This window comes from Scyliorhinus torazame, chromosome 29, assembly GCF_047496885.1.
Source record: "Scyliorhinus torazame isolate Kashiwa2021f chromosome 29, sScyTor2.1, whole genome shotgun sequence".
NCBI classification, from domain to species: domain Eukaryota; kingdom Metazoa; phylum Chordata; class Chondrichthyes; order Carcharhiniformes; family Scyliorhinidae; genus Scyliorhinus; species Scyliorhinus torazame.
In genome coordinates, this window is record NC_092735.1 from 26,005,834 (window position 1) to 26,283,046 (window position 277,213).

A 277,213-nucleotide genomic window follows, 5' to 3' on the forward strand; every position below is an offset into this window, starting at 1 on the left:
AGGGAGCGGTGGGGTAGGAACCACAGAATCCCCGGGGACAGCTAGCGAGGCCGTGCGGCAAGAAATTAAATCTTGTAAAATTCTGTGATATTGAGTTAGGCTCTGGGATATTGTGTAAAATTCTGTGATATTGAGTTAGCATCTGGAATGTTGAGTAAGATTCTGGGATATTGAGTTAGGCTCTGGGGTATTGAGTTAAGTTCTGGGATATTGAGTTTAGCTGTGGAATGTTGTGTAAAATTCTGTGATATTGAGTTAGGCTCTGAGATATTGAGTGAGGCTCTGGGATATTGTGTAAAATTCTGTGATATTGAGTTAGCCTCTGGAATGTTGAGTAAGATTCTGGGATATTGAGTTAGGCTCTGGGATATTGAGTTTGGCTCTGGGATATTGAGTTTGGCTCTGGGATATTGAGGTTGGCTCTGGGATATTGAGGTTGGCTCTGGGATATTGCCTTCCGCTCTGGAATATTTAGTTAGTCTCTGGGGTATTGAGTTAGGCACTGGGATATTGAGTTAAGTTCTGGGATATTGAGTTAAGCTGTGGAATGTTGTGTAAAATTCTGTGATACTGAGTTAGCCTCTGGAATGTTGAGTAAGATTCTGGGATATTGAGTTAGGCTGTGGGATATTGAGTTTGGCTCTGGGATATTGAGTTAGGCTCTGGGATATTGAGTTTGGCTCTGGGATATTGAGTTTGGCTCTGGGATATTGAGTTTGACTCTGGGATATTGAGGTTGGCTCTGGGATATTGAGGTTGGCTCTGGGATATTTAGTTAGTCTCTGGGGTATTGAGTTAGGCACTGGGATATTGAGTTAAGTTCTGGGATATTGAGTTAAGCTGTGGCATGTTGTGTAAAATTCTGTGATATGGAGTTAGCCTCTGGAATGTTGAGTAAGATTCTGTGATATTGAGTTAGGCTCTGAGATAGTGAGTTAGGCTCTGGAATATTGAGTTAGGCTCTGTGATATTGAGTTTGCCTCTGGGATATTGAGTTTGGCTCTGGGATATTGAGTTTGGCTCTGGGATATTGAGGTTGGCTCTGGGATGTTGCCTTCAGCTCTAGAATATTTAGTTAGTCTCTGGGGTATTGAGTTAGGCACTAGGATATTGAGTTAAGTTCTGGGATATTGAGTTAAGCTGTGGAATGTTGTGTAAAATTCTGTGATATTGAGTTAGCCTCTGGAATGTTGAGTAAGATTCTGGGATATTGAGTTAGGCTCTGAGATATTGAGTTAGGCTCTGGGATATTGAGTTATGCTCTGGTACATTGAGTTAGACCCTGGAATGTTGAGTTAGGCTCTGGGATATTGAGTTTGCCTCTGGGATATTGAGTTAGACCATGGGATATTGAGTTAGCCTCTGGGTCATTGAGTTTGGCTCTGGGATTTGAGGTTGGCTCTGGGATATTGCCTTCGGCTCTGGAATATGTCGTTAGTCTCTGGGGTATAGAGCTAGGCACTGGGATATTGAGTTAAGTTCTGGGATATTGAGTTAAGCTCTGGAATGTTGTGTAAAATTCTGTGATATTGAGTTAGCCTCTGGAATGTTGAGTAAGATTCTGGGATATTGAGTTAGGCTCTGGGATATTGAGTTAAGCTCTGGTATATTGAGTTAGACCCTGGAATATTGACTTAGGCTCTGGGATATTGAGTTAGCCTCTGGGATATTGAGTTAGACCCTGGGATATTGAGTTAGCCTCTGGAATATTGGGTCAGTCTCTGGCATATAGAGTTAGGCTCTGGAATATTGAGTTTGGCTGGAATATTGAGTTTGGCTCTGGGATATTGAGGTTGGCTCTGGGATATTCAGTTTGGCTCTGGGCTATTGAGTTTGGCTCTGGAATAGTTAGTTAGTCTCTAGGGTATTGAGTTAGGCTCTGGGATATTCAGTTAGGCTCTGGGATATTGAGTTAGACCCTGGGATATTGAGTTGGCCTCTGGGATATTGAGTTTGGCTCTGGGATATAGAGTTAGGCTCTGGGATATTGAGTTAGGCTCTGCACTATTGAGTTAGGCTCTGGGATATTGAGTTCGGCTCTGGGATATTGAGTTAGGCTCTGGGATATTGAGTTAAGCTCTGGGATATTGAGTTAGGCTCTGCACTGTTGAGTTAGGCTCTAGGATATTGAGTTTGGCTCTGGCATATTGAGGTTGGCTCTGGGATATTGAGTTAAGCTCTGGGATATTGAGTTAGGCTCTGCACTATTGAGTTAGGCTCTGGGATATTGAGTTAAGCTCTGGGATATTGAGTTAGGCTCTGCACTATTGAGTTAGGCTCTGCACTATTGAGTTAGGCTCTGGGATATTGAGTTAGGCTCTGGGATATTGAGTTAGGCTCTGCACTATTTAGTTAGGTTCTGGGATATTGAGTGAGGCTCTGGGATAATGAGTTCAGCTCTGGGATATTGAGTTAGGCTTTGGGATATTGAGTTTGTCTCTGGGATATAGAGTTAGGTTCTGGGATATACAGTTAGGCTCTGGGATATTGAGTTAGGCTCTGGGACATTGGGTTAGGCTCTGGGATATGAAATGAAATTAAATGAAAATCGCTTACTGTCACAAGTAGGCTTCAATGAAGTTACAGTGAAAAGCCCCTAGTCGCCACATTTTGGCGCCTGTTCGGGGACGCTGTTACGAGTTAGGCTCTGGGATATACAGTTAAACTCTGGGTTTTTGATTAGGCTCTTGGATATTGAGTTTGCTCTGCACTACTGAGTTAGGCTCTGGGACATTGAGTTAGGCTCTGGGATATTGTGTTAGGCTCTGGGATATTGAGTTAGGCTCTGGCATATAAATAGGTTGGCTCTGGGATATTGAGTTAGGCTCTGGGATATTGAGTTAGGCTCTGGGATATTGAGCTAAGCTCTGGGATATTGAGTTAGGCTCTGCACTATTGAGTTAGGCTCTGGGATATTGAGTTAAGCTCTGGGATATTGAGTTAGGCTCTGCACTATTGAGTTAGCCTCTGGGATATTGAGTTAGGCTCTGGGATATTGAGTTAGGCTCTGCACTATTGAGTTAGGTTCTGGGATATTGAGTTAGGCTCTGGGATATTGAGTTAAGCTCTGGGATATTGAGTTAGGCTTTGGGATATTGAGTTTGTCTCTGGGATATAGAGTTAGGTTCTGGGATATACAGTTAGGCTCTGGGATATTGAGTTAGGCTCTGGGACATTGGGTTAGGCTCTGGGATATGAAATGAAATTAAATGAAAATCGCTTATTGTCACAAGTAGGCTTCAATGAAGTTACAGTGAAAAGCCCCTAGTCGCCACATTTTGGCGCCTGTTCGGGGACGCTGTTACGAGTTAGGCTCTGGGATATACAGTTAAACTCTGGGTTTTTGATTAGGCTCTTGGATATTGAGTTTGCTCTGCACTACTGAGTTAGGCTCTGGGACATTGAGTTAGGCTCTGGGATATTGAGTTAGGCTCTGGGATATTGAGTTAGGCTCTGGGATATTGAGTTAGGCTCTGGGATATTGAGTTAGGTTCTGGGATATTGAGTTAGGCTCTGGGATATTGAGTTAAGCTCTGCACTATTGAGTTAGACTCTGGGATATTGAGTTGGCCTCTGGGTTATTGAGTTAGACCATGGGATATTGAGTTTGGCTCTGGGAAATTGAGGTAGCCTCTGGGATATTGAGTTAGGCTCTGGGATATTGAGTTAGGCTCTGGGATATTGAGTTAGGCTCTGGGATATTGAGGTTGGCTCTGGGATATTGAGGTTGGCTCTGGGATATTGCCTTCCGCTCTGCAATATTTAGTTAGTCTCTGGGGTATTGAGTTAGGCACTGGGATATTGAGTTAAGTTCTGGGATATTGAGTTAAGCTGTGGAATGTTGTGTAAAATTCTGTGATACTGAGTTAGCCTCTGGAATGTTGAGTAAGATTCTGGGATATTGAGTTAGGCTGTGGGATATTGAGTTTGGCTCTGGGATATTGAGTTAGGCTCTGGGATATTGAGTTTGGCTCTGGGATATTGAGTTTGGCTCTGGGATATTGAGTTTGACTCTGGGATATTGAGGTTGGCTCTGGTATATTGAGGTTGGCTCTGGGATATTTAGTTAGTCTCTGGGGTATTGAGTTAGGCACTGGGATATTGAGTTAAGTTCTGGGATATTGAGTTAAGCTGTGGCATGTTGTGTAAAATTCTGTGATATGGAGTTAGCCTCTGGAATGTTGAGTAAGATTCTGTGATATTGAGTTAGGCTCTGAGATATTGAGTTAGGCTCTGGGATATTGAGTTAGACCCTGGAATATTGAGTTAGGCTCTGTGATATTGAGTTTGCCTCTGGGATATTGAGTTAGACCCTGGGATATTGAGTTAGCCTCTGGGTTATTGAGATAGACCATGGGATATTGATTTAGGCTCACGGATATTGAATTGGATTCTGGGATATCAAGTTAAACTCTGGGATATTGATGTAGGCTAAGGTATATTGAATTGGACTCTGGTTTCTTGAATTAGATTCTGGGATATTGAGTTAGACTCTGGGATATTGAGTTAGGCTTTGGGATATCGGGCTAGACCCTGGGATTTTGAGTTAGGCTCCGAGATATTGAGTTTGGCTCTGGGATATTGAGGTTGGCTCTGGGATATTGCCTTCAGCTCTAGAATATTTAGTTAGTCTCTGGGGTATTGAGTTAGGCACTAGGATATTGAGTTAAGTTCTGGGATATTGAGTTAAGCTGTGGAATGTTGTGTAAAATTCTGTGATATTGAGTTAGCCTCTGGAATGTTGAGTAAGATTCTGGGATATTGAGTTAGGCTCTGAGATAGTGAGTTAGGCTCTGGGATATTGAGTTATGCTCTGGTACATTGAGTTAGACCCTGGAATGTTGAGTTAGGCTCTGGGATATTGAGTTTGCCTCTGGGATATTGAGTTAGACCATGGGATATTGAGTTAGCCTCTGGGTCATTGAGTTTGGCTCTGGGATTTGAGGTTGGCTCTGGGATATTGCCTTCGGCTCTGGAATATGTCGTTAGTCTCTGGGGTATAGAGCTAGGCACTGGGATATTGAGTTAAGTTCTGGGATATTGAGTTAAGCTCTGGAATGTTGTGTAAAATTCTGTGATATTGAGTTAGCCTCTGGAATGTTGAGTAAGATTCTGGGATATTGAGTTAGGCTCTGGGATATTGAGTTAAGCTCTGGTATATTGAGTTAGACCCTGGAATATTGAGTTAGGCTCTGGGATATTGAGTTAGCCTCTGGGATATTGAGTTAGACCCTGGGATATTGAGTTAGCCTCTGGAATATTGGGTCAGTCTCTGGCATATAGAGTTAGGCTCTGGAATATTGAGTTTGGCTGGAATATTGAGTTTGGCTCTGGGATATTGAGGTTGGCTCTGGGATATTCAGTTTGGCTCTGGGCTATTGAGTTTGGCTCTGGAATAGTTAGTTAGTCTCTAGGGTATTGAGTTAGGCTCTGGGATATTCAGTTAGGCTCTGGGATATTGAGTTAGACCCTGGGATATTGAGTTGGCCTCTGGGATATTGAGTTTGGCTCTGGGATATAGAGTTAGGCTCTGGGATATTGAGTTAGGCTCTGCACTATTGAGTTAGGCTCTGGGATATTGAGTTCGGCTCTGGGATATTGAGTTAGGCTCTGGGATATTGAGTTAAGCTCTGGGATATTGAGTTAGGCTCTGCACTGTTGAGTTAGGCTCTAGGATATTGAGTTTGGCTCTGGCATATTGAGGTTGGCTCTGGGATATTGAGTTAGGCTCTGGGATATTGAGTTAGGCTCTGGTATATTGAGCTAAGCTCTGGGATATTGAGTTAGGCTCTGCACTATTGAGTTAGGCTCTGGGATATTGAGTTAAGCTCTGGGATATTGAGTTAGGCTCTGCACTAGTGAGTTAGGCTCTGCACTATTGAGTTAGGCTCTGGGATATTGAGTTAGGCTCTGGGATATTGAGTTAGGCTCTGCACTATTGAGTTAGGTTCTGGGATATTGAGTGAGGCTCTGGGATAATGAGTTCAGCTCTGGGATATTGAGTTAGGCTTTGGGATATTGAGTTTGTCTCTGGGATATAGAGTTAGGTTCTGGGATATACAGTTAGGCTCTGGGATATTGAGTTAGGCTCTGGGACATTGGGTTAGGCTCTGGGATATGAAATGAAATTAAATGAAAATCGCTTATTGTCACAAGTAGGCTTCAATGAAGTTACAGTGAAAAGCCCCTAGTCGCCACATTTTGGCGCCTGTTCGGGGACGCTGTTACGAGTTAGGCTCTGGGATATACAGTTAAACTCTGGGTTTTTGATTAGGCTCTTGGATATTGAGTTTGCTCTGCACTACTGAGTTAGGCTCTGGGACATTGAGTTAGGCTCTGGGATATTGTGTTAGGCTCTGGGATATTGAGTTAGGCTCTGGCATATAAATAGGTTGGCTCTGGGATATTGAGTTAGGCTCTGGGATATTGAGTTAGGCTCTGGGATATTGAGCTAAGCTCTGGGATATTGAGTTAGGCTCTGCACTATTGAGTTAGGCTCTGGGATATTGAGTTAAGCTCTGGGATATTGAGTTAGGCTCTGCACTATTGAGTTAGGCGCTGCACTATTGAGTTAGCCTCTGGGATATTGAGTTAGGCTCTGGGATATTGAGTTAGGCTCTGCACTATTGAGTTAGGTTCTGGGATATTGAGTTAGGCTCTGGGATATTGAGTTAAGCTCTGGGATATTGAGTTAGGCTTTGGGATATTGAGTTTGTCTCTGGGATATAGAGTTAGGTTCTGGGATATACAGTTAGGCTCTGGGATATTGAGTTAGGCTCTGGGACATTGGGTTAGGCTCTGGGATATGAAATGAAATTAAATGAAAATCGCTTATTGTCACAAGTAGGCTTCAATGAAGTTACAGTGAAAAGCCCCTAGTCGCCACATTTTGGCGCCTGTTCGGGGACGCTGTTACGAGTTAGGCTCTGGGATATACAGTTAAACTCTGGGTTTTTGATTAGGCTCTTGGATATTGAGTTTGCTCTGCACTACTGAGTTAGGCTCTGGGACATTGAGTTAGGCTCTGGGATATTGAGTTAGGCTCTGGGATATTGAGTTAGGCTCTGGGATATTGAGTTAGGCTCTGGGATATTGAGTTAGGTTCTGGGATATTGAGTTAGGCTCTGGGATATTGAGTTAAGCTCTGCACTATTGAGTTAGACTCTGGGATATTGAGTTGGCCTCTGGGTTATTGAGTTAGACCATGGGATATTGAGTTTGGCTCTGGGATATTGAGGTAGCCTCTGGGATATTGAGTTAGGCTCTGGGATATTGAGTTAGGCTCTGGGATATTGAGTTAGGCTCTGGGATATTGAGTTAGGTTCTGGGATATTGAGTTAAGCTCTGCACTATTGAGTTAGACTCTGGGATATTGAGTTGGCCTCTGGGTTATTGAGTTAGACCATGGGATATTGAGTTTGGCTCTGGGATATTGAGGTAGCCTCTGGGATATTGAGTTAGGCTCTGGGTTATTGAGTTAGACCATGGGATATTGAGTTTGGCTCTGGGATATTGAGGTAGCCTCTGGGATATTGAGTTAGACCCTGGGATATTGAGTTAGCCTCTGGGTTATTGAGTTAGCCCATGGGATATTGATTTAGGCTCAAGGATATTGAATTGGATTCTGGAGTATCAAGTTAGACACTGGGATATTCAATTAGGCTCTGGGATATTGAGTTAGGCTCTGGGATATTCAGTTAAGCTCTGGGATATTCAGTTAAGCTCTTGGATTTTAAGTTAGACTCCATGTTGAGGCGCCCTTTAATGAACACTGAGAGATTTGGAAATGCCAGGGTTGGGCAGGCGAGCGCCGATAATCAGGGGTGAAAGTCTCCAGTGGTGGTGATGGAATGTCTGGGGCAGCCATTGCTTCCTCCATAGGCCATGAAGCCTTTGGAAATGAATGTTGCCAGCCACGTGCTCCTGGAAGCCACTGGGAATTAGGCCACCTCGCTGTAGTTGGGCCTCTCCCCCAAACTAGAATCCATATCCTCCCTACAGCACATAAGGAGGCCTATCGGGCCATCGGGTCTATACAGACTCTCTAAACGAGCAGCCTACCTAGGCCCACTCCCCACCCTATCCCCATATCATGACAACCCCATCTAACCTGCACATTTTGTGGACTGTGGGAGGAAACCGGTGCACCCGGAGGAATCCCACGCTGACACGGGGAGAATGCGCAGACTTCACACAGTCACCTAAGGCCAGAATTGAAACCGAGACCCTAGCGCTGTGAGGCAGCAGTGGTAACCACTGTGCCGCCATGCCATTCTTGTTATTTTACCATCCGTAATGCTTCCCAGCGCATCCCCGGTGGTCGGTAATATCCAATGACCTTTTATTCAATTGAGTTAATTAGCGTCTATTGCCTATTTAAAGACCAGAGCCAAGACAGCCAATTAATGCCACACCAGGGTGGTACTGGGATTGAGTGGGCAGTGCCAAGGGCAGGTCATCTGGAAGCCTCTACACCGCCAATGGATGAGAAGGAAATTAGGGACAATTTGGGCTCTGGCTGCAATGCAGTATCAACTAGAATTTAACCTGGCACTGAGTGGGGCTTTAGAATTGAATAATGGCAGGAGGCAGGGTTTAGACCAGGAGGGAGTGTGGGCCCTGACGTAAGGATGGTAGAAGCAGACATTGCTGCAGAGAAGTAATTTTAAAGAATAAAAACTCCCCGAGGGTATGCTGCACTGTTGGAGACGCCATCTTTAGGATTAGACAACAATTGGGTATTAGATTTATTTAGCTTCTGTGACAAAATGACACATTCCAAGGTGCTTGACAATTATAAAACAAAATATGACACTGAGCCACATTGGCCAAAACTTGGGAGGTTTTGAGGAACATCTTAATGGAGAAAGGGGAGGCAGAGAGGCGGAAAGATGTCGGGAGGAGCTTGGGGGACAAGGCACTAAAACCAAGGCCCTTACTGTAATCAAAGCTAGATGTTAAAAAAACCATGACACTGTTTCGAAGGAGAATGTGGAAGTTCTCCAGAGTGTCCTGGATAGAAGATTGGCTACTTAATGGAAAACAGAGAGTAGGCATAAATGGGCCTTTTTCAGAATGGCAAAATGCGACAAGTGGTGGTCCACAGGGATCAGCACTGGGACCTCAACTTTTTATAATTTATGTCAATGACTCAGATGAAGGGATAGGTGCCAAATTTGCTGGTGACACAAAGATAGGCAGGAAGGTAAGTTGTGAAGACAGAAGCTAGGACTTCCGGGTGCGGCTATGCAGAGCTAGGTCGCATATTCGGCAGCTCCTGCTTGGAACGGACTTTTGGGCTCTTTTACAGGGCCCCCACGGCATTTGTTTGACAGTTCCCGGTGTGGGAAGAAGGCGGCAATATTCCCCCGACAGTGTCCCCCAGGAAGGGTATGTCTCTTGGTTGCCAGACACACGCAGAAACAGTGAAAGATTTGGCTGCAACTACAGGATAAACAGGGCCTCTTCCAGCATGCAGGCGGGGGAAGGGCAAGCTTAAAGCTGCAAGCTGACCTGAGGGCCTGTATCAAAGGTGAATTCTAGCAGCAGAGGGAACAACTGTGAAAAGACCTCATCAAGGCCACTGAAGGGACTTCCGGTTGCGGTGATGCCTAGCTAGCCGCACGCTTCGGCGGCTCCAGCTCCGACGGACCTTCGGGCTCTTTTAAGAGCCTCAACGGGGAATTTTTCGACGACGCAACCCGGTGTGGGGCGTGTGAGAAGGGAGTCCCCCCCAAACGAAGGAGGAAAAAACCGGCGGCGGCGGCTGCAGCGCGAGGAATCGTCGACCAAAGGGTCAGAAAGAGAGAAGTACAAGATGGCGGCGGAGAAAGCGCAGGCGACATGGGGGCCTGAGCATGAAATTGTGAGACGGTGCGTGGAGCTGCTGAAGAGGGAGGTGCTGACCCCGTTGCTACAGGCAATTGAGGGGCTCAAGGAGACATTAAAGACCCAGGAGACAGAGCTCCGTGTGGTGGAGCAGAAGGTGACAGATATTGAGGACGAGATCCTGGGCCTGGCGGTTAAGACACAGACGCACGAGGCACTCCATAAAAAGTGTACTGAAAGGATCGAAGCCCTAGAAAATGGAGCGCGAAGGAAGAACCTTCGGATACTGGGTCTCCCTGAGGGTGTGGAAGGAGTGGACTGTGGAGCGTACGCAAGTACGATGCTGAGCTCACTGATGGGTGCTGAGGCCCCTACGGGCCCCTTGGAGGTGGAGTGGGCAAATCGGATTCCGGCGAGAAGACCAAAAGCGGGAGAACCACCCAGGGCGATAATCGTGCGATTTTACCGCCTTAAGGATAGAGAAGAGGTCCTGAGATGGGCTAAAAAGGTGCGGAGTAGCAGATGGGAGAATGCAGTGGTACGGGTATACCAGGATTGGAGTGCGGAGGTGGCGAGAAGGAGGGCGAGCTTCAACCGAGCCAAAGAGGTGTTGCATAAAAGGAAGGTGAAGTTCGGGATGCTGCAGCCGGCAAGACTATGGGTCACGTATCAGGAGAGACACCATTATTTCGAGACGGCGGAGGAAGCATGGACCTTCATCAAAGAAGAGAAATTGGACCGGAACTGAGGGACTGATGCTGCAGGAAATGTTATTGTTAATGTTACGGTGGAAGTTAATTGAGAAGTAAACAGGGAAGGGGGGAGACATTGGGGAAATGTGGGCGCCGGTGAGGGGGGAAAGACGGGACATAGTTGGAGAATGGGGAAGGGGAGGGGGAGGGGAAAGGGAGCTGCGCCATAAGAGGCGGGTCAGGTAAAGGGATGTTCCCGCACCAGAAAGAATAAGGCGGGAAGACAGGCGCAAGGCGGATGGGAGTTCCCCACATGGGGGGGGTCGAGGAGTGAGCAGGAGTAGCCGGGGTCAGTTGAAGTCAGCTGACTTACGGAAGTAATATGGGGGGAGCAATCAAGCTAGAAAGAGATCTAGCAGGGAGGGGAGGAGGGAGGGAGAAGGGGGGGGGGACAACTGGGTTGCTGCTGCGGAAATCCAAAAGGAAATGGCTAAAGAGTGGGTGGGCGGGGATGGTGTGCGACGCTGGGGGAGCGAGCGGGAGCGTGGAGGCGGGATATGGGACTGGCCTAGAGAAGGTAATGGCTAGTCGACACGGGAGGGGGGCAGGTAGCCCCCTAGTGAGGCTGATCACGTGGAACGTGAGAGGCCTGAACGGACCGATAAAAAGGGCCCGAGTGCTCGCGCATTTGAAAGGACTAAGGGCAGACGTGGTTATGCTCCAAGAGACGCACCTAAAGGTGGCGGACCAAGTTAGGCTAAGGAAAGGATGGGTGGGACAGGTGTTCCACTCAGGACTGGACGCAAAGAATAGAGGGGTGGCCATTTTGGTGGGGAAACAGGTCGCATTTGAAGCAAAGAACATCGTAGCAGATAGCGGAGGTAGATATGTAATGGTGAGTGGCAGGCTGGAGGGAATGGAGGTCGTGTTGGTTAACGTGTATGCCCCAAACTGGGACGATGCGGGATTTATGAGACGGATGCTGGGGCGTATACCGGACCTGGAGGTAGGAAACTTGATTTTAGGAGGGGACTTTAATACGGTGCTGGACCCGGGGCTAGATAGATCCAGCTCAAGGACCGGAAGAAGGCCGGCAGCGGCCAAGGTACTTAAGGGGTTTATGGACCAAATGGGGGGAGTGGATCCATGGCGATTTCTTAGACCTAGGGCTAGGGAGTATTCCTTCTTCTCCCATGTCCATAAAGTGTACTCCCGGATAGATTTTTTTGTTTTGGGAAGGTCGTTGATCTCTAGGGTGGAAGAAGCTGAGTACTCAGCCATAGCGGTTTCGGATCATGCCCCACATTGGGTGGACCTGGAATTAGGAGAGGAAAGGGAGCAGAGAACACTCTGGCGATTAGATGTGGGACTGATGGCGGATGAGGGAGTGTGTGCAAGAGTGCGGGGGTGTATTGAGAGATACCTGGAGGTCAATGACGACGGCGAGGTCCCTGTGGGAGTGGTATGGGAAGCACTAAAAGCGGTGGTCAGAGGAGAGCTGATCTCCATTGGGGCCCACAAAAGGAAAACAGAGGCCAAGGAAAGGGAAAGATTACTGGGGGAGATTTTAAGGGTGGATAGGGAATTTGCAGAGACCCCGGAGGAGGAATTGTACAGGGAGAGGAGACGACTCCAGACGGAATTTGACCTTCTGACCACCAGAAAGGCGGAGGTACTGTGGAGGAAGGCACAGGGGAGGAGGTATGAATATGGGGAAAAGGCGAGTCGCCTGTTGGCTCATCAATTGCGAAAGAGGGCAGCAGCGAGGGAAATAGGAGGAATTAGAGACGAAAGGGGAGACACGGTGCGAAGGGCAGGAAAGATAAATGAGGTGTTCAAGACCTTCTATGAGGAACTGTATAGGTCTCAACCCCCAGAGGGAGAGGAGGGGATGCGGCAGTTCCTGGACCAATTGAGGTTCCCGAAAGTGGAGGAGCGGGGGGTGGTAGGCCTGGGGGCACCGATTGGGGTGGACGAGGTTATTAAGGGACTGGGAAGCATGCAAGCAGGGAAGGCCCCAGGACCAGACGGGTTCCCGGTGGAGTATTACAGAAAATATGTGGACTTGTTGGCCCCGTTGATGGTGAGGACGTTCAATGAGGCCAGGAAAGGGGGGACTCTACCCCCGACGATGTCGGAGGCGACGATATCGTTAATTTTGAAGAGGGATAAAGATCCGTTGCAGTGCGGGTCCTATAGACCCATTTCATTGTTGAACGTGGACGCCAAATTGTTGGCAAAGGTACTGGCATCGAGGATAGAGGACTGTGTCCCGGGGGTGGTGCACGAAGACCAGACAGGGTTCGTAAAAGGGAGACAACTGAATGTTAACGTGCGACGACTATTAGGGGTGATAATGATGCCCCCAGTGGAGGGGGAGGCAGAGATAGTGGCGGCAATGGACGCAGAGAAGGCATTTGATAGGGTGGAGTGGGAGTATTTATGGGAAGTGTTAAGGAGGTTTGGGTTTGGGAACGGGTTTATTAGCTGGGTTAGACTTCTTTATGGGGCTCCAACGGCAAGCGTAGTTACAGGTCGACATAGATCGGAGTATTTCCGACTATATAGGGGAACAAGACAGGGATGCCCGCTGTCTCCATTGTTGTTCGCGTTGGCAATTGAACCTCTGGCCATGGCGTTGAGAGACTCCAGGAAATGGAGAGGGGTGATTAGAGGGGGAGAAGAACACCGAGTCTCGTTATATGCGGATGACCTATTGTTATACGTGTCGGACCCAGCGGGGGGAATGATAGAGGTTATGCGAATTTTGAGGGGGTTCGGGGATTTCTCGGGGTATAGGCTAAACATGGGGAAGAGTGAATTATTTGTGATACATCCAGGGGACCAGAGTAGAGAGATAGAAGGCTTGCCTCTAAGGAAAGTGGAAAGAAACTTCCGATACCTGGGGATTCAGATCGCTAGGAGCTGGGGAACCTTGCACAGACTTAATCTGACACGGTTGGTAGAACAAATGGAGGAGGACTTCAAGAGGTGGGACATGCAGCCTCTATCGCTGGCAGGCAGGGTGCAAGCAATTAAGATGATGGTCCTCCCGAGGTTCTTATTTGTATTTCAATGTCTCCCTATACTAATCACTAAGACCTTTTTTAATAAAATAGACAGGAGCATCACGAGCTTCGTGTGGGCAGGGAAAGTTCCGAGAGTAAGGAGGGGGTTCCTTCAGCGTAGTAGGGACAGAGGAGGATTGGCACTACCGAACTTGGGCGATTACTATTGGGCCGCCAATGTGGCAATGATACGTAAATGGATGATGGAGGGTGAGGGAGCGGCGTGGGAAAGACTGGAGAGAAAGTCCTGTAAAGGGACGAGTTTAGAGGCGCTGGTGACGGCGCCGCTACCGATCTCACCTAAAAAGTTTACCACGAACCCGGTGGTGGCGGCAACATTGAATATCTGGGGACAGTGGAGGCGACAGAGAGGGGTGCGGGGAGCCCTGGTGGGGTCCCCAATCAGGAACAACCATAGATTCGCCCCAGGAAGAATGGATGGAGGATTTCAGAGCTGGTTCCAGTTGGGAATTAGGAGGGTGGGAGATTTATTTATAGATGGGACTTTTGCGAGCTTGGGAGCATTGGAGGAAAAGTATAAGTTGCCCCGGGGAAATTTCTTGAGATATATGCAGGTGAGGGCATTTACTAGACAACAGGTGAGGGAATTTCCATTGCTCCCGACACAGGGGATACAGGACAGGGTGCTTTCAGGGGTGTGGGTCGGAGAGGGCAAGGTGTCAGAGATTTACCGAGAGATGAGGGAAGAGGGGGAGGAGTCGGTGGGCGAACTAAAAGGAAAGTGGGAAGAAGAACTAGGGGAGGAGATAGAGGAGGGTATGTGGGCTGATGCCCTAAGCAGGGTAAATTCCTCTTCCTCATGCGCCAGGCTTAGCCTGATTCAATTTAAGGTGCTACATAGAGCACACATAACGGGAGCAAGATTGAGCAGGTTCTTTGGAGTGGAGGACAAATGTGGGAGGTGTGGCGGGAGCCCGGCAAACCACGCACATATGTTTTGGGCATGCCCGGCACTGGAAGGGTATTGGAAGGGAGTGACGGGAGTGATTTCGCGGGTGGTGAGGGCCCGGGTCAAACCAGGCTGGGGGTTAGCTCTATTTGGAGTTGCGGAAGAGTCGGGAGTGCAGGAGGCGAAAGAGGCCGACGTTGTGGCCTTTGCGTCCCTAGTAGCCCGGCGCAGGATCCTACTCATGTGGAAGGAGGCGAAACCCCCCGGACTGGAGGCCTGGGTAAATGATATGGCGGGGTTCATTAAACTGGAGCAGATAAAGTTTGCCCTGAGAGGATCGGCTCAAGGGTTCACCAGGCGGTGGCAGCCATTTCTCGACTACCTAGGGGAACGTTAGAGGGAAGACAGATGACCAGCAGCAGCAACCCAGGGGGAGGGGGGGGGGGTTTAGTTTAGGTCAAAGATAAAGGGGTTTTGTTACTTGTGTATTGTTTAAAATTTCTGTATTGTTATTGTTGCGTTTGCTTTGTAAGAGGGGAAAAATTGTTGTTTGGGAAAAAAATTTCAATAAAACATTTATAAAAAAAAAAAAAAAAAAAAAAAAAAGTGAAGACAGAAGCTACCAAAAGATATGGATAGGTTGAGCGAGTGTATAAAGATCTGGTAAATGGGGAATAATGTAGGAAAATGTGAAGTTGTCCATTTTGGCAGGAAGAATAAAAGAGAAACATATTGGCTGGTGTTCCCTGACTTCTCCCTTCAGAGCTGAATCGAAACTGATGTACTCACGCTGGGAGTGCAAATCCAGATTCACAAAATTTGCCATGCAAATTTATCCATGGCGGGGATTGCGATGGATTCACTAGCGAATCCCGCTATCTGATCGCCCACTCAAAATTGCTGTGAAACTAGCCTCAATGTTTATAAACATCTATCTGCGACTGACAGCTCCTGGACCACATCAAAGGCAGTTAAGTGCTTTCTGCAGAGAAAAAGAGGAAGTGAGAGCACTTAAAGCACTAAGAGGGGGGTCTAAACCCAGCTAACTGGTTTTCTCTTTCTAGGATTTGAAAGGTGCTGCTTCTTCTCTGCATGATCCCAGGTGAGTTTTAATGCAGTGATTTGTTTCCACTGCCTCAGTCTGGACTGCTCACTAACTTCCAGGCAGGGGTCTGTCTTATGTGGGGGGGGGGGGCTCCCAGGCAGGTGTGTCTTTAATGGGGAGGCTTCCAGGCAGGGGTCTCTATTACAGAGGGCCGAAGCATGGGTCACTCTTACGGGGGCTCCCAGACAGGGGTCTCTCTTATGGGAGCTTCCTGGCAGACGTCTCTCTTAATGAGGGCGTCCAGGCAGGGGTCCCTGTAATAAGCGGGGTCTCTAGTGGGGTCTCTGTAATTGGGGGGTCGCTGGGGAGCCTCAGTAATTCTTGGTAAAAAAGATGGGTTATCAGAGGAGTAGGCGAGATGCAGATTTGAGGTTACTGTCAGGTCAGTCATGACCTTATTAAATGTAGGAGCAGATTCGAGGGGCTGAATGGCACATTCCTGCTCCTTGGTTGTATATTTGTAAGACCTGGCTAGCACTTATCTTTCAACAAATGTCAATAAAACAGATAATCTAATCTTAATCATAATTACAATAAAATAATTCTGGAGAATAAATTCTGGGAAACTTGAGCAGGCCAGGCGCTATATAAATCCAAGTCTTTCTTTATTACCTGGCCCTGCCCAGTTTCGGGGCTTGAGAAAAGGCAAGTTCAGTCTTCCGAGCAGGATGGAAGAGGCCACCTCTGCCCCTCGGTGTTTCTGTGCGTTCAACCTGACCTGATGAGGTAAGCTATCTGCTACTGCTGCCTCCTGCGGCCTGGTCTTCTGCATCTCCCAGCTGCCCCCCCCCCCCCACCCCCCCCCCCCACCACCACCACCACCACCCCCCCTCACTTCACGGCAGGCTTGCTTCGAACTGATGTGTTTGAGTCTTACAGCTTGTGACAGCCCAGCTCCCGCTACACCGCCCGTGGTGAATGTTTCAATGCTCCTCGCCTCAGCCCAGGTCTGCTGCCGCTGACTCTCTCCCTCCCCCAGCCCCCCCAGGACTGACCGATTTTTAAAAATGTCTTTTTTTTCAACGCACGACCTTTTCCGTCCCTCTGAAAGGCAGGCCTACAAGCGGTGACACAAAATATACTCCTCACTGCTCTTCCCCGTCCACTCTGCTGTTGTTCCAAGTCCTTTAACTCTATCGCGGAGGGCGGCTGGGGCCACAGGTTTCCACGGCCAAACCAGCAGAAGATGGCGAGGCCTGCGGCCTTTGGCAAATGGAAATCTTCATCTTTTATCTCGCCAGGTTCCTCAGGCACCCTTGGGTGCTGGCCCCCAGAATGCAACATACGGAGTCTCCCAATTCTCTGTGCTTGGGCTCCAGCTATTTGCCATAAAGAATAATGTCTTGGATACATGCAAGGTGGCATGGTGGTTGGCACTGCTGCCTCACAGCGCCAGGCACCCTGGTTCGATTCCGGCCTCGGGTGAGTGCCTGTGTAGAGTCTGCACGTTCTCCCTGTGCCTGCGTGGGTTTCCTCCGGGTGCTCCGGTTCCATCCCACAGTCCAAAGATGGAACATAGGAGCAGGAGGCGGCCATTCAGCCCTTTGAACCTGCTGTGCCATTCAATATGATCATCGCTGATCATTCAACTCAATAGCCTAATCCCGCCGTTACCCCATAATCTTTGATCCCGGGAAGGTGACCGATAGGAATTGTGGGAAATAATGAAATCATCCACTTCGCATCGGAGAAAGAGCAATCAGAATACTTTCGAAGTGGCGAGAAGTTAGGAATTACAGAGGAAGAAGTGACTAAAATCCGGCGGGCTGCGGTACAGGGAGGTTAATGAGTGTTGACCTTTGCCTCAAAGGGGCAAGAGTGCAAAGGTGAGGAACTTCGATGCTGAGAGGTGGGGCTTTCCCCCCGGCGGGAGGGCCGAGTTTCAGGACCAGCAGCACAGTCTCAGGGCAAAGCAGCGACCATTTGGGACCGGGATGAGGAGACTGAGAGAACTGTGAATATTTGGAATTCTCTACATGAAAATGAAAATGAAAATCGCTTATTGTCACGAGTAGGCTTCAATGAAGTTACTGTGAAAAGCCCCTAGTCACCACATTCCAGCGCCTGTTTAGGGAGGCTGGTACAGGAATTGAACCGTGCTGCTAGCCTGCATTTGTCTGCTTTAAAAGCCAGCTCTTTAGCCCAGTGAGCTAAACCAGCCCCTTGCTAAACCAGCCCCTTATCTTCCCCCCCAATTATAGGTGCCGCCATCCGCTGAAAAGATTCAAAATTAACAACAATAGATTTTGCGAATCTCGCAGTGGGTAAAGGGATATGGGTCAGGCAAGAAAGTGGAATTGAGATCAGCCATGATCTTATTAAATGGTGGAGCAGGGCTCGAGGGGGGCTATAGAATCGAGCCCTGCTCCTTTTTGTCACAATTTTAGTCTTCAGCTGTACAGCCAGATTCCTGCAGGAGTACTCAGGATTATTCAGTTCTGATCCCCATTCCTCAGGAAACATAAACTAACCTTGGAGGGGGACAGTACAGATATGTGAGAATGATATCATATTGAGATTGAAGGGTAAATTACAACAGTGGTTTGCATACAATTGATTTGAATTTCCTTGAATTTAGAAAGTTGCATGGCGATCGAATCGAGGACAAAAGGATCCAGATTCAGGGAAATTATTTCCTCTGGGTGGGGAAAATGCAGGGAAATAAATCTTAAAACTGGAGCCAAGCTAGGTGCTGGATTAACTGGAGCACTGTTAGGGAGTCAGATGTGAAGGGGTTATGGACCTAAATGCAGGACAATAGAGTTGAGATGCAGATGAACGCTGATCTAACAAAAGGGTGGAACAGGCTCGAGGGGCTAATTGGCCTACTGAGAACCATTACCACAGTCAAGGGGCAAGGCTGTCGAGCAAGTACCAGCTCTGACAGGAGAGAGAGAGAGGAAAACGGAAAACAGATCCAATTCTCTTACAAGAAGAATAAAACGAAGGCAGCAAAGCACTTTGCGCAGGGCCTTCGCCAAAGGCCCGAAAGAACTAATTCAGGTCATTTACTTAACAATGTTCTTTTATTACTTTGTGAAGTAAAATGCTGTCGTTCTCTAATTTCCACGTATCATATATTCACAGACATATATTGGTATCAAACACAAAATAGGTCAATTTATTGATCCAGAAGACACAACACAATGATGTGTATTTGCTGCAAATATGTTTTCATGCATCACAACTAGAGGAAAGGAAATCTGTCCGGAACTTTCCGTTTGTTTTGCTATGCATTGTTGGAAACTCTGGACTGCACCCCGTCCCCTGCCCCCCCAGGTTTGACAGTCCCTGAACAGATCGTCATAATTCAATGGAGGCCACAGCAGATTAACCCTTCACCTTCAACCCTTTGTCTTAACCAATACTGATCATTTATCATATGTACTCTGGAGTGGGGGGGGGGGGTCCAGCATTGCCAGGTCCTGGGCCCATCCAAAATAATCCATTCATAGAGGTACCTCAACCCCCAAAGGGCAGCACGGTGGCATGGTGGTTAGCACAATTGCTTCACAGCTCCAGGGTCCCAGGTTCGATTCCCGGCTTGGTTCACTGTCTGTGCGGAGTCTGCACGTTCTCCCCGAGTGTGCGTGGGTTTTCTCCGGGTGCTCCGGTTTCCTCCCACAGTCCAAAGATGTGCAGGTTAAGTGGATTGGCCATGCTAAATTGCCCTTAGTGTTCAAAATTGCCCTTAGCGTTGGGTTGGGTGGGGTCACTGGGTTATGGGGATGGGGTGGAGATGTGGGCTTGGGTAGGGGTGCTCTTTCAAAGAGCCGGTGCAGACCCGATGGGCCGAATGGCCTCCTTCTGCACTGTAAATTCTATGATCGATGATACTATGAACCCTCTCAAAGGAAGCCTTCCTGGAGTTAGCAAACCCTCTTGAGCAGATTAGGTGCTCTGGTCACCCATTTTAGTTGCCAAGCCAGTATCTCACCTTTCAATGTGCAGAATTATTTACTATCCTCCTATACTTGTGGATCTGATTAGTGATTATTTTGTTCCAGTGAATACATTTCAACAAGCTAAAATGAATTCCTATCTACACAGACTGTACTTGAACCTGGATGACTGTGGCTGGTGATTCCTGTTAAGCGAATGGATCTCTGGCGAAACATTTCCTGTTAAACCACATGAGTATGAATGTTGTGGCACGATGGAATGATAGTATACCTGATAAACCATATTCTGATCATCAAATCACCATCTTTCTCATATCCCCCTCCATCCAGCATTCTGTATATACAAGGGAAAGTTGAAAAGGATTCCTCTGTGTCTGGGATCTGATATTGAGGGGTCAATTTTATGGCTCCCCTACTGGCAAGATGAAAGGCCTGGAGAGTGGGGAAGGACAGGTAAAATAAAGCAGGCCTCCTCCCTTCCACCTTCCTACACACATCCCCCTCCCCGATCCCCCATATTATGGAGGACAATGTCATTTGTGACAGGGGAGGCCAATTCCATTTGTTACATGGGAGGCCGGTGGCACAGTGGTTAGCACTGCTGCCTCACAGCGCCAGGGTTTAATTCCGGCTTCCGGTCACTGTCCGTGTGGAGTTTGCACCTTCTCCCCATGTCTGCGTGGGTTTCCTCCAGGTGCTCCGGTTTCCTCCCACGGTCCAAAGATGTGCAGGTTAGGTGGATCGACCGTGTTAAATTGCCCCTTAGTGTCCAAGCATGTGCTGGTTAGGTTATGAGGTTACAGGGATAGGGTGGGGTGGAAGGGGGAGGTTCGAATGGCCTCCTTCTGCACCGTAGGGATGCTATGTTACGGTTTCAAGAAACAGGATGTGGGCGTTAATTGTCTTTGAGCAGTCATAAATTTGGAGAGGATTAAGTTTGCCTTGAGAGGGTCTGCGCAGGGGTTCTACAGGCGGTGGCAACCGTTCCTAGACTATCTCGTGGAGCGTTAGAGGAAGGTCGGTCAGCAGCAGCAGCAACCTTGGGGGTGGAGGGGACATCCTGGGAGGGGGGGGGGAGGGGGGGAAGGGGGGACTGCCTGGGAGGGTGGATGAGCAAGAGACAACATGAAGGGTTGGAGAAACTGGCACGTACGGGTGAGGGCCAGTGTACAAAGCTGTGTAAATATATCATTTTGCCATGTACATATCTTGCTCTGCGGGATTTCTCTTTTTTTTTTTTGTTACGAGATGGGGGGGGGGGTTATTGTTTGTAAGGGAGAAAAATTGTGTTAAAAAACTTTAATAAATATATATATATTTTTTTTAAATTGTCTTTGACCAGGTATAAATAGGGGGTGGTCGCTGCAGGGGGGAGGGGGGGTGACATTATCACCCCCGGGAATGACATTTTGGTTTAGTAAGTTACGTTTTCTTTGACATTTTGTGCCCCCCCCCCATCATTTTTTCTTAATTTATTGATCATCTGTTTAATTAAAAAGAGTAGAAATTGAGGATAGCTGGGACACTGGGCTGGATGGCTGGAGAGCTGTGAGACTAAACAAACCAACAAACTCTACCAATAAGGAAAAGGCTGTATCTTGGTTTCTGCTTCACCAACTGATGTGTATCCTGTTAACACGGGTAAGGAGTCAGGCAGCCTTCCTGCCCTTAGGCTTACCGAGGCCCTCGTAGTTGCTTGTCGGTCCAGCAACGGCCACTACTCCATACTGGAAGTTTGTGTAAAAAAAAGTCTTTAAGATGAAGGGAAACCTGAAGGGAGGGGTGTAAAATCTGAAAGCGAAACCTTGATGAAAGCCGCGGAGGCTCAGCATAATTCAAAAGAAGATTTGAAAGTGTGACTTTTGGAAGCGGAATCTGAAATCACTGGCGGGGAAGCCGGAGTTCAGTGCGACAAGGTGGCTCACGGTGTAAGAATCATCTGGAGGGATTTTGAGGAGGAATCCACAGACATTCACTTGGGTTCAGAGAGGAGTGCGCCTGACCACATTCGATCTATGTGCTTAGAAGGGACTTTGTGTGTTAATGAGACCATTGTAACGTAAAATTAACTTTTGTAATCCGTGTTCATCTTAAAATCTATCGGGAATAAGGGAGGAGTAAAAGAGTATTGTATCATAATTCACCTTTTCATGTTCAATAAATGTTTTTTTTCTTGCTATTCAAACTAATTACTGGTCTGTTCCTCCACATTTTATAACAAGGAGTACAAGTCTTTTGAACCAGGGTTCCATTCTGGGATCTTCCCGTCCAATTCTCCCAGTCCAACTGGGATCGTAACAGTAAGGGAACAGTAACAGGTTCCCCGCTCCTATCCAGCAGATTCACCAAGCTTAACCTTGCAGTTGAATTCTGGTCCGGTGCACCTGGTCAACATCACCTTCTAGTAAACCTCTGGCCCACTGCAGTAGATTTGCCCCAGCCCCTACTGTGGAGCCTCAAACTCGGTCCAGTCAATGAACCTGAGTTACTCAATCGTGGATTACGCCGGGCAGCCGCATTCTCCCCTGGAACCTCTGGCCCAGTGCATTCAATTAGCATAAGAGTATAAGAAATAGGAGAGAATAAGGCCAATCAGCCCCTCGAGTGTGCTCCCCCTTTTCATAAGATCATGGCTGACCTAATTGTGGCAGTAACTCTATATTCTTCCTGCCTGCCCCCTAATATCCCCATCTCACCTTTAGATTATGACCTGTCTAAATGAACCTTGAATATATTCAATGACCCAGCCTTCACTGCTCTCTGGGGAGTAGAATTCCAAAAACTAATTCCTCCTCATCGACATCGTAAATGGGAGATCGCTTATTCGCCAACTATTTCAGCATCTACCCTGTCAAGCTCCTTCAGAATCCTCAATCTCGTGTTTTTTATCTCTCATTCTTCTGAACTCCAGTGAGCATGGGCCCAACCTGCTCAACTCCTCCTGAAGACAAACCCCTTCATGCCAGGAATCAGCCTCATTAACCTTTTCTGAATTGCCTCCAATGCAAATATGTCCTTCCTTAAATAAAGACCAAAACTGTAGGCAGTGCCCAGGCGCGGCCTCCCCAATGCCCTGAACAGTTGGAGCAAGTCTTCTGGTTTGCATGCTTCATCCGCCTTGCCGTACCTTGTGTTATTTTTGATGAAGCTATGGGTCAAGGTGAGAGATTATCCAACCTGGGGAAGGTGGTCAGGTGCATAGGGTGACAATCTGCTTCCAATCCCACAAACCTTGGGTGCTCCCAAACCCTTCGATCCAGATTATCACGACATGAGTGTTTGCTGGAAGGTACACTTGGGTTACCAACCCCCCAAGATTGGCCTGGAGCCAACAGGAATTGGAGATCTATCTCCAGGACACTGCTGTGGGTGGATCCCCGAAGACAAAAATCATTGATGATTAAATAAAAGGCTGTTTCTTTATCATTTTCTTTGAAAATATCACTTTACCGCATGTAAAAAATATTGGCTGAAAATCTTCTGCCGTTGCGATTCACTTTTCCCGTCAGCGGCGCAATCGCCCGCAGAATTCCCGGCAGCGTGGAGTGGCGTTAATGGGAAATCCCATCGACAAGTGGCGGGTGTATAGAATCCCACCGCCAGCAAATGGCGTACCACCCAGAAACACGGGACTAGGGGAGCTGAGAATCCCGCCCGTTGAAAATGGGGAGGGGCAAGGGCGGCATGTGGCGCAGTGGTTAGCACTGGGACTGCGGCGCTGAGGACCCGGGTTCGATCCCGGCCCTGGGTCACTGTCCGTGTGGAGTTTGCACATTCTCCCTGTGTCTGCGTGGGTTTCACCCCCACAACACAAAGACGTGCAGGATAGGTGGAGTGGCCACGCTAAAATTGCCCCTTAGTTGGAAAAAAAAATTGGGTACTCTAAATTTATTTTAAAAAAGAAAATGGGGGGCGCGGATAGTGCGGAGAGTCGAGCATCATCCAATTGGGCAATGAGTCCTTTTGCTTTCCGATTGGCCGGAGGAAGGCCATACATCACAAGGGTGGATGTGTTGGCCGACTAACGGCTGGAGCGCGGGGGGGGGGGGGGGGATCACGTGATAAAACTTCCAGGAATACATGGAATCACGGTTGGCAACCCTAAAGTCTGCAACGATCTGCTTGGGGAAAGGCTACTGTGTTTTTCGAAATGACCTTTCAACGCTCAATGAATCATCTCACACCCAGATCCTAATCTCAGGCCAAATTCCAAATGGGGAATTCCAGTGCAATGATCTGAAAGTGTCCAGTTCTTGGATATCGAAAGGGGACAGTAACGTCTTAAATAGCCAACATTGAAAATCAGCTGGCGGAGCTCAAGCAGTTGATTGGCTGAGAACTGAGGTTGGCATTTTGAAGCTCACTCTCTGGTTTCTGTTGAGGTGTTCAGCTTTGAGTTTTGGGCGAGGAAGGGGGGGGGGGGAGAGCCGAGGGGGGAGAATACCTCGGGTTGGGGAGGGGAGTGCGCCTCTGTTGAGTACGGGGTCCTAACAAGAGGGTTCCCCCTCTCCCCACCTACAGCCCACAAAAAGGTCTTCCAGGTTTCACTTGGCGACCTCACCATCCGCCATGGAGAAAATCCCAGCAGCGACAAGAGGTCCTCAAGTGGCCATTAATCGGGTGCATTGGTGAGCAGCCCACCCAAACCCTCCCCTGCCATTGGAGGCGGGTAGACGACGGACATGGCACCACCCCCAATTTCACACTCCTCCCACATGCCAACCCAGATTTGGTGGCAGAGAGGGGCGGGGGGGGGGGGGGGGGGGGGGGGGAGGAATCCAGTTTGTGTCTTGACTTGAGTAGATTACGGGAAGCATGGATCTCCGCCGTGTTAAGTAATGCATTGAAGACAAGTCAATGAGCCTCAGTAAGTTGCAGGGCCCGCAGTAAGGCATAGGACAACTTAGAGCTTAGAAGAAACAAGAAATGTATTTTGAGAGGAGCTCCGATATGTCCTTGACTTGTATGATACTGATCTTATTTAAATACATAAATCACCTGGATTCCGCTAGGGTATTGTGTCCAGTTCTGGACGCCCCTGTAGGAAAGCTGCCGAGGCCTAGGACAGAGGAGATTCACTCGGATGGTACAAGTATGACAGGCTTCAGTTACGTAGAGAGGCTGGGATTATTCTCTTTGGACCAGGGCAGGTTAAGGTGTTCAGGATGATGAACCATTTTGCTCAGAGCACACAGGAAGAAACTGGCAGACGGGTGGGTAAGCTGAGGACACAGGTTGAAGGCGATTAACAAAAGAGCGAGACGGGGAATTGAGGGCAAATGATTCTTTTGCCCAGTGTGTTGTTATGACCCGGAGTGCACTGCCTGAAAGAGGGCGGTGTAATATTCAGAAAAGAAGCTGCAAGAGCACTCGGCGGGAAGAGGACGTTCCAGGTGCAAAGCAGAAGGTCTGGGAGGGACTGAATCTTTGACGCAGGGAGGTGGGGCCAAGTGGCTGTGTGGTTCCATTCATTATAATGTCTCGTTACACAGGGTGGGACCTTCTCGTCCCGCCCACCGGCGGGATTGAGTGGTGCTACTGAAGTCAATGGACCTTTGGTTGATTTGCCGCATGTGCCGTGAGGGGTCTGGAAAATCCCGGACGTGGTCAGTGAGTGGGCGGATCATGGTTCTATATATGGGCGAAATCTTCCGTCCTCGTCCGTGGCTGGGATTTTCCGGTAACACTGAGCGTGAATGGAGTTTTGGCGGCAACGCCAAACTTTCCGTTCTGGCTCGGATCGGAGAACCTCGCCCTATATCACCAGTGTTAAAGCACCTTGAAAATGGTGTCAAGGTATGATTCCTTCCAGCACTGCGAGCCAATAAAAACCTGAGGTACCTTTATTTATTTTTTTGTTAAGAACCAAGTCGTTTGTGCCAACGACCTCGTTCTTGGTTCTACCAAAAGCTCGATTTGAATGTACGAGATTCCACCTTGGTTAATTCTACAAAGGAAATCTAACAGCAGCATCCCCCCCTCCCCCCACCCTTTCACCTCCAGCATCCCCCCTCCCAGAAGGAAACATGGCGAGGTGTGGAGAGAGGAACATGCCAGGAACTCAGCCTGGCCATTCGTATTGGCCCAGTCCTTTATAAATCAGTATGATTGCCGGCGACACGGTGTGAGAGCATGAAGTGGTGACGGACAATGTCAGCAGTTGGCCCGACCGTGAAGAGAGAATTTCAGCTCTCTTTACTTCCCTCCGTTTCACGATGCGGAGTTAGCTATTAAGGGTTTTGATTCATCTTTGGTGCCGCCAATGAAAAAGATACCAACCATAGTCCTCTCCCTCCACCTGTTCCTGTTCCCCCCCCCCCCCCCCCCAGGGTAGTTTTCAACCTGGCATAATATGGGAACCTTCTTATATTTACATAACTACAACTCTGACATCTTTACATTGGAGATTTCAAGAAATTCCCCCTCTGCGCAGCAACGGGCTCCAGGTAAATTCCTCTTTTTAAACAAAAAAGCAAAGCGAGAATAGCGGAATTGTTAACACGAATTAAATATGGCAGGCTGTCGGTCATTGCATCGAGTCCCACTTAATTCGATAGGGTGGGTTGATATTACACTGGCGCCTCTGAGACACCGTGGACAGAATCTGGCTTCATCTCAAAGGCAGTGCTCTTCGCTGTTCCGTTTCCCGCCCTCTCCCCTTCCTTACTGCAGCCTCGACCAGTACTGAGCCATGTCCTGATCGCCTCCAGGAACCTGAACTGGCACCGACACTCCAGGAGAGATTAGTCCTGGGGGAAAAAAAGATAAAAACCGGAAAATAAAAGTGAGCAAGCTGGCAGATCTCCAGTGGCATTGACGTGTGTGAGGAACAATGCATTCTAATTTCCCCCTCCCTTTTTTTCTGTACGAAGTCTTACAACACCAGGTTAAAGTCCAACAGGTTTGTTTCGATGTCGCTAGCTTTCGGAGCGCTGCTCCTTCCTCAGGTGAATGAAGAGGTCTGTTCCAGAAACACATATATAGAGATTCAAAGATGCCAAACAATGCTTGGAATGTGAGCATTAGCAGGTGATTAAATCTTTACAGATCCAGAGATGGGGTAACCCCAGGTTAAAGAGGTGTGAATTGTACCAAGCCAGGACAGTTGGTAGGATTTCGCAGGCCAGATGGTGGGGGATGAATGTAATGCGACATGAATCCCAGGTCCCGGTTGAGGCCGCACTCATGTGTGCGGAACTTGGCTATAAGTTTCTGCTCGGCGATTCTGCGTTGTCGCGCGTCCTGAAGTAATGCGGTCTTCAGGACCCGTGACAACGCAGAATCGCCGAGCAGAAACTTATAGCCAAGTTCCGCACACATGAGTGCGGCCTCAACCGGGACCTGGGATTAATGTCGTATTACATTCATCCCCCACCATCTGGCCTGCGAAATCCTACCAACTGTCCTGGCTTGGTACAATTCACACCTCTTTAACCTGGGGTTACCCCATCTCTGGATCTGTAAAGATTTAATCACCTGCTAATGGTCGCATTCCAAGCATTGTCTGGCATCTTTGAATTTGTCTATATATGTGTTTCTGGAACAGACCTCTTCATTCACCCGAGGAAGGAGAAGCGTTCCGAAAGCTAGTGACATCGAAACAAGCCTGTTGGACTTTAACCTGGTGTTGTAAGACTTCGTACTGTGCTCACCCCAGTCCAACGCCGGCATCTCCACATCATGGCTTTTTTTCTGTGGCAGCCCTGACTTGCCCCTTCCTTTATCAACCACTCAATCCCTTCTCAAAGGCTTGATTTTGAAATTAGTTCCCTCACGGACACGTTCCCCACCCCTCAATCCAGAACTCTCTGTTCCGGTGGAGTCAACCTTAAATCCCTCCACCTCCCTAATTGAACAGAGGCCCGAACCACCTCCGTCCACCACCACTCTCCTCCGCCTGGCTGAACTCGTTCTCTCACTCAACAATTTCTCCTTTCGCTTGTCTCACTTCCCACAAATAAAAGATGTGCTTACGGGTGCCCATATGGGCCCCTGTTAGTCCTGTCTTTTTGAGGGTTATGTGGAACACTCCTGGTTCCAGTCCTACCAAAACCCCTTACTTTCCATTGCATCAATGCCTGTATTGGTGTAACTCTAGGCTCTCATCTGGATCTGGAATGAAATTATCAATATTGCTTCCAATTGTACCCCTTTCTCGCCATCACATGGGCCATCTCCAACACTTCCCTTCCCTTCCTTGATCTCTCGGTCTCCATTTCCAGTGACAGACTGACCGCCAACATTCATTACAAACCCACCGACTCCCATAGCTACCTAGACTACAGCTCCTCACACCCCGCTCCCTGTAAGGACTCCATACCATTCTCCCAGTTTCCCCGTCGCATCTGTTCTGATGATGTTGCCTTCGAAAACAGTCCTTCCCCCTGACCTGCCAACCCAAGGTTGACAGAGCTTTCAACGTGTTCGACCCTTTTCCAACACTTCTGCCCTCACCCCCTTCCCCTCCCTCCCCGAACCACGATAGAGTCTCCCTTGTCCTCACTTTCTACCCCACCAGCCTCCACCTTCAAAGGGTCATCCTCCGCCATTTCCTGCAATTCCAGCACGAAGCTACCATGATTCACATCTTCTGCTCACCCACCCCCCACCACGTTAGCATTCCACAGGGGCCTCTCCCTCCAGGATACCCTGGTCCACTCCTCAGTCGTGCCTAACTCCCCATCCGCTTCCCATGGCACCTTCCCATGCAATCGCAGAAGGTGCAACTTCTGTCCCCTTACGTCCTCCATCCTCAGGGCTCAAACACCCCAAACATTCCTTTCAAGTTAATCAGTGCTTCACTTGCACCTTCTCCAATTTGGTCTGCTGTATTCACTGCTCCCGGTGCGGTTTCCCCTACACTGGGGAGACTAAATGCAGACTGGGTGACTGCTTTGCGGAACACCTTCGCTTAGTCCACAGGCAAATACTGGGGCTGTTTAGCACAGGGCTACATCGCTGGCTTTGAAAGCAGGCCAAGGCAGGCCAGCTGCACGGTTCAATTCCCGTACCAGCCTCCCCGAACAGGCGCTGGAATGTGGCGACTAGGGGCTTTTCACAGTAACTTCATTTGAAGCCTACTTGTGACAATAAGCGATTTTCATTTCATTCATTTTCATTTCATTTCATTTCACCTTCCTGTTGCTTGCCATTTTAACTCAGCATCTTGCTCTCGTGCCCACATGTCTGTCTTTGGCCTGCTGCAATTCTCCAGTCAAGTCCAGAGGAAGTTATGGTTTGGGTGCGTTACAGCCCACGGGACTCAACATTCAGTTTGGCACCTCTGCACTGTGACGTGTCACCTCTATCTTAAACCCCCTTTTTAAAATATCCCTGAGGAAGGAGCTACGCTCCGAAAGCTCGTGATTCCAAACAAACCTGTTGGACTTTAACCTGGTGTTGTAAGAATTCTTACTGTGCTCACCCCAGTCCAACGCCGGCATCTCCACATCATTAAAATATCCCATGCATGTGTTATTTCAAGAAGGATTTAGATATAGCTCTTGGGGCTAAAGGAATCAAGGAATATGGGGGGGAAGGCAGGATCAGGGTATTGATGATCAGCCATGATCATAATGAATGGTGGTGAAGGCCCAAAGGGCTGAATAGCCTCATCCTGTTCCCATTTTCTGTGTCTTGCCTCAATGCAGAACCCCCTCCCCATCTCACACCAGGCCATCTGCCTTTTGTTCTTAAAGTTGCTACTTACTATTGCAATCTTTCTCAGCTCCAACACATCCCCCCTCCTTTCAGTTCTGATGAAGAGCCAAAGGATTCAAAACCCTCTATCCTTACAGATGCTGTACGAAGTCTTACAACACCAGGTTAAAGTCCAACAGGTTTGTTTCGATGTCACTAGCTTTCGGAGTGCTGCTCCTTCCTCAGGTGAATGAAGAGGTCTGTTCCAGAAACACATATATAGACAAATTCAAAGATGCCAAACAATGCTTGGAATGCGAGCATTAGCAGGTGATTAAATCTTTACAGATCCAGAGATGGGGTAACCCCAGGTTAAAGAGGTGTGAATTGTCTCAAGCCAGGACTGTTGGTAGGATTTCGCAGGCCAGATGGTGGGGGATGAATGTAATGTGACATGAATCCCAGGTCCCGGTTGAGGCCGCACTCATGTGTGCGGAACTTGGCTATAAGTTTCTGCTCGGCGATTCTGCGTTGTCGCGGGCCCTGAAGGCCGCCTTGGAGAACGCTTACCCGGAGATCAGAGGCTGAATGTCCTTGACTGCTGAAGTGTTCCCCGACTGGAAGGGAACATTCCTGCCTGGTGATTGTTGCGCGATGTCCGTTCATTCGTTGTCGCAGCGTCTGCATGGTCTCGCCAATGTACCACGCTTCGGGACATCCTTTCCTGCAGCGTATGAGGTAGACAACGTTGGCCGAGTCGCACGAGTATGTACCGCGTACCTGGTGGGTGGTGTTCTCACGTGTAATAGTGGTATCCATGTCGATGATCAGGCACGTCTTGCAGAGATTGCCATGACAGGGTTGTGTGGTGTCGTGGTCACTGTTCTGAAGACTGGGTAGTTTGCTGCAAACAATGGTTTGTTTGAGGTTGCGCGGTTGTTTAAAGGCAAGTAGTGGGGGTGTGGGGATGACCTTGGCAAGATGTTCATCGTCATCAATGACGTGTTGAAGGCTGTGAAGAAGATGACGTAGTTTCTCCGCTCCGGGGAAGTACTGGACGACGAAGGGTATTCTGTCGGTTGTGTCCCATGTTTGTCTTGTAGTCGTGTAGTCGTTTCAGTGATTCTTCGCCGTGGGTCCAAAGGAACAAAATGTCATCGATGTATCTGGTGTATAACATCGGCTGAAGGTCCTGTGCGGTGAGTAGGTCCTGTTCAAACTTGTGCATGAAGATGTTGGCGTATTGGGGTGCGAATTTGGTCCCCAAAGGAATTTTTTCCGTTGGACCCACGGCAAAGAATCACTGAAACGACTACACGATGACATTAATAAGTTCCATCCAACCATCAGACTCACCATGGACTACTCTCCAAAATCAGTTGCATTCTTGGACACACTCGTCTCCATCAAGGACGGTCACCTCAGCACTTCGCTTTACCGCAAACCCACGGATAACCTCATGATGCTCCACTTCTCCAGCTTCCACCCTAAACACATTAAAGAAGCCATCCCCTATGGACAAGCGCTCCGTATACACAGGATCTGCTCAGACGAGGAGGAGCTTAACAGACATCTACAGACGTTGAAAGACACCCTCGTACGAACGGGATATTGCACTCGACTCATCGATCGACAGTTCCAACGCGCCACAGCGAAAAACCGGACCGACCTCCTCAGAAGTCAAACATGGGACACAACCGACAGAATACCCTTCGTCGTCCAGTACTTCCCCGGAGCGGAGAAACTACGTCATCTTCTTCACAGCCTTCAACACGTCATTGATGACGATGAACATCTTGCCAAGGTCATCCCCACCCCCCCACTACTTGCCTTCAAACAACCGCGCAACCTCAAACGAACCATTGTTTGCAGCAAACTACCCAGTCTTCAGAACAGTGACCACGACACCACACAACCCTGTCATGGCAATCTCTGCAAGACGTGCCTGATCATCGACATGGATACCACTATTACACGTGAGAACACCACCCACCAGATACGCGGTACATACTCGTGCGACTCGGCCAACGTTGTCTACCTCATACGCTGCAGGAAAGGATGTCCCGAAGCGTGGTACATTGGCGAGACCATGCAGACGCTGCGACAACGAATGAACGGACATCGCGCAACAATCACCAGGCAGGAATGTTCCCTTCCAGTCGGGGAACACTTCAGCAGTCAAGGGCATTCAGCCTCTGATCTCCGGGTAAGCGTTCTCCAAGGCGGCCTTCAGGACCCGCGACAACGCAGAATCGCCGAGCAGAAACTTATAGCCAAGTTCCGCACACATGAGTGCGGCCTCAACCGGGACCTGGGATTCATGTCACATTACATTCATCCCCCACCATCTGGCCTGCGAAATCCTACCAACTGTCCTGGCTTGAGACAATTCACACCTCTTTAACCTGGGGTTACCCCATCTCTGGATCTGTAAAGATTTAATCACCTGCTAATGCTCGCATTCCAAGCATTGTTTGGCATCTTTGAATTTGTCTATATATATGTTTCTGGAACAGACCTCTTCATTCACCTGAGGAAGGAGCAACGCTCCGAAAGCTAGTGACATCGAAACAAACCTGTTGGACTTTAACCTGGTGTTGTAAGACTTCGTACTGTGCTCACCCCAGCCCAACGCCGGCATCTCCACATCATGGCTTACAGATGCTGCCAGACTTGCTGAGTTTATCCAGCGCTCTCTGTTCTTGTTTCAGATTCCAGCATCCACTGTTTGTTGCTTATTTTGTTCAAATGTTTGATCCTCTCTTTTGACTAGATTATACTGAGGGCGCAAACTAACAGCCACGCCACGCCCGACTCGGGACGCGATGCAGCCGGTAAATCTCGCGAGAGGGATCTCGGGAGGCACCGCAATCTGGATCCCGCTCGTAACGGGCTCATTTGAATATGCTCTCGCTGGAGTTACCCAGGGGGTGGGATCTAACCCCCCCGCGCCCCGGAGATCCTGAGTGAGCGCCGTTTAGCACTGCCCTCCACCAACGAGGACCAGGCATACTGGCACTTGGATGTTCTCCAAGGCGAAAATGACGCCCCGATCACTTCCTGCAGGAAACGGGACTAAGTGCGGCCTCGACAGGGCGTTCCTCACCAAGGACCCGAAATGAAGCAGAGTTCCGTTTGACAGGCATTGCCATTGGCCGGATATACCCGGCTAAACGTGCTCAACATGGGACTCTGTTTCATTTCCGTTAAATCACGCCCTGAATCTTTACTGATCCCCTTGTATGGCTCTGTCTGTCTTATAACTGCCCAGAATTTTGCACCAAATGCCAACCAGGTCCTGAACAACATCCTCTACTCTGCCAGCCACCTGGAGGTGAGCACGAGTATCCTGTATTACGTAACTATCCTCCACTCACTGCATTTTGCTGGAGGAAGCAGCCTGCTTTTGTCGGGAGATTCTGCTGTAGTTTAGGTCATGGGTTCTGTTTGATGTAGTTCATGGAGACTCTTTTTAAATAGACTCTGTAGAATGTTTGCAGTGGGATGTTGTTTAAATAGACTCTGTAGACTGTTTGCAGTGGGATGTTGTTTAAATAGACTCTGTAGACTGTTTGCAGTGGGATGTTGTTTAAATAGATCCTGTAGACTGTTTGCAGTGGGATGTTATTTAAATAGACTCTGTAGACTGTTTGCAGGGGATGTTGTTTAAATAGACTCTGTAAACTGCTTGCAGTGGGATGTTTAAATAGATTCTGTAGACTGTTTGCAGGGGATATTGTTTAAATAGACTCTGTAGGCTGTTTGCAGGGGATGTTGTTTAAATAGACTCTGTAAACTGTTTGCAGTGGGATGTTATTTAAATAGACTCTGTGGACTGTTTGCAGGGGATGTTGTTTAAATAGATCCTGTAGGCTGTTTCAGGGGTTGCTGTTTAAATAGACTCTGTAAACTGTTTGCAGTGGGATGTTTTTTAAATAGACTCTGTAGACTGTTTGCAGGGGATGTTGGTTAAATAGGCTCTGTAGATTGTTTGCAGTGGTAAGTTGTTTAAATGCACTATGTCGACTGTTTCCAATAACAAACTGTTTAAATAGACACTGGAAACTGATTGCAGCAGGATGTTGTTTAAATAGACCCTACAGAATGTTTGCAGTGGGATGTTTTTTAAATGGACTCTGTAGACTGTTTGCAATGGGATGTTGTTTAAATAGAATCTGTTGAATATTTGCAGTGGGATGTTGTTTAAATAGACTCTGTAAACTGTTTGCAGGGGTTGTTGTTTAAATAGACTCTGTAGACTGTTTGCAGTGGGATGTTGTTTAAATAGACTTTGTAAACTGTTTGCAGTGGGATGTGTTTTAATGGACTCTGTCGAGTCCATTAATGCTAGTTATTTGGTGTATGTGTGGATACTGATGACCAGCTCAGGGCCATATACGATGCTTTCCATCATAGATTATCATAGAATTTACAGTGCAGAAGGAGGCCATTCAGCCCATCGAGTCTGCACCGGCTCTTAGAAAGAGCACCCTACCCAAGGTCAACACCTCCACCCTATCCCCATAACCCAGTAACCCCACCCAACACTAAGGGCAATTATGGACACTAAGGGCAATTTATCATGGCCAATCCACCTAACCTGCACATCTTTGGACTGTGTGAGGAAACCGGAGCACCCAGAGGAAACCCACGCACACATGGGGAGGATGTGCAGACTCCGCACAGAGTGTGACCCAAGCCGGAATCGAACCTGGAACCCTGGAGCTGTGAAGCAATTGTGCTATCCACAATGCTACTGTGCTGCCCTTAAAGTCAGCCCACTGACAGTTTCTCTCCTGGTTCACACATGAGAAAACAGTCTTTTGGGCGAGGGAACTGCAACCACGCTGGGAGCACACAATCGAACCTTGGCAAGAGACAGCATACCCTTAACGGCCGATTCAAATGTGAGCGCTCGCAATGTTTTCCCGCGTGCGACTGATGGGTCTCACCTGTAGAGGAGCCTCCTGTTGAAGCCAGGGACTGTGAGTTCATGTGCGGCTGCATATGCGGAGGAGTGTAGGCGTCATAGCTCCGCACACTGACTGCTGGGCTGGCCGGAATCATACAGGAATACGAGGCGGTTTGGCCGGGAACTGACTGGACAGATTGCTGAAAAGGCAGGAGATAATGAAAATCGTTTCCTGAATACCTGCAACAAAACATTTGTACTTATACAATTGCTGCAGAATTGTTACAGCACAGAAGGAGGCTATTCTGCCCATCGTGTCTGCACCGGCTCCCTGAATGAGTAACGCACCGAATGTCACTCCCCCTACCTTCTCCCGTAACCCTGCACATTCTTTCCTTTCAGATGTTCCTGGTTTAGCTCAGTGGGCTAGACCACTGGCTTGTGATGCAGAACAAGGCCAGCAGCGTGGGTTCAATTCCCGTACCATCTGAAAATTCTGAATTCTCCCTCTGGGAACCCGAACAGGTGCCGGAATGTGGCGACTAGGGGATTTTCACAGCAACTTCATTGCAGTGTTGATGTAAGCCGACTTGTGACAATAAAGACTATTATTTTTTAAAATAAGAACCTAATTCCGTCTTGAAAGCCTCGATTGAATCCAGCTCCCCCGCACACCCAGACAACGCAACCCAGATCCTGACCACTCGCTGCATGGAAAAAGTTTATCCTCATATCTCCATTGCTTCTTTCACCAATTCCCTCAAATCTGTGCCCCTCTCGTTCTTGGTCCTTTCACAAGTGGGAACAGTTTCCCCCGATTGACTCTGTCCAGACCCCTCGCGGTTTGGAACACCTCGATCAAATCTCCTCACGGCAAACAGTCCCAACTTCCCCAAGCTGGCAACAAAACTGTTCCTCATCCCAGGAACGGGACACAGTACTACATTGGAGCTGAACATGTGTTTTGGACAAGTTTAATATCAACACTTCGTTCATGTTCTCTATGCCCCTAATAATGCAGCCTAGGATTCTGTATGTTTTCTTAACCACTCTCTCAACCTGTCCTGTCACCTTCAATGTTTTATGCACATAAACACCCAGGATTCTCTGACCCTATACCCCCTTTAGAATTGTATCCTTCTAGGTCAGGCAGTTGTCATCGAACATGCGGATCTGTCGAATGTGGTGCTCACTCCAGCACAGAGAGGGAGCCGGAGGTGGAGGTGGCGCTGGTGGTGCTCCTCGTGTGCGATGTGGGAGCTCAGGGACACGTCCACTGCCCCTGGCTCCTTCACGTGCAAGAAGTGTGTCCAGTTGCAGCTCCTGTTAGACCGTTCTGGAGCTGCGGATAGACTTACTTTGGAGCATCCGCGATGCTGAGGACGTCGTGGATAGCACGTTTAGCAAGTTGGCCACGCCGCAGGTGAAAGTTACTGAGGGAGATAGAAAATGGGTGACCAAAAAGACAGAGCAAGAATGCAGGTGTCCCCTGCAGTCATCTCCCTGCAAAACAGATATACCGCTTTGGATACTGTTGAGGGGGATGGCTCACCAGGGGAAGGCAGCAGCAGCCAGGTTCATGGCACCGTGGCTGGCTCTGCTGCGCAGGAGGGCAGGAAGAAGAATGTCAGGGCTATAGTGATAGCGGACTCAATCGTAAGGGGTATAGACAGGCAGATCTGCGGACGCAATTGAGACTCCAGGATGGTATGTTGCCTCCCTAGTGCAAAGGTCAAGGATGTCTCGGAGCGGCTGCAGGACTATCTGGGGGGGGGGGGGGTGAACCGCCAGCTGGTGCACATAGGCACCAACGATATAGGTAAAAAATAGGATGAGGTCCGACAAGCTGAATTCAGGGAGTTAGGAGTTAAACTAAATAGTAGGACCTCAAAGGTAGTAATCTCAGGATTACTACTAGTGCCACGGGCTAGTCAGAGTAGGAATGTCAGGATAGATAGGATGAATGCGTGGCTCGAGGGATGGTGCAAGAGGGAAGGATTCAAATTCCTGGGGCATTGGAACCGGTTCTGGGGGAGGTGGGACCAGTACAAACCGGACTGTCTGCACCTGGGCAGGACTGGAACCGATGTCCTAGGGGGGTTTTTTGCTAGAGCTGTTGGGGAGGGTTTAAACTAATGTGGCAAGGGGATGGGATCCGATGTAGGAAGTCGGAGGGAAGTAAAACGGGGCCAGAAACAAAAAGCAGTAAGGGGGAAAGTGTAAGGCAGAGAAGCCATAGTCAAAAATCAAAAAGGGCCACAGTACAGGGTACAGTGACTGAGGAGGGTGTAAAAAGGGAGGTGGTCAGTGCAGGATTGAGGGTGTTGTACCTAAATGTGCACAGTATACGGAACAAGGTAAATGAGCTTGTTGCGCACATTGAAATTGGCCGGTACGATGTTGTGGGCATCACAGAGACATGGCTGCAAGGGGATCAGGGCTAGGATCTAAATGTCCAAGGGTATAGGTCCTATCGAAAGGACAAGTAGATGGGAAAAGGGGGCAGGGTTGCATTGTTAGTAAGGAATGAAGTTAAATCGATAGCAAGGAGCGATATAGGATCAGAAAGCATAGAATCTCTGTGGGTAGAGTTGAGGAATCGCAAAAGTAAAAAGACCCTGATTGGAGTTATCTACAGGCCCCCTAGCAGTAGTCAGAATGTGGGGCAGAAAATAAATCAGGAGATAGAAAAGGCATGTAAAATAGGCAATATTACAATAATCATGGGGGACTTCACTATGCAGGTGAACTGGGAAAATCAGGTTGGTAGTGGATCCCAAGAAATGGAATTTGTGGAATGTCTAAGAGATGGTTTTTTGGAGCAGCTTGTGACAGAGCCTACTAGGAAACCGGCAATTCTGGATTTGGTGATGTGTAATGAGGCAGACTTGATTAGGGAACTTAAGGTGAAGGAACCCTTGGGGAGCAGTGACCACAATATGATAGAATTTACCTTGCAGTTTGAGAGGGAGAAGCTGCAATCAGATGTAACAGTATTACAATTAAATAAGGGTAACTACAAAGACATGAGGGAGGAGCTGGCCAGAATTGATTGGAGAAGGAGCCTAGCAGGGAAGACAGTGGAACAGCAATGGCAGGAGTTTTGGGGGGTTATTAGGGAGGCACAACAGAAATTCATCCCAAGGAGGAGGAAACATGCTAAGGGGAGGACAAGGCATCCATGGCTGACGAGGGATGTCAAGGAGCGCATAAAGGCTAAAGAAAAAGCATACAAAGTGGCGAGCATTAGTGGGAAACCAGAGGATTGGGAAGCCTTTAAAAACGAGCAGAGGACAACTAAAAAAGCAATAAGGGGGGAGAAGATGAAGTACGAGTGCAAGCTAGCTAGTAATATAAAGGAAGATAGGAAGAGATTTTTTCAATATATAAAAGGTAAGAGAAATGAAATGAAATGAAAATCGCTTATTGTCACAAGTAGGCTTCAAATGAAGCTACTGTGAAAAGCCCCTAGTCGCCACATTCCAGCGCCTGTTCAGGAAGGCTGTTACGGGAATTGAACCGTGCTGCTGGCCTGCCTTGGTCTGCTTTCAAAGCCAGCGATTTAGCCGTGTGCTAAACAGCCCCCTAAACAGAGGCAAAAATAGACATTGGACCACTAGAAAATGTGGCTGGAGAAGTAATAATAGGAAACTAAGAAATGGCAGACGAACTGAATAGTTACTTTGCATCAGTCTTCACGGTGGAAGACACCAATAGGATGCCAGAGCTCCCGGAGAACCAGGGAGCAGAGGTGAGTGACCATTACTAAGGAGAAGGTTCTGGGGAAACTGAAAGGTCAGAAGGTGGGTAAGTCACCTGGACCGGATGGACTACACCCCAGGGTCATAAAAGAGATAGCTGAGGAAATTGTGGAGGCATTTGTGATGACCTTTCAGGAATCACTGGAGGCAGGAAGGGTCCCAGACGACTGAAATGTGGCTAATGTAACACCACTGTTTAAGAAGGAGGGAGGCAGAAGACGGGAAATTGTAGGCCGGTTAGCCTGACTTCGGTCATTGGTAAGATTTTAGAGTCTGTTATTAAAGATGGGATCGCGAAGCACTTGGAAGTGCATGGTAAAATAGGACTGAGTCAGCACTGCTTTGTCAAAGGGAGGTCGTGTATGACAAATCTGTTGTTCTTTGAGGAGGTAACAAGCAAGTTGAGGAGGCAAGGGGGCTGCAGAAGGATTGGACAGGCTAGGAGAGTGGGCAATGAAGTGGCACATGAAATACAATGTGGAAAAGTGTGAGGTTATGCACTTTGGAAGGAGGAATCTAGGCTTAGGCTATTTTCTAAATGGGGAAATGCTTCGGAAAACAGAAGCACAAAGTGACTTGGGAGTTCTTGTTCACGATTCTCTTAAGGTTAATGTGCAGGTTCAGTCAGCAGTTAGGAAGGCAAATGCAGTATTAGCATTCATGTCAAGAGGGCTAGAATACAAAACCAGGGATGTACTTCTGAGGCGGTATAAGGCTCTGGTCAGACCCCATTTGGAGTATTGTGAGCAGTTTTGGGCCCCGTATCTAAGGAAGGATGTGCTGGCCTTGGAAATGGTACAGAGGAGGTTCACAAGAATAATCCCTGGAATGAAGAACTTGTCGTATGAGGAACGTTTGAGGACTCTGGGTCTGTACACATTGAAGTTTAGAAGGATGAGAGGGGATCTTATTGAAACGTACAAGATACTGCGAGCGCTGGATAGAGTGGACGTGAAGAGGATGTTTCCACTTGTAGGAAAAACTAGAACCCGAGGACACAATCTCAGATTAAAGGGACGATCCTTTAAAACAGATGAGGAGGAATTTTTTCAGTCAGAGGGTGGTAAATCTGTGGAACTCTTTGCCGCAGAAGGCTGTGGAGGCCAAATCACTGAGTGTCTTGAAGACAGAGATAGATAGGTTTTTGATCAATAAGGGGATCAGAGGTTATGGGGAGAAGGCAGGAGAATGGGGATGAGAAAATATCAGCCATAATTGAACGGCGGAGCAGACTCGATGGGCCAAGTGGCCTAATTCTGCTCCTATGTCATATGGTCTTATGGATGTGGAGAAGGCGTTTGAACGTGTGGAGTGGAGCTATTTACCTGCGGTGTTGGAGAGATTTGGGATTGGGTCCAAGTTTGTGGCATGGGTTAAATTGATGCACAAGTGTGCGCATGAATGAGGTGAGTTTGGGGTATTTTCCGAGACAGAGAGGAACGGGGCAGGGGTGCCCCATGCCCCCCTTCTGTTTGCCCTGTGTTAGAGTCCTTGGCCATAGCGCTGTGATGCTCAGATAAATGGAGCGGGGTAGTGGAGGGAGGGGGGTGGGGTATAGGGTTCCTCTGTATGTTGATGATCTGATGTTGTATATCTCCAACCCGGGCTCTTCGGTGGGGAATATAATGGGACTGCTTAGGAGATTTGCGGCTTTTTCAGGTTATAAGTTAAATTTGGAAAAGGGTGGGTGTTTTGTGGTGTCTGCTCCGGGGGTGGGAGTAGGTTTGGGGTGGGGGGGGTCGCCGTTTCAGGTGGCAACTACCCACCTTAGGTACTTGGGAGTGCAGGTGGCTCGGGATTGGGCCCAGCTCCGTAGGTTCAAATTTACAAATCTGGCGGGTAGATTCAAGGAGGAATCTATCGAGATGGTACAGCCTTCCACTATCATTGGCAGACCAGGTGCAGGCAGTTAAGATGGATATTGATGGACAGCACGGCAGCACAGTGGTTAGCACTGTTGCTTCACAGCTCCAGGGTCCCAGGTTCGATTCCCGACTTGGGTCACTGTCTGTGCGGAGTCTGCACGTTCTCCTCGTGTCTGCGTGGGTTTCCTCCGGGTGCTCCGGTTTCCTCCCACAAGTCCGGAAAGACGTGCTTGTTAGGTGAATTGGACATTCTGAATTCTCCCTCTGTGTACCCGAACAGGCGCCGGAGTGTGGTGACGAGGGACGTTTCACAGTAACTTCATTGCAGTGTTAATGTAAGCCTACTTGAGACAATAATAAAGATTATTATTATTATCATTTTGCCGCGGTTTTTATTTGTATTTCAGTGCCTACTTGTCTTTTGGCCGAAAACGTTTTTTATGGGAGTGGAACAGTTGATTTTGTCACTTGTGTGGGCAGGTAAGGTGGCAAGGATTAGGAGGTCGGCGCTCCAGAGAGGGTGACAGTCAGGGGCCAGGCCCTTCCAAACCTGATGTAATTTTATTGGGTGGCGAACGCGGGGAAGATGCGGGTTTGGAGCAGGGGGTCGGAGTGAGGATGGTGGCAGGCTCTTGTAAGGGGTCGGGTTTTGGGTGGCTGACAACCCATTTGCCCCAGGGAAATATTCGGGGAGTCCGATGGTGGTGGCCCGTTGAAAATATGGAGGCAAGTTCGGCAGCACTTTAGGTTGGGGTGGGATTGAAGTTGATGCCGATCCGAGGGAACCATGGGTTTGAGCCAGGGAGGATGAGTGCGAGGTTTCGGGCAGGGAAGGAGTGAGGGATGATGGAAATGAAGAATGTATTTCTAGAAGGACGGTTTGTGAGTTTGGAGGAGTTGGGGGGAGGAGTTTGGGATCCCGCGGGGTACATTTTCAGGTACATGCAGGTATGGGATTTCGCGAAAAAGGTCTTTCCGACTTTTCCGGTGGAACCACCCACCTCGATTTTGGAGGGGGTGCTGTCGGTAAGGGGCTGGGGGGATGGGGGTATCTCAGCAATCTATGGGAGGGTTTTGGAGAAGGATATAGTGTCTCTGGAGCGGGTTAAGGCCTAGTGGGAGGAGCAGCTGGAGGAGGGGCTGTGATGTGAGATGCTGCGGAGGGTGAATGTTTCAACCTCGTGTGCGAGGCTGGGGTTGATACAGTTAAAGGCAGGACATAGAGCGCACCTGACGAAGTCGAGGACGAGTCGGTTGTTTGAATGCGTGGAGGATATTTGTGAGCGGCGTGAGAGGGCCGTAAGTTCTGGTCCTGCCCTAAATTGGAGAAATTTTGGAGATCGCTCTTCAACACCATATTGCCGGTCTTGTATGTGGATTTGTAACCCACTCCCCTGGGAACCATGTTTGGGGTGTCGAGCTGCAGACGGGAGCGGGGGCAGATGTTTTAACCTTTGCCTCACTGTTTGCTCACAGGCGGGTCCAGTTGGGATGGGAGTCAGTCTCCCCACCCTGTGCCTCGGTGTGGCTGGGGGATTTAATGGATTTTTTGTATCTGGAAAAGGTGAAATTTGCTTTGAGGGGGGGAGGCGAGTGTGGGGTTCCATAAGGGATTGGGTTTGTCCGTACTTCATTTCAATGAGCTGGTTACCGTCAACTGTTAAATGGGGGGGGGGCCAAAGTGTGGTGTTTGGTTGAGGTGATGGAGGCGTGGTTGGGTCTTGGTGTTGTTTTTCTTTACCATGTTGTGTGTTTTAAAATGTTAAAATATCAAAAACTTGAATAAAAATATATTTTTTAAATTGTATCCTTTATTTCAAATTGTCTCTCAGCTGGCTTCTGACCATTTTACGCCATTTAACAGTAAAACCTCCCAAAGCTCTTCACAGGAGCATTATCAAACCCGATTTGGCACTAGGTCACACGAGGAGGTATTCGGGCAGATGTCCAGAGCTTTGGTCAAGGGGGGTTTTAAGCAGCAACTTAAAGAAGGAAAGAGAGATTGGGAGGTGGTAAGGTCTAGTGAAGGAACTCCGGGACCTTGATAGCTGAAGGCATGGCTACCAAAGGTAGAGTGATTAGAACTGGAGGAGAGCAGATATCTTGGAGAGTTGTAGAGGTTACAGAATCGGGGAAGGTCTCTCGCTCGGAGATCATCTATTATGGATCCAAAGCGTATTGGAATAGTTTAAACAAATCACACAGGTAACCTTTGAGGAGAAACCAGACACGTTCGCGTTGGAGAAAGGAATAGAAGGAGAAAGTTGGGAACATAGAGGTAGGCCATTTAGCCCCTCGCGTCTGCTCTGCCAATCAACGTGATCATGGCTCATTGTCTACAATTTTCCTGTACTATCTTCATAACCCTTGGGAATATCATGATCTGCACTGATGCACATAATGAGATACAGACAGGCAGTGACAGACACCCAGTACAGCCAATCAACACACAGGACAGAACACAACCAATCACCAGGCAGAACACTAGAGTGGGGTTTCCCATTATAAAACACATGAGGCATCAGCACTCTGCCTCTTTCCACTGGTGACAACTGTAGTGACAGTCAGGGTGTATATATCAGTTAGCACCTTCTACACGTGGCTCATTCCACTGGCGACAACTGTAGTGACAGGGTGTATATATCAGTCAGCACCTTCTACACGTGGCTCAGAGCTAGTCTGGTCTAGTTAGTTATAGTTAGCACACTTAGATAAGTAGAGTGTCAACCCACAGCAAGCTGTGTGCACTGCTCCAGAAGTTCAATAAAACGTATTGAACGAACGTCTAAGTTTGGTGTCTGCTTTCCAAGTACAACTGCATCCAGTTGCAGTCCGTGTTACCCTAGGGTGAACAACACGACAATGAGTATTTCAAAATCTATCCATCGCTGCCTTGCACATTCTCAATAACTGAGCTTCCACGGCCCTCCAGGGTAGAGAATTCTGAAGATCCACCACCCTCTGAATGAAGAAATTCTACCTCATCTCAGTCCCAATGGCCAACTCCTTATTCTGAGACTACATCTCCTGGTTCTATACCTGCCAGCCATGGGATGGGAAACATCCTGGCTGCCTCTTGCCCATTAAGAACGTTTAAAGTTTCAATGCGTTCACCTCTTATTCTTCTAAATTCTCAGGAATACAAGACCCAGTTTCCTCAATCTCGCCTCATAGGACAGTCCCGCCATCTCAGGAAACAGTCTGGTAAACCTCCGCTGAACTCCCTCTATGACAAGTATATCCTTCCTTAGATAAGGGAACCAAAACTGGTACACAGTACTCCAGGTGAGGTCTAACCAAGGTTCTATAGAATTGAAGCAAGGAGCTCATATACTCGAATCCTCTTCTGATAACATGCCGTTTGCCTTCTGAATTTCTTGCTACAGCTTCATGGTAGCTTTCAGTGACTTGTGAACAAGGACACCAGGTCCATCTGGACATCAACATTTCCCAATCTTTCCCCATTTGAGAAATGCTTTGCCCCTCTGTTCCTCCTACCAAAGTGGATAACCTCACACCTATCTACGTTATATTCCATCTGCCATGTTCTTTCCCACTCACTAATCCTGTAAATATGCCCTTGAACCCTCTTTGCATCAGCCTCAGAACTCACATTCCCACCTAGTTTTGTGCCATCCCCAAGCTTGGAAACAGGACATTTGGTCCCTACATCCAACATTGATTGCAAACAGCTGCGGTCAAAGTACTGATCCTTGCGGATACCCCAATAGACACAGCGTCAACCTGAGTATGACCCACTTATTCTTACTCTCTGTTTTCTTTCTGTTAATCAATCCTCAATCCATGCCAGTAGATTACACCAAGACTCCTTAGGCAGCACCTTCCAAACCAACGACCGCTACCATCTAGAAGGACAAGGGTATCTGGGAACCCCACCACCTGGAGGTTCCCCTCCAAGTCACTCACCATCCTGACTTGGAAATATATCAGCTGTTCCTTCACTGCCGCTGGGTCAAAACCCTGGAACTCCCACTCTAACAGCACTGTGGATGTACCTACACCACATGTACTGTAACGGTTCAAGATGGCGACTCACCACCACCTTCTCAAGAGGCAATTAGGGATGGGCAACAAATGCTGGCCTAGCCAGTGTGCCCACATCCCGGGAAAATTACTTTTTAAATATATATATCCCATGAGCTCTAATTTTGTTGACTGACCTCTTGTGCGGGACCTTATCAAAAGCCTTCTGAAAATCCGAGTACACCATATCCACTGGCTCCCCTTTATCTATTCTGCTAGTAGCATCCCAAAGTTACTCCAACAGGTTTATCAAACTTGATTCCCCTTTCATAAATCTATGTTCACTCAGCCCAATCAGATCACTATTTTCTAAGTGTTCAGTTATCACACCCATTAATTTCCCTGCTCCTGACATCAGACCAACAGGCCGGAGTTCCCTGTTTCTTCTCCCTCCTTTCTTCAATAGTGGGTTACATTTGCTACCTTCCAATCTGCAGGAACCATTTCAGAATCTGTGGAACTAGTTGACCACTAATGCATCGACTATCTCTATAGGCACCTCTTTCAACACCCTGGGATGGAGACCATCGGGGTGGGGCACAGTGGTTAGCACTGTTGACTCACAGCGCCAGGGACCCCGGTTCCATTCCGGCCTCGGCTGACTGGCTGTGCGCAGTTTGGACATTTTTCCCGTGTGTGCGTGGGTTTCCTCCGGGTGCTCCGGTTTCCTCCCACAGTCCAAAGATGTGCAGGTTAGGTGGATTGACCATGCTAAATTGCCCCGCAGTGTCCAAAGCTGTGCAGGTTAGGTGGGGTTACGGGGATAGGGCAAGGTGAACTGGGAGGGGGGGGGCGGGGGGGGGGGGGGCGGGGGGGGGGGGGAGGGGGGGCTAGTGGATATGGGTAGAGTGCCCATTTGAAACGTCAGTGCAGACCCGATGGGCAGAAGGGCCTTCTTCTGTACTGTAGGGATTCGGGGCCCCAGGCTCAGCTTCCTCCTCCATGCACCCAACCCCTCCCCCTCTGCCCCTCCCCATCCCTTCTTCAGGCCCTGGTCCTTGACAGTGCCAACCTGGCACTGCCCCCTGGCACCCCCATGATGTCTTACTCATTATAGAAAGCCTGCTCATCCTCTCAAGATCATCCAAAGCACTTCGCAAACACCAAGGTTACTATTCAAGTGTAGCAACCGACCGGCGTACAGACAAACGCACGCAACCAATTTTTAGAAAAGTCTCACAGATATCCAGATAAATGACCAAGTGTTCCATTTTTGGTGATGTTGTTTGAGGGAGGACACACGGGGAACTTCCTAAAATAGTGTCAACTGTTTTTTTGTGTGTGGCTTACTTGAACCACAGACAGACGCGGAAAAGGTTTTAATATTTCACCCAAAAGGCAGAATGTCTGATGTTGTAAATTCCAGCCTAGATTTTGTGCCAACTCTTAAGAGTGGGTTACGCCATTCTCAACACTGCCGACAACTGTGCTAAACTGGCATCGCGCGCCACATGGTACCAGTGGGGGCTCCGACCATTCACACCTCGCTAGGTATTACCTGCAAGGGAAGATTATTTGCCATGGCAAAGGCTGGCATCGGTGGGAGCCCGCTGTAACTGTTTGTGAGAGAGGTTTCATTTCTCACCAGCATTGGTCCTGAAGAGAGAGAGAGAGAGAGAAAGAAAAATAAACAACAAATGATCTCAATAATAACTCACGCTTTACCTGACTGAGGGTGAGCAGGGGTTGGGGGTGGCAAAAATGTCATCGCCAATACTGGACTACGGAGGGAAGGAGTCACGTAGGATTCCCGTGCCCAATTGACGTGCATCTGGTAGAGAGTGCCCATGTATGGACAGTTGGACACGGACAAGGTGTCCACTGTGATGCCCCACAATTCCAAATGGCCTGTTGACCCACACTGTTCCCCCTCCCACACGTGGCTATGGTTGCCCGTAAAACCCGATGGCTTAAGAAGGTTCGGGCAATTTCTTTCCAATTCATTCTATCTTGGCCTTAAGTTTTGGAACATAGTTTTTTTCATATTTTTCAGAATTTTGCCCGGAAGACACAAACTTGGTGCCAGGGCATGAATCCGGGGCACATCATCACATTATGGGCAGCAAGGTAGCACTGTGGTTATCACTGCTGCTTCACTGCTCCACGTACCCGAGTTCGATTCCAACCTCTGGTGGACAGCGTGTGGAGTCTGCACGTTCTCCCCGTGTCTGCGTGGGTTTCCTCCGGGTACTCCGGTTTCCTCCCACAGTCCAACGATGTGCAGTTTAGGTGGATTGGCCGTGATAAATTGCCCCTTAGTGTCCAAAGATGTGCAGGTTAGGTTACGGGGTTAGGGTGGGGCAGTGGACCTGGGTAGAATGCTCTTTCGGAGAGCAGTGCAGACTCAATGGGCTGAATGGCCTCCTTCTGCACTGTAGGGATTCCACAGAACATCTCATTTCAAAGACAGAGAAATTTAGTGGCGGGAACGCAAAAGGAGGGCCAATTAACAAGCTGACTTCCAAGGGTCATTAGGAATGCGTTAGGAGGACGACCGGTCGCGTGATAATGACCTGAGGTAGGGACTTCCGGTTGCGGCGATGCGGAGCTAAGCCGCACATTTCGGCAGCTCCCGCTATAACGGACTTTTGGGCTCTCCAGAGGAGCCCCAACGGAAATTTTTTGATTTAATCCCGTGTGGGAAGGTGAAGTAAGGTCCCCCCCTTACGTTGTATGGCGGAAATTAGCGGTGGAGCGTCGGAGAAAGAGGCTCTGGAGCAGTGGCAAAAACGAGGGGGGGAAAACAAGATGGCGGAGGGCAGAGATCGAGCAGCATGGGGGCCGGACCAGCAGGAGTTCCTTAAGCGCTGTGTGGAGGAGCTTAAAAAGGAGGTGCTGACGCCAATGCTGCTGGCGATCGAGGGGCTGAAGGAGACCCAGAAGGCCCAGGAGGTGGAGCTCTGCGAGGTGAGGGATAAAACGAATGAGAACGAGGACGAGATCCTGGGCCTGGCGGTAAAAATGGAGGCGCACGAGGCGGTGCACAGGATGTGGGCCGAGAGACAAGAGGTCCTGGAGAACAGGTCGAGGAGGAAGAATCTCCGGATTCTGGGTCTCCCCGAAGGGGTGGAGGGAGCTGATGCCAGGGGGTATGTGAGTACGATGCTCCAGTCGCTGATGGGTGCGGAGGACTCTCCGAGCCCCCTGGAGCTGGAAGGGGCTCACCGGGTCCTGGCGAGGAAACCCAAGGCTGATGAGCCGCCAAGGGCGATAGTGGCAAGGTTCCATCGCTTCGCGGACAAAGAAAGTGTTCTGAGATGGGCCAAGAAGGTGCGGAGCAGTAGATGGGAGAATGCGGTGATCCGAGTATACCAGGATTGGAGCGCGGAGGTGGCAAGGAGGAGAGCTGGCTTCAACCGGGCCAAGGCGGTGCGGCACAAAAAAAGAGTCAGGTTCGGCATGCTGCAGCCAGCGCGACTGTGGGTCACTTATCAGGACCGACACCATTATTTTGAAACGCCAGAAGAGGCTTGGACCTTTATCCAAACGGAAAAATTGGACTCAAACTGAGGGGCTGTGGTTGTGGGGGGGGGGGGATGTTGGTTGTATACGGGGTTGTAAATATGAGTAAAGAATATTTCATGGGGGGGGTGGTGGATGGGGATGTGGGTAGAGTTCTGGTTAAAATTCTTTTTTTTTTCTGTAGACGAGATGGTGGGGAATGTGGGCGTCGGTGCTGGAGGGAGGTGAGACTCGGGGATGGGGGAACTGGGACAATGGCCGCAACAGGAGCTGTGCCACAGGGGGCGGGGCTGCTTTTTCCCGCGCTAGTGGGGTGGCATGGAGGAAGGTAAGGCGGAAGAGAGACTCCCACATGGAGGAGATCAACGGGAAGGCGGGGGAAGCCGGGGTCAACAGAAGTCAGCTGACTCACGGAAGTAAAATGGGGGGAGCAAAAGTGCTAGATGCGGATCTAGCGGGTAAGGGGCGGGGGAGAGGGGTGGGACATTAGGGTTGCTGCTGCACAGTCCGAGGGGGAACTGAACATGGAAGAGATGGTCGGGGCGGGGGTTCCCCGTCTGGGGGACTGGAGGGTGCGGGAGGCGCGGGCACGGGACTGGCCTAAGATAGGAGATGGCTAGTCGGCGGGGGGGTAGCCCCCCAATCCGGCTGTTCACGTGGAATGTGAGTGGCCTAAATGGGCCGGTTAAGAGGGCCCGAGTGTTCGCGCACCTAATGGGACTGAAGGCAGACATGGCCATGCTTCAGGAGACACATCTGAAGGTGGCAGAACAGATCAGGTTAAGGAAGGGATGGGTAGGACAGGTGTTCCATTCGGGGCTGGATGCGAAGAATAGAGGGGTGGCAATATTGGTGGGGAAGCGGGTGTCGTTTGAGGCCAAGAACATAGTAGCGGACAATGGGGGCCGATACGTGATGGTGAGCGGTAGGTTGCAGGGGATGGAGGTAGTACTGGTGAATGTATATGCCCCAAACTGGGACGATGCTGGATTCATGAAACGGATGTTGGGGCGTATTCCGGACCTGGAGGTAGGGAGTTTTAACATGGTGCTGGACCCAGCATTAGATCGTTCCAGATCTAGGACGGGGAAGAGGCCGGCTGCAGCCAAGGTGCTCAGGGGGTTTATGGATCAGATGGGGGGAGTAGATCCGTGGAGATTTGCAAGGCCTTTGGCCAGAGAATTTTCTTTTTTCTCCCACGTACATAAGGCCTACTCCCGGATAGATTTTTTTGTTCTGGGCAGGGCATTGATCCCGAAAGTAGAGGGAACGGAGTATTCGGCCATAGCCATTTCAGACCATGCCCCGCATTGGGTGGAGCTAGAGCTGGGGGAGGAAAGGGACCAACGCCCGTTGTGGCGGTTGGATGTGGGACTGCTGGCAGACGAGGAAGTGTGTGGGAGGGTGCGGGGGTGTATTGAAAGATATCTGGAGGCAAACGACAACGGGGAGGTGCAGGTGGGAGTAGTATGGGAGGCGCTGAAGGCGGTGGTCAGGGGAGAGTTTATCTCCATCAGGGCTCACAGGGTGAAGAGAGAGGGCAGGGAAAGGGAGAGGTTAGTGGGGGAGATTTTAAGGGTGGACAGGATATATGCAGAGGCTCCTGATGAGGGACTACTCAGGGAGAGACGAAGTCTCCAGACGGAGTTTGACCTGTTGACCACAGGGAAGGCAGAGGCACAGTGGAGGAAGGCACAGGGGGGGATATATGAATATGGGGAGAAGGAAAGTCGGATGCTGGCACATCAGCTCCGTAAGAGGATGGCAGTGAGGGAAATAGGTGGAATCAAGGATGGCAGGGGAACTACGGTGTGGAGTGCGGTGAAAGTGAATGAGGCATTCAAGGCCTTTTACGAGGAGTTGTATAGGTCCCAGCCCCCAGGGGGAAAATAGGGGATGCGACGATTCTTGGACCAACTGAGGTTCCCGAGGGTGGAGGAGCAGGAGGTGGCTGGTTTGGGGGCGCCAATTGGGGTGGAGGAGCTGGTTAATGGACTGGGGAGCATGCAGGCAGGGAAGGCCCCGGGGCCGGATGGGTTCCCGGTGGAGTTTTATAGGAAGTTTGTAGACCTGTTAGCCCCGTTGCTGGTAAGGACCTTCAATGAAGCAAGGGAGGGGGGGACCCTGCCCCCGACAATGTCGGAGGCGACGATCTCTTTGATCTTGAAGCGGGATAAGGACCCACTGCAATGTGGGTCATATAGACCGATCTCACTCCTCAACGTAGATGCTAACTTACTGGCAAATATGTTGGCTACGAGGATTGAGGACTGTGTCCCGGGGGTGATTCACGAGGACCAGACGGGATTCGTAAAGGGTAGGCAGCTAAATACCAATGTGCGAAGGCTCCTAAATGTGATTATGATGCCATCGGTGGAGGGAGAGGCGGAGATAGTGACAGCCATGGACGCGGAGAAGGCCTTTGACCGAGTAGAGTGGGAGTATCTCTGGGAAGTGTTGAAGAGGTTTGGGTTCGGGGGAGGGTTTATTAGTTGGGTCAAGCTCCTGTACAGAGCCCCGGTGGCGAGTGTGGTCACGAACCGGCGGAGGTCGGAGTATTTCCGGCTGTATCGAGGGACAATACAGCCCCCTGTCCCCTCTGCTGTTCGCATTGGCAATTGAACCTTTGGCCATGGCGTTAAGGGAGTCGGGGAAATGGAAGGGGGTGGTTCGAGGGGGAGAGGAACATCGAGTGTCGCTGTACGCAGACGACCTGTTGCTGTATGTGACGGATCCAGTGGAGGGGATGGTTGAGGTCATGCAGATCCTAAGGGAGTTTGGGGACTTCTCGGGCTATAAGCTCAATGTGGGAAAGAGTGAACTCTTTGTGGTGCAGCCGGGGGATCAGGGAAGAGGGATAGACGACCTACCGTTGAGGAGGGCGGAAAGGAGCTTTCGATACTTGGGGATTCAGGTAGCTAGGAGCTGGGGGATACTGCACAAACTTAATTTGACGCGGCTGGTGGAACAGATGGAGGAGGATTTTAAAAGGTGGGACATGTTGCCACTCTCGCTAGCGGGCAGGGTACAGTCAATTAAAATAGTGGTCCTCCCAAGGTTTGTTTTTGTGTTCCAGTGCCTTCCAATTGTGATCACCAAGGCCTTTTTTAAGAGGGTAGGCAGGAGCATTATGGGTTTCGTGTGGGCGAGCAAGACCCCGAGGGTAAGGAGGGGGTTCCTGGAGTGTAGCAGGGATAGAGGAGGGTTGGCGTTGCCGTATTTGGGTGGCTACTACTGGGCAGCCAACGTGGCGATGATCCGTAAGTGGGTGATGGAGGGAGAGGGGGCGGCATGGAAGAGGTTGGAGATGGCGTCCTGCAAAGGAACGAGACTGGGGGCGCTGGTGACGGCACCGCTGCTGCTCTCGCCGACAAGGTACACCACGAGCCCGGTGGTGGCGGCAAAGCTAAAGATCTGGGGGCAGTGGAGACGACACAGGGGAGCGTTGGGAGCCTCGATGTGGTCCCCGATTAGAGATAACCATCGGTTTGTCCCAGGAAGGATGGACGGGGGGTTTCAGAGCTGGCATCGGGCAGGGATTAGAAGAATGGGGGACCTGTTCATCGATGGGACGTTTGTGAGCTTAGGGACGCTGGAGGGGAAATTTGGACTATCTTCGGGAAATGAATTCAGGTACATGCAAGTGAGGGCGTTTGTGAGGCTGCAGGTGAGGGAATCCCCGCTGCTCCCGGCACAGGGGATTCAAGACAGGGTGATTTTGGGCGTATGGGTCGGGGAGGGCAAGGTGTCGGCGATATACCAGGAGATGAAAGAAGAGGGGGAGGCTTTGGTAAAGGAGCTGAAAGGTAAATGAGAAGAGGAGCTAGGGGAGGAGATTGAGGAGGGGCTGAGGGCTGATGCCCTAAGTAGGGTTAATTCCTCTTCCTCGTGAGCCAGGCTTAGCCTGATACAGTTTAAGGTAGTTCACAGAGCGCATATGACGGGGGCGAGGCTGAGTAGGTTCTTTGGGGTGGAGGACAGATGTGGGAGGTGCACAGGAAGTCCGGCGAACCATGTCCATATGTTTTGGTCATGCCCGGCACTGGAGGGGTTCTGGAGGGGAGTTGCGGGAATAGTATCTAAGGTGGCGAAAGTCCGGGTCAAGCCAAGCTGGGGGCTAGCACTATTTGGAGTAGTGGACGAGCCGGGAGTGCAGGAGGCGAAAGAGGCTGGCATTCTGGCCTTTGCATCCCTAGTAGCCCGGCGAAGGATCTTGTTAATGTGGAAAGAGGCGAAGCCCCCCAGCGTGGAAGCCTGGATAAATGATATGGCAGGGCTTATCAAGTTGGAGAGGATAAAGTTTGCCTTGAGAGGGTCTGCGCAGGGGTTCCACAGGCGGTGGCAACCGTTCCTAGACTATCTCGCGGAGCGTTTGATGAAGGTCGCACAGCAGCAACAGCAACCCAGGGGGGGAGGGGGTGGGGGGGAGGGGGGATATCTTTCGGGGGGGGAGGGGGTGAAGGAGGGAGGGAGGGGGAAGGGGGGGTTTCCTTGGGGGCATTTGAGCAAGAAAACACATGAATGATCTGGAAAACTGACATGTACGGGAGGAATCCAATGTACAAAGTTCTGTATCATATTGACTTGCCATGTTCATGTCTTGCTATGCGAGCTTTCTTTCTTTTTTGTTACTGGGGGCGGAGGGGGGGGGGGGGGTTGTTTGTATGGTTGAAAATGTTGTTAAAAAACTCTTAATAAACATAATTCTTTTAAAAAAAGATAATGACCTGAGGTGGCGGGCTGCGGGATCGACTGGTAAAGTGTTGGCGAGAAGCTGCTGTTGATTGGCACGTGGCTCGGGCCGCTGCACGCCTGCCTCCTCTGATTCCGGAGCTTCTCTTCCCTCCTCCACTTGGCACGTCGATTTGAAAACCAAACCTTGAGGCGAGAAAGAGAAATGCAATTGCCCGGAGCGGTCGCAAAGCGTCGAGGGTTTGGAGAATGACGATCATGCTAAACGCTCTGGGCTGGGATTTTCTGCCCCCAGCCCCCCCCCCCCCCCCACCCCCTCCCCGTCCATCCTCGGCAGGTTCCCCCGCGTGGACGCGGCATGCTATTGCCCGCCAGCAGGATATTTCGGTCCCACCAAAGACCGGGGCGTTTGCATGGATTGCCTGTCCTCGTTGCTGGAGAACCCACTGCAGAGGACCCGGGGGGGGGGGGGGGGGTCCGATTCGGCGGGAGTGGAAAATCCCACTCAGAATCCAAACGCAAAGGTCTTTTTGAGAAATAACACAGTCCAGACAGCAGAAACATAGTCGTTAACATCGTCCCGTTAATAAGAGAGGACTGACAGGAATCGTCTTATCAATCAATCAGTAAGAAAGTCTCACATTAACGTTGAGGATGTTACAAAGCACTCTGTAGTGAGTGAAATACTTTGGAATTGTAGTCACTGTTGCAACGTACAACATTCAGTAGCTAATTTGCACACTCAGGTTAATGATCAGATCAGCTGGGTGAGGAATCCAGAGGCCCAGGTTAACGCTCTGGGAGACACGGGTTCGAAACCCACCGCGGCAGCTGGTGGAATTTCAATTCAATTAATAAAATCTGGAATTATCAGCTGGCCTCAGTAACGGCGACCATGAAACCATTGTCGATTGTTGTAAAAAAAAATCCGTCTGGCTCACTAAAGTCCTTCAGGGAAGGAAATCTGCCTTCCTTACCCGGTCTGGCCTACATGTGACTCCGGGCCTACAGCCATGAGGTTGCCCCTCTGAAATGGCCGAGCGAGTCCCTCAAATGGGGCTGGACTCGCCAACAATGTTTGCGTCCCGTGCGGTGGTCACGCGGTCCCAGAATAACAACTCCAAGACTTTCCCACTGAATTTATCCGAAGGCAATCAGGCTGCTATTAGAAAATGAAGAATGGGCAGGGTTATGGGGAGAAGGCGGGAGAATGGGGAGTTGTTCATTCAGCGAGCCAACATGGACATGCTGGGCCGAGTGGCCTCCTTCTGCACCATAACAGAATCTGTGATTCTAGAATGGGAGTCGACCTTCATTCAGGCTTTTAAACGTCCACGTTCTCCGTGTCGACCCAACTGCATCTCTTTAGTCTCATGAACATGTGGTTCTCCATAGATTCTGGGAGCCAAAGGCGCTCAGGGTTACGGGGCAAGCTGAAGTTTGGAGCTAAATCACAGATCAGCCATAACATTGAATGGTGGATCAGGTTTGAAGGTCCTCCTCCTGCCCACATGTTGTGGCAGTCTCCAGAAATCAGGTCACTTGTGTGGAACCTCATAACCCATTGGGGGGCGCGGTGGCACAGTGGTTAGCACTGCTGCGTCACAGCACCGGGGACCCGGGTTCGGTTCCAACCTCTGGTCACTGTCTGTGTGGAGTTTGCACGTTCTCCCCCGTGTCTGTGTGGGCTTCCTCCGGGTGCTCCGGCTTTCTCCCACAGTCCAAAGATGTGCAGGTTAGGTGGATTGGCCATGAAAAATTGCCCCTCAGTGTCCAAAGGGCGGGAAGTATGTCGAGGTGGGATGCTTTTTCAGAGGGTCGGTGCAGACTCACTGGGCTGAATGGCCTCCTTCTTTACTGTAGGGATTCTATGATTAATGGCGGGTGAGGAGGAGGTTTGATGTGGGTGGTCTTTTGGAGCAACGTCCCTGCCCTTGAGTCAGGTGCTCTGGGATTGAGTCCCACCCCAGGTTTTGATGGCCAAGGGCACGGCCAAACAGGCCGATTATCAACTTGTAAATCCCTCTGATACATGGCAATGGCGGGCAGTGTGAGCGGGAGAGACACTCCTGGTCAAGCTTGGCTTAGAAAGGAAATTGGATTCTCTATCGCCACTATCCATAGCTCCGCACCACAGCGTGAATGCAGTAGCTACCACAGAAATCTGGACTCCCTGAGAGGCCGGTTGACTCAGTTGGCTGAGGATCAGATGATGCCAAGCACGAGACTCAATCCCCTGTTCTGGCTGTTGATATCATGGCGATTACATTGTTATGGCTAAGAGAAGCAGATGATGGGTATGAAGTGGCTCTGCGCAGGTATAAATAGCGGATAGCTGGGATTGCGTGAGAGATGAGCCGTGAGATTGAACAAGTTGGTAAAACTCTCCCAATGAAGAAATGTTCACCATCCAGCTTGGATCCTATGGCGTGGATTCAGGCACTGCCACCTTGCCCCACCCGTGGTGGCAGTCAGGGCAGTGGGTCAGACCTACCATCGGGCAGAGAATTGAAAGGCAAACATACCTTTAACAGATTGACACTGATGGGTACGACATGGGTCAGATGTAGAGATAATTATTTCTCTCCGTTCCAATGTGTGTTAAGTCCAATCACCACGGCTTACGTAGTGGCTCAGAATTAGGATCTATCAGATCCAGCTCTATTTGCCACACCCTAGACTGCAGCAGAAAGTTGGTGATACCTACGGTGTCACATAACGGCACAGATACATCACTTCTCCAGTTACCTGTATTCTGGCTTCAGGCAGGTCGATCTTAGCTGCAAGCCGTTCTCTGGCAAAGACATCTGGATAGTGAGTGCGTTCAAATTCTTTGAAAGAAGAAAATGAAAGGGAAACGTTAAACTACGCACAGTTGGGATGCTGAAACAGAAAGTGACGGGTGAGAAAAAACCAACCCCGGGGAAATTTAACCTTCTACCACCCGAGCTCCCTCATCGTACCCCAGGAACATCGGCACTGATAGTTGAGAGAAGACCAAGATCTATTTACAGTGAAGAAGAAGAGAAGGAGGAGTAAGTGGAAAAGAAGAACAAGAGTTTAAAGAAGGGACAAAGCAAATATCTATCATTATGGGATGGATTCTCCGGTTCCGCAGCTGCATGTTACTCGACAGCTCACCGTCCACTGGCGGTGGGATTCTATCTTCCCGCCGCTTGTCAATGGGATTTCCCACTGAAGCCTGTTGACAGGAAAAGTGAATCATAATGTCCGGAGAATTCCGGCCTATGACTATGAATGTTTGGGTATGAATTTTCTCCGAGACTCCAGCCCCATCTGTTGGGGTCCCAATGGAGTTACGGAAAAGTTACGAGTGCCGGAGAGGCTCCCAGGACGTTCCCAACACTTATTCATACTTGGGTCGGGGTACCTTTTTCCAACGCCTCGATCTGATCCTGCGTGAAAGATGTTCGGTTCCGCTGGAGTTTCCTCTTCAGCTGCAGGCGGATCTGGGACTCATCGGAATCATCTCCGTTGACGTTAGCCCCGCTGCCGTTTTCACCTCTGACCTCCAGCTGCTGGCAGCTGTCTGTTTGGTGGGTGGGTGGGCGAGGTTTGGGGAAGATAAGGACACAAAGGCAATCTCGTTAAGGCACAAAGCTCAGGGTCAGCCGAACCGCGTATCTGAAATATATCAGACCTCGAGGCCGAGACAGGGCAGGGCTGTGGGAGAGCAGGGCCGATATCTGGGCACCAAATACGTTCATCTGCCAATTGGAAAAGCGGGATGCTATCGGTTAGGATTATATTCACTGGAGTTTACAAGAGTGAGAGGGGATCTCATAGAAACTTACAAAATTCTAACAGGGTAGATTCAGGGTAGATTCACAAAGAATGTTCCCGATGGTGGGGGAGTCCAGAACTAGGGGTTATAGTTTGAGGATAAGGGGTAAACATTTGTGGACTTAAGTGAGGAGAAATGTCTTCACCCAGAGAGTGGTGAATCTGTGCAATTCACTACCACAGAAAGTAGTTGAGGCCAAAACCTTGTGTCATTTCAAGAAGGAATTAGATACAGCTCTTGGGGCGAAAGGAATATGGGGGGGAAAGCGGGATCAGGGTATTAAACTTGATGATCCACCATGATCGTAATGAATGGCGGAGCAGGCTCAAAGGGCTGAATGGCCTCCTCCTGCTTCTAAATTCTATGTTTCTATGTAGCAGCCTTGGCTCAATAGCAATTAAGCTTGTGTATTTTCAACATTTTCTTCTAATCTTCCCTTGGGCGATTGAGAGGTCATAGTGAGCTGCAAACAATGGCCGTGTGACCATCAACTAACAAAATAACTCAAAGGACACTAGTTCAATTAGTATATTCGCTCAGTGAGGGCTGGTTAGCTGAGTTGACTGGAGGTTTGGTCAGAATAGCACATTCTGATCAGGGTCCTTCTTAGCCTTGATCACCACCTTGATCACATTCCCTTTGTCTTTCTGTCCACGACATCTTCATCAATCTCCACCTATCGCTGGCCCTCTATTCAGCCCCACTCCTCCACGCGCCCCCCCCCCCCCCCCCCCCCCCAACACACATCCCCAAACAGTACAAGTCTGATCCTATTTCCAGTTCTCTCTAGTTTTGACAAACAGGCACCCAGACTCGAAACGTTAGCTTCCTTCTCTCTCCACAGACACCTGACAGTCAGACAGAAAATGACTATCCAACACCCCTTTCCCAACCCTCCCTTCCTAACTACCCCACTGTCTACACACACACACACAGAAACAACACAGAGGGGAAAGGGTGGTGGAAAGGGAAAGAAAATATTAATAAAAATAAAAGGATAAGGATCTTTGACACTCTGGAATGACTTCCAGTCAATGTCTTTCTGATGTTCAGGCTGGCGTTCTCACAGAATCATAGAATTTCCAATGCAGAAGGAGGCCATTTGGCCCATCGAGTAGCTCTGGCCCTTACAAAGGGCACCCTACTCAAGCCCTATTTACCCTATCCCCGTAATTTAACCTTTTTGGACGCTGAGGGCAATTTAGCAAGGCCAATACACCTAATCAGCACATCTTTGGACTGTGGGAGGAAACCGGAGCACCCGGAAGAAACCCACGCAGACACGGAGAGAACATGCAGACTCCGCACAGACAGTGACCCAAGCCAGGAATCGAACCTGGGACCCTGCAGCTGTGAAGCAACTGTGCTAACCACTATGCTACTGTGCTGCCCATTTTTGGTACTTCATCCTTCTTGGCTTGAGATGGTTTTCTCTGGCGAGGTTGTCTACTTTCTCTGCAGACTCAGCATCATTTCAGGTTCACAGCAAAGGATGTGCCAGGCACTCACTGTTTTCAGAACTATAGAGCAGGTGTTTCACTTCAGCAAGCATGAAGAGAGAGAGCATTTCTTTCACTTCCAAAGAATAACACTGCTCAGTTCGCTCAGAAACCCTCAAGCAGGAACCAATCACTGACTATTGTCAGGCAGAACACTGTTCCTGGCCTACCCACCAGTTGCCAGCTAACCAATCAAACCGACTCCCTCCACAACCGATTCCTCAGATCCACTCAGTGCCGAGGAGTCTGGCGTCTCCTCTCAACAAACAAAACCTGGGAACACAGTGTCCCAGCAAGCAGGCTGTTTCAACTTTGAGCCTTCTGCTTAAATGTACCCTGATTATAGGTCCAGGGACCAAAATGATAAAATAAAATAAATGGGTACAAAGAAAATAAACAGGAAGGACTTTACACTATCTATATTCTATTGGCTCGCAAACCTCCTAAGGCCTTGTTCACTGTGAATCAAGGCAAATAATCAGATTTAAAAGGAAGCCTTGCATTTATGTAGCACCTTTCACAGGGCCTCATTTTAAGATCTCCTCCAAAAGGCAGCCTTCCCTCTGTATTGCGTTGGGAGTGTCAGTATAGAACTTTGTGCCTGAGTGTCTTAAGCCAACAACCTTTTAGATCAGAGGCATATGTTCGATCCACTGAGCCATTGGGGGCATTAGACCCCGGGAAGAGTGAGCACATCCATCAAATGCATTCTGGTCTACAAAACAGATGCTCTCATGCAACATGCTGTTTGCGTTACCTGTGCTCCCTTGCCCCGTTACCGAGCTTCCCTGGTACCAGCCTGGCCGACCGCCCCAGCTCCCTGTCTGGACGTTCAACATCCGTAGCTTGTCGTACATCCCATCAGCTCCCATTGGATGTTCCTCAGTGGCCAGGGTGCGCAAGGCTCCGCTCGCAGACAGAACCTGACAGGAAACAGGAGAAAAGGCATTCCAGCAGATGTCTAATCAGTGCGTTCTGAACACAACAGGCCGGTATCTAATCGACAGCTTTGAGTGGTTTATCTATAGAGTAACCGAGACACAAGGGTAGGTTAGAAGCTGGTGTCTAATCAAAGACTTCAGATGGTTTGTACCTAATTTAATATATAAATATACACATGACTGCGCTAATGGTGGAATGGAATCTAATTCGTAGAACCATAGGATTCCTACAGTGCAGATGGAGGCCATTCGGCCCATTGAGTTGCACCGACCCTCCGAAGGTGCACCCAACCCAGGCCAACGTCCCCACCCTATCCCCGTAACCCAGTAATCCCACCTAAACCTTTGGACGCTATGGGGCAATTTATCATGGCTAATCCACCTAACCTCCGGGGGGGCAATTCTCCGATATGGAGGCCAAGCGTTCGTGCCATCGTGAACGCCGTTGTGTTTCACGACAGCGCGAACAGGGCCCGGGCATGACCTCTTCTGGCTTGCTAGGTTGTTTCAGTTAAGAGTCAGCCACATTGCTAATCCTAACCCTAATGTGGGCCTGGAGTCACGTGTAGGCCAGACCGGGTAAGGACGGCAGATTTCCTTCCCTGAAGCGATATTAATAATAATAATAATAATCTTTATTGTCACAAATCGGCTTGCATTAACACTGCAATGAAATTACTGTGAAAATCCCCTAGTGAACCAGATGGGTTTTTAGCAACAATCGATGATAGTTTCATAGCGAGACGAGCATTCGATTCCAGATTTTTTTATCAACAGAATTTAAAACCCGTCAGCTGTCACGGTGTGAATTAATCCCATGTCCCCAGAGCGTTAAAACTGGTCTGTGGGCTGCCAGTACAGTGAAATGACCACAATCCACCCTTTCCCCATATTGAGATATCAGGAAGAACTGGCAATTAAATAGCGCTTCTTCCAAAGATCTTCAACCAGCGATGGACTTGGCATGCGTAGTCACTGTTGTAATGTTGGGAAAGTGGCAGCCAATCGTATACACATCAAGCTCCCATGAACGGAAATGTGACCGTGACAGGATCAATTTAATTTCTGGCGCTGTTGGGTGAGGGGTAAGTATTGGCCAGGGCCTTGAGGAGAGCTCCCATGCTCCTCTTTGAGGGCTGACAAAGTCTCGGTTAAAGGCCTGAAGGTTTCTACCTGGAAAGGGAGAGTAGAGCAGGAACTGAACCGAGCACCAACGACGCAGATACAAAAGCACGTTTACTTACCTCAGTCATCAGATCAGTGAGAATGTTTGCAAGCGGGAGATTGGACGATGTGTGGCAGCCTACGCGATATCACCTTCAGCAGACAGACAACCATAAGGAGCGACAATAAGCTTCCTGACAACTTCTGATTCTCTCTGCCAGTCACATGAGTAATTGATGCTGGTTCCTTCAAAGCTGGAGACAGAGGGAAAGAAATTAAGGTTGATTATTCCTTCAAATTATCATCCTTTTTTTATTAGACAATTGTAATTTTTCCCTCTTCCTTTTCTCATACTATTTCCATGAGCAACATAGTAGGGATATGAAGCGGCCTGGTGGTTAGCACTGCTGTCTCACAGCGCCTGGGACCCGGGCTCAATTCCAACCTTGGGTCAGTGTCTGTGTGGAGTTTGCACATCCTCCCCGTGTCTACGTGAGTTTCCTCCGGGTGCTCAGGTTTCCTCCCACAGTCCAAAGGTGTGCAGGCGAGGTGGATTGACCGTGAACAACGTGCAGGGCTACAGGAATAGATGGGGTTGCGGGGATGGGGTGGGCGAGTGGGCCGAGGTAGGATGCTCTATCAGAGGGTCGGTGCAGATTCGATGGGCCGAATGGCCCTCTGCACTGTAGGGATTCTATGGAAAAACTCAGCCGGTCTGGCCGCATCTGTAGGGACTGAGATAAGGAGGAATTTCTTCAGCTAGAGGGTGGTGAATCTGTGGAACTCTTTGCCGCAGAAGGCTGTGGAGGCCAAATCATTAAGTGTCTTCAAGACAAAGATAGATAGGTTCTTGATTAATAAGGGGATCAGGGGTTATGGGGAGAAGGCAGGAGAATGGGGATGAGAAAATATCAGCCATGATTTAATGGCGGAGCAGACTCGATGGGCCGAGTGGCCTAATTCTGCTCCTATGTCTTATGGTCTGTTGTCTTATGGACAAAAATAATTTAACGTTTCGAACCTATTTGACTCTTAATCATAACTAAAGAGAGGGAGAATGTGTTAGATATTATAGTGTAGCTGAGAAAGATTGTAAGAAGATGTAGCAAACTTAAGAACAAGAGGTGTGCCGACATTGAGCTCAACAGCTTTGAACTGACATCTTTCTCCTCCATTTTAAACCCCCTTTTTTTAATCCCATACATTCACTGTTTTAATGTCAATCATAGAATTTACAGGGCAGAAAGAGGCCATTCGGCCCATTGAGTCTGCACCGGCTCTTGGAAAGAGCACCCTACCCAAGGGTAACACCTCCCCCCTATCCCCATAACCCAGTAACACCACCCAACACTAAGGGCAATTTTGGACACCAAGGGCAATTTAGCATGGCCAATCCACCTAACCTGCACATCTTTGGACTGTGGGAGAAAACTGGAGCACCAGAAGGAAACCCACGCAGACACGTGGAGAATGTGCAAATTCCACACAGCAGTGACCCAGGGTCGGGATCGAACACGGGCCCTCGGTGCCGTGAGGCAGCAGTGCTAACCACTGCGCTACCATGCCGCCCCTTATTTAGGTCATTTATGAATGTTTGGCTGAGTTTCAAAACTAGTGTTAACTCAGCAGGGGGTTGGTAGTTCACAGTATGATTGTCAGTTGAAAAAGGCTATTAAACGATTGGCTGTCTTTGTGGGGTCGAATAGAAGTTTTTTACGTTTACATGCCTTGTATGCTTGTCATAGATTATCATAGATTTACAGTGCAGAAGGAGGCCATTCGGCCCATCGAGTCTGCACCAGCTCTTGGAAAGAGCACCCTACCCAAGGTCAACACCTCCCCCCTATCCCCATAACCCAGTAACCCCACCCAACACTAAGGGCAATTTATCATGGCCAATCCACCTAACCTGCACATCTTTGGACTGTGGGAGGAAACCGGAGCACCCGGAGGAAACCCACGCAGACACGGGGTGGATGTGCAGACTCCGCACAGACAGTGACCCAAGCCGGAATCGAACCTGGGACCCTGGAGCTGTGAAGCAATTGTGCTAACCACAATGCTACCGTTCTGCCCCAAATGTAAATGTATTTCACTGGGACATCAACTTCCCTCGGGCTCCCAATGTAAGTCATTAAATGGTGACTCTTGCTCGTTGACAAGTTACGGGGTCCTCTCACCCCCAACGCCTCTGCCAACCCTCCTTCACACCTCTTTGTGTGTCATTGTCTTCATCACTGGGGAGAAAAAATAATTTGTTGTGGGGGGGGGAGATGGGGGTAGAGTGAGAGCTTGTACCCAGGAGCAATATATAATGCGCCAATTATGGTCATCAAGACACACCAAGATGGAGCTTGGCTGGTAGTGAGAAAGGCTTCCCCTGTCAGGAGTCTTCCTCCCTCCATGCTTTGCCCCTTAGAGTTGGATGTGGTGGGGAAGACACTGTTACCCACCTCCCTCTGGATTGTGCCTTTGCAAAGAGGGTCAAAAAAGAGATGCGTTACACATGGGGAAGGGGGCCAACACCCTCGCTTTTGCTTCCCTCATCGCACGCCGGAGAATCCTGCTCGGCTGGCGATCGGCAGCACCACCCACAGCTGCAGACTGGCTCGCCGACCTCTCGGAATTTCTCCACCTGGAGAAGATTAAGTACGCCACCCGAGGGTCAGAGGAAGGCCTCCTAAACGCCTGGGGGCAGTTTGTCAGCCTGTTCCAGAGCCCGTTCGAGGCCAGCAACAACCAATAGATGGGGAAACGGGAAAGTTAGAAAGAAAAGGGTGAGAAAAAAGAGAAAGAAAGACGGGGAGGGGGGGGGAGCGGAACCATAGCAACGCGCAACCTGGGGGGAGGCAGATGAGAGAAGGCTGGAGAGACACAAAAGGGACAACGCGGGAGGGAGGGGGTAACGTGGGAGGGACCACATGCCGAGCCAGATGGTGGCAGAATGTAAATAGGAGAACTCAAGGGAAGGAAAAGACAAACCTCGCTGTATCGTACAATGAATAAACACGGCCAACAATGTACATAATTGTTTATAAAGATTTTTGTTAAAAGGGATGCAGTGGGTTTTTGTCGAGGTTCATCCCGAGCAGCTCCGCGATGTGGGGCAGGTGTGCTGTACGGGCTGTCCCCAGGAAGGTGCACCGGGACGAGCATCAACTCCAGCCGGAGGCCCATCAACTCTGCGAAAGGCCAAAACGTTCTGGTCTTCCTGGGCAAAGCAATGTGCTGGACCGCGTGTTGCTGATTGGCACGTTCTAAGGTCTGGAGTCACGTGACGAGGGATGCGCCAAACATTGGAGAAAGCCGCCATCTTAGGCCTTTCAGCCATTGTACTCTGAGGGGTTGGAAACTGTATGGAATCCCTAGGGTCGTATGCCTGACATGGATTGAATACTGTACATATTAATATCGAAATTGTATTGAAGCACCTCAGATTGGAACATGCTGTACGAAAAAAGTCCTATTCCATTGCACTCCATTTAATTTGAAATGTTTTTGGTTTATGCTTTTACACACATCAAGAGTAAAGTACATTTTGGGAGAATAAAATGATGGCAATCGGAACAAATTATCCACGGTTCCCTAACGAGGGTCCCTTTGCCACTGAGGGACCAGAAATCAGCCACCTTTCTCTCTCTGCTAGCTAAATTTGAATCAGAGGAAAGTTCATTAATTTGATTTGATTTATTGTCACATGTACCGAAGTACAGTGAAAAGTATTTTTCTGCGGCCGAGGGAACGTACACAGTACGTACATAGTAGAGTAAAAGAATAATCAACAGAGAACATTGACAAATGGTACATCAACACACGGTGATTGGTTATAGAGCGGAACAAGGGGCCAAACAAAGCAAATACATAAGCAAGGGCAGCATAGGGCGTCGTGAATAGTGTTCTTACAGGGAACAGATCAGTCCGAGGGGGAGTCGTTGAGGAGTCTTGTAGCTGTGGGGAAGAAGCTGTTCCTATGTCTGGATGTGCGGGCCTTCAGACTTCTGTATCTTCTGCCTGATGGAAGATTAAAGTGAATATTAAGCAAAAGCGAATTAAATGGGTAGAATACAAAAGGGAGGCAGCAAGCTTCAGTTACATAGAACCTTTGCCAGATCCCATCTACAGCCTCACGATCGGTTTTCGGCACCATACCTCAGGCCAGTATCAGTGACGCTGGTGGGATTGCGAAATTCGCCTGCGTATTAACCGTGTTGGGTTTCAGGGCATGTTTCATGAAACTGAATATGTGATTGAGAGGGGATCCAATCAAATGTTTAAAACAATAAACGGATTTGACACAGTGGGTATAGCTTTAGGTAAACAAAGGTAGTTTTAAGAGATTTATATTTGTATTGGTAAGCAATAGAAAAAAGGTACGCTTGTAAGTGGGTTTAACTTAATGTTTCTGTGCAGGAAGGCACCTATAGTTAGATTCATGCTGGACAGAGGTGTTTGTGTGTGTGGGGTTTGGTTGCAATTCCAACTGTAATTGTATTGCGCTTAGAGAGGGCTACAGTGTAAAGAATAAAACAGCCAGCAGAGGTGTGTGGGTATTGCTTAGCAACTGGGGCCTTGTAAGGTAGAGACGCTATTAGTTTTTATTTTAGCCAATATGATTGCAGATTTGGAGATAGCTAGTGAGAGAGAAGGCAGCTCTGACAGCTCGGCAAGAGTCACTTGGTTTTAGACGGCTAGAGCGGGAAATCTCTTCTGTGCTAGAAGAAAAGCCATACCATGGAGTAATGGTTAAGAATGCAAGTGCAGGGGCGGCCCGGTGGTGCAGTGGTTAGCATTGCTGCCTCACAGTGCCAAGGACCCGGCTTCGATCCCGGCCCCGGGTCACTGTCCTTGTGGAGTTTGCGCATTCTCCCGAGTCTGCGTGGGTCTCACCCCCACAACCCAAAGATGTAGGTGGATTAGCCACGCTAAATTGCCCCTTAATTGAAAAAAAAGTAATCGGGAACTCTAAATTTATTTAAAAAAGGAAACAAGTGCAGAGATTCGAAGAGCAGCTAGTTAAGGAAATCAGAGAAATGAAGAGAAGTTTCCGAGAGGTCTGATGTTAAAGGTACTAGAACAATGAACTGTTCAGCAAAGACAGACAGAGCTGAGAAGGCTGAGACACCAGAAAGATATCTGAAGTGGTTTTCAGGTTTGTGGGAGTTTATTTCAGCCTGCGGAACATGTTGAAATAACTATGGAAATCAGTGGCTGGGCCTTGGAGTTTGTGTAAAGGCCTTTAAGACAAAATAAATCCGAAAAGGGTGGGTGGTGTAAAATCTCGGACTGAATTCACTGTTAAAAGTGGAGCGGAAGCTTTGCTTAACAGTGTCATTTGGAAAACCTGGTCTGGATTTCGGACTGCAAACCGCTAAGGGAAAGCATACTTGTAAGAGAAGATGCTAAAGTGTGTTTTTGGGAATGGAGTTTGAAAGCTCTCACATGACAGTCACCTGGAGGGGTTCCGAGGAGACATCCACAAACATTCACTTGAGGTTCAGAGTGGAGAGTGTATTTGCCCACTGTCATCTTGTGTGCTTAAAAGGGACTTTGTGTTTTGAGAGCATTGTATAATAAGATGTTCTTTGTCATCCAACTTAATCCTAAAACCCGTGTGTAATCGTTAAACTAAGGGGGCAGTAAAGGTGTATTGCATCATAATCCAATTTTTTCATGGTTTTTTAAGAAAATATTTTATTCAAGACATTTTCATATATACACACAGAAAAGCAGAACAATGGAATAACTCAATAAACAACCACACCCACCTGCCCACTTGATGCCAAACCTGCTTCCCATACCACCTTTCCTATTTTAACCCCCTTGCCCCCCCCAACCACCACCTCCCCTTGCTGACCCCTCAATCCTCCTTAAAGAAATTGATGAATGGTTCCCACCTCCAGGTGAACCCTCTGCCGACCCTTGCAAAGCGAACTTGGCCTTTTGCAAACTCAGGAATTCTGCCGGGCTGCTCACCTACTCCCCCGCTTTCGGCGGCTCCGAGTCCCGCCACCCGAGCAAAATCCGTCTCCGGGTTATCAGGGCGGCAAAGGCCAAAACGTCGGCCTCTCTCACCCCCTGGACTCCCGGGTCTTCCGACACCCCAAATATCGCCACCTCTGGACTCGGAAACACTTACATACCCAGCACCTCAGACATCACGCCCAAGATCCCCTGCCAGAACCCCTTTAGTCTTGGACACGCCCAAAACATGTGAACATCATTCACGGGCCCCCGGGCGCACTGCCCACACCTATCCCCGACCGGCAAAGAACCTACGCATCCTTGCTACCGTCATATGAATCCTATGTACCAATTTAAATTGGATGAGGCTTAACCTCGCACATGACGAGGACGCATTCACCCTCCGCAAGGCTTCATTCCAGGTCTCAGCCCCCTCCTCCCCACCCAGCTCCTACTCCCATTTACGCTTAATATCCCCAACCAGGGCTCCCTCCCACTCCACCAACTTCCTTATAGATTTCCGACAGCCAGGGGGGTCAGCCCAGGAAAGGACGGCACCTCTATCCTTACAAAGTCCCGTGCCTGCAGGTACCTAAAGCCATTCCCCCTGGGCAACTCATTCTCTTCCTCCAGGTCCTCCAGCCCTGCGGATGTACCCCGTCAACAAGTCCCAGAAATGCTCAATCCCTTCCTGCTGCCCCCCCCCCCCAAACCTCACATCCAGCCCCACCGGCACAAAACTCTGGTTATTGCAGATCGACACCCACACCGAGGCACCCTCCAGCCCTAAGTGCAGCCTCCACTGCCCCCTCGCCCTTAGGGCCGACACCATCACTGGGCTCACGGAGTACCTGGCCTGAGAGAACGGGAAAGGCGCCAACAACAAAGCTCTCCCATTTCTTTACCATAGCAATGATAGCCGTCCAATAAGAGCTCATCATGTTCAGCAACGCCAGCCTCTACCCTCTCGCCCCCGCTGCAGGAAAGCCCTCCACGGGTTCGTTCCCTGCCCATATAACCCAGATATCAGCCCATTGACCCTCCTGAAAAACGACTTGGGAACAAAGATTGGGAGGTTCTGAAATACAAACAGAAACCTCGGCAGCACGGTAATTTTCACTGTCTGCACCCGCCCCGCCAGCGACAGGGGTGGCACATCCCCCCTCTTAACGTCCCCCTTCACCTGATCCACCCGCAGAGACAAGTTCAGTTTATGCACCTGCGCCCAGCTCTGCGCCACCTGGATACCCAAACACCTGAAACCCACCCCCACCACCCTAAACGGCAACTTCCCTCGCCAGCCCCTTGATGCCCGAAGCGCTATTGCCAATTGCTTTATCACCAAGGCGAAGAGCAACTGGGGGCGCGGGCACCCCTGCCGCATCCCTTGATGCAGCCCGAAGTACGCTGAACTCACTCGGTTCGTCCGCCCACTCGTCGCCGGCACCTTGTGCAGCAACCGGACCCAATCCGCAAACCTCACCTCCAACAAATACGCCCACTCCACCCGATCAAACGCCTTCTCCGCGTCCATCGCCACCACTACCTCCACCTCCTGCCCCTCCGAAGGCATCATGATTACATTGAGTCGCCTCCGCATATTCACCGACAACAGCCTCCCCTTCACAAAACCCGTCAGATCCTCGCCGATCACCCCCCCCCCCCCCCCCCCCCCCCCCCCCCCCCCACCGACACTCACACACAGTCCTCGATTCGCAATGCCATGCCAACACCTTTGCCAATAACCTGGGGCAAAATTCTCCCGAAACGGCGCGATGTCCGCCGACTGGCGCCCAAAACGGCGCCAATCAGACGGGCATCGTGCCGCCCTAAAGGTGCGGAATGCTCCACATCTTTGGGGGCCGAGCCACAACATTGAGGGGCCAGGCCGACGCCGGAGGAATTTCCGCCCCGCCAGCTGGCGGAAATGGCCTTTGTTGCCCCGCCAGCTGGCGCGGAAATGACATCTCGGGGCGGCGCATGCGCGGGAGCGTCAGTGGCCGCTGACAGTTTCCCACGCATGCGCAGTGGAGGGAGTCTCTTCCGCCTCCGCCATGGTGGAGACCGTGGCGGAGGCGGAAGGGAAAGAGTGCCCTCACGGCACAGGCCCGCCCGCGGATCGGTGGGCCCCAATCGCGGGCCAGGCCACCGTGGGGGCACCCCCCCAGGGCCAGATCGCCCCGCGCCCCCCCCAGGACCCCGGAGCCCGCCCGCGCTGCCTTGTCCCGCCGGTAAGGTAGGTGATTTAATTTACGCCGGCGGGACAGGCAATTTATCAGCGGGGCTTCGGCCCATCCGGGCCAGAGAATCGAGCGGGGGGGCCTGCCAACCGGCGCGGCGCAATTCCCGCCCCCGTCGAATATCCGGTGCCGGAGACTTCGGCAACCGGCGGGGGCGGGATTCACGCCAGCCCCCGGCGATTCTCCGACCCGGCAGGGGGTCAGAGAATGTCACCCCAGGTGTCCACATTCAATAGTGATATCGGGCAGTACGACCCACATTGCTCCTGGTCCTATTCCCCCTTCAAAATCAGGGAGATGGAAGCCTGCGATAATGTAGGGGGAGTTCGCCCCTCTCTCCCTCGCTTCATTATACGCCCTCAGCAGCAGTGGCCCAGGTCCACCCCAAACGGTTTATAAAACTCGACCGGAAACCCGTGCGTCCCTGGGGCCCTCACTGCCTGCACCGTCATGCCATCCATCACCTCGCTCAGTCCATTGGAGCCCCATTCCCTGAAACAGTCCATCCTCCACTTTGGGAAACTCTAACCCATCCAGGAACCATCGCGTCCCCTCCTCCCCGGTCGGGGGCTCTGACTCGTAGAGCCTCCTATAAAAGGCCTCAAATACCCCATTCACCCCCTCCATCATCACCTTACCCTTACCATCCCTAACTCTACCAATCTCCCTCGCCACCTCCTGCTTCCTCAACTGATGTGCCAACATCCTGCTCGCCTTCTTCCTGTACTCATACACTGCCCCTCTGGCCCCCCACAGCTGCCCCATCTCCTTCCCCTTAGAATCTAGCCCAAACTCCATCTGGAGCCTTTGCCTCTCCTTCAACAACCTTGCTTCCGGCACCTCCGAATATCTCCTGTCCACCCTGAAAATCTCATCCATCAGCCTTGCCCTCTAGCAACCCCCCCGCTCTGTTTTCTCTCTATCTGCCCGAATTGATATGAACACCCCCCAGACTACAGCCTTGAGTGCCTCCCACGGCGTGGCAGCTGTGACCTCCCCCGTGTCGTTTAGCTCCACATAGGCCCGAATGGCAGCCAACACCCATGCACACACCTCCTCATTCGCCAGCAACCCAACACCCAGTCTCCACTGTTGGACTCCCCCCCCCCCCCCCCCCCGGGCCACCCGCAAATCCGCAGCGCATGGTCGAAAGCCACAATCGACGAATACTCCGAGTTGACCAACCCCACCAGCGACACCTTGTCCAACACCCCCCCCCCCCCCCCGCGCCAACATGCACTCATGAACACCTCTCAGATCCTCCACCACTTCCGACACCCTTGAACTCGACCGGTCCAAGCTTGGATCAACCGATGCAAGTCCAAGTCCGGGACTTCCCTCATAAAATCCACATCATCCCAATTCAGGGCATAAACATTCACCAGAACCACCGGCACCCCCCCAACCTCCCACAAACCATCGCATATCTCCCACCAAGATCGGCCACAATGCCCCTCACCTCGAACGCAACCCGCTCATTAACCAACACAGCCACCACCCTTGTCTTCACATCCAGCTCCGAATGGAACACCTGCCCCACCCATCCCCTCCTCTGCCTCGTCTGATCCCCCAACATCAGGTGTGCCCCCTGCAAAAAAAGTCATGTCCGCCCTCAAACACACATGACCATTTATCCGGCCCATTCAACCCCCTCACGTTCCACATAACCAGCTTGGTCGGGGGGGGGCGGGGGTTCCGTGGATCCATCCACCAACCACACCAGAGGAGTAAGACATCCCCAGACACTCCCATACCTTTTGCCCTCAAATACTACGCCCTTCAGGCAGGAAAAGTCCAAAATTCCGCGGGAGCTACCAAATGTACGACCACCCTCGCGATGGCAGCCACCAGAAGTCCAATGTTTTCATGTTTATTAAATGATATTTTTCTTGTTGTTCAGACTAATTAACGGTCCTGTGACTCTGATCCTCCATGGATTATAAAAGTAAATAAAAGTTACAATCTTTTCTGGGATTCCGTTAAATTCTAGGCCCATTGCAATGCTCGACCCGCACTTAGCGATGCACTAAGACAGACTTCCGTTTGGTTCCGCAGTTAGTTATTCCCAGAACAGGTTACTGATTTGCCAGAGGCTTACAGCTTGAGGGGCGCCACTCCACATCAAGCGTGGCTGACCAGGAGTCTCTCCCGCTCTCACCGCCAGCCACTGCCGTGTTTGGAAGGATTTCCAGATTGACCCTCAACCTGTTTTGGCCACGTTATGGACGCACCTTCCTTGGCCATCAAGTCCTGGGGTGGGACTCGAGCCCGGAAACTCTGATTCAGAGACAAGGACGCTAACCCACTGTGCCAAAACATCTCCTTCAATCCGAGGTGCCTAGGGGATTAGTCATAGTTGCATTATGCCAGGGCTCATGCCCATCCTCCACCCTCAGTGCACCAGCCAATCAGTTGTTAGCCCTGAATCCTATACCAATTATGTCTCAGAGATTATTTCATGTTCCTTTGTGAGATTGGCTTTCAATTGACTGCAGAATACATCCGACATGCTGTCATAATAGATGGACGCGAACTCAGAGAGACACACACAGATCCACAGTCACACACACAGATCCACAGCCTCGCACAAATACGGTAGCACAGTGGTTAGCACAGTTGCTTCACAGCGCCAGGGTCCCAGATTCGATTCCCGGTTGGGTCACTGTCTGTGCGAAGTCTGCACGCTCTGCCCATGTCTGCGTGGGTTTCCTCCGGGTGCTCCGGTTTCCTCCCACAGGGCCCGAAAGACGTGCTTGTTAGGTGAATTGGACATTCTGAATTCTCCATCTGTGTACCTGGACAGGAGCCGGACTGTGGCGACTAGGGGCTTTTCACAGTATCATCATTTGCAGTGTTAATATAAGCCTACTTGTGACAATAAATATTATAATGATTTGATCCACAGAGAGACACACAGATCCACAAATGCACAGAGACACACAAAACCACAGAGAGACACACTCAGCTCCACAGAGACACACAGAGAGTAAACACTGACACATCCACGCTGATGTACACAGACCCACAGAGACATACAAGTCATTGTCTTTTCTCTTGTGCGTGGCATCCAATCCTTGCTGTCCTTAAAGAGGACAATAAGGTGCAACAGACCCTCCTCTTGGCTGTGCTGCTAAATTCAGGATGGTTGGTGTAGCACTCACAAAGACCACAAATAGCTTTATGTTGAACAAAGCTATAAATGTATTAACACTACTAATTTGGATTCAGCACTTACTCCTAGAGTGGGCAGCATGGTAGCATTGTGGATAGCACAATTGCTTCACAGCTCCAGGGTCCCAGGTTCGATTTCGGCTTGGGTCACTGTCTGTGCGGAGTCTGCACATCCTCCCAGTGTCTGCGTGGGTTTCCTCCGGGTGCTCCGGTTTCCTCCCACAGTCCAAAGATGTGCAGGTTAGGTGGATTGGCCATGATAAATTGCCCTTAGTGTCCAAAATTGCCCTGAGTGTTGGGTGGGGTTACTGGGTTATGGGGATAGGGTGGAGGTGTTGACCTTGGGTAGGGTGCTCTTTCCAAGAGCCGGTGCAGACTTGATGGGCTGAATGGCCTCCTTCTGCACTGTAAATTCTATGTTTAGATAATACACAGTTGATAATAAGCATATAATCTACACTCATCTACTACTAATCTCTACACTATTACATTATCTATGATCTGCTCTCACTCACACTATATTTCCTTCAGTCTGTTCTCCAGCTTTCTCCTCAACCTCTCACCCCTAAGGCTTAGCATCAATGTTTTATATACTTGTACATCTAACTCCCTCTAGTGGTTGATGTAGACATTTCATTAACCTTTGCAGTTCTTACATTTTTGATAATGTCACAGGCTCCACACTGAAACTTCAATCACTGGTGGCCCTAACACGCCGCCAATCAATTGCCTCCCAGTCCGACTACCTCCAGGATTTATTTAATTCTACACGACTGATGTTGCAATGGTTGATTTCACATCTCCCTTAATTGTGATTAGCAGAGAACAGCTCATTGGCATTATAGTCTCATGGGAGTGTCCCTTTAAGAAATGTTTTTGTCTTATCACATGGCTTCAGTGATGTCATTGTGTGGGTGGGGCTGGGCTGTGGCGCTGGGTTTTTACTTGCGTTTGCACATTTGGCTGCTGTAGGATCAGAAAGAGAAGTATTTTGGCCTGTCTCTTTATTTTCAATTCCAAGGCAGACCAATAATTACAGTACTGTTTGGTAAAAGTTTTTTTTTTCGTTTATGGGATGTTGTTATTAAATTAAAATAGTTAAGGGGAATTTATTGAGGGTTATATATAGAGTACTGTAGCTGTGTGAGGTATTTATGTTGGTAGTTGACAAAAATGCTGACTGAGTGTGTTTATATAAATTCATAGAATAAGCTTTGTTTTTAATTAAAAGTGCTTAACGCCTCTGATAAATAACACCTGAAGGGCAGGCTCTTGTGCTCAACGCAACCAAAATCTATAAACAGTTGTAGGTCAGGTGAACTCCATGATACACTTTGGAGTTTTCTAAACCCTGGCCCATAACAATATATATAATCTATATATCTATCTATATATAATCTATAATATATACCATATCCACATACATTAAACGGATAAATGTTGGTATTTTGGTCCAGCAGAAAATTCGAAGGGCGTTAAGAAATCACTCAAACTAAATTAAATGATTCCTCGGCAATTCAAGCTTAAATGTGTTCCCCAAATGCAAGTTCATTACTCGCACATCAGTAACAAATAATAACTATTATGGTTAAGCAATAGATTCGTATAGCCTGGTCTCTTACAGACACAAGGCAATCAAACATGGCCTTGCGAGAGGGCTCCCAACAAAGAGATATTGATAGGTTAAGTTAAGTGGGCAAAAAAGTTGGCAAATGGAGTAGAATGTGGGGAAAATGTGAAGTTGTTCATTTTGGAAGGAAGAACAGATATTATTTGAATGGAGAAAAACTGCAGAAATCTGCAACACAAAGGGACTTAGAACATAGAACATACAGTGCAGAAGGAGGCCATTCGGCCCATCGAGTCTGCACCGACCCACTTAAGCCCTCACTTCCACCCTATCCCCGTAACCCAATAACCCCTCCTAACCTTTTTGGTCACTAAGGGCAATTTAGCATGGCCAATCCACCTAACCTGCACGTCTTTGGACAGTGGGAGGAAACCGGAGCCCCCGGAGGAAACCCACGCAGACACGGGGAGAACGTGCAGACTCCGCACAGACAGTGACCCACGGGGAATCGAACCTGGGTCCCTGGCGCTGTGAAGCCACAGTGCTATCCACTTGTGCTACCGTGCTGCCCTCAAGACTTGGGGGGACCTGTGCACAAAACACAGAAAGCTAGCACACAGGGGCAGCAGGTCATCAGGAAGGCTAATGGAATGTTAGCCCTTATTTCAAGGGGGTTGGAGTATAAGAGTCGGGCAATCTTGCTGCAACTGTACAAGGCTGAAATACTGACCACATCCGGAGCAATTTTCATTCCCTTATTTAACTAAAGATATTGGGCGCGATTTCATGGAATTGAAACAGAGTCCCATGGTCAGGCACTGGCACTGAGAACGGCCCCGCTATTAAACAGGACTCTGCTTCACTTCTGGCGAGGAACGCCCCTCTGAGGTCACACTTAGTCCCATTTCCTGCACGAACAAGCTCTGCTCGCCAAACGTTGGGTGGCACTGCCAGGGTGCCAGGCTGGCAATGCCACAATACCACCTTGCCCAGAGGCCCCCGACAGCCTGGGAGACCCCTGCTGGCCCCCCAAGTTCCGATACGATGGTCCATTTTTGTGGAAACCAGTGTTAAATGGCACCCACTCAGGGTCTAACTGCTCACGTGAATATGCAAATCTGGATCGCGACCTTAACGGGTGGGATCCGAATTGTGACGCCTTGTGAGTTCTCGCAAGGTGTGACGAGGCTGGTAAATCCTGCGGAAGCCTCTCTGTGAGTTTTATCACACGTTGCCCAGAGTGCACATCGAAAAGTGTTCCTTCTTGCCCGCCCTCCAGACATGACAATGATTACCTTGATAGTTTAACTGTTATGTAATTAATATCACAAGAGGATCGAAAATCCCAGAGAATTAAATGCCACTGTCTGGGTTTTGACCAATATGGGCAGCACAGTAGCACAGTGGCTAGCACAGTTGCTTCACAACGCCGGGTTCGATTGCCGGCTTGGGTCACTGTGTGCGGAGTCTGCCCTTTCTCCCCGTGTCTGCGTGGGTTTCCTCCGGGGGCTCCGGTTTCCTCCCACAAGTCCCGAAGGTGAATTGGAGATTCTGAATTCTCCCTCCGTGTACCCGGACAGGCGCCGGAATGTGGTGACTAGGGGCTTTTCACGGTAACTTCAGCGCAGTGATAATGTAAGCCTACTTGTGACAATAAAGATTATTGTTACCTCGATACTCATTTCTGATATGGGATGGAAACAATATTAATCTTCCAGTTGTACTCTCTGACTAATCTCTGATGTTAACACAAATGCCGTGAATTCTGCAGAGAGCAACTCATCTCCCAACTCCCCAAAGTCTGTCCACCATCTATAAGTCAGGAGTGTGATGGAATACTCTCCACTCGCCTGGATGAGCGCAGCTCCAACAACACTCTAGAAGCTCGACACCATCCAGGACAAAGCAGTCCCGCTTGATTAACACCCCATCCCGTTCACCACCTGCAACATTCACTCCATAGATCCAAAAATCCACAGAATCCCTCCAGTGCAGAAGGAGGCCATTCAGCCCATCGAGTCTGCACCGATCCTCTGAAACAGCATCTTACCTAGGTCCACTCCACTGCCCTATCCCTGTAACCCCGCCTAACCTAACCACCTTTGGACACTAAGGGGCAATTTAACATGACCAGTCCACCTAACCTGCACATCTTTGGACTGTGGGAGGAAAGCCCCACAGACATGGGGAGAAAGTGCAAACTCCACACAGTCACCAAGGTGGGAATTGAATGCCGGTCCCTGGTGCTATGAGGCAGCAGTGCTAACCACTGTGCCACCATGCGCCAAAAACAGCGATAAACAGGGGATAACTGGGACACTGGGTTGAGAGCAGAGATGTGAGTCTGAATAAGTCAATAAATTCTCTCAAACAAGAAAAGCTTCATCAATCAGCTTGGATCCTTCTTACACGCCTCACACATCCGTGACCGTGTGTGCGTGTGTGAGAGAGTGACTGTGTGTGTGTAGGAGTGAGAGAAAGACTGTGTGTGTGTGTGAGTGACTGTGTGTGTAGGGGAGAGAGAGTGTGTATGTGTGTGAGAGAGTGAGTACGTATTTGTGTGGGAGTGAGAGTGACTGTGTGTGGGAGAGAGAGAGTGTGTGTGTGAGGGTGTGGGGGAATGAGTGTGTGTGTGTGGGGAGACAGAGAGTGTGTTGGTGCAAGGGTGTGAAAGAATAAGTGTGTATGTGTGTGAGAGAGTGTGTGTATTTGTGAGGGAGTGAGAGAGGGAGTGTGTGGGTGTGAGAAAGTGTGTATGGGTGTGGAAGTGAGAGTGTGTGAATGAGTGTGAGCGAGTGAGTGTGTGTGGGGGAGTGAGAGTGTGTGTGTGAGAGAGAGAGTGAGTATGTGTGTGTGGGAGTGGGAGCGCAAATGTGCATGAGAGAGTGAGTGTGTGTGGGAGTGAGAGAGAGTGTGTCTGTGTGGAGGGAGGGAGAGAATGAGTGGTTGTGTGTGTGAGAGAGTGAGCATGTGTATGTGTGGGGGGAGTCAGTGTGTGTGTGAGAGAGAGTGAGTGTGTATGAGTGAGTGTGTGTGGGAGAATGTGTGTGTGAGCTTGTGTGTGTCCCTGTGTGTGGGAGTGAGAGGGTGAGTGTGTGTCTGCCTTACTCACAGTTTTCTCACTCTTAACATATTCATAATGGGTGTGGGTGAGTGAATGAGTGAGTACCCTGAGACGAGGAGTGAGCCTGGCACACACACTCTCACGCTCTAACACTCATCTTTATTAATTACACTTTTTTTTAACTTATCAATTTATTGCTTTGACATTTCTTTATCCTTGCTCAGCAACTTGTTTCTTTTCTTCCTTTCCGAAATTTGCTCACCGGCCACGTGGCTCCACATGTGAAAAAATGGACAAACCTGGCTCTGAATTATCCTCGTGTGTCACTTACTTTAGAGGAAGTCATTGGGCATCCACATTTCAACATTCCAGGCAATGTTTAAGGAACCTCTCAATCCTCAAAAATAAAGGATTTGCATTTGCACAGCACCCTTCACAAGTCGAAGATGTCTTTACAGCCAATGAAGTAGTAATAATATTTTATTAGTGTCACAAGTAGGCTTACATTAAAATTGCAATGAAGTTACTGTGAAGTCGCCACATTCCGGCGCCTGTTCGGGTACACAGAGGGAGAATTCAGAATGTCCAAATGACCTAAAGTACACGTCTTTTTGAGCTTGTGGGAGGAAACCAGAGCACCCGGAGGAAACCCACGCAGACACAGGGAGAACCTGCAGACTCCGCATAGACAGTGACCCAAGCCAGGAATCGAACCCAGGTCCCTGGTGCTGTGAAGCAACAGTGATAACCACTTTGCTACCGTGCTGCCCTCAGTGTGCAGTCTCATGATGCAATGGATAGTTGATGGATCTCTGTGTCTATTCGGAACCCTGGATATCCGTTATCCCTTCTTCGTTCCCAAATAACAGAGATCAAGTCTGTGCTTGTTGGCAAAGCTCAGTTGAACCTTATTTGTCAGCTTGTGCCACTGGGAAACTTTATTAGTCAATACAAAATTAGGTCAGATTGATTGTGTTTAGCGAATACAGTCGTTGAGTTTTCATTCAATTTCAAATCATGGTAATTCTTCAAATCATACACAGTATGAAATGACTGAATGATTTAAACAAAAGAAAGATGGCAATTTAGCAAAAGAAAGCAAAGAAAATAGGTTTCAGAAAGAGATAGATTGATTCCGGAATGGATTTTTTTCATTTTGACAAGTGATTCTTAAGGAGATTGTTATCTTAAAGTCTTGCCTTCTTTTCACCTCTGATTGGCTTTAACTAATTTATAATTCTCTCAATTCAGCCAAAGTGTCTGTCTGTCAATTTAAGAGATATCTGTATTTAAATATAAAGGTACTAATTTTCCCGTATCATTGCTTGAGAAAAACACATTCTTCGCCAGGACTTATCACCCTAGACTGTTTGTTACCAGGATGTTGCCTGGAATGGAGAGTAGGTCTTACGAGGAAAGGTTGAGGGTGCTCGGCCTTTTCTCATTAGAACGGAGAAGGATGAGGGGCGACTTGATAGAGGTTTAGAAGATGATCAGGGGAATAGATAGAGTAGACAGTCAGAGACTTTTTCCCCGGGTGGAACAAACCATTACAAGGGGACATAAATTTACGGTGAATGGTGGAAGATATAGGGGGGATGTCAGAGGTAGGTTCTTTACCCAGAGAGTAGTGGGGGCATGGAATGCACTGCCTGTGGAAGTAGTTGAGTCGGAAACATTAGGGACCTTCAAGCAGCTATTGGATAGGTACATGGATTACGGGAAAATGATGTAGTGTAGATTAATTTGTTCTTAAGGGCAGCACGGTAGCATTGTGGATAGCACAATTGCTTCACAGTTCCAGGGTCCCAGGTTTGATTCCGGCTTGGGTCACTGTCTGTGCGGAGTCTGCACATTCTCCCCGTGTGTGCGTGGGTTTCCTCCGGGTGCTCCGGTTTCCTCCCACAGTCCAAAGATGTGCAGGTTAGGTGGATTGGCCATGATAAATTGCCCTTAGTGTCCAAAATTGCCCTTAGTGTTGGGTGGAGGTGTTGACCTTGGGTAGGGTGCTCTTTCCAAGAGCCGGTGCAGACTCAATGGGCCGAATGGCCTCCTTCTGCACTGTAAATTCTATGATAATCTATGATTAATTTAGGACAAAGTTTCGGCACAACATCGTGGGCCGAAGGGCCTGTTCTGTGCTGTATTTTTCTATGTTCTAAATGGAACTGCCCATTCTTTCACACAATGGGGCCTTTAAGTCAGCTGACGTCACTGTTCCTTCAGTCTCGAGCAGGCCTCAAGCAACTTGCAAAATGTTAAAGTCTAATTTTAAGGAAAGAAAACTAAAGTGTGTGATCTGGATTAACCCTTAATGTGTCTCCAGCTATTGCTGCACTCAAATAATGCTTAATATGCCTTTTACCGTTATCATCTATATCGAACTAGAAAAGCCAATTTCTAACAGTAGTGTTCCTAACTCTGAGGCTAAAGCTCCCTGTTCGAGTCTCACCCCTGGACGTAATGGCCAAGCAAGGTGTGTTTGTGGCCAAACAAAGTGATTGCTGCCCTGTAAATCTTTCGCACACATCTCTGGCAATTGGTAAGCGTGGGAGAGTTTCCCGGCCAGCTAGAACTGTGTGATCACTGCAGTGCAAGGCCATCCCCACTTGCTAGAGGGAACAAAGAACAATACAGCTCAGGAACAGGCCCTTTGGCCCTCCAAGCCAAGGGAGACCTTTGAGGTGTAATCTTTGCAATCAACATCCACAACCAGGAAGTGGCAAGATTCGACTGTGCAAATGGCAGATGCTGATATCTGAAAAAGTGCAAAAGTGGACAATGAAGATGATCAGAAACTTGGGGCGGGGGGGGGGGATGGAATAAAGAATCATTGTGCATCTTTCATGGTCTCAGTATGCGCCAAACACTTTGCAGCCAGTGAAGTGTTGGAAATGTAGCCACTGTTGCAATGTCGGGGGAAAGTGGCAACTAATTGCGCACAGCAAGCTCCCATAAACAGTAATGAGATAATGACCAGATAATCTGCTTTTAAGAGAGGAAGATATTGGCTCAGGACACAAACAGCCAGTCGAGACATGTCAGTGCCAGAGCACCCCGAATAGTATCGGTAAATGTTTATTTAAAGGTTCTCAGTGGCATTCTTTCCAATGTTATGCACTCTGTCATGTGAGAGTACCTTTAAGAAATGGGTGTTTATCAATGATGTCAGAGCGTGGGTGGAGCTGGGCTGTCTGTCAGCTTTTTACTTTTGTTTTAGGCTGTTTGCTGCAGGGTGTGTTTTAGTTTCCTTTTCAGAGCTGGATAGCTGCAGTCACAGCCAGAAGGGGTATTAGTCTTTCTCTCTGTAATCTAAAGACTGTAAATCGATCCTTTGGTGATTTAAAACTAATAACTGCTCTCAGTAGTGACTTTAACCTGATGTGCTTCTGTTAAAATTTATTTTTTAAGTCTTATGGATGTTAAAAGGACAGCTTAAGGATTACGTAGTGTATTCTTTGGGGGTTGTATTTGAATCGATGGTTGCTAAGATGTTCACTATGTTTTAAAAAGGTTAACTTGAGTTCATAGAATAAACATTGTTTTGCTTTAAAAAAATACTTTTCCATTTCTGCTGTACCACACCTGTAGAGTGGGCCGTGTGCTCCCCTTACCACAATCTATTAAAAGTTGTGGGTCAGGTGAACTCCATGATACACTTTGGGGTTCTCCAAACCCTAGCCCATAACAACACTGATCTCCCTTTCATTCAGATTTAAAAGTCACAATACCTAGTCTTGAGATTCTGAGGGCATCCTTCTGTTCTCCCAGCTTAACTCTAGTGGGAAAACAACAAGCCGCCTTTCTGTCATGCTTTCAGCATGGCCTGTGGCTACTGCTGGACCCAAGGGCAAGTTAGAATGGAACAGCACCCATCGGCGATTACATTAGTAGCAACCAAAACTGGGAGGTCTCACCCTCCACGTTCTGGGAGGCACTGAAGGCCGTGATCAGAGGAGAGATCATAGCCTACAAGGCAAGTAGAGATAGGGAAGAGAGGGTGGCCAGGCAACAGCTTGTGGACTCCATCTGGAAGTCGACAGAAAGTACTCTGAGGCCCCAACCATACAGCTGCTGGCGGAGACAAAAAAGCTGCAAATGGACTTTAACCTGCTATCCACTAGGAAAGCAGCGTACCAACTCCGCCAGACACGGGGGACCTTCTGCAAACCCGGAGACAAGGCTGGCCGCCTACTGGCTCACCAGCTGAGAAAGCAGGCAGCCACGAGGGAAATAGCGCAGGTAAAGGATAGCAGAGGCAGACTGGTAACAGAGCCAAAGGAGGTCAATCGGGCATTCGAGACCTTCTACCGGGGACTGTACACCTCCGAGCCCCCCGACGGGGATGCGGGGATGAAACAGTTCCTAGACAGACTGGAACTACCAGTGGTGGGGGAAGACAGATGGGGGGAGCTGGAAGCACCAATAGACCTGGGAGAAATCATGGGGAGCATCAGCTCCATGCAGGCGGGGAAGGCACCGGGACCTGATGGGTTCCGGGCGGACTTCTACAAAAAATTTGCACGGAGAGAACACCAGAGGTGATCGTCTCCCTGGACACAGAAAAGGCCTTCGACAGAGTCGAATGGAGCTACCTCCTCGAGGCACTGGAACGGTTTGGGCTAGGAGCGGGATTCGCCACCTGGGTGAGGCTCCTGTACAACGCTCCCAAAGCGAGTGTCCGAACTAACACCACCAGCTCTGAATACTTCCAGCTACAGAGAGGAACAAGACAGGGCTGCCCCCTTTCCCCACTCTTGTTCGCGCTAGCCATCGAACCCCTGGCGATAGCCCTGCGGGACGCAAAAAGCTGGAAGGGAATCCGGAGAGGAGACAGAGAGCACAGAGTCTCACTCTATGCAGATGACCTGCTCCTCTTTGTCTCAAAGCCACAGGAGGGACTGAAGGCAATACTGCAAATACTGAAAGAGTTTGGAACCTTCTCGGGCTACAAACTTAACCTGGGCAAAAGCGAGGCATTCCCATTGAACCTAAAAGGGGGAGGGACAGAGCTGGAGGGGCTCACGTTCAAAACGGCCCAGAACAGATTCCGCTACCTGGGGATCCAGATAGCCAGAGACTGGACACAGGTCCACAAGTGGAACCTGACCAGCCTGGTGGAGGAAGTAAAAAAAGACCTTCAATGGTGGGGCTCACTCCCACTCTCCCTGGCGGGAAGAGTGCAGACGATCAAGATGAACGTACTGCCAAGGTTCCTCTTCCTGTTTGGATCCATCCCGATCTTCATCTCAAAGGCCTTTTTCCAAAACATAGACAGGCTAATCATGGCATTTGTGTGTGGGGGTTGGGGGGGTGGGGGGGGTAAGAACCCGAGAATCCCAAAACAAGCACTGCGAAGAGGGAATGTCAGAGGGGGCCTGGCTCTGCCGAACCTACAATACTACCGCTGGGCAGCAACGGCAGAAAAAGTGAGAGGATGGGTACAAGAACCCGACACAGATTGGGGACAAATGGAGGAGGCATCCTGTAAAGGGACAACCCTCCGGGCCCTGGCTACAGCAGCACTCCCATCCCCCTCAACAAGATACACAACGAGCCCAGTGGTAGCGGCCACGCTGAGAAGGTGGACCCAGATGAGACAGCACTTCGGGATAACCAAAATGTCCCTTCTAGCCCCCATCTGCGGCAGTCACAGATTCCCCCCAGCCATGCTAGATACCACCCTCAAAAGATGGAGGCGGGACGGGGGCACACTGACGGTCGGGGACTTCTACGTAGGGCGCAGACTGGCGACACTGGACGAATTGACGAGGAAGTGGAAACTAGCAAGCGGACAGGAATTGAGACACCTCCAAATAAAGTACTTCCTCCGCAAAGAGACAGTGGGGCACCCTGGGGCCCCAGAAAGCACTCTACTAGAGGACCTGATAGGCACAAGCAGCGAGAAGGGGGGGCTATGTGGGAAAATATACTGGACTACTGGAGAGAGACCGGACTCCACTGGACGGGACCAGACAAAAATGGGAGGACGAACTGGGGACAGAGGTAGGATGGGGGCTCTGGAACGAAGCACTGAGCAGGGTGAGCTCCACCTCTTCCCGGAGGTGGAGGACAAATGTGAGCGGTGCCAGAGGAGCCTGGCCAACATGTTCCTTTACACCCACATGTTTTGGGCTTGCCCCAAGCTTGCTGGGTTCTGGACAGCCTTCTCCGAGGCAATGTCCAAGGTTGTGGGGATGTGGGTGAAGCCTTGCCCAATAGTGGCAATCTTCGGGGTATCGGAGCAGCCAGAGTTACACATGGGGAAGGAGGGCCAACGCCTTTGCTTTCGCTTGCCTAATCGCACGCCGGAGAATCCTGCTCGGCTGGCGATCAGCAGCACCACCCACAGCTGCAGACTGGCTCGCTGGCCTATCGGAATTTCTCCCCCTGGAGAAGATTAAGTACGCCACCTGAGGGTCAGAGAAAGGCTTCCTGGATACTTGGGGGCAGCTCGTCGGCCTGTTCCAAAACCCGTTCGAGGCCAGCAACGAGGAGTAAGCCAGGAAAGAAAAGATGAAGAACCAATGGACTGCTCAACCCCGGCGGGGGGGAGGACTGCGAAACCCGGGGGGGGGGGGGGGGGGGGCGGATATCAAAGACTGATCCAGAGGGCAGCAAAATGTATGTACAGTTAGTCAAATGAAGGACAAAACAAACCTCTCTGTAAAATAAAGCAAATTAGCGCGGGCAAGAAAAATGTAATGTATATAAGTAACAATTGTTTATAAATATGGGAAAAGCCAATAAAAAGATTTTCAAAAAAAATCTGCAAGTTTATCTAATTTTCCTTTTGAAATTATCGGTCATCTCCTCTTTCACCGCACTCATAGGTAGCAAGTTGCAGGTCATTCCTACTGTGACTAATGAAGCTTGTATCATCTACATTCATAATTGAAGTTAAGAAGATATGACATTTTTCCCGCAGTTACTGGGGAATTGGGCGGGAAGATCAAGACCCATCCGCCCCATGGCTTCAGCGAAAGGCCCCAGCCATTTTGCGAAGGGACGGGGACGGGGGGGGGACGGGGTGCCATCTTACGTAGAACCCCTTTACCGACCCCCGATGACATACTTGGCTTCTCCAAATGTAAGAACGACATGAGGTTACCCAACCAGCCCGGGGCTTTGAGCAGAGTAGGAGACCTCCACCCCGTCTCCGGACTATTAACGGGGCAAACGCGAGGACATTAGCCTTCACACCCGTCTGCAGCTCCGGCAAGTCTGATGCCCCGAAAATGGCCACCAGCGGACATGGCCCAGAGTGACATTGAGTATCTCTGACATGGTGTTGAAGAAAGAGATTCAAAAGCTCACTAACTTGGGACAAGGCCAGAGCATATGAGTGCAGTTAGCCAGCTCCCAAGAACACCATTCACACCTGTCCTCCACCCCAGAGAAAGATCCGCTCATCTTTGCCCTGGTCAGGTGAGCCCTGTGCACCACCTTGAACTGGATCAGACGAAGACGAGCTCAAGAGGAGGTGGAGTTGACCCTGTGAAGAGCCTCGCTCCACACCTCATCATCCAGAATAGGACCCAATTCACCTTCCCATTTCCCCTTCATCCCTTTCAATGGAGCCGACTCCGCTGATAGGATCTGGCCGTGTATGCATGAAATAGTCCCCCTACCAGACCCGGCCAAAGGCAAAACCCTCTTCAACAGGGAGGAGGGTGGTGTCAAGGGGAAAGAGGGATTAGCCTTGTGTGAAAAATCGCGAATCTGACAGTAGCTAAACAGATTGGAACCAGGGAAGTTGAAATTTCTCCGACAGCTCCTTAAAGCTGGCAAAATCTTCCCTCCACAAGCAAGTCCTAAAGCCTCTCCAAACTCCTCCCCTCCCATGACCTAAAGGCTGAGTCTAAACCCGCTGGCAAAAAGAGGTGGCTATTGCAGATAGCGGCCAGCACAGACACGGAACTGAGTCTGAAGTGGTGTCTGAACTGGTTCCAGATTCTCAAGGTGGACCCACTACCGGATTTGAGGAAAATCTTGACTGAGAGAACGGCCAAAAGGATTATATTATGACATTACATAAACTTTGATTCCCTGGAGTAAAGGAAGTAGACTGAGGTGTGACCTGATCGAGGTGTTTAAAATATTCAAAGAATCGAAGAGAAGTGATGAAGAAAAACTATTTCCTCTGGTGGGGGGAATTGAGGGGGCGTTATTTTAGAAAAATTAGAGTCGAACATTCCGGAGCATTCCTTCACTGGGTCAAAAGCCTGGAACCCCCTCCCTAACAGCACTGTGGGTGTACCTACACCACGTGGATCGCAGTTCAAGAAGGAGGCAGCAGTGCTAACCGCTGTGCCATCGTGCCGCCCCAGTGCAGGACACCTAAATAAATAAGTTAATAAGACCCCTGCCTAATTCAGTCGAGTGAATCGGCAGGATCCTTCCTTAAAAATAAATTCAGCTGCCTACCACCCAAATTTCCTGCACACATGGAGCAGTTGGCACTTTGAAAACTGTTCCTTCGGCTTCCCGCTCCCACTAACTTTCCCCCAATCAGCAAGATGACTCCAGGCCTTTGAAGAGAATTTGGGCTCGTTTGAGTTTTCTCAGATCAGCAATGGCGGAGCGATTAAAATCGGGGATGTTCAAGACCCAGAATGGAGGAGTGTAGAAATCTCAAGGGGTGGGAGGCGAAGGTGTAGAGCGAAGGGTTGAGGCCATGGAGGGCTTGAGAACAAGGACGAGGATTTTAAAATCTAAACATTGCTCCACTGGCAGCCAATGTAGGTCGGCAGGCACGGGGGTGATAGGGGGTCGGGACTTTTGTTCCAGAGATTTGAGTTCAGAATCCAGGCTAGCGTTCGGAGGACAGTACTGAGAATGAGATGGAGGATAGCCATTGTTTGGATGAGGATGAAAAATCTCTGATGTGGTCATAAAATGAGGGCAGCACGGTAGCATTGTGGATAGCACAATTGCTTCACAGCTCCAGGGTCCCAGGTTCGATTCCGGCTTGGGTCACTGTCTGTGCGGAGTCAGCACATCCTCCCCTGTGTGCGTGGGTTTCCTCCGGATGCTCCGGTTTCCTCCCACAGTCCAAAGATGTGCAGGTTAGGTGGATTGGCCATGATAAATTTCCCTTAGTGTCCAAAATTGCTCTTAGTGTTGGGTGGGGTTACTGGGTTATGGGGATAGGGTGGAGGTGTTGACCTTGGGTAGGGTGCTCTTTCCAAGAGCCGGTGCAGGCTCGATGGGCCGAATGGCCTCCCTCTGCACTGTAAATTCTATGATGATAAAAAGATCCCATGGTGCCACTTAGGTGGTGAACAAGGGAATTGTCCCGAGTTCCTGGCTGATATTTACCCCTCAGCCAACATCCAGGAATGTATTGGCTGTAATTTTCCCAAATTTGCAAAGCGCGTTGGACCAGGCGGGAAAATCTGCATGGAACTCGTCAGCTTCACAGGCACCTTTTCTCGCCTGATTTAACTGGGTTCTGCGCAATTCCAGAGTGCTGGCGAGGATCATGGGCGAAATTCTCCGGTATCAGCGCGATGTCCGCCGACTAGAGCCAAAAATAGCGCAAATCAGTCCGGCATCGCGCCGCCCCAAAGGTGCGGAATCCTCCGCATCTTGGGGGGCCGAGCCCTAACCTTGAGGGGCTAGGCCCGCGCCGGACTGATTTCCGCCCCGGACTGATTTCCGCCCCACCAGCTGGCGGAAAAGGCCTTTGGTGCCCCACCAGCTGGCGCGGAAATGACATTGCCGGGTGGCGCATGCGCGGGAGCGTTAGCGGCCGCTCACGGCATCGCCGCGCATGCGCTGTGGAGGGAGTCTCTTCCGCCTCCGCCATGGTGGAGACCGTGGCGAATGCAGAAGGAAAAGAGTGCCCCCACGGCACAGGCCCGCCCGCGGATCGGTGGGCCCCGATCGCGGGCCAGGCCACCGTGGGGGCACCCCCCGGGGCCAGATCGCCCCGCGCCCCCCCCAGGACCCCGGAGTCCGCCCGCGCCGCCTTGTCCTGCCGGTAAGAGAGGTGGTTTAATCCACGCCGGGGGGACAGGCATTCTAGCTGCGGGACTTCGGCCCATCCGGGCCGGAGAATCGCGGGGGGGGGGCGCCAACCGGCACGGCGCGATTCCCGCCCCCACCGAATCTCCGGTGCCGGAGAATTCGGCAACCGGCGGGGGCGGGATTCACGCCCGCCCCCGGCGATTCTCCGACCCGGCAGGGGGTCGGAGAATCTCGCCCCACAATCCAGCTGGAGGGAAGGGATTCCCCTCCCTATCACTGGTGCCACCCCCATCCGCTTCACAGCTCCAGCCCCACCCACCACCCCCAACAAGAACCGGACCTCCCGAACCCAATGCAGGCATAACGTCCATCCCCAAAAAGCATTGACCCCCTCCAACCCCAACCCCAACCCTAAGGGAACCTTTCTCCGCAATGAGGCTCCCCAGAGGGCCCGCCCCTGGCACTGCCACCCTGGCATTAAAGTTTATGGAAATCAGGGAGGGGGGGAGATCTCAATCTGATCCCATTTTTGGCCACACACAAGATTTAGTGGCCATTACAGGATTTGCGCCCGCAACTAACGGGGCCATGGGTTCCTTGCTATTATGTGCTCCGTATCACATTGACATTGCATGAGCTTGCCATGCGAACATACGGATCAGGAACAGGAGTAGGCCACTCGGCCCATCGAGTCTGCTCCACCATTCGATAAGATCATGGCTGACCAAGAACTTCATTTTGTTGTGTTTCAAAGGTCGGCCAATAAGGCACCAACTTAGCGGTTGGGATCTCCCAGGAGTTGTATATACGGTAATTGTAAATAAACCAAAGTTTGTTATTCTCACTCGGTGTGGGCTCCCAGTGCCCTTTGGTGTGGGCCAAGGTTTAGAGAACCCCAAAGTGTCTCATGGAGTTCACTTGACCTACAACTTTTAATAGATTGTGGTATGGGGAGCACAGGGCCAACTCTACAGGTGTGGTACAGCAGAAATGGAAAAGTATTTTTTAAAGCAAAACAATGTTTATTCTATGAACTCAAGTTAACCTTTTTAAAACATACAGTGAACATCTTAGCAACCATCAATTCGAATACAACACCCAAAGAGTACACCACTAAGTAATAGAACATAGAACATAGAACAATACAGCGCAGTACAGGCCCTTCGGCCCACGATGTTGCACCGAAACAAAAGCCATCTAACCTACACTATACCATTATCATCCATATGTTTATCCAATAAACTTTTAAATGCCCTTAATGTTGGCGAGTTCACTACTGTAGCAGGTAGGGCATTCCACGGCCTCACTACTCTTTGCGTAAAGAACCTACCCCTGACCTCTGTCCTATATCTATTACCCCTCAGTTTAAGGCTATGTCCCCTCGTGCTAGCCATTTCCATCCGCGGGAGAAGGCTCTCACTGTCCACCCTATCTAACCCTCTGATCATTTTGTATGCCTCTATTAAGTCTCCTCTTAACCTTCTTCTCTCTAACGAAAACAACCTCAAGTCCATCAGCCTTTCCTCATAAGATTTTCCCTCCATACCAGGCAACATCCTGGTAAATCTCCTCTGCACCCGTTCCAAAGCCTCCACGTCCTTCCTATAATGCGGTGACCAGAACTGTACGCAATACTCCAAATGCGGCCGTACCAGAGTTCTGTACAGCTGCAACATGACCTCCTGACTCCGGAACTCAATCCCTCTACCAATAAAGGCCAACACTCCATAGGCCTTCTTCACCACCCTATCAACCTGGGTGGCAACTTTCAGGGATCTATGTACATGGACACCTAGATCCCTCTGCTCATCCACACTTTCAAGAACTTTTCCATTAGCCACATATTCCACATTCCTGTTTTTCCTTCCAAAGTGAATCACCTCACACTTCTCTACATTAAACTCCATTTGCCACCTCTCAGCCCAGCACTGCAGCTTATCTATATCCCTCTGTAACCTGCTACTTCCTTCCTCACTATCGACAACACCACCGACTTTAGTATCGTCTGCAAATTTACTCACCCACCCTTCTGCGCCTTCCTCTAGGTCATTGATAAAAATGACAAACAGCAACGGCCCCAGAACAGATCCTTGTGGTACTCCACTTGTGACAGAACTCCATTCTGAACATTTCCCATCAACCACCACCCTCTGTCTTCTTTCAGCTAGCCAATTTCTGATCCACATCTCTAAATCACCCTCAATCCCCAGCCTCCGTATTTTCTGCAATAGCCTACCGTGGGGAACCTTATCAAACGCTTTGCTGAAATCCATATACACCACATCAACTGCTCTACCCTCGTCTACCTGTTCAGTCACCTTCTCAAAGAACTCGATAAGGTTTGTGAGGCATGACCTACCCTTCACAAAGCCATGCTGACTATCCCTGATCATATTATTCCTATCTAGATGATTATAAATCTTGTCTCTTATAATGCCCTCCAAGACTTTACCCACTACAGACGTGAGGCTCACCGGTCTATAGTTGCCGGGGTTGTCTCTGCTCCCCTTTTTGAACAAAGGGACCACATTTGCTATCCTCCAGTCCTCTGGCACTATTCCTGTATCCAATGATGACATAAAAATCAAAGCCAATGGTCCAGCAATCTCTTCCCTGGCCTCCCAGAGAATCCTAGGATAAATCCCATCAGGCCCCGGGGACTTATCTATTTTCAGCCTGTCCAGAATTGCCAACACCTCTTCCCTACTTACCTCAATGCCATCTAATCTATTTACCTGGAGCTCAGCATTCTCCTCCACAACATTATCTTTTTCCTGAGTGAATACTGACGAAAAATATTCATTTAGTATCTCGCCTAACTCTTCAGACTCTACACACAACTTCCCATCCCTGTCCTTGACTGGTCCTACTCTGTCCCTAGTCATTCGCTTATTCCTGACATACCTATAGAAAGCTTTTGGGTTTTCCTTGATCCTTCCTGCCAAATACTTCTCATGTCCCCTCCTTGCTCGTCTTAGCTCTCTCTTTAGATCCTTCCTCGCTACCTTGTAACTATCCATCGCCCCAACTGAAACTTCACACCTCATCTTCACATAGGCCTCCTTCTTCCTCTTAACAAGAGATTCCACTTCTTTGGTAAACCACGGTTCCCTCGCTCGGCACCTTCCTCCCTGCCTGACCGGTACATACTTATCAAGAACACGCAATAGCTGATCCTTGAACAAGCTCCACTTATCCAGTGTGTCCAAAACTTGCAGCCTACTTCTCCACCTTATCCCCCCCAAGTCACGTCTAATGGCATCATAATTTCCCTTCCCCCAGCTATAACTCTTGCCCTGCGGTGTATACTTATCCCTTTCCATCCTTAACGTAAACGTCACCGAATTGTGGTCACTGTCCCCAAAGTGCTCACCTACCTCCAAATCCAACACCTGGCCTGGTTCATTACCCAAAACCAAATCCAATGTGGCCTCACCTCTTGTTGGCCTGTCAACAAACTGTGTCAGGAAACCCTCCTGCACACACTGAACAAAAAACGACCCATCTAATGTACTCGAACTATATCTTTTCCAGTCAATATTTGGAAAGTTAAAGTCTCCCATAATAACTACCCTGTTACTTTCGCTCATATCCAGGATCATCTTCGCCATCCTTTCCTCTACATCCCTAGAACTATTTGGAGGCCTATAGAAAACTCCCAACAGGGTGACCTCTCCTTTCCTGTTTCTAACCTCGGCCCATACTACCTCGGAAGATGAGTCCCCATCTAGCATCCTCTCCGCCACCGTAATACTGCTCTTGACTAGCAGCGCCACACCTCCCCCTCTTTTGCCTCCTTCCCTGAGCTTACTAAAACACCTAAACCCCGGAACCTGCAACATCCATTCCTGTCCCTGCTCTATCCACGTCTCCGAAATGGCCACAACATCGAAGTCCCAGGTACCAACCCATGCTGCCAGTTCCCCTACCTTATTTCGTATACTCCTGGCATTGAAGTAGACACACTTCAAACCACCTACCTGAACACTGGCCCCCTCCTCCGACGTCAAATCTGTGCTCCTGACCTCTATACTCTCATTCTCCCTTACCCTAAAACTACAATCCAGGTTCCCATGCCCCTGCTGCATTAGTTTAAACCCCCCCAAAGAGCACTAACAAATCTCCCCCCCAGGATATTTGTGCCCTGGGTTATTAAGTAATCCTTAATAATTTCCCAAACAACATACAGAAGACAGAAGAAACACCTTTTAACAGAAGCACATTAGGTTTACATTCACTGCTGAAAACATTTATAATTCTGAATTCACCAAATGATCAAGAGATAGTCTTTTCATGGCAGAGAGATCAACAGTACACCCGCTCTGTATGGCTTCAGTTCCAACACTGAAAATGAATTAAAACACATCCTGCAGCAAACAGCCTAAAACAAAAGTAAAAAGCTGACAGGCAGCCCAGCCCCACCCACTCTCTGTCATCACTGCAGTAATAAATACTAATTTCTTAAAGGTACTCTCACTACAGATATTTATATACCCACCCATTTATAAACACCCATTTCTTAAAGGTACTCTCACATGACACCTTATTAAACTTTCCTCATAAAACAACCCAGCCATTCCAGGTATTAATCCAGTAAATCTTCTCTGAACTGCTTCCAATGCATTTACGTCCTTCCTTAAAAGAGGCCAATACTGTTCACAATACTCCCGGTGTGGTCTCACCAATCCTCTGTATGAATGAAGCATAACCTGCACTTTTGTATTCAATTCCTCTCGCAATAAACAATAACATGCTAACCTTTCCTAAATGCTTGCATGCATGGGGTTGCAGTGGTGTGGTGGTGTTGTTACTCAGACTAGTATTCCAGAGACCCAGGATAATTCTCTGGGGACCCAGGTTCAAACCCCACCGCGGCAGATGGTGAAATTTGAATCAAATAGAATTCTGGGAACTAAAAATTCTAATGATGACCCTGTAAAATCTCATCTGGTTCACTAATATCCTTTAGGGAAGGAAATCTGCCATCCTTACCTGGTCTGACCTCCATGTGGCTCCAGATCCACAGCAATGTGGGCAATAAATGGTGGCCCAGTCAGGGTTCCCACATCCCATGAAAGAATTTGTTGGCCATGCACTGGGCTAACCAGATCCCTCTGCAATCTTTATTTTATTTTTAAATTTAGAGTACCTAATTAAGGGGCAAATTAGTGTGGCCAATCCACCTAACCTGCACATCTTTGGGTTGTGGGGGCGAGACCCACGCAGGCACGGGGAAAATGTGCAAACTCCACACGGACCGTGACCCAGGGCCGGGATCAAACCTGGGACCTCGGCGCCGTGAGGCAGCAGTGCTAACCACTGCGCCACCGTGCTGCACATGTCTCTCGCCATTTAGATAATAATTGGCTGCATTACAACAGTGACTATACTTTGCAAGTAGTTAATTGGCTGCAAAACATTGTCGAATGCTGATATAACTGAAAAACGATATAAAAAATAACCTTTTATTTCTTATTTAACCTTTAATAATCCTCCAAGTGTTTGACTCCATTTCCCTAACTCATTCTTGACGCATGCACCCCTGCTAGTAAGGGTGGGCATGTATGGATGTGGAATGAAAACGGAGCAGGTTTGTGCACAGTGCTCACCAGTGTGTGAGGGGCAAATTAAAGGGACAGTCCCTTAAAGGGAAACCGCTTTAAACCAAAACAAAAACGAATCACAAAGTGAGGCTTAAAACATGAAACCAAAGAAGGCAATGCAACGTGACGGAGAGCGAGGAAAGCCAGGACTGGGATTTAACCAGGGACCTTTAGATCTTCAGTCTAAATGGTGTCCCAACTGAGCATTTGTGCACACACAAACCTAACATCTCATCTCCACTTGAGCTCATCTTCAGCCAAAGCACAGATGCCCCTCGCCCGTCAGCCTACACAGTCTAATTGCTGTGAAGTAAACACTGGCGAGTTCATGCAGAGGTCAGAGAATCCCTACAGTGCAGAAGGAGGCCTTCGGCCCATCGAGTCTGACCCTCCGAAAGAGCACCCAACCTAGCCCCACTCCCCTGCTTTATCCCCGTAACCCCACCTAACCTGTACACCCCTGGACACTAAGGGGCAATTGATCATGGCTAATCCACCCAAACTGCTCAAATTTGGACTGCGTGAGGAAACCGGAGCACCCGGAGGAAACCCACGCAGACATGTGGAGAATGTGCAAACTCCACACTGACAGTCACCCGAGGCCGGAATTGAACCCGGGTCCCTGACGCTGTGGGGCAGCAGTGCTAACCACCGTGCCACCCCTAAGAAGCTGCAGACATTATGGATTCGGTAGTCGATGCCACTGAGGACTTTCCCCCGACCTTGCAAATGACGACAGGCTGTGTTCCCCATACCCTTCCTTTTCCAGTCTCAAACCAGTTGGTGGGAAGAGATATCATCAGTGTCGCACTAAACCATTCCCACCAGAAAGCTCAAGCTCGGAGCATGGATGCTTTTAAGGAGAAGAGAGATAGGGGCATCAGAGAGAAAGCAGTAGGAGGGTGTGATTTCTGGTGGGAATGGTTTAGTGCGACACTGATGATATCTCTTCCCACCAACTGGTTAGGGCAGCAGGGTAGCATTGTGGATAGCACAATTGCTTCACAGCTCCAGGGTCCCAGGTTCGATTCCGGCTTGGGTCACTGTCTGTGCGGAGTCTGCACATCCTCCCCGTGTCTGCGTGGGTTTCCTCCGGGTGCTCCGGTTTCCTCCCACAGTCCAAAGATGTGCAGGTAGGTGGATTGGCCATGATAAATTGCCCTTAGTGTCCAAAATTGCCCTTAGTGTTGGGTGGGGTTACTGGTTTATGGGGATAGGGTGGAGGTGTGGACTTGGGTAGGGTGCTCTTTCCAAGAGCCGGTGCAGACTCGATGGGCCGAATGGCCTCCTTCTGCACTGTAAATTCTATGATAATGAAGAAGACACAGGTTTTTGCAGTTGTATGAAGAGGGGTGGGAGAAGGCTTACACGGGGCAAAAAACACTCACATAGATCAGCATGAGCGAAGGAGCGTTTCTGCTCTGTCATTCTATGTAATTGCACAGAATTCTTTCAGAGGCAATAGGTTGGGTATTAGAATCAGCCTTTCAGACACCAGGACCCTCTTTATAACCTCGCCTCGGCAGCATTCTCCGAGAGAGTATCTTGATAGCGAGTAACAGTGGGAAATTTCGCCATCGGAAGCATCATTGCCAAATCTGAATCTATCCTGAATCCATTATCGAATGAACATTTTTAACACACGGCACTGATGCTGATTGGGCTCATTAGTTACAATGATGAAATGCAAAAAAAAACTGGGTGCAGTTTAGTTTAGTCTTCGTACTGAACAATACTGTGACGTGGTCCCCATCTCCTTGAAATTGTGGCTCTCCCTCCTTCACAAAATGTCACCTTCAAGTCTTCAATTCTCACCAATAGCTGCCCCCATTTCCAAACTGCCCTCCTTCATCTTCCTGGTTTGGGACCTTGGAATCATTCTACGCCATCCAAAACACTGGGGCCAAAGTCACGAACAATGTCCTGTAAAGTTAAGGCCACACAAACTTAAGAAGATGTGAATTCGGAGCAGGAGTAGGCCATTCGACGTGTCGAGCCTGCTCTGTCATTTGATAAGGTTATGGCTGGACGTGGCCTCAACACTACTTTCCTGTCTAACCCCAATACTCTTTGACTCCCTTGTCAATCGAGAATCTATTTAACACAGGTTGATACGAACATACAAATTAGGAGCTGCAGGCTATTTGCTCCTCGAGCTTCTCCATTGAGTCACTTCATCAAACTACTGGCTGCTTTAAATACTTTCCTGTCACTCAACTGGGCGGCATGGTAGCACAGTGGTTAGCACTGTGGCTTCACAGCTCCAGGGTCCCAGGTTTGATTCCCGGCTTGGGTCACTGTCTGTGCGGAGTCTGCACGTTCTCCCCGTGTCTGCGCGGGTTTCCTCCGGGTGCTCCGGTTTCCTCCCACAGTCCAAAGATGTGCAGGTTAGGTGGATTGGCCATGCTAAATTGCCCTTTAGTGTCCAAATAAGGTTAGGTGGGGTTACTAAGTTACGGGGATAGGGTGGAGGCATGGGCTTAAGTAGGGTACTCTTTCCAAGGGCCGGTGCAGACTCAATGGGCCGAATGGTCTCCTTCTGCACTGTAAATTCTATGATATAACCCCAACCCCGCCCCAACCCCGCCCCACCCCCCACCACCACCAAAATTGCTTCACTGCCTCTCGTCTAAATGTACTCTCTGTTGCATTGCTCTTTCCTGGTTCCAGTCATGACGATTCCAATGTTGGTGTGGGGTTGGGGGTGGGGGAATGGGCTGGGTGGGGGGTGGGGGATGGGGTGGATGGAGGTGCTTGGGTTCTGGTCCGGCAACACTTCAAATTTAAATTTTTCCCATTCTTTATTAGACTGTCGGCATCTCTGGCAAGGCCAACATTTATTGCTCATCCCCACTCTCCTTGAGACGTTGGTGAGGGAACTGCTACAGTCGTTCTGACGCAGGCACACCCACAAATGCCGCTAATTCGCATCCTCCTGTTCAAATTACTGCATGGTCCTGCAGGAAAGATGTCCCCAATGCGGAGGAGTCTAGAACCAGGGGTCACAGTCTGAGGACACAGGGTAGACCATTTAGGACTGAGATTAGGAGAAATGTCTTCACCCAGAGAGTGGTGAACCTGTGGAATTGGCTACCACAGGAAGTAGTTGAGGCTAAAACATTTTTTCAAAAAGGAGTTAGATGTGGCTCTTGGGGTAAAAGAGAGCAAAGGATATGGGGGAAAGGCGGGAGTAGGCTATTGAGTTGGATGATCAGCCATGATCATAATGAATGGCGGAGCAGGCTCAAACGGCTGAATGTCTGATGCACGATCAATCACTACTGAAGTGAGATTGTAGTCCAATTGAAGGCTTAAATGACAAGTAGTTACCCCAGCAGCTCCGGTACAGAATGACTGCTGTGGGTGAAACACAGACTCTTATGCTCCGCCTGCTGGGCGGAGCCAGCAGGCAGGTTCCACCACTCATACTACAGTATAAGGTACATCCCACCTAGGTACCGCGATACCCCTAATATAGCCTACCACATTGGCCTCCCTCCTCCTGCTCCTATTTTCTATATTTCAATGCCTCATCCAATCCTATTGCTGTAACTTTCAGCAGACCGATAACCGTCTGGGATCTCTATGCTCTTCCCATTCTGGTCTCCTGCGCATCCCGGTTTTCACCACTGGGCAGCATACCTTCAGTAAGCAAGGCCCAAAAGCCCTCAAATTCCCTCTCTGCCTCTCTCTCTCTCTCCCCTTAAGACACTCCTTAAAACCCATCTTCCTAACCAGGGCATCTGAGCCAGTGCCTCAGTGTCACATTTCTGTCTGATTCATGCTCCTTGAGGTGCCTTGAGCCATTTTACTCTGTCAAACCCACAGTAAAAATGCAAGTTGTTGTTGGCCTCTCTACCTTCATGTCTACAACAGCCATTTTTTGCCAGTGAGAGTATCGGAACACACAACACATTCATGGCTTCTCACCTGGACTTATCAGTGTTTCACATGTTGCCGGATTTACCTCTCACTCTCCAGCCTGCCAATAACCGCATCCTAAATAGACACTTGCCCCATCTTCTATGGGTACGTTCTGCCCTCCAGTGGACCTCAGCCCTTGGCCCACTCATGACTAACGGGGAAGATGGTGGAGTAATGGAAATGGAAATGCAGTAGGAACTCAGAGGCCCAGGCTGATGGTCTAGCAACAAGGGTCCATGTCCCAAGATTGATTGAATATCTATTAAGGGAAAGAGGCTGTTAATCAGTGTTTAATAGTTGGAAAGCGCCTGCAACGGGACTGCCTAATTCAGTGGACATTTGTTGTCTGCTTCACTTGGCCGACGCTTGAACTCTGAAATTTCCACAGTATTGCCCCTGCCTTCCCCTTTTCTCGGAGCTGGATCAGGCTGAAGATCCTGCATTGTGTGGACTTGTTTCACTTTCTTTTAAGATCTGTGACAGAACAAGGAATCTTGAGCGTGACAGGAAACATCGATTCTACACATATCTCTTTCCACAGAGTAAAAATAACGTGCCGTGTGTAACAATCCACTATATCCACCTAAATGTTTCTGGTTTAGCACAGTGGGCTAACCAGCTGGCTTTTAAAGCAGACCAGGGCAGGCCAGCCGCACGGGTTCAATTCCCGTACCAGCCTCCCCGAACAGGCGCCGGAATGTGGCGACTAGGGGCCTTTCACAGTAACTTCATTTGAAGCCTACTTGTGACAATGAGCGATTTTCATTTTCATTTCAAGAAAGAAGACACGTCCATCAATGAATGATCCCCTCAGCCTGGTGTTGCTTTTGAATTTATAACCTGACTCAGATAGGGGAGCACAACAGCTACCATACGGCCAAGTATACGCTGCTTATATTGCATTTTGTGTTGCTGGGGTACGACACTTCTGTGTTGATTTAATACATATCTTTCTTTAACTCCTTCCTGGATGTGGGTGTAATCGGCAAAGCCTGAATATCTTCTCCATTCCTAAGCTTAAAACGTTTCCCAAGTCAGATGGTTGAGATTCAAGTTCCTGTCCAAGGCATAAGCAAATCGACTAGGCCGGCATTGTGGTGCCATACTGAGAGAAAGTGCTGGATTCCTTTAAGGTTCAGTCCTACTAAGGGGCAGAGAATAAAGTCCGCTGTGTTCACCTCGGTGTGAGACTGACTCATCGACAGGTCCAGGAAAGGACGGAAGATTTCCTTCCGTTAAAAGATGTTGCTGAATATTTTTAAGACAAGTGGACAGTGTTGTGATTACTTCTGTTGTACAATGGCAGCTTGTCCCAATTCTGGAATTTCCAAGCTGTGAAGAGGGGGCCTGATTGAGCGCACATTCCCCTGGGGCCCAAGTCCAGGTCTTTTATAGGGGCTGGTTTAGCACAGTGGGCTAAAGAGCTGGCTTGCAATGCAGAACAAGGCCAGCAGCGCGGGTTCAATTTCCGTACCGGCCTCCCCGAACAGGTGCCAGAATGTGGCGACTAGGGGCTTTTCACAGTAACTTCATTGAAGCCTACTTGTGACAATAAGTGATTATTAGTATTATTTGGATTATTAGCCCAGTAACCCAACCACAACAATACAGTATCTTGCTGAGGCACATTGGGGGCGATTCTCCGATATTGAGGCCAAATGTTCGCGCCGTCGTGAACGCCGTCGCGTTTCACGACGGTGCAAACAGGGCCCGGACACAACCTATTCTGGCCCGCACAGGGAGCCAGCACGGCGTTGGAGCGGTTCATGCTGCTCCAGCGTCCTTACGCGGCGCCAAATTGGCCGCGCCATCCTGCGCATGCGCGGGGAACGTCTTACGCATGTCGGCCCCTCACCAACATGGAGCCGGTGTTCTGGGGCCGCGCGCGGAAGGAGGTAGGCCCGGGGGGGGGGGTGGGGGGGGAGAGGCCAGCCCGCCGATCGGTGGGCCCCGATCGCGGGCCAGACCCCATCGGAGGCCACCCCGGTGAAGGAGCCCCCCTCCCCCCTCCCAAAGGCCGCCCCCCAGCGTTTCCGCAGAGTTCCCTCCGGCAGCGACCAGGGGTGGACGGTGCCGGCGGGAACCTTTCGTGTCGTAGTGGCCGCTCGGCCCATCCGGCCGGAGAATCGCCGGTTCTCCGAGCGGCCCGGTGCGAATCGCGCGCCACTGGTTTACGGAGGGGTGGGAGAATCGCGTGCGGGTTCGGGGCGGTGTGGCATGATTCGCGAGGCGTCCCGGCGATTCTCCCACCCGACGTGGGGCGGGGAGAATAGCGCCCATTATAAGACATATGGCAAAATTTGGCCTTTAGGCCCATCGAGTCTGCTCCGCCATTCGATCATGGCTGATATGTTTCTCAATCCCATTCTCCTGCCTTCTCCCCATAACCCCTGATCCCCTTATTAATCAAGAACCTATCTATCTCTGTCTTAAAGACACTCAGTGATTTGGCCTCCACAGCCTTCTGCAGCAAAGAGTTCCACAGATTCACCGCCCTCTGGCTGAAGAAATTCCTCCAGATCCCTGTTTTAAAGGATCGTCCCTTTAGTCTGAAGCTGTGGCGTTTGCTGCTAGTTTTTCCTACAAGTGGAAACATCCTCTCCACGTCCACTCTATCTAGATCTCTCAGTAGCCTGTAAGTTTCAATAAGAACCCCCTCATCCTTCTAAACTCCAATGTGTACAGATCCAGAGTCCTCAACCGTTCCTCATACGACAAGCTCATCATTCCAGGGATCATTCTTGTGAACCTCCTCTGGACCCTTTCCAAGGCCAGCACATCCTTCCTTAGATACGGGGCCCAAAACAGCTCACAAAACTCCAAATGTCACTATATTGTCACCAACACCACACATGCAAAAATAAAGACGATGGAATGAAAAAGACCAAGCCAAAGATCCATCAAGCATATTCTATAACAGTGTTCTTCAAACTTTTTTTCCGGGGACCCATTTTTACCAACCGGCCAACCTTCGGGACCCAACCCGGCCGACCTTCGGGACCCAACCCAGCCGGCCTGAGCGACCCACCATTTTTTCTTACCTTGTTTGCTGCTGATAAAAATGGGGGAAATGGTTTTGGGTCCCTTTGGCCCTCGTACGCGCTCCTCCAATGGAACCTGTTGGATGAAGGTGAAGCCTTCCGGTGTCGGAAAGTATGGAGTCTCCATCTGTCCAAAGTTCTGCATTTTTTTCCATAAAATTTTATTAAATAAACCCCAACGAACTTGTAAAAAATAAATAAATAAAATGAATAAAATATATGAAAAACAAATTAAATGAATAAAATAAATGAAAAAAGTAAAAATTAAATGAATAAAATAAATGAATAAAATGAATTTAAAAACCCCAAACTTGTAAAACAAAAAGCTGCATCCGTTTAAAAAAATAGCAGCCGCACTGCGCATGCGCGCCCGATCATCGACGTGTATGCGGATAGTTTTGCGCATGTGCGCCGATGTGCAGCCGAATTTTTTTTACATGTTCGCGGCCATTTTAAAGGCCGCTTGCAGCCGGAGTTATTAAAAGCCGGCTGCTGCGCGGGGATTTGCGCGATCGGGAGCGCCGCGAAGGATGGCTCTGCGACCCTCCCGACACCCGCCCGTGACCCACCCGTGGGTTGCGCCCCCGAGTTTGAAGAACACTGTTCTATAGTGTCAGGGTGCAAATTATACAACAATCACCCCCTCCCCCCAACCCACCTCAGCACCAACTCCAAGTATCCACCAACCATGCAATCTGCAGGGAGAGGTGAAACTAAAACAGGGAACAAAAAAGATTGGTTTAGTGAAAGAAAAAGCGTAAAACTGCAGTGAGCGGAGGAGCGATTCTCCGAGCCCCGCTCCGGGCCGGAGAATCGGTGCAACCGCACCATGACACCCCGACGCCGGTGCGCGATTCTCCGAGGTGCGCCATTTGCGCCGGCGCATTTGGCGCGCCGCCGGACGCGGGCCGCTGGAATCGGCGGGGCCGCTGATTCTCCGGTCCAGATGGGCCGAGCGGCCATGCCGATACGACAGAGTCCCGCCGGCGCCGTTCATCCCTAGTCGTTGCCGGCGGGAACTCTGCGCGAACGGTCGGGGGGCGGCCTGTGGGGGGGGGGGGGCCTTAACCGGGGGGGCCTCCGATGGGGTCTGGCCCGCGATCAGGGCCCACCAATCGGTGGGCCGGCCTCTCCCCACCCCCCCGGGCCTACTTTCTGGCGCAGCCGGCCCCTGAACACCAACGCCATGTTGAGTTGGGGCCGGCGCACTAAAGAAGTCCCCCGCGCATGCGCGGGTTGGCATGCGCCCATTTGGCACAGGAAATGAGGCTGGAGCTGCGTGAACTGCTCCAACGCCGTGCTGGATCCCTATGGGGGCCAGAATCGGTCGTCCCCAGGCCCAGTTTGCGATGGCATTCACGATGGCGCGAACACTTAGGCTCCATATTGGAGAATTGCCGGGGCCCACCGATCCGCGGGCGGGCCTGTGCCGTGGGGGCACTCTTTTCCTTCCGCCTTCGCCACGGTCTCCACCATGGCGGAGGCGGAAGAGACCCCCTCCACTACGCATGCGCGGGGATGCCGGGAGCGGCCGCTAACGCTCCCACGCATGCGCCGCCCGGAGATGTCATTTCCGCGTCAGCTGGCGGGGCACCAAATCCTTTTCCGCCAGCTGGCGGGGCGGAAATTAGTCCGGCGCGGGCCTAGCCCCTTAAGGTTGGGACTCGGCCCCCCCAAGATGCGGAGCATTCCGCACCTTTGGGGCGGCGCGATGCCCGACTGATTTGCGCCGTTTTGGGCGCCAGTCGGCGGACATCGCGCCGTTCCGGAGAATTTCGCCCCAGTTTTTCTATATTAAGTGTGATCATTATTATTTTGACCAATGCTGCAAAGTTCATACGTGTGGATATTGGGTAAGTGCAGGGTTGGACTCAGCTGTGATGCCACCAATCTCCCTCACCTCTCCCCCGCAACAAGCATTGCTTGTTAAGCTTCCCACAGGGGAGGCACTTGAGGGCCCAGGCCACATCTGGGGCTGCATTCTGGCACAGAATCAACACCCTCGGGGAGGGAGAACAGGAACAAAATATTCAATCAAAAATATATTGCAGAACAAAAACACGAAAGCGATTAATTGAACATTACTACAGCCCAAGAAACAGACCATTCAGCCCACTGGATCTATGCCGTTATCAATGCATTACAGAGGCTTCATCCCATCTTAGTTCATCTTACCCCATCAACCTATCCTTCTGTTTCTTGTTCTCTAGTGCATTTATCTAACATTCCCTGAAATACCCTATTTCTTTGTTTTTTAATTTAGAGTACCCAATTATTATTTTTTCCAATTAAGGGGCAATTTAGCGTGGCCAATCCACCTAACCTGCACGTCTTTGGGTTGTGGGGGTGAGACCCACGCAGACATGGGGAGAATGCGCAAACTCCACACGGACAGTGACCCAGGGCCGGGATTCGAACCCGGGTCCTCAGCGCTGCAGTCCCACTGCTAACCACTGCGCCACATGCCACCCAAATACCCTATTTCTTTCCCGAACATATTTGACTCCAATGTCGAAACACAACATAATGAACTAAAGCATTGCTGAAAAAAGAGACATGCTGTCAAAGTTTTTCATCTTGGACTCATCAGGACGGACGCAAGAATGCCAAATTTCAAAATGAGCAATAATTCCTACTGCATTAGAAAAGGGTGCCGGTTAGTTGGCAAGTTGACTCTAATTTATCGTGCCTTTGCCATGGAGAATGCACCAGGGAATGATTGTCCCCACATTTTTGTTTAATTCAATGCCTGGATGTGTCCCTTTTGCCTACAGAGGGCAGATCCCTGCTTATGAATATACGAGGCTTCTAGCAAGCATTAAGTGAGCTGCATTGAAAGCCTGGTTGATAAACGGGCTGCTCGTGTAATTCTTTGTACACTGGGGATTGTTCAGCAAGTGTTGTTCAATCACGGAATCACATTTAACGTTAGGCATTACGCTCTGAGTTTTACAAGCTCGGGCTGGCTGAGTATGGTCAGTGTCTGTTGCGAGTAGCCGAAGGGGTGCGCTGTTTGGTACGATCCGCCAGTCACCGGGACATATGACCTAAGCACCTAATATCACACCGACACAGAAATTCATATACCATATTACCCGTTTCTGTGGTAGGCAAAACACTTTTTAAGCTTAATTGTAGCAGACTAATGCGAGCAACATGAAATAATTAAATTTGCTTGCTGCTCATATTTTTGAGATACCCCCTTCCAGGGTAATTTGGGGTAGTCTGGGCACAATTCCGGTCCGATGTGGTGACCTTAGGCCTAAAATATATTCAAAGGGTAAGGGATCACAAAAATATGAGTAACAGGTGAGATTAGCTGTTTCACGTTGATACTGCGCAGTAGCAACACGGGTGGCATTCGCCACTAACAAGATGCTGCCATCAGGCCAAACAATATTTTGCCTATCATATCGTGGGACAAAAACTCCAGTGCCGATGCCATGCCAGATATGGAGGCCATACGTCCCAATGACTGGCAGATCGTATAAAACAACACATCCCTACAGCTGCTTACAACAGGCAGAGTACCAGCAATACTTACCCAGCCTGTGTTTGCAAAATTCAGAACATAGGGCGGGATTCTGTGATCCTGAGGCTAAGTGTTGACGCCGTCGCTTTTCTCGACGATGTCAACATGCCCTTAGGAGCAGAAATTCTGATCCCTACAGAGGGCCAGCATGGCACTGGAGCGACCCACGCCGCTCAGCTGCCGATCCCCGGCGTCAGATGGGCGCCGCAGGTCTGCGCATGCGCAGTGGCACCGGAGCCAATGCGCGCATGTGCAGTGGGACTGGTGCCAAAGCGCGCATGCACAATGGCTGCCTTCTCCATGCTGGCCCCGACGCTACAGGGGCCGGCGCAGAACAAAAGAGGCCCCAACCCGAGAGACCCCCCCCCCCCGGGGTTGGACTCCCCTCCCCCCCCCCCCAACCAGGCCACCCCCGGATGCATCCATGCCGAGGTCCCGCCGGGTAAGACCAGGCGTGAACGGCAGCGGCGGGACTCGGCTTTATTGGCCCATCACAAGCCGGGAATCACCGGGGGGGCCCCACAGAGCGGCCCTCGACTGGAACCGCGCCGTCAACAATGGCGGCAATCCTCCACTCTCCGGAGAATCGGCGGACCGGCATCGGGGCGGCGTGGTGCGATTCGCCCCGGTACCGCCGATTCTCTGGGCCAGCCCCGGGGTGAGAGAATCCCGCCCAAGATGTCCAAAACAGATGTGATTCTGTGAATGAGCAGCACTTACTGAGCAACCCCAAGTGTGCTAAGAATTATACTAACCACGAATTTAAAATTATCAGTTGGACTTACAATGTGGCTCAGTCACACTTCTAGAAGACTCATATAGTCATACACAGGTCCTGTCCTCTGCATACAAAAGGAACATGTCCAGACATTGTATTTTTTAAAAATTCAACAAATACATGGGGGACAATAGTTCCCTGGTACATTTTCCATGGCATAGGCTCAACCAATTAGTGTCACCTTTCCAACCAATTCGCATTTTTTTCTAATGCATTATAAATTGTTGCTCGCTTTGAAATTTGGCATTATTGCATCTGCCCCGATGCCGTACCCAGGTTATCTCCCAGCAAGCAACTGAAAGAACATAAGAGCTTGGAGCAGGAGTGGGCAATTCAACCCCTCGAGCCCACTCCGCCATTCAATACGATCGTGGCTAATCTCCTCCCAGCCTCAGCTCCACTTTCCTGCCCATCCTCCATAACCTTTGAACCGATTACGGATTCTAAATCTGTCAATCTCCCTCCTTAAATTCACTCAATATCCCAGCATCCACCGCACTTTGGGGTAGTGAAGTCCACAGATTCACCATCCTTTGAGGGAAGCAATTTCTCCTCAACTCTGTTTCAAATCTGCTACCCCTTGTCCTAAAACTATACTGAACTTAAACAAGGAAGCATGAGTATAAAACATATTAGACTGACCTGCACTGGGAATGTATGCCGTAGGCCATAAAACAGTTTGACGACAGTGTAACTCAGTCGATTTCGCTCCCTTTGTGTATTAAACTGATCCAATTTACTGCTGCCTTGCATAATACTACCAACCAATTATCGACATGCAATATACAGTATGTTATTATATAAAATGTATTCAGAAGCATTGTTACATGATATATATCTCAATAAACCATTGAGAAAGTAGGCGGTGCATTGATGATACACCTTTCATGACCACAAGACACCCCCAAATTGGTGCAATTAGGAAATACAGGCATCGGAAAATGCAAACTACAAGATGCTACAAGCTGCAATGCAATAACCACCAGATAATCTACTTTTGTGACCTTGGTTGAGGGGTAAATATTGGCCAGGTCACCTGGGAGAACCCTTGCTCTTTTCCAAACAATTGCCACGGGATCTTTTATCTACAACTCTCGGTGTACTCAGTTTGCCATGATAAATCGTCCCTTGGTGTCCAAAAAGTTAGGTGGGGTTATGGGGATAGGGCGGGGGCTTGGACCTGGGTAGGGTGCTCTTTCAGAGGGTTGGTGCAGACTCGATGGGCCGAATGGCCTCCTTCTGCAGGGATTCTAAGATACTGCGGTGGAGAATGTGAGGGGCCTATCCCTATTTTTTAAAAATGCCTGACCCTGATTTTCCACAGAGGTTTTCATGTTGCGGCTTCGATAGGAGATTGACAGAAACAACAAACTACATGTACAAAGCATGTTTAGCACAGTAAAATATCTCAAGGTGGTTTCCCAGGTGCATAATCTTACACAAATTGACACCGAATATAAGAGGGAGATATTAGAATTGATGACCCCCAAGTCCAGTAGAAGCAAGATAGAGATTTTTAGCCATCCACACGATTTTTCCTGCCAATCTCCCACGGAGAGCCTCAGCAGCAATTCCAGGAATATTTTTCCCTCAGTTGAGGACCCTCGTCTGCATTAACCCGGTGCTTGGGCAAGACGGCAGTTACTCACTCAGTTCTGAGGCTGCAGACAGCGTTGAACTGTCATCACCCCCCCTAGCCGTGTCTTCTTTTCTCTCTCCCTCCTTCCCTCCCTCCAGTCCCCGATCAGTCTCCCTCAGATTAAAATCAGAAATTCGAGCCAATAACGGAAGCAAGCCCCTATCTTACCAATAGTACAAGGACGCACCACTTCAGTTTTCTTGGCGCTCTTCAAAGTTAGAGATGTTTAAAGGTGGGGAATGGAAAATATACCACATTTTCATTCCACATCCATCTCAGGCTGTCTGCCGTCACGCTACAAGACTGTAAGATGCAGGTCATTGCTCTCTCTCCTCTACTACAACAATGTGCCTTGCCCCCAGTCTCGCAAAGATGCCCCTGGTGTATCAGTGCAACATAATTTTTCTGTTTTTCCTTAAGCTGCCGTCCCGTGACCTATCACAGTGGGATTACTAAATACAATGCCAACTTAGGGACAGTTGCACACAGGAGACATAATTCATCAACAACATGTACTTACATAGCACCTGTAATGTAATAAAAATACCCCCGATGCTTCACCAATATATTATAATGTTAAATATAACAACAAGCTACAGACAGCAATATTAAGACAGATGACCAAAAACTTTGCCATGGAGTTAAAGTGTGGTAGGAGGTAGGTTTTAGGGTGTGTTTCAAACAAGGAAAGGCAGACAGGTTTAGCGAGGGGATTCCAGACTGCAGATAAGTAAGGAGAGTTCCCCTGACTACGCAATGAGACAAACCTGAATTACATAAAAGTGCAGGGTCCTCGGCAGAGAAATGGGCCGTTGGAGCTGGTTAGTCCAGATCAGTATTTTTATCTGGTTTGTGATGTAGAGCGAGGCCAGCAGCGCGGGTTCAATCCTCGTACCGGCTGAGGTTATTCACGAAGACCCGAGTTTCCCAACCTTGCCCCTCGCCTGAGGTGTGGTGACCCTCAGGTTAAATCACCGGCAATCAGCTCTCCCCCTCAAAGCCGATAGTCACCTGGGACTGTGGCGACATTACTTACTTACCATACGAGCCTCCTCACACTATTTAATCTAACACAATCGGTGCATTGTTGTAGAATGTTGGTAACTGACGAGGGACCTTAGAAACCCATACCAGCCTCCCCGATCAGGCGCCGGAATGTGGCGACTAGGGGCTTTTCACAGTAACTTCATTGAAGCCTACTCGTGACAATAAGCGATTTTCATTTAATTTCAAATGGACAAGATGAGGGTGCAGCATACGCGAGATCAAAACACAACACAGGGTATAAATCAAATAAACTGCTTACAAAGTTACAAACGGTTTTGATAAACTGACGGGAGGGTGAGTAAGCAGAGGAATCAGATTTAAGGTCAATGGCAAAAAAAAACACCCAGAGGTGGATGAGGAAAAATGTTGTTTTCTACACAACCACTTATGATCTGGAACCCGCTGCCTGAAATGGTGGTGGAAACAGAACTCAATTTGTAACTTGCAGCAGGGAAATTAGAGCTTTTCTTGGAAAAGGAAAAAGTTGCGGGGCGATGGAGAAAGAGCACGGGTAGAGAGAGACAAATTGGATAGCACAGGGCCGATGGGCAGAGTGGCCTCCTTCTGTGTTGCAAGATTGCCTGAATCTTATCAGCCAGCACCACAGGACCACAAGGGCAGGTAGGGGAAAGTGAGACAGGCTGCTTAATTGACCAACATGTATACAATACCACATCAAATTGTTGATTATGTTAAAACTGTTACAACTCCTTTCCATTTTTAATACGCTCAGGAAATTGTTCACTGAACATCATATCAAAATTGACTCAATGTTACAACCCCTGAAATAAAACCGTCTCTTAAGGTGCACTATACATTAAAATATTCTAAAATATAATCATTTACGTGAATTTAGAAATGCTTCAGAGACCAGGGACAATATCAAAAGGCGAATGATAGTTTCTTCCAATTGTGCAATGATTATCAAAAGTACCCATTCTCTCCCTGAATTGATGCCAAAATAATAATCATAGGAATTTGCAGGATAATTTGCCCTGTTTCACCCATAAGTGTAAAATAACCTTCCCATTGACTCCCCCTCCCAACAATATAATTTAAAATCCAAATTTAACATTCTGCTCCCTGAACAAATTTGACATGGGATTGCCAAAAAACAAATAAGTCCATCTGCAAGATCGTTTTTGTTTTGAAGTCAGCGTTAGTCTGACCCCTTCGCTAAATTCCGGGGAATCATTAAGATTTGGGATTAAACTTGAAAGCCAAGTCTTCAGAACTAGCTGCACCTCGTCGAGACTGATCTCAAGGCATCTTTTAGGAAATTAACAATAGCCTGATTTAACAAAAAAAAATAATCAATTAAATAGACGATTAAGTTAAACCACCCTCTCTCGCTGTGGTTACTTTATTCAGTCCCCCCATCAGTGAAATATTTGTTTGTCAGACATCAACTAAAAAGGCCATAATAATAATAATTAAATAGCGTCTGGGTCCAAGAACAAATAAATATCAAGCGCTTTAATTTCAAATAGGGGTGAAAAAAGTTACAAAATACTTGAGCAACCTTTTTCACTGCAAGATAAATTGTGCCCCCCTCACGTACAGTCAAAAGATATTACAGACCGTAACAATACTACCAAACGCACGTTTCCACCCTATTTGTTACAACTGTGCAACTCAGACGCTTTCTACGCTACTGTTACATTTTCTGATAAACACCCATTGTCTATCTGTGCCTCCCGTACATAAAGACATTAAAAAATATGCTCATACTCAGCCTAAAGCTGGATGGGTTAGTCCTGTGTCGCCAGTCCTGTGTCTATAATGCTGTTAAGTCAGTCTGCTGCTAAATATGAGCTCCGTATGAATAAATAAGTTCTGGGAAATGCAAAAACGGGGCGATGAGTCTTTGTGACATTTGTTGGTAACATTAACGTCAACTTTGAACTTAATTCCCCAGAATGGGCTGCAGGAGTCTGGAGGTATCATGTACGCTAGGTTGCCTGGCAAGATCATTTGGAACATTCATGACAGGCTTGTCATTTCGAGTCAACGCCTTGCCTTCTGAAAAAAAGTTGCCTGTTTGCGACAAAACAGTGGCATGATCGGAGGGGTCAGGCTGTCCAAAGTGTGTACGTCAAGGAGTGGAGGGAGAGAGGAGGGGGAGAAAAACCTCTCCAAGTAATTCCTGCAACCATTCTCTGGGCTGTAGAGAGGGGGGAGGGAGGGAGCAGGCAAGGCAGTTTCATCGAACAGGGAGAGGAGCCAAATCAGAGGCTTTTTAATGATTAGGATAAAGCAACCTAAAAGATGGAGAGAATAAGAAAAGCTTGCTTTCATATTTATATATAGAGAGAGATCTGTTGCAATCTCGGGATGTCCCCAAGTCATTTTCAGCCAAAGAAATCCTTCTGAAATGCAATCAATGCAATAGGAATGGAGGCAGCCAATTTACACACAGGAAGCTCCCAAAAATAGAAACGTGACACCGATCAGGTGACCTGATGTTGGTAGAGGTATATGTTGACTGGGGGAGCAGGGCGAACTGCCTGCTCTCCTTCACAGTAGCACAGTGGTTAGCACTGTTGCTTCACAGCTCCAGGGTCCCAGGTTCGATTCCCGGCTTGGGTCACTGTCTGTACGGAGTCTGCACGTCCTCCCCGTGTGTGCGTGGGTTTCCTCCAGGTGCTACGGTTCCCTCCCACAGTCCAAAGACGTGCAGGTTAGGGTGGATTGGCCATGATAAATTGCCCTTAGTGTCCAAAAAAAAAGATTGGGTTACGAGGATAGGGTGGAGGTGTGGGCTTAAGAAGGGTCCTCTTTCCAAGGGCTGGTGCAGACTCGATGGGCCAATTGGCCTCCAGCACTGTACATTCTAGAATTCTAGGATTTGCATGGGTTTCGCCCCCACAACCCAAAGATTTCATAGAATTTACAGTGCCGAAGGAGGCCATTCGGCCCATCGAGTCTGCACCGGCTCTTGGAAAGAGCACCCTACCGAAGCCCACACCTCCACCCTATCCCCATAACCCAGTAACCCCACCCAACACTAAGGGCAATTTTGGACACTAAGGACAATTTAACATGGCCAATCCACCTAACCTGCACATCTTTGGACCGTGGGAGGAAACCGGAGCACCCGGAGGAAACCCACGCACACACGGGGAGGATGTGCAGACTCCGCACAGGCAGTGACCCAAGCCTGGAATCGAACCTGGGACCCTGGTGCTGTGAAGCAATTGTGCTAACCACTGTGCTACCATGCAGGCTAGGTGGATTGGCCACGCCAAATTACCCCTTAATTGGAAAAAATGAATTGGGGTACTCTAAATTTTTTTTTAAAGGAACGCCCTGCCCCACCCCCCCGGTGTCCTGGCCAACATTTATCCCTCAACCACTATCACAGGCTGATTAGCTGATCATTGCCTTTCTGCTCCTTGTGGGATCTCCCTGTGCGTAGACTGACCTCCGCTTTCCCTGCATCACAAAAGTGACTAGACTTTAAATCGGCGGTTTGGGGTGTTCTAAGGCGGTTTATAGATGCAGGTCTTGCTTCGAAAAAAGAAGCAAAGGTACACGAGGAGTGAAGAAAAAATGAATGCAAAGATCTGCATGACGGTGGGAAACAGACTGCAAACAATCTGGATGTCTCATCGGAAAAGAGAAAACTAACAGAGGTCTTTGAAATGAAGACGGTGTGATTGGGTAGAACTGAAAAAGTTGCTTCCACTTGTGGGACAATCCAAAACTAGGGAGCATAAATATCAAATATAACAAACCCATAAAGAATTCAGCAAAGCCTCCTTTACTTGGATAGTTCTTTTATTAGCCGAAGCATAGAATATAAGAGCAAGGAGGTTGCGAAGGAGCTGTATGAAATGCTCGTTAAGCCACAGCTAGAGTACTGAATGCAGTTCTGGTTGTCACATTATATTAAGGTAGTGATTGTACTAGAGAGTGTGCGGAGGAGATTCACCAGGTTGTTACCTCGGCTGGAACGTATCAGCTATGAAGAGAGACTGGATAGGCTGGGGTTATTTTCCTTGGAGGGGTGTTGCTAATTGTGTCCTCTCTTAATTTGGCTCTGTTTAATTACGTTTGCTCAAGAGTCGCCAGGTATCGTTCAACACCGCCACAAGGTTCAAAACCGAATACTGATCAAAGACTCGATACACCAGTTAGTAAGTTCAAAATCAATGCTCATTTATTTACCAACACAGTCAAGTATACTCATCCATAAACTCTACAACCTAAACTACCACTATTACTAAAGCCTATACTTAGCTTTGGGACCCACTCAGTCAGAGGAACAATGGCCGTTGCTCGGTTCTGAGGCTGCTGGGTTGAGCTGTTTACAGGATAGCAACTAGGAGCGTCTATCTCGTAGCGTGCGTTGACTTGGAACTTACTTGTTCTGATGCAGCTTTGGCAGGTCTCTCCTTGCTGAGAGCCAAGGCCAAGAGAGCGATTCTCTCTTGGGGAGTCCTTTTTATACTTGAAAGGGCTTCGCGCGCTTTTGGGCGGGCCTTGAACTTGGCACCAATTAATTGGGCCGTTTCCCAATCATTCTTATCGATTTTCCTCCAATAGAGGGTTCCCTGATTGCTGGGCGTGTCCTGGGTGGCTGTTGGTCTGCTTTGTTCAAGTCTCCTCTGGCGTCGGGGTGTCTGTCTTAGCATTGTTTACCTAAATGTTACCCTTTTGTCCCTGGAGATGGCTCGTTAGTATGTAGATGGTTCTGCAGTCTCGGTCTTGGCTGGGAGCTATAGCTCCAATCAACAGACAAACCTTGCACCTGCTTCCTTTCTTGGCATTGTCCAATTTTCCCTGCATTCTTTGCAAAGTGTCCATTTTGTAATCGGGACATGGCCATCCCAGAAAAAACGGCTGTGAAAAAGGGGGTTAACGAAAGTCCTCCAGTGAGTGAAAAAGTCAGCGTAAGAACTGTAAGGAAAGCGGAGGCTGGAGCACCAGAGGAGGCCACATCGCTCACAGCAGAAGAAATGACCAAGGTGATGGCTGTGGAACTTGAAAACCAGTTCACTACACACATGGAAGCGATGAAGAAGGAGATGGGGGCAGCATTGAAAGTACTGGTGGAGGAGGCGATTGCCCCGGTGAGGGCGGCGGTATCAAGCGCAGCGGCGGAGGTGCGGGAGCAAGGTGAGACACTGAAGGAAGTGGAAGAGGCATTATCGCAGCACAGTGATCAACTCACCTAGCTGGGGAAGGAGTTGTGGATGGTGATAGAGACCAACAAGGGTCTGCGAGCCAAAATGTAAGACCTGGAAAACAGATCCAGGCGGCAGAACCTGAGGATTGTGGGTCTGCCCGAAGGGGTGGAAGGCCCGAGGCCGACGGAGTATTTTGCCACGATGTTGGCGAAGCTATTGGGGGAGGGGGATGATCCCTCTCGATATGAACTGGATCGGGCTCATCAGTCATGGAGACCTATACCAAAGGCGAGTGAGCCGTCAAGAGTAGTAACTCTGTGTTCCCGTAGGTACAGCGTGAAGGAGAAGGTCCTGTGCTGGGCAAAGCAGAAGCGGGTGGTGCAGTGGGCTGGAGCTGATATGCGCATATACCAGGACTTTACGGTGGAGCTGGCGAGGAGGCGGGCTTCATTCAGACAGGTGAATAAGGCACTGTACATCAGCAAGGTGCAGTGCGGCATAGTATATCCAGCTAAGTTGAGGGTGACCTACAAATCCAAGGACTTTTATTTTGGGACTGCGGAAGCAGCGGAGGAGTTTGCGAAGGCAGAAGGACTGTGGCAGAATTGAGAAATGGTCGTGTACCGATGTAGCCTCACGTAACTTTATTTTTTCACTGCGTGTTGGTGTATGTACTAAATGAGTCGACGCTGTATATTTGGACAAGGGAAGAGATGGGACTTTCATTTGCAATGATGGTTCTTTGGGGCTTGGGTGTGTATGCTGGGGTTGTGTGCTAAAGGGGATTTCTTGGTTTTCCTGGGACCGGGCAAGGGGGAAGGAGCCCCGGGCGGGGGCCTCCACGCTGGCCGGTTTAAGCCGGCCAGTGAACGGGAGTGAGATGGCGGGAGGGGCTGCGTCCATCGGAGCCTGGTATAACAGGTTTTGGTGAGTCTAGCCGGGGTGAAAAGTTGGGGGAGGGACCAAGGTTGGGGGGGAGGAGTTTACAAGTGGAAGTGGAGGGGAGAAGTTTGGAGGGGGGATGGGGGGGGCTGTCTACAATTCATGGGTGTCAGTCACGGTACTCTTTCGGGGATTGGATGGAACTGAATATTAGTGGGGGGGGGGGGGATGTTGGGGGGTGGACCGTATATGTCAATGGTGACCATAGGCGATTCCTGATTCCTTTTTCTTTTTTCCCTTTTTTCCACCTTGGGAGGGTTTGTTTTATTTGATGCTTATATTGTCAGGTGGGCCGTTGTTTGGGGGTTGGTGGGAGGATGGGATTGTTGTTGTTGATAAGGGGATTGACATTGTATTCATTACCGTTGACTGTTGGTGGGGTGTAACTTCTGAAGAAAATGTGAAAATGGAGAATAAAAATATATATTTTTTAAAAACATTTAAGAAGCATTTAGATGGACAGTTGAAATGCTAAAGCGTACAAGGCTACGGACCAAGTGTTGGAAAATTAGGATAGATCGGTGCCGAAGGGTCTCTTGCTGTGCTGTACGACTCTATGAATCTAATATGGAACTTGCTACTACAATGGACCAATTGAGGTGTTGAGTAAAGATATATTGGAGGGGAAGATGGGTGAGTACATGTCAAGAAAGGAATAGAATGAACTGCTGATAGACTGAGATGACGTTGGGTGGAAGGAGGTTTGTATGGAGCATTTTATTTTTAAAATCTTTTTAGTGGCATTTTCCATATTTATAAACAATTATATATATGCACATTTTTCTTAACCGCATCAATTTACTTTATTGTACAGAATGGGTTATCCTGTCCTTCCTTTAATTAACTTTATATACATTTCGCCGCCTTCTGGCTCAGCCTATGGTCCCTTCTATCCCCCCCCCTCACCCCGTCTCCCCGCCCCCGTCTCCCTTTTCGACACCCCCCCCTCCCCCACCCCCCCTCACCATCAACTTTGGCTGAGTTTGTTTTTGTGTAACCCCACCCTCCCACCTTTCCCCCTCTTTTGTGGCTTTCCCACCTTCCCTCTGTCCTTTCTCCCACCCCTCAACGGAAAAGACACATGACCAAAAGTTTTGGATAGAAGGGAGAGTTATGGAAAATAAGGATCTTGAATACAGAAATGGAAAGCAGGGGAGAAAGGTTCTTCCGGTAATGCGGGTTGTGAGAAAATCAGGAAAGAGAGAACGGACCTGGAGTGGAAGAGAGAACGAAGGGAAGCAGGAAGGGGAGGCTGCTGCCAATTTAATGGAATACTATCCCACGAGCGTCACCAATAATGTTGCTCTTTAGAATCGCCAATATGATACTGAGGCTCTTTTTATGATATCATGTTATGTCCCAACAGCGTCGCCAATACTGTGGGTGTTTCTATTTCTCTTACTGAATCAAGGCTTTCCCCATATTGGTCAAATGGCCACACAACCAGTTAGTCAGTTCAAGTTCAAAGATGGTTTATTTACACACAAGGGTTACTTCTGTGGTGATGTGCATCAATGTAAATGCATGTAGGCTAGCTAGACACTAGAGGGAGCACCAGAGACATCACGCACACACACTCAGCCAATAGATCAGTTAGATAGGACACGACCAATGGACATTCACAATACACACAGAGGTGACACCACCACAGGAGGGCATTACACCAACCCATATATAAAGGACACCACACACATGATCTTCCTCTTTCCAATGGAGACAGTCAGTGAGTACAGACACAGGGTTGATTCAATATCACTCCCACCACGTGGATTGCAGCAACTGGTTAGTCAGTCTGGGTAGCTATAGTAGGATTAGCAGTAATGTCGAACCCGAGTAATAGAAGTGTAAATAGTTTAATAAACGTGTTGAAGTTATCTCCACGTCTGAACCTTCCTTTGTCAAGTGCACCACAAGGAAGCCGCTTATGTTACACCTAGAACATAACAAATCAACTTCGACGTGCAAGCACAATATACTACAAGTTAAACTACACCGATCAATTACAATAACCTACACTTAACTTCAGGTGACCGGCACTGTGCAAGTGGATAAGGCCTTTATCTTGATCTCACGTGGCTGGTTTGAAGAAGTGGCTCTGTCTCAGCTGGGCTCATCCGTCAGGTCGCGATCGTTGGTCTTGAACTTGGCTGTCTGGTCGTTATGCTGCAGTTGGGCTAGGACAAGCCAAATTCAAAGGAGGCTGGCACAGGCCGGGTCCAAAAGAGACTGAACACATGGTTATGTCCCCTTTTATCCCTCTAGGGTTTCGCGCTCTTTGGGGCGGTCCTTAATCTTGGACCCAATAATTCGACAGGGCTTCGATCACTGCCTACGATTTCGGCCAATAAAGGGGCGGGTACCTTGGTGGCTGGGCGGGTCCTTAGTGGTCATTGACCTTGGCAGTTGGGCTCTCTGAGTAAAGGGAGTGGCGCCGATCAGTATGTGGCTGTATCGGTTTCTTGAGTGCAGTCCGATTGTTCTGGGAAAATGGGCCATTAGAATGCAAATGAGCGGGGGTTTCGATCAGGTCTAGCTACCTGTGTTTCAAATACACAGAAGCTCTGCATCTGTCTGAGTCCTAGGTTGGCCATAATTCCCATGGTCCTTTGCAGGTGGCCATCTCAGATGGCTACAAGGCTGAGTATACAGATGGATATAACATACAAATATGAAGGAATGTCACATGCAAAATTGCACGGGAAGAGAAGGAATGAAAAAGGGCAAGAAAAGAGGAGAGGAAAATAAATATTGAAAGAGGAGAGAAAGTTGAGAGAAGAAACAGAACAAAAACACAGGACATTCCCCTTTAGTAGGCCAGGTACATTTTCAGAGAAGTAACTATATAATTTATGCCTGGTTGACATACACAGATTCATCTCAGACAACGCACACTAGATTCTATCTGACAATCTCTCCATTTCCTCTACGTCTCTCCCTCGCTGGCATAGACATCTTAGACCCTGCTCTAGGCCAGAGGCAGCGACACGCGTCCAAGCATGCTCGCAAAAAAGGGTTTTCGGCTGTGCACAGCCAAGAAAAATCAAAAATTAAAACAATATAACTGCAGGGTGAGTCCGCAAGGCACGGATATTTTAATGAGCTCAACCACAATGTGACAAAAGAGCACAGAATCTTTAAAGCGGTGACAGTGATTTTGGTTAGATTTCATGCTCTGCCATAGCAAAGTAATCGCGTTAGTGAATGAACCTTCATTTTCTTTCTCAAGAAGGCAAATAACATAACGTACAAGTGCAAGATCCTGTGCTTACTGAAAGCTATACTGAAGCAGGGGAGTGGGGAATCTGAATTCAAGACTAATTCACTAGTGCGCTTTCAGATCATTCAATAATATTACATAGTTAACTATTAAAGATAATGGGCGGGATTCTCCGACCCATCGCCGGGGGGGGCGGTGTGAATCCTGCCCCCACCGGCTGTCGAATTCTCCGGCGCCGGGATTTGGCGGGGGCGGGAATCGCGCCTCGCCGGTCGGCGGCCGCTGGCAGCGCCCCCCCCCCCCCCGGCGATTCTCCGGTCCGCGATGGGCCGAGTGCCCGCCCGTCTTCGGCCGGTCCCGCCGGCGTAAATGACAACAGGTACTTACCGGCGTGACCTGGCTCTGAGGGCGGCCTCCGGGGTCCTCAGGGGGGCGTGGGGGGATCTGGCGCCGGGGGGGTGCCCCCCTGGTGGCCTGGCCCGCGATCGGGGCCCACCGATCCGCGGGCGGGCAGGTGCCGGGGGGGCACTCTATTCCTCCGTGCCAGCCGCTGTAACAGTCCGCGATGGCCGGCGCGGAGATGAAGCCCCCCCCTGCGCATGTGCTGGGATGACACCAGCACACACTGGGGCTCCCGCGGGTGCGGCAACGCGCGCCGGTCGGCGCAGGCCCTTCGGCGCTGGTTGGCGTGGCGCCAAACCCCTTCCGCGCCGGCTGGCGCGGCACAAACCACTCCAGTGCCAGCCTAGTCCCTGAAGGTGCGGAGGATTCCGCGCCTTCGGGGCGGCCCGACGCCGGAGTGGTTCACGCCACTCCTTCCCGCCGGAGCGGCCCGCCCCGCCGATTCGCGGAGAATCCGGCCCAATAAATCTTGCATTTGTGTCGTCTCTTTCACAACCTGAGCACGTCGCAAGGGACTTTACTGCTCTTTTACCCACACCCGCTATCATACGAACAGGAGTGGGCCATTCAGCCCCTCGAGCTGACTCCACCATTCAATAGGATCATGGCTGATCTCAGAGCAACCTTCAATCGGCATCCCACCTACCTCTGATAACGTATCACCCCCTTGCTTATCAAGAATCTATTCACTTCTGCCTTAAAAATGCTCTTCTTCCACAGCCTTTTTAGGAAGAGAGTTCCAAAGACTAAGATCCACCCAGTGAAATATTTTTTTGCCTCATCTCAGTTTTAAATGGATGACCTCTTATTTTTAAACAGTGACCCCCCATGGTTCTAGATTCTCCCACAGTAGGAAGCATCCTCTACCACACTCACCCTGACAATACCCCTCTGCATATATGTTTCAATCAATTCGCCCCCTTACTCTTCTGAAATCCAGCCGATACCCAATCTGTCCAGCCTTTCCTCACAGGAAAACCTCATAAGACTGTACCGGTTGGCACGGTGGCACAGTGGTTAGCACCACTGCCTCACAGCACCAAGGACACCAAGGGTCAATTCCAGCCTCGGGTGACTGTCTATGTGGAGTTTGCACTTTCTCCCCCGTGTCTGCGTGGGTTTCCTCCGGGTGCTCTGGTTCCCTCCCACAATATAAAAGATGCGCAGTTAGGTGGATTGGCCATGATAAATTGCCCCTTAGTGTCCAGGGATGTGCACGTCAGGGGGGGTTATGGGGTTACAGGGATAGGGCGGGGTGAGGGCCTAGGTAGGTGCTCTTGCAGAGGGTCGGTGTAGATCTGATGGGCCGAATGGGCTCCTTCTGCACTGTAGGAATTCCATGATTCCATAAACCTGCTCAATCCCGATATTAGTCTGGGAAACCTTCTCTAAAATGCTCCCGGTGCGTTTACTCCCTTCCTTAAATAAGGACACTAGTACTGTACACTTGTCCCATATGTCAAGGGATGTATTGGTGAGAAGGTTCCTAGGCTTCCCTGAAAAATCTACCATAGAATCCCTACAGTGCAGAAGGAGACCATTCGGCCCATTGAGTCTGCTCCGCCATTCAATCATGGCTGATATGTTTCTCATCCCCATTCTCAGCATCGATTTCTTATTCGCTGGGTGTGGCAGTCCCTGTTAAGGGTGGCATTTATTGCCCAACCCTAGTCACCCAATTCAGATGCAACTCAACAGCTTGTTGGACCATTTCGGGAGGCAGTTAAAATTCAACTGTATTGAGGGATTAAAATGAACCTCTGTCGGCATGGTGACACAGTGGTTAGCACTGCTGCCTCACATCGGCAGGGGCCCGGGTTCGATCCCGGTCTTGGGTGACTGTGTGTGGAGATTGCGCGTTCTCCCCGTGTCTGTGCGGGTTTCCTCCCACAGTCCAGAGATGTGCAGGTCAGGTGGATTGGCCACGCTAAATTGCCCCTTAGTGTCCAGGGATGTGCAATTTAGGGTTACGAGGTTACAGGGATAGAGTGGGGTTGTTGGGAGAGTATCTAGGTAGGGTACTCTTTCAGAGGGTCATCATAGATCATAGATCATAGAATTTACAGTGCAGAAGTAGGCCATTCAGCCCATCGAGTCTGCACCGGCTCCTGGAAAGAGCACCCTACCCAAGGTCAACACAGCCACCCTATCCCCATAACCCAGTAACCCCACCCAACACTAAGGGCAATTTTGGACACTAAGGGCAATTTATCATGGCCAATCCACCTAACCTTTCATTATCATAGAATTTATCATAGAATTTACAGTGCAGAAGGAGGCCATTCGGCCCATCGAGTCTGCACCGGCTCTTGGAAAGAGCACCCTACCCAAGGTCAACACCTCCACCCTATCCCCATAACCCAGTAACCCCACCCAACACTAAGGGCAATTATGGACACTAAGGGCAATTTATCATGGCCAATCCACCTAACCTGCACATCTTTGGACTGTGGGAGGAAACCGGAGCACCCGGAGGAAACCCACGCAGACACGGGGAGGATGTGCAGACTCAGCACAGACAGTGACCCAAGCAGGAATCGAAACTGGGAGCCTGGAGCTGTGAAGCAATTGTGCTATCCACAATGCTACCGTGCTGCCCCTATGGAGTGCAGACTCAATGGCCAAATTGCCTCCTTCTACACTGTTGGGATTCTATAGTTCTATGATCTGCCCCTCAGATGGACATAACAGGTCCCACAGCACAAGAGGATAAGGGAGTTCTCTGTGAAGTCCTCATCAATATTTACCCTGTTAATATCATAATTAAATCAGATTACCTGTTTCTTATCCCATCCCTGTTGCAGATCCTTGATGTGTGCAAAATGGCTGCTGCCCTTGTTACCTTGACTACATTTCAAAAACGACTTCGCTGGCTGTGGAGCTTTGGGAAGTCCCGGGCGGTGTGAAAGATTTGTGTAAAATGAAGTCTTTCTTTCCTCCAAGCTTGCCAAACACTAGCATTTTCCCTCCGAAAACCTTGCTCCTTCATCCCTTCCCAGGTCTCCAATTGTCTGCCCCTTGCACCCCTTTCGAAGTATGGCTGCCCACGCCAGATATTTCAATGAATCCATTCCCACAATTTGCGAACGGGGCCTGTGCTCCTTCCCAGGGGGGCCCCTCTGCCGGCGGGGAAGAAATTCCAGAGTTTTAGGGCCTCGCTGTCTAATAATTGCTCCTTACTGGAGACAATGGTGGACAGGTGGCGGCAACTTGATGAAAAAAGGGGATTGGGAGGGGAGGAGAAAGAAAGAAATGGCACATTTGGTCAACCACAAAGTATATGGAAAATAAATAATATACAAGCTAGTATTGAGGAGGCTAAAGAAATTGCCCATATTGCAAATGCTGTACAAACATTGATGTGCTGTACAAACAGCGATTTACTGGGAAAAAAAGAGCGCTGTTTTGGGCGCATTTAGCGGGTGTTTGTTAGCGCCTGAAGTGCTGAAAATGACCCCGCTATCATGCGGGACTCTTTCCTTTTTCTGGCCTCGTCGAGGAACACCCCGCTGAGACAGCACTTAACCTCATTTCCTGCACAGTACAGGAAGTGATCGGGACGCCATTTTTAAATGCTGGCCTGATCTCTCTACCCCTCTCCACTGCAGCCTCTGGACCCCGCCCCAAACACCCTAACCTACTTGTTAGGGGGTCCTTGAGCTCCCCCCCCCCTCACCCTACCTCATAAGTGCAGGGCACCCCCCCCCCCGGCCCGATCTCCAACACGTGCAACCTGCCACCTGGGCACCTTGGCACTGCCAGCCTGGCAATCAGGCGCTGCCCCAGCCAACATGGTAGTGCCATCCAAGCACCCTGGCAGTGCCAGGGTGCCACTCAGGGTGCCCGGGTGGTAGTGCTGAGGTTCCAGTTGGCAGTGCCAAGGTGCCCAGGTGGAGATCTCGTTAGATCTCGCGAGGCATCCCGAGTATAGGAAGCTTCGCGAGATTAACGGCCTCTTCATGCCCGAGTCACACACGGTGAGGCAGTACGATTGCGGCCTTGGTTTTTCACAGATCTGAATACCAGATTGATACACAGTTTATTTTTAATTTAAAGTACCCGATTATTTTATTTTCCCAATTAAGGGGCAATTTAGCGTGGCCAATCAACCTACCCTGCACATCTTTGGGTTGTGGGGGTGAAACCCACGCAGACACGGGGTGTCGTGGAATTCATAATAAAGACAAATTCCTCAAGGTTCGATTTAAGGAAATTTATTAACACAAATATATTTGGGGAGAGAGAGTGTTCCAGTTGCAAAAGCCAGGGCACTGCACTCTGAGATTCGATTGAAGAATGCATATTTTTATAGTCTGAAATAACAGCTTGAAGTAAACAGGCATGTTTATATTAAATAGACCTTGGAAAGTACGCAAGGTGAAATACGTAGTATGTATGTTCTTGCCCTTGGCTAAAAACAACTCAAGTACACATTTTGTTATCTTTCGGAGGACAATGTGTTTTCATAATAAGGCCGAGACCAGAATATTAAGCAGTATGCCGTTTATGTCACCTGTCCTACTTATTTTAGTCCAAAAACAGTGTTGAACTATAGTCAAGCATTTCCCAGCATGCTTCTAAGTTGGTTTATGTTAATTTCCCTTCCACACGGGGAGAATTTGCAAACTGCACACGGACAGTGACCCAGGGCTGGGGTCGAACCTGGATCCTCGGCGCCGTGAGGCAGTACTGCTAACCATTGAGCCACCATGCCGCCCCAGTTTGATGTACAGTTGAGGGTACATGCACCCAATAGATATAGGCAACACAAGTGGATAGCACTGTGGCTTCACAGCGCCAGAGTCCCAGGTTCGATTCCCCGCTGGGCCACTGTCTGTGTGGAGTCTGCACGTTCTCCCCGTGTCTGCGTGGGTTTCCTCCAGGTGCTCCGGTTTCCTCCCACAGTCCAAAGTCGTGCAGGTTAGGTGGATTGGCCATGATAAATTGCCTTTGTGACCAAGAAGGTTAGGAAGTAGTATTGCGTTACGGGGATCGGGTGGAAATGAGGGCTTAAGTGGGTCGGTGCAGACTCGATGGGCCGAATGGCCTCCTTCTGCACTGTATGTTCTATGTTCTCTGATTGATGGGCGCCCTATTGTAAAGAGTAGGTGGGACTCTTTAGCACAGGTTGCGACCTATCTATGAAAGGTTATACAAAGGCATGTAACTGCAAAGAAGCCAATGGAAAATCACCTCTGCTAAACCTCCCGAATAAACCCTTTAGACCGATGCACACAGCATCTGGCAATGCGATTTCAACTCTGAAGAAGACTGGACAAAAGAATAGCCTTCACAAGAAGTCACAAGCGAGTTCCTTATGAAAGAACCGTCACTGAAGGCCCCTTGTTTCAACTCCCCATGAGGCTCACGAGCATCACTGAGCCGCATCCGTACAAACCATGGCAGATGCGGAGACGAGATGCACAAATGGAAAATGAAAGACTCTCCTGTGTGCGACTGTGGTCACCCAGAACAGATTGTGGAACACATAACAGCTCAATGCCCAACTCGTGAACGTGAAGGAGGTATTATGGCGATATACACCGCCACTCCTGAGTCAATGGGCCAAATGGCCTCCTTCTGCGCTGTATGGATTCTACGGTTCTATAATGTCCTGGCTTGAGCACCTTGATGTAAAATTATAACTTTTGCTCTATATCTGGCCAGAGGAAAGTATAAGTAGCTCAAGGGTCTATGTGCAATTCTTGACCGAGGCCTTCCCTAGGGGCAGAGGCTTGGCAGGGGCTGGTTTAGCACAGTGGGCTAAACAACTGACTTGTAATGCAGAACAAGGCCAGCAGCATGGGTTCAATTCCCGTACCGGCCTCCCCGAACAGGCATCGGAATGTGGCGACTAGGGCCTTTTCACAGTAACTTCATTGAAGCCTACTTGTGACAATAGGCGATTATTATTAGAATACAGAAATTCTTTTTTAATTTAGAGTACCCCAATTTGTTTTTCCAATTAAGGAGCAATTTTAGCGTGGCCAATTCACCTACGCTGCACATTTTTTGGGTTGTGGGGGTGAGACCCACGCAAACACGGGGAGAACGTGCAAACTCCACATGGACTGTGGCCCGGGGCTGGGATCAAACCCAGGTCTTCAGCGCAGTGAGGCAGCAGTGCCAACCACTGCTCCATCGTGGCACCCCTCGCAGAAGACAGAATGGACAGATGTTTCACCACAACAATAAGAACCTTGACCGTTTAACTATGTCAAAGGCGCTATCTAAATGCAAGTTGTTAACGTTGTTGTGGTCGACATTCAAGAGGCGACTTAATGAAGAGGGGATTTTAAACTTGAATGAGACATCCATAAAAAGGATCTTGTTTTTAACATATTTACTGAATACGCAGATAAGTGAAATCTACTGTACATCAGGTTAGATCTATTAAAAAAGCTACACAGAATGACTCATGTGTTAACAGAGCCTCAGGCTACACTTCGTTACTGTCACAGTCAATACATCGGACTTGAACTATGGAGCAAAGCCTACAGTTTTCAACCCTATACTTATGTTGTGGTTGGGAATGGAAGCCAAAATTCTTTGTTCACTTTGTGAAATCCAGTTACTTGGAACCGCTGTAGCCAACATTAACGGCTGTGTGAATGGAGTGGGCAGACGGGAATTGAAAGTGGTGCTACTGTACTCCCCAGTACTGCTGAAGATTCTGCTTGAAGTGGTCGCAACCAAGTGTTCGGCACACGTTATATATTTTGAGCTCATCTGTTCAGGGAGCAATAGTTCTTACGGCAAATGAGCGTCGGCGACCTGAAAATATTGAACATGCACGTTGCCTTTTTAGTGCAATCTCTTCAAATTTGCACGGGAAATGTTTTTGCTTATATCTCTCTTAAAGCAGTAGCTTTCATGTAAGAGACTCTTACTTGTCCACAGATGTCCTGCAAACATACAGGGCGAGCTCTGCTCGTGACCTACTAAGAGAAAAATAAAACATTGGTGGAGTTCTCCCAACTGCACACAGCCCCCCCCCCACCCCGCCCCCCCACCCCCCCCCCCCCCCCAACTCCCCTCCCAGCGGCTGTATTGAATCTGGCGGGAGCCAAAATGTCAGAAACCTGCTGGCGTGAAATCCTGTCGCAATTCTCCCAATGACGGGTCGCTCAGTGGCGCGAACGCCATTCGCTTCCATTTGCACATCTAATGAATGCCCGTTAATCCACATAGTTTACTGGAAGGAGATCGATGAAGACTCCAGATTCGGGAGGTAGGGAGGCAAGTGGGGCATGGGTGCCTGGCTGGCGATGGGCTTGGGAAGGGTGGTTGTATCGAGATTTTCTTCTTAGCGCTGTTCACCTTCTTCCTCTGGGTTGCTGACAACCTGCATGGTCTGGTGAAGACAGACTGGAGAGGGCGATATGAATGGGCTGGACTGGTATTTGGATATGGCGCTGGGGCCTTCAAACCCGTCAGCTGAGGGCGTGCGGACGTATCAGCTGCCGGCCCGACAGGAGAGTTACTTGCTGTGTATGATTAATGTGCTGCCAAATTCTGAATCTGGCGCGGTCTCAACTTCTGATCAGCGGGGCAGGCACAACCGGAGCCGCATTTAGCCTCAAAATGTGGGAACTCTGCCCAGCGAAAGACCAGAAACTAAAGAGAGAGAAATAACTTACATTTTTTAATTTATGGGATGTGGGCATCGGTGGCTGGACCAGCATTTCATACCCATCCCTAGTTGCCTTTGTGAAGGTGGTAGTCAATGACCTTCTTGAATCACTGCAGTCCCTGAGGTGTAGCTACAGCCACAGTGCTGTTATGGAGGGAGTTCCAAGATTTTGACCCAGCGACAGTGAAGGAACGGATAATATATTTCCAAGTCAGGATGGTGAGCGACTTGGAGGGGAATCTCCAGGTGGTGGTGTTCGCAGGTATCTGCTGCCCTTGTCGTTCTAGATGGTAGCGGTCATGGGTTTAGAAAGTGCTGCCTAAGGAACCTGGGAGAGTTCCTGCAGTGCATCTTGTAGATGGTGCACACGGCTGTCACTGTTCATCAGTGTCAGAGGGATTGAATGTTTGGGGAAGGAATAGCAATCAAGCGGGCTGGATGGTGTCAAGTTTTGTGAGTGTTGTTGGAGCTGCACATACCCAGGAAAGTGGAGAGTATTCCATCATACTCCTGACTTGTGCCTTGTCGATGGTGGACAGGCTTTGGGGAGTGTGGAGGTAGGATTCCTTGTCTCTGATCTTCTCTGGTAGCCACAGTATTTATATGGCTAGTCCAGGTGCTTCTGCTCAATGGTGACCCCCAGGATGTTGATAGTGGGGGATTCAGCAATGATAATGCTATTGAATATCAAGGGGCGATAGTTAGATTTTCCCTTGTTGGAGATGATCATTGCCTGGCACTTGTGGGGCGCGAATGTTACTTGCCACTTGTCAGCCCGAGCCTAAGTACCTTGCTGCATTTGGACATGGACTGCTTCAGTATCTGAGGAGTCATGAATGGTGCTGAACATTGTGCAGTCATCAGCGAACATCCCAACTTCTGACCTTATGATGGAAGGAAGGTTGATGATGAAGCACTACCCTGAGCACTATTCCTGAAGTGATGTCCTGGAGCTGAGATGACTGATCTCCTATCACCACAACCATCTTCCTTTGTGCCGGGTATGACTCCAACCAGTACAGGGTTTTCCCCTGATTCCCATTGGCCCCAGTTTAGCTCGGGCTCCTTGATGCCACACTAGGTCAAATGCCGCCTTGATGTCGAGGGCAGTCACTCTCACCTCACCTCTGTCATTCAGCACTTTTGTCCATGTTTGAACCAAGGCTGTCATGAGGTCAAGAGCTAAGTGACCCTGGTGGAACCGAAACTGAGCGTCCGTGAGCAGGTTATTGCTGAGTAAGTGCCGCTTGATAGCACTGTTGACTCCTTCCATCACTTCGCTGATGATGGAGAGTAGGCTGATAGGGCGGTAATTGGCTGGGTTGGATTTGTCCTGTTCTTGTGTACAGGACACACCTGGGCAATTTTCCACATTGCCGGGGAGATGCCAGTGTTGTAGCTGTGCTGGAACAGCTTGGTTATGGGAGTGGCATGTTCTGAAGCACAAGTCTTCAGTATCATTTCCAGAATATTGTCAGGGCCCATAGCCTTTGCAATATTCAGTATCTTCAGCTGTTTCTTGATATCACGTGGAGAATCGAATAGACTGAAGACTGACATGTGTGATGTTGGGACCTCCGGAGACAATCAAGATGGATCATCCACCTGACACTTATGGCTGAAGATGTTTGTGAATGCTTCAGTCTTATCTTTTGTACTGATATGCTGGGCTCCTCCATCATTGAGGATGGGGCTATTCCAAGGTCTAAGTCGTTAGCATAAATTGCTAACAGCAGTGGTTCCAGTACTGATCCTTCTGAGATACCACTCTCAGTTGATACCTTGTACCTTTACCCTCTGCTTTCTGTCCAACAGTTAGCTGGCTATGTGTCTTGCGACTTATTCCATTACTTTGCATCCTCTGGCCTCATTCATCAGGCGATTTGTATTACACCAAATCGAATTCTTCTTGAAAATGCAGACAAAACACATTCACTGCAACACCCCTGGCCACTTTCCCCTCCACCTCCTCAAAAGATTTTGTAAGGTTGGTCCAACAGGACCTTCCCTTTTGAAATCCAAGCTAACTATGGTTTCAAATTGTCCCAAGGTGCTTTGAAGCCAATGAAGTATGTTTTAAAAAGTTCAGTTACTGGCGTAATGCAAGGAGCGTGGTAACCAATTTGCGCAAAGCAAGCTCCCACAAACTGCATTGCGACAATGACTAAATAATCTGTGGTAGTGATGTTGATTGAGGAATAGATGTTGGCCAGGACACAAAGGCACGTTGTGCTTCAACTTAATTTGCGTTGTTAGTTCAAAGGATCGCACTACGGAAGCTACCCCGATCTCCATCTCAATGTCTTAAATAGGATAGAGACTGGGCAAATATGACAATGTGGGGATATCGGCTCCACCCTATTAGCGCTCGGCTGGTGAAGGAGAAAATTTATCTCAATAGTCAGCGCTGTTGTTGGAACATCAAAGGTTCACTATCTGGGTTTGCACATGTTATTTGAGGCTCTAAGAGGGTAGTCATCACTCGTGCAGCTGTAGCCCCTCCCCCCCACCCACCACCCTCCATTTCCCTTCCTCCCCCCCCCCCCCCCCCCCCACCAAGCAGTCAATTATTTTGGTATTACACTGCGTATACTGGAGTTCTGAAATAGAAACAGAAAGCGCTTGGAAACCCCAGCAGGTCTGCCAGCATCTGTGGAGATAGAAACCAAGTTCATGTTCTGAGTCCCATATGACTCTTCTCTTGAACTGATTTTGGAACCAGCCACTTTCGGTAAAACAGTTCAGAAAACTTTGGGCGGCACGTTAGCACAGCGGTTAGCACTGCTGCCTCACAGCGCCAGGGACCCGGGTTCGATTCCGACCTTGGGTGACTGCCTGCATGGAGTCTGCATGTTCTCCCCGTGTCTGCGAGGGTTTCCTCCGGGTACTCCGATTTTCTCCCACAGTCCAAAGATGTGCAGGTTAGGTGGATTGGCCACACTAAATTGCCCTTAGTGTGCAATAGGTTAGTTGGGGTTATGGGAGTAGGGCGGGGGCATGGTGCTCTTTCGAAGGGTCCGTGCAGACTCCATGGGTTGAATGGCCTCCTCCTGCACTGTAGGGATTCTCTGGGCAGGATGGCACCCTGGCACTTCTGGTGCCAGCCTGGCACCCTGGAAGTGCCAGCCTATCATCCTGGCAGTGCCACCTCGGTGTCAACCTGGCACTGCCATGGTGCCCAGGTGGCATTGCCAACTGTCAGGGGCACAGCAATGGTTCTAGGCTGGTGGTGCCAAGATGCCAGGCTGGCATTTTTTGCGTGTCGGGGATCGGGCCGCGGAGTGCCCTGCATGGGTGTGGGGGGGCCGAGAACTCCCTTAGACGTGAGTTGGGACTTCGGGGGGTGGGGTGGGGGGGGCGAGGGGATTCGGGGATCGCATAGGAGGTGCCAGGGCCGCACCTTCCCCACTGAGGCCTACGAACTACGCGGATGGGCGTTAGATAGAAGAGTGTTTCTTGACGCTCCGAGCGCCGGGAACCACCCGGTTGTATGTGCTACGGGACTCTGTCCCTACTCGGGTAAATCATGCCCATTGTGTTGAATAATAATGATGTAAAGAATTATACTATTTAGAATTAATCATGTACTGTTACAAAGTTTAGCTCTGATACAAAGTTAAGGTAATTGCTTCTTCTTAACCCTTAGGAGCTAAGCTAATGCAAGGAACGCCTGTTGTTATGCTTCCCTCCCTTGCACCCACAATCTACTGTTCACCTTCCTTCTGCTTATAACAAATGCGAGCAGTCCAGTCAACCTTGAAGGTTTCAGACTCTTGCTTAATTCATCCATAGTTAGGTTTGTTCTTCTAAAATCCCAAGATGCAGTTATGTCAAGTGAAGCTTAGGAATTGTCCCATGATGCAAAAACCCTAACAGTCCACTACTCGTTTAGTCCTATTATATAATATTCATCACTGCACTAAACTAAAACTATTCATGTTATATCAATTTACCTGCATCCCCCTTTAGCTCAACAATTACACACAGATTTTAAGATTACATGGATTGCAAAGTACATCTGAGGCTACAATGGCCTCATTAACACAAAGTGCCTTTAAATGTACAGATTGGCTGTGGTCACATACACACATTTTTTTTGATTGAGTGATTGATTGATTTTATTGTCACATGTACCGAAGTACAGTGAAAAGTATTTTTCTGCGGACCGAGGGAACGTATACAGTACGTACATAGTAGACAAAAGAATAATCAACAGAGAACATTGTCAAATGGTACATCAACAAACAGTGATTGGTTCTAGTGCGGAACAATGGGCCAAACAAAGCAAATACATGAGCAAGAGCAGCATATAGGGTGTTGTGAATAGTGTTCTTACAGGGAACAGATCAGTCCGAGGGGGAGTCGTTGAGGAGTCTTATAGCCGTGGGGAAGAAGCTGTTCCTATGTCTGGATGTGCGACTCTTCAGACTTCTGTACCTTCTGCCTGATGGAAGGGTCTGGAAGAAGGCAATGCCTGGGTGGCAAGGGTCTCTGATAATGCTGCCTGCCTTCCTGAGGCAGCAGGAAAAGCGGGTTTAGAGGTCCGCTCTAAACCCAAGTTAATGTCTGTGGATTTCTCCTCAGAATGCCCCCAGATGATTGTCACATGAGAGTTTCCAAACTCCACTCCCAAAAGCACGCTTTAAACTCTTCTCTCATATTAACGGTTTCCTTTAGCAGTTTGCAATCCAGTCCAGGTTTTACAAATGTCTCTTTTACTCAAAGCTTCCGCTCCATTTTTAACAGTAAATCCAGTCCAGGATTTTACACCAACCCCTTTTGGATTTCTTTGTTTAGACTGCTGTATAAACTGTTCACAATTTAAATAACTCAATTCCCCAGACTCTGGTAAAATGGCATTGAACGTTTAATTTACTTCTGAAGTTTGCTGTTCCACTTTAAATCTGGTTACTGCAATTGCCCCTTTAACTCAGAGCACTTAGTTTACTCTTCCTTGAATTCTTCTGAACACTACCTTGGTCTCTGTTCTCTTAACTTCAGTCGTCTTCAAGATTACTTCTGCCCCAGTTCCCTGGTATCTGGATTATATCTTGCTCCTTAGCAAGCTTGCATCTTTGCAACTCTCTTGGCTTGTCCGGCTTCTCCTGGCAGAGTTGCGAGCTATTCACTCCCCAGTGTCCTCTCTCCAACTGCTCTGTCTTTCAGTTAAAACTAAGAACAAAGGAAAACCTTTCCCTCTGGAAAGTGGCCTACTGTCCCTAAGCAATGACTTATTTTTATTTACGCTGTAGCCCTCTCTAAGCACAATGGAATCACAGTTGGAATTGAAACCAACCCCCACACATACAAACACCTTTGTCCAGCATGAACCTAACTATAGGTTTTACCCTTCCAGGCACAGAAACATGAAACTAAACCTACTTAAAACTGTACCTTATTTCTAATGTCTATCAGTAAAAAATTTAAATCCCTTAAAACTGCCTTTGTTTTTCTAACAGCTGCTATTGGGAACTGTGGGATTTCTCTCAAAGTCATATCACAATTCATCAGCTTTCTGATCTTCATACGAGAGCAAATATTTCTCTTTATGTAAGAGGTCACTGGTTATCGGTTAAGTGTCAGCTCCCTTTAAAACACGTTATGTACCCCTGCAAAATGTAATGGAAATTCACATTCATAAACGCTTCTGAGCATTTATATCGACAAAAGGAGACAATATTTCACATGTGATCAGGGCTTTGTTCGGGTAGAATGGGAAGGTTGTCACCTCCAATATACTTGCTTTAAACTGGAGATGAATGTGTCGAAGCAGAACTCAAAAATGGATAGACCGCGAAAATGTTTATGCAAGCTTTCTACCCCCTGCCCTCCTATTCCCACCACCCTTCTCCATCCTCTCCATTTCCAGAGGCGTTATCTGCAACAAGCGTTGTGTTTTTTGTACAGTCACTCATTAATGTGACGTGGAAACAGTTCACAAATATGGAATGGCTTCTCTGTCCAGGTCTACATCGATTATGCCACAGCCCCCCCGCCCCCCCCCCCCCCACAACCACCACCAATCCTGAAGGCATTAAGCTCTTGCCTTGAAAAAGTTGAATGAATGCTGGACACCCTCAATACCATATGGTTGTTCTTCATGTGCATGCTGAGTAGTGCGTACTGGTAGAATGCCCAACTGCAGGGGCAATCACAATTGAAACAGGTCCTACCCTCATTCCATGTCTATGTTCACTGCACTCCATTCACTGCTAAGCTCAAAGATGAAGAATGGCTACTTGGCAGCATCGAATGATTTTGTTGCCGATGGAATTGCAGCCTAGAATGAGTTACCACCTTCAGGAAATAAAAGTGGAGAAAGTTGCTTTGCGGAAAGGTTTTCCCAATCCACAATGCCATAAATTGCTGAGCAAGGTCCTACTAGCTCGATGGGAATGTGTGCTGTGAGGAAGGTACAAAGTGGCTTCAAGAGAATTCAGACAGACTTGGTGAGTGGGCAAGAAGATTCCAGATGGAATATATTGTGGAAAATGTGAGGTTATCCACTTGGGTAGGAGGAATGGATACTCAGGGTATTTCTTAAATGGTAAGAGATTAGAAAGCGTAGATGTACAAAGGGACCTGGTGTCCCCGTCAATAAATCATTGAAGGCTAACATACAGTTGCAGCAAATAATTAGGATGGCAATGGTATGCTGGCCTTTATCGCAAGAGGGTTTGAGTACAGGACTAGCAACGTTTTGCTTCAATCGTATAGAACCTTGGTTAGGTTGCCCCTGGGGTATTCTGTGCCATTTTGGCCCCATACCTTACAAAGGATATTATTGCCATAGAGGGAGGGCAACAAAGGCTCACCAGATTGGTTCCCAGGATGGAAAGACTGCCCTATGAAGAGAGATTGGTGAAACTGGACCTGTATTCTCTTGGGTTTTGAAGAATCAGACGTGATCTCATTGAAACATAGATGCAGGTATCATGTTTCTCCTGGTTGGAGAGTCTAGAACCAGGGACACAATTCCAAAATAAGGGGGAAGCCAGTTAGGAGCGAAATTAAAAATGTCTTTACTCAGACGGTTGTGAATTCTCTTCCCCAGAGGATTGTGTTGAAAGTAGAAATTGACAGATTTCTAAATGTTAATGATGCAAAGGAATATGGGGATAGTGTGGAGGAAAAAAGGCATTGAAGTAGATGATCAGCCTGACTAGCAGAGCAGGCTCGATGGGCTGAATGGTTCACTCCTGCTCCTATGCCTTGCAACATACACCAAATAACAAGTTCTGATCTGCCTTATCACTGTCGAACACTGTGAGAGCAACAAAGCAGGGTCGGAGAACCAAACAGTGGAAAATATAATTGTTTCGTTGGGCAAAACAAAGAACCAAACAGTGGAAAATATAATTGTTTCGTTGGGCAACAGGTGCCATGCACCACCTGAACCCAAAGCCCAGTATTCCTGGAACCCAATCTCCTACAGTTCACTTGCTTTGTTCGGTGAAGCCAATATTGAAGCTCCATTTTCGACACTCTGGATAGCACACGGTAACCACGTGAACATCAATTTGATTTTCTGTGGAATCCTTGACAATAAATGTCTGGCTTCCATAAATATTGCCAGTCATGGCTCTGTGGTAACATGCTTGCCTCTAACTCAGATGGTTTCACTCCAGGGGCTGGTGCACAAAAGTCTTGCCTGACACTTCAGTGCAGTACTGCAGGAGTGCTGCATTGACACAGTTCACGCCTTTCAGGAGAGTTGGTAAAGCAAAGCACAGTCCATCCTATCAGGTGGAGATAATAGATCCTGCAGCATCTTTAAAGATGAGTTAGGAGGCAGGCAGCCCTTGGTAACCTAGCCAATATCTCTCATTCAATCGACATCACTAAAACAGATGAGTGTGGTAGCATAGTGGTAGTAAACATCCAGCAGTCTCGGACAACAATGGACTGCTCCCGGGGTTTATGTCACTTATGGATTGAACATCATCTGTTGTGACCATAGGGGCCAATTCATGAGTGTCAATCCCTTCCGCAGCTGGCACAGACTAATAGTGTTGGCCTGAGGTCCACTGATGTTTTCATCAGGCTTGTTTTTTCCGCCATCCGATGGTTTCTCTTGTCCTTGGCTTTTTCCATGCCCTTCCTGATTCCTTGTCTCCGGGCACTCTGGTCAGCAGCAAGGGCTTCCCGTGCATCAACTCCGATCCCAGTCAGCTTGAGGACTCACTGCAGACATCCTTGCATCTGTCTTGTGCAAATAGCAAGCTCCCATTGGAGCATGTATTCAGGAATGCGCCCGTCTTCCATTCAGTGCAGACAACCCAACCAACAGACTGACTCTCAAGAGGGAAAATATGCTGGGGATCCCTGCATATTGGGGTAATTTTGTGCTCGGCACACAGTCCTGTCCAATATTTTTCTGAGTGAATCTGAAAAAAGATTATCTGATCATTATCACATTGATATTTGTGGGACCTTGCTGTGCACAAATTAGGCTGTGTTCCCTAGATTACAAATGACTACGCGTCATGCATTCCTTTGGGCTCTGAATAACTTACATGGACTTGAAACATTAACTCTGTTTCTCTCTCCACGGATGCTGTCAGACCTGCTGAGTTTTCCGAGTAATTTACGTTATCTCATTGGGGTATCGTGAGGTCATGACAGGTGCTATATAAATGCAAGTCATTAAAAAAAAAATGTAAACCTTGGCTCTGGCCTGCAACCTCCACCTATGACACTGTAGTGCCCACTCTCGTCTCATGCAGGTCCTCAAAATCTTGCTCCCTGGTCTCACTCTCCACAGTCTGTTCATTGCAGGTCTTGCTCTCTAGATCTCCAACACAAAGTCTTACCCCACACCAGTCCCCATGGTAAACGTACTCCAGCGAGCCTTACACATTTTACAATAGCAAAACAAATACAGATGAGGCAGGCCAGTCCTGAACTTTCCTTGCACCAGTCTGTATCCAAGTCAACTTAAACTGGTTCATTCCATTAACTTATCCTATTTCACACCTCTATCAGGCCGAGGCTTGTGAACCCAAAGATTTGTCTGATGAAGGAGCTACGCTCCGAAAGCAAGTGATTCCAAACAAACCTGTTGGGACTTCAACCTGGTGTTGTAGGATTTCTTACTGTGCCCACCCCAGTCCACACCGGCATCTCCACATCAACCCAAAGATTGAACAGGAGTCTCAAGGAATTGGAGATTAATCACTAATACTCTCCTATTAACAATCATGGTGACAAGTCATGGGGGAATTAAATAAATTGTATTTTTGTTTCATTTTCACTTTCCTTTGTTAGTTAGAAAACTAATAACTCCAGCTTGAAGAACTTAGGACACGCAGGAAGAAACCCACGGAACGGTAGCTTTTTCAACAATCATTTGTCAGCACTGAAAAAGTTGCAGGGTTGGGGAAAATTCCCAGAGGGTGCATTGTTAAAATCGTGAATAGATATAAAAACCCACATGCAAAAATCAAAGGGCCATGGGGTCTATAGGAGCGGTGTCAAGACCTGTGTATTGAGTCAGCTTCCACGTGGGGTTATTCCCTGTGGCTCAACTCAGTACAGAAAGCAAAAGACACAGCAACAATCTGGACAAGATACCTATTTAATAATCTAAGCTTGGTTACATGTACACGGAGATAAGGGGCGGAATTCTCCGACCCCCGCCAGGTCTGAGAATCACAGGCGGGCCACTCGAATCGCGCCACGCCGCCCCGATGCGATTCTCCGCAGAGCGAGGAATCGGCACCACTGGAACCGGCGTGGTCGTCGCGGCGCCGGTCGGGGTATGTGCCGACTCTCCGGCCGGGCCAGCGCGCCGATTCCCTGGCCCTGATGGGCCAAGCGGCCGTCAACAAAAAGCCGAGTCCCGCCAGCGCTGTTCTAACATCCTCTGAGCCGGCGGGACCTAGGCCTTGAAAGGTCCGGGGGCGGCCGGTGGGGGGATCTGACCCTGGGGAGGGCTTCCGTAGTGGCCTGGCCCGCGATTGGGGCCCATCAATCAGTGGGCCGGCCTCTCTGTCGGGGGCCTCATTTCCTCCGCGCCGGCACGGGGAAGGCCACTGCGCATGCGCTAGTTGGCGCCGGGCCAACTGCATATGCGCAGAGCGTTCACGCAAGGATCGGCAGCTTGAACGGCATGGGCCGCTCCAGTGCCGTTCTACCCCACTGTGGCCCGGAGAATCGATTCTCAGAACGGGCGGTGACACCGGAGTAAAACACTCCCGTTTTTACGCCGGCGTCGGCACTTAGCCGCCCGATGGGAGAATCTCACCCAAGATCTTTCTGCTGAATGACAAAAACACAGTACTTATACTTTCAAAAATCAATAGCCCATCCCAGTTGGACGCAATCCAACCCCTGAAGCTGTTATGTTTAAACTTATCCAATAGAATTGTGAGCAGCCCATGATTGAGCCTCATCCTGCCAGCTGTTTACAATCTCAGCATCCTGTGCACTCATTGTTTGTGAGAAACAGGATAGCAGAACTGGCATCCTCTTTATTCCATGTATTGTTTCAGAAAGACAGGGGGCGGGATTCTCCACTCTCACACCGAAGTGCCCACGCTGTCGTGAACGCCGTCGAGGTTCACGACGGCGCAAAACGGTCCCGATCCCAATCGATTCAGGCCCCGACAATGGGCTAGGATCGGGGCCGCGTCATCTACACACGCCAGGCCTTGTCGCTGCGTAAAGGCGGCGCCGCATAGATGACATGGCCGTTGCCACATAACTGGCGTCACCCGCGCATGCGTGGTTGCCGTCCTCTCTGAGTTCGCCCCGCAAGAAGATGGCGGGCGGATCTTGCGGGGCCGCGGAAGGAAGGAGGTCCTCCTTCAGAGGACGGCCCGACGATCGGTGGGCACCGATCGCAGGCCATGCCACATTTGAGGTACTCCCCCGGTGCATGATCCCCCCTTCCCCTCCGCAGGCCGCCCCCCAGCGTTCCCGCGCTGTTCCCGACGGCAGCGACCAGGTGCGGACGGCGCCGGGGGGGGGAACCCGCCGTTTTGGCCTGGCCGCTCGTCCCATCCGGGCCTGAGAATAGCGAGGGTGCCGCTATGTCCTAAAAATACATGTTTAATGGTTAACAATGATTACTCGGTACACTTCCTATAATTCATCTCAATCCTTAATAAACTAACTTATGTAAAACTACTCTAGTGGCATCCTAGTTATTCAGTTTTTAGAGGTCTCACCGCTGGACCCCCCCCCCCCCCGCTTCGGGGTCCGGCAGAACCAGAGTCTCCACTTCATGTCGACATTGCTGCCTCAGGAACCCATGACCACAATTCCTCATCTCATGGCTCCGCAGGGGTGGTAAGGCCCATGGTAATGGAACCCCTGTGGTAACACTTAATGGGAGAAGCTATCATCGAGGTCAGTCCAACCAACCGCAATAATTAATCTACACCAACAGAAGAAAGCACACCCAGCAATAAGCATCTACAACTGGGCACGTCATTGGCAATGTGTGTGAAGTACCCAACCAACCACCTTATGGAACTGGAGGGAGAGTGGGCAGAGCTGAAGGTTAGAGAGCAAGGGATTAGGTCTGACGCTTTTTTTAAAATTTCCAATTAAGGGGCAATTTAGTGTGGTCAATCCACCTACCCTGCACATCTTTTTGGGTTGTGGGGGTGAGGCCCATGCAGACATGGAAAGAATGTGCAAACTCCACACGGACAGTGACCCGGGGCGGAGATCGAACCCGGGTGCTCGGCACCGTGCCCAGGTCTGACGCTTCCAGTGTTCCAAGAAATCATCTTGAAAGGAGCTCGCTACTACAAGACACAAACAGAAGCTCCACTCCAATAGGCCATGTCTGATAAAGTTACCTCAGAATTCCAGAATAAAATGTTTTACACTGAATGGTGGTAGATGTTTGTTGAGTAGCTGCATGCAAAATACATTTACCTGTATTGAATACAAGGCATTTTAATGCGTTTTGGTAAAATGGTGTTGTTGTTGGTGCAATACCATAATTGAAATGAAATGAAAATCACTTAGTCACAAGTAGGCTTCAAATGAAGTTACTGTGAAAAGTCCTAGTCACCACATTCCAGGGCCTGTTCGGGGAGGCTGGTACGGGAATTGAACCTGCTTTAAAAGCCAGCTCTTTAGCCCTGTGCTAAACCAGCCCCTAATGGGGAATTATCCTATATGGGGAATTATCCTATCTACAATCAATGCCTATTGAGGATGACTTGTGAAGAATGGGTGGTTGGGCAGGGTACTGAAGCAGCACCTTCACGGGAGCCAAAAGAAAGTTAAATAGGAATACATTACGGCAATATCATAGATGAATCAAAACACTAAATCCCACCAAAATGTTTTAAGCTTTAATATCCATCAGCAACAAACATGAAAATACAATCTCCAATCTATTTACAAATAAATAATTTAAATTATTTGGCATGTTACTTTCCAAGGCATTAAAATAATCTAAATTAGCTTGCACATATGCATATACGCTAACAAATAAATAATGTAGTTATATATTCATTTTTAAACTAAAGCTTATTTCTAGCTGATACATTTTGCGTTTGACCTTTGTATGATCTTTTAAGGAGGTAGCCTCATCACTCCTATTTCTTCAAAAATAAGTTACAAAGAATTATGATTAATTTTAACATTATTATTTTATTTGTTTCTGTTTCTCTGTGGCTTAGTACTACACAAGTGCTCACAACAATGGAGCTGGAACTCATGCCTTCACTCATTTTTTGGCAAAGGTAAAGTTGAACAAAAAGCCATCCACCACCTCTTAGGCACATCTACTTTTTAACTAAAAGACAAAAAAAATGTAGTTCCTGTATCATTTCAACTGTGTGCATGCACAGTGTTGCTCTCAGAAACACATCAGAAAAAAAGTTAACCGGGCAGTGCAATCAACATTGAATTTTGGAACAGAAATAAATAAAAGGGCATTAAAGTTCATTACAATTCTTTGCAACTCTACACTCGTTAAGGGAGGAAGTCTCCACAGCTGATATTGCGGAAATATTCAGAGGCGTGCAAGTAATGCACGGGTGGTTGGGTTTCACAGCAGAGATTTAATGCTACCGGGTAGAGCATTAGCTGGTCTTTATGGTCAGATTACTCATGACAGCGCAGTGCTTTCTTTCCAGGCTAACAACTTGTATAAAGATCTACAAATTGTAGGCTAGGCTTTCTACTTTCACAGAATTGAGTCACTTCTCCAGTGGAATGGGAATTCAACCTTGCACCAGACCCGTCAATTCTTTCACCCTCAGGTTTAGAAACATATGTTTGGCAGGTGCAAAAGTGCCAGGCCGGGGTGATGTAGCAGACCTCTGAGCTGTTGGCAAAACAGCTTTATAAAAATAAAAGCCTTGTATGTAAGCTCCTGCAGCTACTAAGCAATGCTGAATGCCAGAGATGAAGAGTTATCCTTGGCGTCCAGAGATTTTAATCATACAAATGGAAGGAAACACATTGATACACTTCTCTCAACTGTATGGGATTCAGAAATCCCCACACCAAAACAGGTGCATTGAAGGTAACCAGCAGAAGATTAAATGGTGGGTGTGCGTCAATCAGCCCACAAATCAGCGAGGGGAGATGCCAGATCCCAGGCTGCGCTTCGCTTCTTCTACTAAGTAGTGTGCAAAATGGCAATTAACACAGAGGAATTTACTCATCCACACAACTGAACTACAATTTTTCTGATATGTCCCAATGTTAAGAAGTCCTCGAACGCTGACATTTTCCCATGTATTTTAGCTAACAGAAGGCAGGTTACTTACTGGTGGAATAAAGATTGCTAACGCAGTTGGAAGTGGCTGCTCTCAGTAAGTGGGGGGGGATTAATTTTTAAACTTGTCATTACTGTGAAATGGAGGTGAGCATAATATGAATTACTATGACAGTGATGTCATGCTTTTCTGTTTTAAGGGCTTTCTAATATTGCTTCGGTGCTGTCACATATGCTGGTAGCTCACACACCATCAGCGTAATGAAAACTCTTTCTGCACCTTTGACAGAAACAAAATTCAACTGTTCCTGTGATTCGAACAGGAACCATCAAGAGTTTCAGCAAAAAATGTGAGTATCCTCCTCACAAGTGTAAAAGGGATTGGTGACTTCAGATTAAAAAGAAACAGCAGCACTCAGAAAGTGTGGATCTGTACTTAAGCCACCGTATCAACATAACTACGCCTTGCTCACAATGTCGCACAGGTCAAAATTCTAATCTCACTTGTGTTGCTGAAGGGAAAAACACTCAGCAGAGTTCTGATAATTCGCTCCGGGGGGGGGGGGGGCAAAGAAAATAATGGTAAGATGAGAAAACGTGGGTTTTCTCTAGTACATTTGCTGGTCGCTAGCTTGAGCTAACGCATTGCCAGGAGCTCAGGAGCAACTCACATGCATGACCTCTCAGCAAGAATATGTTGAGCAGTATTGGAGGAATCGAAAGGGTAGGGAGAACCTGCAATATATAAAATCTGGCATTTATAAACACACAAACCTTACTTGGGCTTCGCCATTCTGTGACACACACACACATGCCTGCAATGTACATGACCAGGTAAGCCACAGATCCTCACACTAAACACAGCATCTCAAATACTTTGAGGGCAATTCACTGTGCCCTGAGTTAGGTGAGCTGTGCCATGACAAATCCACTAATTAATGGGCTGGGGAAAAAAAGATATTTTACTGTCAGGACTTGATACTGGAATAGTGTTCTGAGCCTAAATTCCACTGGGCACTACTTTTAGCACACTGGTTAACAGATTTGTGTACGGTTCCTGTGTGTATGTGTTATAACAAAATCTTTCACCCTTTTATTTTGAATGAGTTACTGACTGTTAAGATAATGCATGGGAATCTTACATGAAAACATTAACCCGTGCTTTAAATACAGAATTTTAAACTTCACCAAACTTCTTCCCTTCCTTGCACTATGCCATCAGCTTATTCCATCTACTTTTCATGACCAAACACTAGAGTTATTAAGTGGCAAAGAACAGAAGTGGTGAAAACTCAATGAAGATATCAGGACATTAGAGTTAAGTCCATCGCAAGGCAAAGCTGATTTCTAAAGTAAGCCTAACTAGCCTGATTTTCAGACGTCTTGGCAGCAGCAGCAGGAAACAGCAGCTTCGAAGCAGGTCAATGAAAGGTTCTGAGGGCCACTAAATCCAAGGTGGTGGAATTGGGACATGACCGAGGAGGCAGCACAGACAGTATGGTATAGGTTGCCTGTTATATAACTCTGCCCCATATTCAATTCCAATCGACTTCAATTGACGGAAGATGCAATTCTGCCTATTTTGCGTCCCTATCCATGTCCAGCACTTGCCCCACGGGGGCACACCTCCCAGGATCCCAAAACCTACTGTGATCTAGTCACACAGTAGGCACTCTAGCACTTTACCCCAGCTCTACCTTGGACACAGCTGATATGCAATGTAACACTTTATTTAACACAACCATGCGTCATATTCTTCAGCGTTCCAAGTGTCATCTGACTTCTCTTCTGTCACAAACTCGTTTCCCAGGAGCCCCAACTGGAAAAATCAGATGAAGAGACCAGTGTGGCTAATTCTCGAACCACTGACTGGAAAACCAGCAGCAAAATGACTCGGTGAATTAACCTCAGTGTCTGATTCTTGCATCCACACCCCACAAAAAGCCAGACATTACACCAGAATCTTAGGGTTCTGATAGGCATAGTAACAATGCTGCACGATAAGCATGACAGGTGCTTGTTGTAAAGTGTTACTGAAGCTATAAGCTGTATACACCAGGTGCGCACTGTAACGTGTTAGCTCAGATGTGTGTTGTGAGACATCTGCTGGTAGCAGCAGTTTCCATGCACGGTTACTGTACAACAACATGGAGGTAAAAGCTACTTTTCCTGACTCAGTGTATGCTATAATACATTAATCCAACTGATTGCATGTTTCTCACTCTGGATTCCTACTGTGATATCTTCGAGGAAAACACTTTTAATCGAGCAAGCAATTTACTATTTATGGAAATGTTAATGACCGAAAAGGTTAAAATTATAAACATTTGAAGTCTGAGCTTGGCATTCTAGATTTTGCGCTTTTTGCTTTTGTCTGTCATTGGGACGTGCTTCTCATCCTAGCATCCTGGCTGCAGGTTTGCACCTATGATTCCCCATTCAGCCATTCTGTTAGCAGAGGAGCCTGGTGGAAGTTGAGTCTTCTCTCTAAAGGGAGGAATTAAACTGAGGATCATGAGTCAATACCATTTTGTTTCACTTGTTGCCTTGTATTGGGAACCGATGTCTAAGTTATATCACCTTCCTGCGCTCTTATGACCTAAAGGAAAGAAAATCAGTACAGTATGCAATAATAACTATTGGAAAAGATTCCTACACATCAACATGTTTGAGGGTTCGCTCTTCAATTTGATCTATGGTGCTCCTGAATCAAACTGTCTGGAGGCAAATTCTTCGTTTGAGAGACGTAGTGCTGACACCGGGACTGAATCGCGAGTGTTCTGCGTGGATGAAAGTGGTGCCAGTCCCGGAGTGATTCAGGTCCCGTTAATGGGCTAGCACCGACGCCATAGAACCCACAGAATTCCAATGCATGTCGACCCTCATCCAGCCAAGATGAGGTACATTGGAGCAGGCCCATCCCGTTGATGAATCGGCTCTGGCCAGAGTACCTAGGGCGATGTCCTGCGGGGCTCATCCATACGGCCCATGGCACTAAGCTCCCAGTGGGCAGTCAGCGACTTGCACAGCCACATGGCTGCCTTGCAGGCTGCGGCAATGGCGGTTCCGTGCCCGGCCACCCCTGGCTCCAGGGGCCACCTCCTAGCCACCCCCCTGCTACTCCCCCAGGCGCTAGCAGACACCCCCTGGCCAACGGCACACAACTGCAAGCACACTCTAGCGATGTTGGACACTGTTTGTACCCCCTCCTACACCCCCATGAATATGGCGCCTGTGTCCCAATTTGAAATACAACACGTGAACCTCGCCGTCGGAGTTCCTCCTGGCAGCGGCGGAGCATCGGGGAAGGCCCAGACAATGCGGGGTCAGACCCGTTAATGATATGCCAATGGCCACTACTGTGCAATTTGCATGCCCACGCCGGGGTAACACATTCACACTGTCGGCGATGCACCAGAGCATGGCATTCCGTTTGGTGTCCGGCGCCAACCTCAATTTTTGGCAGACGGCGAATTCTCTGCCCAATCATGTTTCCCGATTCCAGCATCGGCCGAAGGAGAATCCCGCCCCACAGCTTTACCGTTTTAGTTGGAATGTTTTACCCTCAGAAGGAGAGCCCAAATGAATATTGCTTGGGTCAAAGGATAACTATCTTGTTTCCTCAATTGGCTAGGGAAATAGAAACAAAAAAATGCATAAGATTGTTTGGTCTGACAATAGGTTAGGTTATATAAAGTATTACTTTTGACTTCAAGAATGCCTTTCACGTTAGGATGTTGTTGAAGGCACAAAGCATGACTTCTTTATGAAACTCTGCTTGAGCATTCACCATATTGTACATGTTATATGTTACACCTTCGTCTTCATCAAGGCCGCCTGCAACACAAAGAGCACAGCGGCAAATTAACCATTATCAGATTAGCAAATTTAATCACAGTTCATCGCATTTAAAACAAATTACTTTCAGTATCAGAAACCCAAAGAGAATCATAGAATCCCTGCAGTGCAGGAGGCCATTCAGCCCATCGAGTCTGCACCAACCCTTTGAAAGAGCACCTAGGCCCACTCCCCCGCCCTATCCCTTTAACCTACACATCCCTGGACGCTAAGGGTCAATTTTAGCATGGCCAACCGACCTCACCTGAATATCTTTGTGCTGTGGGAGGGAACCGGAGGGAGAGAAAGTGCAAACTCCACACAAGACAGTCACACAAGGACAGATCCCTGTCGCTGTGAGGCAGCAGTACAAACCACTGTGCCACCGTGGAACAAAAATTATAATGCAGCTGCAGGGTCAATTTGTTAATTTCTACAGAGGTAAAATTCAAGTTGGGCAGGAGTGCAAAACTGGTGACATTGCATCTGCCAGTTTAAAACCCCCCCTCCCAATATTTAGACCCATTGAAGTAAATGGAACCGAATAACAAATTCAGGAGCAAGAGCACTGATTCTTTTTTGTCTCCCAAGACGTTTTGCTGACATAATGGGAGGAATTTCTTGATATTGTTACTTAAATTGACAGTGTGACAGAACTAGATTAACTAACATAGGCACAAATTCAGTCAATAACGGGTTTATTTCAGTAATCATGTCATCTCAGCTGTATACGGTGGAATCGCAATAAGTGAAGTTCAGATAGCACAACATTCTGGTTATGTCAACCAAGTTGTCAACCAATCCCGCCGGCAGAGTGGGAACTCCCACAGAATAATGCCCATGACAAACTGAAATTCCGCACTGGAATCTCCTGACTAGCTTTCCAGATGTCCGTGCCAACCCATCAGTGCGGAGTTAGACGACATGTGAGCATGAAATCATGAAGCGCTGGGAAAGTCACCATTTGACATCCAGGTCTGCCTGTGGAAGGATGTGCAAAGCCTGCAAGTATGCCTATGGTTGATTTGATGTAGACCGCATTTTAGGCACATCAGGTTACATAGAGATGCATTCACGTGGGACTGGGGCCTCCTCGGCTACCACACAGTTCCGTTCAACATAGATTTGTGGGCCGATCCCCTTGGGATTTGACTCATCAGATTTTACTGTATATGTGTAAAACCAGCTGTCAAGGAAAGAAGAAAATTTAAATTTATTTTAGTAATATTACTGTCATACTTCTTATGCTGTGTGAGACAAGCTCAAGGGGTTGTAAGTATGGGTACCTGGAGTAGGTGCAGGGTGGTTGCAAGAATCTAAATCAACAGTCAGAAGTGTTTTGGTTTATTAATGAACCAAGAGGAACTTCAATCAGAGTTTTATATAAGGCAACAAAAAGAGTAGTGTTAATAAAAGCAAAATATTGCTGATGATGGAAATGTGAAATACAAACAGAAAATACTTGGTAAACTCAGCATGTTTGCAGCATCTCTCGAGGGCCCGATTCATCGACCTAATTGCACCTGCCACGGATTCAGGCACAGTGGGTGAATCGTGCAAGACAGTGACCCAAGCCGGGAGTCGAACCTGGGACCCTAGTGCTGTAAAGCAACAGTGCTAGCCACTGTGCTACGGTGCCGCCCAACCTAGTGAAAACCACAGGACATTGAAGGCAATATTCACAGCCTGTACGGCTGACAGAACGCAATTAAAGCCTTTGCCAATTTTCAAATTTAAAACCATGCCAAAGATCAAGGGCTGGATTCTCCGCCAGCGGGCTGCACTGTTTTGTCGGCAGCCTGGAGGTTTCCCGATGGTGTGGGGCTGCCCCACAATGAGAAACCCCATTGACCAGCCGGCGTAACGGAGCATCCCGCCAGCGGGGTGAAACAGAAATATGGCGCGGCGGGACGGAGAATCCAGCCCCAGGTTCTTTGCAGGAGTTTTTGCAAATGTTCATGCCAAGTTTGAGAAATTAAGATGGAACAAAATTGTAAATCAATAATGTGTAGGGTAGGCATCCCAGTGACCTATGCAAAGAATGCAGCTTATTAGTATGGGACATTTTCAGATCCCATGTAACAAATCAGATCAAGAGGCGCTTGCAAAGAAATAACACCCAAATTGCAGTTATACTGGGGTTCAACATCCATGGTTCAACCTTTGGACGTGTCCCCCAACAAGCCATTCGAGGATCATGTTTGCCCCAAATGGAATAAATGGGTGGTAGATGGACAAAGGTCTTTCACAAAGAGTGGAGATATGCGTGGTGCCTTCCTTGATGTTCTTGTGATTTCGTTATCAAATCGTAGGATGCTATTAATGCAGAAACTATTCTAGATCATTCAAAAAATTGCAGAATGTTACCGATATTAGATATCCAATTAAATGGATGAAGGGGAAGATAATTTGCTGTGGAAGGATGAATCTGAAACCAAAAATGCCAAATCTGATCCAGAGGAGGTTCCTTATGTTAGACAAAGTGACTCATAATGAATTGGATTAAATCTTTGCCTCAGATGCCAAGAACAATGAATTTGACAGATTTTACAACATTTTGTTCGTGGTTAAAGGTATCCTTGTAGAATTAATTTGTTCAATAAAACGTGCCATATTGATTTAATTTGAATTACTGGTGCTACGCTGTTTTTTTTATGGGCGGGATTTACATGCTGTTCACATTGGCAGGAAATTCCGGTCCCACACGGGTGCACAGGTTTCCCAACGAAGAGAGGTGCAGTCAACAGAAAATCCGGGATCTACTGGTGCAGGGCCAGTAGATTCCGCTGGCGGTCCACCTGCGCTGCCAAAAAACATGGGGGTGGGGTGGTCGGTAAATCCCACCCTACATTTCAAAATTGTCATCCGCACCCGCTACACAAGCATCAGCGATACATATATGTGCCATTTTTAAAAAAATCATTTTACAGTGTGTAAATGCTAGCTAGCCCAGCATTTATTGCCCATCCCTAGTTGCCCTTCAGAAGGTGGTGGTGAGCTGTCTTCTTGAACCGCTGCAGTCCATGTGGCGTAGGTGCACTCACAGTGCTGTTAGGGAAGGAGTTCTAGGATTTTGACCCAGCGACAGTGAAGGAACGTCCAATACATTTCCAAGTCGGGGTGGTGAGTGACTTGGAGGGGAACCTCCAGATGGTGCGGTTCCCAGGTACCTGCTGCTCTTTTCCTTCTAGATGGTAGTGATCGTTGGTTTGGAGGGTGCTGCCTAAAGAACCTTGACAAGTTACTGCAGTACATCCTGTGGAGGGTTGCCACCGATCGTTGGTGGAGGGACAGAATGTTTGTGGAAGGAGTAGCAATCAAGCGGGCTTGATGGTGTCAAGCTTCTTGAATGTTGTAGGAGCTTATTTTTCAAAGTTTCAAAAGTTGATTTGTACACTGTGATCTATGGTACCACATTCCCCAATCATCATGCTTGTTGTCCACTGATCCAACAGATGTGGGGACACAATGGTTACGAGTGCCTTGGAAGTTCCCAAAATAGGCGCCAGACCCTTTGAAAGGCCAGCATCCGTTGCCCATCCCTAGCTGCCTTTGAACTGAGTGTCTAACAAGACCATTTCAGAGGGTAGAATCAACCATATTCCTGTGGGTTTGGAGTCAAATGTAGGCCAGGCTGGATAAGGACGGTAGATTTGCTTCCCTCAAGGACATTAATGAATCAGATGTGTTTTTACAACAATCGGTGATAGTTATATGGTCACCGTTACTGAGATTAGGGTCAGGTATTTCATAGGCGGGGTTTTCTGTCCCACCGCCTGAAGAGTCCTTGCCGAAGAGTGCTTGTCTCGCGCCAATGAGTGTTAATTAGCTGCAAACAGAACTTCTGCCCCTCAATCAGGAAGGAGTACTGTCTTAGAGAGCTGCCAGCCAATCTGACAGAACTTGCAATGGACAGAAGTGGACGCTCATGATATCCATTGGAGCCCAAGACACGGGAGTGCACAGAGAAATGAGTTTGTGGGGAAATGGAGTGTCGAGGGAGCCGGGCAGGAGATGGAAGGGAGGTCGAGCGGCTGCTGGATCTTAAGGTGGGATGGGGAGGTGCCTGAAGTTAGAAGGGGCCCTCTGATGGGAGCACTCCACCCCTTCCTTCCCACCCAAGCCTTAAACTCAATCATCTTCGGGCTTTCCCCATATCTGGGAAATCCCAGTCTAGAAATTGAGGCTGTGCAGGAAACGGCCATGTGTTTGATAAATGACTACTGGGGCCAAAATCGCTGAGAGATCGGGGATTAAGCATGAAGCCCATTCATGTTACTTCACGCTCCACCACGCCTAAAAACATGCTGGCAAGGGAGCATGAAATTCAGACCCAGCTTTCAACCCCAGATTTTCTTATTAATTGAATTTAAACTCCACCAGCTGTCATTGCGGGATGTGAACTCGTGTACCCAGATCCAGGATTCTGGATTGCTTATCCAGTCACATTACCAGGACACCACTGTCTCCCACTAATTTACTGTAGAGAGGCTTCTCTTCTTTCCCGTTAAGCCATGAAAAATAGCTTCGGAGTTCAAGAGACATTATAAGATGCTGATTAGCTTCTATTAATAAGGCTTCCATCCGAGCCAGGCATCTGCCTCAAACACCTAAAAAAGAGATCTAGTTAGGGTGGCACGGTGGCACAGTGGTTAGCACTGCTGCCTCACGGCACCGAGGACCCGGGTTCGATCCCAGCCCCAGGTCACTCTCCGTGTGGAGTTTGCACATTCTCCCCATGTCTGCGCGGGTCTCACCCCCACAACCCAAAGATGTGCTGGGTAGGTGGATTGGCCATGAAATTGCCCCTTAATTGGAAGAATGTTTTAAAAAGAGATCAGGGGCTGTTTAGCACAGGGCTAAATCGCTGGCTTTGAAAGCAGACCAAGGCAGGCCAGCAGCACGGTTCAAACGGTAGCATTGTGGATAGCACAATTGCTTCACAGCTCCAGGGTCCCAGGTTCGATTCCGGCTTGGGTCACTGTCTGTGCGGAGTCTGCACATCCTCCCCGTGTGTGCGTGGGTTTCCTCCAGGAGCTCCGGTTTCCTCCCACAGTCCAAAGATGTGCAGGTTAGGTAGACTGGCCATGATAAATTGCCCTTAGACTCCAAAATTACCCTTAATGTTGGGTGGGATTGCTGGGTTGTGGGCTAGGGTGGAGGTGTTGACCTTGGGTAGGGTGCTCTTTCCAAGAGCCGGTGCAGACTCGATGGGCCGAATGGCCTCCTTCTGCACTGTAAATTCTATGATAATCCACAGTAAAGATCATAATGAGCAGAAATCAAGCAGGAAAGGTCCAGTTGGTCTTTATACAGCTATTTTAACTGCACACCAATCCCAACAGGCGGGGCGGGTTAACATTCTCGCTAATGAGGATAAGTGATGAATAACAGAAGCATGATGGGGTGGGGATAGGATAATGAAAAGTATTTAGATAAATTCTTGTACAAATATATTATTTTGCGTGTTATGATTCAACAAATCTTGCCATTTCACGTCACACGTGGTTTATTAAGCCGATTCTCCTAATTGCTATCATATTTTTCTGTTGTTTGTTTTAGGTAAGGGAAAGCTTCAAGGCTGTATTGGAGGGAGCAGGAACTGTCAGGGTGAATTACTATGATGGACAGAACTTGTTTTTTTTTATTCTGCATTTGTTAGAGGGTGTAGGATGACATGGATTCAAGGATGGAACAAGCTTTCTGAAACTATGCAGAAGGGAGCAGGATTTATTCCAATGCAAGATTAATAATCAGTTTACCAGTTGTTTCACTCATTTTCTCACCGAATGCTTCAACTTCTGGAAGAAACATTGGAGGTAAAATTCATCCTGGGGTGGCGGTGGAATAGTAACAAAATGGGTGATAGCAAATCAACAGCTCATTTACACTCAATTGGGTTTACTTTGCCACTGAAGTTCAAACGAAAATCAAGTGTAAAATATGCTGATTTGTTTACGCCATTTTGCACAAGTGCCCAAGATGAATTTCAGCCCCACTAGGTTTGAGGGACGTGGCTAAACAATTGAGAAGAGGAAACAACAAGGGAACAAAAACAAACTTTATCTCAAATTAAAACGGACAGAATTAACAATGCAGTACAACTAAGGCTTATACATCCACTTTGCAAAATTACAATATGAACTTTTATCGACTAGGTGGATGGCCCGGCATCGACAGGAAATGCATGTCGCGTCCATTTCATGGGCAGCAGCCAATCAGAAGGTTGGCAGCTCAGTAGCGCCACTAAGAGCTCTGCAGCCTACAGAATGTAGGCAAAAAACATCTTTTAAAAAATACAGAGGGGCAGGGGAAAATCTCCTGGGAAATCACTGGGGATCTGGGGAACCACCACGGGCGATCACCGTTAGGTTCCACAGGTACCAAGAGAAGGAACGGGTCTTGAGGTGGGCAAAGGACCATTGGGATTATAGATGGGAGGGTCCACACCACCAAGATATATCAGGACGTGGGAGCTGACTCGAAGGCTTGCAGCGTTCATCAAGGCCATGGCCGCATTGTACAAAAGTAATGCGTGATTTGGTGTGGTGTATGAGATACCCTCAATTACGACTCAGGACAGGAGTTCGATAATACAAAGACTTCAATAACCAGAAAACCAGACAGCTGCCGAGAAGTGTGCTCACTGCACGCTGTCTACTGAACGTAACCTTAAATACAGCTTCCTGGGGGTGGGGCCAGAGGCGGAGTCCCCCAGGGTTCCAAACCCGGTCTTAAAGGGGCCTACGCATTAAGGGTACATATGTATACAGATATCATTCACCACAGTGTACCCGGCCCGTCTTGGCCTGACTTTTAAGGAGAGAGACTATTACTTTGATGCACTGGAGGAGGCGGATGAGTTTGCAAAGAAACATGGACTGGGGGCATACTAATTGTTCATTGTTAGGTGCATTTGTATCTGTATTTATTGTGGGATGTTTGTATTGTGGGTGAGGGTATGTTGTAATGGGGAATTTCTGGGGGGGTGGTTCTGGGCAAGTTCTTGGGGTTTGTATTTTTGGGGTTGTTTGTGGGATTGGTGTTGGTTTTCTTTTATATTAAAATTAGATGTGGGCGGGGGTGGTGCTGGTTGTCGGTATGATTACCTTTCTGGTTTTACCCTGCGCGGGGGTCACCCTGCTATCTGTAAAGTTAGTTAACGGGAGTGGAGGTATCTGCAGCTCATTACTTTAGGGTTTTTAGTTTAGGTAATGAGTTTAGGATTTTTGTCCTTGTTTTGTTTGAGATTGCGCTGCCCCGCTGCCGTTTTCCGATACAGAATTCACCACGTGCCTGCGGTAGCCACTTTGAGGATTTGGAGGTTTAGGCAGCATTTTAGGTTGTGCTCCATGTCGATGTTGGCCCCTATTTGTAGGAACCATTTGTTTGTGCCATCTGGCTTGGACCAATCATTCAGGGCTTGGGAAAGGGAGGGTTTGGGGACATGTTTATTGAAGGGAGTTTCGTCCGGATGAAGGAATTGTTGGAGAAGCTCCAGCTCCCGAGAGCTAAGGTATTTAGGTACTTGCAGGTTCACAAATTTTTGAGTAAAGAGATTCCTTCATTTGCCCTGGCACCGTCATCCTCATTTTTGGATAGGGTCCTGTCCTGGCCGGGTTGGGTGAGTGGAGGATTTTGGATATCTATGGCGACGGAGCAGGTTTCGTTGGAGGAAGTAAAGATACGGTAGGATGGTGAACTGGGTCCGGTTTTTGATGAGGGGGTGTGGAGTGAGGCTCTTCACAGGGTCAACTCCACCTTGTCTTGTGCTAGGCTCAGCTTGATCCAGTTCAAGGTGGTGCTGAGGCGCACTTGACCAGGGTACGGATGAAAGGTTTCTTCTCGGGGTGGAGGGTAGGTGCGAGTTTGTGCTAGGGGACCAGCAAATCTATGCACATGTTTTGATCTTGCCCTAAACTTGTAAGCTTCTGGGTTTCCTTTTTCAGCACCATGTTGGAGATTCTGGGCATTCAGCTGGAGCCTTGCCCGTTGTGGCTATTTTTGGTGTATCGGACTCGCCGGTGCTGCAGATTTAGCACACTGGGCTAAATCGCTGGCTTTTAAAGCAGATCAAGGCAGGCCAGCAGCACGGTTCGATTCCCGTACCAGCCTCCCCGAACAGGCGCCGGAATGTGACGACTAGGGGCTCTTCACAGTAACTTCATTTGAAGCCTACTTGTGACAATAAGCGATTTTCATTTCATTTTCAGATGGGGATGAAGGCGAACGTCCTCGCCTTTGCCTCGTTCATAGCCCGGAGGTGAGTTCTGCTCGGGTGGAGGTCCCAAGTACCGCCCAGTGCCTCGGCCTGGCTGAGTGATCTGATGGAATTTTTGTATCTTGAGAAGGTTAAGGGATCAGTGGAAGGATTCCACTCGAGGTGGCAGCCTTTCATCTCTTTTTTCATGGAATTAGTTAGCATCAGTTGCTCGGGTTTGGTTTTTGTTGAGTTTTGTTTGTTCATGGGGGACTGGGGTATTTGTGGGTGAGTGAATTTTACAATGTTTGTTGTATGTTATTGTTTTGTTTTACTTTGTTACAATGAAAAATGTTTCTGCACAAAAGCATATTTTGTTTTCAAAGGCTTTGGAAAGGGAGCAGAAGAGGTACCCATAATATCCCCAGGAGTCCTGAAAAGTTTTTTTTAAAAATTATTTTGGTAAACATAAGTAAAGGCCGCAGTGCGGCATACAGCCGGGACTAGCGATCAATCCAGTCCCAATCCTGGCCGGCTTTTGAGTACCTGGTTCAAGAGCCCCAGCTGCTCGGCCTCCGCTCAGCGGTGGAGCTCGTATTGCACGAGCCCGACGTGAATATCAATTGGCTCATCCACGTGGGTCTCGTGAAGGCTATTACAGTACCGGAGATGAGGAGCTTTGGGTCCATGGGGAGACTAAAAGAACTGGGATTCTTCTCCCTAGAGCAGAGAAGGCAAAGGGGTGATTTAATGGAGGTGTTCAAAATCTTGAAGGGTTTCTATGGATAGGGAGAAACTGTTCATTGACAGGAGAGTCGGTAATCAGAGGACACAGATCTAAGATAATTGGCAAAAGAACCAAGGGAAATTAGGAGAAATAGTTTTACACAGCAAGTGTTCCGATCTGAAATGCATTGCCTGAAAGGATGGTGGAAGTTTATTCAATGGTAACTTTCCAAAAAGAATTGCACATGCTGGTTTAGCTCAGTGGGCTAGACAGCTGGTTTGTGATGCAGAACAAAGCGAGCAGCGCGGGTTCAATACCCATACCAGCTGAAATTCTAAATTCTCCCTCCGTGTACCCGAACAGGCGCCGGAATGTGGCGACTAGGGCTTTTCACAGTAACTTCATTGCAGTGTTAATGTAAGCCTACTTGTGGCAATAAAAAGATTATTATAATATTATTACTACAAATAATAATACTTGAAAAGTAAATAAAATGCAGCACAATGGGGAAAGAGCAGGTGCAGGTAGGACTAACTGGCGAAGAGTCGGCACAGGCGTGCTGGACAGTGAGGCCTCTTTTTCTGCCGTGTAGATCTGTACTTTTTCTGCATTAACCGTCAAGTGGCTGGACCAATGAATGTAAAGAAAAATCAGATGGAGAAGAGGTAATTCAGCAGATTCTAAGTTATCCAACCCAGCTATCATCTCAGCGATTTGGAGAGGTTACCAAAGAGTGAACAACCCCCTGACTTGCACAGGAGTTAAACTTCTAAAGTCAGATTGCTGAAACGGCAGAACACTTGAGCAAGAAGAAACCACCGAGTAGTTGTTGAGTGGAATAGATGGTCGAGTAAATGAATCCAGAGTGATGTGCGGTTATGTTATTACACATATAGAAGGGCTTACGTTTCACAGAGTTTGATTTTCAAAACTGGTGTTTCATTTCATTCGTAAAATATGAATATGGGGAAGAGTTCAATGTTCAGAAGGTTGTTGAGAACCTTGGGTGAAATTCTCCCGAAACGGCGCGATGTCCGCCGACTGGCGCCCAAAACGGCGCCAATCAGACGGGCATCGCGCCGCCCCAAACGTGCGGAATGCTCCGCATCTTTGGGGGCCGAGCCCCAACATTGAGGGGCTAGGCCAGCGCCGGAGGAATTTCCGCCCCGCCAGCTGGCGGAAACGGCATTTGTTGTCCCGCCAGCGCAACATCCCCGGGCGGCGCATGCGCAGGAGCGTCAGCGGCCGCTGACAGTTTCCCACGCATGCGCAGTGGAGTGAGTCTCTTCCGCCTCCGCCATGGTGGAGACCGTGGCGGAGGCGGAAGGGAAAGAGTGCCCCCACGGCACAGGCCCGCCCGCGGATCGGTGGGCCCCAATCGCAGGCCAGGCCATGTGGGGGCACCCCCCGGGGCCAGATCGCCCCGTGCCCCCCCAGGACCCCAGAGCCCACCCACGCCGCCTTGTCCCGCCGTTCAAAAGGTGGTTTAATCCACGCCGGCGGGTCAGGCAATTTATCTGCGGGACTTCAGCCCATCTGGACCGGAGAATCGAGCGGGGGGGCCCGCCAACCGGCGCGGCGCGATTCCCGCCCCCGCCGAATCTCCAGTGCCGGAGACTTCGGCAACCGGCGGGGGCGGGATTCACGCCAGCCCCCGGCGATTCTCCGACCCGGCGGGGGGTCGTAGAATGACGTCCCTTACCTCAGTTATTTGTGAGCTCACCTGCTTTTAGTTTGAGTAGGGGGGCACGGTAGCACAGTGGTTAGCACTGTTGCATCACAGCTCCAGGTTCGATTCCCAGCTTGGGTCACTGACTGTGTGGAGCCTGCACGTTCTCCCCGTGACTGCATGGGCTTCTTCCCACGGTCCAAAGATGAGCAGATTAGGTGGATTGGCCATGCTAAATTACCCTTAGTGTCCAAAAAAATTAGGTGGGGTTACTGGGTTACAGGGCTAGGGTGGCGTGGGGTGATCTTTCCAAGGGCCACTGCAAACTCAATGTGCCGAATGGCCTCCTTCTGCACTGTAAATTCTATGATTCTATGAAGCCCCTGTTGGGATGTTTTATTTTGTAAAAGGCATTGTATAAATACTGTTATATAAATAAATGCTGTTATTTTCGTGGTCAGTGTTGGCGAACCAATGCCTGTGTCCAGAAACATTTGCTGAATATTAGCACAGCAATTAAGCCCCACCCACCCCCCCAGCCAACAGTCAACATCTGTACGAAATGATGCTTTATTTCCTCTGATTTAAAATATATAAATTAAATGTACTCACTAAACATTAGGGATTCAATCATATCCATGGTAACCCGTGCAAAAATCTTCTCAATTGCCTGTAGAAAGTTCCACCTGCTTTCACTGCTGGGAATCACCTTGCAGATTCTATGGACCATTTTCACAGTCCAGTCCATGCAGTATCCATCCTTTTCACATACCTGTGCACAAAATTCCAGGTATTGATATCTACTACAAGCACAAACATTATGCCAGGGATTATCATGAAATAAAAAATAAAAGCGCTGCTTTGCAATTTGATAAGCAGAAACTCCTGGAAATGAACTCCAGGCCACCCAGCATCTGAAAGAGGAAGATAGGGTTAACATTTCAAATGCGACCTTTCATCAGGATCAGAGATCAGGGGCAAAGTAAGGCTGCCTCGGTCTGCCCCAACAATATGCCATTAACCAGCCTCTGAAGAATACCACCTGAAGCAAAAGTTAACATTTCAACTCCTCATCCCCAACCAGCCAACCTTACAGTCCCTCTCAGTATGTTTGCCAGCTTAATGCCGATTTCATTGTTTCAGGGATATTTTGTGTGGTACCCTGAATAGGAATTGTTCAAAGTCATCACCCCATGTTGGGGTCTTACAATCAGCAATGAAAAATAATTTTTGCCCCATTAATTTTGGTCAGAATCAAAGATCAAATTTTGGTTGTGAAGGGAAAGAATTGTTCTCAACACACTGGCCTTTGCAATTTTTGATTTTAAAAATCCTGGCAGGTATCTATAATAATAATGAATAATAATAACCTTTATTGTCACAGGTAGGCTTACATTAACACTGCAATGAAGTTACTGTGAAAAGCCCCTAGTCACCACAATCCGGCGCCTGTTCGGGTACACTGAGGGAGAATTCAGAATGTCCAAATTACCTAACTGCACATCTTTCGGGACTTGTGGGAGGAAACCGGAGCACTAGGAGGAAAGCCACGCAGGCACAGGGAAAACGTGCAGACTCCACACAGACAGTGACCCAAACTGGGAATCAAACATGGGACCCTGGAGGTGTGAAGCAACAGTGCTACCTATCCACTGTGCTACTGTGCTGCCCAATGCCATGATTTAGAATGTGGGTCTCTGAGATTACTTTTCAGTCCACTTTTAATTTTTCATAATCTTTCTTAATAACATTCCCCGTCTCTAAACTGTGCTTACCCAGCCTTTATCCTCTAACCACAGCACTTTACAAAGGCAGACAAATTGAAAAATATCAGCTTAGTTACACTCATAACTGTAATAGCCTGAGGATACCAGAACGTAACAAATATTTTTTCCCATGTCTAATAGAATCTGATTCAGTTATTTTCATTTTACTCACCAAAGACAGGAACACAATAAGTGTGGCAAGTTCATTGAGCCTCCCATTCACTGCTTTATTGGCCAAGAACGTAAAGCACATGTTATTCCCACAACAAATCAGAAGACGAGCACTGTTCTCCAGGAGCCACTCTTGAGGGAAACCTGGAATAGATGCAGCCTCTGTCATCACTCTCTTTCAAATTTTTCCAAACTTCTCCTCTTTTCAGGCCTCTTTTCCTCAAGGCATAAACTCCTGTTGGAGTACATTTTCACGGGCATCAGCATCTGCCTAGTACCTTGCCCAAGTGATCATTTCTCATGTGGGAGTCTAGATAGTGGATGTGAGCAGACTGTTCAACTCCTAAGGCATCATATTAAAGCTCCATCCTGTCTTTGCCTAAAGGGGGGCCGTAGCGATCACCCGGGGTCTGAAACAAGCTTTTAGCATCTCTTTTTAATCAAAGCCTGCCTAAGGCCAACTGCATGTAACATCCTCATGTCTGACCCAAACAAGATCGACTAATTTACCACATGCAATGAATCAAACCTGGGATCTACTCAGTACCATTAAGTTCAGTGTGTTTATGTACTGAAATGAGGCTGGTGCGCAGACAATCCATCTAATTACCAGAGAACACAAAGAGCAAAGTTAACGCCCCAAGTAAAACTAGAGGTTATACAGAGTAGTAGATGCATTGCCTGGGCTTACATCAACAACATTCCATATTTAGTCGGTCAACGCATTGGAAGAAATAGCTGCTGGTCATCAACAAGGGTTGATGATTAGAAAGAGACTTATAGATATGGATGATCAAATCTTCTAGAGGATATTATGGTCCCTGTGCTGTTGGGAAGGTAGAAATGTCAACCATAAACTTTATCTCTAAGATGCCTTCAAGCTCAGTTTCTTCATGTGATTCAATTTGCTTTCTTCTCAGTAACTCTTAACCCTCCATCACAAAAGTTCATACCTCTATTTCTATTTTACTTATAATACCAGGCAGCGCTTTTCTGAATTAACTTATTATGCTTCTTTTAAACCTGGAATTAGCCATCTGTTTTTTAATCATCTTTATTAGTGTCACAAGAAGGCTCACATTAACACTGCAATGACGTTACTGTGAAAATCCCCGAGTCGCCACACTACGACGCCTGTTCAGGTACACTGAGGGAGAATTCAGAATGTCCAATTCACCTAACAAGCACGTCTTTCGAGACTTGTAGGAGGAAACCAAAGCACCCGGAGGAAACCCACGCAGACACGGGGAGAACGTGCAGATTTCACACAGTCACCCAAGCCGGGAATTGAACCCAGGTTCCTGGCGCTGTGCTTTACATTTCTCCTCACTGAATGCCACATTGAGCCTCATTTTGTTTTTACATGAAACTAAGAGTCATCACATCATCCACCAGTCTTATTCAATCTTTCCCAGGGCTTCAAAACCGTGAAACTCATTACATCTCAGTTTTTCCTTTCCCTTACAATTTTTAGGCTTTTTACAAAAAGCAATTACCTGCTAATTCTTCTAACAAGGTGAAAATGTCATCAGCTGTCCATTCCTTGGCATTTTCATGCAGCAACCTAATCGCTGCTGCAATACCCTTAATACTGTCCTCGCTTGCAGGTAATTGGGTCATATGATGCCAGTGGATCTGACCTGAGGATGGAATATATACAAACAACAGCATCTTGCATTTACAACGCACCTTTAAAGTGGTTGACACCATATAACTCATCATACAGAAAAGAATATTGAGTATACTAGAGGATGGCCAATGTTTGTGACACTGTGGGCGCGATTCAATGGAAAATTTCAAAGTCTGGTTTTGGGCGCGTTTGGCGGGTTGTTTCATGACGGACACGGTGGCAAGATCGCAGCCAGTATTCAACGGCACTTAGTGCCAAAAATAAACCCCGACGAGATTCTCAGCACTACTGGTTCCCTCGTCGCCAGATTCACCCGGCTCACGCCTCAGCAACTCACTGCTAACAAGGGGGAGTTGCTTTTAAATGCTCCCTCATCACTCACTCCCAGTCAACATACAAGCATGGCAGCGCGCAGACCTGCTCGTCGCTCTACGGATGCGAGCTAGCCAGGTTTCTTGACTCTGTGGCTGAGAGGCAGACCACACTGTTGCCCCAAGGGGGGTCAGAGGACCAGCAGCAGAGTCAGCCTGGGAGGCAGTGGCAGCGGGTGACAGTATGGGCAGCATGATAAAGAGGACCGCCGTCCAATGTAGGAAGGAGACAATCAATCTCCAACGAGCTGCAAAGGTAAGTTTCTACCTCTCTCCTGATATCAGTTTCGCCTGCCAACCTTCAATTTCCCAAACCACATCCCAAATTACTGGCTGACACCTCGCACCCTCCCTACATCTGATCTTCATGCTTGTTCCTCAGATCCCCCTGGCACATACCAGCGCAACTCCTTCATGACCAGGGGTGGTACCCACACATGCCACCTGCTTTAGACTCCCCCGACCCATCAAATGTGCGGCTCACAATGCCCTCTCTTTGTCTCCACAGGAAAAGATAGCCCAAAATAAACGGGAAAGGGCCGAGACGGGGAGCAGAGTCCCAGAAATTCGGGTCCTCGCCCCCTAGGAGAAATGGCCCTGGAAATCGTGGTGTTGCCCGAGAAGAGAGTAATCACCACAGCGAGGTTGGCCTGCACCAGAAAGCTAAGGATCTACCGCCCTTTCACCCTGATGATCTGTCTCAAATGAGTAGTTTATGTCAGACAAAATGATCCTTCACTCTCCTTGACCACATGTCCATTGACTTGCAGGATCTCCATCTGATGAGGCCAGGCCATTATTGTGCCAGGTTCCCGTTTTTGAAAGGAGTACTAAACGAAGCCTCCCGCTGGCTGGTCATTGCCGGGAGGCCACTGCATTCAACTTCAATCACGTTAATGAAATGAAAATGAATGCAAATAAAGGTTAATGATATTCTCGCCATTTTTGGGTGTGATCCGGAACTCGCCATCGCGAGCAGGCTGGGGGAATTGAAAAATGCTCGCTCCTGGCACACATCTTGATTTTGGCCTTTCCGCTAATCACCCATCACCCTGGATTGGCGCCTGGCTCAACACAGTGGTTGAATCGCGCCCTGTATCCCAACATGAATATGAACCTTCACAAGGGAAAAACAAAACTAGAAAAGCACCATAGAATAGTATAGCATGTAGGACATTTGGCACATGAAGTCGGTGTCAGCTCTTTCAAAGACCACTCCAGTCCTCATTCCCCAAATCCCTACAAAACTTTATTCTCTCATTTATCATTTCCCTTATGAAAATTATTATTCAATCTTTTCCAACACTCTAAGGCAGTGCATTCCACACCACTCATTGCATGAAAAAACATTTTCAAGTTATTTCCACTTCTTTTACCGACATCTTAATTTACCCTATAAATCGTCACAGTTTTAAACTCCTCCATCAAATATTCTCTCAGCCCTCCCAGCTCCAAGAAAAACAACCTCAATTCCTCCAGTCTCACCATGTAATCCTAACCCCGCGAACCATTCTAGCAAATCTCTCTGCCCCCTCTTCAAAATCTTTGCATCCATCCCAGAGTCTGGCATCCAGAACTGGGCATAAGACTCCAATGGGCCAAACCATTTGTTCACATGTGAAAGTGCTGATTCTTATTGAGATGGTACCAGGCATACCACTTATCGTTTGATATTTCATACAACAGGCAATAAAAAGGATGGGCTTTGGGGAGGTGGTTGGGAGGCGGGGGTGTAGTCAGTGTCCTATGATGCCCATCATCATTTTTTAAAATATATATTTTATTCAAAATTTTTGGCCAACCATGACAGTACATTGTGTATCCTTTACACAGTAATATAACAATATAAATAACAATGGCCAGTTTTAAGCAAGAAATAAATAATATATAAACAACATCGAAATTAAAAAAACAAAACTAAGTGGCAACTGCCTTGTCCCAAATAAATACTCTCCAAAAATACAATTTAGCAGTCCAATATACAATTACCTATAACAACAACCTATACATATTTTACATATACACTAACTTCCCTGAGAGTCCTTCTGGTTCCCCCCCCCCCCCACCCCCTGGGTTGCTGCTACTGTCTTCTTCTTTTCCATTCCCTCTATCTTTCTGTGAGGTATTCGACGAACGGTTGCCACCGCCTGGTGAACCCTTGAGCCGATCCCCTTAGGACGAACTTAATCCGTTCCAACTTTATAAACCGTGCCATGTCATTTATCCAGGTCTCCACACCCGGGGGCTTGGCTTCCTTCCACATCAACAGTATCCTGCGCCGGGCTATTAGGGACGCAAAGGCCAAAACATCAGCCTCTTTCGCCTCCTGCACTCCCGGCTCCTCTGCAACCCCGAATATAGCCAACCCCCAGCTTGGTTCGACCTGGACCCCCACCACCTTCGAAAGCACCTTTGTCACCCCCACCCAAAACCCCTGTAGTGCCGAACATGACCAGAACATGTGGGTGTGATTCGCTGGGCATCTCGCACACCTATCCGCTACTCCAAAAATTTTGGAGTATATATGCTCCAGTCATATGCGCCCTGTGTAACACCTTAAATTGTATCAGGCTTAGCCTGGCACACGAGGACGATGAGTTTACCCTACTTAGGGCATCAGCCCACAGCCCCTCCTCAATCTCCTCCCCCAGCTCCTCTTCCCATTTCCCTTTCAGCTCATCTACCATAATCTCCCCCTCGTCCCTCATTTCCCTATATATGTCTGATACCTTACCGTCCCCCACCCATGTCTTTGCGATCACTCTGTCCTGCACCTCCTGCGTCGGGAGCTGCGGGAATTCCCTCACCTGTTGCCTCGCAAAAGCCCTCAGTTGCATATACCGGAATGCATTCCCTTGGGGCAACCCGTATTTTTCGGTCAGCGCTGCCAGACTTGCAAACGTCCCATCTACAAACAGATCTCTCAATTGTGTTACTCCTGCTCTTTGCCATGTTCCAAATCCCCCATCCATTCTCCCCGGAGCAAACCTATGGTTATTTCTTATCGGGGACCACACCGAGGCTCCCGTCTTACCCCTGTGCCGTCTCCACTGCCCCCAGATTTTCAGAGTAGCCACCACCACCGGGCTTGTGGTGTATTTCTTCGGTGAGAACGGCAATGGCGCCGTCACCATAGCTTGTAGGCTAGTTCCCCTGCAGGACGCCCTCTCCAATCTCTTCCATGCCGCTCCCTCCTCTTCTCCCATCCACTTACATACCATTGAGATATTGGCGGCCCAGTAGTACTCACTTAGGCTCGGTAGTGCCAGCCCCCCCCCTATCCCTGCTACGCTGCAAAAATCCCCTCCTCACTCTTGGGGTCTTCCCGGCCCACACAAAACTCATGATATTCTTCTCAATCCTTTTGAAAAAAGCCTTCGTGATCACCACCGGGAGGCACTGAAACACAAAAAGGAATCTCGGGAGGACCACCATTTTAACCGCCTGCACCCTCCCTGCCAGTGACAGGGATACCATGTCCCATCTCTTGAAGTCCTCCTCCATCTGTTCCACCAACCGCGTTAAATTTAACCTATGCAATGTACCCCAATTCTTGGCTATCTGGATCCCCAAGTAGCGAAAGTCCCTTGTTACCTTCCTCAGCGGTAAGTCCTCTATTTCTCTGCTCTGCCCCCCTGGATGCACCACAAACAACTCACTTTTCCCCATGTTCAGTTTATATCCTGAAAATTCTCCAAACTCCCCAAGTATCCGCATTAGCTCTGGCATCCCCACCGCCGGGTCCGCCACATACAACAACAAATCGTCCGTATACAGAGATACCCGGTGTTCTTCTCCTCCCCTGAGTACTCCCCTCCACTTCCTGGAACCCCTCAGTGCTATTGCCATGGGCTCAATCGCCAGTGCAAACAATAATGGGGACAGAGGACATCCCTGCCTCGTCCCTCTATGGAGCCGAAAATATGCAGACCCCGTCCATTCGTGACCACGCTCGCCATCGGGGCCCTATACAGCAGCTGTACCCATCTAATATACTCATCTCCAAAGCCAAATCTCCTCAACACCTCCCACAAATAATCCCACTCCACTCTATCAAATGCTTTCTCGACATCCATCGCCACCACTATCTCCACTTCCCCCTCTGGTGGGGGCATCATCATTACCCCTAGCAGCCTCCGTATATTCGTATTCAGCTGTCTCCCCTTCACAAACCCAGTTTGGTCCTCATGGACCACCCCCGGGACACAATTCTCTATCCTCATTGCCATTACCTTGGCCAGAATCTTAGCGTCTACATTCAGGAGGGAAATAGGCCTATAGGACCCGCATTGCAGCGGGTCTTTTTCTTTCTTTAGAAGCGATATCGTTGCCTCTGACATAGTCGGGGGCAGATGTCCCCTTTCCCTCGCCTCATTAAAGGTTCTCATCAGTAGCGGGGCGAGCAAGTCCACGTATTTCCTGTAAAATTCAACTGGGAATCCATCCGGTCCCGGAGCCTTCCCCGCCTGCATGCTCCTAATTCCTTTCACTACTTCCTCCATTTCGATCTGTGCTCCCAGTCCCGCCCTCTCCTGCTCCTCCACCTTAGGAAATTCCAGCTGGTCCAGAAAACACATCATTCTCTCCTTCCCATCCGGGGGCTTAGCTTCATATAATCTTTCATAGAATGCCTTGAACACTCCATTCACTCTCTCCGCTCCCCGCTCCATCTCTCCCTCCTCATCCCTCACTCCCCCTATTTCCCTCGCTGCTCCCCTTTTCCTCAATTGGTGGGCCAGCAACCTGCTCACCTTCTCCCCATATTCGTATTGTACACCCTGTGCCTTCCTCCACTGTGCCTCTGCAGTACCCGTAGTCAGCAAATCAAATTCTACGTGTAGCCTTTGCCTTTCCCTGTACAGTCCCTCCTCCGGTGCCTCCGCATATTGCCTGTCCACCCTCAGAAGTTCTTGCAGCAACCGCTCCCGTTCCCTACTCTCCTGCTTTCCTTTATGTGCCCTGATTGATATCAGCTCCCCTCTAACCACTGCCTTCAGCGCCTCCCAGACCACTCCCACCTGGACCTCCCCATTATCATTGAGTTCCAAGTACCTTTCAATACACCCCCTCACCCTTAGACACACCCCCTCATCCGACATTAGTCCCATGTCCATTCTCCAGGGTGGACGCCGTTCTTTTTCCTCCCCTATCTCCAAGTCCACCCAATGTGGAGCGTGATCCGAAATAGCTATGGCCGTATACTCCGTCCCCCTCACCTTCGGGATCAGCGCCCTTCCCAAAACAAAAAAGTCTATTCGGAAATAAACTTTGTGGACATAGGAGAAAAACGAAAACTCCTTGCTCCTAGGTCTACTAAATCTCCATGGGTCTACTCCTCCCATCTGCTCCATAAAGTCTTTAAGCACCTTGGCTGCTGCCGGCCTCCTTCCAGTCCTGGACATCGATCTGTCCAGCCCTGGTTCCAGCACCGTGTTAAAATCTCCACCCATTACCAACTTCCCCACCTCTAGGTCCGGGATACGTCCTAACATGCGCCTCATAAAGTTGGCATCATCCCAGTTCGGGGCATATACGTTCACTAAGACCACCGCCTCCCCCTGTAATTTGCCACTCACCATCACGTATCTGCCCCCACTATCCGCCACTATGGTCTTTGCCTCAAACATTACCCGCTTCCCCACAAATATAGCAACACCCCTGTTTTTCGCATCCAGCCCCGAATGAAACACCTGTCCCACCCATCCTTTGCGTAGTCTAACCTGGTCTATCAGTTTCAAATGCGTCTCCAGTAACATAACCACATCTGCCTTAAGTTTCTTTAGGTGTGCGAGTACCCGTGCCCTCTTTATCGGCCCGTTCAGCCCTCTCACATTCCACGTGATCAGCCGGGTTAGGGGGCTCTTTACCCCCCCCCCTTGTCGATTAGCCATCCCCTTTTACCCAGCTCTTCACCCGGTTCCCACGCAGCTGTGTCCCCCCCAGGCGATGTCCCCCCGCCCCGCCCACCCCACCCCATACCAGCTCCCCCTTCTCCCCAGCAGCAGCAACCCAGTAAATCCCCCCCTCCCACCCCCCCCCGCTAGATCCCCCACTAGCGTAGTTACACCCCCCATGTTGCTCTCAGAAGTCAGCATACTCTGGCCGAGCTCGGCTTCCCCCCGTGATCTCGGCTTGCACCGTGCGACGCCCCCTCCTTCCTGCTTCCCTACTCCCGCCATAATTATCATAGCGTGGGAACAAAGCCCGCGCTTCCCTTTTGGCCCCGCCCCCAATGGCCAACGCCCCCAACTCCTCCACCTCCCTTCCTCCCCCCCCCACAACCTGTGGAAGAGAGAAAAGTTACCGGGTCGCAGGATTAACAACATAAAAATCCTCTCTCCCCCCTTTTCCCCCCCTCTTCGCCCCCCATATTCGCCCCACCACTTTGTCTCGAACGTTCTTTTTTAATAACCCACTCATTCCGATTTCTCTTCAACAATAAATGCCCACACCTCATCCGCCGTTTCAAAGTAGTGGTGCTTCCCTTGATATGTGACCCAGTCTTGCCGGCTGCAGCATTCCAAATTTGATCTTCTTTTTATGAAGCACCGCCTTGGCCCAATTAAAGCTCGCCCTCCTTCTCGCCACCTCCGCACTTCAGTCTTGATATACGCGGATCACCGCGTTCTCCCGTCTACTGCTCCGAGTTTTCTTTGCCCATCTTAAGACCATCTCTCTGTCCTTAAAACGGAGGAATCTCACCACTATGGCTCGAGGAATTTCTCCAGCCCTCGGTCTTCGCGCCATAACTCGATAGGCTCGCTCCACCTCCAGCGGACCCGTCGGGGCCTCCGATCCCATCAACGGGTGCAGCATCGTGCTCACATATACCCCGACGTCCGCCCCATCTGCACCTTCAGGAAGACCAAGAATTCTTAAATTCTTCCTCCTCGCATTATTCTCCAGCACCTCCAGCCTTTCCACACATCGTTTATGGTGTGCCTCGTGCATCTCCGTCTTCACCACCAGGCCCTGTATATCGTCCTCATTCTCGGCAACCTTTGCCTTCACGATCCGAAGCTCCCGCTCCTGGGTCTTTTGCTCATCTTTTAGCCCTTCAATCGCCTGTAATATCGGGGCCAACAGCTCCTTCTTCATCTCCTTTTTAAGCTCTTCCACGCAGCGTTTCAAAAACTCGTGTTGTTCAGGGCCCCATATTAAACTGCCACCTTCCGACGCCATCTTGGTTTTTGCTTGCCTTCCTTGCCGCTGCTCTAAAGGATCCACCGCAATCCGGCCACTTTCCTCTCCTTTTTCCATCCGTATCCAGGGGAGATTCCCTTCTGGTTTACCGCACAGTGCTTTTAGCCGTTAAAATTGCCGTTGGGGCTCTTATTGAGAGCCCAAAAGTCCGTTCCGCCGGGAGCTGCCGAAACGTGCGACTTAGCTGGTCATCGCCGCACCCGGAAGTCCATGCCCATCATCATTGATGAGCCTCACACTTATTTATGAGGTTCACACATTGAGAATAATAATTTGAGTGAGGTATTATCGAAACTTGCTTGCACCCACGAAACTGCTTCAGCAAAAGTCAGGCACTTCAAAAATAAGAGGGAAGTATTTAAATTGCATAAGTGTTCTATGCCTCAGGTGGCAAGGTGGTGCAGTGGTTAGCACTGCTGCCTCACGGTGCCGAGGACCCGGAGTCCTGTGGAGTTTGCACATTCTCCCTCTGACTGCGTGGGTCTCAAAAAGATGTGCAGGGTAGGTGGATTGGCCATGCCAAATTGCGCCTTAATTGGGGAAAAAAATAATTGGGTACTCTAAATTTATAAAAGAAAAGTGTTCTCTGCCAGTCCTTACCATCGCTGAGGGACATGGGCCCATACAGCAAGTACAGCAGTCTTGCTTGGTTCACCATCGGCCATGGCTTCAGGATGCGAGTCAGCCAGAAAGCTATATCGCACTGGTGCTCCCAGTGATCTAAGAGAATGCGGCGATAAAACAGACGGACCTGTAGCTCCAGCTTTCTAGTTGCACCTATTTGAAGCACAACACAGAAAAGTTGTAGAAATTCTAAAATCCCAAGACAACGATGTATTATTTATGGATTTCAGATCGCCAGAGTAAATATTTATGTCATCCAGAATTCTATCCTTCAGACTGAATAGCACTGCGTGGATTTGTTGAGTGTTGGGGATGTAGCAGGAAAGATATTGGGACAAGAAAATGGGCGGATGAGTAAAATTTAACACTGTAGGTACAATAAAAAATTCTTACAATTTGCTCTGCAAAGTTACATTTAATCTTGATCCATCCCTCTCTCTCTCTCTCTCCCTCCTCCCCCCACTCCTCATGAGAAAGAAGTAAACCAGGTAGTAAGACTAATAAATGTGGTGAAAATAATAACCATGGATAGTCACATTATCTGATAGTCTAGGTCGGATTTTCAAAGTGGGATCAGGAACCCGATACCCAGATGAATTTCAGATTCCCAACCCTGTACGTTTCCCTAGAGACCTAGAGACCAATAACTTTTAATAATAAATTTGAACTTCCAGTTAATAGCTGAAAGGGTGACACAGCAAGATTTCAGATTTAGTAACCTTTACTGTAACAAAAGACTGAAATCTACACTGACTAAACATTATCTTTGTCGGCAACTAATGTGGTACTTTAAACCACTAAACAGAACATTCCCCTTTTTCTATTAGCAAGACTGAAAACATACTTCAAAGATATAGGACGGGATTCTCCGACCCTCCACGCTAAAATCGTGCTCGACGCAGAGAATCACCCAAAATAGGCCCCCACGCCGGGACGCGATTCTCCGTACACCAGGGAATCGCCACCATTCGCGCGTGCGCGATTGACGCGGCGCCAGTCGGGGGCCGTTGGAAAAGGCCCCCTGGCGATCCTCCGCGGTCGACCGGCCGAGTTGCTGCCGGCGTGGTTCTAATGTGGTTCCACCTGGCAGGAACTCGGAGTCGCGGCTGATGTGGGTGTTATGGTAGGGGGGGGCGTGGGGATCGCACACCGGGGGGGGGGCTCAACGGCAGGCAGGCCCGCGATTGGGGGCCACCGATCGGTGGGCCATCGCGATCTGGGAGTGACCTATCTTTCTCTGCGCGGACCTGCTGTGTGGGTCCGCCATGTCGGTGGCGCCCGCGCCGAGGTGAACCGCCGCACACATGCGCAGACACGCTTGCGGTCGCCATGCGCATGCGTGGCCGCCCGGACTGTACAGCAGGGCCCCGTCGGCAGCCAGAGCTGCGGGACGCACTCCGGAGGTCTACTAGCCCCCTGGAAAACGGGGAATCACCCCAGACTTTCCAGGAAAAAGTCCAGAGTGATTCCCGCCCATTTTCCGGCGGGCGTGGGGTCTTAGTCCCCCAAAGGGAGAATCCCGCCCATACTTTGCATTGGCCTTCAAGTAGACATTCAATTCTCCCAGAATTCAGTGCAAAGTGATTCTTAACTCCCTTTATTTTTGTTCTTTTCCTTTCTCAGCCTGGAAACATTTCATCCCAGAACTGTCTTTCACTGTGAAGTTTCTTTCCCCTGGAGATTCTTCCACATGAGGCAAATCGTCAAGCCTCGTTTTAAATCCTAATGAATTTGGTCTTTTCGATCTGAGAGTGAGCTCCCACCCGCATTCCTGTATGGTGAACCACAGTGGCATGCTGCCTACAGCTGCTCTCGCTCTCCTGAATCATGGAAAACAAACCTTGTCTTTAAGATTTCAGGAAGCTCTAAGACCATTCCTTTCTCAAAGCCCATCACCATGGCAAATGGAATCACTTGGGCCTTGTATTCAGGTAGAAATACTGATTAACTTTCCTTGGAAGTAAATGTATCATTTAAAGAACCGTGATATTCTCAACACTTTCCTCAGACTTTGGAGTCTCACAGTCACTCACTGTTTGCACATAGACTGTTATCAATGTCTCCAAGTGTAAATGCTTTGCATCTTGTTCCCAGTAAAATAATTTGGTCCTTCCATTAATCTTTAACAGCCCCCTCCCTCACCCAAGCCTGTTAGGCAGACAACAGAACAGGCCACATGACCCTCCCTTCATTTTACACTAAATTAAAGTCACAGTCCCAAATTATAATTTTCTCAACCTCATAACTGCAACAAACCCATTTCTCAATATCACCGTTGCAATGCTGTTTCTAAATTCAAATGGCCTAGTGTCCAGGAGGTAAACTCAATGCCCAAGAACAGACATCAAAGGTGGGCTGCCAGCCTGGAATCAGTGGTAAAGGCAGGTGGCAAACATACTAGGAGCTATCAAAGAGAGCAGCCAGCTCCTCAGAGTTGACAGGACGGAAAGAGGCCATGAAAGGATCTATCTCTCACATTGGCAGAAGTAGGTCTTGGAAAAAACAGGTTTAAAGAAACAAAGACAGATATACTTTAATTGGGTCCGTGGCAGCTGTGTACTAACATGTACCTGACTGTTCAGATTTGCCGAACTAAAGTTTAAAAATTCAATTCTGCGCCAAACAGGCCCCTTAATAAACTCCTTAAGGAGCTTAAGGGGTTATTAATTTGCAGCATGAGGTTCCTGTCCCCTCCTCCTGCCAGTCCTTTAAAAATTGTGTTGGGATCCCAAGGAACGTGGCTTTCATGACCCGCCCCAGGTCTAGGAGCTCTTGCGCGAGAGAAATTGCTGGTAGATCCTTTTTCAAATTGAAAATGGTGAGCAAAAGGATAATGGCCTGCTGCCTCACGGCGCCGAGGTCCCAGGTTCGATCCCGGCTCTGGGTCACTGTCCGTGTGGAGTTGGCACGTTCTCCTCGTGTTTGCGAGGGTTTCGCCCCCACAACCCAAAAAGATGTGCAGGGTAGGTGGATTGGCCACGCTAAATTGCCCCTTAATTGGAAAAAAAATGAATTGGATACTCTAAATTTATGGGGGGGGAAAGGGATGATGTCATATCCAAAAGACATCCTGGGAACAAATAAGGGGCTGGTTTAGCACAGGGCTAAATCGCTGGCTTTGAAAGCAGACCGAGGCAGGCCAGCGGCACGGTTCAATTCCCGTACCAGCCTCCCCGAACAGGCGCCGGAATGTGGCGACTAGGGGCTTTTCACAGTAACTTCATTTGAAGCCTACTTGTGACAATAAGTGATTTTCATTTCATTTTCATTTTTCATTTCAAATGTCTATCAGTAGACAAATGCCATAAAACATAAGCACAAATTCTTTAGTCCTTCAAGTTAATAAGTGATGGCCTTTTCTGGACCTTAACTAAATAGGTTTATGCTCTCTAATACTGCAAAAATGTCTTTTGCTGCCATAAAACCTCATCAACAAAAGCACATAGAACGCTCTAATGTGATCGGAGATAGATTGCTGGGCTGGAGGTAAATAACAAGGTTTTCTTCCACTGTCAGTTGCTATTGCAGGGATATGCCACTGGCAAAGATGCAGAGCGCACACGAGGCACTTCCCCTAGAGGGAGAAAATTGGATGAGCTCCCTGGTTTCTTTATCCTCCTTGCCTTTTAACAATCAGCTCAAGAACAGTATTGGCAAAAGCCTGGGAGCAGGTTACCTGGCTATTTAAATGCCTTCATGGCAAGGAACGCATTTAAACTGCTGTTTGTGTATGGGGCTTATAAAACATCTGTATAGACATTTGATGACTCAATGGATAAATGAACTCTTGATGTGGTACTAAGCCACACAAACCAAAAAAGTCCCAGGTTGTTTGCTCCCGTGTAGTTGAAGAGCTGGCCTCTAGCTGGGCCAGCAGTTGACCTCATCACCCCTGGGTTGCGGAGGAAGAAAATCTTCCATTGTTCCTGCTCCCGGTCGTTTTCCAATGACTTGAGCTTCCTTGTATGAGTTTCATTGTGGATAGAGAGCTTTGTTGAGTCTAACCAGGCCAGATCTGACAGACTCAATCATTTCACGTGGTCAAAAATGAAAAAAGGACTTGCATTTATATAACACCCTTTTACAACCTCAAGCATCCCAGACGTTTTACAGCCAATGAAGTATCATTCACTCATAGAATGGTTACAGCACAGGAGATCACTCAGCCCGTTGCGTCCACACGTGTTCTCCGCAAGAGCAACTCAGCTAGCCTCCTTTTCTCCATTGCCCTGCAAATATTTTCTATTCAAATTATTCAATTATCTTTTGAAACCACATTTGAATCTGCATCCACCGTGCTCTCAGGCAGTGCATTCCAGATTCTAACCACTTGTTGTATACATTTTATGAAACCCTAGCTGCTATTGTAATGTAGGAAATATCGGAGCCAGATTGCACACAAGTTCCCACAAACAACAATGCAATTATGGCCAGATAATCTGTTTTGAGGTGTTGGTTGAGGGATAGATATTGACCAGAATACCAGGGAGAAGTCCCCGGTCTTTATTTTTGAAGTAGTGCCATAAGATCTTTTAGGTTCACCTGGTTGGTGCTTGGAGAAAGACCTGACCCCAATCCACTCTCAGCGACATCTTACTGATGTGCCATTAGTAGTGGGATGGAGAGTGAGAAATCACAGGAATGCAAAAATGCAAGTCCTATCGGTCCATTACACAGCACTTCAATGCTCTGGGGAGCCCCACAGCTTAGGCTCTTTCACGCAGCTAAATAATCAGGCTGATATGTTATTCCCTCGGAAAGGAGGCAGCACAGAGAGTTTAAACTTCTCTGTCACTTGACAAACTAAATAATACTGCAGCATCCTCTGGTGGCAAAAATTAAATGCTGCAACTGAAATTCTTATTTAAGGGTGTTAAAGCCAAGGTTTGCCAATCGTTTATTTTATCGCTGATAATAAATAACCTTTTTATTTTCTAACCTAATGGAGCCATTTTCTTTCATTCAATTACCACAATCATTAAGCTATTACAATTGGAAAATCTAGAGCTAACTATTATCAGTATTTTGGAACTAGACCATGAATCCTATTTGTACATCCCTCTTCAAAAGGAGTCAACCATCAAGCTCCTTATTACACATCAAATAGCTACCAGAAATAATAATAATCTGTATCAGTGTCACAAGTAGGCTTACATTAACACTGCAGTGAAGTTACTGTGAAAATCCCCTTGTCGCCACACACGGGCGCCTGTTCAGGTACACAGAGGGAGGATTCAGAATGTCCAATTCACCTGATAAGTACGTCTTTCGGGACTTGTGGGAGGAAACCGGAGCACCTGGAGATAACCCACCCGACATGCGGAGAACATGCAGACTCCACACAGACAATGACCCAAGCCGGGAATTGAACCTGGGACCCTGGCGCTATGAAGCAACAGTACTAACCACTGTGCTACCATGCCGCCCAAATCTAAAGGTTATGTATGGAACTTGTCATCCTAGTCATTTCGTACACATGCATATATTCTTTTCTTGAAGCGCACGCTTCTTGTTCTTACTAGCCGCACTCTAGAACTTTGCCCAAGTGTCAATTCTTCATGTGTGAGCCTTGTGTGTAAATGTTGACAAGCTATTTTATCATACAGGGAAGCTCAAGTCATTGGAAAACGACCGGGAGCAGGAACAATGGAAGATTTTCTTCCTCCGCAACCCAGGGGTGATGAGGTCAACTGCTGGCCCAGCTAGAGGCCAGCTCTTCAACTACACGGGAGCAAACAACCTGGGACTTTTTTGGTTTGTGTGGCTTAGTACCACATCAAGAGTTCATTTATCCATTGAGTCATCAAATGTCTATACAGATTATTTTTGGTTAAACGGTGATTGTTTTCGATGACTTCACCAGGGCTTCTGGCTGCAAAGAACTTGCTGAGCCCAGCATTACATGGGTGCTGAATTAACAGACAGAGCTGGAATGACATGTTCACTGAAGCAAATTGCTGTTAATGGTTGAATCGCTCATATTTTCTCTCAACTCCAGAACACTGTCAAGCTTAGCAATCTTTCTCAGGCGCTTCCCTCACCCATACGTTCCTTCAGCTTAGTTAAAATTACGCTTCTATCAATTTACATGTATGCCATGGTTTGCAATATGCTTATACTGATTGGCCTTGTCTGCTGCATTGTCATTTCAGCCAATTTACCTGGTCTGCTGCACACCACACTTTGCATTTTCCGTGGCAGATTTGCACTTTCGTTCAGAAAGTTAAACACACGATGACACTCCAGCTCATCCCATCCTGCTATGAGAGTCTGCAGGAAGGCCAAAGAAAATATACATTAAAAGGCAAAGCAAATATGGAGTTCTCTTTTTCTGCCTCCCTTCATTTATTTGATTGCTTTCTTTCCTTCAGAAATCTCCCAATTTCACAATTGAGATGAAGGATTACTTCTCCAATAAAGTCCCTCTAAAAACATCCAGGAGAATGAACAGGAGCTAGGTTAACTCATACACAATATTTTCTTCCGGTCAAGTCATGCCACAGCATATAAATCGAATGGGTAAGAAACAAAATAAAACCTGCCCCAATTTACACTAAAAGGTAGTGTAGACATTAGGAAGGACATAAGATGGTTTTAGGCTGGAAATGGAAAATAATGGGTTCAGATCTCCCGGTCTCCAGATAGTCATAACCCAGAGGTACCCCGGAGGATGTGCTGGGGGATTGCTTGAAAGTTCCAATGCAAGGAATTTGAAGGAATTACCCGGGAAGTTACAACTTCGTTGGCCAATTCCTCTGCGTCCAGAGCCCTCCGAAACTCTTGATGCAAAGTTGGAGACTTTAGATAGTTCCAACTTACTTACAAATAGTTACCCAGAAAAAATTATACGGATTAATACCAGTTCTAATTCCTGGGCAACTAAGTGACTGACCCCCTCGACTCCCCACTGGAACCCCCTGAAAAAAAACCACCCATCAACTAACCCCACCCCGACTACCCAATGATCCCCACTCCCAACTACTCCCCCCTGACAACTCCATCATCGTCCCCCCCACCACGACCACCCAGCTACCCCTCCACTGCAACACTGACCACCCCGATCACTAGACTACCCACCCCCCCATCTGACTGCACCCTTACATCCCGGAAAGTTTTCAGGATGACCTTTAGGGCCTTTCTTTTGGTGAGAGCAGAATTTTTTAAAATTCAATTATTGGATGTGGACCATGCAGTCTAGGCTGATATGTATTGCCCACCCTTAATTGTCCTTGAGACGGTGGTGGTGAGCTGCCTTCTTGAATCGTTGCAGTTCCTGTGGTGTAGGCACACCCACAGTGCTGTTAGGGAGTTTCAGCATCAGTGACAGTGAAGAAATGGTGATATACTTCCTAGTCAGGATGATATGTGGCTTGGAGGGGAACTTCTAGGTGATGTTGTTCCTATGTATCTGTTGCCCTTGTCCTTCCACAGCTGGTAATGGTCGTGGGTTTGGAAGGTGCTGCCTACGGAGCTTTAGTGAGTTCCTACAGTGCATCTTCTCAGGGCACTGGGGTGGGCAATAATTTCCAATCTTCACAATGCCATCCACATCCCAAGAATTAATGAGCTGTGTTGTGAGTTGCCATAAAGCATAGTCATCCTTTCAGATTATCCAAGGGCAAAAACATAAAGACCATTCGGCCAATTGCGCCTGCTCCTTCCACAGTCTACGCATGACTGTCTAACACTAGCCTCCTCAACCCAAATTTCATACCCTCCACATACTTATGTGAATCAAACAAATCTATTATTATTTCTATGACCCCGTAACACCATTTTAAAACAGGAATTGATTTAAAAAGGGGGAACAAAAACAACTGACAATAATTTGGGAAAATAGTTAGACCATAAAACCATCAGACGTAGGAACAGAATGCGGCCATTCGGCCCTCGAGTCTGCTCTGCCTTTCAATGAGATCATGACTGATCTGATCTGATAATCCTCAATTCCACTTTCCCACCTTATCCCGTTAACCCTCGATTCCCTTACTGATTAAAAGACTGTCTATCTCAGCCTTGAACATACTTAGTGACCCAGCCCTCTACAGCCCTCTGTGGTAAATAATTAAATTCCATAGTAGATCTATACAGTCTTTTAAAATATTACTAATGTGTTACACTACTGTTAACAGAATCACAGCAGGAGCATATTCAGCCCGTTGTGTCTGTGCCAATAAACCTTGTGTCATTCTCCATCTCTTACCATCTCCCTTTTCAGATAATAATCCAATTCTTCTTGAACGCCTTGAAAACCTCAATGTAACATCACTACTTATAATATGACTGCCTGAGCCTTACCTGCAATAACATCCCGAAACAGGCAAATCCTGAACACTGTGCAAACATAGTACAGCCGCCCATCCTAAAGCACGGATTCTGACCAAGGGAAAGAATAAAAAGGCACTTTCAAGAGCAATATTAACAGAGAAGCAGAAGATATCGGAACAAAAAATCTAGGATAACCTTTAATGACAGCCCATTCAGGGTTGCCTAGTTCTGATAATGAATCACATTGAAACATCGACCATTGCTTTTCTTTCAGATGCTGATTGACCGGTGGCAAATTTACAGAATTTTCTTTTTTATTTCATGTATTCAGGATTCAAACAAAGAACAAAGAACAAAGAAATGTACAGCACAGGAACAGGCCCTTCGGCCCTCCAAGCCCGTGCCGACCATACTGCCCGACTAAACTACAATCTTCTACACTTCCTGGGTCCGTATCCTTCTATTCCCATCCTATTCATATATTTGTCAAGATGCCCCTTAAATGTCCCTATCGTCCCTGCCTCCACTACCTCCTCCGGTAGTGAGTTCCAGGCACCCACTACCCTCTGCGTAAAAAACTTGCCTCGTACATCTACTCTAAACTTTGCCCCTCTCACCTTAAACCTATGCCCCCTAGTAATTGACCCCTCTACCCTGGGGAAAAGCCTCTGACTATCCACTCTGTCTATGCCCCTCATAATTTTGTATACTGTAATGTTTCTTTTTGTTTTGGACCTGAACAAACATTTGGAATTGAACTACATAGCCAAAGTTGTAGAATGGAAGGTTGAGGAATGAATGAGCAATTTGTACAGTGCACTGGCCATGCAGATTGCACCTTTAGTCTTGTGTGCAGCTCTTGATGCAAAACACATCCAATTTCTGGAGGTATTGCAGAGAAGAGCCACGAGGCTGACCCTTGAAGTCAAAGATCTGACAAATTGAATAATTTGGGCTTTTCAGCCAGGAAAAGAAGCAATTGAGAGGTGATCTTACACAGAATTATAAATTACAGAGAGACAGGGCAGCACAGTGGCCCAGTGGTTAGCACTGCTACCTCACGCCGCCGAGGACCCGGGTTTGGTCCCAGTCCTGGATCACTGCCCGTGTGCAGTTTGCACATTCTCCCTCGTGTCTACGTGGATCTCACCCCCTCAGCCCAAAAAGATGTGCAGAGTGGGTGAATTGGCCACGCTAAATTGCCCCTTAAATGGAAAAAAAAGAATTATGTATTCTAAATTTATTTTAAAAATTTAAAAATTACAGAAACATGCCATTTGGCGCAGCAAATCTATGCCTGTATTTATTCTCCACACACCAGTCCCCTCTCAACACATTTCATCCAACCCAATTGACACATTCTTCTATTCCTTTCTTTTTCAAGTATTTATTTTAGCTTCTCTTTCACATGCATTTATGATACTTTCTGCAACCACTCCATGTGGTACCTTGAACGGGACTCTCCGGTCGCAGAAATCGTGTTCGGCGATTGGCCAGAGAATACACGTTTCCGACCAAATAGGGGGCAGCGCAGCTTTGGTGATTGTCCGTCCCCTCCAAAGCGGCGTACTCTGCTAGTACACCGCAGGCCATACCAACGGCCTCAGGACGTTGCCTGAGGCCCACACCCCGTGCTCCGCCCCGACTGGCCGAGTTCCCAACGATGTCGGTCGCGTGTGCTATCATCCGTCGGAAACTCGGCGTGGTCGCTGCGGACTCAGTCGGGGAGGGCCGATCCGCGGGCAGGGGGGACTTTGTCAAGGGCAGGGGGCACTGTTGGGGGGTGGTCCGGGGTGTGCGAGCTGGCAAAAGGGGGGACACTGCAGGCCGCCGCCGTGCGCATGTGCGGCCATGAACCAGGTAATTCGCCAGGCCGTATCGGCAGCTAGAGCCGGGTGCTCTACGCTGCTCGGCTCCTAGCTTCCAGCAAAACGGAGGATTGGTGGCCGTTTTACGTCGAATCTTCAGTCATAAAATGCCACCGTTCCCATGCCGGCGTGGGGACATAGCCTCAGAATCGGAGAATCCAGCCCCAAGATCCACATTCTCACCACTCTCTCGGTAAAAAATGTTTTACCTGAATTCCTTGTTGGATTACAAAAGTACCAAATAAATTAAAAGAATTGAAAATATAAATCTAAAATGCTAGAGTAGGACAAAGGGACATAATTTCAAATTAGCAAAAAGCAGATTCAGGACTGATAGCAGGACGCTCTTCTTCACAAAAATACTACTTAAAGTTTGGGATATGCATCCAGTTAAAGTAGCAAAGGCATTGCCCTTGACATATTTAAAAATTAAAATGAGGCCTCAGGTTCTTTTTGAATGGCCCTCGATTTCCTGTCAATGTAAAGTAATGGGCAAAAACAAATTGGGTTTGAATTTTCACCCATTGGGTTTGTAACGGCAGTAAGGTAGGGAAAACAAGTGGGATTCTGGAAAGTGCCTGCTCAGGAACTGCCAAGGGGGTGTACAAAAGATGCAAGGAGCATGGATGGTGTAAAATGAATGGGATGGGAAGAGAAAAGCCAGGGCCAAGTGTGAAACAGGGTTAACAGCACAAATCAAGATTAAACTGCCTGTAAGATTCAAAGGGAGCAAGTGGGAAAATTACAGAATGGTAGTAGGTCTGAAGGAGCATGGCCAGGGTTTGAGGACAAATATGAACATGAGCAGTATGTAAGCACTTGGGGCTGGATGAGTTGGTGATCATGAGCACAAGTAACATAACTCGGGACAGAAAAATAAAGAACTTGCATTTATACACCACCTGTCATGGACTTGGATGTGACAAAGCTGATGTAGCATTTTTAATGTAGCATGTTATAATGTAAGTAACATAGCATCCAATTTACACACAGCAAGATTTTACAAACAGTACTGAAATAATGCACAGACAATCTGCTTTAGCAATGTCGGATGAGGGACAAATATCAGGCAAGATAAAGGAGCAGCTCATTTTCAGAAAGTGCTTTGGGATCTTTTACATCTACCTAAGAGGGGACATGGGGCATTAGTTTAACACTTCATTAGAAAGACAAATTTTTAAAAATATTTTAGAGTACCCAATTATTTTTTCCAATTAAGGGGCAATTTAGTGTGGCCAATCCACCTACCCTGCACATCTTTGGGTTGTGGGGGTGAAACCCACGCAGACACAGGAAGAATGTGCAAACTCCACACAGGCAGTGACCCAGGGGCAGAATCGAACCCGGGTCCTCAGTGCCGTAGGCAGCAGTGCCAACCACGGCGCCACATGAGAAAGTGGTCTCAGGATCGCAATCCAGCCATCCCTCTACACAGAATGAAATGAAATCACATCCTGCTGGCAGGGCTCCAGAATCACGTGAAGGTGAAAAAAGAAGGAATGCCAGAGAAAATACAGCCAATTACAGAATATGTGGCTTATCCAGTTTACTGAACATACAATGACCATTTTGAAAGTAAGGACACCTGATGCCAGACTCAGCAACCCAAGTTTACTATTTACTGCAGCTGTCTTTATTGAATCTAGAACCTCAGGTACACTTGTAAAACACCATCTGGTTCACTAATGTCCTTCAAGAGAAGGAAATCTGCCATCCTTACCTGGTCTGGCCTACATGTGGCTCCAGACCCACAGCAATGTGGTTGACTCTTAATTGCCCTCGGGGATGGGCAATAAATGCTGTCCCAGTCAGCGACGCCCACATCCCATGAACGAATCAAAATACTCTGCAGATGCAATTATCCATGAGTCAGTTTGGATGTTCTCAACCCATTCTGTGTTGTTTGGCAAAAGAATCATAGAATTTACAGTGCAGAAGAAGGCCATTCGGCCCATCGAGTCTGCAACCGGCCTTTGGAAAGAGCACCCTACTTAGGTCCACGCCTCCACCTTATCCCCGTAAACCCACCTAACCTTTTTTGGACACTAAGGGCAATTTAGCATGGCCAGTCCACCAAACCTGCACATCTTCGGACTGTGGTAGGAAACCGCAGACACGGAGAGAACATGCAGACTCCACACAGACAGTGACCCAAGCCGAGAATCGAACCGGAGACCCTGGAGCTGTGAACCAACTATGCTAACCACTGTGCTACCATGCTGCCCTATCTTCAGAAAGGGCATAAATTTCGCATAACAATGTCATTCATCCCAGGCCTCAGTATTTGCTCACATAGAAAAATTATACTGGAACACTTTTAGATTTTGCATTGGCTCAGCATAGCTGACATTAATCATCATTTACACTGAGTTTATATATCTTATAAACGGCATTTTTAAAATCTTCACAATCGCGTCATCTTACCTTTAATAATTGGTTATGCACAAATTTTAGTCTCTCTTTAGTGGGCAACAAAAGGGTACATCTTTTGAACAGCAAACCTGGGTGGGAGAAATTTAAAATTACTACTGTGATAACAACCTGTACAGATTAATGAGGTCCGTAACTGCAAAGTGCAAACTCTAATTCTAATTCACTATCAGTCTTTGATAAGTTAGATGATCTCAGCTGAAGAAGCAATCGAGTGCGAGAATGTCTCCCTCTTCCTTCGGAGGATGGGGGAATTTCAGGAAGGCCACCGGTAAACAGAGGAATCAGGGGAGGGCGGCAGTATATGTTGGGGGTGGTGGAGGGAGGGGACGGGGGGAGCCCGGTGGGGAGTAGTAGGGGAGGGGAGCGTACCAGTAAATGGAGGAATTGAGAATCGGCTAAGAATATGGGAAATTGATGAAGAGCAGCAGTGGGTAATTATAGACCAGTGAGCTTAACTTCGGTAGTGGGGAAGATGCTGGAATCTATCATCAAGGAAGAAATAGCGAGGCATCTGGATGGAAATTGTCCCATTGGACAGACGCAGCATGGGTTCATAAAGGGCAGGTCGTGCCTAACTAATTTAGTGGAATTTTTTGAGGACATTAACAGTGCGGTAGATAACGGGGAGCCAATGGATGTGGTATATCTGGATTTCCAGAAAGCCTTTGACAAGGTGCCACACAAAAGGTTGTTGCATAAGATAAAGATGCATGGCATTAAGGGGAAAGTAGGAGCATGGATAGAGGATTGGTTAATTAATAGAAAGCAAAGAGTGGGGATTAATGGGTGTTTCTCTGGTTGGCAATCAGTAGCTAGTGGTGTCCCTCAGGGATCAGTGTTGGGCCCACAACTGTTCACAATTTACATAGATGATTTGGAGTTGGGGACCAAGGGCAATGTGTCCAAGTTTGCAGACGACACTAAGATAAGTGGTAAGGCAAAAAGTGCAGAGGATACTGGAAGTCTGCAGAGGGGTTTGGACAGGCTAAGTGAATGGGCTAGGGTCTGGCAGATGGAATACAATGTTGACAAATGTGAGGTTATCCATTTCGGTAAGAATAACGGCAAAAGGGATTATTATTTAAATGATAAAAAATTAAAACATGCTGCTGTGCAGAGAGATCTGGGTGTGCTAGTGCATGAGTCGCAGAAAGTTGGTTTTCAGGTGCAACAGGTGATTAAGAAGGCAAATGGAATTTTGTCCTTCATTGCTAGAGGGATGGAGTTTAAGACTAGGGAGGTTATGCTGCAATTGTATAAGGTGTTAGTGAGGCCACACCTGGAGTATTGTGTTCAGTTTTGGTCTCCTTACTTGAGAAAGGACGTACTGGCACTGGAGGGTGTGCAGAGGAGATTCACTAGGTTAATCCCAGAGCTGAAGGGGTTGGATTACGAGGAGAGGTTGAGTAGACTGGGACTGTACTCATTGGAATTTAGAAGGATGAGGTGGGATCTTATAGAAACATATAAGATTATGAAGGGAATAGATAGGATAGATGCGGGCAGGTTGTTTCCACTGGCGGGTGAAAGCAGAACTAGGGGGCATAGCCTCAAAATAAGGGGAAGTAGATTTAGGACTGAGTTTAGGAGGAACTTCTTCACCCAAAGGGTTGTGAATCTATGGAATTCCTTGCCCAGTGAAGCAGTAGAGGCTCCTTCATTAAATGTTTTTAAGATAAAGATAGATCGTTTTTTGAAGAATAAAGGGATTAAGGGTTATGGTGTTCGGGCCGGAAAGTGGAGCTGAGTCCACAAAAGATCAGCCATGATCTCATTGAATGGCGGAGCAGGCTCGAAGGGCCAGATGGCCTACTCCTGCTCCTAGTTCTTATGTTCTTATGTTCTTATTCAGGGAATTATGGAGAGCACAATTCAGGGAGGGCTCCAGTTAATGGGAGAACTGAGGAAGGCGCAGATCAGTTGAAGAAGCTGGACTTGTTCTCCTTAGAGAAACTTGAGAGGAGGTTTTATAGAGGTGCTCAAAATCACCTGTCATCAAGACAGAGTGGATAGAGAGAAGCCTTTGCTTTTGGCAGAGAAGGCGAGAAGCTGAGGACACAGATGTACTGCGATTGACAAAAGAACCAAAATCGACACAAGCCACATTTTCTCTACGCAGCGAGTGGTTAGGATCTGGAATACACTGCCTGGGCATGTAGTGGAAACATTCAATAGTGGCTTTCAAAAGGGAATAAGCTCCTGAATGGTTCCCTTCTGTGCTGTAATCATTTTGAGATTATATGACACGAATAATAAGCTCCTTTCTCCAGGAAGATGGCTGAGATGACTTGTCAGAATTCTTTAAAATAGTGACAGGCTTCGATAGAGTAGACATAAAGAAGTTTCCAATTGTGGGAGAGTTCAAAGCCAGGGGACGAACCATAAAATAGTCACTAATAAATCCAGTAAGAAATTCAGGAAAAACGTCATTACTCATACTGGTGAGAATTTGAAACTCGTAAATAATATACAATCATAGAATCCCTACAGTGCAGTGCAGAAGGCCAATCGGCCCATCGAGTCTGCACTGACACTTAGAAAGAGCACCCCCACCCAGGTCCAATCCCTCCACCTAACCGTTGGACACTGAGGGGCAATTTAGCGTGGCCAATCCACCTAATCTGCACATCTTTGGACCATGGGAGGAAACCGGAGCACCCAGAGGAAACCCATGCAGACACGGGAGAATGCGCAAACTCCACACACAGGGTCACCCGAGGTCGGAATTGAACCCAGGTCCCTGCCACTGTGAGACAGCAGTGCTAACCACTGTGCCAGCATTCTGCCAATACATTAATTTAAGGAAAGCGAGATAAGAATATGAGGCGGAAAGGAATAAAAAGTTCTGTTGCCAGGTGAGGTGAAGTTCCATTGCAATTGATTTCTTGGAAATATTGCTAGAGTGGAATCCGTCCACTAAAAGCCTTCTGATTCCAGATGAAGTAAATATTGTGAAGAAGCTTGTGTGGAATATCAACACCAACATAGACCTGATGGGCCGAATGGCTTGTGTCTGTGCTCTAAATTCTTTGATATTTGGTGACCCTTTTGAAGTTGTCATCCATATTATGTAATTCTTTTTCTGCTAGCTGCACCCAAAAAAAAAGGGATGGGAAAGAAAGCCAGGAACTCATTGAAATTGGCATAGTGTGACCCTGATAATTGTCGACATGTGAGAGCTGAATTGGACTATGCTCTAAGCCTCCCAGTACCATCAAATAACTTGCCAATGCAATGAGGTGCACTCATGTATCATAAAGTCATGGGAACTGGGCAGCACGGTGGCGCAGTGGATTAGCCCTGCTGCCTCATGGCGCCGAGGTCCCAGGTTCAATCCCGGCTCTGGGTCACTATCCATGTGGAGTTTGTACATTCTCCCCGTGTTTGCGTGGGTTTTGCCCCCACAACCCAAAAGATGTGCAGTGTAGATGAACTGGCCACGCTAAATTTCCCCCTAATTGGAAAAAATTAATTGGGTACTCTAAATTAAAAAAAAAAAAATTAAAAATTAAGTCATGGGAACTTAAACACGGAAGGAGGCATTTCTGCCCATTGTGTCTGTGCCTTGGTTAATTTCAGACCGGAGCTACACAGTACAGTGCCATTTTGGTGCCCTTTCCCGATCTTTCTATAGTTTTACTTGTCAAGTGTCTCTTAAACATTGCAATTGGATCAGCTTCAATAACCACTTGCATGAGAAGGAATTCTTCTAAGTTCTCCATTTACGCTTCTAGTGCAAACTAAATTTCTGCTTCATGCAAAGAAGGCCATTTGCACAGGAGGCTGCTCATATCTGTGGATCAGTACCTTACCCTGTGATAGCGTGTTACCTAAGGATCTGTAGTGTTCCATCGCAATTGATTTCTTGGAAATGTCAGTGGAGTGGAATCCTTCCAATAAAAGCCGTCTCATTCCAGATGAAGTGGCGATGTAGCCCACAATCTGAGTGCCAACCACTTTTGATGTCATGCTCAGAACACTGATATCTGTCACTGAGAAAACAGGGTGAAAAAGTAAAGTACTGTGTTTGATCATTATGCACTATTTTTAAAGAGGGCATAAAAACCCTTTACTATGGGCATGATTAAACTAGAAACAGGAATCGAGGGGTCGTTCCCTGTGCTTGTAGCACCAGGAATGACCCCACTATCTAATGGCACTCTGGGTTTTTTCAGGTCACCGGTGGGGAATGCCTGCCGAGGCCGCACTTAGCCACATACCCTGCACTAAGGAGCTCCAATGAGCAGAGCTCCTCAGTGCAAGAAGAAAAACGCCACCCCGATCTCTCAACCACCCCCCCCCGACGCAACTCCTGGACCCCCACAAACTCACATGTTGGGGGGGGTCTTCGAGACCCTGCCCGGAGGTCGACCAAATGGGGATTCCAATTGCCTGGAAGACCACCCCCCTGTTTGTGGGGACCAGTGCGGAACACGCACGGCTGGGGTCTGCTCTTCGAGGCCGATTGATGCCAGGTGGCCATTTGATCGGGCAGTAGCGCAGCTAAATGAGTTTTTAAGCTCTTTTATCTATGCAAGTCTGTGTCTTATCCATTGTTGGCGGGATCCAGATCGCGACGTCTCGCGAGATCTTGTTAGATCATGTGAGGGGTAAAGGCTGTCAGGAATTCCGGGAGAGGCTTCTCCCGGGATCTACCGGCAGCATCCTGTCCTGATTCCGGCAGAACCCGGGTGGTAAATTGCGCCCTATGTCTTATTTTCTCTCCGCAAAGGGTGCACAGACCTATCCATGTTCTGCAACAAAGGTTTGGAGAGCAACTTACTTCCGGGTTTAAGACAAATTCCAGTGACAGAAAGCCTGTGGATGAAAATGCTCAAGTTATCTGTCATCTGTGGGAAAGTCAGGATCTTTTAAGAAACTTAGAGGCACAAGAAATAAAACTCTGGCGCAAAACTGCCCCACATCAGGTCGCTGGCATCCGTGGCCATTTTAAAGGATCTAGAAAAATCAGGGGCGGCCACCACTGGTTCGCTTACCAATATGGCCCTCAATTTCTCAAAAGCTGTTTGACATTCTGTGGAACATACCATTTTGTTTCTGCAATAACGCTATGGTACTAACGTTAGGTACAATTTTTCTAAGTACCAGCACTTGCCTGGGAACCTCATAATCTCACGTTTTGTTTCGGAAATGGGCAAATGTAATAACACCCTTACCTTGGTTGTCCTGGGTACCACACGTCCCTGTTCCACGTGTCCTAGGTAGGTCACTTAACCTTGTTTTTGGCCAAAGTGATGACTAAATCAACCAACTTCAGTTGTGTAAATAACTCCTCCAATTGTCCTACATGTTCCCTCCATGTGTCCAAATTGATCATGAAGTTAGGCACCCAGCCACTGCTTTGACGTATGAAATGTAGCTGGTACGTTTTTAAATCTGAGCGGCATCACTTTACACTGACACAATCTCCTTGGTGTCACAAAGGCATCGCTTTAGCCCTGGGCATTAAAGGAACCTGCCAATACCCCTTCAGCAAATGGATTTTTGAAAGGCATGAGGCACTGCCTATCCTATCGGTACAGTCCTCCAACCTGGCAATTGGAAACAAATCCATTTTGGTGATTTTACTGGCCTTCCGGTAGTCTATACAGAACCGGTTTGTCCCATCCGGCTTAGGTACTAATACGACTGGCGAACTCCAGTTACTCTTACTGGCTCAATTAAATAATTCTCCAATGATTTCCACTTCTATCTGAGATCATTTCTGTGGGTTCAGTCGAAATGGATGCTGCTTCATCGGATTGGAGTCACCTACATCTACATCATGTTCAGTTAATGTAGTACCCCGGCGTGTCCAAACCAATCGACCTATTCTTTTGCAGTAGCTTTATGAGATCTTTTTGTTGCAAACTCTTCTCAGTATGCACACTCAATGGGCTAGATTCTCTGGTCCTCCAGTCCCGTGTTTCTCTGCGGCACGCCTTTCGCTGGTGGCGGGATTCTCTCTTCCCACCGCTAGTCAATGGGTTTCCCCATTGAAGCCACCCCACGCTGCCAGGAAACCCGCGGGCGGGGTGCCCTGTCAACATGAAAAGAGAATCCCAACGACCGTAGAATTCCGGCCTGTACTTAACTGTTCTAGCATTACCGTATTTGCCTGTCGTACTACCGGAGGGTCACTCTGTGAACTGTCGACCTCTTCCCCTACCTCACTCTTACAATTTCTGTCCTCTTCCACTTCTTCTACCACCTGACACACCGGTTCCATCCTATCTTCTTCTACGATAGCTGAGCGGTACCATTATCTGATGTCAACGTCCATTCCTCATCCGCAGGTCTATGAGATGTCTCCACTTCCTCATCAACACAGTTCTTAATGTAATAGCACTCTGGAACCCCCCCAAACTCAGCCTCTGGGAGAGCTGCCTGTGCTAATTTATGTCACTTTGGGTCTGCCTCCTGGGCCTCAATTAATGAAGTCCTAACAAAGCCACTTCCCAAAGTAGTCTTTTCTACTTTGTCAAAATCCTTAGGGAAGCATAAACTCCCGGTATCCACCCCGTCAGTTTACTTTGCAGGGTCGTGTCCACTTTTCCTTTGGCCACTCCATTTGAGTTGCTATTTTCTCAAGTGCCATGAAGAGTACCTCTACATCCGTTTCCTCAAATTCTGTCTTGAACTCCAACCTTTTAAGTTGATCTTCTCTTGCTAATCTTTCCATTTTCACGTCAAGTTTCGTCTTGGGGGGCACGGTGGCACAGTGGTTAGCACTGCTGCCTTATAGCTCCAGGGACCCAGGTTCAATTCCAGCATTGGGTGGCTGTCTGTGTGGAGTTTGTATATTCTCCCCGTGTCTGCATGGGTTTCCTCTTGGTGCTCCGTTTTGCTTCCACGGTCCAAAGATGTGCAGGTTGGGTGGATTGGCCATGCTAAATCGCCACTTAGTGTCCAAAAGGTAGATCGGATTATGGGGATAGGGTGGGTGTGGGCTTAAATAGGGTGCTTTTTCCAAGGGCCGGTGCAGACTCAATGGGCCGTATGGCCTCCTTCTGCATTGTTAATTCTATGATTTCAATTTCCTTTTGAATAGCTCTTTCCTCTTCCCACATCTCCATTTCTCTTTCCAGCATGTCTTTTTTTTTTTAATTCCCTCTCATGCTCGAACTGCAACCAGATTCTCTGCAGATTGGTTTCCCCACCAGAAAGTGCTATGGATCCTACACTATCTGGACCACTTGCGAGTGGGGTCTCCTGTGTTTCTAACAGATCCAATCACTCAACTAATACATCATATATCTCTGTCTTCTTGGCTTTAACTGGCACCTCTACCTTTAATTCACTTGCCAATTCAATTAACTTGTCTTTTCAAAGCCCTTGGAAATAGACCAAAGGTAAATCCTCTACCTGAAGAAAGGTTTTAGCAGCTTCCAGAGACAGTCTGCTAGCTATTGCAATGCTTATGCCTCTTTAATATATACTGTACCCCAAATCATCGCTGTCTACCATCCCAAAGATATCGGATGAGCCCCCAAACTATGTCACAACACCCTGGGCTAGTGTGTGGTCAATTCCAGCCCCACTTGACCTGGAGTCGCAACACAGGTAAAATTAGATTTATTTAAAACACCCAATGTCCTTAGTTGAGCCCAATAAACTACAGTCACCAGGTTTGTAACTTTAAAACACAAGTAACCTTTTATTATGTATAGTACTATAATTAAACAGACAGAAAATTGAACTAATTATCTACTATCCTTTTCCCAATACTCCCTTCCTAACTCACCCCCTCCACACACACACAGACAGACAAACAACACAGAGGAGAAAGGGTGGTGGAACAGGACAGAAAATATTAATATTAATAAAAATAAAAGGATAAGTATCTTTGATGCACTGGGATGGTTTCCAGTCAATGTCTCTCTGAAGTTCAGGCTTTCGCCATTATACTTCTTCCTTCTAGCCTTGAGATGGTTTTCTCTGGCAAAGTTGTCTACTTTCTGTGCAGACTCAGCATCATTTCAGGTTTACAGCAAAGGATGTGCCCGGCACTCACTGTTTTCAGAACAATAGAGCAGTTATTTCATCAAGCCGGAGAGAGAGAGAGAGAGAGAGAGAGTGTTCCTTTCACTTCCAAGGTCTAAACACTTCTGTTACGTTCTCTCAGAAAGCATTACACAGTAACCATTGTCAGGCGGAACACTGTCCCTGGCCAAGCCACCCAGTTGGCAGTTAACCAATCAAACCGACTCCATCCAAACCTGGTTCCTAATATTCACTCGGTGCCGAGGAGTCTGGGTTCGCCTCTCAAAAAACAAAACCTGGGAACACAGTGTCCAGGCAAGCAGGCTGTTTCACTTTCAGCTTTGCACTTTGTACTTAAAGGCACATCTTGAATATGGGTCCACGGACCAAAATAAGAAAACAAAAGAAATGGGAATAAAGAAAATAAACAGGAAGGACTCTTACAGATGTCATCAATCTTTCTCTTAACAAAACATCCACACATGTACAGGGCTTATTGGAAAGTGATCAGGAATGGGAATTTGCCCTGAGATTGGCAACCTGTGGATAGGTAAAGAATTGAATGTAGCGGTCTTTTGATCTGTGTGGCCCAATACTACTCATGGCGGTAACTTTACAATGTGCCGGGGCAGCACATAACGCTGCTGCCATGCTTATCTTTAGTTTTTAGGAACATATTGCAAACAAAACCAGTGATAGAACGGCTTCATCATATCAGCAATCATTAGTGTTTACAAACCCCACAACATTATCTGCAAATTACTTTACCAGGGATGGCTCGTTAAGATAACATTTCAACACCCGATCTGCGTTACAGTAATTAAACTAACTACAATGAATTACCCAGTTTGGGGCTGAACCTACAGAACATAAAAATCCCAGATTTGATTTCCACAGTCTGGACTTAAATTAGAATTGTGCTCAGTGCTCCTAGGTTAGGTGATTCTGAAAAAGAATTTAGGTTTCCCGCTCTCGAGTGATATTGAGTGGGCCAAGTTGAAACATTGATGTATACATGGACATTGATTGAGGCCGGGGGGGCAATGATTTTCTTTAAAACGTGCATTGTGATAATTGTACCTGAAAGATAACACAACACCTTGTGAAAGATTTCAACCGGTATTATCTGGAAGTAGCCACAATTATAATGTATGTGAAGGTTTTCCAGCCTGCCACCATCCTTCTTGGATTGTAGATGTCTGCAACTTCTTCTGTATTTCTGGTTTGGAATCAGGGTGAAAGCATTTATCCCCAAAGGTGCCTCATCTCCCTCCATCGCTTTCATCTGTTATTTGCAAAGGAAACAGACAAGTAAATGTTCCAAGCCAAGCAAATCCACTTTATTTTCCTTCCCCTGCATCTCATAGTTTTCTCTCTTTTACTCCTGAAGGTGGCAACTCAGGTGGAGTGTGGTTTAATAGCCAACCCATCTTATAGTCTTTCACCCAAGTAGCATTTTCACCTAGACACAATTTCAGCAAGATATTTTACAGAAAACATCACAATACAAAGTTTGACTGGCATCATACAAAAACAAAATAATATGTCTGAAATCTTAAAAGTTCATTTTTAACACTTTTCACAGAGTTCTTGAAATACGTAACATAGACATAGACATAGTAACATGGGCACACTTCTGCCGAAGGAGTTCCATCTCACTGCTGTGGTGGGCAATACAACTAGGTTTAAACAGAGGGGGTCTAGTACAACAGTGGTTCTCTCACTGTGAACATCCGGAGGTCTATAGAGACATTCCAGGGGATCATGAAAAAACTGAATAGTGGCAGGAAGCTGGCATGGTTCGAGGTGAGAACAGAGTGTAGCTTCCACATTACTGTTCAGACCAGGCTGGCTGTTCCGCCTGAGAGGGGAACGCAGAAGGATGACACTGAATGTGGCAAAAAGATCGCCAGTTAAACCCATAGTTAACGAGGCTGGTGGTGGGCACCAGGGGATTTCAGCATTGTTCAAGAGCAAGGAGGTTTTAAATAACTAAGTACCATATAATGTGCATAGATACCCGTAAGTAAATACATGTTCCCTTAAAAAGCATTACTAAAACACTCTATATAGCAGCATTTTATCAGTATTGTATAGTGTTATTTGGGGAGTGGGCTGTGTGATTGCTGATCCATTTAAAAAGAGGGTCCCTCAATCAAAATGTTTTGAGAACCACTGCCCTAGAATAGGAATGGCCAACCACACTGGTATTTCCCCATCCAAAGAGAAAATGCTGGAAAATCTGGCAGCATCTGTAGGGAGAGAAAAGAGCTCACGTTTCGAGTCCTGGGGCGCGATTCTCCGACACCCCACCGGGTCGGAGAATCGCCGGGGGCTTGCGTGAATCCCGCCCTCACCGTGTCCCGAATTCTCCGCCACCAGAGATTCGGCGGGCCCACCCCTGGCGATTCTCCGGCCCGCAATGGGCCGAAGTCCCGCCGCTGTCAACCCTCGCCAGCCGGCGTGGATTAGACCTCCTTTCCAACGGCGGGACAAGGCAGCGCGGGCAGGCTCCGGTGTCCTGGGGGAGGTGTGGGGCGATCTGGCCCCGGGGGGTGCCCCCACAGTGGTCTGGCCCGCGATCGGGGTCCACCGATCCGCGGGCGGGCCTGTGCCATGGGGGCACTCTTTTTCTTCCGCCTTCGCCATGGTCTTCACTATGGCGGAGGCGGAAGAGACCCCCTCCCCTGCGCATGCCCGGGGATGCCATGAGCGTCCACTGACGCTCCCGCGCATGCATCGCCCGGCGAAGTCCTTTCGACGCCGGCTGGCGTGGCGCCGAAGGCCTTTCCCGCCAGCCAGCGGAGTGGAAACCGCTCTGGCGCAGACCTAGCCTCTCAAGGTGAGAATTCCGCACCTTTGGGGCGGCCCGACGCCGGACTGATCCGCGCCATTTTTGGCGCCGGGTAGCAGACATTGCGCCGTTTGCGGAGAATCCCGCCCCAGATTACCCTTTGTCAAAGCTGGTCATCAGGACTCGAAACGTTAGCTCTTTTCTCTCCCTACAGAGGCTGCCAGACCTCCTGAGATTTTCCAGCATTTTCTCTTTGGTTTCAGGTTCCAGCATCCGCACTAATTTGCTTTTATCCAGTATTTATCCATACCTGCGGTTTCTACCATGCTTCTTTGGAGATTTTGTAATATAGAATCAAAGAATGGTCACTGCACTTTGAAATTGTTCCCTTTGTTTTACATAGCCACCCCTGTTCTTTGTACCAAAATGTGAAACTTCACAGTTCGCTGCGTTGTGTCCCCTTGGAAATCTATCACTATCCTCACAGATCACAACACGTCCAAGTTTTGCGTCATCAGCAAATTTTGAAACCACGTCCTGAACACCCAAATCTAAACCATTAAACTAGGTCAAGAAAAGTAGTGGTCCTAGCATCGACCCCTGGAGAACATCATTGGCTAAGGATTACGACCATAACTGTTATGTTTTTGTATCAATCAATCAATGTACTTTCATTGAATAATGGAAATTCGCTGGGACAATTTGGGCAGCATAATGGCATAGTGGTTAGTACGGCTGCCTCACAGCACCAGGGACCCGGGTTTGATTCCAACTTCGGGTGACTGTGTGAAGTTTGCACTGCCCCCCCCCCCCCCGGGTGTCTGCGTGGCTTTCCTCCGGGTGCTCGGTTTCCTCCCACAGTCCAAAGATGTGCAGGTTAGGTGGATTGGCCATGCTAAATGGTGGCAGTTAGGGGATAGGGCGGGAAGTTGGACTAGATAGGGTGCTCTTTCGTAGGGTCGGTGCAGACTCGATGGGCCGAATGGCCTCCTTGTGCACTGTTGGGATTCTATTCTATGGATTGAGTGATTGTCGGTGGGGGATGGGGGAATCAGGTGGTCAGGGAAGTAGAGTGGTTGGATGGTTAGGGGGGTTGGGGTAGTGTAAGGGTGGTGCAGTCGTGGTGGTGGGCACAGTCATGTAGGGACACAGGGAGTAGGTGTAGTCGGAGGTGGGGTTGGAGTCAGAGGGTGGTCAGGGGGACGGAAGCAGTGGCCAGGGAAGTACTTGGAGTCGGGGGAACAGCAGTGTGTGGTAGTCTGTGTAGAGGTATTACGGTACCTAGTAATGCTGGAACACCATTGGTAGATATTGTATGTTTCCCATTGGTCAAGCTGTATGGTAGCCCCACCCTGCAAGGCGGGGTTTATGAGCCCGTGCCGCCCCAGCAGCCTTCTTTCTGTAGCTGAGCTGCTGGGGGAAACATCTAGCTTATTAAAGCCTTCAGTTGGACTACAACCTTGCTTTAGTAGTCATTGACCGTGCATCAATTTAATAAGCTAGATTTAAAAGGATGGAGCTCTGAATCAAGCCGGAGTGTCTGCAACTCTGCCCCCACGCGGCAAACTCAGTGGCAACCTTCAAGCACTGGCTGGCGTGTTTTAACGGATATCTCGGAACGGCCGAAAACACAACCACGGAAGAACAGAAATTGCAAGTCCTGCACTCGAGCTGTTAAAAGGACATTATATTCGCCCTGTAAACCAGGTCTACGCCCGACATCTGCTAGCGATGAGGCGACAAATCCCTGGGGAATCGCTGGAAGAATTCTACCGTGCGCTCCTGGTGTTGGGGAGAAACTGCAGCTGCCCGCAAGTTTCGGCGAGCCACCACACAGAACTTTTGATCCGGGATGCTTTCATTGCAGGTATGCTGTCCTCCCAAATCCGCCAGCGATTGCTGAAGAAAGACACCCTAAGCCTCAAGGAGGCACGGACCCTTGACGGCTCCGTGGATGTGGCCTCCCGAAATGCCCGCATTTACGTCCCCGACCGCGCAGCAGCCCCCTCGGCAACATGGAGCCCCCCTGCAGCCGACCCTGAGACATCGCCCATCCCCCCACAAGCTTGTGCTGCAAGATGGCCTGGCAACCCCGGGGGGCCCCGCTGCTATTTTTGCGGGCAGGCCAAGCACCCCCGGCGGTGCTGTCCGGCCCACGCATCCACCTGCAAGGGATGCGGTAAAAAGGGCCACTTCGTGGTAGTATGCCAGGCCCGGGCGGTCGCTGCAGTCTCCAGTGGCGAATGCGGACCGCCACCACAATCCTCTCCACAGTCCCCGTGCGGCCAGCGGGCGCCGCTATCTTCCTCCTCCAGGGCCACGTGCAACCTCTGGGCGCCGCCATCTTGACCCGCGGACGCCACATATGGAGGATGGGCGCTGCCATTTTGTGCAACCCCAGCCATGTGCGACCAATGGGCGCTGCCATCTTGGATGGACTCCCAGGACTCCAGCTCGGCTGACCACACACCGCCCGAAGAGAACATTCAACTGCTGCCGCGATTAGCCTCGGTGACCCTGGACCAGTCCCGGTCTCGAACACTCTCAACTGCTACAACAACGGTACTAATCAACGGGCACGAGACGTCCTGCTTAATCGACCCTGGGAGCACGGAGAGCTTCATACACCCCGACACGGTAAGGCACTGTTCTCTCCCCGTCCACCCCGTTAATCAAAAAATCTCCCTGGCCTCCGGTTCCCACTCAGTAGAGATAAAGGGGTTTTGTGTAGCAAACCTCACGGTCCAGGGAAGGGAGTTTAAAAATTACCGGCTCTTCGTCCTTCCCCACCTCTGCGCGGCCACACTCCTCGGGTTAGACTTCCAGTGCAACCTCCAAAGTCTAACTTTCAAATTCGGCAGCCCTATACGTCCTCTCACTGTTCTGCAGCCTCGCGACCCTCAAGGTCGATCCGCCTTCCCTGTTTGCGAACATCACCCCGGATTGCAAACCCGTCACCACCAGGAGAAGACGGTACAGTGCCCAGGATCGGATCTTTATTAGGTCAGAGGTCCAACGGCTACTGAGGGAAGGAGTCATTGAAGCTAGCAACAGTCTCTGGAGAGCTCAAGTAGTGGTGGTAAAGACCGGGGAGAAGCATAGGATGGTCATCGACTACAGTCAGACCATCAACAGGTTTACGCAGCTGGACGCGTACCCCGCATATCCGACCTGGTAAACAAGATCGCGCATTACAAGGTCTTCTCCACGGTGGATCTTAGGTCCACCTACCACCAGCTCCTCATCCATACTAGTGACCGCAAGTACACTGCTTTCAAGGCAGATGGACGGCTCTACCACTTCTTAAGGGTTCCCTTCGGTGTCACTAATGGGGTCTCGGACTTCCAGCGCAAGATGGATCGAATGGTTGACCGGTACGGTTTACGGGCAACATTCCGTATCTCGATAATGTCGCCATCTGCGGCCACGACCAGCAGGACCACGACACCAACCTCTGAAAATTCCTCCAGACCGCAAAGATCCTTAACCTTACGTATAACAAGGATAAATGCGTCTTTAGCACTGGCCGCCTAGCCATCCTCGGCTACGCAGTGCGAAATGGCCCCGACCCTGAACGCATGCGCCCCCTTATGGAGTTCCCCCTCCCTCACTGCTCCAAGGCCCTGAAGCGCTGCCTAGGCTTTTTTCTTACTATGCCCAGTGGGTCCCCAACTATGCAGACAAGGCCCGTCCCCTGATCCAATCCAGTTTTTCCCCTGTCGATAGAGGCCTGCCAGGCCTTCAGCCACATCAAAGCAGACATTGCAAAGGCAACAATGCACGCCATCGATGAGTCCCTCCCCTTCCAGGTCGAGAGCGACGCGTCCGACGTAGCTCTGGCGGCCACCCTCAACCAAGCGGGCAGACCCGTGGCCTTCTTCTCACGTACCCTCCATGCTTCCGAAATCCGCCACTCCTCAGTCGAAAAGGAGGCCCAGGCCATAGTAGAAGCTGTGCGACATTGGAGGCATTACCTGGCCGGCAGGAGATTCACTCTCCTCAATGACCAACGGTCGGTCGCCTTCATGTTCGATAATGCACAGCGGGGCAAGATAAAAAACGATAAGATCTTACGGTGGAGGATCGAACTCTCCACCTATAACTACGAGATCTTGTATCGTCCCGGGAAGCTAAACGAGCCTCCTGATGCCCTGTCCCGCGGCACATGTGCCAACTCACAAGTGGACTGCCTCTGAGCCCTCCTCGAGGACCTCTGTCACTCGCTTCGTCCACTTTATCAAGACCCGCAACCTGCCCTACTCCATCGAGGTCAGGACAGCCACCACGAATTGCCAAATCTGTGCAGAGTGCAAACCGCACTTCTACAGGCCAGAGAAAGCGCATCTGATAAAGGCTTCCCGTCCCTTTGAACACCTCAGTATGGACTTCAAAGGCCCCCTCCCCTCCACCGACCGCAACACATACTTCCTGAACGTGATTGACGAGTACTCCCGGTTCTCATTCGCCATCCCCTGCCCCGACATGACCGCAACCACCGTCATCAAGGCCCTCCATAGCATCTTTACGCTGTTCGGGTTCCCCGCTTACATACATAGTGATAGGGGGTCCTCCTTTGAGCGACGAACTGCGTCAATTCCTGCTCAGCAAGGGCATTGCCTCGAGCAGGACGACCAGTTACAACCCCGGGGTAACGGACAGGTAGAGAGGGAGAACGGAACGGTTTGGAAGACCGTCCTACTGGCCCTACGGTCCAGGAATCTCCCAGTCTCCAGCTGGCAGGAAGTCCTCCTGGATGCCCTCCACTCCATCTGGTCACTGCTTTGTACCACGACCAACCGAACACCTCACGAACATCTCCTTGTCTTCCCCAGGAGGTCCTCCTCTGGGACCTCGCTCCTGACCTGGCTGGTATCTCCTGGACCCATCCTGCTCCGAAAACACATGCGGGCGCACAAGTCGGACCCGTTGGTCGAGAGGGTCCATCTTCTCCACGCTAACCCCCAGTACGCCTACGTGGCGTACCCCGACGGCCGACAAGATACTGTCTCCCTACGAGACCTGGCGCTCGCCGGATCCCCACGCACACCCCAGCCACCAGTCCCACCCTCCCTCCCACCGGTGCACCTTACAGCCACCCCCTTCCCAGGAAGATCGGTTCTTCCGCTGGCCCCGTCTAGACCCCCCGCCCACCGACGCACCCCACAGACGCTCCCTTCCCAGGTCAATCGGCTTCCCCACCAGCGCCGTCTAGGAGTGTTGAAGCTGCCACAGAGCTCGAGGCCACGCTCCCGGAGTCACAGACGTCCGAGCCTCCACCGGCGTCACCACCAAAGCTTCGACGATCACAGAGAACGACCAGGGCCCCCGATCGACTGATTGCTTCATCTTAAAGTGTATATAGTTAATTATGAAATCGTAAATAGTTACGACAATAAGACAAAACGCTGTACGGAGGTATTACGGTACCTCTATAACCATAATTTCTACCACGTTACCATGTTGTAATACCAAGCCACCACCCCCTGTCTTTTTTAACAGGGGGTGAATGTGGTCGTCTGTGTAGAGGTATTACGGTACCTAGTAATGCTGGAACACCATTGGTAGATATTGTATGTTTCCCATTGGTCAAGCTGTATGGTAGCTCCGCCCTGCAAGGCGGGGTATAAGAGCCCATGCCGCCCTAGCAGCCTTCTTTCTGTACCTGAGCTGCTGGGGAAACATCTAGCTTATTAAAGCCTTCAGTTGGACTACAATCTCGCTTTAGTAGTCATTGATCGTGCATCACGGTGCAGCTGGGACAGGTGGGGGGGGGTCGGTGTTGGGAGTCTTGTTGGGCGTTCGGGAGGGTATTCGGTGGTGGTTGGGGGGGGGGGGGGTGTAGTCTGCGGGGTTGGGGCTGAGGGGTTAGTCGGGGTGTCAGTACAATAGATACCCAGGAGTTTGAAGTGGTTTAAATCCTTCAACCATTTACTGGGTAACTATTCTGCTAAAAGAATCAGAACCATCCCAAGTCTCCAATTTAACCTGAAATTTAGGATGGTTCCAGGTACAGGGTAATTAATTGCCTCTTGCAAGTTTAAAACTTCCCACCGTTTTCTCTTCACCCCAGGCAACAGAAGTTCTCACCCTTTGTGTGTTTGTCTCCCTTCTCTTGCACAAAGCCGTGTGTTCTTTTCAAAGGGGAGATTTCAATGCAGGCTTCTCGGGAGTGGAAGGGGGGGTCTCGTGGGGAGTTGGAGTTCCCAGGTGGTCGGGCAGTTGGCAGGGTGGCACCCCCCTGACAACAGGGCACCTTGGCACTGCCAGGTCAGCATACTGGCACTGCCAGTGTGCCTGGATGGCACTGCCAGACTGGCAGGGGCACTGTCAGGGTGTCAGGTTGCCCGTTCCAAGGGCCGCGCCCAGGGGGCCTTGCCCATAAGACTTGGGGGGGGGGGGGGCTCAAGGACCCCGGAAGAGGTAAGTTGGGTGAAAAGGTGGAGGTCCTGAAGCCGCAGTGGGGGTGCAGGGGTTGGGGTCAAAAGATCAGGGCTGCCTTTAAAAGTGGCGGCCCGTACTGCTAGTAGTATGACTTAAAGAGTGGTCTCGATGAGTTCCTTGCCGAGGGCAAAAAAACAGCAAAGTGCCGTTGAATAGTGGGGTCTTTTTCGGCTCTGCAGGCGCCATGAAACATCCTGCTAACACGCCGTTCAGCAGACTTTAACTTGAGTCTGCTGAATTGGGCCCAATGTTTTTGTTATAATGCAGTCTTTGAGAGTTAACATGTTAGGCCAGAATAATAACTGTAACAATTTGCATTTATAAGCCGATTTAATTTCGAAAAACGACCCCATGCGCTTCGCCTAGGTGTCATTGAAAACGGACGGTGAGTCAAATAAGGAGATATTAGGAGGAGTGACCTGGGATGTTCATGAGATGTTGATGCCGTTAGCAATTATTCCCCATCCTATTTGCCCCTTGAGAAGATAATGGAAGGCCGTCTTCTCAAACCACGACAGCCCGTGTGGTGTAAGTACTGTTAGGTAACGAGTTCCAGGATTTTGACCCAACAGCAATGAAGGATCAACGATCTGTTTCTAGGTCGGGACGGTGAGGGCAAGTGGTGGTGTTTCCAGGTTCCTGTTGCCCTTGCATGTGGGCAATAAACGTAGTTATAGTGCAAACTGACCAGCATTAGACCTATACCATTTTTCAGTTTTACAAATAACTTTATATATTAATTTTTAAAACAACTAAAGTTAAATCCATCCACTATCATCAAGATTGAAAATGAAAGACCAAGGGGAATGTCTGATTTAAATAAACTTTCTTTGCTATTTCAATGCATATCTAATTGTTTATTTCCATAGAGCCCTCCATATTGTTATCCTATGTGAATTTCACCTGGAATTTCTCATTGTCTTAAAATGATTGATAGTCAGAAGTTATAAATATCACCTAGATAACTCTCATTCTCTTGGCTATTATGCTGAGATTCTGGAAAGATCTGTAATATAGTAGACTTTCCCCAAGTGCATTAACAAAAGCTTTTCAATCTTCAAAGGGTCTGCTTTTGCATCAAAGGAAAATATGCCTTTCAAACTTGGACTGTGTACTCCACAATGGGTTGTGATTTGTGGAAGGTGGATGCCAGCTGGGAGCGAGCTATAGAAAACAAGCCTAAAAATGATAAAGACATGAAAAACAGTTTTGGGAGAGGTTGGGGCCAGTTATTGTCAAGTACAAAAGATGTTGCAGAAGAGGAAGAGCGATGATGGATGCGAGGAAGGACACTGGGTTCAGATCACTTCCACGCTTTTGGGTAATATAAAATTATCCTGATGTTTGACACTCAATGAAATGAAAATGAAAATCGCTTATTGTCACAAGTAGGCTTCAAATGAAGTTACTGTGAAAAGCCCCTAGTCGCCACATTCCAGCGCCTGTTCGGGGAGGCTGGTACGGGAATTGAACCGTGCTGCTGGCCTGCCTTGCTCTGCTTTAAAAGCCAGCGATTTAGCCCAGTGTGCTAAACCCTCAGTCTCTCTCTTGACATCTAAAATCTTAGGGTTCACCCATGACATCACTGCTAATTACAAGCCTCATTTCATTTTTAAATTTATTATCATTAGGAAGATGCAGGACTGTGCCTTTCTCCTATTGCAAAACTGGATACAGCTAGCACACTTTTTACAGCCCCAATACCTATCCAGTTACGCACCAGGAAATTACTTCCTTACCACTTTGCCCATGCTATTTTTCATCAAATATTACAATTGACAAATGGACTATTGGGTTTTTCTTTGTGCAGTGTCATTTCCACTCCATAATCGGTTTCAGTCCATTGTTAGTTGCAATGAGTAGAGTGAAGGAACAATAAACAATTAGAACCGGAATTCCGACCTCCCCCTGCAAGACTCAGAGCAATACTGTTGGAGGTTTCCAGATGCAAGGATCACCTACCTTGTCAACCACAGATGGAGTCCAGCCTACCAAGATCAAAAAGGAGAGATAAGAATGGGGGGAGAAAAAACTTAAGACACTATCAAATGTAAAAAAAAAGCTAATACTTCTATTAAACTGTGCAGGGACAATTAATTTGCACTGTTATTTATACATAACGTTGGCGACAGGCTTGGGAGAGACTTTAGAATAATCACTCCACAGTGGCACTTACTGGCTGTAGCTTCCAACTACAATGTTACAGGAAATGTTTACAAAAAGGGTTTCCATTCTAAATGTCTATTTGTTAAATATCAACATAAATTCATGGCCAAATATTATGACAAGAAGTTAAAGAAGATGTGTACACACAGGCAAGAAATGCTATTGGAGCTATAACTTGCATTTGTCCCAAGGCACTTTACATGAGCATTATAAAATTTGACCCTAAGCCACCTAAGGAGATATTAAAAGAAAAATGCTAGAGGTAATCTGAAATAGAAACAAAAAATAATGAAAATACTCAGCAAATGAGGCAGCATCTCTGGAGAGGGAAACAGAGTAAACATTTCAGAAAACACTGAGTTTTCATCAGAACTGGAGAAGATGAGGGATGTAGCAGGTTTTAAGCAAATACTGAGGCAGGAAAAGCAGGAAAGAGGGTGAGAACTATATCTGTCCTCAGCATCCTGCACTGTTCCAATTAAGCTCAATGGACGTTCGAGGAATAGCATGTCACTATTCGATTGGGCACTTTACAACTAGCCTTCCAGATTCAATAGAGTTGAACCATTTCAATTATAACCTCTTCCCCCATTTCCTCAGTCAGGGGCTGCTGATGCTCATAAGCATGCTTTTTCTATTAATAACCATCTCTAGACTTATCTGTTGTCTCGCTACTTGTTGCATTATCATCCCTTCTGTCTTGCACCATTATCCATTTACTCATTTAATCACTCCTGCTCTGCAGCATCCAGTCCCTTCCCTTGCATTCTTTTCTCCCATCTCCACCATCCTTGCCCCAGTTCTTTCTTAAATCCTGTTAAAGTCTCAAACTTTTTCCAGGTCTGATGAAATTAGTAATTGACTGAAATGTTGACTCTTGTTTCTCTCTCTTGGCGGATGCACACAGTATCATATCCAGCATTTCCTGTTCTTAAGGAAGGTTTAAGACACGCAAACAAAAAAACTTGGGTCAGAGGTTTTAAGGTGCGACTTAAAAAAGAGGTAGAGGGCGACACGGCGGCACAGTGGTTAGCACTGCTGTCTCACGGCACCGAGGACCCAGGCTCGATCCCGGCCCCGGGTTACAGTCCGTGTCTACGTGGGTCTCACCGTCACAACCCAAAGATGTGCAGGTTAGGTGGATTGGCCACGCTAAATTGCCCCTTAATTGGAAAACTTTTAAGAAGATGTAGAGAAACGGTGATGTTCGGGGGGGTGGGGGACTTCAGGTCAGGATCCTTGGTTGCTGTAGCCAGTCACGAGCAGTGATGTGATTATAACCAAGGATGCACAAGATGCCACCAGAAATGCAGGAATAGAACGATCCCAGGGGATGTGGCGCTGGAGGAGCTGAAGGCTGGAGGGATTTGATAGCAAGGACGGGAATATTGAGGCGTTGCCAGGTGGGGAGCCGATTTATGTCAGCAAGCTCTCGGCAAATGATAAGACAAATGGGGACTTGGTGCGAGTTTGGTTACAGGGCAGCGGTGATTTGGACGAGCCACATTTAGAGGCGGCTCAACGTGACCGGGGAAATCATTGCTACCCATAGACTGCCGGGTAAGCATTCAGATAACATTTGTAGGAATGCAAAAAAAAAAGGTGTTTGTGTAAATATTGAGCCATAACTTCAAAACACCAGGATCTGGCTGCAAGTGACTTTTAATTACTATAAAGAATTAACAGCAATGGCTGCCTAACACCGTCCCAATGCAAATCTTCAAATGGTTTTGGTTGCCTCTCTCTGCGGCACAAGTTATCATGGAATTCCCTACAGTGCAGAAGACCATTCAGCCCATCGAATCTGTGCCAGCCCTTGCAAAGAGCACCCTACTTAAGCCTGAGTTAAGTCGCCCACTTAAGTTCTGACAGAAACTCGTTTTTTTTGTCCACGAAATATGGGTATTTTATAATTGGCCATTCATTTTTTCACATTTTTTTTCCTGTTACTTCCTCACCTCTTGTTTTTTTTCGGGCAAAAAAAAGCTGTCACTTAATCCGAAATGGGTTCGGTTTTTGTTTTGTATTTGAGGCTCACTTTTTTTGCTGTTAATTATGATTGTTTTATTTGGAGAGAGCGCGGGACGGACGGACAGCAATCCTCGGCCTTTCTAGCGCCTCCGCCGGGCCGGCACTCCAGCCTCGCCCTCGCCTCGCGCTGGCCAACAGCCCCAGCTCCGTCCCCGTCCCGCCTCGCCCCGCTTTGCCGCCCAAACCCGGACCAATCAGCGCCGGGCTGCCTACGGCCAGGCCACGCCCGCAAGGACAGGGAGGCGGGCCGGCCGACGTGATTGACGTCCGGTCGACCAATGAAGATGAGGGACAAGGGGCTCGAGGGCGGGGCCGTCTGACGTGATTGACGTGCCGTCGACGAATGGAGATGAGGGATAAGGGGGTTCGGGTGCGGGGACCGGGCGGCTTGATTGACGTGCCATCAACGAATGAAGATGAGGGATAAGGGGCTCGGGGGTCGGGGCCAACACCGGCCACGCCCTCGGGCCCTTATCCCACATCTTCATTCGTCAACGGCACGTCAATCAATCCCAAGCTCAATCATGATTGGATGTTCCAACCAATGCTTGATCAACGCGCGGGCGGGCTAAGGCATTCTGAATCTTTTTTTAAAATTATTATTTTTCTGTCTCTCTTCCCTCAATTATTCTTTTTATTGATGATAAAAACGCCTTTGTTGTTGCTGAGGAAGGGAGTGGGAGGTTTCGTTTTGAAGGGGAAACCAGATAAACTACAAGTACCAGAAGGCCGTGCGGCCCAGACGTGCGCACGCGCAGTCGTTCGCTCCTGTCAACGTGGCGATTCCTGGCCAGTCAGAAAGCCGCGTTTACCCTGGGCGGGTTTCGCCAATCAGAGGAGCTGTAACAGGTCTGCGGGTGCGGGGAGCGGAATGAAAAACCGGCGGTGATTGGATGATGTTCACCAAACCGTCTGTGGTCCTCAAGACAACTTTCTGCACAATGAGATAATTTCAGCATCTTATCACACCCACTGGTAACTGGTAAGGATGATCAATTCTGTCGATAAGACAATAGCAGATTTTAACAGAATACAAAATAACACAGGTCTTATGTTCTTTTCAATGCAACTGTGTGTTTTGCTACTTTTGAATTACCACTTTAAAAAGTTTTGGAGAAGTTTTAAAAGTTGGCAAATAGTTCATGCTGACATGTTCTCATGTATGTGTCAAAAGTTGTGTCTACTGCTACCTCTCTGAAATGTGGGTACTCTGCTCAAGAGGTGCCAAACTTTTTATGGAGATATTGGCTGAACTTTTTAAAGTTTTGGAATTATTTGCTTTAAAGCAGCGGGAAGTCAATTGTATGCTGCTGCTTTTGTCCAAATGGAAAGACAATGAATGTTTTGAGAGAGGGGAGGATTGCTTTGAGAAAGGTTAAAATGGTTGGTATAGGATGCAGTTGATTTTTGTAGTTTTGTACTTAAAATAGTGAGGGACGGGTTTGCAAAACCTGAATAGAGACCGAAACAAAAAATGTACCAAGTCTGCATGCTCTGTTTCTTTCTTTTGCATGCTTCAATCTTTGTTTCAAGGGAAGTCCATCAAGTATGTAGAAAAAACAGACTGCCGTGGTCTTAATGAACTCGCAGCCGGTTTTTCAAGTTGTGCAGACCGTTATTTTCATTTCGAATCATATTTGTTTTTGAAAGACTTTCTGACTTGGGTTTCAAAGCCAAAATTAGTTTTTTTTATGGCAAGTATATTTAACAAGTTTGGAATGTGGGAAAAGTACTGAATGTTTATTTTAAAACTTTAAAAAAGTGTTGTTGGAACTAAACCACAGATTAAATGAATTTGTTGCTTAATATTATATTCAACATTTAAAAACCTCATCTTGTTCTTGCACCTTTTATCAACACGTAACATGCTTGGTTCTGACAATGGTGATGTGTCCATTAATCTGCTGGATGAGGTGAGGGTTGGGAGTTGGGCTAGGGTATGTTCTGTGCTGTAGAAAACAAGCAAACGTGCCAGCTTCTCGAGTACCTGGCAGGCTGTTTAATTCTATTTGCAGAGAATGCCATGTGAATCTTTTCCAAATCCTGTTTTTGTAATTCTTTTTTTCCTTTTTGATCGCTGGATTAACTGTTTGAGCTAACAGGAGGGTCGGTAATTAGAGGATACTGATATAACCGGACTGGAAAAAGAGACAGGGACAAGATGAGATTTATTTTTTAAATTTACGTCACCAATTTTAAGATCTGGGATACGTGTCGCCTAGGAGTGCAGGTAGGAGCAGATCCAATGCTAATAACTAACTAGATGTATTTATTGCTTTCTGGCATTTGTGCTATGCCTTTATAGGATGTAAAATGACCAAACACTCTTCAGTAGTGCCACTAAATTTAGAATTTGACAAAGGTTTTGTAGGGAGTGGGGCAGTGGCCCGGATTGGATAGCTTTTGCAAAGGAACAACACGGGGACAATGGGCTGAATGGCCTCCTCCTTCAGTGCTGTTTAATTCTACGATCTTGTTGATTTGCAAAACATATCTTTTCAGTTGCATAGTTCAGTCATTCGTCACGCTTTTCTGCTCTTTTTGGAGTTATGCAGGAGGGTCATCTTAGACCCTCTTCTTCTCCCCCCACAGATGCAACCAGACCTGCTGAGCTTTTCCAGCAATTTCTGTTTTTATCTCGAGTTCCAGAATCCGCAGAATCTTGCTTTCTTTTGCTTATCTAGTTGCCCGTCTCTCATTCCCTGTTTTCTCTCTCTCTCTCTCTCTTTCTCTCAATCTCCTGCAGTGACTATGAAGTCGCTGACTCCCCTTTGCCTGTTGGCCGTCTGTGCCTCCCTGGCCCTTTCCAAACCTACCTCGGAGAAAAAGGATCGGGTGCATCACTCCATCGACCTGGGTGAGCGCGATCCCGAGGACCAGAAAGGCTTCCAGTTCGACCACAACGCTTTCCTGGGGAAAGAAACCGCCAAGACCTTCGACCAGCTCACTCCGGAGGAGAGCAAAGAAAGATTGGGGTAACACAAGAATATCGATATTTTCTTAACCCCCCCACTGCTCTGATTCTCCCAACGCACCCGCTTCACTGAACCTCATTAACTAACCCTTCACGCACCCACTTCCCTAACATCTCAGTCCAGTTGGTTAAGTTTGGCGTGTCGCTACTCTGCAGTGACTTAATTGTTGGCGATAACATCTTTTTGTGGTAAGTGAGTTACATTCGAAAAACTCAAGCTCTCTCGGGGCAGCACGGTAGCATTGTAGATCGCACAATTGCTTCACAGCTCCAGGGTCCCAGGTTCGATTCCGGCTTGGGTCACTGTCTGTGCGGAGTCTGCACATCCCCCCCCCCCCCCCCCCCCGCCGTGTGTGCGTGGGTTTCCTCCGGGTGCTCTGGTGTCCTCCCACAGTCCAAAGATGTGCAGGTTAGTTGGATTGGCCGGGATAAATTGCCCTTGGTGTCCAAAATTGCCCTTAGTGTTGGGTGGGGTTACCGGGTTATGGGGATAGGGTGGAGGTGTTGACCTTGGGTAGGGTGCTCTTTCCAAGAGCCGGTGCAGACTCGATGGGTCGAATGGCCTCCTTCTGTACTGTAAAATCTATGATAATCTATGAGCTTGTTTCTACTTGAGTTGTTCTAATAAGTAGTTCATTTGCTCCCAGCTTCTAACAAACTAATGGCTGCAGTATTTGCATCTCCTCTCTCTCTCGCGCTCTCTCTCTCTGGAATGTAACATGTGAGAGATTTTGCTGCTTTATCTTCCTGGGAGAGGTGGGGTTGGAATTTAATGCTTGGGAGAGTTGAGGAGTGTGGATTGCTTTTGATCTGTGAAAGTTGTTAACTGTTTGAACCTCCATTTGAGTCCCTTCTATGCCCTGTCCTTGTTGTAAAGCAGTGGGGATTGCGATATTCTCCGCCCCTCCCCACTTTGTAACTGACTTGTGGTACATTCTTCAATCTGGCCTGTTGCTTCCTAAAACTTCTGTGTTGCTGAGTTGGCAGTGAGGACCCAATCCTCCTCCCTCCACACATCCACCCATTCCCACAACTGTGTACTAATCAAAGGTTGGAGGAGACGTGGCAGAGGAATGAACAGTTCCAGACCACGTGGCCCCTCTCCGTGCAAGTCCAGACGAGCAATTATTTCTGCCTTTCCACCAGGCACACCAGATATTTGTGGTTTATAGCAGGGGCTGCAGGAAACTGCGGCAATGGGTTGATCAGATTTATCAACGGGGTCCGTGCCGACGGTGAGGATTCTCAAGGGTGCCTACCTCCCTCATTGGGCACGACCCTTCTTTTGGGAGGGAGGGAGGGAGGGGGGGGGGGTGAAAACTCGGCAGGATTTTAAAACCTACCCCTGGTGGAAGGAGGTCGAATGCTGAGCCGTAGCAGCTGCCCGGCACTTTGGCTGTGATAGGGAACCTGCGCTGGGTGAATGTGCGGTCCCCGAAGCGGTGGGTGTCACTAATGGGCAGCGCGACCCTCCCCGGAATGTCGGTGGGCGGTTGCCGGGGTTGGGGGGGGGGTCGACCACGTGGTCACGAGCGACCATCATCGTGCACGAGCCCATGTGGTAGGCTGCTCAACCGTGGGAGGGGTTTGGGGAGACTCTGATGTCACAGCCCTGCCCGATCCGCCCTCCGCTGGCATCGGCTGATTGGGCAGCAAAGTCTTCGCTAACTTCTTTCCCCGCGTCAGTCCCCCTCCGACACGGGTGAGTCGTATCTGCGCCGCTCCACGGGCTCTCAATTGCTTCCTGTATTCTCTGACGGGATTTGTTGCCCTTCCCTAATTGCCCTTGAACTCCGTGGTTCGCCACACCATTTCACAGGGAGGCAGTTCAGTCACCCACATGGCTGTGGGGCTGGAGTCACATGTAGGCCAGACCGGGTAAGGACGGCAGATTTCCCTCCCTGCAAGACATTCGTGAACCGGGATCATTCTCATTACTGAGAGTAGCTTTTAATTGCATAGAACATACAATGCAGAAGGAGGCCATTCGGCCCATCGAGTCTGCACCGACCCACTGAAGCCCCCACTTCCACCCTATTCCCGTAACCCAATAATCCCTCCTAACTTTTTTGGACACTGAGGGCAATTTATCATGGCCAATCCACCTAACCTGCACATCTTTGGACTGTGGGAGGAAACCGGAGCACCCGGAGGAAACCCACGCAGACACGGGGAGAACGTGCAGACTCCGCACAGACAGTGACCCAGCGGGGAGTCGAACCTGGGACCCTGGCGCTGTGAAGCCACAGTGCCAGCCACTTGTGCTACCTTGCTGCCCTAAAATTCCAGATTTTTATTTTTTTAATGTAAATTCCGCCAGCTGCCATGGTGGGATTTGAACCCAGGTCCCTCGGGGTGTTAGTCCGGGTCTCTGGATTATTAGTCCAGTGGCATTATCACTGTGCCACCCAAAGGTTTACTCCCATTGGCGCACATCCGCCTTGTGGCTGTGGGCATCTTTGTGGCACAGTGGGTGAAGTCGCTGTCTCCCGTGAGTTGCACCGACCCAGAGGTTCCAGGTTCAAATCCCAGTCCTAAGGCCATCGGTGCAGCCTGGCTAGATTGAGAGGCGGAATTGGACAGGTTTGCATTTGCCGGTGAGCATTTACACCCACTCCCATCACTGATACTGTTTGAAATGTTGGGGACGGGTGTGTGCAAGACTGTGTTTGGCTCTCTGAAGAAAGACTTGCATTTATATAGCGTCTGGGGGCATCCTGAAATGTGCTAACTCGATTTTCGTGCTTTCTGAGGTGGAGCTGCTGTTGGAGTGATCGCAGGGTCAAGAATTGCTATAGAATCGCTACAGTGCACAGAAGGCCATTCGGCCCATCCATGTGCTGCCTCTCCGAAAGAGAGCCCTACTAAGCCCACTTCCCCCACCCTGCCTCTGTAACCCCATCTAATTTAGCACGGCCAATCCACCTAACCCGCACCGCTTTGGACTGTCGGGGGCGGAACCGGAGAAAACCCACGCAGACACGGGGAGAGCGTGCAAACCCCACCCAGTGAGTCACCCGAGGCCGGGATGGAACCCGGGTCCCTGAGGCAGCCGTGAGGGCGGCACGGACTGGATGAATTAGCTGTCATTTTTCTGTTTAATGTCGGCGATGAAGGAAACTCGGCAGCCAATTCATGCACAGCAAGATCCCATTTTAAAAAACGGCAATGTAATGATGACCAGATAACCTGTTTTGATGATGGTTGAGGGAGAAATACCGTCCAGGGCACTGAGGAGAACTCCCTAGCTATTGTTTGATATTGTGCCATGGGATCTTCTACACACATCTGTGAGGGCAGACATGGGCCCGTGACTCAACGTGCCTTTTTTTTTAAATTTAGAGTATCCAATTCATTTTTCCAATTAAGGGGCAATTTAGCGTGGCCAATCCACCTACCCTGTGCATCTTTGGGTTGTGGGGGCGAAACCCACGCAAACACGGGGAGAATGTGCAAACTCCACACGGACAGTGACCCAGAGCCGGGATCGAACCTGGGACCTCGGCGCCATGAGGCAACAGGGCTAACCCACTGCGCCACCGTGCTGCCCGAACGTGCCGTTTGAAAGGCAGCACCCCGCACTTGGAGATCACAGAATCAGAATCGTTACAACACGGAAGGAGCCATTCGGCCCATCGTGTCGGCACCAGCTCTCCGTTCAAACACGTTGCCCAGCCCCGTCATCTCCGAGCAATTTCCTTTCTCCGATTTTACTAAACCCAGTTCCCTCTCGAATGCCTCGATTCAATCATGCCTTCACCGCCGCGAGCACAGCCCTCTTGAGTACTGCGCACGGGAGCGTCAGCCTGGATTTTGTGCTCCCCAGTCTCTGGACTGGCAACCTGCGGCCTCCTAGCTCTGAGGGGAGAGTGCTGAGGCTGGGGAGATGGTCAGTTTGCCAGACGGGTCACGCTGGTGAGGTCGGACTCTGCTGTGCGGTCTGAGCCTTTGGAGGAGACCGCAGGGTGTGGAGGGGAGGAAAGGGGAAGTGAGGGGGAAGTTTTTTTTGGGGTAAAAGTGGAGCGAATTTTCATCCGCTCCAAACTTGCTTGCAGAAAAATAGTAGATAAAGTGGACAGCGACTCAGATGGCCTGGTAACCAGCACCGAGCTGCGTGATTGGATGAAGCGGGTTCGGAGCCGCTGGTTGACCGAGAACGTGGGCAAACAGCTGGACATGTACGACACCAACAAAGACGGCAGGGTTGAATGGGAGGAGTACAACCAGCGGCTCTATGGCCACCTCATAGGTAGGACCTCTCACTTCTCAACTCTGATCTTCTGCCTGCCTTGTATCTTCTCTCTTGTCCTGTTCTTCCAGGAAAATCGTTGACCGGATTGACCAGAACAAGGACGGCCTGGTAACCGCTGAGGAGCTGACCACCTGGATCAAACGTGCGCAGAACCGATACATTGACGCGAACGTCAAAAGGAACTGGAAGGATTATGACAGTAATCAGGATGACAGAGTGTCATGGGATGAGTACAAGAATGCTACGTACGGGTACTACCTGGGTAAGATGTCAAAAAGTGGCCGAAAATTCCTTTAAAATGTGTGCACACAGGTCTCTGTAATGGACGTGCCATTTGCCCTCTGTACTTCCCTACCCTACCCCTGGCCAGGTGGGGCGCCCCAGACACTGGCTTGTCATCCAGCACCTCCCACCCAAGTGACCAGCCTTTCCCGTGACAGTCGGTGTTGGCGATTCGGCCTAACCCTGGTGCCTGTGGCCTTCCCCAACTGGGACGCTGGAGAAAAGCTCGGGGAAATTTCAAGGCGGTTAGCAGCAGCGGAATGGGAGGCGGCCAACCAGGCCTCTGGCCTGTTCTGTCGTCGCGTGAGGTCGCGGCTGACCTGGGAATCGATCGATCGTGGTTTTACGGTTAACAATAGATCTGGCACTAATTACCGCTTTGTGCAGGAGATTTCCAAACTTTCGTCTCCCTTTGTGCGTGGAAGTATAGCTCTAGAATCCCTACAGTGCAGAGAGGGAGACCATTCAGACCGAGTCTGCATCGACCCTCAAAGATAACCCGACACAGGCCCACTCCCCCGCCCTATGCCCGTAACCCCATCTAACCGGCACATCTTTGGACACCTAAGAGCCAATTTAGCGCGGCCAATCCACCCAACCGGCACGTCTTTTCCCTGCATTCCTAAAACGTCTGGCTCTGATTTTCCAACTCACAGTTGCCCCTGCCTGTTTCGTCTTTTGATGTGGGCAAAGAACAATACAGCACAGGAACAGGCCCTTCGGCCCTCCAAGCCTGTACCAGTCATGATAGCAACCTTTGCTAAAACCCTCAGCACTTCCTTGTGCCGTATCCCTCTATACCCGCCCTGTCCATGTGTTTGTCCAGGGCTTTGCTGGGCAAAGCCAGCAGTTGTTGCCCGTCCCTAACCGCCCTTGAACGGAGTGCAAAGAGGGGCAGTTAGGAGTCAGCCACATTGCTGTGGATCTGGAGTCACATGTAGGCCGAACCGGAATAAGGACAGCAGATTTCTCTCCCTAAAGGGCATTGCTGAACCAGACGGGATTTTCCAACAATCGACGGGGGTCATCGTGACTGTGATTTAGTTTTTCAATTCCGGGTTTATTAAATTTGAACTCCACCCTGCCCTCTGCCGTGGTGGGATTTGAACCCGTGCCCCACCCTGAGCCTGAGCTTCGGGGCGACTAGTCCAGTTACCATTCTCCAGCTGGCTGGTGTCTCTCATTCTACCCTCCATAAACTTGAATCACCGAATCCCTGCAGTGCAGAAGGAGGCCATTCGGCCCACCGAGTCGGCACCAACCCTCCAATAGAGTACCCCACCCAGGCCCACTACCCTGCCCTATCCCTGTAACCTAACCGCCGCATCCCTGGACACTAGCGTGGCCGATCCACCTCACCTGCACATCATCCAAAGGTCATCCAGAATTTGGCTGAACTTGCGTCAAGTCCTTTTGGCCCGTCATACCTGTGCTCGCTGCACCCGGTCGAGCAATGTCTTGATTTTAAAGAAAACAAACACATCCCCCTTGTTTTCAGACCCCCTCCATGGCCTCTGCCCTCCCTCTCTCTGCAATCCGCCCTCAACCTTCCGAAGCCGGTGCAGACTCGATGGGCCGAATGGCCTCCTTCAGCACTGTAAATTCTATGATAATCTATGATATCTGCATTCCTCTAATTCTGACCTTTGATTTACAAAGCGCACGATTGCCCTCCAGTGGACGGGATTCAGTACTGCAACCACTCCGATTGTGCCAAGAACCCTTTTGGATTAAACGTGGTGGGGGCATTTTTTCAAAATTGAGGGTTCGTGCTTGTTTAATTAGATGCTTTGAGTTGTCTCCTCAGTTTGAGGGGGCACGAGTGGAGTTTCCTTTCCCTTCACGGCCCAGGGGCAATCGTATCTTCTATTTAACTCGAGCTTTTCAGCAAACGTTTCCGACGAGGGGACTAACCTCGTGTCCGACCCGCTTCCTCAGGGGGAGGAAGAACCCGTTTGGGTGACTCCGTTCCTGTCATCGACTCTATATTTCTTCATTTTCTTCTTTTTTTTTGGTAATCTCCAGAAATTACGTTAGCCCGGTAGCATTGTGGATAGCACAATTGCTTCACAGCTCCAGGGTCCCAGGTTCGATTCCCCGCTGGGTCACTGTCTGTGTGGAGTCTGCATGTTCTCCCCGTGTGTGCGTGGGTTTCCTCCGGGTGCTCCGGTTTCCTCCCACAGTCCAAAGATGTGCAGGTTAGGTGGATTGGCCATGATAAATTGCCCTTAGTGTCCAAAATTGCCCTTAGTGTGGGTTACGGGGATAGGGTGGAGGTGTTGACCTTGGGTAGGGTGCTATTTCCAAGAGCCGGTGCAGACTCGATGGACTGAATGGCCTCCTTCTGCACTGTAAATTCTATGATATCGGTGAGGGGGCCTCGTGGACATCATCTGCCCCTTGCTCTCTCACCCGCGATCATTTGGCAGGCAATTTGGCCACATAAGCATCGCTGTAGTGGTCGAAAGCCTTTTGCTGATATCGTCAGCCCCAAGACTGGGGAGCGACTGGCCTGGCCCGCGACTGAACACGTGTGTCAGATCAGCAACAAGGGAACCAGCCTGAAACTCGTTGTTGAAAGAACCACTATAACTAGTTTTGTCGATTTTGTGTGGGTCGTTCCGGGTGTGGGGGAGCTTGAGCATTCGCAATACACCTGGTATTAATATTTGAAATGAGCGAAATCGAAAGTTGCCAGTTGTCCAATCCTAATCGCCTATGATTTGAGCAGCAACAGAATTTGCACACTTTTTTTAAAATTCGTACGAAAATGATTGGAAGATTCTTCCCCCCCCCCCCCCCCCCCCCATCAGCAATTGGTCATTTCTAGTGAATATCTTTAACTTCGCTGAGCGTAAGAAATATGGAGCAGGTCATTCAGCCCATCGAGCCTGTCCTGCCTTTCAATAAGGTCGTGGTTGCTCTGATTGTTGCCTGAACTCCTGTTTTCCCCCCCTACCCCCCCATGACACTTAACTCCCCTCTCCATCAAAAATCGGTCTATAGCTCAACCTTGAATAAATTCCACTTGCCCACCATTCCCCGGGAGGTAACCACCTCCTGACTTCCAATTAAAAGCAGAATACACGTCCCTGAATCTTCTGTCCTGTCGTCGTCTCCCCCCCCCCCCTCCGCCCCGTCCCCCCTCCGCTCCCTTTATCTGACTATATAATTCTGTATCCTTCTACTTTTCTTCAGGGTAACTTCGACCCGAGACGCTAACTCTTGTTTTTCTCCACAGACGCTGCCAGGCCCATTAGGGTTTGAGGCACGATCAATTTGACTGGAGACAAAGTTGAATCCAAACTGAGGCTTTATTAGTATCAGATGTGTGGCCTCCCACAGCAGCTGACGAAATGGCTGCGAGCTGGAGGCCTCCCGCCCCTTTGAACACCTCAGTGTGGATTTCAAAGGCCCCCTCCCCTCCCCCGTGGAGGCCACGCTTATTTAAAACCCGGCTCCTGGGCGGAGCTAGCATGCAGGGGCCCAGGTGAACCTGTAGTGCAGGTTTTACCGTACAACCCTTAATATAGGAACACAGTGGTTTACCACGGGTTTATCCAGCATTTTCAGTCTCTCACCTCCTGACCTCCAAACTCTTTCTGACCTTGCATTACCTGGTTCATTGGAAACCCTCTTTTAATCTAAACAAGCTGCACAAACCCACTCCATTCCCCCCCACTCCCTTCACCCGTCCTTTAAACCCCTTCAGGCTGCGGTACTCCCTCTTGGGGGGTGAATTGTGACGACGATGCAGGGATCCTACAGCAAGATCTGGACAGGTTGGGCGAGTGGGCAAACCAATGGCAGATGCAGTATAATTTGGATAAGTGTGAGGTTATTCATTTTGGAAGCAAAAACAGGAAGGCAGATTACTGCCTATTGAATGGTTGTAAATTGGGAGAGGGGAGTGTGCAGCGGGACCTGGGTGTCCTTGTGCACCAGTCGCTGAAGGTAAGCATGTAGGTGCAGCAGGTGGTAAAGAAGGCTAATGGTATGTTGGCCCCCATTGCGAGAGGTTTTGAGAATAGAAGCAGGGATATGTTGCTGCAATTATACAGGGCCTTGGTGAGGCCACACCTAGAATATTGTGTGCAGTTTTGGTCTCCTTCTCTGAGGAAGGATGTTCTTGGTCTCGAGGGAGTGCAGCGAAGGTTTACCAGACTGATTCCAGGGATGGTGGGACTGTCATATGAGAAAAGGTTGACTAGGTTGGGATTATTCTCGCTGGGGTTCAGAAGAATGAGGCTAACCATAGAGGCTTATAAAATTCTAACAGGGTAGATGCAGGGAAGATGTTCCCAATGGTGGGTGTGTCCAGAACCAGGCGTCACAGTCTGAGGATTCAGGGTAAACCATTTCGGACAGAGATGAGGCGACATTTCTTCGCACAAAGAGTGGTGAGCCTGTGGAATTCATTACCACAGGAAGTAGTTGATGCTAAAACTTTGAATATATTCAAGAGGCGGCTAGATATAGCACTTGGGGAGAATGGGATCAGAGGTTATGGAGAGAAAGCAGGATCAGGCTATTGAGTTGGATGATCAGCCATGATGGTGATGAATGGCGGAGCAGGCTCGAAGGGCCAAAAGGCGGCCTCCTGCTCCTAGCTTCTATGTATCTGTGTATGTACTCCTGACCCTCGGATAAGAGACCCCTTCGAGCGGTCACTTGGGAACATCCAGATCAGGGCCCCAGCAAAGCTGAGAGGGGGGGGGGGTGCTGCTACACCCACACCGTGATCTCGCCAGGAGAAGGGACCCACCCGGTTTAAAATGTCTTGCAGATTTGTCACCGCGTCCTACAGCGAAGGAGGCTGTTCGGCCCATCGTGCCTGTGTCTGCCCTTTTGAAAGGGTTGCCCAGGGCGGCGCAGTGGGTTAGCACCGCTGCCTCACGGCGCCGAGGTTCCAGGTTCGATCCCAGCTCTGGGTCACTGTCCGTGTGGAGTTTGCACATTCTCCCCGTGTCTGCGTGGGTTTCGCCTCCACAACCTAAATATGTGCAGGGTAGGTGGATTGGCCACGCTAAATTGCCCCTTAATTGGAAAAATAAATAACAAATTGAAAGGATTGCCTGATTGGTACCACTCTCTCCTGCTCTTTGCCCATAAACTTCCTCCAATCATGTATTTGAAAGAGGTTATTGAATCTGCCTCCACCACTCGTACAAGACATGTCTTCCAGCTCATAACTTGTTATCATAGAATTTACAGTGCAGAAGGAGGCCATTCGGCCCATCGAGTCTGCACCGGCTCTTGGAAAGAGCACCCTACCCAAGGTCAACACCTCCCCCCTATCCCCATAACCCAGTAACCCCACCCAACACTAAGGGCAATTTTGGACACTAAGGGCAATTTATCATGGCCAATCCACCTATCCTGCACATCTTTGGACTGTGGGAGGAAACCGGAGCACCCGGAGGAAACCCACGCACACACAGGGAGGATGTGCAGACTCCGCACAGACAGTGACCCAAGCCGGAATCGAACCTGGGATCCTGGAGCTGTGAAGCAATTGTGCTATCCACAATGCTACCGTGCTGCCCTAAATGTTTATATATGTTTATATATATTTTTATATATATTATGTTTATATATATTTTTGTAAATTTTCCGTCGGTTGTTCTTCTGCCAATTATTTTAAAACCATGTCCTCTGGTTACCAACCCTCTTGCTAGTGGAAACGAGGTCTCCCCGTCTGCTCTTACCGTCTTGATATTTATTCCTGCCCCCAGGTGAGGAGTTCAACGATGTGGCGGACAAGGAGGCTTACAAAAAGATGCTGAGGAGAGATGAGCGCAGATTCAAGATGGCGGACAAAGATGGCGACCTGATCGCCACGCGGGAGGAGTTCACTGCGTTTCTTCATCCGGAGGAGTTTGATTACATGAAGAAACTCGTTGTCACGGTGAGCTTGTTGGTGACACATGCCAAATTCTGCTTTTTCCTTCTTGTTCGCTTTCTTCCTTATCTCCTGAAGGTAAGGTACCCCCTCCTGGGGCAAGCAGTGCAAAATGGCCTCTGTGCTTCTTGTCGATTAGAGTCTAGACTCGTTGAGGGATAAAGAAGGGCTTGCATTTATATAGCGTTTTCCACGCCCAGCAGACATCTCCAAGCAACTTGCAGCCAATGAGGTGCTTTTGCAACGCAATAAATGTTGGAAACATGGCAGCCAATTTGTGCACAGAAAGATCTCACAAACAGCAATGTGATAATGACCAGATAATCTGTAATTTGTATTCATCTTTTTTTTTTTAATTACAATTTAGCATGACCAATCCACCTACCCTGCACATCTTTGGGTTGTGGGGGTTGAGATCCACATAGACATGGGGTGAATGTGCAAACCCCACATGGACAGTGACCTGGGGCCAGGATCAAACCCTGGTCCTCGGCGCCGTGAGGCAGCAGTGCTAACCACTGTGCCATCCTAATTATTCCCCATCCTAATTGCCCCATGAGAAGATCATGGTAAGCCATCTCCCCGAACCATAACAGCCCATGTCTTACCAACAACTGAAGTCAGACGACTGGCCTATAATTTCTTGTCTTCTGCCTCCCTCCCTTCTTAAATAGGAGTGTTCCATTAGCCATTTTCCAATCCTCTGGGACCCTTCCTGCCCCCAGTGATTCCAGAAAGATCACCACCAATGCCTCCACAATCTCCTCAGCAATCTCCTTCAGAACCCTGGGGTGTAGTCCATCCGGTCCTGGTGATTTATCCACCTTCAGACCTTCCAGTTTTCCCCAGCACCTTCTCCTTGGTGATGGCCACTTCTCAGAGGGGCAGTTAAGAGCCAATCACATTTGCTGTAGATCTGGAGCCACATGTGGACCAGACCGGGTAAGGGCGGCAGATTTCCCTCCCTTACGGGACAATAGTGAAGCGATGGGTTATGAGGCCACCATTATTGAAATAATTTGTATTTAAATTCCCCCAGTTGCCATGGTGGGATTTGAGCCCAGTTCCCCTGAGCATTAGCCTGGGCCTTTGGGTTGCTAGTCCAGTGACATTACTCCTACGACACTGTCTCCCCACATTTTAACTCCAAAGGGATGGTCCTGGCTGAGCTAGGTTAAGAACCCCATCCAAAAGCCAACCATCTATTGATGCTGGCATTATACTGGTTTGGCCAAATGGCCTTGCTCTGTGACATCTATCCTATGATTGAATCTTTTGAAAGAAGATAATAACATCTTTCTTCTCTCCAGGAAACCATTGAAGACATCGACAAAGATGGTGATGGGATGGTTGATGTGAAAGAATACATCAGTAAGATTCTTATCTTCCTCTCTCACTAAGTTACTGTGAAAAGGCCCTAGTCGCCACACTCTGGCGCCTGTTCGGGTACACGGAGGGAGAATTCAGAACGTCCAATTCCCCTAACAAGCACGACTTTTGGGACTTGTGGGAGGAAACCGGAGCACCCGGGGGAAACTCACGCAGGCACGGGGAGAACGTGCAGACTCCGCACCGACAGTGATCCAAGCCGGGAGTCGAACCCGGGACCCTGGCGCTGTGAAAAAGAACAGAAGAACTAGGAGCAGGAGTAGGCCATCTGGCCCTTCAAGCCTGCTCCGCCTTTCAATGAGATCATGGCTGATCTTTTGTGGACTCCGCTCCACTTTCCCGCCCAAACGCCTTAATCCTTTATTCTTCAAAAAACTATCTATCTTTACCTTGAAAACATTTAATGAAGGAGCTTCAACTGTTTTACTGGGCAGGGAATTCCATAGATTCACAACCCTTTGGGTGAAGAAGTTCCTCCTAAACTCAGTCCTAAATCTACTTCCCCTTATTTTGAGGCTATGCCCCCTAGTTCTGCTTTCACTCGCCAGTGGAAACAACCTGCCCGCATCTACTCTATCTATACCCTTCATAATTTTATATGTTTCTATAAGATCCCCCCTCATATATCCTTCTAAATTCCAACGAGTACAGTCCCAGTCTACTCAATCTCTCCTCGTAATCCAACCCCCTCAACTCTGGAATTAATCTGGTGAATCTCCTCTGTACACCCTCCAGTGCCAGTATGTCCTTTCTCAGGTAAGGAGACCAAAACTGAACACAATACTCCAGGTGTGACCTCACTAACACCTTTTATACAATTGCAGCATAACCTCTCTAGTCTTAAATTCCATCCCTCTAGCAATGAAGGACAAAATTCCATTTGCCTTCTTAATCACCTGTTGCACCTGTAAACCAACTTTTTGTGACTCGTGCACTAGCACACCCAGGTCTCTCTGCACAGCAACATGTTTTAATATTTTATCATTTAAATAATAATCCCTTTTGCTGTTATTCCTACCAAAATGGATAACCTCACATTTGTCAACATTGTATTCCATCTCCCAGACCCTAGCCCATTCACTTAAACCATCAAATCCCTCTGCAGAGGTCCAGTATCCTCTGCACTTTTTGCTTTATCACTCATCTTAGTGTCGTCTGCAAACTTGGACACATTGCACTTGGTCCCCAACTCCAAATCATCTATGTAAATTGTGAACAATTGTGGGCACAACACTGATTCCCTGAGGGTCACCATTGCTACTGATTGCCAACCAGAGAAACACCCATTAATCCCCACTCTTTGCTTTCTATTAATTAACCAGACCTCGATCCATGCTACTACTTTACCCTTAACGGCATGCATCTTTTGTGTGGCACCTTGTCAAAAGCTTTCTGGAAATCCAGATATACCACATCCATTGGCTCCCCGTTATCTACCGCATTGGTAATGTCCTCAAAAATTCCACTAAATTAGTTAGGCACAACCTGCCCTTTATGAACCCATGCTGCGTCTGTCCAATGGGACATTTTCCATCCATATGCCTTGCTATTTCTTCCTTGATGATAGATTCCAGCATCTTCCCTACTACCGAAGTTAAGCTAACTGGCCTATAATTACCTGCTTTCTGCCTACCTGCTTTTTTAAACAGTGTAGCAACAGTACTAACCACTGTGCTACCTGTCATATAGTAAATGGACCAACCAATTTGCACGCAGCAAGCTCCCAAAACCAGCAATGGGATAAATGACCAGCTAATTCTTTTGGTTTTTTTTAGTGATTTTGACTGAGGCATAAATATTGGCCACAGCACCAGGGAGAAATAACCCTGACTCTTCCTCATAATAGTGTTGGGATACGGGAACAGACCCCGACTTTTGTCAGAATACTGGGCAAGGGGGCAGCACGGTGGCGCAGTGGGTTAGCACTGCTGCCTCACGGTGCCGAGGTCCCAAGTTTGATCCCGGCTCTGGGTCACTGTCCGTGTGGAGTTTGCACATTCTCCCCGTGTCTGCGTGGGTTTCGCCCCCATAACCCAAAGATGTGCAGGGTAGGTAGATTGGCCACGCTAGATTGCCCATTAATTGGAAAAAATTAATTGGGTACTCTCAATTTTTTAAAAAAATAAATACTGGGCGAGAAACCCAAAAAATTTTTTCAATTTGTGAAACTGTAAGGAAAAGATAATTCGCCCCAGGAGTGATGACCCTGACCAATAGATATATTTTATGTTAAAGCAAACTTTTAATTTCAACACAGAATTAACCACATTAACATCAAAGAATATAGCTTTACAATGACCAGTTAAACAGTTCCTAAATAAAAGTAAATATTTGAACTTACTATCTGTACCTGCTACTAACTCCAATTAAGCAACCCAATGCAGTTCAAATGCCACTTATAAATCAAGTTAACACAACAGGTTTACTTGATGTCTTCGGTGTAGAACTTTTAGAGAGAGAGACCCTTTCAAGAGCAGAGCCAGTACACTTCTGTCTTGTCAGACTCTAATCCTATGGCTAACTGCTCTTGAACCTAAAATATTCTAGCAGACTGCAAAACTACAGGCAGACCTGGCTCCTCCCATTAATTACATCATCTGCATCCCACTGAGTTCCATTGCCCTGCTTAGCTAGGACTAAATATCACTCCCTCAGAAATTATCTTCATTCCAGGGAATCTCCTGCAATTAAAACACCAATGTTCCATTAGCAATTGCCTCGCCTTTTGAGACGCCTTAAGCTCAGCTTTAGCGGGCACACCGCCAGTGTGTCTTTAAACCATGGTTTGTAATAACATTACTGCTACAAATATGAACTATAATATATAATAATTTCTACATCCAGCACAATAGTGCCACAGGGTCTTTTGCATCCATTTGAGAGGGCAGGCGGGATCTGGTTTAAGGTCTCCCAAAAACTGTGAGCTATTGTTTTTTGTGCTGGATTGAAACTGTCCATATGGAACCCAGACCCAATACAAAGATCAGAATCTGCTTCTGGGCTGGGTCCGAATGCTAAATCTTGGGAGGTGTAGATAGGAGAATTGCTTTGAGTTAATTAAGGCTGCATACGGTAACACCAGAGGTCTTGTTGGCACCGTGGGTGGCATTCCCTGCCTCTGGACCACAAGCTCTGGTTTCAAGTCCCACTCAGGGACTTGATGACCATGGAAAGTGTATTCGTAACACGGCCAAACATGGTGAGTATCAACTTGTAAATGTTTCCAATGTGCCTGATGGCAGACGGTAAGAGGGGGAAGAGTTTCCTAGCCAGCCATCTGCACGTGGCAACAGCAAACCACTGCAGTACTTTGCCAAGTACCATCGTGGACCAATCTCATGGAAGTCCATGGTCACCCACACCCTATTAGGGCCAGGTACCTGGAGAAGGAGGATAATAACCTCTTGACATTCATTGGCATCGCTGAGTCAGTCCCCTACTATCAACATCCTGGGGGGGGAGAGGGGGTGGGGGGATTTCCGAGAAACTGAACGGGACCAGCCATCTAAATACCGTGGCTACAAGAGCAGGTAAGCCTCCAGGCTCACCAAGGGCTGTCCACCACCCACGAGGCACAAGTCAGGAGTGTGATGGAACACTCTCCACTTGCCTGGATGAGCGCAGCTCCCAACAACACTCAAGAAGCTCGACACCATCCAGAACACCAGCGCAGCCCCGCTTGATTGGCACCCGATCGACAAACCTTCACTCCCTCTACCACTGCTGCAGTGGCAGCCGTCTGTGCCATCCACAAGATGCACTGCAGCAACTCACCAAGGCTCCTTTGGCAGCACCTTCCAAAACCACGATCACTACCCTCTAGAAGGACAAGGGCAGCAGATACCTCGAAACCCCACCACCTGGAAGTGCCCGTCCAAGCACTCACTATCCTGACTTGGAAATATATCAATTGTTCCTTGTTTTCTTTTAATAAATTTAGAGTACCAAATTCTTTTTTTTCCAATTAAGGGGCAATTTAGCGTGGCCAATCCGCCTACCCTGCACATCTTTGGGTTGGGGGGGGGGGGGGGGGGAACCCACGCAAACATGGGGAGAATGTGCAAACTCCACACAGACAGTGACCCGGGGCTGAGCTCGAACCCCGGACCTCGGTGCCGTGAGGCAGCAGTGCTAACCACTGCGCCACCCTGCCGCCCCGTATCGATCGTTCCTTCACTGCTTCTGGGTCAAAATCCTGGAACCCCCTCCCTAACAGCACGGTGAGTGTACCTACACCAGACGGACTGCAGCGGGTCAAGAAGGCGGCTCAGCACCACCTTCTCCGGGGGCAATTAGGGACGAGCAACCAACGCTGGCGAAGACAGCAAAGCCCAGATCCCAAGAATTGTAACCCCAGTATTTCCAGGTAGAATGGATATGATTGACAGAGGGGATGTGATTGACAGAGGGAAGTTACACAGCCGCTCCGGATGTTTGCATAGCTGTAAGTGACTGACAGATTGATTTTACACACAGTGTGTATTCAGTGACTATCCTCCACTCACTGCCTTTTGCTGGAGAAAACAACCTCCTTTCATTAGGGGTATTACTGTCATTTCAGTCATTCGTTTATAGAGACTTTTTATTTTTAAATATTTCTGTAGACTGTTTGCTTGAGTGCACATTTTAAAATAAACTGTAGATCGTTTTGGAATAGTTAAATCGACACTCTAGACTGTTTGCTGTAGAACAATTAGACTCTGTAGACTGTTTGCTGTAGAACAGTTAGACTGTAGACTGTTTGCTGTAGAACAATTAGACTCTGTAGACTGTTTGGCCGAGTCTTGCAAAGGATCTCCTGCCTCTAATTCATTGGCTGACACAGCTGTGTCAATAGATACTCCGGCTAATTAAAATTAATAGTTTCACTCTTGATGACATTTATGAAATATCTGGTTATATTTTTTTCTTCCCCGGTTAACCTGTACCCCCAGTTTCGGTCCTTCTGTCTGACGGCTTGGCCTCGGGTAGTCAACCTGTAATGCTGACTGCTCCCCAGAGGCGGCGCAGGTAGTAACTCTCCGTAATCCCGTCTCCCAACAGGTGACATGTACACACCTGAGGAAGGTCAGCCAGAACCTGATTGGGTGAGGAATGAGAAGGAGCAGTTCCGGGACTTCCGGGACGCAAACAAGGATGGAAAAATGGACCACAGCGAAATTGAGCATTGGATTCTGCCTGCGGATTACGATCACGCAGAGTCGGAGGCCAAACATCTTATCCATGAGTCTGATATCGACCAGGTCAGAGTTTGTCGGTTTTTTGATCGCGTTTTGTGAGATCCTACCAAAGTATTTGGCTTCCCCTTCACTTACCCAATCCTTCCTCTCTAATCCCCTGACCTTTGCTGTGCTCCCACTCTTATCGTGACCTCTCTTTCTGCCATCCTCTATATCTCATGCTTCCTCTCCCCTCTTGCTGCTCTCTGTTCTCTCTCACTGTCCAGAAGTGTTTCTCTTCCATGTGTGCTCTCGCCTTTTTAATCTATTACAGGTTGTTTTGTTCACACTTAGAATCCCAAGGGCAGCACTGGTGGCGCAGTGGTTAGCATTGCTGCCAACGGCGCTGAGGACCCGGGTTCGAATCCCGGCCCTGGGTCACTGTCCGTGTGGAGTTTGCACATTCTCCCCGTGTTTGCGTGGGATTTGTACCCCACAACCCAAAGATGCGCAGGCTAGGTGGATTGGCCACGCCAAATTGCCCCTTAATTGGGAAAAATGAATTGGGTACACCTAAGTTTTTTTAAAAAGTATCCCTACAGTGCAGAAGGAAGCCATTCGGCCCATCGACTCTGCACCAACCATCTGAAACAGCACCCTATTGAGGCCCACCCCCCCACAACCCCACCTAACCTGCTTATATTTTGGACACTAAGGGGCAATTTAGCACGGCCAATCCACCTAAACTGCGCATCTTTGGATGGTGGGAGGAAACCGGAGCACCCGGAGGAAACCCACGCGGACACGGGGAGAACGTGCAAACTCCGCACAGATTCGCTATCCGTTCACTCCTGCTCCAGCTACCTTTTCCGTTGTCGCCTTCTCCCCATCTTGCTGACATTCCTCATCTCGTCCTTGTCCACCCCCGCTGCCTTGTCCACCCCTGCTGCCTTGCTCCTTATTCTGTGAGCTGCTTTCCTTTCTTGCCCTTCCCGCCCGAGGCCTTGCCCATCCACACATCCCTGGCAAAGGGCGCAAGCTTTAAAGTTTGCAAGGGTAAGGCGGGTGCTGGGGGGACTAATTGAATGGCTCTTGCAAAGATCCGGCACAGGTGTAATGGGACGAATAAGACATAGGAGCAGAATTAGGCCATTCGGCCCATCGAGTCTGCTCCGCCATTCAATCGCGGCTGATCGGTTTCTCGTCCCCACTTTCCTGCCTTTTCCCCATAACCCCAGATCCCCTTTATCAGTGGCCTCTTTTTCCGGGCTGTACGAAAGATTCTCATGGCCCAGGTGAGATTCGTGGAGGAAAACCGAATTCTACTATCCCGATTTGACTCCCAGTAACCCTGTGTCGTCTTTTTGTTTTGTGGTGTGTGTGTTTGCAGGATGATAAACTGACAAAGCAGGAGATTTTAGACAACTGGAACATGTTTGTTGGCAGCCAAGTGACCAATTACGGGGAGGACCTGACACGAAAACACGACGAGCTCTGATCCTTGATTCAATGCTTCCCATCAATGAACCCATCAGAATCACCGAATCCTGGAGGAATTGCAACATTTTATTTGTAGCTAACCCAAGGCCTGGATAATTCGAATTGTGATCAAAAAAAAAACGTTAATTGTATTTATTTAATTGATTTTTTTTTTTTAAACCCCTCCTCTTGCGAGACTGAATTTCCATCAAGTTGCCCCTGCGCTCCAAAACAAATTGGGTCTCCATATTCTTGTGGCATAGAAATTGATACAATGCCCATCTGACTGGTTACAATAAATGGGGCAATGAGATGTCCCAGAAATGGATCAAATCTGCCATTCGTTGTTGGGATTGGAATTGGAATTCATCCCAGGAACGGTTTGAGATCGTTGGTTTTGTTATTTTTTGTTTTTGGTTTTGTGTATCGCCTTCGCCCGCCTGGAAATATTATGCTCCCTCTTTGTGCCGACCTTGTCTTCTGTCCCCCACTGCCAGAAGGGGCACCTCCCATTTATTTCTAAATCTTTGATTCAGTTTAACGGCTTAGCAGGCGGTCTGAGCAGGGTCGCCCGCACGGTCCTCTATCGTCACAAATTGCCGAGGCCAACTTGATGGAAAGCCCGTTTCTTGCTGCGCCCAAGCTGGTAGCCTCCGTCTTAGAAGATGAAGTCTGGAAGTGTCCAACTGATGCCAGGTCGGTGTCTAGGGGGCACTCGGGTCCGTGTGCCGCCTGGTGGCGGGGTCTGAGTAAGCCTTTGGGTGAGGGTCCTAGTGTAGGCGGAACCGAGATCGTAGTCACGAATAGCGTCAATTTTGCAGCACACACCGAGGCCCTTCAGCCCATCGTTCTGTGCTGGCCATCGAGCACCTATCCCATTTTCCAGTACGTCTTCGGGTAAATCTTCAACTCTGCCCAGTTTTTACTTATATTGCCCATTTGTGGATTAACCGGTCCATCTTGATTGCCATGGGAGCTAAAATTGGTCGGTTTCTGTCGTCGGTTTGCTTGTTTTAGGGACAGGAGTCTAATTGAAAATCAACCCGGATATCATGCCAAAGTGTTTTTTATTATTTTCCCCTAACGATGACCGTCCTGTGCACAGCCGCTACTTTCTCCAGGTTTGGTCCCAGGCACGACCCAGTTTGAGAGAAGAATGCGTCATTTACAAACTGGCTTGAAGGGTTACAAACCGCAGGTTTTAGGCACTGCTCAAATCCTGGTGCCCACCCACGCTGCCCATGGCCTAATCTAACTTCACTCTAATCAAACGGATTCCAATTGGGGTCTGACACTGTGAAAGTACAGCTGACTGAGCCTCCGCAGAGCTGAACCGCACAGGATTAACTCCTGGTCAATAAGGAGTTCTGCTCAATATCATTTGAAGGTTGATTGGTGGGTGCGGGAGTGCTGAATTTAGCCCAAGCATTTTGGAAGGGGATTGGGGGGGGGAGCGCCCCACCTAGAAATACTTGCATTGATATCGGGAATGGCTGTGCACCCGCCCATTCCTTTTGCGCTATCGTGAATCTATACCACCCTGGTGAACCTGACCATGGCTGCAATCAGTGCCTCCAAGAGGAATAAGAGGTGGGGGGAATTGTTTTGGCATCAGTAGAATATTTCCAACGGCGTCATCAACCCTGACGGAATTCCAGGCGCTGCTAACACCCACCTAGTGAAATGACTCGCGCCCAATTCTGTGCTTTTTGTTTCTTGATGGGATGTCTTGACTGATATTGATTTTCCCGGTGGGTAGGGAGAGGGGCAGGGGATTGGGGGGGGGGTCCAATACAGAGGAATGTATCTCAATTAATAAGATACCAGCCTGTAATGCATTATGCTGTGCGTGGCGACCGGTTTGCCAGCTGGAGACTGGATGGTGCTCGTCCTCTGTGGGGACCAGTTCTGTATCGTAACACACCACGTCCAGTTTTCCGTTCCAGTCACGTGGCTGAATGGGAGGGAGGGTGGCTTTAAATGGTGACACTACCTTCACTGATGAGAAAAGATATCCTCCACATCACAACACACAGGCAAACATATTGAGGGTGGGCAAGAAGAAGTTCGTTTCGGGTCCCATTTGATACTTTATTTTCCCCTTTTGCCCGTGCTGTTCGTTTGGAAAAGCTGAAAGGGATGCACCTATCCCTGAGCCTTGCTTAATTCAGCTTAACGCACATGTGTTCATTTGATCTGAGTTTGGAGTCAGAACACAAAAAGACTGTGACCTTATTTTCTTCTACTTTTTCCTGTCCCGTCCATTATTTCATATCGGGGGGGGGGGGGGGGGGGGCGCAGACAAGACAAGAAGCCAGCCATTAATGCAAGTTTTGTCTTGAAGGATGGGATGGGAGGGAAGGGGGCAAACAGAAGCAGGGGTTTCCCAATTCTCCCTTCGTGTTTTTAAGTGGTATGGCATTACTGCGCAGGAGAACCTGTCTATAGAATAACCCACCTGAATATACTGTGTGGGCTCTAATGTTACTCTGGGATAATGGCCACAATATGTGTATCAAGGTGCTGGAACCTTTGCAACTGTCCCTGTCCCTGGTAAGAATTTGCCCAATACTTCATTATTTGAAGAAATTTAGGGTGTGGATTGCATGTCTTTTTATTAGTGCCACTTATTCATCTGAATTAAGATAATACTTAGCTTGTTACACTATTTCACTTTGACAATGAAAACCGTGAACCTCACTGTGCGATACTGAGCTGGACGTTCCCAGGGAGGGGGATAGTGGTCCTGGGCTGGGTTGGGATGTGCTGATCTCAGCAGTGATGGGGAGAGTTGCCAACGCTCATCTCTCTCCGTGTTTTGTGTCCGTGCTAGGTACAGCTCAGCTTGGGTTCAAATTCCCAAATGCAGTGCAGTAAAATAACTCCCCGTCAGCTGCTCTATCAGAAACACCGCCTCGCACCACGGCACTTAACTACTCGGTTGACTCCCCCACGAACCCATCTACTGCGGATGCAGGTTGAGAATGGCCTCTAGTGTGAGATGCTGTTGAGCAAGGGGGCTGTTTAGCACAGGGCTAAATCGCTGGCTTTGAAAGCAGGCCAGCAGCACGGTTCAATTCCCGTAACAGCCTCCCCGAACAGGTGCCGGAATGTGGCGACTAGGGGCTTTTCACAGTAACTTCATTTGAAGCCTACTTGTGACAATAAGCGATTTTCATTTCATTTCATTTTTCATTCTCATGCCAACCTACAACCAGGTTTGAGAAACCTGCCGAGGGGGAGGAGAGAGGAGTTGGGGGGGGGGTTGCGGCAAAAAGGAATTGGACCGAAACACTCCAAACTAAAACTTTAATCCACACCACATGGACCTCACTAAGACTATTGCAAGGAACCGATTGTATTTTTTTGTTGTTGTTCCTGTCGAGTGTTTAAGCTGTTACAATTATGACTGTTCCTTTTCCTAACGCGAAGTCTCGCTTCTGTACGTCAGGATGGCAAACTTTCGAAAGAAGAATTCTTGGAGAAATACCACCGGTTCGTAGGGAGCGCTATGACCGATTACGGCGAGATGATGGTCGAGCATGATGAACTTTAGTCCGCGCGTGATCTCGGAGTGGCGGTCTCCTTGACCCATTTTCCCACTGTTTGTAGTTTCCTGTAATGTTGGGGGGGGGGGGGGTTTAATTTGTCCGAGTTCTTGTACCCAATCTCTCTTTCTTGAAACGGAGATCTTTATCACCGCCATCGGGCTTGCTGTTTGATGTTGTACTGCTTTTTCACTTCCTATTGCATCTAGTTGGAGCCAGATTTGAGGGGATGACGGTTTTGGCAAGCTCATGCCTAATTGTGTGGGGGGGGTTGGGGATTGGATGGTGTGGGGTAGGGGTGGGTGGGGAGGGGGGGAAGAGAACAATCCTTCACTTCAGGTTGGGGCTGGCTGCATTGTTGGCCTAGTGTAAAGGGAATAATGGGTTCGTACTCCAGAGGCCCAAGGTGCTGCTCGAAGGGCATGGGTTCAACTCTCACCGCAGCAGCAAAACGGAATTTTTTATTCAATTAATAAAATCGAGAAGGGATAGCTAGTTTCAGTAAACTGGGAAATTGTCATTGACTGTTTTGTTGATTCACTAATGCCCCTTTGGAGAAATCCGCTGTCCTTACTTGTTCTGGCCTACAGGTGGCTCCAGAGCCATGGCAATGTAGTTGACTTCTAGCTGCCCTCGGGGGCAGTTAGGGATAGAACCCTAGAATTCCTACAGTGCAGAAGGAGGCCATTCGGCCCAGCGAGTCTGCACCCACTGTCAGAGAGCACCCTACCTAGGCCCACTCCCCAGCCCCATCCTCGTAACCTGACCTAACCTGCACCCACACCAACGGGCAGTTGAGTATGGCCAATCCACCTAACCTGCACATCTTTGGACCGTGGGAGGAAAACGGAGCACCCGGAGGAAACCCACGGGGAGGAAGCGCAGACTCCACACAGATGGTCACCCAAGGCCTGAATTGAATCCGGGTCCCAGACGCTGTGAGGCAGCAGTGTTAACCATTGTGCTGCCATTCTGGGCAACAAATCCTGGCCTTGCCAGTGAGGCCCACATCCCATGAACGAAATTCTTTTTTTAATTGCCTAACCATCCGGCACTAGACTGGACTGCTGCTGCTCGAATGTTCGTTTCTCCTGTAGCGCAGAATCTATGGTGGGGATTGCCTCCACTTATGCCTTCCTCTTTGCTTTCTTCCTCGCACCTCTTTCCCACCCCCGACGTTTCTCAGCGCCGCTGACCTTTCCCAACCTATCACCGTGGCCTGGGAGGTAGTCGCCCCCACGCCGGGACCACTGAGGTCTGACTCACATCAAGCGCACAAGTTGCCGTCGGTGAATTCACCACCTCCCGTACGGCACCGGAGGCCGTTTGAGCCATCGTGTCCGTGCTGTGTCTCTTGTCAAGAATGTCATTCGCCACCTCTCCCCTCCCGTAACCCTCTAAATGCCCATTCCATTTCCTTAAATCGTACATTGACTCCACTCCCACCACCCTGGCGGGCAGCGGGTCCGAGATCATTATTGCTCACTGCGTTAAACATCTCCCCACCCCAACCAAGTCCTTGGACAATCACCTTTTGCCTGTCTCACCGTAACCTGTTGTAATCTTGCATGTGTCTATTATACCACCCCTCGATCCCAGCTTGTGGCCTACATCTGCACAGTGTTGAGATAAAGGGCGGGATTCTCCGGCTTCCCAGCCACATGCTTCCCCGTGGCGGGATAGGGTGCGCCGTTCGTGGTGGGATTCTCGGCTCCCAATGGGAATTCCCATTGAAACCACCCCACGCCGCCATGAAACCCGTGGGCAGCAGGCAGGACCAAAGAATCCCGTCGCTAGCGAACGGCCAGAGAATTCTGGCCAAGGTTTCCTGGGGAGGGCTGCCAACTCTAGTTGGACACGTTCCTGGTGGTTGGCCTCACAAGTCAACGCAAATTTGTCCTTAAAGATTTATTTTGCCAGAGGGTGGGACGGTGGCGCAGTGGTTAGCGCTGCTGTCTCACAGCACCGAGGACCAGATTTCGATCCCGGCCCCGGGTCACTGTGTGGAGTTTGCACATTCTCCCCGTGTCTGTACAGGTCTCAGCCCCACAACCCAAAGGTGTGCAGGGAAAGTGAATTGGCCACGCTAAATTGCCCCTTAATCGGATTGCTCACATCTCCTGTCTCCCAGCACCAATCCCCGAGAAGCCAGGCAGGGTTAGCCGCAAGCTAAGCTTGGGAGGAGGTGGAACATCAGTCAGGCTTGCTACTCCTTACTAAACAGTGACTCAGTGGGTACAGAGGCCGCAAGCTGGTCCAGTTGCTTTCGAGTTGGAGCCAACAAGGTTTGCAAGCGAGTCACGGCAGTCTGCACCTTTGGAACTATATCCCAGTGAGAACCAGATCAAAGTGGGGGAAACTAGTGGGGTGGTGGGCCGGGGAAAGAGGGGCTGGAAGTGTAACCAAACTGCTTTGAAAACGTCACGGTCTTGTTGGATTTGCAGGGTTCTGCTTATGACTGCTCGATCCTCCTGGATACAAAACAAACATGTGGGAATGGTGTGTCGCCGTGTTCTGTGCCTAAGACCAGGAACTGTCATTAAAACTTTTAATAAAATAAGAACTGTTCTCTGTGTCCTTTGCAAATTAATTACACAACTTCCTTCAGTGCAGACATAATGAAATAATCGCATTAAGTGGGTGTCGGCACTTTGATTGTGGTGTCTCCCTGAAGTAAGGAGGAGTTTGATTTGTTAACTGCACTAACTTTTAAAAAATAAATTTAGTGTACCCAATTCAGTTTTTCTAATTAAGGGGCAATTTAGCGTGATCAATCCACCTAGCCTGCACATCTCTGGGTTATGGGGGCGAAACCCACGCAAACACGGGGAGAATGTGCAAAATCCACGCGGACAGTGACCCAGAGCCGGGATCGAATCTGGGACTTCGGCGCCGTGAGACAGCAGGGCTAACCCACTGCGCCTCAGTGCTGCCCCTTAACTGCGCTAACTTGACCAAGGTTTGGGTGGGTGGCACGTGGCTAGCACTACTGCCTCACAGTGCTGAGGACCCGGATTCGATCCCGGCCCTGGGTCACTGTGCATGTGGAGTTTGCACATTCTCCCTGTGTCTGCGTGGGTCTCACCCCCACAACCATGTGCAGGGCAGGTGGATTGGCCACGCTAAATTGCCCCTTAATTGGAAAAAAAGAATTGGGTACTCTAAATTTCATGGAGCTTACAGTGCAGAAGGAGGCCATTCGGCCCACCGAGTCTGCACCGGCACTTGGAAACCCTCGCCTTCAGCCTAACCCCGTAACCCAACCTAACCTTTTGGACACTAAGGGGCAATTTAGCATAGCCAATCCACCTAACCTGCACATCTAAATTTATTTTTAAAAAACCTGACCAAGATTATTTAATTCGCACTTTCAGCCCCCTGATCACTACCTCAAAGGCTGACTCGAGGAGGGATGCTATGTGAACAATCACCATTACCCCCCAAAAGCTATTTCCACGACCACAGGCGTCTCAAAGTGTTTCTTAATCAATGAAGTACTTGAGCAGTAGTCACTGTTGCAGTGTTATTTTGGAAGGTCTAATACAGCTAGGGAATATACAGTGAATGGTAGAACCCTGAAGAGTACTGAAGGTCAGAAAGATCTAGGTGTACAGGTCCACAGGTCACTGAAAGGGGCAACACAGGTGGAGAAGGTAGTCAAGAAGGCATACGGCATGCTTGCCTTCATTGACCGGGGCATTGAGTATAAGAATTGGCAAGTCATGTTGCAGCTGTATAGAACCACACTTGGAGTATAATGTTCAATTCTGGTCGCCACACTACCAGAAGGATGTGGAGGCTTTAGAGAGGGTGCAGAAGAGATTTACCAGAATGTTGCCTGGTACGGAGGGCATTAGCTATGAGCGGCTGAATAAACTCGGTTTGTTCTCACTGGAACGACGGAGGCTGAGGGGCGACCCGATAGAGGTGTACAAATTATGAGGAGCATAGACAGAGTGGATAGAGGCTTTTCCCCAGGGTAGAGGGATCAATTACTAAGGGGCATAGGTTTAGAGGAGATGTACAAGGCAAGTGTTTTTACGCAGAGGGTAGTGGGTGCCTGGAACTCGCTGCCGGAGGAGGTGGTGGAAGCAGGGACGATAGTGACATTTAAGGGGCATCTTGACAAATACATGAATAGGATGGGAATAGAGGGATACGGACCGAGGAAGTGTAAAAGATTGTAGTTTAGTCGGGCAGCATGGTCGGCAGGGGCTTGGAGGGCTGAAGGACCTGTTCCTGTGCTGTACATTTCTTTGTTCTTTGTAGTAAACGCAGGAGCTAGTTTGCGCCCAGGACGCTCCCTCAATCTGCTGTGTGATGAACGACCAGATTGTGTGTTACTGATAGTTGTTGAGGCTCAGATATGATGCTTACTAGCACTCGCCAAGAAAGTAACAAGGGCTAATAACATAGCAGACTACCACCATTTAACAAGCCTAATTCTCAACCACACTTTCCGATTCCCATAACCCTGGACTCACTTAGTGTCCAAAAATCTCATGATCTTGGCCTCTGAGAATGCCACTGATGCTGCACCTCCTTTCGGCAGGAGGGATTCCGTCTTTACCTGGAATAAAAATGATAACTTATTTTGCTAATTTCCGCTCACTTCCCAGGCGCGCTGACAGTTGAGAATAGGGTTCCAGGCTCTCGGATTCAACACAAAAAAACGGTCATGATGTATCAGCCAATATTAGAAAACTGAGACTGGCGATGGCCTCACTTTGTCCCCATGTAAGACCATAAGACATAGGAGCAGAATTAGGCCACTCGGCCCATCGAGTCTGCTCCGCCATTCAATCATGGCTGATATTTTTCCCATCCCCATTCTCCTGCTTTCTCCCCATAACCCCCGATCCCCTTATTAATCAAGAACCTATCTATCTCTGTCTTAAAGACACTCAGTGATTTGGCCTCCACAACCTTCTGCGGCAAAGAGTTCCACAGATTCACCACCCTCTGGCTGAAGAAATTCCTCCTTATTTCTGTTTTAAAGGATTGTCCCTTTAGTCGGAGATGGTGTCCTCTGGTTCTAGTTTTTCCTACGAGTGGAAACATCCTCTCCACGTCCACTCTATCCAAGACTCTCAGTATCCTGTAACTTTCCATAAAATCCCCCCCTCATCCTTCTAAATTCCCAACGAGTACAGACCCAGAGTCCTCGACCGCTCCTCACATGTTAAGCTCTTCATTCCAGGGATCATTCTTGTGAACCCCCCTCCGGACCCTTTCCAAGGCCGGCACATCCTTCCTTACAGGGCCCAAAACAGCTCACAATATTCCAAATGGGGTCTGACCAGAGTCTTATACAGCCTCAGAAGTACATCCCTGCTCTTGGATTCTAGCCCTCGTGACATAAATGCTCACATCTCATTTGCCTTCCTAACTGCCGACTGAACCTGCACATTCACCTTAACCGTTAACGTGCAATGATTGTATTTTGCTGACTTTTCCCAACACCACGGGACTGAGGGCAACAGGGTGCAAGGTGTTCTGCACGATGAGTAAGATTATCCTCTTGACAAGCAGCTCACAAGCTTCTAAGGATGGCAGCAACTTCATTCTAATGGAAGCGGAGAATGACGAAGAGGATGACTTTATTAAATATAAGATATTAACAAAGCAAGAGCGTGTCTGGGCCAAATTCCAACTCTACTGAAGTCCAATTCAGAAGCAAAGCGCTGGGGAATATAAAACAGCAGAATGTCCACTTGCTTAAGCCTTTTGTTTGAGTCAATGGGCTCCGAGAGCCACCGTTTTCTTACGCCTGCATCACCGGCCTCGACTCCTTTGCTTCCAGTTTCACTCCGGATCCGGCGAATCCAGTCCCTCCCTGTATCCACACAAACAAGAAGCAGCAGAGTCAGAATCCCTCAACCTTTCCCATTGCACCATCCAGGAGAGCCCTCCATTCAAAGATAAATTACATTTATATAGCACCTTTCACATCCCAAGGACATCCCAAAGAAATAAAATGAAAATCGCTTATTGTCACAAGTAGGCTTCAATGAAGTTACTGTGAAAAGCCCCTAGTCGCCACATTCCGGCGCCTGTTCGGGGAGGCTGTTGCAGGAATTGAACCGTGCTGCTGGCCTGCCTTGGTCTGCTTTCAAAGCCAACGATTTAGTCCTGTGCTAAACAGCCCCTGTGGTGCTTTGCAGCCAACCACTTTCCATTTGCACGAAAGCGAAATGCTACATCCGAAATAACAACAACAAAGTGCTGGAAAGGGGGGTCTGACCAGGAACATGTGGAGAGAGAAACAGAGTTAACCTTTCCAGTTCCAGAGAACAAAGTGGAACTCCAAAGAAGTGACATTTTGGACTCATCAACAAACTGTTTCTCTCTCCCACAACGCTGCCAGACCTGCTGACGTTTTCCAGCCCTTCCGTTTTTATTTTCCACATGCAGCTACTTTGAGGGTAACTCTACTGATTGGCCCCTCAACTAACCACTTGGCTACATGGTGTACTGAACACAACCTCTCTCTAAAATGTTGGAAAGACAAGGAACTGATCGACTTCAGGAAGCGTAGCACGAACCCCCCCCGCCCGTCTGCATCAATGGCTCCGAAGTGGAGATGGTCGATAGCTTTAAGTTCCTGGGGATCACCATCACCAACAGTCTGTCCTGGTCCACTCACGTTGATGCAACAGTCAAGAAAGCCCAACAACGTCTCTACTTCCTACGGAAGCTAAAAACATTCGGCATGTCTGCATCGCATCTCACAAATTTCTACAGATCTGCCAGAGAGAGCAACCTATCCGGCTGCATCACAGCTTGGTATGGCAACTGCTCGGTCCAAGATCGCAAGAAACTGCAGCGTGTGGTGAACTCAGCCCAACGCATCACACAAGCTTGCCACCCCCACATTGATTCGGTCTACACCACCCGCTGCCTCAGGAAAGCAGACAGTATTATCAGAGACCCCTCCCACCCAGGCAGAAGATAGATAAGTCTGACGACTCGCACATCCAGACACAGGAACAACTTCTTCCCCACAGCTAGAAGACTCCTCAACGACCCCCCCCTCGGACTGATCTGTTCCCTATAAGAACATTATTCACGGCGCCCTATGCTGCTCTTGCTCATGTATTTGCTTTGTTTGGCCCCTTGTTCCGCACTGTACCCAATCACTGTTTGTCGATGTACCATTTGTCAATGTACTCTATTGATTATTCTTTTGTCTACGATGTACGTACTGTGTACGTTCCCTTGGCCGCAGAAAAATACTTTTCACTGTACTTCGGTACATGTAACAATAAATGGAATCAAATCAAATCAAATGACGGACCAGAGGAGCTGCTCCATGTAACTGGCCCAAAAACGGTGTCAATTTGTTTTAGGGATGTTAATTGGGGGGGGCTGTTGATCTGAGTCACGAGACAATTCATGGTTCTTCAAACGAAGTCACAGGACTTTTTACAGCCACCTTACAGGGCCTGCGTTTAATGTCTGATCTGAAAGACGGCACTTCTGGCAATGCAGCACTCCCTCAATACTACCCTGGGAGCGTTGGCCTAGAGTATATGCTCAAGTCTCTCGCGCAGGACTTGAATGCCTGACCTCTAGCAAGGAGGCGACACTGCCAGATCCACTAAGAGATCTTATAATTGGGCCACGGTGGCACACTCCTGCTCTCTCTCCATATTGTCACCCGCTTGGAGCATAGAACATACAGTGCAGAAGGAGGCCATTCGGCCCATCAAGTCTGCACCGACCCACTTAAGTCTCACTTCCACCATATCGCCGTAACCCAATAACCCCTCCTAACCTTTTTATGGACACTAAGGGCAATTTATCATGGCCAATCCACCCAATCGGCACGTCTTTGGGCTGTGGGAGGAAACAGGAGCACCCGGAGCACGCAGACACGGGGAGATCGTGCAGACTCCGCACAGACAGTGACCCAAGCCGGGAATCAAATCTGGGACCCTGGAGCTGTGAAGCCACAGTGCTAGCCACGTGTGCTACCGTGCCTGACATCCAGATTCAGTTACTATGCCGGATTAAAAATTATGATTCAGAACAGCCGTTCTCATGGAAGTCGGTCAAATTGGATTGTTCTTTAATAATAATAATAATAATAATAATAATAATAATAATAATAATAATAATAATAATAATAATAATAATAATAATCGCTTATTGTCACAAGTAGGCTTCAATGAAGTTACTGTGAAAAGCCCCTAGTCGCCACATTCCGGCGCCTGTTCGGGGAGGCTGGAACGGGAATTGAACCCACGCTGCTGGTCTTGTTCTGCATTACAAGCCAGCTGTTTAGCCCACTATGCTGGCACAGGCAAGAATGCTCTAGAAGCTTCCGGAATGGATTGCCAGTTATGCAGTATTCAAGAGGGATTGATAAATGGATTAATCGTTGACATGAGCCGTCAGTGTGATTTCCGAGGTTGGGTTTCAATCACTGCAGGGGGTCGGGGAGGAATTTTTCAGATTTCACTTTTAAACTCATCGTCCCTCCCAATTTTCTCCTGGCTTGTGCCCGGGGGTTACAGAGTTGCAAGAGAGGGGGTGGGAAGTGTTTAATCAGGGTGCAAGCACTAGTCTGGGCATAAGGATGCGGATCAGCACCAAGTTGGAGCTTGTGACGACGAATGCACCGAAATCCTGAGGCACACGTGCACACACGCCGGAATGTGAACTGCTTTCGCTCACCCTCTGAATGTGGATTATGTCCTTCTCCGTCAGTTGGGCCCCATTGATCGGGTCAACCATGTCATGTTTAATCAGCTTCTCTACGCACTCCACGGTGACCACAGCCCCCCTGCAAACAACAAAAATCAAAATAAATCGGGGCGGCCACACGAATGACCTAGAATCCCTGACGTACATCGCTGACACTCCCAGTGGGGACTGATGCTGTCCCACTCCTGGTACGATGGGACAACCCTTCAAACAAAAGGGGGAGACGGTGTCATACTGGTCACTGGGCTAGTAATGCCCAGGCTAACGCTCTCGCGGAGCAGCTTCAAATCCCAACGAGGCAACTGGTGAAACTTCAACTTAATTAACTAACAAAATGAATTTTAAAATCTGGAAATGACAGCCCCAATGCTTATCGCCGGTTAACAACAGTTAATCCTTCTGTAAAAAGAAATTACCAGCGCACAGGCTATAGAAAAATCAACAACAACTTGCATTCATAAAGGACCTCTGATGTAATCCCAAGGCCCTTCACCAGAGAGATCATCAAACGGCATTTGACACGAGCCACGTTAGGAGATATTAAGATAAGTGACCACAAGCTTGGTCAAAGGGGTAGGATTTAAGGAGTGGCTTAAAAGAGGAGAGAGAGATTCGGGTAGGGTCTCCAGAGTTTAGATCCTCGGCAGCTGAAAGCAAGAATGGGGCAACGAAAAGGGTTGGTTACAGAAAGAAAGTCGGGGGAGGGTTTGCGACATGGATCAAGAACGAGTTGGGGGGTGGGGGGTAGGAGAGGGGGGAATCCGCGTCTCACTTACGAGGGTCGAAGTACAGCGCACGGCACAGAGTTCCCCAGCACGTCCCGCGTCACGGCACAGACGTAGCGTTCCTGCTTGGTGATTAGCTGCACGCGCTCCAGCTTACTGTCAACTGGCAAGAAGTTCACAGGGATCAGGTCTTTCATCTTCAGCGACCTCCCGCTCATCGGGCAGTAGACAGTCTTATCCTGCAAAGGGGGGGGGGTGTAAAAGGGAGTTAAACAATTCAGAGATACAGGGACGGGAGTGGGCCGCCTGGCCCATTGACTGCTCCGCCATTTTATTTATTTACCCCCGCAGCGCGCTCTCGTTTATCCCAGCTCCCGCACCCTAATCAATAAGCCCTAACGTTTCTTCCTCACGTTCAAGCATAGGAATAGTAGACCAAATGGCCTGTCGATCCGGTTCCTCCATTCAACGTCACCACGGCTGATACTTCGGTTTCAATTCCATTTTCCCACCCGTTCTCATATCACTCGATTCCCCGAGAGATCAAAGATCTGTCGAGGTCAGCGTTAAACATAATCAACAGTGCAACATCCACAAAACCTCTGGGGTAGGGAATGCCAAAGATTCACAGCGAAGCAATTTCTCCTCATCTCAATCCTAAACGGCGGTGCCCTTATTCTGATAATGTGCCCACCGCACCACCCCCCCCCCACCCTTTTTATTGTACATTCCCCAGCCATGTGTCAATAATGTCCCGACCCCCTGGGCTGGCACACGGACCTTGGCGAAGCCCAATAAACCATAGTCACCGGGTTTGTAACTTCAAACAAGTAACCTTTTATGTACAGCATTATAATTAAATGGACAGAAAAATGTAACTGATATCTACTACCCTACCCCTCTCCCAGCCCCCCACTTTTCCAACTATCCCCACTCCCTATATATACACACACACAAACAAACAAACACAAACACAGAGGAAAGGGTGATCGAGGGGGAAATAAATTATTAATAAAAGGCTCTTTGATGCACTAGGATGGCTTCTAGTTAATGTTTTTCTGAGGTTCAGCTTTGGTTTCGGTACTTCTTCTTTCTAGGCTTGAGATGGTTTTCTCTGGAAAGATTGTCTATGTTCTCTGCAGACTCAGCATCATTTCAGGTTCACAGCAAAGGATGTGCCGGGCACTCACTGCTTTCAGGACGATAGAGCAGTTCTTTTACCTCAGCAAGCGAAAGAGAGAGAGAGAGAGAGTGCGTTCTCCTTCCAAACTCCAAACACTTCTGCCCAGTTCTCTCAAAAAGCATCATGTAGGAACCAATCGCTGACTGTTGTCAGGCAGAACACTGTTCCTGGCCAATCCACCGGTTGCCAATTAGTCAATCGCCATGACTTCCTCCAAAACCGGTTCCTAACATTCACTCGTTGCCGCCGAGTCTGTTTCTCCTCTCCGAAATACAAAACCTGGAACACTGTGTCCTGACAAGCTCGGGTCCTCTGCTTAAAGGCACATTCCGATCATGGGTCCATGGACCAGAAATCAAATAGGAACAAAGGAAATAAACAGGAAGGACTCTTACAGTATTTACTCCGTCAAGCCCCTTCAGAACCTTATGTGTTTCAATAAGATCACCACCCATTCTTCTAAACTCCAGAGAATATCAGTTTACTTAGCCCCTCATCTCAGACAACCTCCTCACCCCAGGGACCAGTCTAGTGAATCTTTGCTGTTCTGTCTCCAATGCAAGTATATTCTTCCTTAAATACGGAGACCAAAACTGCACACAGTATTCCAGAGGTTGTCTCACCATAGCCCTGTACAACTGCAGCAAGACTTCTGTATTCCTGTACTCCAATTCCCTTGCAAATAAAGGCCATCATGTCATTGCTTACGATACCTGCGTGCTAGCTTTAGGAGCTCCGCATAGGAGTACACCCAAGTCTCTGCGAACATCAACATTTAAAAGTTTCACACTTTTTCAAAAAAATAACCTGCTTTTCTATTCTTACTATCAGGTGAATAACCTGACACCTCCCCACATTAACTCCATCTGCTACTGTTTCCCACTCTGTCGATATCCCTCTGCAGTGATTTATATACATTCTTACAACTCTGAACTGTACCAGTCAGTAAGCAGTCCAGTGGCTGTTTGACAACCCTTCGATGTGCTTGTTGTTGTATCTCAAAACTGTACGGTCCAGGAATAACTACGTCAGCTGAGACTCCGTGAGTAGCACTCTCGTGCCTCTGGGCCATCCTCAGCTGATCTCAGTCAAGGGTAAAGAGGACAAGAGAAGGAAAGGAAGATTTAATTGGGGGGTCACCTGGTCAATAAGGCAGTTATTCCTCCTGGTGAAGTGAGTGGTTGTAAGCTGCAAGCGCCAGGGGGCAAGATCAGGCTCAACAGTTGAATCATCCAACAAAACTCTGTGCAGGGCAAGAATGGCCAGATCTGAGATCTCTGGAAGTCCGAAACAGAGTATCCTGTACATTGAACCTTCTAACCTGAACATATTGAGACTATCAGACTAGCACTGCTGCACTTCCCTCCCTGTTTAAAAAACCATTGCCATTTTGTGGTCTTGTCTTTTGTGGCATAACCTTTTAGAATTAGGTCTTCAACTCTTTGCAAAACCCAGGAGCAGACTGGGGGAACTGACAGAACTCTGCTTTGAGCCTTCAGGCATGCCCAGTCTACAAACAAGAAAATTGCCCGTTATAACTTCCCATGCTTACAATGGAAATTTTGTATGTAAACATCATACTGTATTAACAGCCTCCCACCACGGAGGGGGGGGGCACTACTCTGCTCCAACCAACTCCTCTAACCTGCGTCGCAAATCATCACTTTTCCTATTTGATTGTAAATATGAAATCATGATATATGAAAAGGGCAGAGTGGATCACTTTTCTTTCGCACACAGCCCCCTCTTCCAAATATCACCTCTCCTTTCTTCCTGAAACTGCAGATGCGATTCAGTCGTCATTTTAAATGGGAAGGGAGGTTGGGGGGCAGGTGGAGGAGAAACAGGAAGACAGCAAGAACACCAAAGTAGAATAAATTGCCGCGGAGAATCTTACCGGTTTTCTCACGGTAGATGCTTTCGCCTCGGGGGTAAGGGACGGGATCCAAAAGCTCGGCAAGTGCTTTTCACCCCCGTGCTGAACTGGTTCCGTGCTCGAGCTAGCCTGGGCTTCCCCTGGGGATCATAAGGGCAAGTTCAAAGGGGGCTGGAGACTAAAGAAAAGGCAAATAAAAAAAGACCAGGGTTGGTGCAGATTGTTTCAACTTTCCAGCGTTGCCAGTGAGATTACCCGCTGGGGTGGGATGGAGCTAGCAGGTGGAGAGGCTGAAATCCTCCCCTTGGAATATGTGCCATTTCTGACGCACATGCCGCAAAGTTTGGCTCCTCACGTCGGAATTGAGCAAACACTCCTTCTACGGGTCGCGAAATAAAACCCCAAACTAATGGCAAACACGGCGTGCTGCCTTTGGAATTACGCTGAGCACAAGTTACCGCCCCGTGGGACGACGGTGATGTAAAGCTAATGTCACTGGACTAGTAACCCAGAGGCCCAGGCTGACACCATGGGGTTGCAGGTTCGATACCCAGCGCAGCAGGGAACAGGTTTTCTGGCAGCGATCAGAATAGCTGAGATGATAAATTGCTCTTTAGAAGCCTTTTAATTATGAGAATAGCCCTGCTGTCTCACGGCGCCGAGGTCCCAGGTTTGATCCTGGCTCTGGGTCACTATCCGTGTGGAGTTTGCACATTCTCCCCGTGTTTGTGTGGGTTTCACCCCCACAACCCAAAGATGTGCAGGGTAGGTGGATTGGCCACGCTAAATTGTCCCTTAATTGGAAAAAATGAATTGGTTACTCTAAATTTATTTATTTTTTTTAAAGAAAAAATTACGAGAATCAATAGCCAACACAAGAGTCAATGGCCACAGGTGTTTTAAAGGTGACTCCACAGGCAAAATTTGAGTAAAGTCAAAAATATGACCACCCAGATGTTAGGTCAATTTAATTTTGATTTTCTTTATCTATTAACACAAATTATTGTAGTTTACATGTATTTTAATAATAAAAATGCAAATGATAAATTCTATCAGATACTTGGCATTTTGTCACATGTTTGATTTAGAAATGCCAATTTTCTTTGTCTCCTAGCTCCCAATAGATTTTATTTTAGGCCATTTTTATTTAATTAAAAAGGTTCTTTGGTTACAAAATGGTTGCCGATCCCTGGATGACGGACTGGTATAAAGGGGCGGAATCCATTTGGGTTAGCAGCAGATGTCAATGGCGGTTGAAGTGCACTGATGTGCATGACGCTGCCTCCTCCAGTCAACCAGCCCCCCTATGCAATTGCTGCCGAGGGTTACCCATAGAACAATGTGCCAGACAGAGGGGTGATTACATGGATCAGCGATTTCAAAACAGTGCAGGAGGAGGACGTGACGGAAGGAATAAAGAGCATCGAGGAGGAAAACAGTCCAAGGATTTGCCTGATACAGTTTAAGGTGGTGCACAGGGTGCATATGACTCGGGCGAGAGAATGAGTGGGTTCTTTCACGGGGTAGCAGATGAGTGTGAGAGGTGTGGGCGGGGGCCAGCGAATCACGCGCACATGTTTTGGGGTTGCGAAAAATTGGGAAGTTTCTTGGGTGGGGAAGTTTCTTGGGTGGGGGGGGGGGGGGGGGGGGGGGGGGGGGGGGGGGGGGGGGGGAGAGGAGTGTTTGCAGTCTTAGCCAGGATAGTGGAGGTGGTGGAAGACCCGGACCCTTTGGTGGCGATATTTGGGGTTTCACAGAAACTCATGGAGAGGAGGAAGGCCGATATCTTGGCCTTCGCCTCTCTGATTGCACGGCGGCGAATTTTACTGGAGTGGCGGACGGCATCGCCACCGGGGTAGTGGCTTGGTTGGGTGACCTGTACGACTTCCTGCGGTTGGAGAGGATAAAATATGAGTTATGGGGCACTAGAGGGATTTGAGAAAAAGTGGGGGATGTTTGTGACCGTGTTTGAGGGGCTGCTCGTCGCGAGGGAGGGGGTGGTGGAAAAGAGGAAAAATCTGTACAGACTGTAGAGTTGATTGTTGGGAAGTATGTTTCCCGGGATGTTTGTTCGCCGTAACCTGTTTTGAAACATGCTGTAATAAAATACATTTTTTTTTTACAAAGAAGGAAAATAGTCTTCCGAGGAACCTTTTTATTTAAGTTTGCTTTCACCAGCTGTGAATCCCAGCAGCAATCCCACAGCATTGCTGTCACCGACAACAGCAAGACTAAGAAAGGGAAACACGTCAGTGGCCCAGAGGCAGCCACTGGAGGGGTTCCCCTAGAAAGACTTGCATTTATATAGAGCCTTTCCCCTCAGGACATCTCAAAGCATTTCGCAACCAATGAAGTACTTTTAATATCCACTCACCGTTATAAATTAGGAAACACGGCTGCTAATTTTCACAAACGGAAATATGTTAATGACCAGATCATCTTTTTGCAGTGATGTTGTTGAGGTGCAAGTAGTGAGTATGACACATGGAGAACTCTCCTGTGCTTCTTAGAAATGGTGCCGTGGAATAATTTACCTTCACCCGAGAGGGCAGACGGGACCGGAATTTAATGCCTTGGCCATACGTCGGAATCTCCAACAGTACAGCACTCCCTCTGCCCTGCACAGAACTGCCAGCCCAAGAGTGTTGTCCTCGGAGTGGCACGGTGACGCAGTGGTTAGCACAGCGCCGAGGACCCGGGTTCGATCCCGGCCCGTGTGGGGTTTGCACATTCTCCCCGTGTCTGCGTGGGTCTCACCCCCACAGCCCAAAGGTGTGCAGAGTAGGTGGATTGGCCGCGCTAAATTGGCCCATATTTGGAAGTAAAAAGAATCGGGTACTCTTAAGTTTTTTTTTAATGAAATAAAATAAACCAGGCTCAAGTCACCTGGTGGGACTTGATTGAGAACTGAGATGAGGTGGAATTACTTCTTGCAGAGGACGATAAATTTGTGGGACTCGCTGCCCCATAGTGCGGTGGGGTCTGAGTCATTAAATGGTTTCAAGAAGGAGATAGACATTCTTCTGATTCTAAAAACGGTTAAAGGGATATGGGGAACAGACAGGGAGATGGATTGGAGACCAGGAAGAGATCAGCCCAAAGGGCTGAATTGCCTATTTCTGCTCCTAATTTCAATGTTCCTATTCTGGCTTTAGAGATGGGATTGCCATTCACTAAACCCCTAACTTTCCGCTAACGGGAGTTGGTGACACTGATATCTTGAAAAAAACAAGCTATCCTTGAACAGCCGCTGGTCTCCAATTCAGAGCTGCTTTTCCTGTTCCTCGAAGCCACGTAGAAAGGTCACAGATTCAAGTCCGTCTTCAGAGACTTGAGCACAAACTGCGGGCTGACTTTCCAGAGCAGGGCGGAGGGGGTGTTGCACTCTCCGGGGTGCCAGGTTCGAAGGTGGATGCAGAAGGTTCCATGGCAATGTTATGGAGGATAATGGGCAGGGCAGTCCTCGCTGGTGCCTGGGCCAATAAGAATGCTTCAACAATGTTACCAAAGTGGGTAATCTGGTCATTGGTAACAGGCTGATCACATTGCTGAGCATGCGAGCTTGTTGTGCGCAAACTGGCTGCTGCATTTTCTACACTAGCCCAGTTCAATAGAAGTGCTTCATTGGAGGTGAAGCGGCTGGAGATGTATGAAAGGCACTATTATAAATGTAAGTCTATCTTTCTACATGAAACTGATATGACAGCCGAGCGACTTTGAATGGGGGAGGTGGAGGTGGGCTCCAGCCTCTCCCCCACCCTCTCCCCCACCTGCTCCCCACCCGCTCCCCCCCCCCCCCCCCCCCCAACCACGACCGCACGGAGGAGAATCCTGCTTTTCCTGACTACCGTAGGTCACCGTACCCTCTTTGGAGCTGAAGGGATTCAGCGGCTTGCTCACGATGGTTGACTCTTTCTCCAGGAACGCTTTGACTTTAGACTCCTTCTCCGCCTTCGCCAGCTCAGCCAGCTCCGTCTTTTTGATGTTCTTCTGTTTCTCGTAAGCCTGGGAGATCAAAGAAAAATAATTAAAGCTTCGAAATGGAGGATGGTACGGCTGACACGCAGACACCAGTGGCAGCAGGTCCACTGAAAAACGGTGGTTTGACAAAGTGCAATTGGGCTGGGGTTCCTGTGGAGCATCGTCCCCTCACCAACTGCATTCAAGAGGGTGGGCATAGAAACAGAAGACAGGAGCAGGCCATTCGGCCCTTCGAGCCGGCTCTGCCATTTGTCACTATCATGGCTGATCGTCCAAATCAATATCTAACCCTGCTTTCTCCCCATAACCCTTGATCCCATTCTCCCAAGTGCTATATCTTGAATATATTCAATGTCTGAGCCTCAATTATTTCCTGTGGTAATGAATTCCACAGGCTCACCACTCTAATGTCACCTCATCCTCAAACTCCTCTTGATTCGTGGGTAGATAGGGGCGGCAGGGGTGCAGGTGCAAGAAAGCACACGAACACCAGCGAGAGCCAGAATGCACGCTCGCTCACCGTCATCGATCCCCTGACGCAGACACCGCCCCGCCCCGCCGACACCGCCCCGCCGACACCGCCCCGCCAACACCGCCCCGCCAACACCGCCCCGCAGACGCCAACACCGCCCCACAGGCACCGCCCCGCCACGCAGGCACCGCCCCGCCTCGCCGACACCGTCCCGCCACGCAGACACCGCCCCGCCACGCAGACACCGCCCCACCACCGCCTCGCAAACACCGCCCCGCCACTGCCTCGCAGACACCGCCCCGCCACTCCGACACCGTCCCGCCACCGCCTCGCAAACACCGCCCCGCCACCGCCTTGCAGACACCGCCCCGCCACTCCGACACCGTCCCGCCACGCAGACACCGCCCCGCCACCGCCTCGCAAACACCGCCCCGCCTCGCCGGCACCGCCCCGCCTCGCCGACACCGTCCCGCCGACACCGTCCCGCCAGGCAGACACCGCCCCGCCACCGCCTCGCAAACACCGCCCCGCCACCGCCTTGCAGACACCGCCCCGCCACGCAAACACCGCCCCGCCACGCCGACACCGCCCCGCCTCGCCGGCACCGCCCCGCTTCGCCGACACCGTCCCGCCAGGCAGACACCGCCCCGCCAGGCAGACACCGCCCCGCCACCACCTCGCAAACACCGCCCCGCCACCGCCTTGCAGACACCGCCCCGCCACGCAGACACCGTCCCGCCACGCAGACACCGCCCCGCAGACACCGCCCCGCCACGCAGACACCGCCCTGCCTCGCAGACACCGCCACGCAGACACCGCCCCGCCGACACCGCCCCGCCACGCTGACAGACGATTTCATTCCATGTGAAGGGGAAGGTGGAAGTGAAGAGAAAGAGGAACCTACCTTTATCTTCTTGGCAATTTCGGTTTTCTGATGCAGGATGTATTCTAGAATTGCTTCCTTTTCATATATAAAACCATCAGGTCTGTAAAATGAAAAAACAACAAGAAATATTCATCAGCGTGACAACCCATTAGCCGCTTCAGCATTAAACACTAATGTATTTACATTTAATAATATTCTGACCAGGCTCTCTTAATGGTTCAAAGGGTAAATGCATAATATTTATGGAGCAACGGAGGTTAAATGGTCACAGGTTTGAAACCCGAATCCTGCTCAGGTAAGAAAAAGAGAAGTTGCATTCATATAGCACCAGTCACAAGCTCAGTGCCAAAGTGCTTTTCAGCCAATTGAATACCTTTTAAAGTGCAGACAATGTTGTGCATCAGGAAAAGTGGCAGCCAATTTATGGACAGCAAGCTCCCACAAACAGAAATGAGACTATGTTGCTGGACTAATAACCCACGACAGCTGCTGAGGAATGTAAATTCAATTCAGAAATTTGGAATACGAAACAAGGATCATAATCCACAAAATCTTAGTGCAGAAGGAGGCTGTTCGGCCCATCGAGTCTGCACCGACCCTCCAGAAGAATACCTAGGCCCACTCACCACCCTATCCCGTAACCCCACCGAACCTGTGGACATCAAGGGGCAATTTATCGCAGCCAATCCACCAAACCTGCACATCTTTGAACTGTGTGAGGAAACCGGAGCGCCCCGAGGAAACGCACACAGACACGGGGCGAACATGCAAACACCACACAGTCACCCGAGGCCGGAATCGAACCCGGGCCCCTGGCACGGTCAGGCAACAGTGCTAACCACTGTGCCACCCTCAATGGTGACTGTGAAACTAGAGAAACCTTGGAGCAATCCCCTCCTCGTTTCTCTCGGTGGGTGGCAATTGAATACCTACTCACTGTCTAGAGAGGCACTGACCGACCACTGGTTTATTAATTTTAATGGGAAAATTACAGAGAGCAATCCCAAAATGCAAAGACCTTGGGATTCCAATATGATAAATACAAAATTTGATTCAATTGCCAGAATATGAATGTTGCTGAAAAGAAAGTCACGTTGCCAAAGTTTTTCATCTTGCACTCATCAGGACAAACACAAGAATACAAAATTTCAAACAGGGCACTCCGTTATGGGCGGGCTGGAGACAGCGGCAGGATCAACACTTGTGCAAGAATGTACGCTGTTACACCAACACTCCTGTACCAAATCACTTTTCTACGGGACCAGTCCCGACGTGGCAAACGGGAGAGATAGAGGCAGAAGGGGTGTGGCGGAGAGATGAGATTGTCCATGTGGCTGCTTGTGATTGCTTTCTCCAAGGCAATGCGTCAGCCAAAGGGGCTCCCCAAGCTCCAGGGAAATGCAAAAATAGTGCACGGCTTGGACATGTTCCTTTTGTTTGCAGAATCTTATTCGCCCCAGTCACCACGAGCCTGCTTGTCGGCACAGGAGGTAGTGGCACCTTTGGGGACAGCAGCAGGAGTTGGGTTCGGATCCCAGGAATCCGCAGCCTCCAGGAGAGGAGGGAAAAGTATCAGAGGATGGGGGAAGGGAAAAATAAGAAGGACTCACGTTATGACGGGATCTTTGCAAGGCTGCAAAGATAAACAGCAGCAGTCAAAGTCCTTGATGGCATCCTTGCTGAGTCGTAGGGACTGAGTCCCATACCCTGAAACAGCTGGGTAAGAAGAGAGAATCAGTCAGTCAAGAACCCCGACCATAATCGGCCCCAACAACGTACCTGGTGAAAACGCAATGTTGAACAATTGGGCAAAGGAAGACTGGCATTTATATATCACCATACATGGCGACCATACGTCTCAGTGACGTATCTTTGAAACATAGATCGAAAATAGAAAACTCGGCAGCCAACATGCACACAGCAAGATCCCACAAACAGCAATGTGATAATGGCCAGGTAATTTTGCGAAGTCGATTTGGGGAATAAATATTTAACAAGACTCCATGGGTGTCTATCCTGCTGCGGGATCTTTAACATCCACTGGAGAGAGCAACAGAGACTCCGTTTAATGTTTCATCCAAAGAAGGCACCTCTGGCAGTGTGGCACTCCCTCACTACTACTGATAATAATAGTCTTTATAGTGTCACAAGGCGGGTTACATTAACGCTGCAATGAAGTTACTGTGAAAAGTCCCTAGCCGCCACATTCCGGCGCCTGTTCGGGTACACAGAGGGAGAATTCGGAATGTTCAATTCACCGAACAAGCACGTCTTTCGGGACTTGTGGGATGAAACCGGAGCACCGGGAGGAAACCCATGCAGATGCAGGGAGAAGGTGCAGACTCCGCACAGACAGTGACCCAAGCCGGGAATCGAACCTGGGACCCGAGCGCTGTGAAACAACAGTGCTAACCACTGTACTACCGTAACGCCCACTGCAGTGTCAGATTCCCTACGGTGCTGAAGGAGGCCATTTAGCCCATCGGGTCTACACCGACCCTCTGAAAGAGCACACTTATCTAGGTTCACTCCCTAGCCCTATCCCTGTAACCCCATAACTCCACCTAAACTATGGACACATGGACAATTTAGCATGGCCAATCCACCTAACCTGCACATCTTTGTACCGTGGGAGGAAACTGGAGCACCCGGAGGAAACCCATGCAGACACAGGGAGAACGTGCAAACTCCACAAAGACAGTTACCCAAGGTTGGAATTGAACCCAGGTCCCTGGAGCTGTGAGGCAGCAGCGGTAACCACTGTGCCACCGTGTTGGCCTAGGGGCAGCACGGTAGCCTTGTGGATAGCACTGTTGCTTCACAGCTCCAGGGTCCCAGGTTCGATTCTGGCTTGGGTCACTGTCTGTGCGGAGTCTGCACATCCTCCCCGTGTGTGCGTGGGTTTCCTCCGGGTGCTCCGGTTTCCTCCCACAGTCCAAAGATGTGCGGGTTAGGTGGATTGGCCATGATAAATTGCCCTTAGTGTCCAAAATTGCCCTTAGTGTTGGTGGGGTTACTGGGTTATGGGGATAGGGTGGCGGTGTTGACCTTGGGTGGGGTGCTCTTTCCAAGAGCCGGTGCAGACTCGATGGGCTGAATGGCCTCCTTCTGCACTGTAAATTCTATGATAATCTATGATTTCTGCACTCCAAGTCCTCGAGTGGGATTTGAACCCACAACCTTCTGACTCAGAAAGGAGGGACCTGCCCACTGAGCCACAGCCTGAACCATTATATAATAAAAAAGAGGAGACTTCACCAGCATCCACCACCAGTCAAAATGGGTCCTTCACCCACAGGGCGAATCTCACCTCCTCCATGCCCCTTCTGCCTCTAGCTCTACCCACTGCCATATGGGGAAAGGGTGCAGGTTAATTTATAAGTAGTGTTGGGGGGGGGGGGGGGCGCTACCACACCCTAGTGCATTCTCCACAGTACCGCCTCGACCAGAGCCAGCTTGCCAACCAAACAGCCTCCTTTTCTCATGTAGAATAAATTGTTGCTCCCTTTGAAATTTGACATTCTTGCATCTGTCCTGATGAGTGCAATATGAAAAGCTTCAACAGCACGTCACTTTTTTTTCTCTGCATTACTCAAGGTCTGTACTAACAAGCAATTACTAATTTTAAAAATTCTTTCAAAAACAGATACAGGCGCGAGGGGCTGAATGGCCTCCTGGGCTGTGTAATTCGATTTTGAGGTTATACGACGCTCCGGTCAGATCATAACTGGAGTCACCACACGATTAAAAAGGAAGATGTACCTCACGGCGGTGAGGGCGCGGGTTCGAATCCTGGCCCTGGGTTACTGCCCTTGTGGAGTTTGCACATTCTCCCCCTGTCTGCGTCGGTCTCACCCCCACAACCCAAAGATGTGCAGGGTAGATGGATTGGTCACGCTAAATTAACCTTTAATTGGAAAAAGAAATTATTGGGCACTCTAAATTTTAAAAAAAAGATGTATAACGAATGGGGAAGACAAAGCAAACAAAAAAAAAATACCCAGGATATTGGAATTCCGAAATAAGAACAGGAAAAGCTGGAAACACTCGGAAGCTCAGGCACCGTCAATGTTAACATTTAACAAATGTTAACAATTGGTAACAGGGTTGACGTTTCAAGCTGGTGGCCGGTTTCAGCTCCAGCAGATTCTGAAGAGAGGTTTACGATCTGAAACGTTAGCTCCGTGTCTTTCACTCTCTCTCCGTGGGTACCATTGCCTAACAGGTGGAATGGTCTCCGGCATTTTCTCTTAATTCCCAGAGTAAACAACGGGGAGAGCCAAACAAGCGAAGGACTGCGGGCGCTGGAAGCTGAGACCAGAACAGAGGATGCCAGAAACACCCAGCAGCGTCTGTCAGAAGAAACAGAGTTGACATAGAACAAGAACATACAGTGCAGAAGGAGGCCATTTGGCCCATCGAGTCTGCACCGACCCACTTAAGCCCTCACTTCCACCCTATCCCTGTAACCCAATAACCCCTCCTAACCTTTTTGGTCACTCAGGGCAATTTATCATGGCCAATCCAACCTGCACGTCTTTGGACTGTGGGAGGAAACCAGAGCACCTGGAGGAAACCCACGCAGACACGGGGAGAACGTGCAGACTCCGCCCAGACAGTGACCCAGCAGGGGAATCGAACTTGGGACCCTGGTGCTGTGAAGCCACAGTGCTATCCATGTGTGCTACCGTGCTGCCCCTATAAGCGATGGCAATTGAGAATTGACGTTTCGAGTCAGCTTGGCTCTTTAGAGAAAATAGGAGCAGGAGGAGGCCATTCGGCCCTTCGAGCCTGCACTTCTATTCATTATGATCATGGCTGATCATCCATTCAATAGCCTGATCCTGCCTTCGCACCCGACCCCCCCACTATCCTTTGATCCCCTTCACCACAAGTACTGTATCTGCTGCCTGAAAACATACAATGTTTTGGCCTCAACTGCTTCCTGTGGTAGCAAATTCCACAGGCCGACCACTCTCTGGGTGAAGAAATTTCTCCTCATCTCTGTCCTAAATGGTCTGCCCCGTATCCTCAGACTGTGACCCTTGGTTCTGGACACCCCCACCATCGGGAACATCCTTCCTGCCTCTATCCTGTCCAGTCCCATTAGAATTGTATAGGTTATGAGATGCATTGTGCTCGCCCCAGAGTCTCGCTATAAAAAGAAAAGTCAGATCCTGTCCACTACCACACCTCCTTACTCCCACCTACACTTTGGCACCTCTCCCTCCCCACCTCTTCTCAATCCCCCCCCAACCTCCATTATTGTCTGTGGACTGCAGGTTAAGCCACTGATATTATTCACTCCATCCTCCCACCTACCTGTGTCCTTCTTCTTCTCATAGTAGGTGTACACAGCCCCCGCCGTGCAATTCTTCCCATGTCTGGTCATCGCTCGCACACCAGCTGCGTGCCTCAGTCCTGTAGGAACGGATGCAAAGAAAAGTCAGCTAACACAATTTTGGATCAATGGGGCCATTCAGTCCATCTAAATTCATCCAGCTAGAAGGATCCCAAAGTCCTCCCAGTGTAACATCCAATCGCTCCCGGCGTTTTCAGCCCGACAAGTCCGTTCCTTGCCTTGGCCAACAACCATTTGCATTTATATAGCGCCTTTCACAAAATGCCCAGGCGCATTTACAAATTAATTTGACACCGAACCACACAAGATTCACGAGAGTGATCCCAGGGATAAGCAACTGTACTATGAGGACAGAGAGAGAGAGAGAGAGAGAGAGAAACTGTACTATGAGGACAGAGAGAGAGAGAGAGAGAGAGAGAGAGAGAGAGAGAGAGAGCGGCTCGATTGAGGTATTCAAAAAGAGTACTGGATTGCTATCTGAAAAGAGAATGTGCAAGGTTACGGCGATTAGGAGTGGGACTTGATAGAATGCTCTTTCAGAGAGCCAGGCCAGACTCGATGGGCCGAATGGCCTTCTGCTGCACTGTAAAGGTTCTGTGATTTTGTGAGGCGGTGGATGATGGGGGTGGGGCGCTCAATCAAAAGGAAATTGGATTATCTGAAAAGGGAGAATGAAATTAAATGAAAATGAAATGAAAATGAAAATCGCTTATTGTCACAAGTAGGCTTCAAATGAAGTTACTGTGAAAAGCCCCTAGTCGCCACATTCCAGCGCCTGTTCGGGGAGGCTGTTACGGGAATTGAACCGTGCTGCTGGCCTGCCTTGGTCTGCTTTCAAAGCCAGCAATTTAGCCCAGTGTGCTAAACCAGCCCCTGTGTAGGGTTAAGGGAGAAGGCCGGGGACTGGCAATTGCTGCATTGCTCGTCTGGAGAGCTAGTCCAGACACGATGGGCTTAATGGCCTCCTCTGTCCTGTAACCATTCTGTAATCTTGACATGTTATAGGTCCGTTGGGGGGCGGGGGGAGCACATTGGCAACAAGTCGCGATCCCTCATCAAACGGGATAACCTATAAACCTTCACAGTCGGAGTTTCAGATCAGTCCCGGAATATAATTTCAGAGACATTCCCCTGACTATCACTGCCAGACAACTAGTGACAAAAAAAGGCGATGGTGAGATACGGTTTGTTTACAGGAAGTAAGAGCTGCCGCCAGCTCCTGCACATTGAAAGATAATCTTATTACTGTCTGTAAACATCGATCTTAGATGGTGAGGAATTAGACTCAAAACAGGATTACTCCACTTTTATGTGCAAAGAAACATTCACATAGCAACTCATTACCTCTCTGGAATGTCCACAGCACTCCATAGACATTGAATTTCAGAATAACTCACTTACCATAGGCAAACACACAACTATTTTAGCATAAAGCAGGGTCCAAGAAACCACAAATGATCAGTTAAACTTTTTTCTTTAAAAGCTCAGGTTGTTTTTTTTTTAATTTAAAGCACCCAATTATCTTTTTCCAATTGAAATGACTTGAAAATCGCTTATTGTCACAAGTAGGCTTCAATGAAGTTACTGTGAAAAGCCCCTAGTCGCCACATTCCGGCGCCTGTTCGGGGAGGCTGGTAAGGGAATTGAACCGTGCTGCTGGCCTGCCTTGGTCTGCTTTAAAAGCCAGCAATTTAGCCCTGTGCTAAACCAGCTGCAATTAAGGGACAATTTAGCGTGACCAATCACCAATCAGGCACAAGAATGTGCAATCTCCTCACGGGCAGTGACCTGGGGCCGAGATCGAACCCAGGTCCTCGTCATCGTGAGGCAGCAGTGCTAACCACTGCGCCATCGTGCCGCCCCTAAACTCAGGTTGGTTAAGGGGTAACTATTGGCCAGGATGCCAGGGAGTTTCCTTAATTCATATTCGAATCGAGGGGGCCGTGCGATCGTTTACGCCCACCACAGGGGGCAGACAGGGCCTTGGCTTAACATGTCATCTGAAAGACGGCTCCTCTGACAGTGCAGGACTCCATTGGCACCGCACTGGGAGGATTGTGGGCTCCTTAGGAGCTGCCGGTATCCCAAGTGGACAGCACAAGAGAGCCATTAAACGATCTAACGGGTTTCAATACACGATAAAGCATAGAAAAACGCCATTCGGCCCATCGCGCCCGTGCTAGCCCTTTGATGGCTATCCAATCCCACAGCCTTGCAGATTTTCCCCTTCAAGCAGGTACTTCATTTTTTTTTTTTAAATTATAACTGAATCTGCTGCCCCTCTAACCTGGCAAGCGTCACTCACTGAACAATTTTCGACCCAGAAGTGTACCTTTAATTCTGGCCTCGGACTCACCCAAACAACAGGCCCTCCAGGCCGGAGGTGCGTCAGTTTGACCCGACCGGAAGGGAAAAGGCGGCGAGCTTCCTTCCGGTGCAGCGGGCGGAAGTAGATCAGATGGCGGCGGCCCCGAGCATGCGCATCTCGCTCAATATGGGTTACCCAGTATTCATTTACAGCCTCTCCGCCCCACACATTCCCTCCCTCTCCAAAGTTTGGGGGGCGGCGGGGGGAGTTATTGGGTTCGGGTTGGCCCGTGGCCGCGTTTAAAACAAACGGTCCTCGACCGAGGGAACAGAGCGAGTTGGCCATTTGACAGCTGGTGTTGCTGCCCCCTGCTGTTGGGGAGGACCAGCGGCTCCCAGCAGTCCTGCAGCGCCACCTGTGGCTAAGCCTGAATCTTCCTGGCAGCCGGGACAGGACCTGTACCTGCACAGTGGCATTGCACATCACCTGCCCAGTGGCATTGCACATCACCTGCCCATAAAACACAAGTCCACGCACGCCTGCTGTTTCTCCCCTGCCCTGTTTTCAAGGGACAATACAGGGCAGAAGAGGCCCATTGAACCTGCGCCCACGCAAAACACCTGACCCGCCTACCTAATCCCATTTGCCAGTACTTGGCCCGTGGCACCAAGTGCTCATCCAGGTACTTTTTAAAGGGTGTGAGGCAACCCGCCCTCCCTCCTCAACCGTGCGCTGCGTGGCCTTTTCCGTTTGGGCGCCTTTCCACCGATGTGGGGCTACTGTAAGGGCAGGGCCACCGGTGTGCCCTTTTCCGGTGGTCTGTGCTTCTCGTTTGGGCGCCTTGCCGCCGATGTGACCTTTCCGCCGATGTGGGGCTACCGTTGGTGCTGAGGAGGGGATGGTGGTGGGGTTTTGTTTTTTGGTGTCTTGTAAATGAATTTTGCATATTACTGATTTCCGTGACTGTTTTTAGCATGTTGCTGATTCTTTTGTATTCTAGAGTTGTCAATAAATTTAAATATCTGGAAGACAAACCCGCCTTTTTTTTTTGTTTATGGGACGTAGGTGTCGCAGGCCGTGCCAGCATTTATTGCCCATCCCTAATTGCCCTTGAGGCAGTTAAGTGTCAACCCATGCTGCTGGATCTGGAGTCACGTGTAGGCCTGACTGGATAAGGATGGCAAATCTCCTTCCCTAAAGGACATCAGTAAACCAGATGGGGTTTTACGACAATCGACACTGGCATCATGGTCATCATTAGACTTTTAATTCCAGATTTTTATTGAATTCAAATTTCACCATTTGCAGTGGTGGGATTTGAATCTGGGGTCCCAGAGCATTACTCTGGGTCTCCAGTTTGCTAGTCTGGTGACAATATCACTATGCCACTGCCTCCCCCACTCTATGACTCTATATACCATTGTTAAGAAAACCAATCCCATATCTACGACATATATATATTCCTATTTGTGGAACAGAGTGGGTGTTGTGCCGCAGTGGGTAGCAGGCCTTGCCAGAAGCTCCAGGTTCAAGACATACTTCAAGATTTGACGTGCAAGGAAGGTGTGCTCGTAACAGCCTGTATTTCCTTCCAAGGGGAGAGTTTCCTTGTCAGCCTTACTGCAGGGCAGCACTGCAAAGGCCAGGATTTATTGCCCATCCCCAGTTTCCCCTTGAGGTTGAGACGGTGACGCTGAACTTCCCTTTCGAGAACCGCTGATGTCTGTGTGATGAAGGTGTTCCTGGGAACGGAGTTCCAGGATTTTGATCAGGTGATAGTGAAGGAACTGGCACTGTATTTCCAAGTCAGAATGTTCTCATTCCCATGCATATGCTGCCCTTGCCCTTCTAGGTTTTTTGAAGTCGGGGGGGGGGGGGGGGGGGGTTAGCATTACTGCCTCACAGCACCAGAGACCCGGGTTCGATTCTCAGCTTGGGTCACTGTGCAGTTTGCACGTCCTCCCCGTGTCTGCGTGGGTTTCCTCCGGGTGCTCCGGTTTCTTCCCACAGCCCAAAGATGTGCAGGTTAAGGTGGATTGACCACGCTAACTTGCCCCCTTAAGTGCCCAAAGATGTGTAGGTTAGGTGGGATTACAGAGCAAGGGCGGGGGTTTGGGCCTACGTAGGGCACCCTTTCAGAGGGCCGTTGCAGACTCGATGGGCCAAATGACCTCCTGCACTGTAGGGATCCTATGGATTATGATGGGCCAACCCTATCACAGACGATTGCGCAGTTATGAGCACCAAGACATCTAAACGTTTCAAAAACGGACACCAAGGGACCCGAGGTTGTGAAAACAGAGCTTCTTTGTTTGAAAATACCTGCGAGACAGTTAAATGTGGAGGTCTCAACGTGTGGAACCAAATTAGCATGTGTCCGAAGAGGGGCAAGGGGTGGGGGGTGGGGGGGGGGGGGGGGGGGGGAGAAAACTGGGGGAGGGACACTTGGGTAACAGACCAGGTTTAATATCGGTGAGCTAATTCTCTGTAAGAATGAATTGTTCTCGAATGGAAGCAGAGAACCAAAAGTGAGACAGAGATAAGATTGGTCTGTGGTTAGCCTAATGACTGGTGTGAGATGCTGTGGTGACAGTAATTCACACACACAGTCATCTGACAGATCGCTCAAAATCGCAATCAGGTTGACCCAGTTGAAGATACGACGCCACCACTTCCATCTTTCGCTTACCCATTCTAAAACATCCCTCCACAAAAAAATACCAACTCGACTGTAATTTTTCATGACAAATTTAGCACGATTTTATGTATATATGTGTGTGTGTATCAGCTGTGGCTCATTTATTCAGGGAAAACTTCCTCCTCAAAGGACAGCACCAGCTGTCAGCTAGCGGCGCACTCCCACTGACTCAGGGCCTCAAAATAACCCCCCCCCCGGCACTTGTTCAAAATCAGATCGTTCCTACTGGGACGCATTCCGCCCCCGACGAACTGACCACAGCTCTCGCCGTGGCCAACCTTCTGGCGGGCTGCAAACATCGCCAGCCGCAACCTAGTCACCGCGACGAACGGTGAAGGCCCGGGATTCAACCGCTCGAAGACGGGACACGCAGGGAAGGTGCGGCCACTTTCTCCACACGGGAAACAGCCCATGCGAATTTAAACAAAAGTTGGCATCACGCTCGCCTCTGAATCACGAGGTTCTGGATTTCAGTCCCTCTCTCCAGGGCTTGAGCACAGGAAATCTACACCAAATCGACGGCACTCCCGGGTCACTGTCCATGTGGAGTTTGCACATTCTCCCCGTGTCTGCGTGGGTCTCGCCCCCCCCCCACAACTCAAAGATGTGCAGGGTAGGTGGTTTGGCCACGCTAAATTGACCCTTAATTGGAAAAAATAGAATTGGGAACTCTAACTTTATTTTTTTTTAAACTCGGCAGCACTGAGGGAGTGCTGTGTTGTTGGAGTTGCCACCCTTCAGATGAGATGCTAAACCGAGGCACAATCTGCCTGCTGGGGCGAATGTCAAAGATCAATCAGTAAAGATAAACAACAACACCTCCTCCACAATTGTCCTCAATACTGGGGCCTCACAAGACCGCGTACTTAGCCCCCTACTATATCCCTATACACACACGACTGCGTGGCAAAATGTGGCTCCAACTCCATCTACAAGTTTGCTGATGACACGGATCTCAAACAACGATAAGTCAGAATACAGGAGGGAGATAGAGAACCTAGTAGAGTGGTGCAACAACAACCAGCTCTTCCTCAATGCCAGAAAAACTAATTGACTTCAGTTACACACTCCTGTCTGCATCAACGGGGCCGAGGTGGAGATGGTTGACAGCTTCAAATTCCTAGATGTGCACAACACCAAAAATCTGTCCTGGTCCACCCACGTCGACGCTACCACAAAGGAAGCACAACAGCCCCTATACTTCCTCAGGACACGAAGGAAATTCGGCATGTCCACATTGACTTTTACCAATTTTTACAGATGCACCATAGAAAGCATCCTATCGGGCTGCATCACAGCCTGGTATGGCAACTGCTCGGCCCAAGACCGTAAGAAACTACAGAGAGTCGTGAACGCTGCCCAGTCCATCACACGAACCCGCCTCCCAACCATTGGCTCTGTCTACACCGCCTGCTGCCTTGGGAAAACGAGCAGCATAATCTAAGACCCCTCCCACTCGGGTTATTCTCTCTTCCTCAGGGGTGCTTTGAGGTCAGGCCCGCATGTTGCGGCCGGCCCCTGCTGACTGGCCACCTTATGGCTGGATATTAAGGACTGGTAAGGCAAATCAACAGGTGTTGGGGCGGGGAAGGAGTGAGGGGGGAGGAGGAGAGGTGGGCGAGTAAAAAGTACATTTGGTAATCTTACAGCACCCCCCCCCCCCCCCCCCCCCCTCACCAAACTCCATAATCCAGGTGGTCTTGTAGCCAACTCGCCAGGAATGATCTGGAATCTCCAGGAATTGAAGATCGATCTCCAGGACCCCGCTGTGTGCGCGACCCTGGAGTAAAATCATCGAGACATCAAAAAAGATGATTTTTGTTTTGGTCAAGTTCTTTAAACCTTTCTCCTTACCAGATGTAAAAATATTGAAAATGCGGAGGAAAATGGATGTTCGACTGACAGTCAAACACCATCCAACTGGGTAAGGAGTCTTTTTGTTTTCCGATTGGCGTAGGTAGGGTGTACGCCACGAGATAAACGTGTTGGACAACTAATGCCTGGAGCGTTTAGGGGAAGGGGGGGGGACAAATCATGTGGTGAAACCTCCAGGAATACATTTAATTAGAGTTGGCAACCCTAAGTACCAACATAGTCAAAATTAGTTCATCACAGACGAGGAAGGCAAACGCGAGGCAGTCACGTTAAGACTCGTAATTTTATTTCAGCCCACGTAGATTTTTTTAATATAGCTCACAAAGAATTACAAAAGTAGAACATTTATCACCATGGCGACAGGCAATGTCTAATGCTGTAACTGAACACAACCCGCACAACTTTCTCTCGTTCAGCCACCTAAATCTTAAAAGAAAGAATTTCATTTATATAGCACCCTTCTCATCCCGGGAACATCTCAAAGCACTTTACAGCCAATGAGTTTGTTTTGTAGTGGTGCAATGGCTGTCATGTGAGAAATTTGACAATTTACACAAAGCAAGAATCCTCCCACCTGTTTTTGTGACGTTAGCAGAGGGATAAATGTTGACTTGGACACCGGGGAGACGGGGACTGTGGGGGGTGGGGTGGACTCCCCACCTCTGGTACCATGGCAGCGGGACTTGGTTTAAGATCTTATTCAAAGTCCGGCACCTCCGACAAATGTAGCCCTTCCTCAGTGTTGCATTGAACGGTCAGCCTAGATTGTGTGACCGGTCCTTCAGAATGTAACTTGGACCCACAACCTACTGACTGAGACACAGGTGCTCCTGACTGAGCCGCGGTTGACGTTTTAGGACCCCTGACGCTGTCCTGCTGGCTGGTGGCAAAACAAAGGGCAAAATTGCAAAGCACATATTACCCCCAGCCCGTCTCATTGGAGAAGAAGATTTAATAATAATCGCTTAATGTCACAAGTAGGCTTCAGTGAAGTTACTGTGAAAAGCCCCTAGTCGCCACATTCCAGCGCCTGTTTGGGGAGGCCGGTACGGGAATTGAACCCGTACTGGCATTGTTCGGCATTACAACCCAGCTATTTAGCCCACTGTGCTAAACCAGCCCCAATTTAGGATCAGGAGTAGGCATTCAGTCCCTCAAGCCTAGCTCCTCCAATCATCCTACCTCAACGCTACACTATGAACAGACAAAATACATAGAAGAATCCATAGAATCTCTCCAGTGCAGAAGAAGGCTATTTGGTGCTTCAGGTCTGCACCGACCCTCTGAAAGAGCGCCTTACCTAGGCCCACTCCCCCGCCCTATCCCTGTAATCCCACCTAACTTTTGGACACTAAAGGGCAATTTAACACGGCCAATCCACCTAACCTGCCGGGGACCCTCCTGGACTACGTTCACGTTGAATGATCATGTGTTTCTCGACACTGAGCATCACGAAACACGCGGTTAAGCTGGAGGACTTTGTTCCATCTTGAGAGAATTGCGCCCATAGATGTAAATGGCTGAGGCCCCAGCACAGAACCTTGTGACATTTCTCACTAGTCCCAGCCTGTCACCTTACAAATGGCCTATTTGTCCTGCTCTCTGTTTCTTGTCTATTAGCCAATCCTCCATCTATGCTAATTGTGGGGGGCGGCACAGTAGCACAGTGGTTAGCACCGTTGCTTCACAGCGCCAAGGACCCGGGTTCAATTCCCTTCTTGGGTCACTGTCTGTGCGGAGTCTGCATGTTCGCCCCGTGTCTGCCTGGGTTTCCTCCGGGCGCTCTGGTTTCCTCCCACAAGTCCCGAAAGACGTGCCGTTAGGTGAATTGGACATTCTGAATTCTCCCTCCGTGTACCCGAACAGGTGCCGGAGTGCGGCAACTAGGGACTTGTCACGGTAACTTCATTGCAGTGTTCATCTGGCGAACTCAAAAAAATCTCTGATAAATTTGTCGAACGGGATTTTCCTTTCTTAAAACTATGCTGACTTGCGCTATTAATAAATTGCCAATCTAAGTGCTTTGCTAAGATTTCCTTAATAATAGATTCCAGCACTTTCCCGATGACTGATGTCAGGCTAGCTGACCCATAGTTTAACTGCTTTCTCTCTCCCTCCTTTCTTCGGTAGCGCTGTTACATCAGCAAACCAAAGTCACAAAGGAGGTTAAATTAATCTGGGCAAACAATATTTCAGTGAGTGAGTGGCCAGTGAATGGAACAGGCTCATTAGGGAGACAGTGGGAGCAGTTGGTATTTTTTAAAAAATATTTTTATTTTCCTTTTTCACATTTTCTCACAAATGTACACCCACCAACAATAAGCACTAAGCAGTAACGGCTACAATGTCAATCCCCATATCAACAACAACAATCCCATTCTCCCACCAAACCCCCAAACAGCAGCCTGCATGTTCACATAAACAAATGCCAAAAAGGAATTAGGAATTACCCATAGTCACCATTAACACACACCATCCCCAACCCACCCATCCCCCCCTCCCCTAATGTTCGATGTAATCCAATTCTTGAAAGTGCATAATGAATAATGCCCATGAATTGTGGAACCCCTCCATCCTTCCCCTCAATTCAAATTTGACCCTTTCAAGCGTTAGGAATTCCAGCAGGTCCCCCCCGCCACGCCAGGGCACAGGGTGGAGAGGTTGATCTCCACCCAAACAGGATCCGCCTTCAGGCGATCAACGAGGCAAAGGCTACAACATCTGCCTCCGCGCCCGTTTCCAACCCCGGCTGGTCCGACACCCCGAATATGGCCTCCCGAGGGCCCGGCTCCAGTTTCCCGTGCTCACCTTAGAGATTGATGCACGATCAATTGCACAAAGACTAAAGTTGGGTACAACTGTGGCTTTATTACAGTCAGATGCGAGGCCTCCTGCTGCAGCTGGCGAAATGGCAGGGCACTGGAGGTCATGCATATTTATACAGTTCTCCCTGGGCGGAGCCAGCCGGCAGGAGCTACCGACGAACCTGCAGTGCAGGTCCTACCTTACATCTCCTATTACAGTGGTTCACCACATTCACCCCCCTGTTAAGAATGAGTCCGGCGGGGGTGACGTGAAACTAGTGTAGCCACCTGGCTTGGCCACTTCACGACTTAAAATGGAGATCCGCAAAGAATGCAGGGAAATTCAGCCAAGCCAGGAAAAAACTAGCAAGTGCAAAGTCTCCTGTGTATTAGAACTTGCAGAAACCCAGACAGCACTGAAACTCACAGCCACCTGCATACTAATGAGCGTCTCCGGGAACAATTGAAACATGTAAGGTGACTAAGGCCAAGCCAGACTCCTCGGCGCCAGCAGGAGCCAAGACAAAGGAAGGCCAACGGACACTCAGGGACCGCCCAGCGTTCAGGGAACAGCTCCAGTATTGGAGAAATCAATCCAAGTGATCGGAACGTAGTCCAATCACTTGGAACCAGGTACGGGGTCCGCCCCGAATGGCACGAAGCCCCCGGGGACTATAAAGTAAAGCCCCCAAGTTCAAATCGTCCTTCTTAGCAGGGTCACTCAGCAGCGAACCAACCCTTGACAGTGAACTGCCCAAGCTGCCGCATCAACCAAGTAAGTCTCCAGTCAACGCACGCTACGAGATAGGTGCTCCTAGCTACCAGTCCATACCAGCTTCTGAATCCTGCAGGCTCAATCGAACAAAAGGCCATTTGTTCCCCTGACCTGGTGGGCCAGTTCCAAGCTAAGTATAGGCCTTTTAGTGATAGAGATAGCCTAGTAAGTAGAGTTTTATGCATGAGTAGTGATTGACTGTGTATAATAAATGTGTTTTGATTTGAATCTTACTAATTGGTGTGTCGAGTTATTGATCATTACTTGAACTTGAACCTCGTGGCGGTATCATAAAGATACCTGGCGACTCTAGAGCAAAGGTTATAGAAACAGAGCAAATTAAGTAAAGATACAACGGGCAACATTTAAGAGCCAATCAAAAGTTAGCAACATTTACTGGCTGCTCCGCCAGGACCCGACTTAGAAGTGGCCTAACCACTCTGGGAGAACCAAAAATTTGAATTGAGAATCCAATTGGGAACAGAAAAACCACAAGTGTTCAAGCAGTTCTGATCAATCCTCATAATTCGGAAGTGTGTTAATGCATGCGTAACTAACAGGGCTATAAGGTAAAACTGATAGATTTTGTTGCGAAAAACTGTCGGGAGTTTGTATTCCGGAAATTAGCGAACGCTGTACCTGTGTTTACAGCACTGCCTTAGCACCTCTCATTCCAAATTTTAAAAGAGCATTCAGTTAGAGAAAATGGCAATGAAGGCAATGGAACACCTTATGAACCCCCAGGAATTCGGGGTCGCAGCGACCAGCAGCAGAGTAGGACAGTGTCCCGTTTGGGAAGAAAAGATCAGGAAATATCTCAAAGGGAAAGGATGGCCCCTTTGGAGTGAATTCTATGATAATGAGGAAACAGGTCCCGGGAGTATAGGACATACTTGGTGGGAGAACCTGTCAGAAATCCATAAGAAAAGCTTAGGGAAAGCTCGCAAGCCGATGGCAATCGTGTCCTGTCTGGCACAATTGCGAGGCACAGAGGAGGTCGTTCGGACGCTCCGTAAAGAGATAGATGAGAGACATCGAATGAGCAAAGTCGATGTTAGTGAGATCGAGAGTGAGAATATAGAATTAAGAAGGAAATTGGCAGCAAAGGACGGAGAGGTGGATGATGCCAAGTGGGCACACCAGTCTTGTCTAGCGCATCTGAGCAGCTTCCAAACCCAATACGATTAGGCCTATCAGGACATGCAAAGTGCAGTCCTGGTAAGAGAAGAGACAGAGAAACAGGTAGAGGCATTGCAAAGGCAGTGCAGCGATCTAAAGGCAGCGTTAAGAGCACTCCATGCTGCCACCACGGAGCACAGACAAAGCTCATTAGATCACGCAAAGTGCCGGAAGCAGATTGCAGAGCTGCAGTCTTTGCTTTCAGTGTAAAATGGGTTTCGAAGCATCTTTGGATCCCAATTAGATGAGGAAGACGGCCCTGATTGGCAAGAATGAAATGAAACCGCGCATAGGTATGTTCAGGGAACATGTGCACAAGGAAAGCCCCAAAAGAGAAAAGCACCCCAACCTCCCACAGAGCAGATAGATCAGGCACCCATGAATCCAGTAACTACCCACCGCACAGTCACATTGGAAGGAGACGCAGAATTTCTTTACACCACCCCCTTAACCGTGACCCAATTACGGGATGCGTGCAAAAAGATCACACCGTTCCTCCCCACCTCAGACCCCCACCACTTCTTTGCTAGAGTAAAGCAGCAGGCGACCATGTACGGCCTGGATGAGCGTGAGCAAGTGAAGCTCACAGTTTTGAGTTTAGACCCTTCAGTTGTAGCAGCCCTTCCCGACCCACAGAATGTAGGAGGGTGTACCCTTGCAGAGATGCACACGGCGATCCTAGACACGATCGGTTACAACAGAGGTGACCCAGTAGAAGGCCTGAATAAGTGCAGGCAGAAAAAGACAGAACACCCCACAGCGTTTGCTGGACGCCTGTGGATTCATTTTACAGCCGTTTTTGGAAACTTAGACCGCGCCCATTTGTCCCAAGACAACATGGCCAAATGGACCCGCACCCTTATCTCCCATGCCACAGAGGCAGGACAAAAAGCCTGTACCAATTATGACCCCTCAGAAGAAGCGCACAACAAAAAGTGGGTTTTAAAAAGATTGTCCCGCACCTGGGAGCAATCTGTCCAAAACAAACCCGCAATTAGGAAACCCGAAGAACAGCAGGCAGAGGTAGATATCCAAGCAGTTAAGGACTTCCGGTTGCGGCGATGCATTGCTAAGCCGCACGTTTCGGCAGCTCCCGTTCTAACGGACTTTTGGGCTCTTTTCGGGAGCCCCAACGGAAATTCGTTTGGACCAAACCCAGTGTGGGGTGACGAAGGAAGGAGTCCCCCCGGGTGTGTATGGAAAGGATCGGTGGTAGTGGCCAGATTGCGAAGGATCCTTTGGAGCAGCGGCAGAGAAGAGAAGGAAGAAGCAAGATGGCGATGGATGGAGCCCAGACGACATGGGGCCCGGACCAGCAGGAATTCCTCCGACGGTGTGTGGAGGAATTAAAGAAGCAGGTGCTGGCGCCGATGTTATTGGCAATCGAAGGGCTAAAAGAAACACAAAAGGCCCAGGCGATAGAGCTCCGTGGGTGAAGGCAAAGGAATCCGAAAACGAGGATGAGATTCTGGGCCTAGCGGTAAAAATGGAGCCGCACGAGACGCTCCATAAGAGGTGTATCGAAAGGTTCGAAGTCCTGGAGAACAGCTCGAGGAGAAAGAACCTCCGGATTCTGGGTCTCCCCGAAGGAGTGAAGGGAGCTGACGTTGGGGCTTATGTGAGCACGATGCTCCATTCGCTAATGGGAGCTGAGGCCCCCTTGGGCCCCCTGGAGGTGGAAGGGGCTCACCGGGTCCTTGTGAGGAGACAAAAGGCTGGAGAACCACCAAGGGCGATAGTGGTGAGATTTCACCGCTTCACCGACAGAGAGGCCGTTTTGAGCTGGGCCAAGAAGGTACGGAGTAGCAGGTGGGAGAATGCGGTGATACGAGTGTATCAGGACTGGAGCGCGGAGGTGGCGAGAAGGAGGGCGAGCTTTAATCGGGCCAAGGCGGTGCTTCACAAGAAGAAAATAAAGTATGGGATACTGCAGCCGGCGCGATTGTGGGTCACGCACCAAGGCAAACATTACTACTTTGAAACGCCGGATGAGGCATGGACCTTCATCCAAGAAGAGAAACTAGACCAGAACTGAGGGACTGATGCTGTGGGGGAGACAACGATGTTGATGTATAGAAATGTAAATTGGGGAATGGGAGGTTCATAGTATCGAGACGATAGACGGGGCTTTTTCTCTTCTTGACGGTGGGACACTGAGAAATGTGGCCGCCGGTGGAAAAAGGGACTGAGGGGGGCGGATGGGGAATGGGGGAGCTGCGCCATGGGGGGCGGGGCCGATCCAGGAAAGCGCGGGGGGTTTCCCGCGCTAGGGAGATGATGGCGGGAAGATAGGCGCAAGAAGGATGAGAGTTCCACATACAAGGGGGGGGTCAAGGAGAGAGCAGGGGAAGCTGGGGTCAGTTGGAGTCAGCTGACTTTCGGAAGCATCATGGGAGGAGTAACCATGCTAGATGGGGATCTAGCAGGGGGAGAATCAACTGGGCCGCTGCTGCTGGGAGCAAGCCGGCTGATCACATTGTATGTGAGAGGCTTAAATGGGCCGATTAAGAGGGCCCGAGTGTTCACGCACTTAAAAGGACTGAAGGCAGATGTGGTCATGCTTCAGGAGACGCATCTGAAGGTGGCGGATCAGGTTAGGTTAAGGAAAGGATGGGTGGGACAGGTGTTCCACTCAGGGTTGGATGCAAAAAATAGAGGGGTGGCGATATTGGTGGGGAAACGGGTGTCGTTCGAGGCTAGGAATATAGTGGTGGACAACGGGGGTAGATATGTGATGGTGAGTGGTAGATTGCAGGGAAAGGAGGTTGTGCTGGTAAATGTATATGCCCCGAACTCGGACGACGCGGGATTTATGAAGCGGATGCTGGGACGTATCCCCAACCTGGAGGTGGGAAGCCTGGTAATGGGGGGGGATTTCAATACTGTGCTGGATCCAGGGTTAGATCGGTCTAGATCCAGGACCGGAAGAAGGCCGGCAGCGGGTTCATGGAGCAAATGGGGGGAGTGAATCCGTGGAGATTTGCCAGTCTGTTGGCCAAAGAGTTCTCCTTTTTCTCCCATGTCCACAAGGTATACTCCCGAATAGATTTCTTTGTTTTGAGCAGGGCATTGATTTTGAAGGTGGCAGGAACAGAGTATTCGGCCATAGCCGTTTCAGACCATGCCCCGCACTGGGTGGATCTGGAACTAGGAGAGGAGAGGGAACAGCGCCCACTCTGGCGACTGGATGTGGGACTATTGGCGGATGAGGGGGTCTGTGGAAGGGTGCGGGGATGTATTGAGAGGTACCTGGAGGCCAATGATGCTGGTGAGATCCAGGTGGGGGTAGTATGGGAAGCACTGAAGGCGGTGATTAGGGGAGAGTTGATCTCCATTAGGGCTTACAAGGAGAAAAAAGAGGGCAAAGAAAGGGACAGATTAGTGGGGGAGATTTTGAGGGTGGATAAAAGATATGCGGAGGCTCCGGACGAAGGACTATATAGAGAGAGGCGAAGACTTCAGACGGAGTTTGATCTGCTGACCACAGGGATGGCAGAGGCACAGTGGAGGAAGGCACAGGGGATGAGATACGAATATGGGGAAAAGGCGAGCCGGCTGCTGGCCCACCAGCTTCGTACGAGGACAGCGGCGGGGGAAATTGGGGGAGTCAGGGATGAAACGGGAACAACGGTGCGGAGAGCAGGGAAGGTGAATGAGGTGTTTAAGACCTTTTCTGAGAGGCTATATAGGTCCCAAACCCCGGAGGGAAAAGAGGGAATGCAACAGTTTCTGAACCAACTAAGGTTCCCGAGGGTGGAGGAGCAGGAGGTGGCAGGTCTGGGGGCGCCAATTGAGGTCGATGAAGTGACTAAAGGGCTGGGGAACATGCAGGCAGGGAAGGCCCCGGGACCAGATGGGTTCCCGGTGGAATTTTACAGGAAATATGTGGACTTGTTGGCCCCGCTGCTGGCGAGAACCTTTAACGAAGCCAGAGAAGGGGGGACTCTACCCCCGGCAATGTCGGAGGCGACAATATCACTAATCCTGAAGCGGGATAAAGATCCGCTGCAATGCGGGTCATATAGGCCTATCTCACTCCTGAATGTAGACGCCAAGTTGCTGGCAAAAGTCCTGGCGACGTGGATCGAGGATTGTGTCCCGGGGGTGGTGGATGAAGACCAGACAGGGTTTGTAAAGGGGAGACAACTGAATGTCAACGTGCGACGGCTGTTGGGGGTGATAATGATGCCCCCAGCGGAGGGGGAGGCAGAGACAGTGGTGGCGATGGATGCAAAGAAGGCATTCGATAGGGTAGAGTGGGAGTATCTATGGGAGGTGTTGAGGAGGTTTGGGTTCGGGGAGAGGTTTGTCAGTTGGGTCAAACTCCTATATGGGGCCCCAGTGACAAGTGTAGTCACAAATTGGCAAAGATCGGAGTATTTTCGGTTACATAGCGGAACAAGGCAGGGGTGCCCCCTGTCCCCATTACTGTTCGCGCTGGCAATTGAACCATTGGCCATAGCGTTGAGAGACTCTAAGAAATGGAGGGGGGTGGTTAGAGGGGGAGAGGAACACCGAGTGTCACTCTACGCAGATGACCTACTGCTATACGTGGCGGATCCTGTAGAGGGGATGACAGAGGTTATGCAGATATTGAGGGAGTTTGGAGATTTTTCGGGATATAGGCTAAATATGGGGAAGAGTGAGCTTTTCGTAGTACACCCTGGGGATCAGGGAAGAGGGATAGATGCCCTGCCGTTAAGGAGAGTGGAAAGGAGCTTCCGATATTTGGGGATTCAGGTAGCCAAGAGCTGGGGAACTCTACACAAACTCAATCTGACGCGGCTGGTGGAGCAGATGGAGGAGGATTTCAAGAGGTGGGATATGCTGCCACTCTCACTGGCGGGCAGAGTGCAGGCGGTAAAGATGATGGTCCTCCCAAGGTTTCTTTTTGTGTTTCAATGTCTCCCCATTCTGATCACTAAGGCCTTTTTCAAGAAAATAGACAGGAGTGTTATGAGTTGCGTGTGGGCAGGGAAGACCCCGAGGGTAAGGAGGGGGTTCCTGCAGCGCAGCAGGGACAGAGGGGGACTGGCGTTGCCGAATCTGGACGACTACTACTGGGCCGCCAATGTGGCGATGGTTTGTAAGTGGATGAGGGAGGGAGAGGGGGCGGCATGGAAGAGGCTGGAGATGGCGTCCTGTAAAGGAACGAGCCTAAAGGCGCTGGTGACGGCGCCGCTACCGCTTTCCCCGAAAAGGTATACCACAAACCCAGTGGTGGTGGCAACCTTAAGGATCTGGGGGCAATGGAGGCGACACAGGGGGGGTGACGGGTGCCTCGGTGTGGCCCCCGATCAGGAATAACCATAGGTTTGTCCCAGGAAGGATGGACGGAGGGTTCCAGAGCTGGCATCGGGCAGGAATTAGGAGACTGAGAGACTTGTTTATTGATGGGGAGTTTGCGAGCCTGGGAGCGCTGGAGGAAAAGTATGAGTTGCCCCCGGGGAATATCTTCAGATATATGCAAGTGAGGGCATTTACGAGGCAACAGGTGAGGGACTTTCCGCTGCTCCCGACACAGGGGATCCAGGATAGAGTGATTTCGGGGGTATGGGTCGGGGAGGGCAAAGTGTCCGAAATATATCAGGAGATGAGAGACGAGGGGGAGGCGCTGGTAGAGGAGCTGAAAGGAAAATGGGAAGAAGAGCTGGGGGAGGAGATTGAGGAGGGGCTGTGGGCTGATGCCCTAAGTAGAGTAAATTCCTCTTCCTCGTGTGCCAGGCTTAGCTTGATACAATTCAAGGTTCTACACAGAGCACACATGACGGGAGCAAGAATGAGCAGGTTCTTCGGAGTGGAGGACAGGTGTGGGAGGTGCTCGGGAAGCCCGGCGAACCACACACACATGTTCTGGTCATGTCCGGCACTGGATGAGTACTGGAGGGGAGTGGCAAGGGTGATTTCAAAGGTGGTGAAGGTCCGGGTCAAGCCAGGCTGGGGGTTAGCTATATTTGGGGTAGCGGAAGAGCCGGGAGTGCAGGAGGCGAAAAAGGCCGATATTCTGGCCTTTGCGTCCCTGGTAGCCCGGCGAAGGATCTTACTTATATGGAAGGAAGCGAAACCCCCCGGCGTGGAGGCCTGGATAAACGATATGGCAGGGTTCATAAAACTGGAACGGATGAAGTTTGCGTTGAGAGGATCGGTTCAGGGGTTCTCCAGGCGGTGGCAACCGTTCCTTGACTATCTCGCGGAACGTTAAGGGAAAATAGATCGTCAGCAGCAGCAAAGTGCAATGCCCCACGAAAGCCACAGAAACCCCAGCAGGCAGGCACTCTGAATAATAACAGGACAAAGCCCATACATAGTGTGAGCGTCCGTTCAGACCAGACAGACCTGAACGGAACTGACTGACGGTGTTCGGGCTCCGCCAGTTGGTTCTGCGACACCCTTTGGGATAGGTCCGGCCGACCAGTCGTTGCAGCGAAAATACGGGGTCAGCCCATCGAATTTCTCTGGGACACAGGAATGTCCCGCACCACAATTAATTCCTCCACCATGTTCCAAAAAGACACGTGGCCCACTACAGCCACAATCACCCTCAGCGGCTTCACAGGCCACTCACAACAGGGACACGTCACAGCCCCTGTACCCATTCAAATTGGCAATATTACAACAAAACACCCCATAGTTTTGGTCGATCTGGACCACACAGCAGAGCACATTTTGGGCATTGATTTCATGAACTCCCACAACCTTTCATTTGACCCAGTAAATCAATGTGTCTGGAAAATGACAAAGTCAGCAAGAGCCCCCGCAACACTCACAGTAGGTGAGTATGCAAACAAGATTAGCGCAGTCGGCAATTTTTGGTTTGACCCGACCACGATTAGTGCAGATAAACAGGTTAGGGCAGTCCTTCAGAAAAACAGGACCGCATTTGCAAGTCATAAACATGACTGCGGCAGGATGTCTGGTCCGGTTCAAATAATAGGACCTGACCCAAGACCCCAGAAGCAATACGGATTTCCCCAAGAGGCAGAGGGAGAAATCTCAAAAGTTATTGACAGCTTATTAGAACAAGGCGTACTTAGATCGGTAGCCTCTACTAATAATGCCCCAATTTGGCCAGTGAGAAAGCCCGATGGATCATGGCGACTGACCATCGATTACCGGGAACTCAACAAAGTCACCCCCGCAGCAATCCCCACAGTAGCCACAAGTCCCGAGACCATGCTCAAACAGGGACTCAACTCACGATATTTTACAGTTTTGGACATCAGTAACGGATTCTGGTCCATTCCATTGGCAAAAGCGTGCCAATGCAAATTTGCCTTCACTTTTAAAGGTCAGCAGTACACGTGGACATGCCTTCCAGAAGGATTCCACAACTCCCCCTCCATTTTCCACCGACAGCTGGCAAATGGTTTATCGAAATTTTCTTGCCCGGAATGTCTGGTCCAGTATATAGACGACCTATCACTGCAGACAGACACCAAGGCAGAGCACATCGAGCTTCTGTCCGAACTTCTGGAACACCTACAGCAAATTGGATGCAAAGTAAACCCCAAAAAGGCCCAAATTTTGGAAGACAAAGTGGTATATTTTGGAACGAATATCACGCATGGTAAACGCGAGATCGAGCATAAAAGAATTGACTCGATTGTCAAATTGCCCTTCCCCAGAATGTTTCCGCTCTCCGGTCGTTTTTAGGACTGGTTGGCTACTGCCGGAACCACATTGACGGTTTCGCCACCAAGGCAGCACCCCTCTCGGAACTCCTAAAGAAAGGAGCCCCTTGGGAATGGCTTCCGCAGCATACGGATGTTGTAGATGTTTTAAAGCGCGCACCCATTGCAGCCCCCGCACTACATGTTCCAGACCCCCTTTCCCCCTATGCTATAGAGATAGCTAGCACAGACCGCACCCTTTCGGCAGTGCTCCTCCAGGAACGGCACCAACAGTTAAGACCCATGGCTTATGCCTCCAGAGTTTTAGATCCTGTGGAGCAGGGATTTTCGGCCTTTGAAAGGCACCTGCTCGCAGTTTTCTGGGCAGTTCAGTACTTTTCATACATCACCGGACTAAACCCCATCACAATCCTCACGGAACACACCCCCACCAAACTTTTACTAGACTGATGACTTAAGGACGATGTAGTAAGCCAGATTAGAGCAGCCAGATGGACCCTTCTTTTGCAGGGACGGGACATCACTGTTAAAAGGACCAAGACCCACACTTTCCTAGCCGACAACCTTCAGTACCCAGGCACCCCCCACGAATGGGAAATCATCTCACCGCACCACAACACAGGACCCTTTATCGTGAAAACACCCCCCAAAAAGATAGGTAGTTCACCCCAGAGCCCCCAGCACACAGACACGTGCACGTCTTTGAGAATATATGTGGATGGTTCTTCCACTGTATTTGACGGGAAGCGCATTACAGGATGCAGCATCTATGTTGAGGACGCGCAGGAACGCGCCCTAGAAGAAATCTCATTAAAACTACCAGGACACTTAGGCGCGCAGGCGGCAGAACTAGCAGCCATTGCGTACATCGTAGATCACCCAGATTCCTTCCCCAGCCCAGCAGACATAGACTCGGACAGCCTCTATGTCTGTAACAGCCTCACAGAATTCCTACCCCTGTGGAAAGCAAGAGGATTTGTTTCCGCGGACGGAAAACCCTTCCCTTCAGTCCCATTGCTCCGGCACATTTTAGACAAAGCACAGGATAGGATATTTGGCATCGTTAAAGTTCGAAATCACCACCGTTCCTCCCCACCTGGAAATGTAAAAGCCGACGCACTGGCCAAAGCAGGTTCCAGACATGGACATTTTTGGAACCCCCCCGAAAGCACCCCAGTGAGTGCAGTTCAGGTCTCACAGACTAATTATGAGGATTTAGTGCAGGCCCAGAAGCAAGATAGGAATCTCAGGGAGATTTTAAAAGGAAGCTTTCCAGCCCCATACAATAGGTTTAAAAATGCGCTGACCACACATGACGGTGTGGTCCTAAAAGACACCCTTTATGTGGTTCCTGAACAGGACCGGAATCAGCTTATTTGTTTGTTCCATGACAGTCATGGGCATCAGGGAATTGACCCCACTACAGCCCACCTCAGGCAGCTCTGTTGGTGGCCGAATTTAAAAGAAGACGTCACGCACTATGTGGAAAATTGCCTTATCTGTGCCCAAAACAATCCGGACAGATACGCAAAGAAAGCTCAGCTTAGCCACACCCGCCCCGTTAATGGCCCCTGGACTAACCTCCAGATTGATTTTATAGGACCATTGCCCCCTTCCAGGAATGGTTACAAGTATGTCTTAGTCGTTATAGACCGTTTACAAAATGGGTAGAAGCATTCCCATCTAGAACGAACACGGCAAAGACTGCCGCTAAGATTTTAACCCACCACATCTTTACGAGATGGGGACTCCCCCGCAGCATTGAATCCGACCAAGGTTCCCATTTTACGGGACGTGTCATGAAGAACGTCCTCACGATATTTGGCATTACCCAAAATTCCACATCGCATACCACCCCCAGTCAAGTGGTATCGTGGAGCGAATGAATCGGACCCTAAAAGCCACCCTCAGGAAAATGGTCCAACAAAACAGCACCACTTGGGATTCAGTCCTCCCTTTTGCATTAATGTTTTTACGTAACACTGTTTCGACATCCACAGGATACACCCCACTCACGCTCATGACCGGAAGCCTCATGATAGGCACAGAATTTTTATTAGGACTTGACTTGACCAGCCCCGAAGTGATGGCCCTCACACACGAGAACGCAGTGCAACAATTAGTTGAGAATGTAAAAACGGCTCAGCTAGCAGCCGCAGTAAAATTAGGCACCAGGAAGAAACAGAGCAAGGCCTGTTTCGACAAGACAGTGCATGCGACTGAGTTTGAAGTAGGACAGCAGGTCATGCTCTCCATTTACAACCCCAGCACATTCCTGTCACCTAAGTATTCGGTCCGTACTCCATTGCGGACAAAGTAAGCCCCTCCGTGTATAAAATTAAGTACCCCAATGGGAAGACTGCGTGGTTCTATATTAACCAGCTCAAGGCATATGGCCCACAGTCCAATCACGCACACCACATCATGCTCGACGCAGCAGACCACACCCCGCCCACACCCAACATATCCCTACCTCCCCCAACACGTCCACCCCACCCACGGACTCACCCTTGACTCCACCCCCGAACTCTAGACTCCGCCCCGGAATGCCCACAGACAGCAGCAGCAGCGACAGCGACTATGACTCAGACATTAGCCACAGCACGCCTCCTACTATCCCCATGCAACAGGACCCACACCCAGCAAATCTGAACACGATTCAAGTGATCCCTTCCTCATCACATTCCTCAACAAACCCCACCAAAGACCACCGCCCTACGATGACGACCCCGACTCCGTCCCCACAGAATTAGACACACCTTTTGGCACCATGACAATTCATACAGGCGCGTCCAAAACGACGAGATGGACCCTAAGTCACACCATGCAGCTTTATCAACCCTCATCCATTCCAGAGTATGGCATGCAGGAGAAGATGACGACTTTGAGTCTGACTCCCAAAACGAGAACCCCTTTGCGACCCTGTTCGCAACTGATAACTGAGGTGTCCAGATGATGTTTTAAAAAGGAACCGCTTGGGAGAAACGGTGTCCTTTCTGATGGAATCTGCAGCATGTTGTTCAATGTTTGTTCGTTAATGTTATCGTTAAGTGTTGTTTGTAAACTCGGAAGTTCCACGGCCACACGCCATATTTGTCGGCAGAAGCCTGTGAAAACCTGCCAGCACGCTTACCGGCAGAACCCGCTGAGAGCTTGCCAGCCCCCGTTCATAACTGCTCTTCTGGTTCGACGGTAGAACCTTTACAACAACCACCCCCACGATGACGACATTTTTGCCCGTTCTTGCCGGTTGCTCAGGCAGTGGAGAAACGGCACTGGTCTCCGCCCTGCCTGAGGACCCCCCCCCCTCTGGTCAACTACGCTCGGGTAGAGCACATACGACATTGACAGTGGGCAGCACGGTAGCATAGTGGATAGCACAATTGATTCACAGCTCCAGGGTCCCAGGTTCGATTCCGGCTTGGGTCACTGTCTGTGCGGAGTCTGCACGTCCTCCCCGTGTGTGCGTGGGTTTCCTCCGGGTGCTCCGGTTTCCTCCCACAGTCCAAAGATGTGCAGGTTAGGTGGATTGGCCATGATAAATTGCCCTTAGTGTCCAAAATTGCCCTTAGTGTTGGGTGGGGTTGCTGGGTTATGGGGATAGGGTGTGGAGGTGTTGACCTTGGGTAGGGTGCTCTTTCCAAGAGCCGGTGCAGTCTCGATGGCCTCCTTCTGCACTGTAAATTCTATGATTCTATGATCACCGTCCTACCCGGGGATTCCATCCAAATCTTACCCGCCGCGGCCCATACGCACCCCATTTTTGGCTCATTATGTTCAAAATTCTTTTGTTTGGTTTTGGCAACCTAGGATTGCTTCCCTCTGTTATTTACATCCTCAAACACTAGGATGGTAAATGACACAGGCTACGAGACGGCTCACAGTACGCCAGTATTTTCTTAGATGTCGAGTCCAAATTTTCGGTTTAAAACAATAAAAATGAGGGAAACACACACGGTGACAAATCATAAAGGGAAATTGCCACTAAAAGACAGACATGCTAACATTCAAGATGTTGCACAAGATAGTAACAGATATTATGCTTGTGTCCATAGAACTCTGGAACCTCAGGAACTCCAGAGGAAGAAAAAGAGGAAGAGAAGAAAGGAAAAGAAGAGAACAATGAAGATGTCATAACGTGTTTTTTGTCATTATTGTAATTTGTATCCGGTTCCGCGCGGACGCGAACCCCCTGACCCCAACCCCCCCCCCGGCCGTCAATGAGTCACTTCCCCATAGCACTCCAGAGCCCAGTGACAAGTAACAATGCACCATCGTGGTGTGATACGTTTATAACCTGGTACTCACTATCATACCTAATTGAATCCCTTCTAGTACTGGCGATATTCTGCAGCATCGTGCAGACTATCCGCATGAGGAAATGGCGAAGGAGAGCCTACCGCTCTCGCACCCCTGTATACAGGATGAGATCCCCTATTTTCGGTTTTCATCAAACCCCCCAACCCCTCGCGTGAATTAAAGTGCACCCGCTTTTCTTTATGGGTGTTTTGTTCAATAAAGAAATGTAAACCTCTGTGCTTGACTGCCAAGCCAGACAAACTTGTGTTGCTCCTATTTGTACATTTAAAGTGTTGTAGATTATTTTTGATTGTTTGAAGTGAGGATAGTTTATTGAGGATAGTTAGTTTTTTTATGTTGTAATGCATGTCCCTGTTGTGACATAGCGCCACTTAGAATTGTTAGTTAAACATGTTCATACATAGTTATGGTCAGTGTAGAGGCCATGGAAGAGTGCTCGCTGGGTCAGGAAGTGAAGACAATGCAGTTATGTGATCCTTCACGCTTTGCGTTAGGGATCACAAGGAGGGAGTGTAGCCACCTGGGTTGGCCACTTCCCGACTTAAAATGGAGATCCGCAAAGAATGCAGGGAAATTCAGCCAAGCCAGGAAAAAACTAGCAAGTGCAAAGTCTCCTGTGTATTAGAACTTGCAGAAACCCAGACAGCATTGAAACACGCAGCCATCTGCATACTAATGAGCGATCCCTGGGAACAATTGAAACATGTCAGGTGAATAAGGCCAAGCCACACTCCTCAGCGCCAGCAGGAGCCAAGACAAAGGAAGGCCAACGGACACTCAGGGACCGCTCAGCGATCAGGGAACAACTCCAGTATTGGAGAAATCAATCCAAGTGGAACCAGATACGGGGTCCGCCCCGAACGGCACGAAGCCCCTGAGGACTATAAAGTAGAGTCCCCAAGTTCAAATCGTCCTTCTTGGCAGGGTCACTCAGCAGCGAACCAACCCTTGACAGTGAACTGCCCAAGCTGCCGCATCAACCAAGTAAGTCTCCAGTCAACGCACGCTATGAGATAGGCGCTCCTAGCTACCAGTCCATACCAGCTTCTGAATCCTGCAGGCTCAGAATCGAACAAAAGGCCATTTGTTCCCCTGACCTGGTGGGCCAGTTCCAAGCTAAGTATAGGCCTTTTAGTGATAGAGATAGCCTAGTAAGTAGAGTTTATGCATGAGTAGCGATTGACTGTGTATAATAAATGTGATTTGATTTGAATCTTACTAATTGGTGTGTCGAGTTATTGATCAGTACTTGAACTTGAACCTCGTGGCGGTATCATAAAGATACCTGGCGACTCTAGAGCAAAGGTTATAAAAACAGAGCAAATTAAGTAAAGATATAACGGGCAACATTTAAGAGCCATCCAAAAGTTAGCAACACTATATACAATTAGTGCAATTATGTACAGTGGTAGGGAAAGAAAAATCCATGTTGACAGTCCGGAGTCCATCAAAGGTTCAGCCGGTCCGGTGATTTGGTGCTTCGTTGGGAGCGTTGTAACGGTGGCGGCGGAGTCGGAGCTAGCGGTGCTGGAGGTGGCACCGATAGTGGTGGTGGCGGTGCTGATGCTGGCCAGTCATCGGGGAACTCCAGGAGCGTGCAGAAGTCCTCTTCGTCCTCTTGTGCGGAAGAGGGGAGGGGGGGGTTGGTCTGGTGGGGTCAATATTGGCGGCGCGGTGGGAGGTGGTGCATTGGTGAGGGGGGGGGGTGTTGGGGTGCAACCTGACGGTGCCAGGTCCCTGAGTGAGACAGTATCTTGGCGACCGTCGGGGAACTCAACGTAGGCATATTGAGGGTTGGCGTGGAGCAGGTGAACCCTGTCCACCAAGGGGTCCGCCTTGTGGAGTCGGATGTGCCTACGGAGAAGGACCGGTCTTGGAGCAGCGAGCCAAGTTGGGAGCGACACCCCGGATGTGGGCTTCCTGGGGAAGGTAAAAACATGTTCATGGGGTGTGTTATTAGTGGCGGTGCACAATAGTGACCAGATGGAGTGCAGAGCGTCAGGGAGGACCTCCTGTCAGCAAGAGGCTGGGAGGTTCCTGGACCATAGGGCCAGCTGGACGGCCCTCCAAACCGTCCCATTCTCCCGTTCTACTTGCCCGGGGGTTGCAGCTGGTCGTCCTGCTGGAGGCTATACCCCTGCTGAGCAGGAACTGACGCAGCTCATCGCTCATGAATGAGGACCCCCTGTCACTGTGGATGTAGGCGGGGAAACCGAACAAAGCGATGACGGTGGTAGACGTCATATCCCACAGGGCATGGGATGGCGAAGGGGAATCTGGAGTACTCATCGACCACACTGAGAATGTACGTGTTACGGTCAGTGGAGGGGAGGGGCCCTTTGAAATCCACGCTGAGGTGTTCAGATGGGTGGGAAGCCTTCACCAGGCGCATACGGTCCGGCCGGTAGAAGTGCGGCTTGCACTCCGCACAGACCTGGCAGTCCCTGGTGACTGTCCTTACTTCCTCGACGGAGTAGGGCAGATTGTGAGCTTTGACCAGATGGTACAATCGAGTGACCCCCGGGTGACAAAGGCTGTCGTGTAGGGCCCGGAGTTGGTCCACTTGTACGCTGGCACATGTACCTCGGGAGAGGGCGTCTGGGGGCTCGTTGAGTTTACCGGGGCGATACAAGATCTCATAATTATAGGTGGAGAGCTCGATTCTCCACCTCAAGATTTTATCATATTTGATCTTGCCCCGCTGTGTTTTATTGAACATGAAGGCTACCGACCATTGGTCCGTAAGGAGAGTGAATATCTTACCGGCCAGGTAATGCCTCCAATGCCGCACAGCTTCAACGATAGCTTGGGCCTCCTTTTCGACGGATGAGTGTCGAATTTCCGAGGCATGAAGGGTGCGGGAAAAGAATGCCACGGTCTGCCTGCCTGGTTTAGAGTGGCAGCAAGGGCGACGTCTGAAGCGTCGCTTTCTACTTGGAAAGGCAGTGACTCGTCCACTGCGCGCATCCCGGCCTTGGCGATGTCTGCTCTGATGCGGGCGAAAGTATGTTGTGCCTTGGCCGCAAGGGGGAATTGGGTGGAGTGAATGAGTGGACGGGCCTTGTCCGCATAGTTTGGGACCCACTGAGCGTAGTAGGAAAAGAACCCCAGGCAGCGTTTGAGGGCCTTGGGGCAGTGGGGGAGGGGAAGTTCCATGAGGGGGTGCATGCGGTCGGGGTCGGGCCCGAGAAGTCCATTTTGGACTATATAGCCGAGAATGGCTAACCGGGTCGTGCTGAACACACACTTCTCTTTGTTGTAGGTCAGGTTGAGAAGAGTGGCAGTGCGGAGGAACTTATCAAGGTTGGCATCGTGGTCCTGCTGGTCATGGCTGCAGATGGTGACATTATCTAAGTACGGAAAGGTGGCCCGCAAACCGTACTGGTCAACCATTCGGTCCATCTCTCCTTGGAAGACCGAGACCCCCATTTGTGACACCGAAAGGGACCCTAAGGAAGTGGTAGAGGTGACCGTCCGCCTCGAAGGCAGTGTATGGCCGGTCCATCTTCTGGATGGGGAGCAGGTGGTAGGCGGATTTCAGGTCAATTATTGAGATGACCCAGTACTGCGCAATCTGAATGACCATATCAGATATGCGTGGGAGGGGGTACGCGTCGAGCTGAGTGTACCGATTGATGGTCTGGCTGTAGTCCACGACCATCCTGTGTTTCTCCCCAGTTTTAACCACTACCACTTGGGCTCTCCAGGGGCTGTTGCTGGCCTCGATAATACCCTCCTTAAGCAGCCGCTGGACTTCGGACCTGATGAAGGTCTTGTCCTGGGTGCTGTGCCGTCTGCTCCTAGTGGCAACGGGCTTTCAATCCGCAGTTAGGTTTGCAAAAAGGGAGGGGGGATCGACCTTGAGGGTCGCGAGGCCGCAAACGGTAAAGGGGGGTAAGGGCCCGCCGAATTTGAGGGTACGGCTCTGGAGGTTGCACTGGAAGTCCAGGCCCAACAGGAGTGCAGCGCATAGATTAGGAAGGACATAGAGGCGGAAGTTACTAAATTCTACGCCCTGGACCGTGAGGGTGACTGTACAAAAGCCTTGGATCGGGACGGAGTGGGATCCGGAGGCTAGGGAGATCCTTTGATTGGCAGGGTGGACCGCGAGGGAGCAGCGCCTTTCTGTATCTGGGTGAACGAAGCTTTCGGTGCTCCCAGAGTCCAGCAGGCACGAGGTCGCGTGGCAGTTGATTTTAACCGTCGTCGACGCGGTGGCCAGGTTGTGCAGGCGAGATTGGTCCTGCCTCAACGAAACGAGCTGCGGGTAGCCATCGGATGTTTCAGGTGGCGAGCATGTGTGGTTCGGATGTCGGGATGTCCGGAGACCCTGTGGGGGACAAGATGGCGGCGCCCATGGTGCGCACATTGCGGGGTCGGGACAAGATGGCGTCGCCCATGGTGCGCACATTGTGGGGTCGGGACAAGATGGCGGCGCCCATGGTGCGCACATTGTGGGGTCGGGACAAGATGGCGGCGCCCATGGTGCGCACATTGCGGGGTCGGGACAAGATGGCGTCGCCCATGGTGCGCACATTGTGGGGTCGGGACAAGATGGCGGCGCCCATGGTGCGCACATTGTGGGGTCGGGACAAGATGGCGGCGCCCATTGGTCGCACATGGTCCCGGGAGGAGAAGATGGCGGCTCCCATTGTGCGTCTGGCGTGGTGGAGGGGGCGATAGCGGGCGCGATCGCAGCGACTGCGCGGGCCTGCACACCGCCACGAAGTGGCCCTTTTTACCGCAGGCTTTACAAACTGCAGTGCGGGCCGGGCAGTGTTGGTGGGGGTGCATCTGCTGACCACAGAAGTAGCAGCGGGGACCCCCGGGTGCGCGGATCGGCGTGCAGCGCAGGCGTATTGGGAAGGCAGGGCCCCGGCTGAGGAGGTCGTCAGCAGGGTCCAGGAGGGGTAGGAAGGAGTAGAAGGGTGGGCAGCGCGGCGGGAGAGGTACGATTGTACGTTACGAGATGCGACCGTCATGGAGAGCGCCAAGGTTTCGCCTCCGCCAGTTCGAGCGTTGCCCCTTCCAGTAATCGTTCTCGGATGCGGTCCGACGCAATCCCCGTCACGAAGGCATCGCGCATGAGTAGATTTGCGTGTTCGGCGGCCGTAACAGCCTGGCAGTCACAGTCCCGGACGAGTGGAATTAGGGCCCGCCAGAAGTCTTCGATGGGCTCACCAGGTAGTTGCAAGCGGGTGGCGAGTACATGCCTGGTGAAGAGCGTGTTCACCTTCTGCACGCAGTGTTCCTTAACGAGTTCCATTGCTTTTGTGTAATTCGTGGCGTCTTGGATCAACGGGAACACGCTGGAGCTCAGTCTGGAGTACAGGACGTTTATCTTCTGAGCCTCCGTTGGCGCGGGGTCCGCCGCGTTGATGTAGGCCTCGAAACAGGCTAGCCAGTGAGTAAAGTCTTTCCTGGCGTCGGGCGAGTGAGGATCCAGCTGCAGGCGATCGGGCTTAATTCTGATATCCATTCTGTGGAAAATCTGACTGTAATAAATTGATGCGCGATCAATTGCACAAAGACTAAAGTTGGGTACAACTGTGGCTTTATTACAGTCAGATGTGTGGCCTCCTGCTGCAGCTGGCGCAATGGCAGGGCACTGGAGGTCATGCATATTTATACAGTTCTCCGTGGGCGGAGCCAGCCGGCAGGAGCTACCGGCGAACCTGAAGTGCAGGTCCTACCTTACATCTCCTATTACAGTGGTTCACCACAGACATTACCCTAAAAATCTCCTTCCAGTAATCCTCCAGCTTTGGACAGGACCAAAACATACGAATGTGATTTGAGCCCCCCCCCGCAACATTTACACACATCTCCTACCCCCAGAAAGAGCCGGCTCATCCTCGCCCTTGTGAGGTGTGCTCTATACACCTCCTTCAGCTGTATCAGCCCCAACCTCGCACACGAGGTGGAGGCGTTAACCCTCCAGAGCACCTCACACCAGAACCCCTCCTCCATACCCTCTCCTAGCTCTTCCTCCCACTTTGCCTTGATCCCTTCCAGTGTTGCCTTCTCCTCTCCCAAAATAGCCCCGTAAACCACCGACACTACCCCCTTCTCCAGTCCCCCTGTCGTCAGCACCTCCTCCAGCAATATGGAGGCCGGCTGCACCGGGAAGCTCTGTATCTCCTTCCTGGCAAAATGGGAGCAGTTGGTATAATGGATTCAAATGCAAATTGGATGGATTTATTTCAGAAAATAACATTTTGCAATACTGTATATGGCTGAATTAAGACATGGGCTGGAATCCTGTGGTCCCGCTGATGGCCCATGTATGGGTTTCCCAGCCGTGTGGGGGGAATTCAATGGGAAATCCCATTGACAGTGGCGGGAGCAGAAGACCCAGCCAACAGCGAGCTGCCCCCTGCTGCCGAGAGACACGCAGCGAGGAGGCCAGAGAATCCTGCCCATGATGTGCGGTGAGTGTAGCTTGGGAGCAACAAGTGACTCTGGACCTATGGTTCCCAAAGCTCTCCGAACTGAGGGTTTTCCTTGCCTCAAGAAAGTTTGGAGGAGTTGGGGCAGTTTTCCTTGGAGAAGAAAAAGTTTGAGAGGAGGTTTTAATCGAGGGGTTCAAAATCTTGAGGAACGGGTCAATGGGGAGAAACTGTTCCCATTGGTGGAAGGATTAAGAATGAGAGGGCACAGGTCAAACATAATTGGCAAAGGAAACAATGGTGTCGTGAGGAAAGACTTTTTTTTAAAATAGGAGCGGAAGTAGGCCATTCGGCCCCTTGAACCTACTCTGTTGCCAGCACGGTAGCCATCTGGGATGGCCACTTCCCGATTACAAAATGGACACTCTGCAAAGATTGCAGGGAAAATGGACAATACTAAGAAAGCAAGCAGGTGCAAGGTTTGTCTGTTGATTGGAGCCGTAGCTCCCAGACAAGAGCGATACTGCAAACCATTTCCATATTAATGAGCCATCCCCGGGAACAAAAAGGTAACATTTAAGTAAACAATACCAAGACAGACACCCCGGCGCCAGAGGAGACCAGAACAAAGCAGGCCAATGGCCACCTAGGACACGCCCAGCCATCAGGGCACCCATCCCTCTATTGGAGGAAATCGATGGGAACGATTGGGAAACGCCCTAATTAATTGGGGCCAAGTTCAAGGCCCGCCCAAAAGCGCTCAAAGCCCCTTTTGGGTATAAGAAGAATCTCCCAAGAGAGAATCGCTCTCTTGCGGCCCCAGCTTTCACCGAGGAGAGACCTGCCCAACAGCAACATCAGAACAAGTAAGTCCAAGGTCAACGCACACTACCAGACAGACGCTCCTAGCTGTTATTCCATACCAGTTCAACCCCAGCAGCCTCAGAACCGAACAACGGCCATTGTTCCTCTGACTGAGTGGCGCCCAAAGCTAAGTATAGGCTTTAGCAGTAGTGATAGTTTAGTCTGTAGAGTTTTGTGCATGAGTATACTTGACTGTGTGTGTAAATAAATGAGCATTGAGTTTGAACTTACTAACTGGTGTATCGAGTCTTTGATCAGCATTCGGTTTTGAACCTTGTGGCGGTATCGAAAGATACCTGGCGACTCGAGAGCAAACGTAATTAGAATTAAGGAAGGCGACCATATTGGCCGCCATCTTCAGAGCCAAATTAAGAGAAACACAATTAGCAACAGCACGGTAGCACAAGTGGTTAGCATAGTTGCTTCACAGCGCCAGGGTCCCAGGTTCTATTCCCCGCTGGGTCACTGTCTGTGTGGAGTCTGCAAGTTCTCCCTGTGTCTGCGCGGGTTTCCTCCGGGTGCTCCAGTTTCCTCCCACAGTCCAAAGACGTGCAGGTTAGGTGGATTGGCCGTGCTAAATTGCCCTTAGTGTCCAATAAAGGTTAGGTGGGGTTATTGGGTTACGGGGATAGAGTGGAAGTGCGGGCTTACGTGGGTCGGTGCAAACTCAATGGGTCGAATGGCCTCCTTCTGCACTGTATGTTCTATGTTCCTGTGCTATTCATTAAGTTGATCTATTTGTGTTTCAAATTTCACGTTGCCCATTTAACCCCCCCCCCCCCCCACACCGCCTGATAACCTCTCCCAACAAGAATCTATCTACCTCTGTCTTAAAAATATTCAGTGCCCCCCCACCCCCGCCGCTTTCCAGAGAGTTCCAAAGTCACACAACCCTCTGAGGGAAGAAAATTCTCCTCATCTCTGTCTTAAAGTGGGGGACTGACTGCTTTACACCCAGCGAGTGGTTAGGATCAGGAATGCTCTGCCTGAGGGTGTGCTGGAGGCAGGTTCGATCGAGCCTTTCATGAGGGAATTGGATTATTTTCTGAAAAGGAATAATGTGCAGGGTAACGGGGAGAAGGTGGGGGAGTGGCATGAGGTGAATTGGTCCTTCTGGAACGGGGCTTGCTTAGACAGGATGGGCTGAATGGCATTCTTCTGTGCTTTACCCATTCTATGATTTTATAGCTGGGTCAGTTGTAGACTCATTGATAGATATTGGTCACTGTGATTTAATCAACAACTCCATTCTCATTGTATCAGGTTTCTATCAGCATGGTAAATAAACCATGGGGCAGCACGGTAGGATAGTGGTTAGCACAGTTGCTTCATAACTCCAGGGTCCCAGGTTCGATTCCCGGCTTGGGTCACTGTCTGTGTGAAGTCTGCACGTTCTCCCCGTGTGCGTGTGGGTTTCCTCCGGGTGCTCCGGTTTCCTCCCACAGTCCAAAGATGTGCAGGTTAGGTGGATTGGCTATTCTAAATTGCCCTTAGTGTCCAAAAAGGTTAGGTTGGGTTTCAGCGATAAAGGGGGATAGGGGGATAGGGTGGAGGTGTGGGGCTTAAGTAGGGGGCTCTTTCCAAGGGCCAGTGCAGACTTGATGGGCTAAATGGCCTCCTTCTGCACTGTAAATTCTATGAACCAAACGGATATTTGTTTTCTTCCTAGGAATCCTAGTATTGCAATATTGACGGAGGAATTATTAGGACATGGAGCGGCCTTGGGCGGTCACCCATGGATCCACCAGAAGCCGGCCAAACATAGCGGATGATGAACATGGGCATCTACTCCCAGAAGTACAAGCGTCCGCACAAAGCTGAAAACAGGCATGTCGCGGCTGTTTGTGGGATCTTGCTGTGCGCAACATTGGCTGCTGCATTTCCTACCTTACAACAGATTTTAAAAATTAATTTACGGGTGCAGGTGTTGCTGGGGTGGATGGCGGGTTGGGGATATGTATTACCCATCCCTAATGCCCCTCGAGGACATAGCGCTGAGCTGCCTTCTCGAACCAATATCTGGTGTAGGTACACCCTCGGTGCTGTCAGGGAGCGAGTCCCAGGCTTTTGACCCAGCCACGGCGGAGGAACAGCCGATACGTTTCCAAGTCAGGGCGGTGAGTGGCCGGCTGGTTGCTCCCCATGTGTCTTCTGCCCCTTGC

At 49.0% G+C, this 277,213-nt stretch overlaps 4 protein-coding genes across 7 annotated transcripts; 1 reads left to right on the forward strand and 3 right to left on the reverse strand.

The window, feature by feature from the left end:
- Positions 1 to 24,295: 24,295 nt before the first annotated feature.
- LOC140403956 (paired box protein Pax-6-like) lies at positions 24,296 to 106,626 on the reverse strand. The gene is made up of 10 exons (XM_072492245.1): positions 106,563 to 106,626; positions 63,193 to 63,300; positions 59,370 to 59,543; positions 57,942 to 58,107; positions 55,272 to 55,430; positions 54,629 to 54,711; positions 51,916 to 52,066; positions 45,225 to 45,322; positions 34,097 to 34,256; positions 24,296 to 26,254 (listed from the first exon to the last, which is right to left on the reverse strand). Exons 3-10 carry the CDS (start codon positions 59,376 to 59,378, stop codon positions 26,169 to 26,171), a joined length of 912 nt encoding a protein of 303 aa, XP_072348346.1. The 5' UTR covers positions 59,379 to 59,543; positions 63,193 to 63,300; positions 106,563 to 106,626; the 3' UTR covers positions 24,296 to 26,168.
- A 27,854-nt stretch (positions 106,627 to 134,480) lies between these two features.
- On the reverse strand, positions 134,481 to 196,155 carry LOC140403957 (F-box only protein 47-like). Its single transcript, XM_072492246.1, has 12 exons — positions 195,957 to 196,155; positions 193,795 to 193,820; positions 183,678 to 183,882; positions 178,445 to 178,606; positions 174,606 to 174,682; positions 170,344 to 170,421; positions 168,207 to 168,315; positions 162,022 to 162,198; positions 153,714 to 153,857; positions 152,219 to 152,361; positions 150,893 to 151,052; positions 134,481 to 139,684 (listed from the first exon to the last, which is right to left on the reverse strand). Exons 3-12 carry the CDS (start codon positions 183,880 to 183,882, stop codon positions 139,572 to 139,574), a joined length of 1,368 nt encoding a protein of 455 aa, XP_072348347.1. The 5' UTR covers positions 193,795 to 193,820; positions 195,957 to 196,155; the 3' UTR covers positions 134,481 to 139,571.
- A 708-nt stretch (positions 196,156 to 196,863) lies between these two features.
- Positions 196,864 to 221,169, forward strand: LOC140403958 (reticulocalbin-1-like). Of its 3 annotated transcripts, none has more exons than XM_072492248.1 (7): positions 196,864 to 197,011; positions 198,776 to 199,004; positions 203,059 to 203,252; positions 209,273 to 209,445; positions 210,750 to 210,810; positions 215,872 to 216,071; positions 217,378 to 221,169. In XM_072492248.1, exons 2-7 carry the CDS (start codon positions 198,781 to 198,783, stop codon positions 217,483 to 217,485), a joined length of 960 nt encoding a protein of 319 aa, XP_072348349.1. In that variant the 5' UTR covers positions 196,864 to 197,011; positions 198,776 to 198,780; the 3' UTR covers positions 217,486 to 221,169. The 3 variants fall into 3 exon arrangements, with proteins under 3 accessions (XP_072348349.1, XP_072348351.1, XP_072348348.1); XM_072492250.1 differs by lacking the exon at positions 203,059 to 203,252 and adding an exon at positions 203,324 to 203,517 and having other exon boundaries at positions 196,865 to 197,011; positions 220,918 to 221,169; XM_072492247.1 differs by lacking the exon at positions 203,059 to 203,252 and adding an exon at positions 203,324 to 203,517 and having other exon boundaries at positions 196,866 to 197,011.
- A 5,428-nt stretch (positions 221,170 to 226,597) lies between these two features.
- Positions 226,598 to 246,684, reverse strand: nosip (nitric oxide synthase interacting protein). 2 transcript variants are annotated; one of them, XM_072492252.1, is made up of 9 exons: positions 246,565 to 246,684; positions 244,169 to 244,267; positions 240,457 to 240,562; positions 238,865 to 238,946; positions 237,371 to 237,512; positions 233,529 to 233,647; positions 230,500 to 230,687; positions 229,694 to 229,802; positions 226,598 to 226,850 (listed from the first exon to the last, which is right to left on the reverse strand). In XM_072492252.1, the coding sequence occupies exons 2-9, from the start codon at positions 244,236 to 244,238 to the stop codon at positions 226,779 to 226,781; spliced, it is 888 nt and encodes a 295-aa protein (XP_072348353.1). In that variant the 5' UTR covers positions 244,239 to 244,267; positions 246,565 to 246,684; the 3' UTR covers positions 226,598 to 226,778. The 2 variants fall into 2 exon arrangements, with proteins under 2 accessions (XP_072348353.1, XP_072348352.1); XM_072492251.1 differs by having other exon boundaries at positions 246,541 to 246,630.
- Positions 246,685 to 277,213: the final 30,529 nt, after the last annotated feature.

Bases quoted from the DNA above. Each gene is read 5' to 3' on its own strand.
- LOC140403956 (XM_072492245.1), bottom strand. The intron at 54,712-55,271 runs GTACCCCGACCC...CTTCTTTCAAAG, and splicing joins GATCGAGGCGTTGGAAAAAG to AATTTGAACGCACTCACTAT. The intron at 26,255-34,096 runs GTGAGACCCATC...TTTTTCCCCCAG, and splicing joins AACAGGAGGCTCCTCTACAG to GACTAATCTCTCCTGGAGTG.
- LOC140403957 (XM_072492246.1), bottom strand. From the start codon at position 183,882: ATGAAAGCGATGGAGGGAGATGAGGCACCTTTGGGGATAAATGCTTTC. The intron at 152,362-153,713 runs GTAATTGCTTTT...CATCTATTCCAG, and splicing joins CTTGTTAGAAGAATTAGCAG to GTTTCCCTCAAGAGTGGCTC. The intron at 151,053-152,218 runs GTGAGTAAAATG...TTTTGTGCACAG, and splicing joins TTATTGTGTTCCTGTCTTTG to GTATGTGAAAAGGATGGATA.
- LOC140403958 (XM_072492248.1), top strand. From the start codon at position 198,781: ATGAAGTCGCTGACTCCCCTTTGCCTGTTGGCCGTCTGTGCCTCCCTG. The intron at 203,253-209,272 runs GTAGGACCTCTC...TCCTGCCCCCAG, and splicing joins GCTCTATGGCCACCTCATAG to GTGAGGAGTTCAACGATGTG. The intron at 210,811-215,871 runs GTAAGATTCTTA...GTCTCCCAACAG, and splicing joins TGATGTGAAAGAATACATCA to GTGACATGTACACACCTGAG.
- nosip (XM_072492252.1), bottom strand. From the start codon at position 244,238: ATGACCAGACATGGGAAGAATTGCACGGCGGGGGCTGTGTACACCTAC. The intron at 237,513-238,864 runs GTAGGTTCCTCT...TTGATCTCCCAG, and splicing joins AAATTGCCAAGAAGATAAAG to GCTTACGAGAAACAGAAGAA. The intron at 229,803-230,499 runs GTAAGTGAGACG...TGTTGTTTGCAG, and splicing joins TGCGCTGTACTTCGACCCTC to GGGGGCTGTGGTCACCGTGG.